The sequence below is a fragment of the Corvus hawaiiensis genome, chromosome 2 (genome assembly GCF_020740725.1).
Source record: "Corvus hawaiiensis isolate bCorHaw1 chromosome 2, bCorHaw1.pri.cur, whole genome shotgun sequence".
NCBI classification, from domain to species: Eukaryota; Metazoa; Chordata; class Aves; order Passeriformes; family Corvidae; genus Corvus; species Corvus hawaiiensis.
The window spans coordinates 49,619,958-49,908,315 of record NC_063214.1 but is presented as its reverse complement, the minus strand read 5'-3'; the positions used below and the strand labels follow the sequence as shown (position 1 = coordinate 49,908,315).

General features: G+C 40.2%; 3 protein-coding genes and 1 long non-coding RNA gene across 11 annotated transcripts in view; all 4 read left to right on the top strand.

The window, feature by feature from the left end:
* LOC125322248 overlaps positions 1–3,494 on the top strand; it is a 14,240-nt gene extending 10,746 nt beyond the window's left edge. For both annotated transcript variants that reach the window (XR_007201903.1, XR_007201902.1), the window contains one exon: positions 2,473–3,494. This is a non-coding gene — a long non-coding RNA (uncharacterized LOC125322248). The remainder of the gene's footprint in view (positions 1–2,472) is intronic.
* A 46,646-nt stretch (positions 3,495–50,140) lies between these two features.
* On the top strand, positions 50,141–196,972 carry SPATA13 (spermatogenesis associated 13). Of its 6 annotated transcripts, none has more exons than XM_048294899.1 (13): positions 50,141–50,543; positions 152,235–154,031; positions 166,982–167,344; positions 170,525–170,669; positions 179,267–179,403; positions 179,980–180,159; positions 181,214–181,399; positions 183,425–183,604; positions 184,242–184,474; positions 186,888–187,017; positions 187,580–187,952; positions 191,663–191,737; positions 192,971–196,972. In XM_048294899.1, exons 1-13 carry the CDS (start codon positions 50,466–50,468, stop codon positions 193,150–193,152), a joined length of 4,059 nt encoding a protein of 1,352 aa, XP_048150856.1. In that variant the 5' UTR covers positions 50,141–50,465; the 3' UTR covers positions 193,153–196,972. The 6 variants fall into 6 exon arrangements, with proteins under 6 accessions (XP_048150856.1, XP_048150859.1, XP_048150858.1 ...); XM_048294901.1 differs by lacking the exon at positions 50,141–50,543 and adding an exon at positions 139,147–139,235; XM_048294900.1 differs by lacking the exon at positions 50,141–50,543 and adding an exon at positions 150,395–150,469.
* An 88-nt stretch (positions 196,973–197,060) lies between these two features.
* On the top strand, positions 197,061–206,495 carry LOC125321694 (complement C1q and tumor necrosis factor-related protein 9A-like). Of its 2 annotated transcripts, XM_048294907.1 has the most exons (4): positions 197,061–200,762; positions 202,291–202,481; positions 204,441–204,503; positions 205,415–206,495. In XM_048294907.1, exons 2-4 carry the CDS (start codon positions 202,316–202,318, stop codon positions 206,218–206,220), a joined length of 1,035 nt encoding a protein of 344 aa, XP_048150864.1. In that variant the 5' UTR covers positions 197,061–200,762; positions 202,291–202,315; the 3' UTR covers positions 206,221–206,495. The 2 variants fall into 2 exon arrangements, with proteins under 2 accessions (XP_048150864.1, XP_048150863.1); XM_048294906.1 differs by having other exon boundaries at positions 197,061–202,481.
* Positions 206,496–207,725: 1,230 nt separating this feature from the next.
* LOC125321792 (mitochondrial intermediate peptidase) lies at positions 207,726–276,194 on the top strand. The gene is made up of 19 exons (XM_048295110.1): positions 207,726–207,929; positions 210,949–211,122; positions 212,880–212,968; positions 214,418–214,504; positions 215,464–215,527; positions 217,230–217,412; positions 221,127–221,283; positions 221,687–221,735; positions 222,398–222,458; positions 223,102–223,154; positions 237,315–237,468; positions 238,417–238,494; positions 239,468–239,672; positions 242,449–242,558; positions 248,230–248,304; positions 252,920–253,039; positions 268,268–268,389; positions 269,175–269,248; positions 275,953–276,194. The coding sequence occupies exons 1-19, from the start codon at positions 207,780–207,782 to the stop codon at positions 276,045–276,047; spliced, it is 2,100 nt and encodes a 699-aa protein (XP_048151067.1). The 5' UTR covers positions 207,726–207,779; the 3' UTR covers positions 276,048–276,194.
* The last annotated feature ends 12,164 nt before the right edge of the window (positions 276,195–288,358 follow it).

Here is a 288,358-nt window from a genome sequence, read left to right as displayed (position 1 = left end):
TGACTAATGTATTGGCCATACAAGAGAAGAAAAAAAGGCTGTTCAAAAGCTGGTACCATCCTATGTCCTGAGAACCAACTGGATTTCCAACTGATTTTTACAGGTACCCTGACCAAGTATTTAAGAAAAAAAAGGTTTGTAATGAAAAAGACAAGTTAGGTTAGAAATGTGGAGACTGTTTTTTACAGAGCTTATTTTACAAACCTAAGTGTTGTATTCTGTTACTATAAATTTTCATAGAACAATAAACATCCAAAGGTAATGAATGGACATATTCCCTTGGAGCTGGGGAGAATGGAGTTTATGAAAACTGAGTAGGCAATTTATGAAATCAGAGTAGACAGCACCACAAATACCATTCAGTCACACATCTTCCTTAGATACACTGGCTCTGCATATGCCTACAGGTAAGATTGAGTGATCTTGCCTGCTTTGCTGTATTTAAAAACAAGATTCGAATCACATTCTCTCAGTAGAGAGAGCTTCTATGTAATGATTGTTGTCAGTAATAACAATTGAACTGATGCTTTTCTTGTATCACTCAGTCAGTGGGGCTAGACAATAAAATAACCTGTCTCCCTTTTAATTTAATTTTGCAATGGGAATCATTGGTACTACTTGGCAAAATCCCTGCACAGAAGGAATATATTTTTGGAAAAAATGAAATAAAATCCCTGCACACTGATGCTATCTTGATAGTGCCTAAAAATCCATCATTGTGCCAACTTTAATTTCTTGATCAAATCAGAATATGTGAACATTATCTATAAAAATATCTGTTAAAACTTTGATAGAAACATATTGAGTATTGCCTGGGAAAACCCTGAGCCACTCATGAGTCTAAGGAAATATATTAATCGACTTTTCCTATGTGTCTAGTCAGAAAGCAGTTTTCTTCACTACAGGTGGTTGTACTTCCACTGAGGTTCAAAATAGAAAATGTTTTGGCTACTTTGTCTGAGGTAGGGCAGATGTTCCCATATATCGAATGGATCCCAGTGCCCTCCAGAGACAGTACTTTATTCAGTACAAGCTGGGGCGTATTACAACAGCTTAAACCACTCTTATTTCTAATTGTCCCTGTGGAACAATCAGAAGTTCAAATTTGTGGACAAATTGGCTTCTCAATACATGCACTCTCAGCCTGTAAGGCCTTGATCCCTCCATCTCCCTGCATCTGCCAGTGCTGCACTTGAGCCAGCCTGTTCCCAGTCTGACTGTGGGGGACAGGATGCAATCAGGAGGCTGCTCTGTTGACATCCCCAATTCCTTCTGTCCCACAGAACATGTGACTGCCCATTCCAGAGATGATGCTATGCATGGCACCTGCAAACCTCTGTGCAACTGTGGGTCCAGTGAGGTGAGGGCTGTCTTTGTGGGATCAGCTCTCAGCCACAAAAATGCTGAACTAGGAAAACCCTCAAATAACTGCTTAGGAAGTCTGGAAATAAAAGCTGAGCTTTTGGTATTCATTTCAGGTTGAGCTACTGACTCTGGAAAAGAAAGGAATTTGAGATCTGTGACAATTAGCAGACAATTATTGTAGACTGTCAGCAGTGTCCCTGTCTCGCTACTCCTGCACAATTTGAGAAAAAGGTCTTTCATACTGAGAGATACTGTTGCAGAAATGTTATTTATTGGCATTGCACACGTGAGAAGAACTTCACCACCCACAGTTAAAGCTGGAGAGCAGTCGATGACATACAGTCAAGGCCTTAAGAAAGTTCCTGTGGCAGGCACTTGATTACAGAGCACAGTGCAGTGATTACAAACCAAGGTACTCCCAGATCAAAAACCTTAGCTGGTACATTTTAAGCTCTATGAATAATTTAAAATATTCTTCTGAGCCAATTTCTACATTCAGTATTTGGAAATAAACCAAATTTCCCCACATATGGCTAGAGCTTCAAAGTGATAAGAATTTGCACATGTAATCCTTACCTAGTTGCTCAGTAGGACATTAGCCACATGCTTACATTAATGGTTAGGCTTCTTCGTAACACAGGGGAGAATACTGTAATTGGTGGCAATGCAGACCCCACTTGCAAGGCCTGGAATATTGCATTTTCCACATTTGCCTCAATTCATTAGTTGGAGCTGTGAAAATAGGATGTGACATCCGCCTGGGTTTGTGTGTGCAAAACAGCAGCTGTGTGAGACGTGATAGGCAATAATTGGCTGCCTGCAGAGCAAGAAAACACCCACATAAATGACGTCTCTCTCTTCTAAAACATTAGGCAAGGAAGCCTTTCAGCAAGGGGCAGGCAGCCTCTCAGGAAACAACTGTCAAATCTGCTTACATCATTGTGTCTCATTAAACTGGGAAATGCAACGCTTCTAATCATTAGTTCAGACAGCACATCATCCCACCATCCATCAGGAAAGTTTTATTGTAATGGATTATTTGTGTCAGTGTTCACCATGGCAGAGTTCTTGGAGACTCCTGTAATGCAACCATTTTTCCTTTTACAGGAAGCAAATGAACTATTTCAAACTAGGAATTCTTAGGAAGAAAATAGAAAACAACACAAAAAGCATCATTACATTGCCAAAAGAATTCACAATGGACCCACACCTTCAACACTGTCGTCTCTTCAAACCACTCTGTCACAACAAGGGTATGGAAGAGTCAAAGAAAAGAAGCAGAAGAGATCAAAGGAATGGCACCTCTATTAGGAATGAATACACCATCCACGTGTCTTCAAAGTAGAAGTGAAACAGCTTTGGGGTGGGGGTGGTCTACAAAGTCTGAGTGACAATAAGAAATTAAGCATGGAGTGTTATTCACCATTCCACATAATTCAGAAATCATACCTATAAAATGAACTTGTTTTGTTCAACACTGTTCAATTCCCAGCAGTCAAAAGGATGCACTTTCCACAGAGTACACAGCCAAACAGTGGAACTCATGCTACAGAGTACTTTGGATGCTGAATGATGAGTTCTCTCCATGAGTCTGTAGCAGATAAAAACTTTGACAGCTGAAATAGCTGTTACTTCAACTTCTTGATGAAGAGCTTCTCTGGGCTGCTGAGACGTGGGAGGTGCAATGTGTGTCCTATTCTTACACTCTTCCTTAAACACTGACTTCTATGAGCTAGTTGAATCTTTAATGAGAGCCAATAGACTTACTAGCATGTTTCAATGGTGTAAATAAATTTTTACTGTTGCTATCCTTATTATAATGGAAATGACAAAACAACACCTTACATCATTAGAATTATTTATTTTTAAAAACATGCTGCTTTCACTAATATAAAAAAAACCTCAAAGGCCTCTTTGCCTGGAACTGAAAAATAATATGGAGCCAGGAACAACTGGTATTACAGCCAAGACCTTGAATCAGTAGTACAGTTATTTTTCTCCATCTTTTCAGATTATTCCTTAATTATTTTTTTTTATTTTAAATTTGTAAGCTGCAATGTTTTCCTTTTTTTGACCTGTAGCCCCCACCTGATACCAATTTTCCTATTAAAAAGGAAAATCAACACAGATTCTAGGAGCATCTAAAATATGTAGTTAAGAAAACATCTCATCATATTTCCAACACCTTTCAGCTGTGATGCCAGGACAAGGCATGACAATGGCTGTGCCTCCTTCAGCTGTCATCCAGAGCCTTCAACCACTGGATCTCATTATGTGCATGTTTTAGGGCAGGGACCTTATACAGCCTACAAGCAATACTGTGGTGTAGTCCCAAGAAAAATAACAGCTGAAAGTTATCTTGAGCTCTCAAAAGCTCTGCTCCTTCTCAGCCACATGTGGTAAATCATAAAATGGAAAAGAAAATAGAAGCAACATAGTCAGCAGTGTGACCTTTACAGCTGCAAACCCATTGGAAGTCAGAAGAAATTGTCTCTTGATACAGGAAATACTGAGCAGACAGAGATCATAGCAGCAGCTGGCTCGCTGGCCAAATCCAGGTTCTGGCACCTGAATGCCACACATGCCTGCTAGGTAACTGATAAGCAGAAGCATTAATTTGCCCTCTGTTTTGGCACTCTTCAAGTTTACAAGAGCAAACCACTGGCTTTTGACAATAGCCAAAATCAGGGGCTTTTTAAAGTCTCAGTATTAAGAAAGGTGGGTGCTTTCCTATTGTTGTGTCCCCACTACTTATTTGCATCAACTAGCATGAAACCTTGTAGTTTAAGCAATCAGCAGTGGTGCAATAATACAGTTAGTGAAAAACAGAAAAACACACTCGTGAAGGATAGAGAATGAGTATAAATGGGATGAGATTTTTATTTTTCTTCATGAATTTGATTCAAGAGCTTTGAGTTAGCTAAGAGTGTGGGTTCTACAAATAGTGTCTACTTGATATGTCTGGTCTATTACTAATAAGCAACACAAAAAGGAAGGTAAGGCTAGAGAACAATTCAAGGAATGAAGGTTCCAGTATTTGTCCCAGTAGAGGCCAGCCATAACATTGGCTGCTGCCTGGGCTGTCCAGTGGTTGGCACCAGCCAGCATCCCACTGCCTGCACTGGAAAAGGTCAGAATGAGCTGCCTGGGACTGTGAGGTGGCTGAGGAACTGAGTCAGGCATCCACATCCCTCTTCATATTGTGTGGCTGTCTTCCCTGGAGGAGAAGAAGGAGGTATGAAAGGAGGATATCATGATGGTTAGGAGCAACCTGCACAATGACTGTGTCTTGAGCATCCCCCAAGACAACAGGAGGAGCAGACGCCATCCCTCCACTGCCAACTCTGTTCTGGCTTCCCATTCTCTGATGGGATAACATGGGATAACATCAGAAACAAGAATAAGATCTGGCCTGAACATGGGTTTCTTCCTTTGCTCCTCTTCACTCATGTGACAGCAGTGCTGGAAGTAGGGACCACTTACCAGTGAGGGAAGGGGTGAAGCTTCTAACAGGAACTGGTGTGAGATGGCATGGGGCTGGGATGCCTGGGAGTGATAGGTGATTCTGTCTCAGGAAGTGAGAAGCATTAGGATTTTGTACTTTTGGAAAATGGAGAAATACAAGAAGAGAAAGGAAATATCAGGGAGTTCTTCTGCTCTAGAACTTTGCGGAGAAAAAAGTCACTTTTTGTGGCGGCCAGTAATCCTACAGAACAAGGGAGAAAGAGAGTCCACTGGTGGGAGTCCCTAGTATCAGAGATCCTCCCCAGGTTAGGGTGACCAGAAAAGCTTCTCCCAGGATGCTCTGTTCTGTTCTGTTAACCCCAGTTCTGCTTCCCTGGTTGGCCCATCGGCCTCTCTGCCCCATTGTTACCTTATACATCCCTGCCCTAGAAAGTTCTCCATTTCAGGTTCCCCCCCCCGCCCTTGCCCCATCACCACACCCCCAGAGCTTCCCCACTGGTTCCCATACCCTAGTCCCACCTTTTTACCACCCCCATGCCCTCAGATCATTGGTCTCTGATGCTCCCTCCACTCCCCTATATAACCCTGGCCCCTCCATTATTCTCTGTCCCTGGAACACTTCATGCTTGTGGCTGCAATACACTACTCCCATGGAACTTTATATGGAGACCCTTCCTGCCTCTTTGCCATCGACCCATTCGAAGGAGCTCTCGATGTGTGTGTGCATGTGTGAGTGTGTGGTGGTCCTGCTGAGCGGCTTCACTTTGAAGACACTTTTAGGAAGGCATGGCACCTCACGCTCCGGCACCACAAAGCCGCAGTAGAGATCGCAACAACTTTTGGCTGTGCAGCTAAGGAACCCTGGACTAACTCTTCGCTCTGCAGGAAATACAGGGAGAGCCTTTCAAACTCTCTATACAGTAACCCAAACAGCAAACATGGACCAAACTCTGAATCTGAAACAAATGGTTTAATTCTGTATGATATTGAATGTCAAACTTTGGTCAGAGGTCATTGGCAGTTGTTGAAGGAAATACATAGGCAGTCACAAAAGCTGCCCTATTCCTTCAGCTCTGCCAGGTTAGCGGCAGGCTGGTGATGCTGCTACCTGGAAATACTTGCATTAAATATGCCTGCTCTACTCACATTTGGCAAACACATTTTTTCCACTCCTTTTTTCCCAGCACAAAGTTCATTTGGAAAGCAACAGAAAATAGTTAAAAGGAAATCCCACCTCTGGAAGTGAATGCCTTTGCTACTTGTACTTCCAACATACAGGTCAGGGGCCTGCCTTAGTTTTCAGAAGCAATGTAGGTCAGTATAATGTAGGGATCATGCCAAACATCCCTTACCTGTCCTCTCAGATAGGCATGTTATTTTTTCCCAGATGAAAATGCTAGACTAAAATTTGGCAAGAAGACAAAACAACCATACACAGGCTGGTAATGATATCATCGGGTGTCCTGTAGCTTTGAGTTATTAACAGCACAGCAAAATTCATTAGCATGTCAAAGCACCACAGCCCAGAATGCACACAGGCCAGCATAAAGAATTACAGTATGAAAGACAGCTTATGTGGAGAGTCACTGACAATGAAAAAAAGAGAATATTGTGCTTGGGGCAATTCTCATTCATCAGAGTCTTGTCAGTGTGGTTAGAGACTACAGAATAAATGTGTCTAACCACATTTTGTTTGGCCACACTAGAAAGCAAAGGTTATGAGGGTATCCTCCAGTTTTTTTCTATTCAGCAGATGCAGATGTATATAGAACCCTTTTCTCTTCCTCATCAGCAATTTCCTTTCTACTGTATAGTACATGATGCTATACCATAAAATAGAATGTATACCAATCAGTCTGTTTTCTGTTTCTCTAGATTGATTTATTTATACTCTCAGGCAATGTAAATCACTGCAGGCTCCCTGAAGTCATCAGGGTAGTGTTGATTTAGAGTGTTAGGTCTCCAGACCAAAGCCACATGTGGTCATGCTGCAATCTGCCAAGGTATTGCAAGCTGATACAATGTGCAGGTGATTTTGATAATACTCTTATCTTGTAGATACTGGTGGTGATAATTAACTGGACAACAGTCCCTCTGAGTTACTGATCTATCAAGGGTCATTTCAGTGCTGAGGTGTGCTTGGTGCTGTATGTTTCCCAGGCAAGACACAAAACTGATTTTGCATTTATTGTAACTGTTCCATGAGGAAGTGTAATGCTAATGAAATCTGGTGTTCTACTTAGGTCCCAAACTGGAAAATTGCCACTCTGCCTACTTGAAGGTTTGTTTGTTTCCTTCCAGTGCACTGTTCTCCCATCGGGGGTTGAGAATAGGGTATATCCTTCTTCAAAACTTGGTAAGTACCTCTAAATTCAGGTTGCATGACTTTGGCAGCACTACCATTTTTATTGGCGCAGGGTAACATGAAGTGAGAGATTGTTTTACTGACATTAATGTTCAGTAGAACTGGAGCAGCCCAGTATGAAAAATGGATATTAGTTAACTAGTAGGTGTTAGGTGTGAGTAATGAAAGAAATGTGGGAGGCAAACTTTGCCCACTCACTTTGTGTAGTACTTGTATCTCTGCAAAGAATGGCCTCTTTGTGCAGGCATAAGCCTTGCATTCATTTCCGGCTCTGATCTTATCTAGAGAATTTCAGTGACCCTGATATGCCATTAAATTTGGGTACCTATACACTGAATTACTCCTTCCATTTCTATTCATGTCTTGGCATTACTGGTCATCCCATTTTTCTCCTCCACAGACAGATCAACACCCTGTAATATCCTTGGGCTGCTTTTGTGTGTGAGTCATAACACAAAGCAAATGTGATCTGGTAATAGCAGTCAGAGCTTTTGAAATGGAGCACGCCGTAATGCGATCACATGTGTAGCCAGACATATACACTGCTCTCAGCCTGCAGCAGCCTCAGAGGTTTGCTGTTTTAAAGATACAAAAACTGTCTGTCTATGGCCTACCTACAGCCTAAATATCATGTATCTATAGTCCACCATACAATGCTTCTAATTTACTTCTGCAGTAGGGATTTTCCCACAAAGCAGGGCCACGGTTCTCAACTATTTGGGTAGATATGCCAAAAAAAAGCCAGTCCAGACCTTTTCAGTACCAGTGTATGCTGTTAGATACACCATTATCTGGGGTTTTGAGTGTCTCCAAGAATGGGGACTTCTCTGGGTATCCAATTTCAGTGTTTAGCTACTCTACACTGAAAAAAAAGGGCTTTGCATGTTTAAATGAAGTTTCCTGTATTCTCAATTTCTCATCTCTTACATGAACTATTTTTTCTTATAAAAATGTCTTTCCCTTTGACTTAGCTAACATGAATTTCAATAATCTTCTAAATATCCCTAGAAGCCAAGATAAATATCTGTTTTCCTGTCCTCAAGAAATGCACGGTAAATTTGAATACATGGGAGTCATCTGATGGACTGCAGTTAAGTAAATTTCTGCCATGATACCATAGGGTTCGCCATAGATATGACTCTCTGCCCTCTCTAATTTAGATCAATGCACTCATGCAACACCATTCTCTCAATTACCATAACATTTTATGTTTAAAAACACATGGTAAGATGTTCTATATCTTTATAATTTCAATATTAGTTCATGTTTCTTTTATTCCCTTGCTAAGTATTGTAGATGTTACTATTCATTTCTTTGTTAGACTCCTCCATAGATTTAACAGGGGGTTTGCATTCCAATGGGTAAAACTCAAAATTACTTTTCAGGCATCTGTCTTTCAGACCATGTTTTTAATGGGCCATTACTCTGAAAAACAGAAATAAAATTAAAACCCGAACTGAATATTCTCATAGAGAATCATGGGAATGTTTTTTAAAAAAAAAAGGCGTGTTTTATAATATGTAGATTTAAAGCACTGCTAAAAATGTCAGAAGAAAACTTCAAAGTATCTCGTGGTTTTCACTGACAGAAATGGAAAACTGCTGGCTTCATTGACAGAAAAGACAAACTTCAAAGTGGATAGTCATCTTCAAAAGCCAGATGCTCCCAATGTACTTGGTCCGCAAATGAAGAGAATAGATATCTTTCCTTGGTTGTCAACCTCTCTCTTTTATAAGCACTAAATTCTCTTAGAAGCAAAAGTAATAAAAGAAAAAGCACCACACACGCCAAAATACCATAAATGTAATTTTTTATTCAATCACTTCCAAAAAAATTTTATCAATATTTGAAACAATATTTTTTACCTGTTAAGTAAAAAATATCAACCTGCTCACATGAGCTGTAGCAGCATCCACTGTTAATTAAAATAATTAATGTACCCATCAATACTCCTGCTCACGGGCTCATGTTTTTCAAGCCAAAGAGCAGGGAGTCAGATGTTGCTAGCTTTCTCTTAGGAGTCTTTGATGCTTCTATGTAGATGGTGCCTGACACACCCTGCAGCAGTCCCACACATCCATCCATCGCTCTGATCTGCAGCAGAGCCTTCTCTCTCTTGTTCAAAGAGATCTTTGTCTATGATCAGCAGTAAGCAGTGAATGCCTCCATTGCTCTGGAAAGGTAGTGAGAGATGGAGTAGCTATGATGCAGGAAATGTGCCCTTTGAAATTCTTATAAAAAACACATTTCTCTTCATAAAGAACAACATCCCAAGAAAGGCGATTAGTTTTAAGCATGGGTTTCCACTCGATCCCAGGAGCTATCTGGATTAGCAAATTCAACAGCCTGGAAACTGGCTTGAGCTCTGTGACTTTCCATACCATTTAGTTATCAGTTGTTGGCCCTTTTTCCATATCTTGCTAACAAACATCTGCTCAGTGTGGTGATATTCAGCTGACCCTAGCATGGCTGTCATTCCCTCAGGGAAGGTGATAGCTCCATGTGTAGAGTAAGCTTCTGTCTACTGTATGTGCCAACTGTTTGTGATAAATCTATGAGAGGAAAGAAGATGGGATGATTGATGTGGCCTTGACTTTTTTTGTCTCTAATCTGCATTCACTGCTGGAGGAGGAGCAGGAGAAGGTGGAGGGCAGAGAAGCAGCTTCCTCTTGAATTGCAGCAAGATATAATTGGTTTCTATAAAACTGACAGGAGAGGGGAGAGCTATTTGACCTGAGGGATAATGCTGGCAAAAAACCATGAGAGTATTAACTGCAGGAAATTATAAGATGATTTTTATCTGCCAGAGCAGTCTGACTCTAGAGGAGCCTTCTTCTAGAAGTCATGAGGACAAAAACCCAAACAAGTTCTAAGACTAAACTTCATGAAAAAGTCTCACAGCGTCATGGTTTCCTGTGACAATTGAGAACTGGACATGGTGTATCAGCCATTCCCCTTTAAGCCTGTGTTCTGCAAATGCAGAATGAGTCTATATAGTCGTTGCATGATCCCTGTGAGTTTCTTAATCTGAACAACTGGTGCCCATGACCTTCACCTTTGTCTTCTCACAAGGCTGCAGTCAGAAGTTGCTGCGTGCTGTTCTCTTCAGGAACATCTTGCAGAGACACACTGTGCTTTCTTTCAGGGAAAGTTTATAGATACTCTTTCTTTTTACTTGTTAAGATCACAGTGAGCAATGTTATAAATAGCTTAAACTTGTGAAATTTATTCAGAGAGCTTTGATAGTAACTTCTTTTTGGAACAAGGCTACCAGATGAAAGCTCCCAGATCATGCTTGTTTGCTGAGGTGGTAAAGTGAGGAGATTTCATGGGAAATGTAAGACCACTTTAGAAAGTGTCAGCTTTAACACAACATAGGTCCAGGGAGTTGTAAATTCCAGCCCCATCTTTTAAGAACTGATGTTTCTCTCCCAGAGAGAATAAAAGGGTCTCTGGTGCATAGAGGCAAGTTTGGAAATGGCAGACAGTAACTCAATACTGAGTTAGTGCCTGTCACAGTGACCTATGCTCCTGGCTTTGTGTAGGTGGTAGAAATGCCAGTGGGAGGATAGCAAAGGCTTTTGTGCCCCCCTCAAGAATCAAATAAAAATCTTCCACTTTTGATGCTCTAAAGATGCTTGTCTTGCCCTATGACATTGAGTGCATTGCATGAAAAGGTTTTCCTTCAGGAACACAGACACACCCCACCCACAAATTTTTTCACAGTTCAAAAGCTACCATGCAGATAGATTTATGTATATAGTGCTCAATGCTCTGTTTGCATTGTATGATAGAGAAGCAGCATGGGAACACTTTTGGAAACTGCAGCTCTTCAACACTGCTTTAGCATGGGTCCTTTCCAAAGGGCACAGTCCTTCAGGAATGGGCTGCTCCACCATGGGGCCCCCTGTGGAGACACAGGTCCTGCCAGGAGCCTGTTGCAGCATGGGCTCTCTGTGGACTGCGGTGTATCTTCACCACCATGGTCCTCCATGGGCTGTGGGGGTACAGCCTGTTTCACCATGGTCTTCTCCGCAGCCTGCAGGGAAATCTGCTTTGGCACCTGAAGCATCTCCTCCTTCTTCACTGATCTAAGTGTCTACAGGCTTGTTTCTCTCACATTTTTCTCACACCTCTCTCACACAGCTCCTACGCAGCATTTTTTACTTTTTCTTAAATATATTGCCAAAGTGTTCCTGATGGGCTCAGCTTTTGCCAGCAGTGGGTCCATCCTGGGGCCTGATGCAACTGGCTCTGTCCATCATGGGGACAGCTTTTGGTGTCTTATCACAGAAGTCATCCCTGCAGCTTTCCTGCTGCTAAAACCTTGCCGCTTACACCCAATAAAAACTGCCTAGGGATGGATTTCAAATGTACAAAATCTGAACATATAAAGGTTGTTCTCAAGAAAATGTGACTTTTTACATTGCTTACAGGAGGATTCTGGACACTAAAACTGTCTAGGCCTGCCAAGATGAGAAGGATCTGCTGGCCCTTTGAGTGTGGCAGGGAGGCAGTGCCATATGAAAGAGTGACTCCCCAGCCTGAACAGTGTTTTCAAGGCACTGTTTGCCTTCCTACACCCTGGGATCTCAGCACCCTGATAGAATCACAAAATATCCTGAGTTGGAAGGGACCCACAAGGATCAATGAAGTCCAGCTCCTGACCAGCACCATCCTCAAAAGTTACATCATGTGCCTGAGAGCATTGTCCAAACACTTGAATTCTGGCAGACTTGGTGCTGTGCCCACTTCCCTGGGGAGCCTGTTCCAGTGCCTGACCACCCTCTGGGTGAAGAAGCTTTTCCTGATATCCAGCCTAAACCTCCCTGACTCATCTTCATACCATTTCCTTGGGTCCTGTCACTGGTAACCAGAGATCGGTGCCTGTCCCTCCTGTTTCCCTCATGAGGAAGTTGTAGACTGTGATGAGGTCTCCCCTCAGTCTCATCTTCTCCAGGCAGAACAAGCCAAATGACCTCAGCTTCTCCTTGTATGGCTTCCCCTCCAGACCCTTCACTATCCTTGTGGCCATGCTTTGGATACTCTCTAATAGTTTTTTATCTTTTTATACTGTGGCACCCAAAACTGCCCCCAGCACTCGAGGTGAGGCTGCCCCAGTGCAGAGCAGAGTGGGACAATCCCCTCCCTTGCCCAGCTGGTGATGCTGTGCCTGATGCCCCCCAGGACATGCTTGGCCCTCCTGGCTGCCAGGGCACTGCTGACTCATGTTCAGGTTGCCATAGACCAGGACCCTAGTCTCCTCTCCACAGCTCTGATACAGAGTTGTGCTGTGCACCTCTAGCATGCTGGACTCTCTTCTTCCTGAGCAGTAGCAGCACCTGTGTGCCTAAGACCAAGCTTCCTAAAGACAGTCTTTCAGAGCTTTTTGTTTTGTTTGTGGAAGATACTTCAGTTGTCTGTGGCTCAATTTCCTTGTCTATGTATTTGTGAATGCAAGAGGAAACTTGGGAATGCTTAAACGAGTGAGTTCCCAGAATGAAAGCTGCTACACAGACAAAGGCTTAAGTTTAAATTCCCCAGGGCAGGTATTACTGCTTATTTGTAAAATGGCACTCAGTGTGAGCACTCTTCAGTAATAATAGCATTGACAATGAAAAATATACTTTAAAGTCTGTCAATCTTATCATTCGGTTCACCTTGTGTCAGCACATTTCCAGTTTGAGCTGTGAACCTGCAAGCTGCTTTGCACAGATCTCTGTATGCATCAAGAGTAGTTTGCAAGTCTGGGGCTACATATGTTTAGAAATGAAGGAATGGGTTTTGACAAAATTTGGAATAAATTTGTTAATTTTCATGGGTCTCAGCATGACTTAATTAGTAGGTGGCATTGAAAGAGTACTGCTAGCTGGAGAAATTGCATGGAGCAAGTTCTTCTCCTGTATGAAAGGGAAACGTACAAAACAAATGTGACTTCTTTTGCCATATAAATCTTTTGAAACAATGTATTCCACTGAAAATTAATTTTGTAAATGAAGCACAGCTAGAATGAAACCTTGTTGAACCTAGGCCCTTGGCAGGACAAAAAATTTTTCCCTTTCTGTGTGTTTGCTCAGCATAGATTTACTCCCAAAAGACTGGCAGCACCATTTCCAATTCAAAAGTAATCTCTGATTTCCCATCCCTAAGGGATTAATAGGGATGAAGCTTGGCTCCACATTTCAGTGCATTGTGTATCAGCCCTGCAAACAGGGAGAGGGTGAAAGATCAGGCTTTTAACCTGCCTCTGAGTAGCTCTTGGTGAGTCCCCTTGACTACAGGCATGTGGCAGCTGCCCATTGTGGAACACCCTTCCAGTGTGTCCACTTCAAGCAAAGGCTGGCAGGTGGAGTCAGGGGATGCTGGAGCTCAGAGGGGCACAGCTGTGGGGACAGTGCCCACTGCATCCATCCTCTCACCATACTGGCAAGGGCTGGGGTTCCACCTGTCCACAGGGAAAAGTCCACAGAACTCCAAAGAGTTTGCTTCAGCCACAAGACAGTGTCTTTTGTTATTTGGTTTGTTTTCTTGCTTGGGGGAGTATTTTTTTAGAACTTTGTGGGATGGCTTAGCTGCTCCAGGAACCAGCCTTGCAGCCTCATCTGAAAGTCCTGGGAAAGATATGATCTTAGTTTCTTTTCTTAAGCTGAATTTTTAAGAACCTGTGGAAAGAAAAAAAACAAAACAAGAAGAAGGGGGAGAAATAGGTACCTGTGCACATGCAGGGGCAGAGGTTATGGGGCACAGGTGGGGAGGGAGCCCATCGCAAGGTGGTGGGTGGGAGGTGCACAGGGAGAGGCTGCCCCTGCCCCTCCTGCTGGGCTGCAGCACAAAGGCTCTGCCAGGAGCCCGGCCCTGGAGCAGGTGGCCATGGAAACCCTTCAGCAGGGCTGCCAGCCAGAAAGCCAGAAACCCTACCCCGTCACTGGGGCCCACCAGCGAGTTGCTGGGGTTACTGGGGTGCAGCAGTGGGAGGGAGGCCCCCAGGCCTGCTAGGAGCGCCAGGCTGCCCTCTTGATGCATGGCTTGATCTGCCTGAGGAAATGCCCCACAGCAGCTGAGTGATTTTCTGAGTTAACAGAGTTTCCTTTGACCCTGGGTTTAAAATGGCCGACTCCTTTCCAGGGTGCTAATGAGGAAACACTAAAGGCCTCCACGAGGGAGGAGGGGAAAGGCTTCTCTTGGCCGGTGTTACTCTGGCACAGACTGGATGCCCTGCAGTAGATATTAGTAGTTAACAGGCAGGTCCCTAAGTGCCAAAAGACTCAGGGAAAAGCTGCCATGCTTCTCCATGGAACTGGGATATTTCTTCTCCTTAAAGAGCCTAGTTAAACTGCCTTAGAATAACTCAAGCTTGACAAAGTGGAACTAATTGGCCCTCATTTTCCCAACCTTAAAAAACAACTTTGAAATCAGAAGAATTTTTGAGGCAATGATATTCAGTAGAAAGAGTAAAGCATAAACCCATATTTTAAGGAATTCAGTGTAATATAAAAAGTTGTAACTCTGCAGTCAGTGAGATGTCAAAACACCTGCTAGAAAAACAAAGGCTGCAGGCCACCTCTCTGTCAAGGGTGGAGGTCACCCATCTTCTCAAATGAGCGGCAGAACACTTAAAATTAGAGACTGTCTTGTGTATACACACACTCTTCCAAACTCCTCAGCAAGTCCCATCTTGCTTTGATTTTGAATGACATATTAAGGGCTGTATATAAACCCAGATCTCTCCCTCTTCAAACACCACTATTAATATCAGTTCTGATCTCTTTCTTCCAGTCTTTTAATCTGTTTTTGTTTTGTTTTGTTTTTTTGTTTTTTTCCTTTGAGAACAAAAACTTCAGAAGATAATTCTTTTTATTTCCTTGGTTGATGTTATTCTGTTTTAGCCCTTTTTTTTCACAAATGGAGCTGATTTAGTTGTTTCACTCTGCACAATTAGTGTGAGTTTCAGTGATAAAAAATTAATCTTATCATCATTATTTATTCCTACTCCAGGAAAGGATATGTCAAACCTAGAGAATCAGTTCAGCATTTGACCATTTAACCAAGACCAGATCCCAACCAAATCAACCTTTTCCCACTACTGAAAACAGGATTATTAACCTTATTTTAATATAATTAGAAGTATCCACCTATTTTTTAAACAGTTAAATAAAATAAACTGATATTCTACATTCCTGTTACAAACTGTGTCATTATTACATACTTATGTTGTGGCTTTTAAAGACCTCAGAAAAAATTGAACTCTGTTAGTGTCTTCTTGTGCTCAAAGGCGCTGCATGGGAGACAGTTTATCGCTGGTCCCTGTTCCGAAGACCTACAGATCTTTGCAGGTAAAGTGCAGAAGATAAAACAGATACAGAGAATTGAAATGAGATGACCCAGCTACAGATGATCCAGCAGATAAGTAATGAAATTCAAGTTTCATTATGTACAGGTCTGTACATTCTTAGTGCATTGTACCTATTCCAATTCCTTAATAATAGTGTGGCTTCAGTTAAAATCTTTCACTTCAGCAGACTTTGTGTCTGAAGTTACTTGAAAAATAGCTGATTGAAGTTCTAAGATGGAAACATCACATTTAAGCACTGTCTGGACTGATTTTAACCTTTTCATGCAGGATCACAGTGTCACAGCTGCATATACTATTATGTGATGACTGTTTTTCCCTGGAGAAATTACATACTGTGTCTTCTTTTTATGTTTCCTGTAAAGTGACCTATAGGTCCTAATTCTACTGCTACAGAAATTAGCAAGCCCCACTGATTTCAAAATATTTAAAATTACCGAACTAAAGCCAAATCATGGAAGAGTTAGTGTGCCCTCAGCATGCACTTGGCAGAAAGGAAAGACGTCATAGGGCACATCATTAGATCCAGTTGTCTGCACTAAATTAGAGGATTTACCTTGGCTTCTGCCACCCACCCAATGCAGCGCTGGCCCTTAGGAATTCAGCATTAGTGCAGGGGGGTCACTGTAACCTCTCCTCATGGTGCAAAGGAAGGGACAGAAATTTGTTCAACACTGACTGAAAAGGATTACTGAGTTCAGGTGAATTTCCATTCTCACCATAAATGATTAAAGAAGGATCTTCACAGTTAGATCTCAGGGGTACAAAGCACTCAGGTGTGTGGACTGGGGTTAAAGTAACTCAAGGAGGAAGTCGGGTTGGGGTGGGGTTTTTTGCACTGTCTTAAGCCATTAGCACAATCTGTGACCAGAAAAAGACTTTCTGATCTGTCACTGTCTGGAGAGAGCCTCTGGCTTTTGAAATGATGAGGCCCTCCTTCCACTTACCTGTTTAACTTAAGCTTTTTCAAGTTTCTTAGGTGACTTTGACAGAAGTATCTATTCCATGCTTGCACTTTATACCAAGGTTTTGAATAAAGGATTAATGAACAATTACTGTTTTTTAAACATAAGAGTAATGCAGATATTAATAAACCAAAGAGTAGAAGCTTTTGCAGATTGCTGCAAGAAACATGGTGATCTATTGGAATTTACAATATTTGTCAGGCACACAATAAAACAATAAAACAACTCTTTATTGTTTATTAATTCTTGGGAAAAAGAACTGTAATGTCAATGCTCAGTATGTTGTTTTCCAGAATAAGACCAGAAGTATCTTTTTTGGCTGATTAATACGGCTTTCTGAGGAGGAATTAAATCTGCAAGGAGGTTTGGAAGTGAAAGTTTCCCTGTGAATTAAAGCGTGATAGCTTTCAGGAGTAACAAATACTTAATTAATATGGGAGGGATGCCAGAAGCAGTTATTTTAAATATAAACTTGAAAGCAAGCACAGGAATTCCCTGAAACAAAGCTTTTCTGTTGCCGTTTTCTGAGAACATGTTGTCTTATTGGCCTGTTTGGTAGGCTGGCATCACAGAGGCATCATTCTAATTGTCATTTAATAGAAGCTTTATTTTATTTCATTCTAAATCACTTCCATGAATCTCTCATCACCTAACCCTGGCATTAAAGAGAATTCAAAATCAAACAAGTTACTCAAGAAAAAATTGTCTTTTGACAGAACTGGGGCTTCCAGTGCATTTTAATTTTTCTGCAGACTGCATGAGGTGGAGAGAGGGGCTTCTGTGTATTGACAGCTGATTTCTTATTAAAGAATTTGCACAACAGTTGATATAAAGGTTCAGGGTGAATCTGCATATTTAGTATAGGTAGCGATAAATGAATTTACATTTGCAAATACTGCAGAAGACAGAGGAATAATAACAGAATAATGGCTTTGTAAAAATCAGATTTTATCATGTAATTGTTGCAAGTACAAGCAGACAGAAAAACAGTTCTGGCTCTTCATAGTAGTCATGCTACAGCAGTACACAGAAATTGCCAATAGTTGCATTTACCTTTTACTCATAAAGAGCTCATGGGAAGTTAATAAAATATCAGGAGTAAATTAGCTGCTTTATTTTCCTTAGTTAACCACATGAATTAATCCTGGATTCAGGGAGAAGTGTTGCTATTAGCAAATGAGGAATGCAGTGGTGTAAATAGGTAACATTCTACATTTTTAAATTCAAAAGAAGAAAACAGAAAGGTTCATTAGTTCCCCTTAGCTGAGTTTCTGACTGAGAAGCTATTGTGAAGAGGAACGCTTTTTTTTCTATGAATTTCATTAGGTCTCATTTGTGTGTCATATAACAGCAGAGAGTGCCCTAGTGATTCCAACTGCATTTGACAGACACTATTGGCAGGAGTGCATAATGGCATCAGCAGAACCAGGCCTTACTCATTCTTTCACAGGGTTTTCTGCTGCGCTCATTCTTCACAGCACACTGATGAGAGGAACTGAAGCAGTTGTTCAGTTTTACAGGTGGGTGACGGAAGCACAGGGGTACCAGATGATAAGCCTAAAGTGTTTTGCAAAGCTAAGCCCATGCTTCAGGTTTTTTGGTTCCACCCCTGCTCTGGAGGTGCCAGTGCCTCTTCCCTGGTTTCATGGTGATGGATGTTATAGGAACAAACCATGTGTCATCAGACCTCTTCAGATATGCCCTTATCACAGTGTCCTAGTTTGTCCTGGGATTGCAAAACATCTTTGATGCAAACCACTAATCAGAAATACGGTATTGAAATAACATGGGTCAATATAGAAAAGTAGCTTAGTGTGTCCAGTACAGACTTTTTATAAGTATCTGGTTGTACTGTACTGCTCAGCACCAGTCATAATGTGAACATGCTGCTGCCTCTTTAGAGAGGGAAGGGTTGAGCTGCAGTATTTTGGCTGCACAGCTTTCAGTTTGATGGTGCTCTGGCTTCATAGGATGTCTTTAATCCATGGGAAAGATAGGAGCCGGGGGCAAACAACTGCTGGGAACGAGGAGCTATGACTTCAGCCCCCTCATGCCCAGGGGCACTTGGAACCCATTTCCCAGTTGAATTGGAGAGGGTGGCAGGACCACTGCTCAGCCAAAGAGCGTTGAGCCGATGTAGCTCTTGGTACCTTTTAAGTTGTGGAAAACCTCCCTGTTTGTCTTTGAACAATAGGGAATCTTTGGCATCTACATTTTTAAGGAAGAAAATTTCAGATTGTATCGGAAAGCCTGTGTTTAGGAATACAAGGAACTTTGCAATCTAACTGTAGTTTTAGGGGCTTCTGCTTTTTTCTTATCTGCTTAAGCCAACTACCTATTAAAGAAGGCAGTTAAAATGTTGTGTCTATCAGGAGAGTAATAATTTTATTGTCTTCTAGGTAGGTGTTTAGTTTTTATGAATTTGATTTTTTAACATCCTTTCTTATTAAATACGTAAGCTATAAACATACCAGTTTAAAATACACTGATAAAATTAATGCATTTTATTCAAAAGAATGCAATATTTTAATATGACATATTTAGTATATAATTTTTCAAGAAAAATGCAATATACTTTTAATCTGATATGCTCATCCCTTGATCTTCAACATTCTTTTGAAAATAAACATTAATTAACATTTTCATTGATCTCTGTATCTGCACAGATGACAGAAGAGGTATTCAGCCAGTGGGATCAGAATCTGATCTACAATAACCAGGTCAGTTGCTGTTAGCTTAAGAATTTAGTTTTCTTTTTTTCAGTTTTATAGAGTACATGTAAGGTAGCTTGGAGCAGAGAATAACACATTTAATTTTAATTAAACGAGAAAATGTTCACACGGTTTTTGTTATGAATTTTAATTTCTGTAAGCCAGGTGTAAATAGGATTCACAGGTTTGAATGACAGAGTTCTCTGATGAGATGTCTATAATCCTTTTACTTTGGAATATATTAGCATTGGTTTGATTACAATGTATGCATACATATCATTATGAGACATCTCTGCTTCACTGACAGGCACAATTATTTGGCTTTCTGTTCATATGTGTCATGTAATACTGGTAATGATTTTCAGTCCCTTATTCCTCATTACTACACACTCCTTTTATTCATATCTTAATATGTCAATGTTAGTGCAATGCGATTTGTTTAGTGTGAAGTGATTCAAAGGGAACTGAATAAATTTCAAATATATTCACATAAAACACATGGAAACTTTTCTTAGATTTATATGGCTGCTATTCATACCAGACACATCTAAAAATCACTCACTGGTACTGTGTTACTCAATTATTTGTCCATTCTGGACTTAAGGATAGCTGCCTTCGATATGTCTAATCTATCCATGGGTAGAACTAGAAGATTTTGATCTAGCTCATTTCCAGCAATTTTGATGTCCACTAATATTTAGGATCAAGCTTCTGGATGCCCTCAACTAACTAAATCACATGCACTGCACTTTCTTGTTCTGGCTACCTTTTGCAACTCTTCCTTAATGTAATTACTTCCTATATTTAGGCAAAGCCACATGTTTTGTATTATGGCATCTGTAGATATTGTCTTTCCTTTGGGAACGTAACAGTATCCTTCTCCATCATTCTCCTTAGCTGCAGAGAGACACCTGCAAGGCTCCAACTCTCACGGGGTAGGAAGGCAAATGGAGGGAAAAAATCTGTCCTCCCCACCTTCCTCTCATAGGCAGAAGTTACAAATACACCTTTCATTTCTTTTCTGAAACCTCTGAGGTGGACCAAGAGCAAGTCTCACCCAACAGAAGGCAAAAGCGGTCTATATTCTGACTTTTCACCTTCACTGCTTCCTTATGCTTCTTTTGGAAAGAGGAGTGGGTGTTGGTCTGTTACTTCCCTTCCTCTACCTTTGTGGAGCAGCTACCTTTCCTCCTCCAGAACTCTTTGGAGACTTAGCCACAGGTAAGTTTGTTGCAGCTTCTTCACCCCTTGCAGAGAAATGATACTGAGAAAAGGGGGCAGGAGTCACAGGGGACACAAAATCCAAGAGGATGCCAAGTTCCCACAGACCAGATGGCAGGCAGTTTGTAACAGTTCTAGGTGGCAGGAGAGGCACCAAGATGTCAACCAGTATGACTGCTCTTATGTGCAGGCCCAAGAAAGCCACTTCTGGTTATTAGCACAATAACAACACTGAAATTTGGACTACCTGTTAGGTTCCGTACAGTCAGCTAAGAAAGGGAAAGAAAGACTTGGGCACCTTATTTTAGAACTGTAATTACCACTTACAGGTTAGTCAAGTATTGCATGTTTAGAATTGGAAAATATATGTTTGACGATATTGCATAGCTATAGATATATAGTTTAGTTCTTCAACGTGAAAATTCTAAGTAATGCTTGCAAAATTATATTAGTAATTCATTCAAATCAACTCAACAAAGCACAGCTAAGGCTGCAGAGTGGGAGTTCGCAAGCAAGATGTTGAGCAGTGTGTGGCCTTGTACCAGTCACCGGGGGATCAATCCCCCATGTGACAGGCTGCCAGCCTAAGGAAGAAACATTGGTCACTGCCCTCCAAGTGCTCTGGGAGCCAGTTTCCTACCCTACCCAGCTCGCAGACCACCCATCCAGTCTGTTTCTTGCCAGTTTGCCCAGGAGGAAGTGTAGGAATGAAGTGGTATAATGGGCTGACCTCTCTCTTCTTTCAGTAAAAAGTAAAAAAGTAATGCCAGAGCCTCTGGCAATCATGCTGTGCATGCAGTGTGAAGGAAGAAGGGCTGTGTGGGGATTTCCCTTGGGGCAGTGGGTGCAACTACTGACAAATGCAGTAGTGTGCATATAATTTACATATGATTCCTCATATCGTGCTGCTCTTATGTTCATTTTTGTGTGACATCTGAGCCATAGAGTTTTCTTTGCACAGACATTCACAGAAGGTTAATTTTAATCATTCAAATAAGTAGTGTTTCATAAACCTTTATTCTGAATTTGCTCTTAAATGGTTGATTAAATTGGCATCCAGTTAGGAAACAGAAAAAACCCAAGTGGCTTATCTAATTAATTGCTTTGAAAAATACTGTTCAAATTTTCCATATTCAAGATCAATATGGAAAAAGTTAAAATCATATGCACACAGCAAGTTAAAATAATTTCTACATTTGAGGAAATTAATATTATTTGGTACATTTCATAATGTAAGAGGACCACTTAATTTTCTCTTCTGGTTTTTTAAAGACAGAGTGTCTCATTAAATGCCGTATAAAAGAAAAAAAAAAACAAGCTTTATTTTTTCTTTTTTTTTAGCTGCAAAGGGCTATGAGTAGTATTCTCTTAATTAATATGCTTATGGTAGAGACTAGTGAGCTCTTAGTCTTTTACTTAAGAGCTTAATTTTACAGTCTTGAGGTGTATCAGGGCTCATCTGACCTTCATTGTAAAGGAAATGGTAAGAATGTATACCTTAGATTTTCCAAGTGATACAGATTCATGAGTTCTATGAACTATATATCCCTAAACAGCAAGAAATGTATTTACTGTCAAATGCATGCTTACAAGCACTCAATTACTGACGAAGTTGCAATTAGGAATCTGACAGATGAGGGATTAATTCCCCAGAAACAGGACTTCTTCCTTTTTCTTCTTATGAACACATACATATGGAGGAAACAGATCTGAATATGCCAGATGAATAAATTAAGAAGTCTAGGATGAAGCAGAACAGCTGGAAATGTAACTGGTGATAACTGAAGGCTAATTAGCTTCAATGAGCAATTTTCCACCTGGTTTTCTATTAGCCATTTAGAAAGAGGAACTAGAGAAATCGCATGGTGTGCATTTTCATTCTGAAATTCAATATGAACTGCTGTTCTACCTACATGGTAATTGGAAAATGACTGTCTCTTATGGGTATAAATATTAATGTGACTGATTTTCAAAAATCCTTTCATTTCTTTCTAAGAACAGACTTTGTTTTGTGCGTTCATTTTCTTAGCAGAAGTGTGAGTAGTTCTTAATTTAATAGATATTTAAAATTAAGAGTCTACTTCTAAGAGTATTTTTGAATACTAAAGCCCTTTCTCTGATACTCTTTGTCAATTCTGACTAGTCTGGTATAGCCTGCTATAGCACTTTCTAATCAGCAGTTTCAGATTTTGTCCATAATCCCTGCAGGTTTTGACTACTGCTTAGAGCATCATAGGCAATGAATAATGAAGTCTGTTCTTCCTGAAACAAGTCATTCAAGGAGTACGAAAGGGACACTAAATGCTCTACATAAAACTTTTCACCTTATTACATAAGCCCATTTCTTTTTATACGTATTTGTTTCCTTCTGTATTAAGCATCCTTTGGTCCTGTGTGATCCTTCAGTTTGTTTGTTATTCATAAGAAGCTGGGTTCTGAGTCCTGTTTACAAGGCTTTTAAAGAGAACTGAGGCTATGCAAGTTTGAGATGAAATGTCCTCATATTACATTCAAAAGTCAGGAGGTGGACATAAGTAATGAATGTCATCTTTCCTGACTTTAGCTGCCCAGAAGGAAGCTGCTGTACTTTTAGTTCACAAAAAAATAGGGTTAGTTCCTTTCTTGGGTTTTTCTCTTTTAGATGCTTCTGATGCCTGTCATGTTGATAAGGATGGCTAGCTGTGATTAGCCATGTAAGTGTGGAAGCTGAGCAAAATAAATAATAAAAATGGAAGATGTGATGATTCACCTTCTGTCTATACCTGGTTTTCTCCATTAACTATCAGAGGAGTCACTCAGAGGGTGGTCAGTCATTGGAACAGGCTCTCCAGGGAAGTGGTCATGGCACAAAGCCTGTCAGAGTACCAGGAGTGTCTGGATGACACTCTTAGTGATATGAGTTTGTTTCAGGTAGTCCTGCAAGGAGCAGGGTGTAGGACTTAATGATCTTTATGGGTGCCATTCAACTTGAGATGTTTTATGATTCAAGGATTCTATGACTCTACATGACTAACTTAGGTTTAGGCAGTAACTTTCAGAAAGCTCAAAGTCAGGTTGGGTGAATCCCATCCTACATTCTCTAGGAAATCAGGGATATCTTTCCATTTTGAGAACAGTGAGCAGAGGCGTAAGGCTGAGGTGTTGCCTTGCAGTCTTGCATTGGATGCTTACTTTTGGCTTTAATGAAATACTGAAGTTTTACTTCTTACTGAAGTACAGTCTTCAGTTTTTACAATATCAGTTGTCTTGCCCATGGGAAAGTAGAAAATGCATTTGCTGAGAACCTTATAATTTACAGAGTGATTGTCTTTCCTTTGTACAAGTGGTTTCACTATAACTCATGTCACAGATATTTAATTCTTTTTCTGCATTCTTTTTTAAAGGAAACTGCCCTTAAGAACCAATATCTAATGATCTCCTTAAGCTAAAATGTCACTCTTATTCTCCTAAAGCAACTGCTTGTACTTTGGGATCATGAATAGGAGAGGGAAAATTTTGACATGGGAATTCATGATACTTACATGATCAAAGACACCTTCATCTACAAGACAAGTCAGAGGATCAATATAATTTTCATTACTTGCCACAACAAAGGCTTTTTAAAATAATGAAGAAGAGTTGTCTTTTTTAAAAGCAAAAAAAACCCCCCAAGCCCCTGTAATTGTCAAAGGTATGGCATTCTGTTGCTTCTTAATGAGACTTCTGTAGAGCAAGTTCTTGCCAAGGTTGTTTTCAATCTTGACGTTCTGATTAAATTTTAATTTTGTTACAGTAAAAGATGGAAAATTGACTTATAACAGTCAAAATATAATTGCTGCAATGCTGTCAATGCAGCAAATACATTTACTCTAATGCCTGTAAGATATGTTACAAGATTTGGAAAAACAGCATGTAAACTATTAATAAATATTGCTGTAGTGGGAAGAGATGTGCCTAACCCAGCAGTAATTGTAATAACAACCTCTGACTGTATTTCTGAGAAATGTAGATATTTAAAAGATTGTTTGAAGGAAAGTATGGGGATCAAGACGTGTCATTGCTCTGACAGAAAAAATATGTGATTCATTTTATAGAGTTCTTGCTCAGAAAAGCATAGAAACCCTGATATCCAAAATAGCTCAAACCCTGAAAACTTTGTACTTTTGTGAGATGCTTATATTTTGAAAACTGGTTAGGAACCACCTGATTATGGTAAAACAGTGTTGAAAATAATGAAATGCTCTGCAGTTTAGGCATTAAAATAACTAGCCAAGGATTTTTTGTTTTCTTTTATCCTCATCTCTTTGCTGATAGGAAGCAGTGTGATCTAAGGAGTAAAAGGGAAATGCAAAGTAACACTAAAATCAGCTATTGGTTTTACAATGTGGGTAAAAAGGTGTCAAGAAATATTCCTTCATTGATCTTAGGTGTCTCAGAGTAAAAGAATGAAAGAATAGGTGTTTCTGACAGAGATGTTGTCCTAAATGTTTAAATTTTGTGCTAGATTTTATTGATATGGATTTGTATGTGCAAGTGAGGTGCTTCTTTCTTTAACTCCTGATCATGAGGCAAAAATGTCAACAAGTTCCTTGCTCAGGTGGTTGATGTGCATGCTGGAGTGGGGGTTTCTGTGGAAAGCCACAGTTATTGCTAGGAGATGCCTCTTTGGCTTCAGACTTCGAGGAACAAGGAGTCCCTGTATGTTCTTCAGTTTTCAAGACCTCATGACAGCCATCGCTTGGGGCAGCACAGCAGCAAATTGATGATGGAATTAATTAATGAAAACAAAAATTCTAAAAGCGGGGCAAAGCTACAACTCTGAGACATATGAGTCATACTTTTCAAAAAGTTATAACTGCAGGAAACCTTCAGGGTGTAGTGGGGGCCAGGGCTCCCCCCGGGGTGGCAGAGCAGGGCTTGGCATCTCTCCCACAGCCCCAGCCAGAGCACCGCACACCTCTGAGGGGAATGGATTCATTGCCCCAGGACTGTGGGTGGGTGGGAAGTGGCCATGGGTGTCCCAGCAGGTCCTACTGGTACCCCCAGGTTCCCTGTCACCTTAATGTAACCCCAGCATAAAGTAAGCAATTAGCCACAAAGAGCAGCAGTTTTTGGTGGTGTTTGGTAAGTTGTTTTTATTTTACATCATGTTTCTTTTTTAAAATCATGGGGGTTTTTTAACGGGGTGTTGTTGGAGGTGTAGCATCTACTGATAAGTTTGCAGGCAGAAAACAAAGGCAGAAGGAGTGCAGCTAATGGGCTCACCATTAATTAGGTCCATTACTTTCAACACTGGAAAAACAGCGCTGTGTGTCAGTGAGGAGAAGGAGCAGGGGAATGCCTGGTACCCCATTGTCCTGGTGAAGGGATGGAGGTGAAGGGATGGAGGCCTGGCAATTGTGGCTTGGCATCATGGTTGGGTCTGTCTGTGAAGCCCAGGGAACAGAGAAGCCCCTAGGGAGCAGAAGGAAAACCATGGTTTTTGGCTGCTTCCTGCAGTGTTGCTTTTCATGACTTTGAAAGATTCTAAGTCCTGAGTGACATGTTTCAGGAAGAACTTTCTAGAACTTAGGTGTTCAGATGTATTTTGCCATATGAAAATATGTGAGAAAGATGCTATGGGTTGTGGGGTAAAATTTCTGTAAAATAATGAGCTATTTTATGAACAATCCCACTGCTGTTATTCTGACTTCTGTTGTTCAGGTAGAATATTTCTTGTACAAGCAGCAAATGCATCACATATGTTTGTGAATATATCTATGATGAGTGACAGATTCAAAACTCACATCTGATTCAAAAGAGGATTAACACCACACTGGGTACTGAACACTGTCTTTTTCTGCTCTGAAGCTGTCTGGCATGCAGCAGCATATATACCTATATACAGTGAAATATGCACAAGAATACATATAATTACTTGTATTCAGAACCAGTCAACCTCTGCTTTGTCCATATGGCTGAGCCTATAAAAGCAAGAAAACTTGTGGAAAACATCTATTTCTTAAGCTAAATGCAGCTGTGTTTGACTGGTGTCTGTTTTGCCATCTCTTGACTCTCTTTGTACTTTTCATGCAAAGAGTGAGAACAGCGAGGCAAAAGTTGTGTGTTTGAAATACACAGATTTGTATTCTCTATTACTCAGTGTGGATTTGTGCTTCTGCCTGAATGGGATGCTCAGTTCGAGAGACAGGTGGAGACTAAATGGGATTGAAGAGACTTAGGAGTGTTTAATAGATATCTACAGCTATTTGCTTGGCAAAGACGATGACGTTCAATTGCATGCTAATTCCTTTGCAAAGCCAATAAAAGAGCAGGTTTTTTTCTTGCAGAAACTGACTTAGAAATCTAACAGTGTAGAGTGTTGTTGTGGGTTTTGCTTTTCTTTTCTTTTCTTTTTAAAGTTCTCGTGACCTTATTCTTCTCCACAGTTAAATGCAAGAGTAGAGAATTTTAAGGACAAGAGGTGAAGGATTACTCAGGAGGGTGCCAGTACTCCCATTTGAGAGTATGATTTGATGAAGGATAGAGTAAAGCAGAAGAAGATGGGCAGTGGTGAGTAGTGTTTTCTGTACTGACAAAAGGGAGAATTTCCTTGGTGAAGTAAAAATGTCCTGAGAGACGACACCAGCTTGTAAAAAATATGTGCTCTCTGTAACTAAGATTGATTAAAACATGATTTGTCTTTAACTGCAAAGAATTTAGAGAAAAGAGAAAAAAATAGAATAAATTGATTTAGAGAAAATTTAAAGAATTAACCACAAATTTGCCATATTTCAAGCTCATGAGGAAATTCCGACTTCTGTGAAAGTGACTGAACAACTCCTCTTGAATATCATGGAAACAAAGGTTTTTCAGTTCTGTTTAAGAAAAGAATGTCATTTGCTTCTGGAATCAGTAGAGAGAACAAAAGAGAACACAATTAAGAGATGAAATTTGTATCTTCTGCAATGATAAACAGAACAGGACAAATTAGTCTTTGGAGTTAAGAAATGTGATTAGACATAATTTTGTTGAAATTCTGCTGCTTTGCCAAGGAAAAGTTTTAGTAAACCCCTGAGGCAATAATAAAAATTACAATGTGCAGCTATTGCAGGCAAGGATTGAGGGTGCTCTTGCACAGATATGGTGTGCATTAATGATAAGCCGTAATGTTCAGAAGTGACAGTAGACAATTACTCTAATTTGCTTTTGTCTCAATTAACTTATATTTTCACATTCTACTTAATCAAACTGGGTTTTATTTGACTTCTATCTACTGACAACTGACCTGCTTTCTTTCCTCTCCCGTTCTCCCATAAAAGCAGATGGCTTAATGCACAGAAGCTCATGGCCAGCGAAGCTGAATAAGCTTTGTCTATTAAATATTTTCAGAGAAAAGTACCTGACTTGTCAGTTACTGCTTAGTATATCAAAACCAAAGAAGTTATATGCTTTCTAAATCAAAAATTCAACAATAACTGCAGCCCTCCCATTACAACTGTGCATATGGTCTCATAAATCCATACTCTGTACCCAGCAACTGCGATGTCAATACCTTGATTCCATTAAGAAAGATGAGAGATGATCAGGGTTGGAACAAATGAGGCAATTATGGTCTAAAATGCATTGTCTAGCAAATAACCACGTGCTTGCCTGTAAGTTCTTCAAGACAAGGATTGTCTTTTTGTTCCTGTACAGTGTCTAGCACAAAGGGAATCTGTGCTGTGACTAAATCTCTAAACATTACTGCAATATAAATAATTATAAACCATACTGAGAAGGATTATTTCTGTTTTGGAAAAGGCTATCAGGTAATTGTTCATCTAAATGTATTTAAAATCCCCTCTCTGTTCTTTGTCATTTTCCTAATAATGTCAAGGTAAGTTTGCAAAGGCTGCTTGTGAAACTGCTTGTAAGTGATCACTGAGAATAAGAGTATTTCTTTTAATACACCCAAAATGCAAGCAGTTATTTGATGCTGGAAGCTGGACAGTTTGTTTGATTTAGTGCAGTGATTCATTACCACTGTCTTAACATGACTGGGTCTCCTGCTATCCAAAACAATTCCAGTATTTGAATAATTGGCTTTATTACTCTTGGTTTTGTTGGTTTTCATTTTTTGGTTGGTTGTTTTGTTTTGTTGGGGTTTTGTTTGTTTGTTTTGTTTTTTGATTAATGGTACAAAATATTTTGTGTTCAGCTTGAATTTAATAATTAGAAAATGTAATGACTGATACATTAGTTTTTGCAGCTTTTCAGTCAGTAGACATTTCTCAGCCTACCTGGCTGAAATCACTTTCAGCTAATTGAAGATTTTCTCACTCCATTTAGCTGTTAAACCCTGGCATATGGGCATATGGGTCTTGTTATTGAAAATGATCCTCAGAAGAGGCTAGCAGTGAAAATAATATGGAAACAAAAAGAAAATTGGGTTCAAATAAGGTGAAGGCAACTCAATGCTCAAATTGGAAATGCTGGAACTGTCCTCCACTTGTCAGAAGAGGGTTTGACAGAAACAAAGAGTGAGCTTTTCCACGCTACCAGGAAATGTGCTGGGGAGGAGCACTCCTCTGAGGCAAAGAGCAGCATAGCCACATAAGAATAGCTGAACACTCTTGGATAACCATGTCTCTGTAATTGCCAAACCATGGTTGGTAGTATGTTGCTACTCAACAGTTGCTGAAATATTGCTTGGACAGCAATTAAACATGGTACTAATAATAGCCTGGAGTTTCTTTTGAGAGTATTTTTTTGGTGTATTTTTTGTTGGTGTTCTTTTTCCTTTCATTAGAGAAAATTAGGGAAGTTAAAATCACACGGACATCCTTAGGAAGATCTCATATGTCAACTACATTGTTTCTGGCCAGAGGAAATCCTTGTACATCCAGCTTCTTTGCTACCTGGTATTGACTTAGACAAGGCTTCTTCTGAAAAGGAATACCCATCATACATTAGCAGAGTTTTCCTATTAACTAATTTACCAAACTGCTCTATTTGTGTGGGGAGAATGTTGGTATACCCTGTTTCAGTAGAACTGCAAGATCTGCATTTGAGTTCTGCTTTTGCTAGCTCTTATAGTAACTTCGTTATGCTGCAGAGAGCTTGTGCCTCATTGTTTTTCCCTGGTAACAGCAGTAACTTCCTCACTAATTTGAAATTAGTTTAGGTCTGGGGTGATGTTTTCAGTCTATCAGATCTGGAAAAGTATCACTCCTTAGGTGGAGGATTGAGGATTTCAATGGATTTAGTGCTTGTTTGCTTCTGTGCTGTAGTTAATTAAAAAAAGATTTAAAAAAAAATACATGGTGGGAATTGTAAAAATTATTTCAGAGGCAACTGAAACCTGACTTGATCAGTCTTATTCTTTTATTTTTTCTACTCTATTTATGTGCCTAATTCAGGAATGACAGAACTGTACTTTGAGTAGACACGGAGGCTACAGGAAAGGAGGTTGCCTGCATTAGTGACCCTATTATTGGACTGAATTTCATTAGCTTGTATTGTGAATCCTGAATAGAACTGAATATATTTTCATGTTTTCCTTATCTTTTGAAGAAGATTAGTATCAGTGAAATACTCAGTTTTAGTTTACTTCAGATATAAGATTTTAAAACAAATTGCTGTAAAGGTATTGAAACAATATTGGTGACGTATATGTGTCCAGTTCATCAACTTCCCATTCAAGTATAAGATTTATTATTCCAGGGTTGGGTTGTTTTGAATGAAATCACACTTTAATTAAATATTTTGTGCTAGTTCAAAGTAGAAATCCTGAGTGTACCATCTGTTGCAATATCTGTATATAAAAATTGCACTCACTAATTACACTGTGCCAGTTGGGTCAGGGATGGCATCAGAACTGAATTAGGTTTAATAAATTTAGAAAAATGTATACATTTAAGATAAGAACAGCTTCAGTATAAGAAACAAGAAACTAGTATGAATAATAACAACATTTTCTTACCCCTGTTAAAGTCTGGTTTTTTAGTACTGTCTAAAAGGTATCTTTTTGGCAAGCTTGATAATACAAGTCCCCGCAGAAGACTGACAGTGTGGGATGTCTCCTGGCCTCTGTAGTGGTTTGTGATGAGCAATTTAGGAATGAATATTCATAATGTTTTTGTTACCTCCTGGCATATTTTTTTACAGTGTCCATATAAATCCCAAATTTGGGTTAATCATCTGAAAGGGGTTTAATTATCTGAAAGTTAATTAAGAGCTCTCTAGTCATGCATGTACCGTGTGTTTTCACTGGACTTAATTTACTGATAGAAACATGCCTATTAGGATAATTATTAGATTCTGTAAGGAAAACAGTTATAAATAATGTTTTCCTGATGCAAAAGACTCATGAAATGATACTGCACTGTGTAACTTCACAGCTCAGGTAACTGTTTTGCCTGGAGAGAAAGAGAAGCATATGGTGCATATTTGGCAGCAGATGTGTCAGTGACATGGAGATTTTATCAATAAAAATGTAGGCTTCTAGGAAAACTAGGTACCTCAAAGGGCAGTAGGGAATGGATAAAATCTGATAGGAAATGGCTTTGAGGATTTAAGTGATGCCCAAAATATGAAATAATAGCCTTAAATATATAATAGGAATGGGGAAAAAAAGCCTTACAGAAAGTTCCTTAGTTTCTGTGGTAAAATATCACTGCTAAAAAGTCTTCAGTTTGGGGAAAGATGACTGAGGAGCTCTGTTAGTGATGTTAGGGTGGTAGAAAGGACTCAATCCAGATGCTGGGTTTGGGGTTCCCTTCTTCTGTGTCAGCAGTACAGCTCAGGAGTCTGTTGTGCCAGAGCAAGGTTGCATGGTTTCTATTTGATTCCTCATTTCTCAACTTTAAAAATTTATCTCTTTCCTATATTCCTGCCCTTTAAAACAGGAACTCACACATCCAGAGGGAGTGCATGGATACCTTTTTGTTCTTGTTGTTAATTTGTCCTTCGGAGATGTACTGATATTCTATTGAGTCATCATTGTGGTTTAAACCTTGATACTGCCAGCATTTGAAGCACATACATCCATATCCAGAGTTTGTGGAGTAAATGATACTGGTAGTGTGTTTCTACCTCTTGTTGAACAGCTTTTAAAATATGTGGTGCTTATTAATGTCTGAAAGAATTGTCTTACTGGTACAGAAATCTAGTATCAGCTCTAAGCCCTATAATTTGGGTTTCTGGTTGTTACAAATGTTTTCACCTTGAACTTTACTCCTTTTTTTTTTTTTTTTTCCCTTCTCAAATCTGTCCATTCTGGGCAAATAGGCCCTTTTCTTCTTTGGCTGTTTGACTCCCTCTGCCACATTCACCCAGTTGCTTTTATTCTGTTCCTGTAATTCTCCTTGCTTTTCTTATCACTCTATGCTCAAATCCAGCTTTTTCCAGTTCATCAATAAAGAGAGTTGTAAGAATACAGGAGAGAGTGTACTCACTTCTGTACAATCACCAAATCCTATGCCTGGGGCCAGACAATCCACTAACCGTGAATTTCAAATCTGTGCCCCAAAGAAAGAGCTGCTAGAGATGCTTAACGAGAACTCTTGAGAAGACTGTAACATTTTCCATGGTCTCAGTTTGAAAAAAGTGAGGACCTGTTTTTGGTGAAAACTTCACACCAAAAATTCAGCTGAAGACAGACATCCTGTGTGGGAGCTCTCTGCCTCAGCAGCTGACATCTGGCAAACACTGAAGCCCTGGAAACAGCCTCCCAGGACAGGCAGTATCATACACATCAGTTCTAGCTGCCAACTTCATTGCTCTTGCCTAGGGTAAAAAGTGTTTTTTCCATCACTCCAGCGGGTGCAGTCAAGTGGAGAGAACTTCTGTAGGGTAAAGGATATTCAAGTGAGAACTCCTCTGGCCTTTGCTACTTGTACTGAAATGTCTCAGAGCAGTGTCAGTCAGAGAACTTCAAGCAGTGCTGGAAAGTGTGCAGCCCTCTATGAGCAAAAATAATTTTTTGTCATTATTTTGTTTTACAAAAGGCTAAGAAAAAAGAGGCAATTCTAGGCACCTGATTTAGACAACTCTGAAATCTAATCTCTCTTAACCTGAGCTCTCAGAACTATAAATTCGAGCCAAACTCTTCCACATAATTATGTTGACTATTCCCTGTGGTGCAACACTGTCTGCAAAAGACATTGATCACATGAGCATAGCCCTTTGAAGCAGTTATGACCTGTATTGAAAATTATTGAAGCTTAACTAATTATCCAGTGAAAATTCAAAAGCAGAAAGCTCCTCCTCCAACTCTACATTCCCTTCTTTTCTAGTGAAGTCATGGGTGCTTGAATCAATGGAAGTTTTGCTACTGATTTCTGCAAATCCAGAGAATAATCATGAGTATTTACTGCCTTCTAGCTCTTCTCATTTGGCTGATAAATTATATTTTGCAGTAATTCTTCGATAAGGCAATGGAAACTTTGGTTTCCCTTTCCCTTCAAGTGCCATGGGAAGTTCTGTGTAACTATTACATATCTTGGCATTTGTGGGGTTGACGTTGATGCCTTTTCTGAATTTCAAAGCAGGTGGCAAAACTTAAGGTTGGCTTTTTTCTTCTGATTGCAGGTAGGGTGAAAGGTGACATTTTTACTCACTGTCTTAGAGTCTAACATTGCATGTTTTTCTTTCTTACACTTTTGTGCATGATATAAAAGTGATTTAGAAATTGTCAGGTGGACAAAAACAATTGCACTGGAAATTTTTCTTGCAAATAAAATTGGGATAATTTTCTTTGAATTCTCCTGGTTTATCATGGGCAGTGACTACACAGTACATTAACTAGAGTCAAATGGAAGATTTTTGTCCCCATAAATACTTGAAAAACAAATTATTATTTTCATTTGCCTGGTCACAACTTCTTTGCTCTCAACTGTTTATCTAGATAGGAAGATTTAAACCTTTGGGACAGATCATAAACAATTTTCAGACTGCGTGTTCAGCTGTGGTTTTTACCATATGAATCTATCTTGAAACCTTAGGGAAAAAAGTTGTACTGTTTTAGTGCTGAACTTTCAATAACAAGTAACTGAAAAATATTTTGTTAGTTTATTCCAGATGCAGAAGCAGATTTATGATTAATCTTAATTATGAGTACCTTTAGAAAAACAATCCTTTTGTAAATATTTTTAAAGGGGGAAAAAAAGAGGGAAATTCAGAGAAATAATGTTCATTTTTACCTGACTAAAATCTGATTGTCCTTTTCTCAAGGGTTATAAGCACCTAACACATTGTAATGTGTACTGATAGAAGCTGTTACTCTTTTGTGAAAGAAAGCAAAGACACATTCCCTACAGAGGCTCACAGGGACTAAGCATCTCCAAACCACTTGATGCTTGACTGTTTAAAAATATATTTTGTTTGCTTCCATGCTGCCCAGAAGAATTTTCAGTGCCGTGAGCCCCACTGAGTGGTGCTAGTTCATGCACACATTTCTGGTTGCATTAATGGGTTTTGCCTCCACTTAGTTTTTGTATAATCTACAGGTGTTGCCCTGGACTGAGGTTTTGTATCTCCTACAGCTACTGTATAGCACACCACAGAGGTGTGCTGCAGCACTAGACATTTCTCATCCACACTCTTGCATCCTGGCTAATTTGAAATACAAAATTGGCACACAATAATGGGCTTAAATTACACTAATTTACAATTAGTTGAACAAAATTAGTTTAGATTAAGAGATACCTTATTCAGAGCGTTTGGTTTTTAAAACCTTTCTGCAAGCTATTCTGCCATGTTTTCTGCTCAATATCAGGCTTCACAAAGGTACAGGGATGAGCAGAAGGGTGTTGAGCTCCTCTCCAGAGCCAGCACACTACTGGCACAGAGGGTCAGGGTGATAGGGGTGGGAGCAGGGGCCCAGCTCCCTGCTGACCCCACTCCTTCGAAGCCAGGAGCTGCATCCTCCTTATCCTGACCTTGGGAGGGAACTTGACAAGTCTCCATGCTGGGTGGCTCAGGGAAAAGGCAGCACATTCCTCATCCTCCTCTGGAGAGGGGCTGGGCATGCCGTGTCATAGGGCATTCAGGAAAACTGCTTGTCTTTTAAAACCTGGATGTAGCTATATGTTAGCTTGGAAAACACGCCTAGTGCTGCAAAGCACTCGGTGACTTATTTAACACATTATTGGTGGTGCACTGCCTGTTCAGCTTGTTATGTAAATGTTCTCTTGCATGCAAAGCCTATCAAGGTCAATCGAGGTCATATGAGCAGTTTGATATGAGCAGATGTGATCAGAGCTCATATGACATTTGTTACTGCCCCTTCTCTGCCCACTCTGAAACGTGGCAAAACAGATCATGCCTGCAATAGGAAAATCCACTGTAGGAATGGGAACATGCAGCATTAGCTAGACACACCACACCTGTTGTCTATGAAGAAACCTGTGGGGCATCCTGTGGAGTGTCACAGTTGCTTGCCTCTAAGAATTTTGATTTTATAAAAAAGAATGTATTCAGAGGGGTGGCGGTGATCTTTCCACAGCATATGCATCTTGTACACCACAGACAAATACAAGTTGGTAAAGGCTGTAGCACAAGATATAGAAATCCACTGGCCTAGTCTTGTTATCATTTTAAATCAACCTGCTTGTTTTGTATGGAGAATGCACTTTAAATAGCATCCTCTAAACTTGTTAGCACTTTTCTATCTCCCTTCTTGTGACTAAAGTACTTTTCATACTAGAAAAGCTCACAAGAGTGTTAAATTCAACTTCTTTAAAGGCTAATAAAGCAAGTGCATGCTTGCTTGGTTCTGGTGCCTGTCAGATCAGCTTCAGCATTACTGTGGAAATAGATTAGCACTGCTACAGTGACTCTAATTCTTTCAGCTCCTTGGTAGATTATTAGGCATGCTGTGTATAAAAAAAAAAAAAACCTCCTCACTGCAATAAGAGATCTGAACCTGGGATCATTAGATAATACTATGTACAGACTGACATCCCATCTTACTGTGAGCCAACACTTGCTTGGAAGAAGACTGTACCTTGTAACAGAGCTTCTCATCACCCCTCTTCCCAGCCTTGGATGCATGGATCTTCTGTCCCAGGATACAATGATATACCTTATCCAGAGTGCCAAATTAAGATTGTAGGAGTTAAATGAAACAAGAAATAAGCAGCAGAATTAATTCACATAGCTAATTGATAAAAAAGCCCCAGAAATCTCCGGTGAAATGTACGAAAATATATGTATATAAGAAAAGCCACAGTGTAATGTCTGACAATAAGTGAGGGATGAAAAATGCCTCTAGAAATTAGCTGGGGAACTAAAATTCACAACTTTAATGTATACTAAAAATCATGGACTCAGTAGAAAAATTAATTGGTTCTGTTTCCTCCATTCTATATCCTCTATTAAGAGCTCACTGTTCTTAAGCAGTAATTACTGATTTCTGTTCCCACAGAGCACAAAATATTATCACTATGTTTCTGAGAACGTTCTCTTCAAGTTCCTAGCTGTCCTTTTCCTTGAAAAGTACTTACTCAATTTCACTAAAGTCAGTGCAATGATTCGTGCTCTTGGTTTTGCTTGGAGATTTAGAACTGACAAGGGGCTTGTGTGCTTGAGAGTTCCTAAGTATTTTTTAGCTTTATCAATTAGAGTTGCCTTTATAAACAGTCTTGTTTATATCCTTGAACCATTGCAAACTACAACATTGCATTACAAATACAAAGCATCAATGGTTCAAAAAAATGGTGTATGCCAACTGAAATTACTGAGAACACACTTCTGCTCTGAGTCTTGTTTCAGTAGCTTTATTTTTAGTTAAACACCAGAAAGTAGCTTGTATGTAGACCTGATATGGCAGCTGGGAGGATGCAGAGCAGAGAGCATCAAGTCTGGCTTGTGGTGAATTAGCCTTAATTATTCAAACTCATGAGTGGCTTAACAAAAACCAATCATTGCTTTCTCTCTTCTTCCTTCTGGCCTCCCTTAGCTTTGCTGGTTCCATTGTTTATTGGTGTCTGTTACAGTCCAGTCTGCCTGTGACTGGTACAGATAAGCTGGGCTGCTGGATCACAAGCAGGGAGCCATAGATAGGGGATGAAGAACAGCTCTGCTATTGTCCCTTTACTAGAAATTAATTATAGTGATACCAAAGAATAAAAACCGTTCATCAGTTTTAACGGCCAGTGATCTATGTGATAGCTTTAACCTAAAGAAGATTCAGCAATTACAGTGAAATTACAATTTCTGATTGAGATCAGCTGTATTTATAATTCTAAACCTTGTGTAAAGTTTGTCTAGTCTTTAATGGTGTTAATGTCAAAATTGTTAAAACTGCAAAAATAAAGTGGCAGACTAGCTAAGATCCTATACTGTATTCAATGAGCCTTTCCCTGAACTGCAGAAGCTGTATTTAGAAGCATCAGATGATTTTCATGCTTCCTCCATTAAAGCTTGAAGGTATATTCCATATTCTTAGGTTATTTTCTTAATTTTCACTATTGGGATAAAAATCGACATTAATTTGCATAGTGCTGAGTTAAAGCCTGGAGATAAAAATCCTGCTGTGGTTCTTCAGTATGCACAAGTGCAAAGCTGAGAGGTGCTGTTCATAACTCAGTGTTTATTGGTCTGATGGCAACATCTGTACCAGTGAATGGAATGGGACAAGACTCCCTCTCTGCAGGGCAAATAGTGCGACTCATCTTGCATTCCTGCAACTGAGTTCTCCAGCCCCCTTCCCAAGCCTGGGCACCTCCATCCACAGTGCTTATCAGGCATTATTTGCTGTCTCCACTTGGTGTGATGAAAGTGGGAGCTGATTTAGGCCAAAATCGCGCCCTTTAATTTGCTGGTGCTGTGCATGCCAGTGCAGTTTTGAAGATGTTTTAATCAGAGAGTTAAAAGGTAAGCTTCTTGCACAGAAGAGAAGGAAGAAGAAAATGATAAATGTAAATATTTTAGATGATTTTTGGAATGGGGAAAATACTATTGTTAATGCATTCATCTAGTCTCATAATAAATGCCAGCATTTTAATTTATTATCAGATGCAGCAAAGAAACTGTCAGTGTAGTGAACAGCTACACACTATCAAATGTTATTCACTGAGATGTAGTTTAATTCTTGATGGCTTTTTGAGTTGGAAGTTAAAGAACAGGTAATGTAATCGTTTTGCAAAAATCCACTTTACGGGTCTTTTTTCATTTTTTCTTCCTTTTCTAAAAAACACCGCAACCCCCCAAGTCATCCTGCATCAATGGATATGAATATGAAATAGTTGAATGAATGACCTAAGCTCGCACAATGAAGATACCATTTTAAACGGCCTAGATAATTTGGCATCTTTATTTGTTGAGAATCTGACCTAACACAAATTGTATCTTCGATCCAGGCAAACTAGGGTACAATTGCTGGAACTTCAAGTGTGTGACATTTGTCTAATCCATGATGAAAACGTCAGTAACTGATCTCAGCAATATTGTTTTACCCATTGTGTGCTGACTTCAGCATTCGAATATGGGACCTATTCAGGCACTGATGCTTACAGATTGTAGCTCATTGATTTTCAAGCCTCCTACTCTTCAGAAAAACGTTCTTAAAATGTGAAATAATCTTTCTGGATAAGTATTAAATAATCTGATTTCTTGTGCCTTCTAAAGCAAACCTTGACAAAGAAAAATCAGTCACTGGCAGCAGATGGGATGATATGTCTAATATAGCTCTGCTTTCTCTTTTTTCTGTGATTAAGTTGTATGTAGACCTCTTGAATGTAGAGTTTTCCATATAAAAAGCTGCTATTAAGGCCATGAAGAGATTTTCAGGGATTAGCAAGTGCTGCCTGCAACTTTCTGCATTATTTAATACACTCTCCCTATTTCAGTACATTGACTAGTTTCTTTTGTCTCTTTCCAGAGTTTCCCCATGAAAGCCTTCAGTACTCCCGACTTGGTAAGAAGAGTCATTTTTTTCCCATGTGATACTTATCCTATTGATTTTAACAGAAATGCACTTTCATTGAGCTTGCAGATATGCAGAATGTGTCTCAAGAGCAGTGAATTTTCTCAGTCTTGGCATCTTCATTCTTAAGAGCCTTTTCAAAATGTAAATTAGAGACCAAGCCTACAGAATCAGAAATTTTAGAGCACATGCTAATTGCAGAAATCTGAGATGGTTGCTCTGAATGGTAGGTTGTCAGTCAGGCTTGCATTAATGTGAGCTCTGAGGATTTGTATTGCTAGCTTAGAGTAACTCAAGAGGAAGCACAAATCTTTTCTCTCACAGGGATGGCAGAGCTAACTCCCAACTCTATCCACTTGCCCCTGAAGCTATTTTAATTATTGTGATCTTGTTAGCATAATTCAACAACTTTAAAAATTAATTCAATGCAGGTCAGTTAGAAACTGAAATGGTGTTTCTCACACTGCAAAATTACAGCGTTACACAGAGATCTAAACTACTGGGAAGCTATGGGGCAATCCAAGTGTTTTTAGGCTTTTTTGGATTACAGGATTTTTGAATCAATAAACTCTCATTTAAACTAATTGACAAACTAACCAACACCTCAAAATCCTGCAGCTAGTGTTTGCTTTTAAGCTGTAAGGTTATAAATAAATACATTCATATGAAGATGTAGGGGATGTTTCCTGAGCAAGTAGTAACTCTTCAGTTAAAGTTCATCTTTTAGATAGATTAAATATGTTCAGAGCACTGCATTTGAAACAGTAATTTTTTGGAGTTCACTAGAAGGGAAAATGTGGTCTGATAGAAGAGTAAATGAGTTGAGAGATGTGGTGCTGTAGTCGATGCTTCCAACAGGCACGGAAATCACTCAGCAGAGGTCATTGTATTTCTGTCTTACGGTGTGGTTCAAGAAACCCAGAATGTCATGTCCTTGCTCTGACAGGAGTGTCTGAAGGATTCTTTGTCTGTCCTGCAGGTGGAAGCAGCAGGAGCCGTGATACTGCAGGGCTGGCTCTTGCTGCGGCAGTTCAGCATTCTCACAGACCAGTTCACGCACCAAACTCACAGCCTTGCTTGCAAGTTTTCAAGGCTGACTTGTTGGTCTTGAATATATTGCTTTATTATCATGAAAAGGAGGTTTCAAAAACTGTGTATTGACATATAGTCAAACAGGATATTCTTACCAGCTGATGGCAGACTGGAGAGTTGTAGTGCAGCTGGTTTGCCTTTGCAAAGAAATGGAGGTGTGAAAATTTCTGGGGAAGTCACAATAGTGGGCAACAGCAGGGGAGATTCCAGGACTGATTCAGAGCAGGCTACAGACTGCCAAAATGCTCTCAGCATCCTTGCCATGGTCTTTGAAGAATTACAAAACTAGGAACAAGATAAATCGGTCTGATTTGAATCATACAGGGAATGGCTCAAGCAGGTTTGGGAATTCTGCTCTCTGTCTCTGTAGAATTATAATAAACCTTTCTATTAAATTTCTTGCTTAAGCCTGCCTCTTGTAATAAAGATAAAGAACACAGTGGTTGGTAGCACAACAGACATCATATGTGTGTAATGATGACTTAAAGAAGCTCTGGGAAACAGTACAAAATATCTACTGATGGAGGGAAGAAGGGGATGTCTCTGACATCCAGCAGATGTACTAAATAGTTTCACTGTCTTGTGCTGGAAACAAATGTACCAGGAATGTCTTCACAGAGTTAGGCTCTGTGACAGGAGTTCTTCACCAGCTCAGTAACTTTCTTTGTGTAAGACTGCAGAGTAAGGTCTTCCAAAACTAATTTGGCCAAACTGTAAGCCATATGACTTTTGTGTTTATTGTGTCTTGCCCTGCCTGAATCTTCTGAGTACCAGCATGTGATTTTACTTCATCAGAGTGGTGGTACATGCAAGATTTTGTGCCCTGGAGTGAGAGCTGGGAAAGGTACTAATGTATGTGGAATTGCACAGTACAGGAGAAAGAGAGATCTAGAGATGACTGCTATGCACAGTCGGTGAGAGCAAATGTAACAGCAGCGGAGAGTATCAGAGGATCTTTAATGTGGTGAGTGTATTACGTTTTTGCCTTGTGAGACTGTCACTGCCAGCTGAGCTGCACAGTGGGGATGAAAATAGCACATGTATGAACGTTTGGTGCAGCTGTATTTAGGACATCATCTTTTAAGTCAAACCCTGTCTTCTTGTATCTAGTAAGAGCAGTTATGCAACCACTGCAGGAATGGCAAGAGACACAAGACAGGAAATGTTTCTGATGAGGATAAAAAGTGAATTGAGCTGGCAGACAGGAGCTCTTCTGGCTTATAAGAAAAGTGGAAGAGGAGATCCTTCCAGAGTCATGCTGGTGCTGAAAAATGTGTGCAGGAGAGAAAAATGAGAAGCTGAAAGAAACAGGAAGAGAAACAGGGAGAAGGATGAGACACAAGGCAAATTAGCTGGGGGTGTAAATGAAGCCTGGAGAGATGGCCCAGTGTACATTAGCAAAAAATAGCACAGGAAAGGTGAAGCAGGATGGAAGAAATTTGGGTTGGACTGGGCTGAGAAATGAGCAGGAAATTAGAAATAAGATTTAACGTGGCTTGCATGTTGCTCTTGTTTATGTGAATATATGGGCAGTGAACTCTTCCACAACAGTTACTATCATATTACACAGCAATAAATGCTATCCCACCTACACATTTCCTATCTGTTGCTAACACAGGGGACACTGTACGCACCTTTGACCAAAAGCCACAGCAGGTCCTGCAGATAATCACCTCAATTTTCCATTTCCAGGTATTGATTGTCCAGAGAGGACAGTAGAGTTGAAACTATAATGATTGGACTTTTCATTCCCAGTCTTTGTAGTTCTGGGGGTAGCTCAGGCTACTGCAGGCGCTTCACCATTTCCAACAAACTGGTTTTACACTAGGGATGGTCAATAACTTGCTACCAGAATCATTTATACTTGCATCCCTGTCTCAAAATTTGTAGTAGTTTAGGGACTGATGCAACCACTCAGGTTCTTTTTTTCAGCCTGTAAGTAACAAAGACAACTCTCTTTTGCTGATCAAATTCCTCCCAGGAACTTTTGGACAACCATGAGAGAGATTTCTTCTCTGTGTAAATATTTAAGCAGTTCTTCATTTACCTGTTCATGTATGTTTGTTGTACATTTTTAGTGGTACATTTTTATCCATGTACTAACTATGCACCCGAACTCTAATGTTTTCTGGGCTGTTACCCTTATCGTACTTACATTTTAATGGATGAGATAAGCTGCACTAAAGGTATCTTGTGTAAACTTCTGATAGTTCTTTGATGGCCTACAGACATGTTGATCATTAGTCCATTACCTATGTACTTATCCCTTAACAATCCCAAGCCATTCAGTTGCACAGTTTTGGTAATTCTAAATACAAGCTTCCTGTGCCTAATGCCTGCTTTAACCTTGCTGTAATAAACAATTGTAAACCCCAGATTAGGCATTGAGCTGGGACCAGGCCATAGTCATATGCCAGGGGCCAGTGCAACTGAAGAGGTAGTGTGTTAGGTTATGTTATCCTTTTTCAACTTAATGGCTACAAAGTAGTGTATTTGGAGTGCCTTACTTTATGTTATTTTGTGCGTGCAGGAGACAAAATTTCCTTTTAGAACAACACATTGATGCTCTGAATCACTGAGAATGCCATTTGCTGAAAGTTCTCTTCCACAAGCCAAGAAGGGCACAGATCCAAACTGATGCTAAGCACTCTGTAGAATTTCTTAAAATGTAATTCATCATTTGTAGTAAACTTCAGAAAAAGGTACTTCTCACGTACTCATACCTTCTTGCTAACTTGTCAAGGAGCCCAGTCTAAATCACAGAAATAATTCAGCCCTTATAATACATTTTAAATGTTACCAGGTTTTAGCAAACTACACAAAAAAATTTTAGTTCATTTCTTTTTTAAAGGAATTTAGAACAATTAATGTGTTTTTGACTGAAAAATGTTTCCAGAAACCCTTTTCTACCAGTGACAGTGGAAAAGGGGATGTTAGAACAAGCAGGATAAAAACCTTTTCCAAAGTAATAGAAATTATTTGCTCAAATAAGAGTTAACATTTCTGTTGATTATAGTTCAGCTGATATCAAATAAATGCGCTCTGGCATATTAATTCTCCATAGGGTCACAGTCATCTTTCTAACACATACACTGTCATTTACTTAAAATCAATTCAGCTGCTAGTGGCATTATTAACCTTCTAGGAACATTACATCAGATGTCTGGTTTCAGACTAGAGCTGTTTAGACACACAGGTTCCCTCTTGCACGTGCTGTGGAGGGAAGGAATAAAGCCTTGCAGGCAAGGAACTGAGCTGAGCAGTGGGAGGTGTCTGGGTTCACCTCCTATAGCTGCTACAGACTTCCTCTATGGCCACAGGCAAGTCGTTCTGTCAAAAAGCACAAGCACACACCTCACCAAATCCTTTTCCCCCAGTGGGTCTCTCTCCCTTCAGTAACATCGACACCATAGCGCATGGATCTTTTTTTGGATATGCACAAACAGGAGACTTTCTGCTCAGTCTGCTGAAGCTCATGGCCTTGAGTTAAACATCATAGCACCACAGCAGAAAGGCATTTTACAAGAAAGAATCCTGACCTCTAAAAAGGTTTCAGAAAGAAGTGGGAGAGAACACAAAGTTGCTAAGTGGCTTCTTATAGCTCCTCTACCAGGTCAGCAGTAGGGAGAGGAACAAAACCCTGGTCTGTGATGCCTGCTGTTACTGATCTCAATCTAACAGCCTTCCAGTTGATGTATGGCTTGTTCCCTCTCATTTGAATTGTCACACACGTTTGGTTTTTATCTAGATGACTGGTTTTGTAAGATCTTTTTAAACAGAATTTTACTTTTTGCACCTGCTCTCTGGTGTGCCTTTGGTGGATAGACAAGGAAATTCAGTATAGGAGAAAAGTGCTGTGGTGGCTTTATAGTGGGAAATCAGACTTCATAAATATAGCATGGTACCAGAGTGCATGAAAAAGAATTATTTGGTTAGTTAAACGTACCTTATTTCCAAAAGTCACTTGATATTTTCCTGTCTTACCAGAAGATGTTTAAGGAAGAAAGTGGTTAAAGAACAGATAAGGAATCAAAGAGTTATGAATAAATGGTCAGTTTTCATGATACAGAGGTAACTATAATCTGGATTTATTAGCTGATGGATCAGACAATGATTATGGCAGTGACACTAATTAAACGTCTCTCAATGACAAATTAAAAGGAATAGGGTGTCCCATTGGGGACAATGAAACCCAGTGATCTCAGGCTTGGCCACCATCCTTGGGATAGTTTGGAATAGTAAGGAGAGAGCAAATAATCTCTCACCTTGCCAAAGAAATGGCCTGTTGAATGGCCCTTTAGCTCCAGACCTCTGGGTCATTAGATGTGCACTGGGATAGAGAAGTGTCTCTATGAGAAAAATGAGCTCAACTCATTTTTCTCTTTAGGCTGGAAATGAATAAACAGAGGGAGGGTGTGACAGTAATATATGGAGTTATGAATGTCATGTGGAGGTGGAATAGACAATCATGATTTAGTGTCCAATGAAATTATCAGGTATACAGACAAGAACATAAGCAAGGCTGAGTACTTTATTATATAGTCTCATAATTCAATTATAGAACTAGTTATTACAGAGACACTGTAGCACCCACAAATGTCAATCGCTTTAAGAGTAAGTAGACAAGTCAGAAGAAGGTCCATCCAATATTCCTAAATACAAATGCACTTTGGCTTTGGAAATCCTTGTGCAAAGATTGCTGAAATCTGAAGTAATCAGTAAAAAACTATGGTAAACGTGCCCATATCTTTACTTTTACCAAAGCACCCAGCAATGGCTGCCCTAAAAATATAAAGGCTGGCTAGGCAGACCTTCGGTTTGAACTCCAGTGTCTGTTTCTGTGTTCTTATGGTTACTGCAGACTCAAGCCTTTGGTATTCTAGTTGGTTTTGGTTTTGGTTTTATGTGTTTATTCACTGAAGGCTGCTGGAGACAGGGATTTCTCTTGCACTATGGGTGTGCAGTCTCTAATGGGGTGGGATGGGTCCCTGATTGTTCCCCAGGGCCTGATATGCTACTTTCATACACATTGTAATTAAAGTTAGGTAAGAGCCAATTGAAAATGTGCGCAGTAAACAGAGAATCTAGTTTGACATGCTCATCCCACAGCTAAAGTTCTGCAGTTACTTCCGTGGGAACCTGGCACATTTTTTCCTTCCTCTAACTCTTCCACTTTCACAAGGCTCTCACTTAGAGCCACACAGTTCTTCACTGTCCACAAAAGTAAGTTCTGACTAAAGTAAGTACTGACTAGCACAAAGCACTCTGCCTGCAAGCTTTTTCCTTCAAAACTTCCCTCATGTGTCTTCCAGTGTCCCAGAGATACAAACCTCACACGTGCCATCGAGGAAGGGAGAGGATACTTCCTGGCATGGAACCGTTCCCTGGCTGTCCCAGAGATTTGAATCACTTGGTTGTAGAGCATCAGCAGTCAGCTCCAAACCAATTTTTCCCCAGCATTCTGAGTAGTGTCCAGACCAAATATCAAGCTAAAAAATAATCACTTTTTAATGTGTGAGATTAGGTTTCCTTTGGTAACTCAGTGATGGTTCCAATCAGGATATTTTCTAAAATTCACAAGGACATCAATGAGGGCTGTTGACTAGAAAGATAAACAGATTAGAAATATTGATTTTATTGGTTAGATTCTGATTTTTGGGTTTTCTTTTTGCCATTAGTACTGGGTTTTACTATACATATATATCTGGGCAAAAATAGATTGGCTTCACTTTAGTTTATATTGTGTTTGCTGTGAATAAAAACTGGATTATAAATATTTTACATGAAATTGTATTAAAAGATATGTGTTGTAGCTTTAAAGTTCATTTAAACACCCGTCTTATTCATTACTTTTGTAAAATCTTGGATTTTGCCAAGTATAAAATTTGGCTAAAGAGTGGGCAGATGGTAACTCAGTTATATTTTTGAATAATGTTGATTTAACTGGAAGGTCTGCTTGGTGCTTCACTTAAGGAGAATCTAAGGCAACAGGGGTCTACCTGAATGGAGTTATCAAGAGTACCCTGCTGGAGGTGGGATGTGAAAGATCTTCTCTGACAGCAACCATGAATGTCTCACCAGATAAGCCTTAAAAGGACCATCAGAGAGGAAATGCATCGTAGCACCATGCCAGTGACTTTTGTTAATTAAGAACAATGCACCGTTTAGACCCAAGGCTGGGGACTGCTGCTTTGAGCTCCCAAGGCAATGTTTTGTTTGTAGAGCTGGGGAATGATGCAATGTTACTGAGACTGGCTGGGACAGGATGCAATCCTTGCAAATGCTCTCTGGTTGTTACTCTTTAAGAGGTGCGTCTAAAAGAAGATAGTATATGTCTTAACCCTGGACATTCTGAAGGGGAAAAGAAAACAATGAAAAGCTCTTGAGCATCTCAAAGTCTGTTGATCAGAGATTTTGCAATGCATTCTTCCCTCTTGAAGGTGGTGTCCTTGAGCACATGCACATTCCTACTGCTAGCAGATTCCTATTGCTAGAGCAAGTCTGGGATCAAATCCCTCTCTTTAAATTTGGTCATTGGTTCAAAATCAGAACCACTGGCTCTGAGATGTGCTTTGCCAAATACTTCGTTAGGGGCTTCTCTTAAACTTGCTGGGCCAGTAGCCCAGAATTGTGACTTCTGCCAGTTTGCATTCAATCTCTTTTCTTCATGTTTCCTTAGTTACCATATAAAACAAAATTTGCAGCAATATTGTGGTGGAATGGGAGGAAAGGAGGATTTCCTAGAACCTTTGTCTCCTTTATGACAGTAATGGAGGATATAGTTGGCATGACATATTTCTTGAATCATAACTTCAATGTTTGTTTTACTCATGGCATAATTTCTAGCTGTTGCTGATACGTATGATTTACTGAATGAACTGTGCATTGATCCTGCATTACTGTGAGCTGACTGTAATGAAGCGATTTCTTTCAGACCACCAGAAGGAGCTATTGAATTCAAAAAGCCTTTCCTTCAAAGTAGGAACTCCTAGTACAGCAGGGCAACCCGTAGGATAACAGAGCAGGCACACTGTCTTCCTTGGAAATCAAGCCAAGGAGCAGATTCTCATTTAGGGTCTGCATCTTTTTCTGATCCACTGTACTGAAGAATCAAAACTGATTTTACAGGGTTTAAGATCCAAAGAGATGAGAAATCTATTGAGGCAGGTTTACCCACACATTTTTCCACAGGGAGTGTGGAACCTGCTGTTTTCCATTAGGTCACAGCTCAGAGATGTTAGGCTAACAGACCTGAAAAACGCTGGAGAGTTAATGGCAATGTCCATAAGGATAAACAAAACCTGAAGTTTTTCTTATCCATGCTGACTGGCAATCAAAATGCACTGGCCACAGGTTAAGTGTCTTCTGAGGTGATATGAAGATGTGCCACTATTTACTGTGTCTCATGATCAGATTCATAAAATGAGGCATGAGATTTATAGCCCACCTTCTATGAGTTTGCCCTTTATATTTGACCAAAACCCCTTACACTAATAGAAAAAATATTATTTTGCTTTGGCCTGTCTTCCATTTACACCTTTTTCTGTCTGACAGCAGCCTGAAAGTTTGTGATGATTGTTTGAGGGTGGTGCATTCTGTGTGTCTGTGTGTGTAGCTTTGAATGAATATTTAAATTAATGCTTAATTAATGCTTAATTAATAAAATGCCATTTATCACTAAGCTTCAAGTTGGAATGCACTATACAATTTGGTAAGTCAGTGTTTCCAGCATATTAAAAGAATATTTGTTTTAAACACTTGTATTATGCATGTCTTTGGATTGACACATGGTAAAAATGAGTCTGAGGAATAACTTTTTCTAAAGACCTGCAGGCAGTGGTTGAGGCTGACTGATCTCAGCACTGGCTTTTATTTATGTTGACTTTCTTACTTTATAATGTACTTGTTCTCAAGACGCTCTGCTAGTACTCAGGCATAAGTCTGGGTGTGTACGTAGAATAAATCAAATATTGCTCTGGGAAGCTTACAGTGCAAATGGTAACTAGACATGAAAAATATACATAATAAAGTAACAGGAGAGAAAGGAGCAGTGAGGAACTGAAGGATAGTGGTGTGGAAAGCAAGAAAAGGTCTATTGACTGGACAGAATATATGTATTTTGGAAGTTTCATATGTTGCGCTTGCTCTTTGTTTTTTGTGCCTTGATAATGTCCAGTAGCTTTTTTCAGACATGATGATCTTGTGTTAGATACTATGCTGTGCAAAGGTGGAAATTGAAGGTTGTTCCCATCATACAGATTTAATCTGTATGATTGAGATCTAGGAAAAGACAGTTGGAAAATGATTACAAAGAATGGGTACTATAGGCAATGAGTTTTGTGTCAAAAACTCTTTATAAATTTATAAATGCTTTTGCTTTTTTTTTTTGTAGCAGTATCTTTTGTATCAGAGATGTCTTCTTCCAAAAACAGTTTAACATGCCCTGTGTTCTTTTTCTTGGGAAGTGGGAACTAGTTAGATTCAGCTATGCATCTGTAATGACCTTGTACCCTGACTATTGACATTTTCTGGAGTTATGGGGCTGTTGCTTTGATTAAAATGAGAAACAACCACCAATCTGTGCTCAGCAGCACAGTGGGCACTAGGACCATATCAGCCAAAAAACCACATGTTGTCCTGCTATGGATTTTCATCCCCAGAGCTCTCTGTCATTGTGGCACAAACTACCAGAGGACCTGTCTCACCCTGAGCCTGACTTTCTGCAACAGCTATATCTCATAGAAACAACAGCATCATTAGCACTCAGAAGACAGTTTCCAGTCTTGGAAATATATCTTTTCTCACAAAGAAAACTTTCTCCTTTAAATTCTCCATAAACCTGTATCTTAAAGAAAAAAAAAATAGCTTCTACTAAATTAGAGCAAGAAGACACTTCATGTTATTTTGCCTCTCTGACATCAAACTGGTGCTTAAATAATCCTTAAAGAACCTAAATAGACAAGTAAATGAAGGGAGACAGTAAGAAGTCATTTGCGGAAAGAAACACCTTTCACTGTGCACGAGTTTCTTTAGAAATACACAAATATGTTACTATCAGTATATTATTTAGAGGAAGATTAATCTTATTTTATCTTAATGAAAATAACAAGGCTCCCTTATGACCTAATCACAGGAAACAGATGACTTCTGTCTGTCCAGTTAAACCTGGCTGAAGTGGCAGCATACATTGTTCTGTCCTTTTAAAATGTGCATCAGATTTCTATGCCTATGTATGTCCCTACAAAATTCTACTTTTCTGTCTTATTCAGAAGTTGAGGATAATTGGACACTGGCTGGTTGGTTTGTTGGACTTCTTGGAAAGGATCCTGGTACTGGGAGTTGAGCTACGGGATTGCTTTGTTAGGATTTCAAATAATGGTTATGTGATGTGGCTTTTGTACCCTCTATACACTGAGGGCTTAATTTTTGCCAGTGCAGGCAATAATGTACAGGAATCCAGCTACATGCTGTCATCTACAGGTTTGGAGCATTCCTTAGCTCTTGCACGGTGCTTGGCTTCTTCTGGCCACAGGACTTAGATTATTGGAATAAATGAATTTTTACCGCATCAGATTGTCAATATACTTACGACTCCCCTTGGTGAGTCTAATCCATCCAATGTCAGTGCAACTTTTGTATGAGAAGGTATTTGTTGGCAAGAATAAAGGGTTCATAGTCTGGCCTCTTTCCAGTATTGCAAATTTGTTACTCGTGGTGCAGTTACTGACTAGAAGGAGGAAATATATTCAGGACATTTTGATGGCCTCCTCATTCAGTAGCAAGCATCTGTCTTGAGTCACAAACCAGACCCACAGAGCAAGTAGGAGAAAGTCAATGCATCTTTGAACTCGGTCTCAACACTCAGTATAAGTTTTCAGTATTAACCTCAAGTCACGTCAGCGTTCTGAAATGTCAGTACATACACTCCCTCCTTCAAGCAGTGCTGAGAAAGAGGCAGTTTCAGAGGCAGTTGGTCCCACCTATGTTGCTCTATTGGCAGGGGAGAAAATTAGGTGACTAATGAACTAGAGACCTATTTTTGAAAAGATAAATACACATAAGAGACAAGTTACCCAAACTAAGTCTGTTCTTTACATGATGGTGCTATGATGTGATGGTGTCAGTGAGAGCCGAGTGCCTCTGCTGTGCCTATGAGGGAAGTGTCTCCCTTGTGTAGCATCTCCCACGTCCTGTAGCACAGTCAATGCATGCAAACACTCTTAATTGTGGCTATTATATGTAGTTTCCATTTTCCTTTCTTCTCTTGGATTTTCCTTTTCATGAGGGTAAATCTGCCTCAAGATGTGGAAAAAGTACTCTGAAGCAGGCTGAGGATCATAAGGTCGTAGCTTTCCTGTCCTGTCCTGTCCTGTCCCTTTGACCTTTTTGTCCTAGTCTTCAGATTAGATCATCTGTGAATCTTGTTATCTAGTACTGTGCAGAACAGAGTGTGTGACTGATCTCTTGGCACAGCCAGTGTGTTGCCTTGGTGGGTTGTGTGGGATGAAAAAAGCACAATACATGCCTTTTCTGTCTGAGACTTGTTTATCTGCATGACATCCAGGCCGCTCTGGGAGAGCTCTCCCCTTGGTGATTGCTGGCAATCAAAAACAAATCAAATCAAGGCAAAGTTAGAGAAATTCTCCTATACAAAGAGCTGTTCTAAAACAAAGCTGCATTTTTGTGGTGCATTGTCCTGGCTCTGTGTGAGTCCTGTAAAGAGACAAAGGCGAGCAGGAAGGAAATCTCAGCTGCTTAGTAAATGCCCTAATTTGATTTATTTACTGCTCCCTTCCCCCACTCAAACTGTTCTGCTAACCTGTTAGTCCCAACTCAGACAAGTAAGACCTGCTAATCTGATTAGTCCTGACACACAGGAGCAAGGCTGCTGGGAAAAGCTGGACCCTTACAGCTGTTTCAGGCTTCAGCTTCGATCACAACGTTATGGGTTAGCTGAATGTATACTGCAGTGTGACAGAAGCCCGCAGCATGCACACAAGTGAGCAGTGTGACCGTCACTGAAGAATTCTACCCTGGGTCTGAGGCCACTGGAATACAAACCATGTTTCGTGTCACCTTCAATGTAGTGACAGAGAAAGTTACCTTCACCTTGGCAGCCTGCCCCTCGGCCACATGGAAGGTAAGCTCAGATATGCATAAAGTAAAAAAGGTTGATGGCACCATAAAATGTGCTTCTGAGCATTTTTCCCAACCTTAGGCCATGCTTGAGAAGTTTTAAGGGGAGCAATAATGTTTTAAGGGAATTGCACTGCAATGCAGCATATGCACAACTGCTTGGAATTAGACTAAATGGATCTCATTCTGGAGAACAGCTTACTTGTTGCCTTTTAAAGCTGTTCTCATTTGACTTTAAAAATAGCCAAATTCATAGTAATTTTCCTTATTCTGGTCTGGAAATACCACTTACTTATATTAACAGCAAATCTAGTGAGATATATAAACATAAGCTACTCATTTCTGTAAGGAAGGGACACTGTTTGAGGAGAGCTTTCAAGATTCTTGAGGAGAGCTTTTAAGATAATTTAGGGATTCCAAGGATTTGTGAAATATGTACCATGCTATGCTAAGTTAGAACACAATGCATCTCTATAATGAGAGACTAAAATTAAAAAATACCCCTTAGATGCATGATAATACTCGATGCATGACAGTAATTTGGCAGAAGTCAGAAATGCTTTGCACATCAGCTCCTTCTCCCATCCATCAGTTCAGTTCAGATCTTCACTTCCTTGAAACAAATGTTCCCACCTTGTTTTGAAGAGACTAGCATTGCCAGGATGAGATGGGAACAGGTTCCTTCCCTTCCCTTCCCTTCCCTTCCCTTCCCTTCCCTTCCCTTCCCTTCCCTTCCCTTCCCTTCCCTTCCCTTCCCTTCCCTTCCCTTCCCTTCCCTTCCCTTCCCTTCCCTTCCCTTCCCTTCCCTTCCCTTCCCTTCTTTGATATGTGCAATGCACAAACATAAGTAAATATTTAAAAGTAAAAGCTAAAAGAAGCTGTAGTACAGTGAAGTTCATAAAATGTAGTACATTTATTGATGAACTAAATAAAAAACATGTAAGAAAGTGGGCACAATTGTATGAAAAAACAAGACGGGATGGCAAGCCAGCAGACGAGATGGCTTTGCAGTAGCGCTTACGTAAGTAATGCAAAGTTAATTTAGAGAAAGCTTTGTGGAGGGAGTATGTATGTTTTATCAGCCAGCTATTACAGCTGGAAAAAATCTGACGTGGTTTCAGGTGCACAAGCCTTCCATTTTGACAGTAGGAGGCTAATGAAAGACTGTTTCCCCACAACCTTACTTTGCTTATGTCCTTGTGTCAGCCAGAACAGCACTGGTATTGCAAGTTAATTTAAATCCTTTGAAACTGAAAGAGGTCACATCCTCCTGCTGTAGGAGGTAGGACAGAGATGTCTACTTTCAGAATGCTAAGTCTTTTTCTTCAAGAGTAAATGGCCCAGTCCACAGATAATGCTAAGATGTTCTGCCTTTCCACATAGCACAGCATGACCAGCAGATGAATCTTGCATGGTGTGGTGGGACCAGGATGTGGTGGCAGCTCTGTAGAAGGTGTCTTGGTGCTGGGAAGAACAGAGCAAGTTCTGTCCCAAATTGTTATCTTTCTACCCTGTGCTATGCAGTGTTTGTTTCTCTTAGAAATTAATTTCTGATTAGAAATATTGGTGAAAAGTTTATTTAAATTATCTGTAATTTGGCCTATTTAAATTATCTGTAAAATATTAATTTCTATGATATTTTAATGAAAAAAAGACAGTACTCCTGCTCCAGACGTTTCAGTCTGTAGGGCATAAGCCCCACTGTTTTTGCAGTACATTGTTTTGTAAAAAGTAGTTTAATTAGAAGTGGGGGAGGTTATGGACACGGGACAGCTAGAGGGAAGTGACAGCTGAAAAGGGCTCAAGTTGACAAGTGCAAAAGGCTCAGAGCTGAACATGGCGGTTCACACAGGCACCAATGCCTGAAAGCCAAAGGAAGAAGGATCACTACTATAAACTATGAGCATCTTTATTATAAAGCCTAGAGGAGGGGACTGGGCTCCTCTTTCTCACCTCTTTGTGTCAGTCTGCCTCCGCTTATTTCCCTGCTCCTTAGAGAATGGGCTGCTGGTACTTCCTGATCTGTTTTCAGGTGTGTAGCTGGTCAGCAGAGCAGAGGGCTGAGTAATCTGAGATGTGCGTGGGCTATAAAAATCAGACTGCAGTTGGTATCAGCTAGGCCAGAATCCCTCTTCAAAGGGCTTTTCAGGTTTCGCTCACTTGAATTACTGTTGCATTTTCAATCAGTTGCTGCTAACATTTGGGGAGTCCTGTCTTGTGCCTCTTTGTCTCCTGTACCTGGCTTTAAGAGCAGATAAAAAGATCCTGCAGCTATTGATACACTACAAACTCCTACCACTCATTTCCTAACCTGTGAACAGAAAACATGCTGCTTAGATAAATGCAATTCAAATTCACAGGGTACCAGCAGATTTAGTTACAGAATGTATTCGCTTAGGGAGGCTTAGCTATGCTTGAATCCAATTGATTTACTACTGGTGATTCGGCTTTGTTGAATCCCATCTGAACTGTATGGGGGAAAGCAGCAAAAACTGCTGGTTTGTGGCTTTCTATTCAAGGCCAGGAAATTCACTCGATGGGGATCAGCCTAACTCAGGGCTTTCTTGCCAATTGATGCTGCACTTTATCTCCCTGACATGGACAGATAAATGAGCTGGGGGAGGCTTTGCAGTCGGTTGGAGCCCAAGCTGAACGCGCATTGTTGCCAACTTTGGAAAGCTGCACAATGGCCCTGTCTCCCCAGCAGTTACAGCCGTTGGGGCAGGGACCTGTCGCCTGGAAGGCTGCTAAGAAATAATGATGTAAACTCCTCCCTAAGGATGTGGGAACAATGTTCAAATCTTACGAAGTGGGCAATATCTGTGATAAGGAAACCAGAAAAATCAGGGGCTCAGTGTTCATTTTCTTTCTGTGGCAAGCTGAACACAGTGCTTCAGCTTGAAAAGGACTGGTGGGGAGGTAGGGTGGGAGGCGTGGGAAGCGGGCAGCAGCACGCAGCTTTTCTGGCTCAGATTAACCTCCCCTGTTGCTGCCTTAGGAACCTCAGTTAGACTTGCATAGAGCTACAGTTGTCTGCTCTGTTCAGCAAGTGTAAGTGCACATTAGCGAACAGTCTGTTCTTACTTTGTTGTCAAGGCTCCTAAATACACCCTCAGCATTGAAAACCACCGTAGTAAATACAGTACAAACAGAAACAGGCCGATCTATGGAATTAGTGCATGAGAACAAAGGACCAGACCATGAGCAGAAGGACAGTAATGTGGTGTCAAATGTCATCCTCATGTGATGGCACATGAAAGAGCACTGCAACAGGAGGACAGCATGAATATGGCACATACTGTAATGGATTACTCTGGGGTTGAATTCTCTGTAAGGCCTTGCATTGGTCCAAGGAACTGGTTAGCTCCCCAGATCCTATTAAAGCTGCGGAGGTGATGGAGATGAGGAGGCTCAGAACTTTTGGGGAAGAATTTCAGTTTGTTCTTTACTTGGGCCTTGTTTTCAGCTTATAGAACAATACATTTCTCCTTGAAGAGTAACTGTTTCTAACTGTTAAATATAGAGCTGCTAAACACTTCCAAGTCTAAATTCCCTGAAAAAAACATTCAGAAACTTCTATTGCTCTCAGCCTTCGTTTTAAATGCTATTTTTTTTTCCACTTTGCTTTTAAAGAGTATTCCAATATATACACCAGATACCTGTACATCAGCTTCTATGAACTTTGTTCAAGGTTCACAAGCACATGTGACACATCTCTTTATTTTCCCAGCTTGTGAGTGCAGACTCACATCTTGTATATTTGTGACTTTTGGATGCACCCCAAAGGAGGTTAACAAAGTCCTTTCCCTCTATGCAATATTCAGAGTCCTGTAACAAGCTGTGACCCCGAATGCTTGTCTCACTAATGTTAAATACCACTTCACAGTGACAAGTCTGGGATTTTGATGCCTAATTTGGGAGCTACTGCCATAGAAGTAAGTACTTTTTGAAGTGATGACTTACTATTATTTCTAGCAACAGTCTCAGAGATTTATTACTTTGAGCCATGATAATAGATCAAGGTTTTCTTCCTGTCATTATATTTCTGGGAATTCTACAGCTCTACATGTCTCCTCAAAGTTCTTCCTAGCACAGATTTGCACATTCTCAGAGGACTTAAATCCCTTTCTCTCTCTCTCTCTCTCTCTGATTATTTTTTGTTATGTTCAGCACATCCTCCTTTGCTAGCTTTTGCCACTCAACAAAACGTCAGTATTTTCTTATCCCCCTACCAAACCCTTACGTGAATATTTCTCAAATGGATCAGCAGATTCTTGTTAAGAGTTCAAATAATGCATAAAATCAAGTCTGTGATGCTCCTTCAGGCCCCAACTGTAGTTCACCAGCAGATGGTAGCAAACATCGCCTTCCTTGCGAGCTCCGCCTGGGCTTCAGTGAATGAGAAAGGGCCGGGGTGCCTCATCGGAGTCATTTGTTTCCAGCTAGAAGAAATAAGCTGTAAACAAAGTAGTTGTGCAACTCGGAACAAGGAGGATAATCACGGAAACCACGGAAATATTGCTGCATTCGGGACAGAAGAACTAAGTAGAGGTTGGAACAAATTCACTGCAGTGACTTGCGCTGAATGGCATGAGAAGCATTTTGGTGTCACTGTTATTGTTCTCGTGGTGACAAAAAGGGACCATTATTTGCAATGTAGCAAATGAACAACATTCAGAGAGTCATGATAAAATTGAAACTGCTCTGGGTCAGCTCTGCCCGTGTATGTTGACCCTTTGTACTGAAGACATGGAAAGTTCAGGATGGGTATTTTTACTAAAGGGAGTTTCTAGCCATTTATTTGGGGGTTTTGTGAGCTGTACCACTCTAGTTCTTTTCTATTTGATACGGGCTGTTGATTATCACTTTCTCTCACTCTCTTCTGTATGCTTCTCATTCAAATGGCTTGTTATGGCAGCAACTTCTCAGCTTCTTTTTAATGACAACAGCTAAAATAACAACTACTGAAATGAGAGACAGAGAAAGCAGAGAGGGACAGGATAAAGCACAAGCTGCTAAACTGTGGTGTAATTCCCATAAGGAAATGTCTCTTCACTTATAAGATAGTACAGCATAGATCTGGGCAAACTATTTGTGGCAAATCATTGGATATTTTTTGCCTCTACTGTTTTCAGTTGTACCACCTCTCCTTTCAACTACCTTACTGAAGATTTGAAATTCTTTGGCTTCTTCAAGCAAACACTGTTTAATTCCATAAGCAGTTTCTGGGAAGCATTTCCTTTGTGCTCTTTTCTCCATCAATAAGTGTTTGATGACTAAAATCCTAAAAGTTGCCTGACTGCATACTGAAATTTATTTCTATGCTTATTTACTGGAAGTTCTTAAAAAAATAGTCTAAATGCAATTTAAAACTAGACAATGGCTTTTTATAGGTATAAAAATTACTCCTTCTCCAGTGCTTACCATATTCTGAGCCAGAAAACTTTTATTGGTTAAGCTTTTAGAATAGAAAGGAAGGAAATCAGTTACACTGTTATGCTGCTCCTTTCACAGGATGACTTGATCTAGAAAGCAGTGCAGAACGCAAATGGGACTGGCTGCACCTCTATCAGTGCTTATGCCCCCTACCTGAGGATTTCAGCTGAAGCTGTCAGGATTCTCCTTTGGCCTTAAATCCTCCTATTTTCTTGCAACTATTCAAAATACGTAAATACTTCTGTGTCTTTGGCAGGTATAGCTGGCCTGAGTCCTTTTAGCTCCATTGGCATCAGTCAGGCGTGTTATATTGTGTTGAACTTCACGTGCAGGGTACAAAGTCCTCCCAGTGTGACAACACTTGTCTCCCAGAGCTATGCCCTTGACAGAGGTGATGATCAATCAGTTCAGGCACAATCCAAAATTTTGCTTTGGAATTTTTGGCCCATATCATTTGGCAAGGAGATATGCTGGGAAAGGCCTGGACATTAGTCAATCTCACAATGTAATTTGACAGAGGTAGAACTGAAAGAGGGCATGTGACAGTATTTTGAATGTCATGGTTTGGCAGTATGGTAAATCTGCCTTCAGGGACCCTCACGTTTCATCAGAAATGCCGTGGCCATCTGAAGCCAAGATTTGATTTAACATTAACTCACTGCTCATTCAAATTTGTTCAAAACCATTGATGAATCTATTTTGTACTGTCAGGCTTTATGCCCAATCAGGTACAATCTGTCTGCACATTTCTGTTCTTATGCTAGATCAAGGAACATCTGCCTCCCACAGCCATCATAAAGCCTTCATAGAAGGATTAAACCATTACAGAGCTTAAACTATCTCCTGTGTAGTGCATTTAATCTGTCTGAACTGCAGTCACCTTCTCAAGCCTGATGAAATCCATTTTATACTGTTGGTGGTGCTTAGATATGCCATCATGGAACCGCAGCCTAAACACAGCCATACAGAAAGCTATTGTCAAAACTGTGAAGTCACACCTCTGTTTGATCACATTTGCTCTCCCAATACACATACTGATGGACATCCACTGTTTCAAATATTACACCCAAATTTTCTGTATTTACTAGTCAACATCAGCTCTACCTTTAGTCATCCTTTACTGGCCTGATGACATATTAGGAAAGGAGGTCAGAGGTCTTGATTAATCTGGGTAAGAAAAAGGTGGGAAAGAGCAAAAGGGAACTGAAATTTGTCACCGGACAGGATGACTAGAAACCCAGTGAACTGCAAGTGGGAATTTCAAGGTTCTTGTTGTACACAAAGAAGGGTTGTTTCAAGCTCTATGGAGACTAGAAAATATGATGGCGCAGCACCAAAACAAAGAGGCATGTGTAAGGGGGAAGTTTGGGATTTGTCTTGTAGAAGTTTTGGATTCTGACCAAAAAGAATAAAATTTATGTGAAACACTGATCTTGACGAGAATACGTTATGAAATTATAGAGTGGCTATGTGTTTTCCCCATGGGATTCAGTTTCTGTTCCAGTGCAGATGTTTGGCTCTTGGTAGTCATAGTAGTACTGGGGTATTATAAATCACTTAGTCAATATGTGAAGGTCTTCTCACTATTACTGTTAAAAAATGAGCAGTTGCAAACTTGGGGCAGCATGTAGAAATCATCTTCCACAGCAGTGGTAATTCATTCCTCTTTATACAGTATTCGTTGTCTTGGTGCAATTAAAAGCATCCTAAATGCTTTACAAAATATTAAAAGACATAGTCCTGGCCTAAAGTGCTTTCTGGTTTAGTTCAGACATGACAGAAGACATGTGAGAAATGAGAGTGAGATGGTGCAGGGATGAGTGAGACCCAGAGTTCCTCTAAAGAGAGCACTCTGATGTGATGTTTATACAATCTAAGCATTAAATTGTGTCCATCCCCCCTCTCCTTTTTGAAATCAGCATAACTTTTTTCAGAAGCAATGGTTGTATGACATTAACTGGCACTGAAAGAGTTCTGACTGATGACAGCTTCATTTTTTACTTTCGATAAGAGCTCTTGTGAGTCACATCACAACCTGGGGCATTAAAGAAACATGTATCAATTTATCTTAATATGCCATACTGTAAATCAGAGTGATTTACCTGCTGATTTAGAAGAACTTCAGCAACCTCTGCAGCAGGGACAGGCACCTCCAATTGCTTGGGGGTGGGCAGTTGAGAAAACACATATTGCATACATCCTTTAACTCCCAATGTGGCCATGCGGTAGAGATATTTCCTGAGCTGTACTCTGTTTAAGTTCCTTTTAAGGCCAGCAAATTCTAATCAGGCTAGTAAAAACCTCAGTGGTCTTTGCAAAACTGGTCTCAGCAGCAGGGAATGTTTAGCACTGTCTTTTACTGCTGTATTGACGATAACAGCACTTCTCACAAAAAATATTTCCTGGCAACACATCCTCTCTGAGAGCCAGAGAGAAAACTGTAGCTTGAAAATCTTACAAGTGGGGAAAAGTAGTTCCTTTGCCTTTGTGAGCCTCTGGCAGTTACTGAGGTTCCACAGTGCAATATTCACTCACTTCCCAAGGAAACAGGTCAGTTTATCCATGTTGATCATGGATCATACTGTGCCGGTTCTGCTGCTGTTACTGATCCTGAGGGTTAGGAAATACAGGATACAGGATACTGCATGGATTTCCTCAGGTCTCAGTATTATCACACCAAGACAGGAATGTGTCCTTCCTACTGGCCATGGGGTCTCTCTGTGATCAGAGAGGAGGGGTGGAACAGCTTCCTTAGACAGGCACTTTGCGTTCAGGGACAGAGGTGACAGACAGGCACATCTAACTCTCTGGAAGGACCATGCCATTTGCTTCCTTTCATGTCTTTAAGCATCCCTCCCTCTGTCCTCTTTGACCAGGCAGTATTGTCTGTCTATGGTTTAGATGTGATCAAATCAGCATCCTAACACCTAGCTCTTTCCAAGGGAGGATTTCAGAGGATCGTATTGCTGGTGGCACTGGGTATTTGCTTAATGTTCATGAATAGAGATTTACATCCTACAGTGATCAGCAAGCAACTCTGTAAGGATGTTACATTGGATCAGCCTGGTGGTCATTATGTCTCCTTTGGCTCTGATTTCCAGCAACCAAGCTGAATGATGAGGCTAACGAACTCAGGAATCCAACACATTTGTCAAAATGCACTCCAAGTCCCGTTGTTTGACTCCATATGGAATTTCATTAATTAATGGCTCTGAACATTATCCAGCACCACACTGGCCTCCACTGGCCAGCCTCAGGCTTGGCTTGAGCCAGTTTTGCAGGCTCTGTTTCTCACAACCATGTGGTTGAAAGGGGTTGCAGGCAGTGCTGAACCTCTGCAAAAATGAGGTGGAATTTTAGCAAATATTCTCCACTATTAACTTATTCTTGCTTGTTTTCCTTATTTCCCAGTCTAATGTTGGGATATTTCACCTCTCTGCCATTATCTGTTGTCTCATTTCCACGTTGAACTAAGCTAAGGGGCCCACTGGTGCTGCGTGGATCCTGTAGCAGGGAGGGGTTCTGCTGGCCTTGCTCACATGACACATCTTTCAGTAAAATAGTTCTGGGAAGAAAAAAGCCATGCTTGAAAGAGGGAACTGGACTGAGCAAAAAGTTTTCCATTTAAAGTTGGTAAATCGCTTGATAAAATGAATGAAACAGTGAGCCTGTGCATAACTCAGGGTATAGCGTATGTGGTGTGACAGAATTCTTGTGACCTCTTCTCTGTCTTGCCATCCTTTGGGCAATAATATCACAAAGCTCTGGAAGAACACTGTGACTCCAGGTAAGCTCAAAGATAAGCTGAGCGGCTTTCGCCATTTAAACCTCTTTAGGGTCCCAATGCATTAACAGGAGATTTACGTAGACCAAAAGTTACATAAACAGGCATTTACAAAAAAGTTCTCTTTCATTTAGGTGCCAACATTTTACTTCACCCTGAAAGCAAAGGCATTGCATCGGCATTTAACACTGTGGCTGCTACTTCCTTCCCCCAGGGCTCTGAAGTTGTGTTTTGGAAGATCAGTAACGTGTCTATGTGTAGTCTGCAAGTTTGGATTTGTTAAAGAGCATTAAAGTATATAGAGTTTGATACTTTCTTTGGTTCAACATTAAACCAAGCATTTCTTCTCTATTCAAAGCTGCCATTTCGACCTTTACCACTGTATTAGAAAGCAGCAGCCAGCTCAGCTGTTTGCAGGAGTTGTTTGCCTTCTATGAACTCAGATTAGCTGTTCCAGTAACACTATTATTGTATACTATTATAACCATTAACTAGTAACTCTTCAACACAATGAATCTCTGTATTCAGAAGAAACTAGAGCACTCAGTGGGTCCAGTGCCCATTACTCAAAGGATTTTGTACTAGGGTTTGTCCCTGAATTACAGAAAACATTAACCATCCGGAAACTAATCATGCAACATTCTCTTTAGTTACTGAGTCCTTGAAATATCCACTGATTTCTCGTAAGGCATAAAAGGTCTTTGCAATTTTCTCTCAGTGTTTTTCAGGAAAATGGTTAAGGGGGCACTAATTACAGGTTTTAATGGCTGAAGAGTCTCATTAAAGAAGATCCATAAGGACCAGCTGTCTAGGTTAAGAGACGTAGTATTTTCACTTCTGGAGCAAGGCTAGGAAGGCCTGTGTTTGTGCTTAGCCCTCTCTTACTAGACAGAGTCATTGCAGTTTCTAAACTATGGGCCTGGCATACTCTGCAGGTGACCCAAAAACCCTGGTCTCTCCATCATCTTTATAGGCAGGCAGTGGATCCCACCTAACCATATTTTACCAGTGAAAGCAGTGTGGTAGTTCAAGGCCTGGAGGGGCAATGATATGTATACATTTGAGTGTTATCTCAACAAACATTCACTATGCAGACAGAGAATGGACCTTGATGCAAGAGTGGGAAAGATTCCCAGATCCCAGGTTAGTTATTGTCAAACATCAGATTTATAAAGCAGAAGAATGACATTTCTACCTGTAAGCAATGCACCATTCATTTGTCCAGAAACTGAAGGACTGGTTGTCTCAAATGATGGATAATCTGAGCTGCTGTGTTTCTGAACTTAAAAATGCTACTAATGACCATTAGTTATGAGGGTGACTAATGTTCTTGTTTGTGCCAATGTTTAGCCAGTCTGAAGAGATGTAGGTTTAGTAAATGATCTCCAGACTTTGAGACTCTGCCCAGTTCTACATCCAAAGCTCAGCAGCAAGAGGGAATCATTTATGCCACTCTGAAGTGAAGAAATAACAGAGTGAAAGCATTAAAGCAGTAAGACAAAAGCCTGGCTTTAGCCAGGGTACAGAAAAGTATTCAGCTGATTTTGAAAGCTGGTCTCCTCCTCTCAGTTGCACTGCACACACTGCAAGATAACTCTTGCTTTAAATGGAAGGTACCATTTGTAACATACCCAATCCATAATTTAGAAGAATGTAGACATAAAGCATCATGTATAGTTCAGTAACATGACCTGAATAACTTAGAATTTCAACTGTAAAATTCAGAATCCAAGATTGCAGACTGAACTTTTCTGATGAATTAATTTTCCCCAATTAGAGATCTCATAGCTGTCCTTGTGTTGTGAGCAGTTCAGATCATTCCACTCATTATGCTTTGCAGTTTTGTCAGCAGAACAATTTACTGCAGCCTGTCCATGTGTAGTGAATCTGTAATGAATTATGGAAATTTGCTGTGAAAGCCTGACCTTTTCCAATGTTTGTTTCGGCATTTCCCAGTACTTCTGTTTTAATGGTCTAGGCAGAAAGAAGTAATGTCAAATATTGCTAAAGAAATTCACTTAAAAGTCTATCTATACACATGAAAACTCATCCTTACAAAGATATTACTTCCTTCTGCCTAAAGTAACACAAATATTACACTGAGACAAAACTTTGGAGAACATAACAGGCTACTCATTAGGTTTTCACCAAGGCAATCAGAGTTATTGCAAACACAAAAATTGTTTGAAGTTGTCTGTTAATCAGATATACACTGCACAGCATGTGATCACCATTAATGTGGATTTCAAAAAGCTCAGAAGTATGGCTCTGTTTTCTCATATATCCTGAAAAATAGTTTTTATCTCAACAGTTGTGAGATGCATTGGCAAAGTATTGTAATTTGAAAGTTTAATTCTGAAACAGAGAGTTAACCTGGGAAGGGAATCCTCTGACATTAACTTACATGGCCTCTGATGGGCACAGGGTTGAATATCTCAGCTGGTAAAAGGATACTGTGCTCTGGACATATGTGGTTTAATATAAAGCCTTATAAATCCAGGGAGAAGCTTTCTAGGCTTTGGATCACTCTTCTGAGACCTAATTCAATACCAAGTTAAGATGGATCCATTTCCTAAACAAAGCCACAGGTATAGGCAGATAACAAAGGACCTTCTGTATTCTTTTAGGCAGGCAAAAAGGGAGATTTTATTATTTATTTATCAGAAGCCCTGAGGTAATGACTAGTCCAAAGAATCAGAATGTGTGCAGATGCACCCTCAAAATTATCATGACCACAGTATTCCTTGATTTACTGACAGCATGGTCAGACGAGCAGCACAGATCCAGACTCTAAAGTTACAAAGTAACTGCAATGCAATTTAAAATCCTTTGCTCTGAGGCTGATGTAAGCATATATGCTTACAAGGCTTCACAAGGGATTAGAAATTTATCTCTTGGCCATTCTCTTCTTCCAGATAAAGAGATGATCTTCTTCAGCTTTAGGATGCCCAGGTGGACCATTTGTGCTTCTAAACCTGACTGTCATGGGACATTTAGAAAGGTGTGAAATCAGACCTTATAAAGAAGCAGAAATTGTGGAGCTAGTAACGGGACAGGAGATGTAGAAACCTACAGTGCCATCTGCACTGAAGACCTTTGTTGTTTATAATGTAGCTGTGTCAGTGCAACCCCTTGAGGTTAATGAACCATTCCCTGGTGCTGTTGTTACTGCACTAGCCTACAAGAGCCGTTTGCAGCACTGGAAGTCCTGTTTTGCTCCTAGGTAAAACCCATCTATATAAGAGGCTTGGTAGCATCACAAGTAGGCAAGAATGATGCTGTTTTGGTACTGCGGGCTGTGTCACCTCATACTTTAAAACTTCCTGTTTGTAAAACACATTTTGTGTTTTAAACTTACAAGAATTGCCTGTTGAATAGGGGAAAAGAAAGCAAAAGGGAACTCACCTTGTCTACTTACAGCACATTACTTGATTTGCAGTCTAAACAAGATATTGCTTGAATGTTACAATATTGCCATGAAATAAACCTATCAAATTGGGCAGGAGTTGTATGGTTGTGTAGGGAGAGGGTCAGATACCCTACTGCACTCACGTCTTGCTTCAGAGTTGCAGGCTGAAGTGTGATGAACCACAGTAGAAACGGTATCAGGGGGCAAAAACATGAGGGGGAAAATGCTGACCTTTATAGCATTTGGTGCATTCTGATGAATATATGCATAGGGGTGTTTTAATATTTACTTACCATTGTAGTGTGTTTTGTGTTCACAAAATATGTTCATAATGGGGCTGCATTCTGTTAGATGTTATCTATGTAGATGTGAAGGGTTTCTGTCCTGAAGGATTTATAAACCAATAATTCTAGTTCAGTTTAAACAGAAGTTATTTAGTAAGCAAAGCCTTTGGAAGTCTGTTTCCTGCTTATATTCTGTAGTGACTTCTATATTTTCAGATATGCTGGGAAAAGAATTTCCTGAGCTCAAACAAACTACTGACCTGCTTGTCTGATAGCTGTTCACTATATGTATTTCCCAGTGACCAAGGTTTGTTTCACCTGGAGCTGGAAGTTCAGGAGCTTAGAAGGCTGGTGCCTGTGTTCCTGTTAGCAGAGTTCCACTAGACCACAAAGGGAACTCTTGTGGAGGCCAGACTGCATCATCATGTTTCACCCTTGTTATCCAAGCCAGCAGCAAATTCATTTAGTTTAGAGCCAAGAAAGATCTTGTCTGTGGTGGGGAGTGGGAGATTATTCTGTGAGTAATTTTAAATGGTCTTAGTGTCAGGGATTCTTTTTTTTTTTTGTCTTTTAAGAAACTATCCCATGGTCTTGGTTTTTAGGAAATTCCCCTTGCTATTTGATGTAATTTTTCCTTTACTGAGCTTTATCATTATGTCTATAACAAAAACTACATGGATGTGAAATCCTAAAGCACCTTTTTCTCCAGTTTATTTTCAAACAAATGACTTGAAAAATAGATTTTTGAAGAGATTTTATTATTGAAATCCTGAAACTGTTAAAATCAGTACCACCTGCTCATGAGTTGAATAGGTTCAGATTTTTTTCTTTGTAACGAATATACTGCTAGGGTTTTTTTTCTTCTATGATCTTTAGAACTAGCTGACACCTAAATTATTCAATTGCAGTATAGATTGTGTAGAAAAGTGTGAAGAACATTAGCAATGATCAAGGGACAGCTGACTTGACTTCCAGTAAGAAGACATTTTGCTACCAGATGTGTTCATACTCTTTGCAAATGTAGTTTTAGAGCTTACTGAATATTGCTTGCTTTGGAATGACCTCGCATTATGTTTTATGAACTCCTGAAACAGATTAACAAGACTTAGGGCCTCTTACAGGAAAGGTACAGTTCTATGATCTTACAACATGAAGTTTTCTGCCAAACTGGGGATGGCTCAGCTCCTGTCACAGAAGTACAGTCTGGCATATAAAGGTAAGCCAGCTCTGGTCTTGTCTGTCCTTAATGCAGTGGACTATATTAGATGTTGGTTCAGTATTTGTGAACTGGAACTATGACTGTAGGGTGGGTGATTTGGACTCAGTGCGATGGGCATTGCTGCAGCCCTGTGGTGGAGCAGAATCCTTAAACATGTGACAATGTTGTGTCTTCTTGTACAGCAAGGAGGATTACTGCAGAAGCACCAAACTGCTAAAAGCAATACACCTCAAAAAAACCTTTGCTACGGCTAAGACTGTAGGATCTAATGGCTTATTGCGACCTCTTCGGAATATTTCCCCTCGGGAACCCTCTGGATGCTTTTTGTAAACAGATGCTCCGCAGGAATTTTGTTTCAGATTTTATGCCAAAGAATTGTAGAATAAACACACATTTTATTTTAGAGGTATTTTGATGCTTCTGCATTTGTTTTTTAATAAAGCTAGAAAGTGTGGAGAGGACTGGAAGTTAAACAGACTGAGTACATCAACTTCTCTCTTTTGCCACGCCATAAAAATACCAGTCTCAAATCAAGTTACAAATGATCCTTTAAGGCAGATTAATTCGAATGTGCTCTCTCAACCCTATTAAACTGTCATCTTCCCTGGAGTGGGGATGGGCACAAATCAAACGCGCAGATCACAATGACCCTGGTCTCTGTGTGGGAGTTGAAAACTCATCTGATGGAGGGTTTGTGAACGACCTTTCGCTTTGTACCAGGTTGCATCGCACTCTCCAGTCAAATACCCATTTAATCCTTAATCTAGTGCAAGTGAAGTTGTTCACATGCGAGCCCTGAATTCCCGGCAGGAGCGAGCTGTGCCCCGGGCGAGCCCCGGCTGCAGTGAGCGGGAGCACCGCTGGAGGGCGAGCGGGGGAAGCGCTCCGCGCCGGCACGGCCAAAGCGCTGCCCGGCTCCTCCTGCCCCCGGCCCGCAAAGAGACCCGTGCGCCTTGCGCCGCTACGTGTGAAACGTGGGCTTGTTTCAGAGCCCCTGAAGCAGGGGGTTTTTTTTTGTCCTTCTGACATTAACAGTATAAAATCTTCATTAAGTTCTTCTCTTGTTTAGCTCCTCAAAGAAGAGTCAATGAGTCACATTGAGTCGCTGAAGCATTCCCAGAATTACACTTCCTAGACATTAGAAAATATCAGAACAATAACAACATTTCCCCTAGTGCTTTTGGAGGAACACAAAATATGAATCCCATTAGTTTAAATAGTTGTGGTATTGGAAATTGTACTGGTCACAGGTTTTATTTTTTCCTTGGTGCCACAAGTTGTAAAGTCAAGTTGAAATAATAGGAAGACAGAAGGAAAAAAGTAGCATGGTATTCTGTGAACACTAGTGGTATCATTATCTTCCCTTTGTTTTCAGATATGACCTAGTGAAAGGCTCTTTCAAAAGCTAAACGCCTTGGTTGAATCCTTTCTCTGAATCTATTTACCAGCACAAAAGACTTCGGCCTAAGAATCAACACAAAACCCTGAAGAACAAGGGCAAATGGAACAAATGTTCTGCCGATCTTGTGCTATAATGTAGCATAACTTTTAATTTGTGCATAGCCAGGAGACGAGGTTTTTGTGTTTATAAAGGTCATGATTTTGGTACTCTCTGAACTCCTGAAGATCTGCTTCTAATCCCTTCATTTAGCACATACTAGGAAGTGATAAATCTGTATAATTCATTTTAGAAGTAGTGGTACACTTTAAAAGCCTTCTGAAATTATTTAGCTTATCAGTAAATCGAGTGACATTTCTACTTCTCTTTGCAGTTTTTTCCCTGCAGTTAAAGGACTTTGTTTATTTTATGTGTGTCATCTACAGAGTTTGTACTTCAGTTGCTTTCAGACAACCTCTTAAGGCAACAGTAGTCTGAGCCTTATATTTTCCGTCAAGCTTCTGACTATGTTGTGAAAAAACTAACTTCAACTAATGCTGACAGTAGGATCCATGTGCATTTTTCAGTTGGATATATTAACAGTCCCTGTAGAGGTGATGTTTCAAATTCAAAGCCAGAGTAACTACACTGTCTCCATTATTTGTTCTTCCTTCACCCTAATCCAGAGCGATGGTGAACAGATGCAATATGCTTCTTTTGATCAGTGATTTCCTGTCCTCAAAGGACCTTGTGAAATTGCCTCTCCTTCCCATTTCCAGATGGTCAATCAGAAGTTCAGTTGAATTAGGTTTTGAAAACATTAAACATTATCTCATTCTGTTCCCTATGATTATGGTTTTATTACTTTTATGAGAAGGGCTTGCTGAACACTCTCTGATCTGAACACAGACTGTTTTTGCCTGGGACTTGGATGGCACCACATCCAAGTCGTCCATGAAATCTACCCAAAAATTTTGCAGACAAATTAGTCCTGAACGGTCTACAAATGTAGAATTATGAAAGTATCTTTTTCCTCAGGGCAACTTTATCTTACCGTTATCTCTCAGGGTTTTCAATCCTTCCTGTCACAATCTAGTGGATACCTGCATGCTAAAGCTTTGGTGTTATCTTATTAGCAGTAGATTTAAGACATGAGTTTTGGTTGTTCAATGGTTTGTTTTGCCCACTGACTTCGAGAAAGTGCTGGCAGCAACACTTAATAAATTTTTCATTGGTAAGAGCCTCACCAGCTATCAGTTTTCTATTTCTTGTCCACTCGGTTTTCCATAGAAAGTTTGAGATGTGGATCACAAGAATTGTCTTTGACAGGCTCCTATTAACAATTTTCAAATGTGAAGAAGTACAGAGGTTTTTGTTTCTCAAAATATTTCCATGGATCATGTTCTGATTAAAAATGTATGTATCCTATTATGTGCACAAGCTGTGTCCCCTGAGATGTGAAACTTGTGACCTACTTTGAAAACAGCCCTACTGCAGTTCCCCAACTTCTGCTGGACTCTCTTTCTCAGTATCTGCAGCAATTTCCTGCACTATGTTAGAGGCTGCTTTGGATGTGACCTGCTGCCCACAGTAACCCTTGCTGTCATCCATCTTTATGTTGGCAAGCTTCCATTTTATGCCAACATTCCTGCCAGAACAACTGAAGAATGAATCAGTCAAGTCACCATAATTCTTTCTCAGTTAAAGAGATTTATTTTCATAACCTGGAGCTCTGGACTCCATGAAACATCTGGATGTCCGGGCCCCTGTTCCTTGGCCTTTGGTAGCTGGATGATTTCATGAATCTGATGCAGAGTTGAGCTCATTTATCTTATTCTTCCTTGTGTTCAAGGTTTGGATTGCTCTGTGCTATTTTTCACTCCCATTAAAATCTCTCAGTTATTTTGTCATCTGCTGCTGAGAATATCAGAGGAAACTAATATTTGATCAGAGTAAACTGATAAATCTGATATAAATGATCAGAGTACTTCTGGAGACAGTGTGGTGCTGGCTTCTCCTGCCCTTGTTATATCAATGTGCCTACTAGAAGAGGTGCCTGTCTCCCTTCCATTAAAAGGGGTGGAGTCTGCTTGCCTACCTGCCTGTCTAGATGCTCAAGAGACTGGATAGGTATTTCTGTAGGTGCAAATTAACCATATCAGCAATACAGGAGAGTGGGAATGGGGCAAGAGGAAGCCTGGGGAGAGGTTTAACACAATAGAAGGAGACTGAGGAGAGAGGAGATGTGAGGAGTTAGGAGGGGACCGAGGATGAGTAAGCAGAGAGCTAGAGGTGTTGTGTGGGAATAAAATGAAGAGAGAGAAAGATGAGGAGGTAATCTCAAATGGAGAGGGCTTTTTTAGTGAAAAAAGATAGCCAGAAGTAGGTGCAAATCATTACAAGAAGTGAGGAAAAGGAATGGTCACTAGAGGTTGATGAAGTACAGGAAACAATGTTGTACATTGGGAAGAAGGATCTCCTCTGTACTGGAGGCCCTGTTACCTCAGCCAGCTAGAGGAGCAAGAGTGCCCTTGTGTGCATGTGTAGACTGCAATCTTGGTTAAGATATTTTACAGTGGGGAAGTGGGGGACCTTTCATTTGAAAAGTTTACTGTAAAAACATGGGGTGATGGATGATTTTGTTTTGATTCAAAATTGGTAGCCACAGTCTGGTTTATTTCATAGTGCTTGAAACTTCTTGATGTACATCTCCAGGAGAAAGACATTTCCTAGCTCTGTACCCTTTATGAGTTTACTTTAAATTCATTAGGCTCTCCAAAGATCATTAAAGAGGTTCTGCCATGCTTAACAGGGCCCCAAATACATTATCGTATCAGTTATGATCTTTTGATTAGACTTTGCCTTCAGCTTAACTACAAGCTCCCTTGAGAAAAGTGGCCGTAATTGAGTGTATTTTGATATTGAGAATACATTCTGTCAGTTTTTTGATAAAAATTCTATGTGTACCATAAAATTTTCTACCCAACTAAAATAGAATAATAACAAAACATGAAGAACTTAGTTTATCATATCTGCACCAACACAAAATTATTATGTTCTTCTAGATAATTACTTCCAGTAGAAGTTCTGTCAATGAAAAGTAGAGGAGAGAATAATTCATGATTAATGCAGGCCTCATCACACTAGTGTTATTTAAAGTATTAGCCACAATAAAGTATTGTTGGAACATCCTGCTAGAAAAGAATTAATGTATTTGTGGAATAAGATGGAGTGCTTGGAAATATTAATTTTTCTTACATATTCTTATAAATTATATATGTAAGGACAAATTAAGGAAATCTATTCCTTCCAGCAGCCATGCCATAAAATGTTTGGCATCCCATCACCTGGATTGCAAAAAATTCTTTCAGTTTAACATATATTTTTTGAAAGTTTTCATTTTTCTGTTCAGAAAATTGGTTATTTGCAATATAGCAATTATTAAGTCCAGGTTGAATGTACCTCTTAACATACATAGTCAAGATGTTTGTAAATTTCACCCTTTAAATTCAGGGTTCATAATTTGTTTCAGGAAATAGAGTGTTATGTATTAGAGATACTGTATTTACAGCCATCTCTAGACCATGTTTATTTTGAGTTTTGTTTAAGAATTATGAAATCCTTATGGGTTCAACTGTTTAAGGAATTGACTTTTAGCTCTCAAGTCAAATGAGAAACTCATGTAACTATGTGTCTGCTACTTTATGAAAATATCATTTAATTTACAAAACAACTGTTTTCAAATTTAAATAGTGCTATTTTTTGTTTGCTTTTGCCTCTTTAAAAGTTAATTGTAGACTGAGTTCTGAAGAAAATTTACATTAAAAAAAAAGAAATAAAAACTAGACTTTAAAAAATTTCTACATCAAATGATTTAAGCTATTTTGTATTTTTTTCTTTTAGTGGCTAAAGCTCAGAGGATTTCAGAATAATTCACCAATAAAGATGCATTTGTTAATGTGGGAAAATAATGTTATTAGGCTCAGTAGAGAAGAAACACCTTTACAGAGTAGCTTACTTTTGAATTTGATGTGCAAAAGTATTTGTATATGTGTGAATCTATAATTCTTTCAGATGCACCAAATAAGGGTTAATGTTATCTCTAGGCCAGAAGCTGTTTATTAGCACTGGCATGCCACTGAGTTCCATCTCCATGTCTGCTGAGTGAAAAGATATTAAAGCACTAACCTAATATAGTGAAGCAATAAAACCTATTTGTGCCATCATTGTGTCACACACTTGTATTCCAAAATAACAGAAGCAAAGAAAAATCTGTGTAGTGTTGCAGCATGAATGTGCTGCTCCTTCACTTGGGTAACCAGTTATCTCCCACCGCTATAGCCACTGTATGTTTTTGGCCACATTTTGCAGCTCTGATTCTGCTGGTTTTCCACAGCTCCGTATCACAGCAGCCCTCCAAGCACACTGCAGAGCTTCAGATCTCTACATGTGGGGACAACACAGTGAAGGGGCCCGCAAAAGGAAATTTGAGTAATGCTTGGTAAATTGATTCAAGAAAGCAGACATTTCTTGGAGACAGACTTCAGATCGATATTCAGGTCTGGTCTGTGGTAAGCAGTGTCCATATATTTGCTTGAGCTGGAGGATGAAAAAACATGTTCTATGTGTTGTGTTAGTTCTTGTTTTATTGCTTTCACAAGGATTATGCATAGTCAGAACCTTAGAAGCTGACCAGAAATGTTTATGTAAAGTTATACACAATTTTATCAAATCTGTGTTACCTAATAGTCCTATAAATTGTTTGAGGTATTATATAGGTGTCCTAGGCTACAGAGGAACTGATTTTGGCATTTCCTAAATGAAAAAATGAAAAGAAATCAGATGGAGGCATTTTATTGTGGCTGAGAGCCACCAGAGACTCTGTGCTTCACACAAGAAGTTATTTCCCTGTAGGTAGTGCAGGAACAGAAGTTTGTTGCCAGTACTGCACACAGCAAACACTCTGGTTCATCCAACTGGCCCCATCATTACCGTGCTACTGCCAGCACTGGTCTATTGCTTCCTTCTGGGTCCCTGGTTTTGGAACAGAGTGGGGGAAAGGGCTATTTGCCCACTGTTGTTTGAACAAAACCTAATAAACCAGGCCCTGTCTCTACGAGGTGAGACTTAGCAAAGAGTCTCTGCCTGTGGCACAAAGGTTACTAATTAAAGACTTTGCGCAAGTAGCTAAGCTGACAGACAAGGTATTAGTAAAGAAAAGTGCTGCTGTGCTCAACCATTCAGACTGAGCGACCAAATTTCCCCCAGGAGATGCCGAACAGGTTTGTGAGGACACACTGTATCTGACCACACAGCAGTGGTACTAGAGCAGTATTCATTATTGGAAGGAAAAACGATGATGCATTTTTCCAGCACAGCACGTGGTTAGATGGGACTGTGGCCTTTCACCCTGACATTCTCAGCAAAAGTTGCACTTTGTGTAAGTGACTCACAGGACATGCCAGCTTCGGTAGTTAGGAAACGTGTCTGTGCCCTCTGGCTTCATTAGAAACCAATAAGCAGAACAGTAAACAGACTACGAGTTTTTGGCATTTTGGGTAAGGTTGCTTTTAAAATGTTCTTCTGTATTTGAAAGGAGGACATGACTCACTTAGCAGAGTTACATTATAAATGCCGGCTTAAAAGTGCCCCATAATAGCGCTTTTCATTGCAGGCTCTCTGCTCGCAGGGCTGGGAAGAGTACACCCTGCCACACAGACCTGCTGTCCTTTCTTCCCTTGTTAAAGCAATGCTTTGATGCTGGCATGGAGACAGATGCAAACTTAGCGCGGCTAAACACCAGTTTCCTCTGATCACAGTCTTTGCCAGGGTCTTTGCATATCAGCCCTCAAAACACTCACAGGAAAGATCTCAGAAACAAACTTGAGTTATAAGTTACAATTGCCTGTTATTAGTTACAGTGTTATTGTCACTTTAGAGCACAGTAATGAAATTGTCAAGGATGGAGAGAAGTTTTTTGTTCAGTAATTGCATTAAAATACAATTTAAAGATATAAAAAAAAATCTATAAATCTATAAGATCAAAGTGAAGCTGCTTAATCAGACTCTTTTGGTGGCCAGTTTCTGACCCACGACAGTTTTTAGTTCCTGTTCATGTTCCTGTGTTGCTGCAGACTGCAAACTCCTCTGGCTTTCCATGTGGAGGAGTGAGACTCATCTCCACTTTGCTCTATCAATATATTTAATGGCTTAGATTTAGAGAGCTGATCACTTGAAATAGCCCCTAAATGACATTCAGTGGCCTTCACATTTGCAGTGGCATTTTCCTGCTCTGAAAACCTGTCATTTTAAATTGTCTTTGAATTCTCAGATGACTTCATTGAATTTATCTCATTAGGCAAATGGTTCTGAAAATTACCTTCAGTGACAAGACTAGAGATTGTGATAGAAAGCAATGGGCAAAACAACCACAAAGAAGGATCAATATTACCATGCATTTGAAATGAAGATTGCCAAGATCTGGAATTGAAACACATGCTATTTACTGAAAATCAATAGTTACACTAGAGGTACCACAAAGAACAGACCCTAGTCAGTTTTCCTTATCTAAGATAACTCCAATACAATTAGCAAACTTAAATTTGCGTATTTCATTTAAATAGCCAATTACTGAACAGAAGCAACAAATTATTTCAGAAACAGCACACAAGTATATATGTGTAATGTAACTGCAGAACCTAATGAGATAAACAAAAGAGCACTAATCATAAATTATTAGCAATATGTCAGCATTATGAATTAATTTTTCATAGCACAGGCAAGGTTTCCTGAGCAAAATTTCTTAACATAAGATTTGTATTCCCAAAGCAGGATAATTTCTAACCAGATGCTCAGTGTTATTGATGATGATGTGAATAACTAGTAAGCCCTTTGGGGGAATATGGGAATAATATATGGAAGAAGAAAGAAATGATTTACAGTGTGCATGAATATGAAATTTTAGATGATTTTTCTTCAACTCTGATCTTAAGAGATTTTCTTCTCAACTCAGCAAGACATTTTGGCAAAGGTTCAGCTGTCACCAAACTGGTGTAACTGTTCCCACTAAGATTCAATACTGAAAGGAAAGAATTTGTGTAATTCCTCATCTTCTGTTGCCTATGTTCAGAATAGCTTTAAAGATAAGCACGGGGCACTCCTGCATGTAATGTGGTAGCAGTAAGAGAATTAGGAAAATATTTGGGATGCAAATATTTTCAAAAGTGTATCTCATCTTATTCTACCTACCTTGGAGATAGATATTATGGATATGTTTGGTTTAATTGGAACAGTAATTCAAGCAAGGGCTTGAAAAATTTCAATACCAGTGACCACACTCGTGAATTTTTGCTTGAACAGCCATGTTATTTTAAAGGGGGTATTATAGATGTATTGATGTCTTTCATCATCTGGCTGCAGAATCAAATTCTTTCTGTGAGCCCTGATCAAAAACCAGAGATGGTTTGGATTGGGAGGGGCCTTAGAGATCATCTAGCTCCAACCCCCCTGCATGGACAGGGACATCATCCACTAAATCAGGTCTGCAGGTCTTTAAGGCATATTGCAAGGTAGCTTGAGCAACTCTCGAGTATGGAACCTGGGTAAGAGCTGTACAAATGAGGGATGCTTGAGGAAGTGTCTGAAGGGACCATTGTGAGGGGGTTTGAATTACTTGAAGGGTTATCTTCTCTTTGGTTCCTTTTCCCTTTCCCTGATCCAGTTCTAAATAGAAATAAAGTATTTTCAATTTTTAAATTAGTCTGCTTCTCTTATAACATGTAAGTGCTACAATGAATTGTTCCAAGGCATCTGTAGTATATTAAAAACCTAGATAAAAGTGACAGACTGGGCTTACGTAAATATATCATCTTTACTGATTGTCTACATGAAACTGATTAAAAATCCCAGAATCCCAAAATGTGGTTTCATATATTGAATAAAACCTTGAAATGAGAACACTGTAAGCAATTTCAAAGTTAGGCACAAAAACATAATATGTCTAGGATATGTATAGTTTTGTTAGCTCTTAGATTTACCAAATTATCTATTTATACCGTTGTATTTTGGTATAGTGGGTATGAACCTTCACAAAATATCTACAGCCAGATGTCCTTTTATATTGAAAATCCCCACATTTAATATTTCAGTTAGTTTAATTGTTATTTCGCTTTCATTAAGCTGAAACAACACACACCCCTCTCTCTCTCTCTCCTAAATATATACATTCAAGGAGTGAATTGCAAATTTTGAGAAACAAAATATATAAAATGTCAAGGGGGGAAGCACATTATAATGAAGAAGGTATTAAAAAGTGTATAGTTAATTCATACAATGTAGTTGAAAACTCAGGTCTCCAGTGTTAGATTCTTGTTTTCCCCTTGGTTTTCTAGTGATGTTTTGGTTGCAAGGATTGGAATACAGCCTGGTGGAAATCAGAATTTATTTAAGATTCCAATGAAAATTCTATTGGTACAGTTAAATGAGAACATGGTCTGAAATGTTGTTTGAAAAGAAACAGTACTGGATAAAATGTCTCTCTCTTCTCTGGAGAAAGATTGCTCAATGAGGTTATGTGTTGAGTAATACCAAGTGTGCTGAGAAGCTCAGAGAAGAGTCATTGATTCCAGCTGAGATTCATTCTGAGCTTCTGGCTTGCTTTGAGTGGTGATCTCAAAGTGAACCTCAAAGGTCTCATACCATTGTGAAGCCAAAACATGAAATCTGTTTACTCAGACCCAGAAGAACTGCAACGACTGATTCTCATACAGCTGTTTCACCCATCTTTCCTGGTCAGTGGCTTTGCTCATCGATAAACAAAAATGGAAACTGAATCTCCTTGGGCACTGTCTGTTTTCTCAACTGTCCCCTATAATGTCTGTCTACTGATTTGCTTATTTTCCTTAGATTTTGACCAAACACCATGCACAGAAATCAGGCAAGGAAAAGGGCCACGTGTGGGGCAGGGTACTGGATCAGCTGGGATCTGGCCTGTTGTTGAGTGACCAGGTACAGTGTGCTGCCCTCTGGCACCATTCGCACCTGGAAGTGGGGCTGCTAAGTAGACTGATGAAAGTCACTCCAGTTTGTCCCCAGCCAAGTGAAAGATTTTGACATTTAGTGTGTCACCTGCCAGAAGACTATTGGTTTTTCCGACAGCTGGTGAAAGGGAAACACAGGCCCTCTAAACCCATTTCTTGGTAAGCAAAGGGAAAGCTGCTTATTGGCTGACTTTATTTTCAATGGTGGTCAGCTAGGCACTCTCACACTGCTGGTTTGGACATTAAAAAGCTCCACTGTGTTGTGCTGTTTCATTTAGCCTTGCTATTAACAAATTGTATTGTGCTCTCTAGCTCAGTCCCTGTTTACCAGAGGCATGAACTCTGCCTTGTGAACTTGTCCTTAAAGCCCTCCAGAAGGCAGTGTGAGCAGGGAGCACCAAAACCAGAGGTTTCTACACCACAGAGACTGACTGTAGCTAAGTATGTATCAGCTCTGGTCTTGCTGCCTCTTTTTTGGGAAGTGGGAACACACCAGATGTCTGTCTGGAAAATGCTGCAGCTTTTGACAAGAATCAGTAAAACAATGAACACAGTGCTGGAGGCACTGAGTGTGATCTAACTAACATGTTTTTTGGGGAAATCTTCTGTTTCATATCTAGAAGAGTTACATATGAGGCAGCAAACTCTCTGTAGATTGAAAAATAATTTTGTGATGAGGGAACTGTGTGAAAATCAAGTGAATGGCAACTTGTGTTCATTAATGCACTTGCAGTACTTGGAATAACAGTAATGATTATTAGCGTTGACCTGGCAAAATGCCAACTTACATGCCTGCTTTACTTGTTTTGGGAAGTTATTAAATATGCTGCTAAAAATGGTTGTCTACTACTACTGCAAGTATGTCTTGTTTCACTTGAGAAAATGTTGCATTTCACTGTGCCAGTAGTACTCTAATATGTCTTTATTCATCGTTTTCATCTAAATAATGCACATAGCCTGTTATAAAGCTACACTGATTTGAAAAATGTAAGGTTGATCCATTCCCACAAGAGACACAGATGTTATTGGTGGTAAACCCCAAAACAGCCTAGAAATTTGCAACATTTTACACTAGGAAAATTGATTCCACATTAAGCTATCATAGAAAATGCCAAAACTCATCACTGAATGGTGACAATTTGCTAATTATTATACACATAATTAAAAGAAAATCCTTTTCTTTCCAACTGATTCCTCTAATGATGAAGAATGTATGAAGCAGAAACATCTATCACCTGCAAAACTAGACTCTCTGAGGCAGTGCTTAGGTGGTCATACCTTCCCATGGCATCACGTTTCTGTAAGGGAAGGTCAGAAACAGCAAGATATCTTTGAGATGGCATGTTGAATTGAGCTGTAAAAACATTTTATTGTTGCTTAGGCATGAACTCTGTACCACAAACAGAGATAAGGTGTCTCAACTCTTGGCAGCAAGGCAGTATTAGGGCTCCTTCTGGAGCTGGTGGCAACCCTCTGACCAGGAGATCTCTCAGTGCTGACCAGGCAGAGAGCCTGGCTCAGGCACACCTTCTTACTGCAGAGTAGCAGAATGTGTGTCATGGCAAGGCATTGCTCTTCCACAGCCTTGTGCATTCATGTCTCGTAGCATCCACCACACTTCCTTGGTCACCTGTCAGATGTAAGAGAATTTTCCTGGCACACAGGTGAACTGTAGAAGAAGATAGTGAGAAATAACCCCATACTCCCAACCACCTGTTAAGGCTTAAACAAAACAAAACAAAACAAAATCCTATGAAATTGTCTGCAAAGATTCTGTGGACACTGGCATTATTTGCACGCAGTTTTTTTGCTATTGGCCCAGACAAATAGTAAACACCTGGGTTTGTGGAGATTTTTAACTTTTTTTTTTTTTTTTTGGTGAATGAAGACACTTCTGGAGCTTCTTAGTGTCAGTATCAGTCTGAAACTAAGATAGCCACACAACTCCTCTTACTGTGATTGTGGGTTTTTACAGGTATTTTTACCATGCACAAAGACATTTTGTAAGCAGGATATACATTGCTGAGGAGTATTAATTAATTTTTTATTGGCCAATCAGTCATCGGTGAAGTGGAGAAGTTAGCCTGTGTTGCACTTTGGAACTGTCTGGTCCTTGCTGAGTTGCCATCTGCCAGTGCTCTGATTTCTTTCCTTAGGGTTTTGTGTTGGTTCACTATTTTTCCTCTCACATGCTTCAGTTGTTAACTCTTACCAATTATTATTCAACCTTTACATCTCTCTCTGTGTCTTCACCTTGGGTTTGTTGGGGGTTTTTTTTTAAGCTTTAGCTCATGTACTTTTTAAAACCTTAACAACTGTTTTACCAATAAAATTAAACTGAGGTCATACAGCCTGGCTTCATCAAGCTATACTTGGGATAATAGATGGTTGAACCCTGCGGCCACAGATTTCAGCTGCAGCAAGCTCTTTGTGGGTTTTGCAGAGCTGCCTGCACAGCAATAGCTAATGATTAACTTTATAGTCTTCTCTATGATTTCATGCTTTTCCTGAATAAGATGACTATTTGAACCTCTCTATTTTTTGATCTGGTTAGATCTGTAGCACAGAGTTATCCTTTGAGTCTGGTATGCTCAGCATACACTTTCAGAATGAAGATGTTCTATAGCTTTTAGCTTTACAATGAGAGATATAAAAAGCACCATAAAGAGAGTGTTGTTTGTTCTGCTGAAGATAACCTTCCTGTTCTGCTGAAGATGATCTTCCATCTTCAGAAAATGACCCTGAGTTAGAGTTGGCTTTAACCAGGAGAGGACCCAACTTGAGGGAAGGTATGGAGAAGACAGACATTCTTTTCTCAGAGGTACACCATAAAAGGGCAAGATGCCATGGCAGAAAGCTGTGGCAAGGTAAATTTTACCAAGATAAGCAGGAAAAAAAATACATACACTATTTAAAGAGAGAGAATTAAAGTACTGTAATAGGCTACAAAGAGAGACTTCAGAATTTTCCTCCTTAGAGCCTTTCAGAATGTGACTGTACAAGACATTGAGGAAATGAGTTGAGTACCTGAGTTAGTTCAGCTTTGAGTAAGAAGTTGGAAGAGAGCTCTTCATAGTTCCCTTCCAAGTTAAATTTTTCCTGTGATTTTCTGCTAATACATTACATACCTTACCTCAGGGTATTTTCCTTTTTTTGTGCCTGACTGAGCTGTCGAACAGGAACTTAAAAGGTAGTACATAATTCATAATTCTTGACCAAATTGAGAAGGGTAAGGAATAATCCAAAATAAAACTAGTCCTTCACTGTCAGATTTCAAAGTGGTGGACTGACTCCAGCTTTTGAATCCTGTGGTCTTATTCAAGTAACTCACATATTTGTGCATATTCAAGTTCTTACGACTTAATACTGGGAATGTACAACTTGATTATCTAATTAAAATTTCATTTCACTCTGATAAATTGCCTTATTTTGTAAAGCCATCTGTACTACAGAAACACAGGTGCTAAGTGACCCCAAAAAACCCTTTTTGTCCTAACTTTGATTTAAATCTTTAAACTTCAAAATGTCTTCTTCAACCAGCACTTGACCATCGCAAGTCTACCACTTCCTTTGTAAAGCTGGGCACGTCTCAGAAGATTCTCAGTAGATGATTGGAAAAAATGTTCTCCATGCACATGTTCACTCATGTTTTGCTATACCCATGTACATTAAATTTTTTTTTTTGTCTACTAAACAGACATTTTGTGGTACAGATTTGACTTGTCCTGTTTTACTGACAGGACATGTCTCAATCTGGAGTGAGGCAAATGCACTGGGATTACAGGAAAGATGCTAGCTTGTGTGGAGGCTAGCTTGTGTGGATGTGCATAAGCACCGTGTTCCTGCCTGGCTTTTCCAGCCTTTAGAAGAGACTGGTGTTATTTTCTGATCCTTTTCTAATTGCTGCCTCAACTGCTGTTAAACTAAGAAATTAATATTCATGTCTTGGCATTCCAAAGAGAGCATAATTATGACAACATTCTTTTTTCCTATTGTGTGTGAGCAACTTGAATATAAGAACTATTACACTTTAATATATTCTTGATGTTGCCACTGATATCAAGCTTATTGTCTTTGTATCTTTTCACATCATCCTGTTTTCTATTTAGAATACTTAGCCTAATTTGCTGGTGTGATTTTAGTGTGTGTTTTGAGAACGAACCACTCGGTCACCTGAATACAAGGGTAACACATTCCTGTAGAGTATATGTTTTGCACCAGTTACCAAAAATGTGTTCTTCTGAAATTGTTGTGCTGTTCTGATAATTGCACTTTGATTCCCTGGAAGTTCATGCTTTACATGTGACAATAGGATTTTAGCTGTTACAATGGTTTCTATTTGATGTTCTGAAGCTCAGGGAAAATAAACTGTAACTTAACAGGACTTTGTATTGTATTCTGTGGGAGGGATCTCACCTAAATATAGAGTTCTGAAATGAATTAGACACTGCAATGAATTAGCATAAGCTGATTTTCTAGGTTCTCCTTCTCATCAGTATGAGGAGCAATGCACTTCCAGAAGCAGATTCAGACACCTGAATCTATATCTGTGTGAAGAATTCATCACACTAGCTGAACATCTTCTCCTTATGTGTAACAAACTGTACATTTTCTTATCTGAACAAGATCTACATTATCCTTTCATTTAGGTGTCTGTTTTTGTTTTAATCTTTAACAGTGACACTTCAGAGAGAGAGGGAGATGAGTTTGCACTACTATAAACTAATGCTTAAAACTTTGTACAAAAGCTGATTTATGGTGTGGTGGTACATGTCCCAACACACTGCCTGCTCAGTCCCTTCTCTGCACTGAATGGCAGACCCAGCCTGACATAAAGCATCAGCACACTTTACCTACTGATGAAAGGTAAAGGTTCTTTAGAAGTTCTTCTATAAGTTTAAATCCATATAAACATATTTTCCATGCTTTTCGTAAATTTTCTAGGAGCACACATATTGTACTCCTGTATCTAGCTTCACTTCCTTCCTGAAAGTCCCTCATGCATTTTTGTTCAATGTGGGCTGGTGTCTGCCCCCAGGAAGCAGTTGCCCTGTCTGCATTAACCTCCTGTATAGTGTGTACAGAAGGCTCTGCATGTGCACAGTGATCCCATGTGTACAGCACCTCCCCAGCAGCAGCCTGTGCTGAAGTCCTGACCACAGGACTGTCTGGACCATCTGGACTATCCTGGCACCACTGCAGTGCTCCTATGGTTGTGCATGAAGATATGAACAGGGCAGCCTTGTGCACTGAAGGCTCATTCATAAGCCCTGCAGTTTGCATCTCCATCTGGGAGTACACTGTGTGGAAAAGAGCAACCAAGGCCACACAGGGACACACATGAACAGAACCCAGAGCCCTAAGGCAGTAACACTAAACCCAGAAACCAAGAAAGTAATCAGTGGAAAGCAAAACCCAGAGGAAGGAATTCATTATGAACAGCGGAGTCCGTGGGTTGCTGATATGTTATCTTTGCCAGCCAGCCTGACTCACCAGCATGCTGAGTGTGTCTAAAAGGCTGCAGATACGTTCAACTTGCCTTGTACCCACAATCAGTCTCTCCAAAAGCGTTCTCAGACAGCGTGAGAAAAGCGTGACCTGACTCCTGCAGAGCATGGCTGCTCGCAGGAAACTTGAGTGCTCCAACATCTTACCCTAGCTGGGAGCACTGCTATTGTCTCGGAGCTGAGGGATGCCAGGAGGGCCTGGAGCAATCTAGTGAGGAGTTAATTAAAAGAAAACAAGTTACAGTTTCATCTCATTTGCTGAAGAAGGTGGTTGACTCTTTGTTGCAGTGGGGTGTGAGTGATTTGCTGTGCTGGGATGAAAGCCCATCCTCTTCAATCACTCCCTAGCAGAGCAAAATTACCAGTGTCAGGAAAACTCATTTTGTGGCATTAATCAGAATGGATTAAAATGGAACAATTTCTTAGCTGCCCTACAAGAATAGCTGTGGGACATCAAAGAGGGCCTATGATCCACAACACCAGAAGACTGTGTCCTCTGCTTTGAAATATTGTAGTGAGCCAAATATTTATTGCAATGACATGCTAACTGCATTGTGTATAAAAGCACTTCAGTGTTTGATAACTTGTGTCCTATCTCCTCCATTGTAATATAACAATCAGATAAGTGACTATTTGGTGTGTTCAGGTGCTTCTGTCAGAGGAGTTTAATGATCCATTTAAAATCTTAGACTGCTTCTTGATTTTAACTGTTCAGCAATGATGGATAATGGACTACCACGGAGTCTATTCCATCCATTAGGAATAAATGCATTGCATATTATAGCTGCATGCAGTCATTTTAAACAAGAATGTGTCCCTGGCTGCTTTGAAAAGTATTGTTCTTCTTCTAAGGAAAGAAAAAGCAGATTGTGTGTAGAATTGTGGTGTTTTATGATCCAATAAGTTTCTTGCCTTAAAAATCTGTTTCAGATAACGTATTTGAATTTGTTACATAGCAACATATTTGACAAGAGTGAAAAGGTTTTCTTCCAACTCCAGAAATCTGGATTGTCTGTGGACCTTGGAAAAGGTACAAAATGTCTCACACTGGTTTTGTGCTTGAAGAAGAAGAGTGTATGTACAAGCTGCATATACAGTAGATATATGTGACATGATTTTCAGATGCAAAGTAAGACAAAAATGTGTCCACTCAGATTCTTTTCTACTTTTTGTAACATTCTACATCTACTATAGGCATGTATATGTCATTGCTGAGTGGAAACCACTAATCCGTACTTGAGAGAGACACAGAACCCTAGACCCCCCAGCGTTTCACTGTGGTCACTACCATATTGTCATTAAAACAGTCTCTTGTAGAAGTTCTTGGGACTATAGTATACAGTTGTGTGAAAAAGTCAGCTTGATGCTCAGTACTAATCAAAACAACAACCAACCAACCAACCAAATAAAACTCCCCAAATAAAATGTTAAGAACTGCTAAGAAAGGAGACAAGAACAAAATATTGCAATACCATTGTATAAAAAAAGAAATTTCCATGCTTATACTGTGCAGAAGACTGCTCTTTCCAGCTCAAAAATACAGAATGCCATTGGAAATGATCCAGAGGCAAGTCACAAGAATGCTCAAAATTGTGCAGTGGCTTCCATGCAAGGAGCAAATAAGTTAGGATTCTTCAGTCCACAAAAAACCCAAGCAAACTAAGGGAAAATACAACACAAATCTATAAACTACTAAATGCTTATATGATAAGTTTAGAATAAAGGGGTGATTTGTCACCCAACATGAGTTTAAACTGTGTAGTAGTTCTGCCATAGGATGTTCCAGGTATTTTAAGTTTCAAAAAAATAATTCAAAAAGTTCAACAGAAATCCATGAAGAGCTATTACTTACGAGGACACCACTTCTGTCTGATGAAGCCCCTGAAGGCTGGAAAGTGTTCTGATGAATTACCACCAGGTGTTTGCTGGAGTTTTTACAATTTTTGCTAAACATTCACTTCTGGCTGGAGTCAGTTGTTGAACTAAATAAAACTTCTTGCCACGGTACAGCTATTCCTCCATAACCTGAATTAACTTACAGTTTAAAAACACAGAAGCCTCAGTATGGAGCACACATGGGGAAGGAGGGAATGGGACAGCACAGCTAGGTGGGCATGGCATGAGACTTGAAGTGCTGTCCCAGGCAATGATGTTGGGAAGGCTGGAGCATCATCAGGTCTTCTGGCAAATTCATGCTCATGTAAAAGGCAGATTTTCACCAGCGAGAATCAGATATTTGTGCCAGTATAGCTAAGACTGTGTAAGGTCTTAATTAATTTATATGAATGGCAGAAACTGACATAGCATTTGATTACTGAATCACTATTTTAATTTTTATAATGAATTACATCCACTTTAAACTCCATTGGAAAACCTGCTTACTTGTTTTGCCATGATTCCTTCAATTGCAGCATTGCATACGAGACAGAATTTGACTCACATATTCTGATTTGTGTGGAAGTGTGTAATCTATGTGGTACTTAAGAAACACAGGAGATGTGTTTTCAGTGTTTTCAGTCTTTTACTCCAGAGATACATACCTGCAGTGTCAGAGCAGCAGCTCTGTGATGCTGTCTCACAAGGTTCAGAACAATACTGGAAAGATATCTGTGAACTCAACAAGATTTCATGGTTTGTTTGGTTTTATTGTCTCCATCCAAGTAGAATCTGCACATAGTGTGACGGAATATATTATGTGGGAGGCAAGGAAAAGGATTGTAAACAACCATACATAGGGTGATTAAAAAGCTATTTTCCTTTGAAGCAGGCCTGAACTTCCAGCTACACAAGCTTTGGAGACAATTTCAAGCACCAGCTCTCAAGAATGCCAAACTACACGTCTCTACTACTGGTTATTGCATTTAGAAATAGTCTCCATGTAGCCCTGGTCAGAGTCCCTGGAGGACTTTCATTTATGCTGGAACATTTTAGTACATCAGAAGTTAACTTATGGTATGATTCTGACACATTAACACACCCTGATCTGCACCCTTCCCTGTGAGTAAGGAATGTGAGCAAGGCATACAGTGACCCTGAGATTTTTAATCAAACTGACCTAACTTCAGCTCTAGAAGGTTCGCATCCTCATATGAAGCAATGGACCGTTTCCTATGAACTGAGCTGTGCTGCATCACGAAACCCAAAAAATATTTCCATAGTGCCAAACAGGGTGGGTGAGTCAGATAATTTCTGGAATTGTTTCTCTGGAAAATTGTTCAGTACTTAGAGATTCACTTGTCTGAGGCATCCCATGTGCATATGTTATCCCTTTCATACCATTGCTGAAAATCAGCCTGTAGTTTCAAGATGAACAATTGTCCTTTGTAACCGACTCTTTACAAACCGTATCTTTTTTCTGCATTTTTGCATCAGAATACAGAATCAGTGACCCAATGTCTGCTTGTAGGGATGGCAGGAGTAAAACCGTAGAGGTGCTCCCAGCTTCATCTGGACCAGATTTTGTACTAATCAAGTCCTATTTAGCTGCAAGCTATCACTTGATTACTAAAACCCTTTCTACTGTAATGCAGCAGCTCAGTTTATACAGAAAAAGAATTGCTTCAGTTTCAGGGCATTCAGTCTGATTCTTCTTTTGAACATTCATGAGTAGTTTAAGAAAAAATAATCAGTCTGTTTTCATGGCACTGGAGTCTCCATTTTATCCTCAAAAAAAAGTGCTGCTCTGAGTCAGAATCATCCAAGGAAGGGATGAGTCAGTAAGTCCAAATGATTTTTGAAGAGAAGACTGCCTCCTAAAAGGGATGACTCGTAACCCTCTCCCACAGAGGTGTATGGAAGGAAGGAATAGCACACACTGACTTTGGGCAGTGCTAACCCCAAAATGCACGTTTACATTGCAGTGGCTGCTGTGACTGTAACTTGTGTAAGTGGCTCTGTCTCCAAAAAAGAGTGACCTCCGTTGCTGCTGCTTGGGCTGCTGTGCCAGCAAAGTGCTCAGCAGGAAGCTGCTTAGGGTGGGCTTTGTAGCCAGCACTGAACTCTGAAACAGAAGGTGCTATGGGTGCCAGGATCCCAGGAAATCTGCTTTAGGCGCATTCCTGCCAGCCCCAGTGATGCAGGGCAGAGTTCTGTACCGAGCCTGTCTGAAAGGCCTTTGCTCCAACAATGCTGGGCAGGAGGCATTGAGTGCTGAGCAGACAAATGCCCTTTGGAGTTAATGCTTTTCTTTTTTTACATGCTGTAGGGTACTGCATTCCTTCTCTATGTTATATTTTTTGAAAGATAGTCCATATTTTGATCCCAGAGGAACCTAGGGGATTGTCCATAAAATAAGAAATTCTCTCATTTCAATATAATTTTAAAGTATAGCAGGCATACATGAAATTTTAGAAGGGATCATTCACTGAAGCCTGAAGCATAGTTCTAAGTGAGGAAGGATGTGCAAGTGGCTCTGGGGCTCTCTGGTGCAAGGAAAAAGAAGTTAATTTCTCTACTGTGCTGCAATGTGGAAGTAATTTGGGCTCGAATTTGTGAAAGCACTGGCTTCCTAAGGACACAGATTTGAGACTGCCATCCATGCAGAGTACCTTGAAGGCTGGTAGGAAGAAATCGGCACAGGCAGCTGTGCTGGTGAGAATGGGGATAAGGGACTGTAAGAGGACACAGGAGAGCTCTGCTAGCCTCTGTCTCGCTCATGCGTGCTGCAGATTCACCATGGATGTGTGAAGATTCACCTGGATTACCACTCTTCTTCTAGCACAGAGGGGCCCAGAAAGGAGAGGAGGAACAGAGAAAGGTAGCATGGATACTTTCCAGAACAGTCTCCCAGCTCTCCAAAACTTTCACATTTTAGAGCCTGTCAGAAAGTTCAGTGCTTGTTGAAATGTCAGCCATCCCACTACAGCCTAAGGTTTGCAGGAGTCTTTAATGCTTATATATAAATAAATATGTATACATTACATATATATGTGTATAAAAATATGTAACCCTTCATTATTTCAGAGTGCTGTCCACAACATTATAGATTTTTCAGCATTTTTAGAAATACACAAAATGGCCTTGCAGCATCCTGGCAACCTGTGCCTGGGAAGCTGATTGTACAGTCATCTTCCAAACAGTCTTTATGAAAAGTGAGAACTTAACTGGGATGTTTTCTATGGACAGGTACAGCAAAAACATACTAAGGTCTATTGCCAGTGTTGAAAGGATGAAGTGCAACTCAACAAAGGAGCTTGGTCAATGCATGAACTGGTAAATAAATGATGGTGTAACTGTGCTGCCTTTTAAAAAATAAACCACTTGAGTAGAAGAAAAATGACACTGAAACACACTTAACCATAGTGCTTTCAGGAACACTGCATGCCTCCTTCAGAAGTGATTTATCAGCTTCTTGGTTCTGATATTTATCCACATAAAAGAGCAGTAAACACTTTGGACTCTTCAAATCCGAAAAGATGTTTCTGTATTTGCCATATGCTAGCCCAGGCTTTGGCTGCATGTCACTTATGCCTGTTCCAACAAGCTGAGGTACTGAAGGGGGCATTTCTTGTTTACTTCCCTGGAAACAAAAATAGTGTTTAAAAAAGCCCTGGCACAGGAGTGTATGGCTCCTAATTTTAATCCACAAACAAACCACTCCATAGCTGCTTGGATGACAAACTGTGAGGAAATGAAGCATGTGACAGCCTGGTACATCTGCTTCAAAAACTGTTTTGTCCAGTTTTCTAGAAATTATGTCTCCAATGACAGGGAGTGGGCATAAGAGCTTTCCACAGCTCTTGGGATACAGACAAGCAGAGATGAGGAACTCCATGAGCTCACTTGCCTGGTGAGTGGGTTGTGATGTCTCCTCTGACCTTGCTCACCATTGGGGATTTGAACCAGACTGATCTGCCACTAAGGAAACTGGCTTCTTTGCACCAGAGCTCCTCTCTGGGATTTCAAAATCTTCCTGTCTGGGGCTTTAATTGAAGCAAATATGAAGCTTTTCAGGTATTTTGCAAAATGCATTTTTCATGAGAAAAATCTTAATAATATTCCTCCATTATTGCAGGAAGGATTTCAGGCTTCAACCTGAATGCTGCTGGAGGCAGGAGCAGCAGGGGCTCCCTTACGCTGGGGCCAGGACACACTGATGCAGAGCACAGGGAGAGGGAGCTTGTGCTGCTGTAGATCCTCTTGTTGGAAAACGAACAAAACTGAGACAGTGTGTGTTTCTGCACGCACAACTACACATCCAAGCCTATCTAGGCGGGAAAGCAGCCCATTTCTTACTTTAGAGGGTTCAAAGGACAAGAAAAAAGGGCAAGTATAATTTAATGCTGAGATCCTCGCTTCCTCTGAGTTTTTCGGAGGAAAGATTTCAAAGGGGAACACTCACAGTTCTTATTTCTGTTGTCAAATGAAATGCAGAAACAACAGCAGAATGTGTAAATTTTATACTTAAATTATTCCTCTGATAGAAAGCATGAGTGCTCATAGTCTAAAAAGTATAGTACAGGACATTTGGCTGGCTTATTAAGACTTCTTCAAGTTCTTGTGAATTGGAGGAATTTGCAGAGCCAATCTTAGAAAAAGACAAAGGTTGTGTGATTGATCTTGCTGACTAAAGATAATGCTATTTGTAGAAGTATCTGCTTTGAACAAATCCAGACAAATTATTGATGAGAAAAGAAATTTGACAAAGGTTTTCCCCTTACTGTTCAATTGTCTGTGGATTTATTATATTTATTGTCAATTTAAAATTTATTTACTTAATGATTTCTGAAGATAACCTTTCTTTTTATGCTTTGTTACTCAGAAGAATTCATTGCATCAGTGGCTCCCAGACTCTTCTAAGTGAGCCTCCCACCTACAGTCTCATCTTCTTCCCTGCCCCCTCCATTCCCAGCAGCTCTGTAAATCTGGGAGATGAAAGAACGGGGAGGTTTGTACCATAAACCATCTGGCAGCAGTTCTTTTTGCTGTCTTGTGTCACTCTCTGCCCCTTTGCTATTACCTGGGATTCAGAAGGGAGTCTGACAGCAGTGCTGGGGCCTCTGTGCTTCCCATCCTCGGGTGCAGGGGGAGGCAGTGCTTGGCTCAGGCTCCCTCCTTCGCCGTTCCTGGATCCAGCTTTCACCCGCTGCTCAGTGCTGAGGATCCAGTGTGCCTGTCTATGGAGGGGCTGAGGGATAAGGGGTACATTCTGGTTTACAGTGGTTTAATGTACCTGTCCTGTTGGTGCTGTAGGACCACTGTTAACATGCCAGAGCTGAACTGTGGGGAGAGCACAGCACATGCATGGTTTTTGCCCCTCAGGTTATTTTATTCTCTTCCCGAGTTTCTGATCATAGCTCTTAAAATCTGGTTTCCTATAAAGCACAGTCTGAAATGTGTTCTCTGCACAAATCCATAATATTTACTTCAATATAATTGTTTGCACTAATTCCATGGCTGCATATGTAGCTAGGTTTGGGACCTAGACATTTGAACTGGCTTCATTTGTGACTGGTAGGGATGTCATTTCTTCTCCCTGAAAGTTAGGTATTCATTTTAAAATGAGTATAGTGCTTCCTCACTTCTTCCCTTTGCCTGGAACCTCTCCTTGCCTTAAAATGTTTTTATGGTTTGGGGATTGTCTCTTGCCTTCTGTCTGCTAACAAACACCATGGACCCAAATCTGAATAGGAATTTCTAAGGGCAACCATAGTACAAATATTAGAGTAACAGTCACATCAACTGCTACAAGAACTGTAGAAACAGAATATAACAAGAAAACACAGCTCTAACCTGTTTATGTGTAAGTAAAAATTGCTGCATGGCTTTTTGCAAGGTTTGTGCAAGCTGAACTCAGATACTACATTTCAACTAGACTATGGAGTGAATCAGATAATAGCTGGGGATGGCACTTACACTGTATTAATGAAATATGCTGTTTGGTGGTTATATAGAAGAGGATTACCAACCTCATGAATTTTATCCAGTGTGATTGATTGCCTGACTGTTTAATGTGAAGTCCCTGATTAGTCAGCCTCCCAGATGGTTTTTCTCTCCTCTTACATTTCTATTTAGATATCCTTTATCTATTTCTTTTTAAATTGTTTTTTTCATTTATGTTTTCTTCAACAAAGAATTCTTTCCTCCTCCTGACCCCTTCTAATTAATTCTGAAGTTTAAATGACAAATAAAAAATGCTAGATTTGAAAACTCTGGTAAGCTGCAAGAGGACTGACAAAAAAAAAAGTGTACAATGTCTTCCCCACACTGTGAGGCACTGGAAGATAACTGCTAATAATCTACCATCTGTTTATAAGATGCACATAGGTCATAATTCTAAAAACTTTTATAGTATGATACGAGTTTATTTGGCAGGTAATCCAGTGAAGTAAATGGAAATATATACAGCACTAAAGTACCTCCGAGTAAACTTACACACAGGCTGTGTCTATTTTAGACTTAAGCAGGGAAAAGCCATGGGCTTGCACACAGGGTCCCAGCTGTGCCAGCCTGGTAGGATGTTCCCCTGTGTGGGTCAGGGCCAGACCAATCAGCACTTGCTCTGCACCCAGGCAGTGTGGATGGAGCCCCTTTCTGGGAAGGTAGGAAAGCTTAATGGTGTGGATATGGTCAAACCATGGCACTTGCCTTCATGGCAAGAGACCAAACTCTGCCACTTTGCTGTACTCAAACAAATACATCCTTTGAGGCCACTGCTGTATAGAAGGAAACCGCAAAATCCACAAGATCCATGAAGTTCTGTGTTCATGGATAGATGTCAGCGACAGTTTTCATAACTATGCCTGTCTTGAGTAGTTGAAATTATCTCTACGCATAATTTCATACATTTTTCAAATATGGTTTTATTTTTTTCTGAGCTTTTTGGAGCTTTTGAAACTGTCCTGCTCTTTGTCCTCATCCCTTCCTGCAGATGGGCTTCATGACGACCAGAAGCCCCAGCTAGTTCCCTGAGTGTGGCTTCCCCTGCTGACTTTCCAGCTCAAATATAGAGAGAAACCAGGCAACTTGGACAGTGCAAAAATTTCAGACCCATTTTGTGAGCTGTGGGGATTAAGTTAGCAGTGGTGATTCTGACCCACTTCCCAGGGGAAGAATGGAAAAACTGTTCTCTTTGCTGAAACCACTTATGAACTAATGTCTGTTTACAGAGAATGGACCTTTTCTTGTTCTGTTCCACCTTTCCTGAAAATGTCATATAGAGTCATATTCATTAATGCTCTTCAATAAATTACAAAAAATATTTAAATATTCTTTTACAGGAATAAGTATACTTGTAGAGTCACAGGTCTTATTAATTACCTTCCTGTAACACGTTAAATCTGTACCTGTTTGGAAAATGCAGCACTTATGTCAGATCCTGAAAAAATACCATTAGGATTAGGGGTTTTATTTATGCAAAATAAACCAGTAAGAAAAACACTTGAAGAAGTGGAGCCTAGAATTGCTCCTCTGAGTTAATAAAGATGAAAATTAGGTTCTTGAGAGCAGTGAAAGACCCAGCTCAATATTTTAGCATCTCAGTTTCTTAGTGTTTGAAATACATTTACCTGCAATGCCAGTTATGTTTGTTGCCAAACAGTCTCAAAAGCCAAATTGATACATGCTTTGGAATTAGCCTGTAGCCCCAGAGGAAGTAGGGTCATTTCCAGGTACTTTGGAAGAGCTCTAATAGCTGTTCCGGCTGCATAAAATTAGGAAGAGTCTGAACCTTTTTTAATTACTTCTCTGCAGAAAGACTGAGCCATCAGCCTTGTTCTAATCCTCTTCCTTAGTGAATGAGCTTATTGCTCTGTTAAATGGCAATACAGGGAGAAATAATGTGAGGGGGTCATATATTCTCTCCCAACTGTTAATGTGATGAGCTGGAAAACAAACTCTGACACTAAGAAAGACACTGTTCTGAAGAGAATTGGAATCCCAGCCCATGAAGAGTCAATGCTAGGGTCTAAGGCAGTTTTTAATGATGTTGTTTGCTTTTATTATTTATAATTATTTTATTTTCTTTATTCCTTTTCTCAGAGTAACATCAGATCACTTGGATAAAATGATGAAGATTTGCTTATAACACAGTGTATTGACAGTAGCCTGTCAGCTTTACTGTGGTACATTTCTAGCCAAGTATGCAAAAATAGACACCAAAAGGCAATGATAAACTAAAATTATACAGAGAATTTCCAAAGGAGATAGAAAAGTATCTCAGTGTTTTTCCCTTTTGATATCAACAGGCAGGCATACAGGAGTCTTCTTAGTAAAAATGTTATAGGACTATGGCTGCATGGATATTTAAGAAGGGAATTAAAATAAGGGAGAAATGAATACTACATTTGACAAGATATTTCTAGGAACTGGTAATACAGAGGAAGAGATGGCAATTTTGCATAGTGTATCATAGGATAAAAATAACAATAACAATGATTTGAAATAAATTATTTGGTACTAAGAAGAATGTCTTAACTATAACTTTGTTCTATTTATATAATTTTCAGTGTTTCTTACAGAAAGAATAAGATTTGCATCTCTTAGTTGTGTCTTTGACATATTTCATATATGGGGTTTTTTCATTCTCTCCCCTGATAATCAGTCAGTGGTGGCAAAAACACTGTCATTGCTATTCTTTTAATGGAATTGTCACACAAAACACAGTAGAGGAACTTTAACTTGTTTCTGGAAACTCCATATTTTTTTAAAGATCAGAACTTTGTTGGGGTTTGGTTGTTTTTTTTTTTTTCAGAAGACAAGCTCTTTAACACCTGGACTGTTAACACATACCCAGTTCAAAAGGATGAACTTACCAATGCATATCATACACATCACATACAAGTTTCCTTTCATAGTTGAGACAGTCCTAAAGAACCAAACACATAAATTTTGGACTGAAGAACAGTGTTAATTTACTCTATACTTCATCCAGAATGCAAAAGTTCTTTCATAATACACTGAAAATAATATAGTGAAATGAGAGGAACACTTTCAAGAACAACAAATGTTAATGTCTACCCAAGGAAAACACAATTCCAGATTACCAAATTTGAATGACACCCAATTTTCATCCAAAAACTATTTGTTGGTCTGATTCTTATGCAACCTTCAGCTAAAAGGATCCAAAATCCTGTGTAGCACTATTTTCAACAAATTCCAGGTATTTTTAATGTATATTTGAGTTGCTGGCGGCCATATAGCTTAAAATTCTCTGAAAACAAAAACAAAACCAGCCAACCAAACAAAAAACCCCACCAAATATCATTAAAATTCTGTCAGAATTTAAGGAGAATCTGATCTCCTAGAACTCAGGGTTTCAAGATCTTAGTCCATCAAAGGATATCAATCACTCTCCCAAAGGCAGCCTTGCCCAAGAAGGTTCACAAGCTTTCAGAAGAAATACTCATTAGTGGGGGGATTGGATTCCCCATCAAGGCACTTTTTTTCCTCACTTAATTGCTAATGGACTAATGCTAAATCCTGTTTGAACCCACTGAGTCTTTGAAATACTGTGGAAAATAGTTTGGAGTGTCCATATTACAAGATGACCCAGTGTTAGCAATTGCTGGCTGACCAAGTGTAAGTCAGTGAACAAACCAATTACATTTTCTGTTATGCTCCCCCTAGAGCAAATGCAACACGTATCCTGAAGGTCCACCCTCCTTACTTTCCAGAGCATTCCTGAAGAGTATTTACTGTGGGCTTTGTGGGTCTTGCTGCCAGTGACACAACAGGAGGGGCAAGCACAGTCGATTGGGGGGTCCCTGGAGGAAAGCAGGCACAAGAGGACCCCACTGCAGAGGAGCTCCTAAGTCTGTCTCAAAACTGAACCTAGACAGTCAAGGATCATTCATAACAGAAATACAAAATTTCTCCCCTTTTCCATGACAAAGTTTGGCTTTTCATACAATCGGTGTATTAGAATTGAAGTCTTCATGAGTCTGAAGAGCAGGAGAGAATCTGCATGTAAGTTTCCCACAGGGATACCTGAATTGTAAAGGAATGCTAAGCAATGCTGCAGACAAAATAACGTGTTTAGTTTTGACTCAAGAGTTGGAAAAATAAGTCCTCCATCACTACAAAATGAACTTAAAATTTGGTGAGATGTCTTCTATCCACCTTAGACTGTTGCTTTATTAAATGTTGCAGATATCACAAGTGGTCCACTGGTAATTTAATTACTGGTGTGTACTAAGGTGGGTCAGGAAACACAGTAATACACAAAGACAATTGCCAAAGGGGTACACGGTCCACTTCAGCTTTTCACCACTGCTAGTGCTGGTGAGGATATACTGGGAAACCAGTATCTTAGCAGTACATAAAAAGGTAGATAAACTCACATGTTTTGTTTCCCAGGCTGTGAAAAATGGATAAAATTTCTATTGCCCAAGTAAAAGTGATAAACTCTGTTCACCTTGAACTGCACAATTGCTTTTGGCAGGAACTCTGGAAAGTTTTAATGGAAAAAGGCTAGCATAGCTGCAAGATCAAGAGGTGAATGTCTGTCTGCTCTCTCTGCAGATAACTAAAAACATGTGCCCAAGATGACAGCGTTGTCTTGAGTATTGTTATTATAGCTTGCTTAAGTGGAAAAATAAAATAATGGCCATTAACATATATTGGCTGCATATTGTGGGGAAACAAACACCACATTTTGGGTTCCTGCCTCTTTCAAGTTAATATTTCACAAATGTGAGACGGTAACTTTCACCAGGAAGTGAACTCAGTTAGACTCTTAGGATATATTTAATCTTTTTTTACCAAGTAAGTTTCCATGGAAAAAAATAAAGATATTGAAAGTATTAAAAAATAAGAGAAAACAAGATTTTGGAAAGCAAACTACATGAAAGAAAATTAGTTTTAATGTAGTTAGCTAATTTAATCAATTTTAATGACTCATAGAATCAGAAGGGTTTTTTTTCAATTTAGAAACAGGGATGAAAGGCCATTTGAGGACTTGAAGGTGATGATACTTTTCTCACCTGCTATTATACTTGTAAGCAACTTCTTCATAGTTCCAGCTGGGGCACTAACATATGCTTATGGTACAGGTGAGAATGTCTTTCTGCATGATACAGCAACAGTGCAGGAAAATACAAGTATCTCACTTCCACTCAAAAAGTGCCAGACTATCTGAACTCTAGGATTATCATTTTGAGCCTAGCTTTTCACTCATGTACGATGAAGGCTTCATCCAGCAGCAAGCTATAGTTCAATCATTAATCATGAGCATTTTATTAATTCTAGTTTTTTTAATTTGCATATATGGATAGTAATGAACAATAGAAAAACATCAGGAGTGCAAATGGTGCTTTAAAATGTGTTGTGGAAGAATATTCAGTGATTAGGCTATGATTCTTTATGCAGTCACATTTTGAAGGGAGCAGACAAACTGTTTGAGCTCTGCCTGCTGCTAATAGACACCCTGGTGGAGTATTTTGCTCTCAAAGCCCAGAACTCCTGCTTTTTTTCTCCATGCTTTTATGCCATTAAAGTTCTTGCCCTTGACAGTTCTTGAGTGAACATAATCCAAGACACGCCACATGTTCTGACAGCCTCTTTTAACAGGCATTCCAATGCATTTTTCATACTTCATCTTTCATGCAGCCTTAATCATCTTCCCTTGAAAGAGAAATGATACTGCTCACCTATGGCATTTCAAAGTTTACACTTCTTTGTTTAAGTTCTCACTTTTTTAGATTGACAGTCAATTTCTAAGGAGATAATTGAGTTCTACTTATGTAAGCTTTGTGTTACTTTTTAGAAGGTTTGATTGGGGGTTTTTTGGTGTTTTGCAGTTACAAAACTTTTTGATATTTTTAGGAGTTTTGGTTTTACTTTTGTGGGAATTTTGCAGGCTATCTGCCAGTTCTGCTTTGTAGTTACAATGATATACTAGTGTTACAAAAAGTACCCTAATGATGCGTTTGAAAACGACACGGTGTCAATTGGTTCTGTTTGCAAAATGAGTCAACATAAGATTCCATAGGGAATCAGCATCAAAAACGATGTCATAAAGATTTACCTGATGTCAGCTGAACTTTAGTTTATTGTTGTATTGGTTGAGGCGGTACTCATATATGTTGCCTTCATGTGCCACACTGTTCTCACAGCACCCCTACCATGAAGGAATTTAAATGTACAGATTCTATACAGTGCTGACTCTTTGGGCTTTGTGCAGTTGTCAAGAGAACTTTGAGCTACTGAAACCTGTCTCTGTCAGATGAAAGAAACTCTTCCTTCCTGCCTTCCTGGCTGCTCATTTCTTCTCCAGGGCTGTCAAACCACTGAGCTAGCACAAGTTTCTCTGGCCTTACATTGAAGTGGACCAATGAAACGCTCCAGGTAAAATTATACTGTCCAAAAAGCTTTTTGGGAACAGCTTTGGTGCAATGGGTTAATTAAGTTGAATAATCTTATTTGACTCAGCCTATTAAATACAGTAGATACAATCATTTCTAGAGGAGCTCTTGCAACTCTGATAATTGAATCTTGACATTACAGAAGGGGTAATGCAAAAGCACAGACGCTGGCCCCTCTTACAGCTCTGTGCAGCACGGTCATAATGGGGGGGGGGGAGAGGACCAGGGGAGTCAGGGTCCTGACTCCATGCCCCTGAAAATGCTGTTCATAGACACAGACACACTCACAATGCTGATACCTGTAGGATGGTACCAGAGTGCTCAATGAACTAGTGCTTGCAGCACTGGTTAAACAAGGGTAACTTCCCTCACATTTATTCAAGTGCTGTTAAGCTGCACAGGAGGAGGAAGGAGCCAGGCTTTGGCTTTCCTCCCTTACAGCATAATCACTGGGAGTCCTGCAGCGATCCTCGGAGGTGTGGCGAGCCTGCTGCCTTCCACCCCACAGGGGCACGGATGGTGATGTGCCAGGAGGGCTGGTTCTGCCAGGGCAGGGATGGGACTTGCTCCACGCACGCTCCCTCAGACACATCTCTTATGATGGTCTAATGTATTCTTCCAGGGGTTTTGCCAAGACTAGTTTCTTCCTATAGACCTGTGGTTCAGGGAATAGGCAATAAGTATAATTAAAACTGCTTCTACTTATTTCCTGAGAACTGAGCTTCTCTTGCTTCCAGCTGTGTTCCCTGCTAGAAGAGGTGGCAGCTGAAATTGCAAATGTCTTCCCTACGGCTGAAAAGGTAGAAGAAATCATTGTGTCTCAGTATTGTCTTTCTGCTCCTTAGGAATCTGAGAACTTTTCAGGGCTGCCAGACCACTGAAGCTAAGCTTTATGGTAGCATAAACTGAATTCCTCAGTCAGAGTTTTGCTTGGGTGTGCATGTGTTTGTCCTGTAAACCTGCCTGCTCTCTCACTGTTTTGAGGAAAGCTTGCACTGTCTTTGGATGAAATATTCTGCTTGATCATGGGCTGGACCCATGTCTCAGACAACTCTTGCAGGGCATCATCCTATGGACAATCATGGCTTTGTGTGGGAAGGGATGATAGCCCTTCCCATCACAGCCGCATGAGGAAGCATGGGGACCCAGCTCTGAGCCCTCGGTGTCTCTCTCTTCCTTCATAGCTGTGTGTCCTGGCAAAGCAGGGCTTAGGCAGAGTTATCACACCCCCTGAGTTCAGAGGTAGTGACTAGTGTCTTGCTTCATATTCAATATGATTTCTTTCCACCGTGTTTGTAACTTGCTGCTGCTGTGAATTTCAGAAACCTTACTTTACTCCCCTGGAACAAATAATAAAAACAATCAGTCTCCATTAACATACAGCAATTCAACATCCTGACTTTTATGAGCTCACTGTAGGAGTTTAATTAATTAAGGATGATTCTGCATTCTTCACAAGGAAGATTGGCTTTTTTGTTTATTTTGTCATAAATAGTCTCATATGTTGGAACATTTTGGAAAATGCCAAGGAAATATGCTTCCCTCCCACTTTGAGAATATTCTCCCTCAGCATTTTTGTGTGTTGTTTTTATTATCTTTGCCTCCAGTAAAAACCCTAAGATAGGCATGATTTTCAAGGAGAAGGCTTCTGTACAAACAGCCTTCAGTGCGTGTTAGCAGATTTAACAAAAGATTAAAGACAAGAACAAGATTAATAGGAAATATGAAAATAAAAAGCTAAATCAATCCTGCCAATATTCCCAGGTCCAAGTTTTTGTTTTCCTCACCATAAAACTATATCTGCCAAAGTGTTTCACCCTTTATTTCAATTAAAAAGTATTTCAATCTAAAATAAAATATTCTATTCAATATGAAATATTGCTGCTTATACAATTCAATTCTAAAAAGAAGGAGTGACAATGAGAATCGTGTTACAGCTGAGATCAGCTCTGTAGGAGTAAGAGCAGGACAATAATCTCTGGTGACAGGAGAGAAAGAACAGGATAATGCAGCAAGAATCCAGATTCCAAGATTGCAGATTTGGGCCCTCTGATCCTGTTGGCATCATAGCACTGTAGCAGAGCAGGAGCAAGTAATGTGGTGAGCTTCTTCCCAGAGACCAAACAGTCTCTCCAGATCCAGCCTGACAAGGAAAGCCTCTACTCTTCCTCCTCAGCGTAGCAGAGAGAAACTCTCCAGCCAAACCTAGTGAAGCTGCCGAACCCTGTTGGGTGGCATTTTTCATCTACCTGCCTTGTTTGTAACATGTGTAACTCCTGCATGCAGTGCCTGGTTAATCCAGCATTTGAGGGTAAGTGCTAGGTAGTGAAGTGCACAATGCTATTTATTGTCAAGAAAATTAGAAAAAGGAAGGACCTCTAAAAACTGGAAGCACAATTTCAATTTTTTTAACAGTCATAACTTCATCTATATTTGTGGGTGTACAGAAATCAGATAAATAAGAAGCACCATGTACTAGTGTAACAAGCCCACCTCCTGCCCATTGTGTCTCTGCCTATTCTCCCAACATAGAATGCTACTTGGAGGAATGCAAGGTTGGCACAGAAGGGTCTTGGAGGAATGCAAGAAACATCTACTGTGTGCAAGGAGCGTGTCTCAGGAGCACAGCAGAGAGTGTCTCAGCAAGGCAAACGAGCATGCCCTGAGCACTGTGCTGGCAGCAGGACTTTACCAGCACCTGTGTGAGCACATTTTGAGCTGGCTTAGACGTGTCTGAGCAGCTTTATAGGCAGTTCACTGTTACCAGTACTAAGCTGAGGCATGCAGTCCCTTAGTTTTACAGGCCTGAAATTTCCTTCCAATAGGAACTCCTGATACCACAGCCTCTGTGTGTAGCTGAGACCCAGGGCAGAAAGAAAGCGAGCATGAAGGAGCATGTCTTGGCAGCTCAGTAGCTACAGCGCTTACCTCAGGAAGGGGCTTGGGGTTCCCGTCTCTACCCTCAAGATTATTTGTGGTTTTATACTTAGAGCATCCAAAGTAAGTCATAGCCCATCTCAAGTGAGGGAACATAGCTTCTGGCGTCAGGCAGTGAGACACCCTCAGGCCTGCTCCCCTCGCATCCCACAGCTCCTGAAGTCCTGGAACAGCAGCCCAGCTGCATTAGGAGGATCCTCCTACCTCTCTCTTCTTCAGCCTTGTGGTTATGAGGATTTTATAGGAGATACAGATATGAATTTGAATTCTACTTGGCCAAGGGATGCAATTAGCTGTCTTAAACAATTAAGGTGAAAATCATTTCAGGAGACAGGTTACCTGATCTAATAGATGAATATCACTGAGAGGCAGAAGATCACTTGCTTCCATTACTGACTTTATGCCAAACCCACCAGTTATTGGGCAGACTGTAGACCCATAAACTCACTAATCCATGAAATGAGATGAGATGAGATGAGATGAGATGAGATGAGATGAGACGCCCCAAATAACTTCTTGCTGTACAAATTAATTAAATTGTCTGGCAGACAAGTCTGAGAAATTGAAGGGGTGGAAAGGACCACTTTAATCTGGGAAGAGGGTGAGACCGTCTCTTTCAGCAACAGTGGGCCAATGGATTAGGCCCACAGCTAAATCCCACATTTCCATTTCTGGCGAATCCAGCAGCCACAGATGGGCCACCATTGGCATCTGGAAAACTTTTAAGCTGAGCAGGAAGCCTAGTGTGAAAATGCTAAAGAAGATGCAGAAATTTCTTTTTTTTTTTTTTTTTTTTGCCTTACGTACTTAAATTTTGCTTATATCCCATTTTAGACATCCAAATAGGCCTTATTTTGCATTTGCCTAGTCTCGGCTTTGAGACATTGGTTCTTATGCTTCTGCTGCTAAATTAAAAGCTTCACTAGTTCTTGTGTGACTACCTTCTGATAAACTAAATAAATTAAATCGCTTACTGCAAGGCATTTTCTCCAATGCATTTGAGGCTTCTCTTTTGTGGCTTTTCCAATTCAACATAATTTTCCTCCTAAGTCTTCTCAGGACATTTGTAAATTATTTTGTTGTTCATTAAAAATTCAACAAAACCCCGGTGCACCCCTGGGGCAACTTGTTACTCTGTGACTGACAAGGCACTAGTCTAAATCCAGAATGTTTTCCTATTAAACGTATGCAAAGTCGTTCTGTCCCCACACTTCAGTACATATGAGCAACCCAGAAGCAAAATAACAGTCTGAGAAAATCTTTGCTTCACAGGGAGGATCTGACACCAGAAGACACAACTGCATATGCAGTTCAAATGCATAGTGATTTTTCAGGTGCTGCCCAGAAGCTGTTTTTAAATATATTTTTGGGAGACACTTTTGAGTATGGAAAATTTATATAGTTAGTCAAAATGATATATATGCCTCTAGGATTTAAGGTGCGTGAAAATTGGCATTTTACGTTTTGTTGCTTGTTATTGGTAAAACCAAAGTATTTTTCCCAGTCTTTTTTATTTAATATGAAAAATATAGCTGTTAAATAAAATGAAAAATGACATCATCATCACCTCATACAGAAATCTGTTCAATCTAGTGGCTCATGTATTTACATGCAAATGTCTGTACTTGGATAAAAATTGAAAGCATAGCACAAAGCCTTACAACACAGGATCCCATTTCTAGAAGATGATGACAGTGTCCTGGCATTCCGGGTGTAAAACCCATAAAGCAACACTCTTTCTCATCCTTATGCATCTAGGAGATGCACAGGTTGCTTTTACTCTCTTATGCACTACTTCTTGGTATTTTCTTCCACTAAAACCATCACACAAAATGGTCAAGTCTTTCAGTCTCTCAGTCTTTCTCACTATCTAGACAATGCTGATCTTTTTACCATGCCCTCTTGGTCTTCTGTGTTTCAAGATGATAAGCTGGGGGCTTACAGAAGTGAATATCTTGAGATATATTGCTATTAGTAGAGCTGGAGGTGGCTACTCAGCTGCAACGGAAATTTCCCTCCTCCCTGGGGTGGCGGGAGAGGCTTTGGGGGAGTTTAGCTTCTGCAAAAATCCCCTCCAGGAGATCTGACTTGCAGGGTGACTTACTGATTGTGGCTCCATATCTTCAATGAAAGGGAATGTCACTGGGTCTGCTTATGCTTCCCCACCTGCCAGCAGCACCTCTGTTCATGTTCTGCTGAGCTGTAACTCGCTGTAAGTGTGACTTACATTGTGTACGTGTAATCTATACAACTTCCTTGCCAATAATTGCCAGAGATAAGAAAGTGCCCTCTCTGCAGCCTGCACACGACATGCCTGCTATGGCACTTCCCTAATGCTGGTACAACATGGGTTTGCTCATGGCAGATTGTTTCTGTGTATTATCCTGAACTCAGATAAAAGCCACACATATGTCCATACCCATGTCAGGCCCTGCTTTGCTATCTCCATGCTAAATCACAGCTATGTTTTGGCCAAGTAAAGAGGACACATACTGGAATCTCCAACTCATTTGGGTTTGGTGTGCTGTGAGACCTGATTCAGGTTTGCACCTCTTAGTGGCCCACTAAATCAAGGCACTTTAAGCTGGGAGTGTTTATGTGCTGAAAATTCAAAACAGACACTTTTAGATGGAAGACTTACTAACTGGCATAAATTGTGCTAGGCTGATCTCAACACCTGGTTCTGTGTTCACATAGGTCTTCCCTAGACTTAGCCATATCTCATTTGGCCACACATCTGACTACACACAGTGTGACATTTATTTACATTATTTACAGCTAGCCCCAAAAATGATAAATTCTGGCTCTATCTCAGATATTCATCCAAGCAGCAAGCATCTAAAAACCATCTCTGCAAGACAGCCAGCCATCTGGAACAAGAAAAATTAATTTCCAAAATGTAGTGATAAAGCAACCTCCACATGTCCTCTCTAGAGCACTGGCTCACAGCCAGCAGTAACTTTTCTATGTAATATATTGGGAAATATTTGCAGTTCTGTACTGTATCTCCTTGGTTGGTGAGGATTTAGCCCACCTTTGTAGAGCATCAATTAATATGCAGTTAAATGCTTATTTTGGTTGCTTATCCAGTACTGCTTATCTTTTTAAAAAATGAGTCCACTAGCAATCTATATTGACTGATTTACTGTCTGAAGCAAATGTACAGAGTTGAGTGATTAAAATATTGAATTAATCTACTGTTCAGAACTATCTGAAGGAGTAGAACTATATCCAAGATTAATTTTATTCAGTATTTCCCTTGGTACATTTGTTTTGGGTTTTTTTTCTGTAGAGACTTGAAATATTAGCACCAAATTGTCTGAAGCATTTATCTCTTGCCAATAAGACTATCGGTTCAGACCTAGTAAAACATGTTCAAGCTTTTCCAACATAAGCACTATGTACTTTATGAAGTCTAAATTAGGTTCTTTATGAAATCAGCACTGGTTATATAACCACTGTACAGTTTCATTAAATATGGCTTATTATCAAGAACATTCTTTTTGGAGAATTTTGCAGGCTCCCTTCCAAGGGGAGCAGACAAAATCTTTCAATCTGACACACTTGAAGGAAGGAAATAGCTGTTGATTTTTCATATTTAAATGCAGTCATTTTTCCTTGGGTCATGTTCCATTTGAACCTGCCTGTCTTCTGAGGATGTTGAGGAGGTAGTCTGGGATAAATTCATCTGAATACCCCATAGATGGATTCCTGGGCAGCTCTTTAGAAGACTAGAATTCTCCAATACATCTGATTATTTTATAGGTCTTTCTGTGCTTAAATTTCTGGGTAAAATTTGTATAGTCTGGTCTTGGGCATGTTCCTTGCAGTCCCAAAGGCTGCTGACCTTCAAGGTCACACATAAGCTCTGTGTACAAAACCAGTCAGTGTTTCTAGAAAACAATGGAGTAACCTTTTTTAACTCCAAATTACTTGCCAAATTTTTATAACCGACAAATCGCACTCAGTGTGTTTGGATTTTAGTTAGTTTTTTTTAAAATTTGATTTTCTGTGGCTAGATCCCTCATGCCATTTTCCTGAGACAGCTGCTGCTGTTTTTAAGGTGTATAGGAACAGCAGAGTATCTCTCCCATCCTATTCTCCACTATCTTTCTTCCCTTTTCTCACTGTGGAGCAGGAAATTGCTCATCTTGCTCCAGTACTTGGGGACTGTATGAATTTGTCAACTAGTAGACTAATCAAGAAAATTTAGATAGTGGAAGTAATGTGAAGCTGGAATCCATGGAAAAAACTGTGCTATTTTCTCCTCCATTAACTCAAACTAATTCAGCATTTGGTATTTTTTGTGGAAATTAAAAATTTTTAAGTGATTTATTTTAAATGTATGTGATAAAACATCATCAGCAAATAATTTCTGGACATAAACAATATCATTCTTTTTTATTAAACTTCCTGACACTGCATTTCAAGACATGAATTCAGTAAAACAGTAGTCCTTGAATATTTATGGTATGTAGGGACTAATGGTGTCTCTAAAGAGATGTTTATAGAGGATGAAGGGATACTAGGCTCTTTGGTGTATAAGCTGTACATTACCGAGGTGTTTGCTTTTGCTACTAAGAGAATTCCCAGCTGATGGGGAATGCCATTTTGGTTAGGACTTTCACTTCTGCCAAGGTCTAGCATTACAGCAACAACCAATTTTTCATATTGACTTTCCTGCCCTTAAAAGCCATCTTCTGCACAGCAATGCAGTAACAGGAGCATTGCCATAGGCTCTTTGAATGATTCCCAGCTGACTTGGTTTTGTAGGCCAAGACATGGCTATCATAAATCTAGGTATGTCCCAACAAGGACGGGAGAGAACAAGGGTAACAGTAGTTTACATCATTATGACATCACAATGTCACTGAAGTGCTCACCAACCTCAGCTCAAAATACATATGGGGAAAGGGGGAAGGGAGAGGGAAGGCATCTAAGGGGAAAAAGGAGCTTCAACCTGAATTATAACAGCTCACAGATGGGCCAAAGGCAAAAAATAGTTATGTTTACAGTCTCAGAAGTACTGGATTCAATAGTTGTTCCCTATATAAACCTTCTGTTCATGAGTAAATGAGTTTTTATGGATATAGTAATGATCAGGTAGATGCACTTACTCTGAACACACTTCAGGTGCCATTTCATAGCAAACAGATAAAATTATTTCTATTGTGTTGTATTAAACCTATGACCCTCAAGGAATGGCAACAGCAAGGTATCAGTTCCAGAAATATATAAGGTCTTATCCACACAAGTCATTTCATGTTTTTTAGCATATATCAGCATGTCTGTGGTGTTTTTCAGAATGTAACCTTTCATTTTAATATAAGTAATTTTATACTCCTTATGCTCAATGATGATATAGACCAGTCTTCTCCAGGAACTGAGTTTGCAAGAGATGTCATTTAGAATTGGATGGAGAGACAGCAAGGAAACAGAAGAGCTAATAATTCTTTCTAGAAAGGACTTTTTACATTACTTTGGTGATGTAAGGGTCTTTAAGCAGCTCTAATGTCAATGAAAGACAGTCTGGAAGCTGGAATAAGTTATGGTGAAAAATTTCTTCCTGTAAATGACAGCTAAAGCTCCATGTATTTTCAAGTGCATAAATTCCAGGACTTCCATGAGATATGACACTACCATATTGTGTAAGAAGATTATGGTTTGAAATGAAAGAACAAATGAAAACTTCAGAGATGAGGGGATACCCCTAATGGGAACATGTTAAAGAGCAAGAAGTGGAGGGGTCAGTCAGTGTCTGGACAACAAAGTGAGAGATTTGTCATGTGTGGGAGGAAAAGAGAGGGACACTGGCTTTCTCTGTGCGTTTGCACCGTAACCCTGACTTTCCCACGTTTGATCCTTTCTCTCTGTGCAAATTTGAATCTGTGGCAAGGTTAGGAACAAATGCATCTCTTATTCAGTCATTCAGAACTTTTCTGTCATATAGCATTACGGAGACCCAAATTCGGCATTAAAAGGAGGAATCAAAGCAAGGGATGACCAATTCCATTACAAACTTCTTTGACTATATGAAAAACAGGATGCAGCTCAAGCCCCCTCAACTCATTCTAGCCTGGAGGTCACTTGAGTGGCAAACAAGCTTTTAGTTTCCACCCAAATGGCTGTTGTTTTCCACTGGGTACGAAAGGAGGCCCAAGAGTTCGAAATTTTCTGGAAGTGAAAAGCTCTTATTGAATGAGACACTACACCCTATCCAAAGGGACAATCTCCAAAAATTCTCTGTCTAGGTGGGTGAGCATTTCCACCCATCTCTCTGAAGCATGTGAACAAATGTCCGAGATTTAAGAGTTTGCCTCTCAAACAGATGTTTGAAACAACCATTGTTGTTTGAGACTCCACTGATGTTTAAGACTCTTATTTCAAGTATTCATAATTTGCTCTGTGTTAGGACATGTGGGCTTTCACAGGTGTCATGATGAAATAGCAATTTAACATTTTATCCAGTATGTCATTGGATGCAGATTTCCAACACTTAAGCTAAGGCCTTGCAAAGACTTAGAACTGGTGTATTTGTCTTTTGGTCAACATTTCCTCTTTGACTGCTTACAATAGATTTTGTGAAGGGTGGAAAGGTTGTATTCAGGCCTATGATGTCATCATGTGTTCTTTGCTGGGTACACTGTGATATGTGCTGTTTGCTGACCCGGGATAAGACTTATTTGGCAGAATGATTGCTGTTGCAGTCTGATGAATCTCTGATGTGCTTTCAGTTTCTGCAGTGCTAGATTACTTTGGAGGATGTTGTGTCTCAGAATTGAGCATCTGATCTTGAAAAGCAGAGGTATACTTCCAAGGAGATTCTGAGTCAAAACACATTTTTGTGGCAGTCAAAGGCACATTTTGCATTTTTGAGAAATATTTTTATAGTAAAATTACTGCAGTAATAGCATACTAGTTATTCTAGTTCTCTTAATTTTCTAATTTTTTTTATTACTACAGAGCTCCTGAGACAGGAGGAGGGTTGGTATAAAGGGGTTTGAACCTATTTTGTCTTGGAGAACCTCAATATTTTCCACAGAGCAGAGCAAAGTCTTCTGTAGGGAACATATATGCCTGTTGAGAGTAGCATGGATATAATTTCACATTAATTACATCTAACCTTCAGTAAGTACAGACTTTTTTTAAGAGTCTAACCAAATTCCACTTTTCTTTTTTTCTTTAGCTCTATTTCCTAGTGGCTTTTTTGTTTTGGTTTGGGGTTTTTTGTTTGGTTTTTTTTTTTTTTTATAGTCGTACCTAGAAGTTGTTTCCATTGGAAAGTTAATTTTCTTTCCAGGTGGGAAAGTGAGCTGAACTGATCTGCCCTGCAGCTCCCCAGTTGCTTGTCTGCTTCTGGCACCAGAAAAGCAGCAGAGCTCATGGAGGGGACAGCTCATTGCAGCAATTGCTTTGGAATTGTACTGGTTTGGTGTAATATGAGATGCTCCCACAGCTGTCATTTCCAAATTCTTTAGAAGTAGACCCTTGATCCTCAGGGATCTGTAAACCACAGAGGAAAACCACTGCTTAACTAATCAAATTATCAGCTAGCTCATTTGCATGTAATACATACCTAAACACTGCTTCATTTGGGATATTAATTACAGCCTGCATGGAAAGAATATGCTTAAGTCTTTAATTACATGGAAAGATGTTGGATCTTCAAATTGGTAGCTGGAAATCTTATTTCAAGTGTTTAAGAAGCTGATAATTGCTTGTGATAACCATTTTACTCTGTAAATAGGTTTTGGCAATACATTGGCGAAGTACTGGCTGATCTGATTTCTGCTGCCAAATGCCAGCCAGATGGAGCCCAAAACAGCCTACAAATTTGTAAATATGATATTTCCTCATAAAGCTTTAACGCTGTCCCATTTGTTGTCTTACATATCTGATTGACTGTGAGTGAGCTCAGGCTAAAGGGTTTTTTTCATTCTTAACTGTCTATTATAACTTCTTGTAGTGCAATGTCAAATGTGAATCCCTTTATGTTCTGGGCTGAACCAACGAGGGGCTGTGCACACCAGTGTTTAGTGCATAGAAAGCAAATACTGTATGTCCCCTGACTGACTTCTTATCAAAACAGCACTGATGTATTTACAGCACTGATGTATTTACTGATCCTGTTTGTAACCCCATTACGTGTGAAAGGATGCCAATACCGTTCTGACACATGGAAATGCATTATTTTCAGAACAAATGCTGTCAGTTTTGGGGGAATCTGTAAAACAGTTCCTTTAAATCTTCTTGAACTAAATTGACATGTGGAGAGCTTGCACATTTAGCAAAGCTGAAAAAAAGAATAGGGATCGAGAGATCTTTTTGTAATTCAGTTTTCTGTGCAGGATTGATCCCACTTTAATAATCCATAGATAAAACCTTAGAAGTTATTTGAAGAATACTATTTGGAGGGCGAGGAACAATGAAAATTTTCCTTGGCATAAAATAATTCAAACAAGATTAAATCTTGCCTCTCAACCTTTCTGAAGACATTTTTTGGCACTTTGTTATATTAATTTGAAGGGGAAAACATTAACTACCCTTAAAAGTACTTAGAACTTCCTTGAAGCAAAATTCTGATAGAGATCCAATGGGGAGCACAAAAATACACAGAGCAGAGAGACAATCACAAGCCTTGCTGAAACCCTTAGTAGGATGCATATTCAAAAATGAATGGGGTGAAGCTCCTGGTGAAGGGAGAGGGCCTACATCATTGCATTTTTTACAGCTTTTCACAAAGGCTTTGCAGGAGGGACTCTTGTAGCAGGTTTCTTCACAAAAGAAGGTAATTCTGAACTATATCTGATGCACTGGTGATAGCTTCTCTGTGGAGATGATTCAATTCTGTAACTTTATTCATGGAATTAGTAGAGTATCAGTAATACATACAATGAAATTTATCTCTCCGTTGCTAGTTAAAAAATTACCAAACTGTACTGCTTCCAGACATGTGAATCTTCTCATTTCAGTAGTATATTGGATTAATTCAGTACTAATTAATGAAACTATTAAAAACTTAATTATGAATCTGGTAATCAGTAATAGATTCACACCTCCTGTCATATTCTACAAGTGTAAGAAAAATTGCAATGTTCACAGAATATCAACCTAGCTTTTATGGCTGCCTGCAGTTGTCCCACCTTCATCAAATTAATACAATCATCAAATTAGTCCATCTAGAGTATTTATAAACATTACATTGTTTACTGCTGTACTTGCCTGTACTGCTCCAGCACACAACAAACTTCTCTCAGCTGAGGAAAATCTCACAGTAAACATCACACAAATGACATGAAGACTTCTGTCTGATACCTAATACCTACACAGTGTGAAAGTCATAATGAAAAGAAACAAATAATATCCAATTTAAGCTACATACATACATTTCTGACATAAAAACCTGCTGAAATACAAAAATATTATGGAATAAATCTAATTAGTACAAATACATTTCTTGACATATCTGCCCAGCAACTATACACAGAAGCTCTTCTCTCAGCTCTGCTTTGGGCCAACTTTGCCCCTCTGTTTTGAATTCAGTAATAAACTAATAAATCTGCTGTGTCTATTTTTGCTATAGGTGGGATTTCCAAGGCTGTTTAGTTTTACCTTCCATTGAAGGTAATGGCAATATTTCTCTTTAATCAATTTAAATAAACTGGGCCAGCATGGATTATCCTCTGAAATCTCACTGTGCTGTTTATCTCAAGAAATCACACTTAAGCAATGAGAACTAGGAAGAACCCTATGTAGACTAAACTGTCATTGCTTCCCTCTCTTATTTTGACTTTGATACTTGGCAGTAAAGAAATGCAAGCACTGTTGGAGCTGTAAAGTGGTCCTAACTGGCTGTTTAATACCTGACAGTGAAATACTCATAGAGAAAATTCTCTAATAGCATCTTAAAAGCTGTGAGCTCCTATGATTCTCAGGTAGCCTTGCTTGAGGCCAGCAGTGGCAAGCTCAGCAGAGGAGGTGGAATAAAACGGGCTTCTAGCAATTATCATAGACATTTTTCAGCTAGTTCAAAATATACAAAGAACTGATGTTTTCTCCGAGGCAAGAAACAACTAGTTTCAGTCTTGTCATAAATACAGCACCTTTCTCAGCAGGAGAACTTAGATTGACAGGCCTACAAGTCCTCCATTTACCTCTAAGCCTTTTATCACTAATGCATGGTCATTTTAAAGTAGTTGACTTCACACTGTAAACCACCCTGTACTGATATAGTTTGTACTTGCTGCCAGAAGGGAAACTAAGAGGCCCCAGTTGAACCACAGCTTTGAAAAAGAAGCAATGTGAATTAGCCTGTGTTACAGTCCCACAATTAAATGGTTCCTGGTATCTGGTGTGGCTTCTAGAGAGCACTTAACGTGAAGGGATCTGTCCTACACCATCTGCATAACACAGATACTCCCACAACCTCTGGAACTTCTCATTGGGAGTCTTCTGGGAAGCTTTCCTCCTGTGGGGACTATATGAAAGGGAGTATTTCTAAAGAATCAGGACAGCTGGAAGTGACCTCTGGGACACTGGAGGTCTCTAACCCAACCTCCTGCTTGAAGCACCTCCCATGAAAGCAGGTTATTCAATGCCTTGTCCTGTCAGCTTTTGAAAGTCTTCAAACATGGAGGTTCTGCCACCTCTCTGTGCAACCCAAATCCTCATAAAAAACCTTTTTCTCTATATTGCGCCAGAATTTCTTATTTTACACATTGTATCCATTTCTTTTGCTTCTACTGTGCACATTTGAGAATAATCTGGCTCTATCTTCTCTGCAGTCTCTCACAGGTAGTTGAAGACAGCACTAAGTATCCTTTGTAGCTGTACCACACAAAATAGAAAGGAAATGTTTTCAGAACTTCTGCTCAGTTCTGGCATTGTGTAGAAAAGACTGAAGACTTCAGAAACCCTGAGAAAGGGAAGAAAAAGTGGGGAGCTTGGCTCTGGGATTCTTTTCCATTACAAATTTTGCATGGAAAAAACATTGAGTAAAATGTATCAGTGGTACTGGGAGCAGAGACTTGGAAGCTGTAGAGTCATTAAGATGTGCAGTCAGACTTCTTCCTTTTGCTCTCTCTCTGTGGCTCCATGAATTTTTTCATCACTGCATCTTTGTGCAATGGCCCTGCTAGGGAGAGAGGTAGCTAACCACCATAAGGACTAATGGGTTGAAGTGTTTGCAAAAGTGCTTTGAAAAAAAGGAAGTCTAGTTAATGTTTCACACACTGCTGTGTAACGGAAGTGTGTTATTAATTATGTTTGTTGTGAGACCAATGAAAACAGTAAACTTGAAGGATTCTTCTGCTAGGCATACAAACTGAGAATGGCAGACAGCCCTGCTCAGCCTCATGGGTTTAGAAAAGGAACAGACATTAAAGATAGGACTCATCTGGCCAAAGGCAGCTAGATGTCTGCTGGACATCATAAAAAATAGTTTCCTCCTAGAAATGTCTTCTTCTCCCTAGTGACAGGGAACATCAGATGCTATCTGAAATGAAGCTCATGCCATGAGCAAGAGAGGCAGTACTAAAGGGTACTGCTCAAGATGAATTTGCAGCAAAAAACCACCCATGTTGCCTTACTGAGGGGGAATGAAACAGCTGGAGAGGTAAGGGACTAAGGAATAACATGGAAGGGGCCGGTACAGAGCAGAGAGCAGCTCTAGGAGGTGTAATGAGAGGAAGGCTGTCATGGTGTCAAGAGACAGGAGAGGCAGAAAAGGATTCGCTGGTAAATGAAAGATGTACGGAGCTCCCTGGCTGTTGAGACATTTCTGCTTTGGGATCTTTGGCAGCTATCCCTCCTGTCTGAAGACAAATCTTCCCAGCAGGCTGTGAGCATGTCTGGAGGATATAAACCCAGCTTCCAGTGTCCCCCAGTGGGTCCCTCTCCCTGCATGCTCCTTGGCTGTATGGTGGCACCTTTGGCTGCATCCATTTCTTTTCCTTGCTGTCTCCACAAGCTGCTACATTATGCACCTGTTTAGCACCTGTGACTCCATCAGATATCTGGTATCAGGTTTTTTCCATCCACTGTGTTTTGATAACAGCCTGCTTTTGATGTGAAAAGGACAAGGAGGCGTCTCTAGTTTTAGATGTTACTCCCCACATGTAGGTGCTGTAGTGCTGGCAGAATGTGGAATTTCTCCCCTTACAGCTATTATATCTCCAGCCAGGTAGACTTCAGACAGGGATATCTGGTTCACCCAGTACTGAGATATCATTTAATGACTCCTTGTTTAATGCACACGTGACTTAAGGTGATAGGATGTTTTGCTTCAAGACAAAATAACAATTGCTTTGAGCTGCCTGGAGGTACACATCATTTCCAAACTACCATTTAAATCTTACCCAAGGAGGAAATTTAAAAACACCTGTCAGTGCAGTGCCTTTTAAATTAATCCCTGTGAAACAAACACTTGGAACACAGAGCTCAGTACTTAACCCCTGATACAGGCTCACAATGACTCAATAAACCTGAAAACTGTTCTAAAGAGAGAAAGAAAGAAGCCGATGGTTGATCCTAAATAAATGTAGTCAGCAGGCGAGATTTAGGGTAGTAGAAGGCTGTGCCACAGGTATAAAGGGGCATCACTGTCCAGCCTTCCATCCCTGCAGATGATGGAGAACTGAGCTTCACCAGGGCTGCAGTAGCTCCTAGTTAGCCCTGGAGAGCATCATGGTTGCTTTAAGAGCTGGTCCTCTGAGTTCTTCAAATATCCCAGAGGTAAATCTCACATAGCTGTGTGTCACGCAGAGTCCATACCATTTAGATTCCTAGAATCCCAAAGAAAGATCTCAGCTGCCTGTTCTGTACTGTCTAATCCCTAGGGGAACTCTCCAGGGTCACAAAAAAATTGTAAGTGCATAAAGTTAGCCTGGAGAAATCAAACTGCATGCACTAAATATATATATTGCCTTGAAAAAAATCAAATCTTCCTATGGACAAATGCACATTTAGTATGTTGGTTGTTTTTAGAATCCAATGCTGGATTTCATATTATTTTTCTTCTCCAAGCCTTTGACAGCTCACTGTAAGCTTTGAAGTCTGCATCACATAACCACGAGACATCTCAGTAAAAGACAGGTAATTTCAGAATTAAAGATTCACTGAAGGGTCTCAAGAGCCAGAATTTAGCAGCGAAAATAGAGGTCCATCAGAGACCCACCCACCAGAACATTTAACTCTTTCTCCTCGACTTCTGTGCCATGGTTTGTGTTTTTCACAGAGGGCCAGACTGCGCTTGCTCTTTGCACTGGTGTACAGTGAGATGTGTTTCCCTTCCACACCTATATTATCCCACTTCTGGCCAAGTGGGCATCCTTTGGAATTGCAGTCCCAGTTTCTTGGTATGTTTTTCATCAGACAGTTTGCATAACACATTTTACCATCACAGTTTTTCTGTTGTGCCTTTTATTGTGGACTTACAGGACTATAAACCACCTCAGAGGAGTTGCTGAATATAATGTGCTAACTGTGAGGCTCACATAATTGTCTCTGGTTTCCCACTGCTGAATCCATGCATTTGTAGCTCCACTGCAGCCTCTCTTATCCTCTGGTCCTGTATGCCAGATGCAGATGATCTGTGGTCCAGCAACCTGCTGCCTCTTGCCAGAGAGGCAGTGAGCAGCAGAGGCTCTGCCACACTTTGGGATCTGCCCCTGAGCCTGGTGCCACGGTTAATGGGCTGCAGCTTGAAGACACAGTCAGCAGGCTCCAGGCTGCTGTGTGACCAGCCTCCCATGCTCCCACCTTCACAGCTTTAGCAGGGGGCTAATACTGATGTGTTCTGACTTTCTTAGGCCATAGGTTTTTTTTTCCCACTCACTTGAGAAACATGAAAAGACAAACTGCATTGGGGAGGCTCAGCAATAGTAAGACACAAGTTTTACATTTTGTTTTCTTTTGTAATTATAGTAATTACACTGTCCATGTCACCCTGCAGATTGAGAAGACCTGAACTGCAGAGCTGTCTGCACTTGAAATACTCCTGTGTAGTGGAGTATTGTGGAATAGAACAACTGCTGAAACAAACTTCCAACCATACTGCTACTCATGCCTGCTACATAAAGGGAAGCTGTTTGCAGGATGCTAATCTCTCATCCTGCACAGCTAGTTCTGAGGAGGGCTAGGGCACAGGGGTGCAAAGCTCTCATTATTGTCTATTACCTAATGCTAAGCATGCAAGGGGGGAATCTGCTCCTCTGTAATCAAGACCAGATGAAAAGCTGTCTGACCTGTGGATGTCTGAAATAACAGTTTGTTCTCATTCCACACCATACCTTGTAGGCAGTTGTAATGATTTGCCCAAAAGTCTGCTGGTAACTTCACTCAGCTTGAAGTTAGACATTTAGAATACCATCCTCCCTGAGGAGAGGCAAGAAGATTTTTGTTACTTTTAATATCTGAGCTACTACATCTAACCAAAATATCTTTAATGGATTACTTAATTTAAGTCATCCTCAATTCAGAGTAAGAAAGCCAGCTCTCCATATGTTAGCTTTCTACAATCCCTGTAGGACTTTGTTGTTGTGTTTCTCTGGTAAATATTTCCCTCTGGAAATGTGGGATTTCCTCAGAATTTCCTACCTCAGTGGGAGGAATAAGACTGTAAAATCTAAAACAATCCACAAAGAACTGGATAATTAAAATAACTCAAGGGACTGGCTGGCTCAAGCCACAGCAGTTCGAGCAAAAACCCTTTTCATACCTTCACCTGGCTCCAGGGCAAAGGAAAAGACAAGGGAATGACTTTCAGTCCTTCCCTTTAATCTTTCTCCAATTGTTGCTGGATTTTGCATGAGTTTCTTGGGGTGTTTGCTGAGATGACACAAGATGAGCATCACATCCCTGGGATGGAGGCTTGCAGCGTGCAATGACCGACTGCACTTCAGCAGATGAAGTAGAAGTGTGAGTAGTGGATCACTGCAGAAAGATGTCCACTCATCAGTGACAGGCCAGTGACTGTATCAGCATGTCCTCTCAGTGTCACTGAGCTTAGAAGGGGCCTTTCCAAGCCTGGCTGCCACTCTGAGGCAGCAGAGGTGTGCTTGAGCTGCCACTACTTGCTTTCTAAGACAAAGAATTGGATTTTGTGGCAGTTAAATCTGACACTTCTCACAAGTGCTAAATTAAATCATTATTTATTGCTGTTGCTTATTATTTGTGAAAAGCTGGCTTTGTGCCCAGCATTTTGATGAATTCTGACTCCCGTCTCTATTGATTCTATAAGATATATGACAAAATGGAAATCAAGTTTTTTGTTAGTGAGGATTAAAAGATGCTGTGAAGCAAAGATGGAAGGACTGTTGTCACTCACCATTTCCATTTATAACACGGACTGCTTGAATTTATAGTGGGATACCAAAGAACCATTCCATTAGTAACTATTATGCAGAAAGATGCTATAGTGGCACATTTGCTTCAGCTCTATTAATTTCTTTTGGAACAGAAAATAATATGCAAATTTCCAGTGAAGCAGTAAATAACTATCTACCCTTATTTTACTAGTACTAAAGCTAGTTTCTGCCTAGCTCCAGACTCTGGAGAAGGCTGCAAGTCAACAGTGGATTTTGATTCTGATCTCCCAGGTGATTTCCAGCTCAAAGCCCTCTTCTGAGTCAGTCATGGTCTTTCAGCATGTCACCATCTAGGTGCCGGTTTTTCACCTTTAATCTCTTACAAGCATAATTAGGCAGGCCTGGATTTATCAGAAATGCCAAAGAGTTGTTAATCCTCAGTCACTTCCCCTGCCCTCTTCTGACTGCCCTCCCAGTCAGCGCTGAGGGCACAAGTGACACCCAGAAAAGGGTGTGATCTGAGAGTTTATGAGGAAACCCAAAGCCTTCCCTTATGTCCAAGGCAGTTTTGAACAGCTCTTCTACCTCCAGCACCATAGTACAAACCAGAAACCAGAGACCCAAATACAAGTGAGGTGTTTCTCCTGGCCCTATGCCCAGAGTGGCTCAGGGCCCTGTGGTTTGGAATTCTGCTAAATTGCAAAGGAAACCTGGGATTCAGCTAATGGAGTCCCTGTTATGTCCGGGTCTTGAACATGCTTCGTCCCTTGCATGGTATCTATGGATTCAGGGCTGCATCTGACACTCCCTGTTGACCTGGCTGCTTTTCCTTTGTCTTCAGTAGATTTTTAGGTTCTGCCTCATTACACATTAAAAGACCTATATCCTCCTTTCACTGACCCACGCTTGACCTCATTTGTCCAGGGGCCCTCTCCCAGCATTTGGGGAAGGAAACCTGTGTTTAGGAATTGATGTCTCCCTGTGGCTGAGGGTGGCATTGGTGTTTGTGTCTGTCTGTGGCAAGCCTTGTTTTTCTTTCCTATTACTTTCTCTCCAGCTTAGTTGACTGTGTGTTCCTGAAGACTGTGAGGATACTTTTTACTTAGAGGTGACTATACACATGCATAAGGAAGGGAAAGAGGACAAACATAGCTGTCCTCTGTGCCCCAACCACCCCCTGGCTCACTGTGCAGATGGTGCATGCAGCTCTGATGGAGGCGGGGGAAAGAAGTGTGACTTGTGCTCCTTGCAAGTGTTCCTCCATCCACCTGCAACACTGCAGAGGGAACATACTAATGAAAACATGACATAGGTTAGGATAGGTAGAAGGAACAAAGTTTCAGTGTGCTTTTCTTGTTATTTCCTAGGGAACTGCTGCTGAAGTTCAGTTTCCAGAGCTGTAGCTGTGATTGCAAAAGTGTATTCCAATGTATGTCACTGTGATTCTGTCATTTGTGGGTGTACATAACCAGAACTGAAACACACATCTATGCACAGATGTAAAAAAACTGGGAAAGAGTCTTACATGAAATTATTTACAAAAAGAAATTGCTCCATGACTGTCCTTTCTTTGAGTTGTTGTATGCTTTGACCAACTACACTGCCCTGTGAGTAAGAGTAGGTGAGGAAGAAGCACATATCAAGAATGGGTTACTCTGTGCCTGAAGAATAGTTTGCATGGGTCTGAAAGGCAGGCATTGTCAGAAATCCTTCATCCCATAGGAAAGCCTAGAGGTCCAGTACAGCTCAGAGGACTGGAGTTTGTACAAATGGGAAGGATGTTAGCTGGCAAACTCTGCCCCCTTCTATTTTCTAGATATAAGCAAGTGCTAAGTTCTCTGAAATCAGCAAATATTAGCAAAAATCCAGGCTATTTTTGTCCAAAGTAATAAAATTTTATCTTGAAATGGGCCATTTGGCCTAGTCCAAAAGAAGCCGAAGTATTTTTATTTTAAAACTGAATACATTAACTTTATTGAAGCTGTTAAATTAGAACCTATGGAGTCTCAAAGGGTGATAATTTAAACTGTCCTTTTTAAAGTATCAGAGGAATCTTAAGCATATTTAGTGTTTGCTATATATAACAGATCTGTGTGATTTTATCTGAGTCATCCTCCTCCTACTTGGATGGTTATTTGTTTACTTAAAACCAAAACACAAGTCTCTGGGGAAGCCACTGCTGTAATCACACTTTGGGTGGTTTGATTAGTGCAGCCTCTTCTCTGAGGGGTCTGAACAATGTAAATTCTCATCCCCACTGGTAAACACCTCAGGGTGTGCCAGGAAAGCCAAAGTAAGTGGCACTAAGCTTAGGGTTTTAAAAAGTTTCCTTTCAAAAAAAAGATGCTGTTTCTCCCTCTGACAGTAACATGCTTCCCTATAAAACCACTGTTTTCTGTGTAGCTTCCTGTGACTTTATAAAAAGCCCATGCTGAGCAATTTGTTCTCCTACAAATAGAGAAAATCATGCTTGTAGGACGCTGAAGTCCTGTGTCAACTGACATTTGGCTGCTGGTTGTAGCACCAGTGTGATTATGATCCAACAGCCACTGTATTTGACTCGCTGACAACTGAACTTGTGGCCCAATGTGACTGACTGCAGGAGCCATGACTGCTACTTAGCAAAACAGGGTGCAAATCTCACTGGGGCCCCTGCAGCTCAGAGAACTATTCTAGCAAAAGTCTGCAGAGAGCTTTGTGAAGGCTAGGCTGAGCTGTTTTTGTGAGCAGGGATAAGCAGGCAGTGTCAGCCACTCACAGGAGCAGAAGATAAAACCTTGATGGGATATGCTCCACAGATCACAAGTGGCTTTGCTGACCTTACAGAGCTACAGAGGGGAAAATTTCCAGAGGACCAGAAGGACAGCAACACTGTCTTCATTTGGTGACATTACCAAACTCTTCAGGGGTCAACCCCTCTACTAAACTTTTATGATCTGTAAGTGGTTCTGCTTCACCTTCCTTAATAGACTAACATTTCCACAGCGCTTGTCAACAAAGTAATCGAGTACCTCCACGTAGGACTAAATGTCTGCTAAATAACACAGTCGATTTAATTTGATTTTGGACTTGCTGAGTGCACTCACACAGTGGGATGTCAGGACAGGTATAAATGGTAAATACACCACCCACTGTGTGTCACCCATGTCAGAGTAAACACATTTCTGTTCTGAACAAGGAACCACTTTGTTTCCCATACCTGCTCCTGTCCTCAAGTACCAGCAGATGAGTTGTGGCTCTATTCTGGGCTATCTGGTCACAGATGATGCCTTGCCTTGATGGGTTCCAGGAGCAGACAACTTGGGAGGACAACCTCTCATCTCCAACAGACAGCTGGGGCTGGAAAAGAAAATGTGGCTGTAACTCCATAATATCCATGATATCCGTGAGCAAGATATGTTCAGAATAATATTGTCCTGGCAATCAAAAAAACCCCCAAAAAACTAAACCTCTCTTGATTTTCTTGGCATCCTGGCAGTGTAGTGGCTGGGATGGACGGTGGCAGTACCCTGCTGTTGGACTGAAGTCTTCCTGCAGTCCTGAGGTTCAAAGACTTCTCAGCGCAGTTCTAAACCACACTTCTCCTTTGGTCCCAGTAGGCCTCCAACCATCTGGGCTGTAGATCAGCTGTGCAAAAAGCTCTGTGTTTCTTGCCCTGGTGAATAGAGAAGAGTAAAGGTCGACAAAATCAGATTCAGATGAAGCAAGGAAGAGTGAATTCCAAGGACTCTCCACACTCTGAGCCATAGCTTCAGCTGCCAGGCATTTAAACCCATAGGATGTAAGCAAGAGATGGCATGTAAAATATGACAGGTGGCCAAGTTTATTTAATATGTTGGCTTTTCCACTGCTCTTAGCTCTGTTATCAGAACACTTAATTTAGTTACATGGAGCAACATGGAAAAACACTGGCGAACATAAAATGAAAAAGCTACTTCCAGGTAGCTTCCAAATTAACTATTAGTCCCTCTGCATTGCTGGAAATCTAATAAGGCACAGATTACATATAGGACTGATGAGTTTTTAAATATGCTCACGTTCAGCTTTTATGTACATATTGCTCAAAAAGCCTTGGGGCAGGAAATATGAAGTCATCTTGTCAGGACCTCAGCAGATACCACTAGGTCTTTTGAGCTGGCTCCTCAAGGGATTTCTCTTTATTCCCACATGGCAGCTGGGAAAGGGCCAACTCTGAGTGCTTGGGAGTCACTCCTCAGTCATTCTTTTGGGATGGGACCACTGTAGCAAGAAGATGAGTTAACTAGCCCTCCAGTGTGAGACAGTCCAGCTAACTGGAAATTCCAAGTAAGGCAGGTCATGTGGCAAGTCCTGGGAAGCATGACAGCAGCCACCAGCTGAGGTCCACAGCGCTCACTGGAACTGCAGGCTCTGCGAGGGTTTGCTCTCCTGACTGCTACTCCCAGGTGCCTGAGAAGCCAGGCTTATCCACGTGCTTTGCCAAAGAGTGAGACCTGCCTTGTAGAAGAGAGGGCCTATTTAAAGGGGGCTTAAATGGACAAATTAGATGTGCTTCCCACAGCCACACACCACCCTTTCCTCCTGTGGTTGCTTGAACAGTCTGTGCAGCATGACTGGAGAGTGCTGGAGCTCACAGCAAAAATGCCTAGAACATGGAAGTGAACAATGGTCAGCTCTTTGCTCTCACATTGGCTTGAACCTGTATATAACCAGGCTGTGAAAACTGCAACTCTCTGGGAGCATCTCAAACGATCATCTACAGACACAGGCACAGCACGATTTGCCACCTTCACTGTAACTCTGGCTTTTAGACCCTGCACGCCCTTCCCTGCCTTCTGGCTCTTGATAAAGTTGCATTTTGGGCAAGAGTGAAATCCAGCTTCTTCACCCATTCTTCCTCTCACTTCTCTTCACCATGTATCTTTGCTGCTTGCCTTGTTGCCAGCTCTGGCACTGCTCCAATTACAGAATAAGAATAAGCCAATTCAACTCACAAGAATGGCAGAGAATTAAGTCAGGACAAGTACATAGGGAGCAGGAGGAATGTGGAAATGGGGATAGAGGGGAAGGGAAATTAGAGAGGAGGATAGCAAAGGCCTTCTTTCTGTGGCAGCCAGATTTTAACTTGGTTCAGTGGTCAGAGGTTACTCGTAGAGTTGGCATCCCAGCTTGGGCTACATGCAGATATATTACCCATTTAAAGAACAGTGTTCTGATATTGATTGATTGATTGATTGATTGACTGATTGATGCTGTGTCACAAGAAGGCTCTGCTTGGGAAAGCATACAGCTTCCAAGTCCTGCCTCTCTGAGCACTTCTCATCCAGAAGATTCATGGTTAGAAGAGGAAATCCAAAACTGTCAGTCAAGGCAGGATGCAGGTCTTTCAACTTGCTGTGGCAGCTGAGCGAGAAATTTGAACACTAATGTTGGGAGACCTTTGAAAGGATTTTCCTTTTTAGAAGGCAAACTACCTCTTCAAAATGTCATGCCTTCCTGTAAGCAGGACGTTTATAAAGTAATTTGAAATCACTCTCACAAGTGTTCAGCCCTGTTTGAAACATGACCAGCTACAGCAACCTGCACAGCACGAAAGCCAGCAGGGGAGGAGGCAGAATGTCACCCTACAAGTATATGCTACAAAATATAATACAAAAAGAAGTGACATTCCCCAAATCCTTCTGAAGCAAAGCCAGGGGTGACTGCACCAGGCTGCTATGGTATGCTGGCACTCAGGCTGGCATTTGACACTCCCTGAATTTCCTTCCTCCTCTGTGCAGCTGTATTTCATTAGCAGGCAAGTGCCAGTGGGAGGTGGAAGATGATGTCAGCATCTGTACCTGGGCTGGAGTGGAGCCGGTGCAGGCTTGCAAGCAAAGCAGTCAAGAATCACAAGGTAACTTGGTAAATCAGACGGCAGGAATTCAAATGAATGTAACAAGGCCCAATGAAAAAAGAGCATTTAATCTTCCACTGGTTTTCCTGATTTTTCTTCTACCAGAGTCCTCTGGCAGTGTGTTCAGGTACAAGTATTGCATCATCTGAATGGAAGCCTTGGTGATTCAAAGCTCCCAGGGCCCTGAAGGGCAAAGGAGCTGCACAGCAGCTTTAAACAAATTAACACTTTCCTGGGACTTGTTCCTGTCTATGTCAAGAAAGAGCTTTTCCTTGAGAGGAGATGAAAGGTCTCCAGCGTTGTGCAAACCATCCATCTATCCTCACCACGGCTTGTAAAGTATGTGCTGGGACAGATATCAGGCTCAGCTAGGAAATAGCAATACCAGCTATTGTTAAGGGGAGGCTGCAGCTGACCCATGTTAAGATGTTATTGTACACTGAGCCCCTCTTCCCCTTCTTTCCCATCACAATGCACTCCAGCCCAAGCATGGTTCTGGTTCCTGACTGAATGTTGTGAATGCTCTGTCACTCCTCTGTGAGGTGGTTCATCTCACCGGCTGTAAAAAATGGGGAAAATAAAAGAAGCATTTTCTGTCAGTTGAGTTGAACTGGTTCATCAAATTGTCAGAGGAAACGTGGAGTTGGCATGAAGGGGGGGTGAAGACCACGGCCCAGGAGGGAGAGAGGAGACTGCCCTGTTTCAATGGTAACAAGGTGTTAACTAAGGCATGCACCTGGTGAAACCTTACCCTCTGATGCAGTGATATAATTGCTCATTTCGTCACTCCCTGGCACAGTTCTGTGAAAATGAAGTGTACTAGCCCCAGGGATTTTCACAGGAGATTTTTGTTTTCCAGGTCATTTTGAAACTGAGGGGATACAAAAGGTGCCACCCTGTTGGTAGGTCTGAGGAGGCAGTAATCTTATGGAAGTGTGACAGGGATAAAGAAGTAACCTCTTAACCCTGTTAATCTGTGGTCTGGACAACATCTCTAGCCGTGTCCTAAGGATACAGTCAGGCAGTATATATGAACTGGGCTAAAAGATATGAACTGCCAAAAAGTGCCAGGCAGCCCCTCTTCCCTTTCCCCTTGGATTCACTCCTGCTGTTTCCCTTGGAGCATCACTGATGCTCATTTTGACTCTGGTGAGCTGGTAAAGGAGTCAATACAGGGCAAAGCAACCCCACAGGAAGAAAATGAAGATTTTTCTGCTCATTGAATGAGATAGATCAGGTAATGGTAAAGTCAGACAAACTCCAGCTCCAGCATAAAGGGGACAGCTGTTTCATCACCAGCTGCTGCGGTGAGTGGCACAGCTTCATCATCAAGAACTGTAGGCCACAAATACATAGCACTTGCATCTCCATTTGAATATAGGATGCCTGCCTCATCAGATATGGTCTATTTCCTGTAGCTGATACATTCACAACTGTGTTATTTAGGGCCCGGGTTCAATAAAGATCAAAAATAAAGTGAAGTGGAGATACTTTCCAGAACACTATACTGAACAGGGGTACATGCACAAAATTTAGAAAGATTGAGCAAGTGAAACAGCCACAAAATGAGCTCAGTTCATTTATCTGCTTTGGGTAAGGGTCCCTTCAAACACCAGGAATTTCAGCTTTAGCTTTTCAAGGAGTGGACCACAAACCTTGTTTGTTTGCTGCATGCTTTTTTTCTGGGTTTTGTCTTTCCAGTTCACCTCAGTATTTTGTGGCTTTTTGTGGGCCGTGTCTTGCTGGACTGAGTAGGACCCCAAGGAAATGATCCTGTGAAACTCAATTTATGGTCGGAGCACTGAGGAGGTCAATCCTAAAATGGGAAGGAGTTCTCAGCCCCAGCTCTGACAACCTGCTAATCCCTCCAGACACTGTTGAAAGGATATTTGAGACTTCCATTGCTGGACATAAATCAGTATCACATTCTGTAGGATAGTTCAAGAATGCCTATAGAAAGTTTATGATTTGCATTAAGGGCTTTGTGGGTTCCTGGGCTTTCCTTGTATTGTTTTGTTCCCTATGGCTAAGGCAGTACCCAAACTTCCCACCCCACCATGCATCCCCCAGCAAATAGGTCTTTGGCACACATTGCAATGTAAATAGATGCCTAATACGTGGCCAGAATAATTAAACTTTAAAATTCTAGACGAAAATCCATTGTCACACAAAACGGACCATACAGATAAGAAGGAAGTAATGAGAACAGCCTTTTACTGTCTGCACTTAACCATAAATACTGGCCAGAATTCAGGAAGGATTAGGTGTTTCTACAGGAACCAGAGCATTTGCAAACATAGCACTAAGCAGCTGCTAATGCTTTGTGCTCGCAGCTCTGGGCCAGAGCCCATTTCTTGAGTTCATTCACTCCTTTGCTTTCTAAAACACCGTTACTAAAGGCCGTAGGACTTTTCTGCCATCTCATCAGTATAGAGGTTCGTCTTCAATAGTTCGTCTTCAACTGTGCTTGTGCAACTTTCTGTTATCTTATGAAATCCTGTGGATGATGTTGTCAGATTGCTACAATTCATAGCTATCTATGTGTGGTCAGACAATCTAATTATTATATAATTTCTAAGTAAACAGTGCAAGCAGGTTATTTTCACATTTTGGTTAAAAAAGATTCAGAAAAACAAAGCTAAACAAACTTAGCACAAACGATATTGAAAAATAATATACAACATATACGACTTCACACCCCACCCTTACACCCAATTAGTAGCTTATTTCGTGGATCTGGGCTCAATTTACAAAGAGAAGAGTGACTTTAGTACTTAAAATTTTGCTAATATTGGAATATTTGTGTGGTATGCACAGTGTACATAAAAAGTCGTCTTAACCTCTTGTATATTTTATCGGGTTTTTGCTAAATGATGATACATTATTCGAAGTTGCGTTTTTGAGTTCATGAAAACTCTGATTTTCTGTACCCTGTGGTTTACAATCTGTAGGACAAGGAAAGAGTGTTATCCCATTTGACTGGGAGAGCACAGGCACAAACAAGCTTAGATGGGAATTTAATGACATGTATTACCTAGTGCAACTGGGGGCTGCTGTTCTGCTGTCCCTCTGCACTGCCCACCCATCTGCCCAGACTGCAGCCAGAGTTGCACAATTGCAGCCAGGTCAGCTTGATAAGCTGATGAAATGGAAAATGATGGCTTTTGGGTCCGTTGGTTTTCAAGTGGATCAGTCCGCTGAAAGAGCTGCCCCCGTTGCCCCAGTACAGCTGCAGTGCACAGCAAACACACTGTGGCAAGGGACGCAAGGAAAAGATGAGGGTGACACTCACCTTGAGCCTTGCAGCTCACGGTCACCAGCTGCTCAGGGGCAGTGTCAAACTGAGCTCAACAGCAAGTCCAAAGAAGACCTGGCCAGAAGTGTAGCTCCCTCACACCACCTTGGAGCCAACAGAGCTACAAACATTTCCAGTAGTTCCATGGGTTTCACGGAATCATCCATGGAACCAGAGCACGGGGCTAGCGGTCCACCCTTTTGGACCTGCTTTAAAATACACAGAAAACTTAACCAAACCTTGCCTACTGAAAATACTTTGTTTCTACACGCACAGTGAAATACAAAGCATCATGGTATTTGTGCCAGAGCTTCACAAACTTCTTAATACCTACCAGTTTTTTAAAACATATACAACACTTAAAATAGCACCTATATAGTTGGTATGGGCTCGAGATGTTAGCTGGTGATAATTTGAGAAATATGCACAGGTGCTGGAACTGTATTTCAGTATCTATCCTTAGAAAGTGTAATGAAACGTCTTCAAAGGGTGTGACTTCCAAAGTTGTGAATGCACATTCAAGCTTCTCCTTTCTTTATCTCTTCTCTTTTCTCATTTAAATGACAGCTCGGGAAACGATTCTCAGCTACAACCCAGTAAGAAGATGTGGATTAAGACTTATTTGATTTTCTTTTGTTAGTTTATGTTTTGTTTGTTTTATTTTGGTTGGGGGTGGGGGGGGGAGGGAAAGAAGAGGATGAGCGTGGTGTGAAGAAAATGAAGCTGCCTGGGTGTTGAGGGGAAGATTATGGTCACTTGTAATTAATTTCAAGGTTGGCGGAAAATGCTAGATCTTTCACCCTTTATGCTGCTCTGCAACTTCCAAGCTTAAGCACATTTAACCCTGATCAGACAGAAGTTTTCTGTAGTAAATAATACACAATTGGACCCTTAATGATATTTGTAAATCCGTCAGTTTTTAAGGCAACATTGAGTAAAAACACTGAAGCGTTGCTTGTAAGACTCTTTTCAACTCGAAATACCAAGGTTCGGGTTTTGTTATTTTACCCCCCACTCCCATCCTTTTGCAACTGGGGTCAAAAAAGCCCTGCAGGGTAGCATGGTTTGCACAGGCCTGCCAGGCTCCTTCCATAGCCTAAATTACCAGTAAAAGGGCTAGAAATCTGCATGCAGATCTGTGTAGGGTGGCAGCAGTTTGGATGAGGGGATGCATTAAAACCCATTAAACCCCACGTGATCCCTGCAGCACAATTCTCTTTTATCTTTCTTCTCTCTACTGCCTGGAGACTAAAGAGCTCATCTCCATAGGGCTCATCTCCATAGAATTGGGGAAGTAAAGTCTTCCACAGGCTTTACTTGTTTCTGACCCTCTGCTCTTTCTCACAGTATCTGCTGCGGCTTTACAAATCTTGTTGGGTACTTTGAAAATGTTTTAAGCATCTTTGGAGTAATCGGAAAAATATATGTGAACAAGTTAGAGGAAAAATACAAAACATTTTGTGACCTCCTGAAAAGTTCCTAAAATTTAATTCACTTAGGTATTAGAAATGGGCTGTTTATCTCAATAATGATTTTTTTTTTTCCTTTTACTTGGCATTACATGTCCTTCAAAGACTTGTGGAAGTCCTTAATATTATCTGCTGTAATGAAGCAACCCCTTGGTCTGGGTGGGAAGTCTCTAGTGTATAAACGTCCAGTGTCTTTATTTCTTCCTTGGACAAATAAGACCACACAAACCAGCCCGTTGCACGCTGGATAAATCTTGCACATAATGAATTGTTTTACGCACAGGGCTTCTGAGGGGGGCAAAAACTTAAATGTGGTTACTATGTCAACAAACGACGGGATTTAGGCATTCTTCTCAAGGACTTAGGTCTGCAGAAGACTGAGGGAGAATTTATGGAGCGTGTTGTGCTGACACCCTCCCAGCTGTTCCTCCCCCCGAGCGGAGCAGGCGGGGGAACGGCTCCGGGGGCGGCGACGCCTTCGGGGACCCCCGGGCGCTTGGAGGGCTGGGAATCCTCACGGAGGGAAGCCCGGCTGCTCGCAGGGGCGGCTCGGGGAGGACGAGGGCGCCCCAGCTTTTCTTCGTGCTGAGCGGAGATCCTTGTGTGATTTTTGGGAAAGCTTTGTACGTGCAAGCGTCCGCAGCGCTTTCTGAGGAGTCGGCGGAGCGGTAAGGCAGGTATTTTTTTCTCACGAGTTTCCTTTCGTGCTCGTTCCCCGCTCCCTCGCCAAGTTACGAGCTCCCACCAGCATCCCGGTGCACCGCCGCTGCCGTGTCCCGGGGGTGGCTCCGGAGACACGCAGGCGACAGCGGGGTCTCTGCGGGCTGCCAGGCGCACCCCTTGCAGGAGAGCGCCGGCCGCAGCCGCGGGGCTGTGCGGCTCTGGGGTCCCGTGGGACTGCGGCCCGCGCAAAAGCCTGAAGCGTAATCCACGCTTGAGTGATGCTATCCCCAGTTTGGGGTTATCCGGGGGTCGTGAGCGCTTGTGTTTTTTGTTACTGCGTGAGTCTGACCTGTCTTGTATGTACATGTGGTCATTCCTGTTCCTGTCTGATCGCTCAATATTAGAAATTAGTTAGGATGGCTGAGGAATGGTAGAAGTTGCTGAGGGGGATTCAAGTGTTGTGTGGGACACGAGGAGATGTGCTGGAAGCCACCCATGGAGTAGCTGGAGTTGTTTTATGCAGATGCTCCACCGTCCTTCTCCTGTAGAGCTGCCCATGGCTCATCCCTCCTTTTCCAGCACAGATCTCTGGCAATTCCCTCGTCCCATCCTTATGTATCTCGGCTAGTCTCATTTGGGATAGCTAGCTCACGGGATTTTGAGATTCATCACACAAGCACATTTTTTACTGTGAAACTGAAGCCAGTTGTGTAGCATTTCCTGTTTCCTTTACACCCACAAACTGAGTCTTAAAAAGCTTCTGCCTCCTCGATTCCCTGAAACAGAAAAGCCTGGGGCCTCATGTATCAGACTAAAGAATAACCATCTCAGTGCTCCTGTAGGAAAAGAACAGCTGTGTGGAAAGATCAATAAACACCACCAGTTGCTTCAAAAGTCGTAAAATGGAAAGACTCCACAAAATAAAACGTGTGGCAGGGGACCCTGGCTCCAGACACTGCAGGGGAACTCCTGGGAAATGCAGTAATTAGTGGGAAGTCTCAGACTTGTTTTCCTTCCAGTGGTTCCATGCATAAAAATATTTGGTTTAGGGGATGAAATCACAGTGGAGGGAAGAAATACTTACCTATGCAAAAGGAAAGCTTGTTTATGCTTCATGCATCGGAGAAATGGTTCATGAATGGTTTATGTCAGTGAAAATAAAACACTTGCCATGTTGCCAAGGTCACAGACCTCAGGTGAGCTGTGTATGTGCTGGCTGGTCCTGTGAGCTGAAAGTGTCTGGGGCTGCTTTGGCTTGTTTCACTCTTAAAAAACCAAAAAGTGATAACCTGTTTCAGTGATTTTTTTTTTCTACCTGCATTTTCACATTACTGCAGCTCCTTGTTACTGTCGCTCTTCACTCCTTTGTTTAATCTGCATATTTCCCTAAGTTTTCCTTCACTGCCAAAGAGAGAGGAATCGTTTGGGAAGGCCCAGCTTCTGCTTGAGTCTCTCTTGCCTCTCCGCCACCACCTGGAGGCCCCCCCTGTGTTACTTGCAGATCTCTCCTCCCCACCCCTTGTTCTCTTCAGTCGCTCAGGATGTGATGGTCCTTCCTCATCGCTCTCACATCTTCTCCAGCCCGGTCCACTCCTGTTTTCCTATCTGGATCCAGCTGCTGCTTTCATGCTCACATTGGCCAGCCTATGCCACCCCCTTCCAGCTCTGTCACCACTTTGGGGATTATTTTTTTCCCCAAGCCTTACCTGAGAGCACCCTGTCACAAGAAATTTCCTAAGGAATCCCACAGGCTCCACGATGATGTCCTGTAAAGGACAAAGAGCTGCCTGGGGTTCTAGCTTTGCTGCCAGGGAGAGTGTGCAGAACTCATGCAGAGCTCTGAGTGCATTTATTCAATGTAACTGGCTGTAGAAGTGTCCAGTGATTCTCCTGTCTGTACAGAGCTTAACATGAGAAGGGTTGCTTTTCTTCCTGTCTTTTTCACATATCTTCTTGAACATTTTTGACAGATGTGTGCCCCTGAGCTTAGGCTTGAGGTGTGATTGATAGACAAATTAAGATTTCTAAATGGTTATAAAGCTAAGTCCTAAAATCAGTATAATTTTGCTGTGTAGGGATTTGTATACATGTGAAAACTTAACAGTAGAATTATGACAGTAACTTAAAGCTCTTCAACTCATGTAGGGATTTGCAAGGGGACTGGAAGGAGTCGGTGAGACCCTAGATTCCCCTTGGATGCAGTGCTTGCTCCATGCTGTGTGCCAGGGCAGTTGGTCCCTCCTGCTACTTCCTTCCCCAACTGTTCAGGCCCCTAATTCATCACATGGAAGCCTCCAGGACAGTCCAAAGACATACACATCGTGTGTTGTGTCTGTACAACAGTATTAGTAGTAGAATGATCCTGGCTGACTTTACTGTAATGGCCAGTGGTCTGCTTTGAGTCTCACTTCTGCAACCTTTTGCTCTTATGGGATCTCACCCAAAGCTCTCTGAATTCCCATTCACCTTGGCGGGCTTCCACTCTGCCTCACTGCAGCTAATATCATAGAAAAGAGCTCCAGGATCGAGTTCTTTGATCCTGCCTGAAATGAGTATTAAGTTCTTCTAGGATAAACCCTGAGTATCCCTTCATCCTGGTAGTCAGTAAAGATATTAAACAGGGCTGGCCCCAATAGGGAGCCCTTGGAAACACCACTGTTGACCAGCTGCCAGAAGGATGTAACTCCATTCACCACCACACTCTGGCCTCAGCTACCTAGTTTTTACTCACTAAACAGTGCCCCTGTCCATGCCATGAACAGCCAGTTTCTCCAGGAGAATGATGTGGTAGACATAAAATCGTGACTGAACTGTGTGGTGTGGACACTTGCCATACTCTGAACTAATTTCCTTGCTGGAGATACAGGAATCCTGGGAAGCTCTAGGAGAGCCATGTGTTTCTGCCTATGGACAGGGATTTTGCCCCATAGACATGGTGGACCATGCTCCCTAAAACTTTGTACTTGCTGTGTGTCCTTGATCCCCACATCCCATGTGCAGCACATCCATGGCAGCAGCATGCCTGAGGGTCTCATTGGCTCACTGCAGCCTCTGGTGTGCTCAGTAACGGGTTATCTAGAAATCCTTGGCAAGCAGCCTGTTCCTCCTTTTCCAATCAGACTACATTTCTGGATAGAAGAATGTACTATTTGATCGGGTAAGGCTCATAAGGGAATGTAAAACCAAGTTAGTTTTTCGTTTCCCTCTTCTTTCATGCCCTTAGGTGAAACAAGTGGATGGGTATAATTCCTGAAGACATGGTGCACCAATTAAATGCACTTCCCAGGGAGAGCTGGAAATGAAGATTTCCTTGTAGACATTATAAATCCTTTCCAAAGGCTTTTTCCTTTTTGTTGATTAGTATAATCAGCAAGCAAATCTCAAATGAATGAATAACAATCAAATATGCCAAAGTTGTGAGTGGCTAATTGGTACTTGTTGCCTTTCTTCCAGTTTGCATTATCATTGCTGATAGTGGCATTACACGTCATCTGTTCTCAGAGGGGCTGTTAGTCTCCCCAGAGAATCACATATTTAATTACAAGTTTTTGTTTCTCCTCTCACAAGAATACCAACACATTGTTCCATGAGGTTTGAAAAGAACATTGTCTATTTACTGTATCTGTTTCAGTCCCTGTTTCTTCTGCAGTTTTTGTCTTCTAAATACTTGCCCCTTAGATTCCAACACACAAGAAACTGAGTGGTTTGCCAGTCCTTGATGCTGCTCTCTCTGCATATTCTGTTTTTAGAGCCCTAGAAGAACATAAGCAGAACTCATTTCCAAGAATTTATGAAGCAGCTCTGATAAACTAAGGCTGTTACTCAGAAAAAAGCTGGTGTCTCTTAATGAGTTGCATGAATGTTTTTTGCATGCAATACTTAATGGGAAGGGGATAAATGGAAATTTATGATAATTAGAATAATCTAATGTGACTGTATCAGAAATATTGTGATGCTTGAAAAATTGTTATTATGAGCAAATGAAGATGCAGTATTTTTGTCTATTCTCTGCCCAATTAATGATTCCAAATATTGGAATTTCTCTTTTTTTTTTTAAGAAAATAATAGTGATGTAAAAGCAGATCAGCAGATAGGTGATCCAGAAGTTTTGCATTTCATGACATAGTGTCATTGTAGTCTATTCAACACAATAGTAAGTGTGAAAGATGTAAGTATTTATGGGAAAATGAAGTCTCTAGAAGCTGGACACCATAATGCTTTTCCTGCCTGCTGTGATACACCAGACTGCCATACCTGTATGTGTCCCAGCTGAGGGGAAAAGGTCAAGGGCTGCAAGAAGGACTTGAATAAGGCCATGGAGGGTTTTAATTAGAGGATTTTAACAAGCTTCCCAACTAGATGAGAATTACAGCTGTGGCTGAGCTCCTGTGGCAGTATAGAGCAGCAGCAGCAGCAATCCTCATATGCTTCGTGAAGCGTGGACAGCGTTTGAATGGCAGTTGTGTAATGAATTGATTTAGTAGGGGCAGGCTCAAGACCCTTTTCTGCAACTGTCAAAAACAACCACATCCTCAAGGAAATCAGTGTGTACTTTGCAATGCTGGGGCAGCAGACAGATTGTTTGCTCATGGAGAGACCTCTACTTTTATAAGCCAATATATTCAAAGACTAGCCAAGACAATGTAAATCCCCAACTTGTAAAAAACTAGTGACCCAAATTGCATAGCCTGACCATTGAAATGTTATTTTAAGTCTTCCTGGTCTGTTTTAGATTTAAGCAAATTATCTGGCACAACTGACCAATTAGTAAAGTGAAGCAAAAATAAAAATCACACAAGTTTGCATCTGCTGATATTTTATTTCTAGTTGTGATGGGTTTACCACTCTACGTAGAGATTTAGTGGCTGGCACCACTTATTAAAAGAAAGGAGGTATTTCTTCTTTCCTGCATGAAATTTTTCTTCCCTTGCATATTGTAGAATTGCAAAATGCTGAGACAAGCATGGAGTCAAGGAGTGAACCTGGCTCATGTCATGGTCTTACACTGCATCAGTCTAAGAATGCTCTGATGGATTACTATATACACACAAGTACAAACACACACATATGATCTTAATGACATAGCACCAGTACCAGATATGGCAGATAGGTAATAAGAATGTGAAGGGTATTATGTTATATTGGTTGTAAGTCTTCCCTTTGACCTCCTGGAAGAGTTCAAATAGCTCCTATGTGTTAAACCCTATGTGTGTGAGGAGAGGTGTGACTTTAGATCTCAGGGCTTTAAGAGTGCCCATTTGAGTGGTTCTGTGCTGGGTGAGGCAGAGATTGGAAGAGCTTTGCAGGTGTATTTGTATCCTTTGCCTATGAATTTTGGGGAAAAAAGCAAGCCAAACTGATTCTTTGGGCCATCAGCTAAGCCATACTGACCTTCTATAAAAGAATCCATGAGGAAAAAACCCAAATACTTTTTGCCCTTCTCCTAAAAAAAAAAAAATCAGGAGAAAATAATTTAGCTTTGAGGATCTCATCTCAGGTGAAACTGCCAGGCTGAGAAGCTACAGGGCAGAGGAAAATTACAAGCCTTTCTTCAGAGAAGAGGTATCTGGTCATGATGAATGACTAGGTATTATTGAAGAAAAAAGACCATGGAGGAAAAAAGCAGTGAAATCTACTGAGCTCCCCCAGTAGGGAACAGTCTGTATCAGGAAGAAGCAGGGAGGCAAACTGCCTGTGATGCAGAATTCATTATCTCTACAAGGTTCATTTCTCTATAAAAACACTTTACTCTGCAATAACTGTGTTTTCTGTCACTGATTCCTGGTCTGTAGCTCCATACAGAACAGACCTGTTAAACTACAAGACAGGGAGAAGGGGTCATTGTTGCTCAGGGAAGGACAGTCCTGTGTCCCTGGAGAGGCAAAGGGCTGCTTAATTATAGGCTCAGTGAGTGATCTCTTCGGGCCTCAGTGGTGTTTGCCCTGACTGCTACATTCATAAGGACCATCACATGACTTTTTCCTCCTCCTGGTTCCCTGTTTGATCCCTGAAATTGCCTAACCTTCTTCTTTCCACTGTGCACAGCTACCACTCCTATCTCCTGTCATCAACTTATTTATAGTACATGATTTCTCTTCACTTGGAATAGAACTCCCCAGCCAATCCTGCCTTCAAATTTAGCTGTAAAATCTTACAAAGTTCAGATTCAGACTAAAGAGTCAGTTAATTTCCCAGGCAAACCTCCTCCTTTACAAATATAAGCATAATATTTTCTGTTCTTCAGTCACATGATTATCAGTCTGTATTGGAAACATTCATTAACCATCCTTGCTAATGCACATGAAATGTCTCATTTTGGTTAGTGTTCTGTTCTGGGAGAGAGACAGTCCTTTGTATTATTTGGTCTTTTGAGAATCTGGTTTTGCTGTTGTTCTCAAAGTATTAACATTGTATGTAGGTATGCAGTTCCGGAGAAGTTGTTTCACTTGTTTTAGCTGGATTATTTTAAACAGAAGGAAAATTGTTTATGGGCCTGAACCCCCAATTCATATTAGTCAAATGCAACAGTGATTCAATAGGAACACAAAACATGGTTTATTTTTGCTACCCGAAGTGTCATTACTTGAAGCCATGACAACAGATAATAGTACACATTATTGTGATAAGAAGAATTACTTGTCACACAATTTTAATCCAGCTCCAACTGCAGTGGAAATTTCAGAAGCCAGTCTGTTGAACAGACAGAGCCTCCTAAATCTGTATGTACTTACACTGTTGGCACAGAGTGCCCAGTTAACAAAGAATGCACCTACCTCATTACAAAGAATTATATGTTTGAGATATTACATCATTTAACATTCCTCTGTCTCTTTCCTTTCTTTGTCTTCCTGGAGGGAAAATGGAAGAGAAGAAGAATGTTATGCCCCTTGCTAATGAAAAGCACCAAACATTTTTTCAAAATCCATCTTTGTTCTGTGTTCAGGACACTTAATCCTTGAAACAGTAAATTTTCTCTGTATTGCTCTCACCACATGTTCCATAGCAGCCTTTGATTTTGAATTTGGATAAATTTTGTGCATGTTTTATGAGAATATTTTGAGCCTTAAGTAGGTTGACCATAAATGGAGACAACTCTACTGAAGAGCTTGGTTTGATTAGTCACCTGGTCTAACAGTCCCATTGAGCCTGAGGTTCAGCAGGAGAGCTGAGGGGTACTCAGCACACAAGAACTGGAGAGAAGGGCTGGTATCTACTGTGTTAGCAGCTCATTTATCCTGGGAGCAAATTCAATCCCTGCTAATACACACAACTTCCTCTGAGCTGTGTGTTTGCTTGGAGCAGGGGAAGGTGAGTGAGATTAACACTTAGACGGTATCACTTATGTCTGAGATGTTTGTGTCACATCTGTCCTCTGTACCTGAGTCAGCTGGAGAGTGCCTGACCTGCAGTTGCAGTGCAGTCTGTGGGACAATTGCTGCTTGGCTTCAAGGCAAGGCTCATTGATCTCATCCAGCATTTTTGTAAGACAGTCAGAATGCCATATTTGTTGTTTCTGGTTTTTTTTTTCATATTTTTATTTTGTGTTATGGAAATGCTTTATGCTCTCTGAAAACACACTGGATTTGATTAATTACGTTAAACAAATTTGAGAGCAGTTTAACTACACTGTAACCCGGCTTTCCAACACAGGGCTTACCTTACACATGCTCCTGACTACCAGCACTGCTTTTGGGAGGCCACCTTTCACACTGCTCTGTGCACAGGATCAAGTAGGTGTAATTTGGTATGCAAGAACCAGCTGTCTTATTTAAAGTCAACTCACGTCTTTCATTCACCCAAACCATCCTGCTGGACTTGCCCATTGAACTCTAGGTAAAAGTGGCTTTGACTTACCTACTAGGCCTTATCACCCTGTTAGATTTAATAAGTAATTGATCAATTATCTTGGTCAGATTTATCATTTGTCTTCTGATTAAAGAGTAGAGATTTTCACAAATTAATCATCCCAGTGATTCCTATTTTATTTGGATTCTATGGCTCTAGATTAAACTTGCCAGCACTGCTTACATATTCTGAGGGCGTTCTTTTCCATATGGCTTCCGTTTCCTGGGATAAGAAAATAAAGGAGGCTTTCATGCACGTGCAGAAAATAAGAGTCTGTTGTAATGTTCAAAGTTCAGATGTTCAGCAACTCACCCAGGTACCCTCTTGAGGCAGCAGAGCAGAAGCTGCTGAGCTTAGCCCACATCTTGTCAGTTGTTTTCTGTTTCTAAGGAAGGAAACTTCTCTACAAAAGCTTCTGGATTCATTTTAACCACACTTAACATTGCTATGATGAGGAGTGTACCTCCTCCTTCTCTTGTATTTTCAACTAGGTTTTAATTATGGTAATTTCGTGTTTTACTTCCATATGGAAGAACTGCAGCTGAGAGCTTCAAATGAAGCCAGGATCTGTCCCTGCATTAATATTGTTGCAGAGACTGAATTACAAACAGAATGCTTTTTCTAAGAAGCAGATAATGCTGCCTCTGGGCAAAATGTACGAGTAAAAAGCTTCAGTCAGGTAATAGAATAAAAAACCATATTTTAGCAACAACAACAACAACAATAATAATAATAATAACAACAACAATGAGCAGGAGGAGATGGAGGATATGCAAGGTTGCACCAACTAGAAAAAATCAATGCAAGAGTTAAAAAGGAAAATCTTGTCTAGAAACCCTTGTTTAAAAGTTAAGTTCCTGAGTGATACCATCAGTTTGGGATTTGGGCTACTAAGGGGAAGAGTTTGGCTATTTATGGTACTACAAATTAATGTTTGAAAGCTGGCTTTTATAGATTACTGTGTTTCTGCAAAGTTCTGTCGTGGAACTTGAAATTCACCCAGAGCCAAAACAGTTTCCTTTTGTTTTCATCACTTGTCCTTGCTTATGACAAGGGTCAGCATTTTTAAGTACAATGATTTGGAACTGTTTGAAGTAAGCTACTGCCTTGTTCCAGTGTGTTAATCAGGACCTTGTAATTAAAAGTAACCTCCCAACAATGAACCAAGGGCTCTGTGGCTCCTTGGCACACTGCATGGTTTGTTGCTGTGTTGTTAAAACATTTGTATGTTGCTGATGGAACAGCTTAGCTATCCAGGAAGAAAGTAGCCAAGTTTGCCAAGTACTTCACTGTCACACACAGTGTAACACACTGGAGAAAAGGTTAACATGGAATTTATACTTCCTGGTGTACTGGCTGCTGAGAGAGGATGAGTGAATTTTGGGGAACTGGTGGCATTCTTCAGCAGGGCTTTGACTTTTCAGCTTGTAAGAAAGCTGAGTTAAATACGTTACTTAAAACCTGAATGGCAGCATAAAATATAAGAAGCGTGTGGGGAAGCTAGAAAACAAAAGATTGAGAACATCATGCTTTTAAGGGATTATTTATTTATGATTTATGTATTACAGTCATTGAGATTGTTAAAAACCAGGAATCCCCCTCCTAATGGTACAAGGAGCAAGTATGACCACCACAAATATTTGGGCAATAGTCCAGAAACCCAACTTACACATCTGCCTATATGCTGTCTTGCCAACTGTGCTCCCTCTTCTCATTTTCTCCTGGAAACCCATCCTTCCTGTTTGTTACTTCACCTCTTTCAACACCCATATTTGGGAGGCTGGAGGCACCCAGATCTCAGCACTCTCTGGCATGACTAGGGTTTCAAACAGACACAGCATCATCTAGGCAAGAGATTAAAATCAAACCAAAATGAATGTATTTCACTTGGGGTACCAATTAATTATGGGAAAGTCAGTGAGATACGAGGATATAGAATCCAAAGAATTAATACAAACAGAAAGGAAGCAGAAAATTTTGTGGAAAACTACCCCAAGAGGACTAGAAAACAGTGTATTCTGAATGCAGCATGTGATTTAGGAAGACTCTAAACTCTAGATTGCCAGAAGATGGGAAGTAAAATAAAGGGAAACTTTTTCTGTATTCATCTTGTTTCTTGTTCCTCCTTAAGCCACTTGAAGACAAGATAGTTAATTAGATGGCCTTTGGTCCAATTTAATGCAGCAGGTCCTTCCTAAAGACTTTCTCTTGAGAATGAGATTCAGAAACAGGACTAAAAATTTTGTCCTGGATATTTCACTATTTATTTCTAGTGTACCTTTTTCTTTTAATTTTAAATATTGACATCTTATCTGCTATGTTTCACAATAGATATATTTATTGTATTTTATTCTCTCAGGTGCATTTTAACTTCAGTGTAAGAAACTGTCTTATTTACCACTGATGCTCTGAAGAGAAAATGCAGCTGTTGAAGTTTTCACAGTTTTCCCTATGAAACAGGCTCTCATGACTGAAGAATACACATTAGCAGGTTTTGCTTTTATGGATGTAATCTGCTGTGTTTTTTCTGCATGAGGGCATGAAAAAGAGAATGAGAACGAGAGAAAATTGTAGGAACTTTTTCATCCTGTTGCAAAGAAATCAAACTTTCAGGGCGGAGGACAGTGATGTTTATTGTGCACTGACATTAGCAGCATCAAAACAGTATCACTTCCAAGTCCTACAAAGAATACTCCTGTGCTGAGAACTCAATTAGTACATCATTTTACCTTGGCAGCAGCAAGGTACTCAGCTCTTGGGCTGAGGAATTAATCTTCTCAGAGGCTTTAAAATATTGTTAAAAATAAACCAGGATCACTTAAAACATCTTGATGGTTGTTAATCTGCTCCCCTCTGCATCTAGTGTCCAGGCCTAATTGCCTTGTATGACCTGGTGATGAATTGGTCTTATGAATAGTGCTGTGCCTGGATTACTTTGCTGTTGCTAACCTAAATATTTGCAGGGGGGATTGCCCTTCTTTCAGGGCCTGCTTTGTATTGTGTGGGGCTGTTAAGACTGAGAAGCCTTAATGTAATTGATACAGCAACATGCAGACATGCCAACTTCTGTCTTCTTTTCTTTTTTTTTTTCTGTTTATTTTGTTGCTGCTTCTCTGTGTTCTGACTATAGTAGAAGATTTGGCATTAACTGTTGGAAGGTGAACTCTGTATTCCATGTTTCCACATTTTTCAACTGAACTTTGAGATAACAAAAAGTAGTGGAAGAAAGGCCCTGAAAGTCAACTGTTGTGCTTGTGGAGCATATACAACATGGGAAAGATGTTTTGTTTTATTAACATGTCCAAACTCAGGTCACCAGAATGAAAATATTACTGCTAGTAGTGTGTTTAGAGTCCAAGCCTTCTTAAGACTTCTTTGCTTTGGTCAAGACTGCTGGCAGTGGTTGTAAAATGCAATGGTAGTTTCCAGAGCGGGAATGGTCCTCTGAAAATGCAACAGATTTCCAACTAGGAGCAACCAAAGGCAGAAATTCTGCAGCCACATGAATATTACCAGATGCTAAACCATCTCATGATGGAAATCCTGGTTGTCGTGGGCAACTTAAACCATTCCCATATCTGCTAGAGAGACAACACCGCAGGGCACAGGCAATCTGGGAGGTTTCTGGAGTGCATTGAGGGTAATTCCTAACCCTGGCAACTGAGGAGTCAATGAGAAACAGCACTCTGCTGGACCTCCCTGAGCTTACAAACATGAAACATCTGGCTGGGCATGTGAAGGCTGGGAGCAGCTTTGGCTGCAGTGACCCATAGCGATGGAGTACAAGATTCTTAGAGGAGGAAACAGGACAAATAGCAGGATCACAGCCCTGGGCTTCAAGACAGCAGGCTTTGGCCTCTTCAGGAACACCCTTGGAAGATTTCTGTGCTATAACATCTTGGAGCAAAAATAGGTAGTTGTCTTTCAAGAATCACCTCCTGAATACTCCAGTCCAATAAGCAGGAAAACAAGCAAGGATGGCAGGAGGCCTGCATGGATGAACAAGGAGCTCCTGATAATTTAAACATCAAATGGAAGAATACAAGAGTGTAGTGGGTTTACATGGCAGGGTTTTGTCTGTGGGGGCTACAGGGTGGCCTCTGTGAATAGGAATGAAGAGCTAGGAGAGTATAGGCTAATCAGCCTCAGCTCAGTACCCAGGAAGGAGGTGGATCAAATCTTCCTGGAAGCCTTTTCCAAACATATGAAGGACAAGAAAGTGATTTGGAGTAGTCAACATGGATTTGCAAAGGGGAAATCATGCCTGGTCAAGCTGATAGCCTTCAACAACAAAATGACCAGCTCCAAGGACAAGGGGAGAGCAGTGGGTCTTAGCAAAACTTTTGACACTGTTTCTGATAACATGCTTCCAGGTAAACTGATGAAGCTTGGACAAGGCAAGTGATGGTTAGGGGATGTAAAACTGGGTGAACCACTGGGTTCTAAGACATGTGATCAATGGCATGAAGCCCATCTGGAAACCAGGCACTAGGGCTGTACCTCAGACACCAGTGCTGTGGCCAGTACTGGTTAGCATCTCCATTCTTGATGGGACAGTGCACCCTCAGCACATCTGCAGGGGATACAAAACTAGGAGTAGCACCTGTTACACCAACTAGAGCATCTGACATATGATGACAGGCTGAGACAGCTGGAACCATTCATCCTGGAGAAGAGGATGCTGAAGGGATTTTACTAATGGGCATAAATACCTGATGGGAGTGAAGCAGTAAAGAGGAAAATGAGAACAGGGACAGACTCTTCTCACTGGTGTCCAGTAAAAGGGCAAGAGACAATCTGCACAAACTGAAATACAGGATATTTCTGAAATTGCTGAAATACTGGAACAGGCTGCCCACAGATGCTGTGGAATTTCCATCCTGGTAGACTTCAAAGTATTATTTAAAACTTGACAGGACATGGCTCTGCTCACCTGCTTTAGCTGACCCTGCTTTGAGCAGGGGAGTTAGACCAGGTGACCTCCATAGGTGTCTTCCAACCTCCCCCATTCTGTGAGGGGGGCTGGACTGGATGGTATCCAGAGGTGTCTTCCAACCTCAACTCAACCTGCTATTCTGTGAGTTGCAGATTGACTGAAGATCAATTTGTGCCATGCAGTATTATTTGTGTTTCAGTTTCTCCCAAAATTTCAAACCACAAAGATATATTTAGTATTTTCTTCACTTTCTCCCCTCCCAGCACCATGATCAAAACCAGTGTTTATATGGCAACCCCCTAGATGAGCACCCTGGTGAGTGACCTGAGACCAGGAAAATTACTTGGACTTAGCATTTTTGATAATCTTTACTTAAAGATTTATAGAAGCAGAGGAAAGTCCCCTTAACTTTTGTGGACCTTGTGTCTGACTCAGAAGGCTGAAAATTGTAAAAACCCAGTCTTGCATGAGAAAATCATGGCTCTGAAGAGTTTGTTTCCTCCTTTTCAGTGAAGACCTTGAGCATAAGTCAGACATTGCAGAGTTGTAGTTCTGTCTTTATCCTCTCATACAGTTAACTTTCTTGATACTGGTATCCCAGTAGGGCATTCAGCTAAAATGAATTTAACTAATAATAGGGAATTCCATAGTATCTGAGTTTCAGATTATTGCATGAGACATAATATGAAGCCTCATACTTCACTATAAATTATTAATTAGTTTTGAAAATTATCTTGGATATGTAAACCTATTATTGAGGAAATCTGCTGGTATTTCCACTTTTAATAAATGAATATGATATTGCCATTAAAGATTCTCATTTTGATTATTCATGGAATAACTAAAAGAACTCTAAGACAGAAATTAATTTCTCTTTGAATTAGTGTTCTCTTGCATTCACAATTGCAGTTATTCTTCACATCTTTCTAATTCAGAAAAAAAATGCAATTGAAAGTTGATTATAACTTCTGGGGAGGAAAAGGGAAGATTGAACCACATTCCAGCAGATCTTCTGTAATACAGAACTTGGTCTTCTATATAGGGATGTACAGGAGGGAGCTGTACAGGTCCTTCTGACTGGAGAGCACAAAGCCAGGGGCACTCTATATTTCTATATGTGATGCCAGGCTCTCGAGATAAATGTGGGTCTCTGGGAAAGTGTAGCTGCACCCCCATTGTACACCCGTCAGGAAAAGCAGGGAGGCTCATGTCCCTGGCACATTTCTGGCAGGTGTCTATCTGGTTTTCCACGCTGTTCTGCCACTGGGATAACTCTGCTCCCCACCAGCAGTGTCTGCTGCAAACCCGGTTGCCTTCCTGTGCCACTTCGCAGCTCTCACAGACATAATTGTACCTTTGATTTCTGCCTCTTTCATCTGCTTCAGATTCATCAGGCATGAGTTTGGAATTTGATGCTGTTGCTGACACCTGCCACTACTAGAGCTGGGTGATAAAGTTTTGAGGTTCCTTGTTATTTTCACTTTCATGGATGTGTACTCAGAGTGTACCATTCTGGGTAATCCATTTTGTCCATGCTGTCAGGTGCAGTTGCTCAGGGTAGATTCCCACTCATAATAACCAGCTCACAGTCTGCACAATACTTACTACAAGGCTTTGGTTGCAAGTTTAGATTATTTCTGCATTGGCTACTTAATTTTACTTTCACCAGCACACTCCCAAACCTTTGCTTCCATATGGTAAATATATAGAAATGCTGCATACAAGACTCTCCAAGATAAAAACTTTAAAGAAATGTTCCTGTAAATGTTCTTCCTTCCGTGTTACAGTTATTCCAAGTGTATGTTTAACTTGCTGATTTCACATGCTGCTGTGCAGCCGTTTGTTATATATTAACTTAAGGTTCAATCCCACAAGGTACTGACTGCAGCTGGATCATGCTGAGTCCCTTTTCCTCCCAGAGGTGTTTAAAGGCTTACACAAGGTTCAGCAGAACTGAGCTCAGAATCCAGGCAACAACAGGCTCTTTCAAAAACCGAACAAGTTTTCTGGAACAAGGTTTGTACTGTAACAGGATAATAGTTTGTGCAATGGATTTTCATACATTTAGATTAAATATTATCCAGAAGAGCAGACCTTATAGTTAGTGGCTGCTGGAAGACATAATCATTTAGGTATATATGGTGGTAATTAATTAAATTTTATAATTATGGTTTTATTAGTTTTTCCAGTTAAGTGCAAAACCATGACTGAGACTAAGATCAAAATATCAAAAGTTTTATGTGTTGGCTGCAGTGTGGTTTGTTCCTCTGTGTGTATGGCTTGCAGAGTTGCAGATCATCTGTGCAGTTCATCTAGCAAAGCCATTTGGGCATTATTCACTGCTGAGCTCACACACTGCAACTGTCTGCTTGTGCTCCGTGACTTCGAGGGGATCCCACTGGCAGTGGCACTGGGGGGCAAATTCCCTGGCATTACCCCAGCTTCCTGTACCCACCTTGGGCAGAAGCCCACCCAGCCATAGAGCTGAGCCACTGGTGGCTGTGTGCACCAATGTGTCATCACTGACGACCCTGGGCTGGAGCGCTGTCCTCCACTGTCACTCAGAAATTTTGAAAGGCAGACTTTTCCAGAGGGTATTAAGCTGATCTGTTGCTTGCATTTTGGGAAGCCAGGAGAATAGACTGACCAAATGTATCTTAATGTGACCATACCATGCTGTAGCCTGTGCAAGCTACAGTGTTACTTTTTTTATTAATGAAACTTTTTTCAGGAGAAGATGGTACTACTATTGGTCTGTGTTGTAATGTAATTGGCATTGATAAAGTGTTGTAACATACTGTTTCTAAAAAGCTGTTCTCACTGTTTTGTATGCAGATGAAAACCATAATCTTCCATTGTTTGCAAGGAAAAAGACAGGACCTGAAAACTTTAAGTAATGTGGTTTAATTCCATCTACAAACAAGGAAAATTACTTCCAAAATGGCAGCTCCTGCCTTTCCTGCTAGCCAGGGAAGGAGACACTCTTTGATTTTGGTTCTGGTATCACCTACAAACGGTGGTAATTCAGAACTACAAACTAAACGTGAATTTTGCTTTCAGACATACTTAAGGTTGGCCAAAGCCCAAGGCACAGTTTTGCTCTAGGAACTGTTGGAGCAATCTCTCTTTAATTCAAATACACCTGTGTATTAATAAACGTATCTTTTGAAAATAAACAATCACCCTGTTGGCCTTTGCCCTTACTCCCCCTGTTTAACTATCAGGTGCTCACACATTTATTGTAGATTATCTCTTGAGATCAGTGTGATTTTAAGCATGCAACAGCAGAGAATCACCTACTTAAAACGTCTGCAAGATCACAGCTCTAGCAATGCACTCTAACTGAACTTGTGGTATGAAATCAGTATGCAAGTAAACTGAGGATTAAGCAACTTGCTGACTGCCAGTTTTCTTGGAGTAATGGCCGTCAAGTTGGCTGCTGGGCTTTTCTGGGGAGTAAGAAAAAAACCCAAACAAAACCAAACTTTTAGGAGTCTGGTAAATTAGAGAGGTTTCTCTGTACCTTTGAGCATAATTAGCTAAGCTAACAACTTAAAAGTTAAGAGTTGTTTACCCATTAAGGGAAAGCCAGGAAATAGGTAGAAGTTTATGGGATCAAAAGTGGATTGCTGATGCCAGTGAAGTATTTTCCAAAACTCTCAGCATAGGATGAAAGCACCACATGATTCCATGTAAGAATACTGCAGCAGAAAGTAGTCACAAGTACTCAATATCCTCCCTGGGAAAACAGCTCCTGGTTTAAGTGAAATGAGCCTGGACTTGGTCGTATGCTAATTGCTTTTCATTACTATGTGTTAGCAAAGCTGTTTAATACTTGCCATAAAGCCTGGATTTCACTCTCTCTCATTTAATACCAGGTTAATTCTGAACTAATAAGCTCTCAAAAGCTTAGAGGTTCCAGTAAAATGAGATTTGGCTAAAAATTGCATGTTGGTTTCTACTAGTAACAGTGGTGTAGCTTTGGTGCTCTAGGCAATGAGAAAGGAAGACTAGTGAGAAAAGAGAATATGCTTCACTGGGATGCTGAATGATTTAGTAGAAGTCATGGTGTCTTACTGTAAACCTTAGGAAGGGTTTCTTAGCCTTCAGAACAGTGAAAGATGTAATAGTCAACTTCGAATAATTTTCAAGTGTTTATTTGTATGACGTATTTTGATTAAGTGTTGGAAAATCAAGATATATAATATTGTGCATGGAACAGGATGGCTGTTATTTCAGTGCTTCTCAGGCAGCAATATCTGTGACTCTGAGGGCTGAACACTGAACAGGAGCTGTTTATGAGCAGAACAATAGCAGGATTTCTCATAAATGAAGCATCTTCTCTTGGCCTGATACAGTGAAGTATAAAGATGGTACTGCAGCCTGCTGAAATTGGCTGGTTACAAAGGTGCACCTCTGGCTCTTCTGTTAAAAAAAAAATTATTCCGGAATGTACTGTCTGTGGCTCTTCAGGACTTTCAGAGTTAAAACTTTCATGTAAGTCTTGTCCCTGCTAGGAAAATTACCAGATGCTGACAGGGGGTGTCAGCAGTGCCTCAGCTGAACATATGTCGCATATGGTTTGGCTGCAGGCACAGACAGGGAGGCCCTGTTCCCTGCTGATGCAGAGACTGGTGAAAACAGGCTTTAAACCAACTGATTCCAGCACAATACTAAACGTTAGCCTCTATGCAGTGTTCACCCTACCAATGAGACTGAATAAACTACTCGAGTATAGATTGGCCTGACAAGATTTTTGCTGCATCGAGAAAGAGTTAGGCAGCATCTTTACTGAGTTATTTTACAAATGGTTGTTTTGAGGTACACAGCAATCCCGATTGCTGTGCATTGTGATTATATTTGTACTATTTTGTGGTGAGGCTGGAATTGAAACTGAATCAGAGATTGAATGCAAGGCAGATTAAAATCTCTGTTTATCTTAATGATTGATTGTAATCTTTGACACAACAATGCATCATAAAAATTAAATTAACTGTTTTCTGGAGAAAGTATTTCCCTGCTTTTCCAGAGAACACACTGAAAAATATTTCCTGTTTGTGGTGTTGCCACAGAATTTGGTGATTATTTGTGTCTCTTGTGTGAATCTGCTACAGGCACCCACCCAGCACCACCACTCACACACCCACCTCCCACCCACACATTCTGGCACCCTGTGGCAGAAACACAGCACACGGGGAATTGCTGAGGGCAACTGCATGTTCCCCCAGCCCTTTCCAATTCACAGCACTCTTGAGCAGCTCCTGAGAAAAATTCCAAGGCTGGACCCATTTCAGGAGTCCTGTTGCTTGTGGAAAGCATTTCCACTCTCCTTCCTGCACTTCCCCCCCTGCCCTTAGATGCTTACTTCCACCTCCTGCCCAGCAACAGCTCGGGTGCAGCCAGGGGAGCTGCTTCAGCTCGCAGCCTGGCGGGAAAAAGCAGAAGGCATGTCCAGCATATCTCCCCTTAGGTGGTAGCATGCTCTTCCATTGGCAGGAGCCACCAATTCTACCTTCATCCTTAGAGACCAAGTAGATCAAAGGAGATGATGGGAACAGGATCAACTGATCTATGGGGAGCAACAGCATCTCTGGGTCAGTGTGTGGTAACAGGACAGAAAGGTAGCCATTCCTGTCTTGGCATAGAAACAAAGTTTGCTGAATTATGTAATGAAAAGCAAGAGGTGGTAAGAGATCTGGCTCAGGTATTCAGTATTGCTTAGAGAAAAGACAGACCCTAGGGCAGAATTTGTGCAAACTGCCTCCCTTTTGTACTGGAACTGGAAACATGGCTCATATCTCCGGCTTAGCAGTTTAATTATGTACCCGAGCATGTTGAGGGAATGGCTTTTAAGGTCATCTCCAACTGATTCTCTGAACCTGAAGTTTAAGGTCTTTTTAAAAAGGACAGCATCACTGACAGGAACAAAAGTGTCCATTTTGCTGTTTGTAATGTTCAGGCAAAGACAGCTCACCAACGTAAATTAACTTTTTTAGTAAGGCTGTGTGTAATCTTTCAGGTTCAGAGCTACCCCGTGCTATTACCAAACATAAATTATTAGCCAAATCTGCAAACTCCAGTTTAGAAGATTAATGGACCATCATCAGAATAGTCAATTGAGTCTTGAAACAGGCACTTGAATCTGAACTCCTTTCAAAAAATGGAATTTAGGGTTTGTCCTCTGCATGGGTGGATAATGGATTATTTTCCCTATGCGTACACTTTTTATAGCTGTCATCACTGTAAGCATCAAAGTGCCAGGGGAGCATTGACGGATTGGTCCTTGCAGACCCACAGGTTATAAGGCACTACTCCTATCATCACATATTTTACACACATGGCACTTAAGCTGAGAAAAGTATGCTGAACTGCCAAGGTCAGAGAGAAACAAAATCCAGAATCTGTCTTCCCCAGCCACAGGGAAGATGTCATAAAGACATCCCTCCTGCCTGAAATGGGTATTTCCTTTTTGGTCAGATAATTTACCATTACTTTTGGTGGTAGAACAATACAGAGTTGTTTTACCACTAGTTATAGGAGTATGGGTGTCTGAGCCAATGGCCATAAAAGTCTCTTGGAGCACTGGTTCCAGTTCCCCCACTTCAGGCAATTATGCATTTTGTTACCATAGATACACATAACTAACTCCATCCCAGGCTACTAAAGCTAGGGTTTTTTCCATGCTGTTCTAATAGGAAGACAGTTGCATGATTACAGTGTTCTGATCTTAAAAATAATCTGATTTCCCATCAAAATGTGACTAGCCTGTGCAGCTGCCATATCTTACAGATGCAGTAATGCAGTATGTATTATTTGTATTGATTCCTAGAAACAATTGTAATATTTATAAATAACATAGGACTGCAAGAGATTTCCTTTACTATACTGCAGATAAAAGTTCTAATTTAATACATACTTTTTTTTTAAACAGGACAAATAACCTAGTCCAAAATTCATAAATTTGTGTCTGATTCCCTGTCCAGACAAATAAATTTTCAAGTGAGTGGCATTGTGTGTTTTCCGTATCTTTAAAATTAGGTAATTTCTTTTCTGGACAAAAAAAATAGACAGTTTGCTTAAATGTGATCATCCATGCTTTAAAAATATATTATTGAGTTTAGTATTAATAATTAAGAAAATAAGTAGTTACTACAACAGCAGAAGAACAGAGTAATGACTATTAGATGAAGGTTTATAATTGCGTTGAAGTTTTCAGGCAGGCTAAATTCAGAGAACAAATGTTATTGAAAAGACCTAGCACATAAATGTTCTTCTAGCACTTGTCACCTGCTTTGCTCAAATTATTCTTTTCTAGCTTTTCCATTCCAAGGCATTCTTGATAGAGTAAATTTAAACAAAAAGTAGAAATTGACAGACTAAAGGTAGAATTAGCAAGGTGATTTTTTTTTCTGAAATGGAAAGAGGAACATGATGGAGATGGTAATTCAATCATCTGGCACAAGAAATATTCCCATGAATGCTAATTTACTTCAGACTGTAACAAAGATAGCAAGTTTGTCATTGTAGAGAGAGACTAAAGAAAGTATTGGTACTAATTGAGAAGTAAACCCTGAGCAACTGTGTGGTTCTCGAAGGCCATGAATCAGTACCACCTAGGAGCCTCCTAACAACAGGATCCCCCAATCCTTCCCACCAAGTGCAACCTGTTTCTCTTAATCTCACTGAAATATTCACTGTTCTGCCCTCATGAATGTATCAAAAGCTGTAATTGTTCCAGGTTTTTTGCTCTGGCCAGCACAGAGTTCCCAAGGTCTGCAGCCACACTGTAACCAGGTGGGTATTTCTGTTGTGTCATGCTGGCCAATTATTCTGCTGACCTGTTACTTTGTTATAATAAGCACCAGAAGCAGGATGATCTTATGTAACTTTACATAATTTCTACTGATGTGGCATCATTCCTAATGAAGTCCACTACCTGCTTCACTCTTCTAGTATCTGATGGACACTATGCCTCTGCAGAGTTGCTGTATCCCCTCCTCCCTTCAGTGATTTAAGTGAGCACTGAGTGCTGCTTTGTGATTCCTCCCTGAGCCCAGGGAGAAGCACTATTGCTCCAAAATCAAATAAATCCCACACTCGGTCCCTTGTCATGCCTCACACACAAAAATGTTTCTCGCTGTCACTCCAGCCCCTGGTCAGAGTCATTCAATGACCCACTGCAGGTGGTCCTCAGCCCTCAAACTCCTCAAGACCCTTTCTCTATGTATTTATTTTTCCATGTGTTTGTTTTTTTTTTTTTTTTTTGGCATCCTTGTTGCATAACAAGGTGCCTTCATATCCTCAGGTAATTTTGGAAGAACAGTTTTGAATAGAGAAGAGGGAATGGCAGGGTAATTAAGTGTGTGGGGAAGAAGGTTGATAAAGAGCTCCTAATAGTCACTTTTACATGCTATTATTTCAAGCAAGAAAAATAAATACAGAATGGCTGTAGGGCCATCAGACTCTGCAGTGAGGGGTGTGACAGAGAAAAGGACAGCACCTAGAACAGAGCAGGAAGAGAAGGCAAAAGGCTGCAGAGTGGGACAACTCCAATTCTGAAATCTCACCCTTTCTTCCCAACTAGTCCATATCACTTTAATATACAGCCACCTAACAGAAAATCTAATATCACATTTTTCAAGATAAGAAGAAAATGAAAAATACATGGTATAGAAAAAAAAAAAGCGATTCTTGACTAAATGCTTTTCCTTCCTATTTCTGTCAACTTTTCATCTCCACAGTCCTTTCTCTTCCTACTTCTTATACTTTGTGAGACACAAAATAAAGGTGGAATTCAGCCTTCCTAATTGGTAACTGGAAGTCTTCTTTATGTTAAAACACAATGATCTGTTTATTGGAAACTGCTCTTCTGTAGTACCAGCCATCTCTCCATGTCATGCTGTCTGAATAATGCCTCTTGAGGATGGGGAGGAAGAATAGCATCACAGTCAGACCCCGTGGGGTTATAAATAGCATTCAAGCAGCCTGAAAGGCCGAAGCCATCATTAAGTTGCATGCAGCTGTAGTGGTGTAGGTGGGTGAGTAAGAGCAACTCGGAGATGGGATAATGGTAACCTGGTACACAAGGGTCATTTTTCATTGATGGCGTCACTTCATTGGGCTATTGTGTTCTCCCTAAATTAGGTCCCTGTGTTTAAGAGAGCTGAGCAAGCTCAGCCTCTGCAAAGCACATTTCAAAGAAGATTAGAGGGGAAAACAGTTTGTTGTGTATTGTGATTTATACCAAATTGTGATAAACCTTTCTCACTTGGGTCAGTAATTGCTTTTATCAGCAGCAAAGTAAATGCAAGCGGAAGGGCCTTTAGGAATCTGCACACCAGCCTCCTGCATGTGGGCAGTGGGGACTTTCACCAGACAAATTAGGAAGTTAACACAGCAATTTAACTCAGGCTGTCCTTTCAGCATTTTTCTTAGCAATGTGATTCATTGTGTCATCTTGGACTTTTTCAGTGCCAAGACGACAAGGTCTTGGTTTTGGAAAATCCGTTTCAATTTATTTTTATTAATTTGGTTGCACATATACAAAAATGGAAACATCCTACACTAATTTCACATAGTTTATATAAAAAAAACCCAGGTGAAAATTATTAGCAGCTTATGTTAGTTTGAGCTTGCATACACAAACATACTACTCTTCACTCATTTCTAAACTGAAAAAATTGACATCTTGATCCTACTCCCAGTGAAGCTGGTGGGGGAGTTGCCTTTAATTTCAGTAGATATATGACTCAGCTTAATTCCCCCTGCAGGACCTGTCAGTATGTAAAGATTCCTTGGAGGTTAATTGCTTGCAGAAGAGACTTTGCCTGGGATTTAAAAGGAAGGTGCAAATTGCACAACTGGAGCTTTAGCTATGTACTGCAGTCTGGAAAAGACACTGTCATTTAAAGCAAGGGGATCTCTTTTTTCAGTAATCCTGTGTCTGAAAAATTAAATTGGGTCATTCATTAATTTAGAGTATGTCTTAGAGAGTCACTTCCTTTGCCATCTTGCCCAGTACCTGTGGAAGTAGGACAAATGCTTTTATGTTTTCCTGAAATTATTCCTTCTAGCTTTTTTTTTGTTTGTACTCTCTTTCAAGAGTACTTCTTAAAAAAAAATCACTACTTTGAAGTAGTAGACTTTTAGAAAGTATTTATGAAAGAAACATGAAAGAAATAACTGTTGCGGGAGTGGAAGAGAGGATTTCTAAACTAAGGAGATAGAATCATTCTTATTTAGACGCTTCAGATTTATGTGTGTGACTTCATTATATAAATGTGCCCTTTGCTATTCTGAAAAATCTAAGATGTATCACTCCCAACTGAAAGCTGGGAGAAGGTTGTTCCTTCATCTTTAAAACTCTATATTAATTCTCCCATGTCACATTTTTTGTAATCCTTTCCCACCTGTATTACACTTTGAATAATCCTTCTCACTCCTGGTCACATGTGCATTAAACCCCTTTTAAAGTACAGACTTAGAGCTTCTAAAACAAGCATTTCATTTTTGTTGCACTAAGTGTGATGTCAAATCACTATTCGAAATCTCACGCATATACCAATCTGGAATTTATTCTGGATGTTCCTTCCTTCATAAATTGCTGTACTTGGTCAACCATGACATGTACTGCTGGCACTGCCCCTCTGTTCCCTGCAGCTTTTGTTATTCTTCTGGAGGCAAAACATTAGCCTGTAAATAACAGAGTATATAGCTCAGTCTTCCAGAAATACCCATGCAAGTGCTATGAACTTGTTTGTATTAGCAAGCATTCTCAGTGGCAAATGGTAATAGTACTCTCATTTTTGCTTTTTTAGGATTGTAGAAAAACCTTAATATAGGAAGGACTAATCTCCCGAAACTTTGGTTTGTAACTTTGAGAGAACGCTGTGGCTTGTAAAAAACAATATAGTGTTCAAGTTTATAGTCAGAAGAGGGATTTGCCTTTTTTCTCATGGTGGTTCTGTTGATAAATTCTGCTTTGCATCATTTTACTAGACCTTGGTGTGATGGCACCTGAATACCATATACATTTATCAGCCTCCAAAAAAAGAGAATTCAGATTAAGAAAAGATTTTGTTAATTATTGGTCTCCAGTACAGGAAGTTAATCCTGTTCTCAGACACACTCTTGGGCGTACTGCATCCAAGCTTCTCCGAGTACGCACATGTGGAAGGGCTGACTGAATCAATGAAGCTGCAGGATTTAGAAGAGGGTTTTACCACACTACCAGCGGAAAAGCTATGATGAGCAAGTCTGGAAGATTAAAACTATTTACTTTTAGAAACTTGACAAATGTCTAATTGACTAGATACTGTTATATCTGTAATTGCAATTTTCTAGGTACTTTCTTCATTAAATGTAGTGACATTTAAAAAATACAACTTGCAATATAAATTCTTACCTTATTATATAAAGTGAGTTTTAGTGTGGCTTTCTGAGGAAATTAAATTTTTGTGAGCACTTTGTTAATCTTTCAATACCTTCTTGGATAATTTCTAGCTCTTCAAGCCTGTTTAATCTGCTGATGAGCTTCAAATACATTTAAAAGACGGTTTCAGATCTCAGTTATCAGGATTTCTTAAGTTTCAGAAACACTGTTGGCTGGATAAAGGAAAGACCCAAATTAGTGGTTCAATTCAGCTCAATAGTTATCTCTGCTTTGTCTTTTTGTCCAGCTGGTTGATAGAGGACACCTGAGGAACTGGAGGTTCCCTTCTCTAAGTGGGCAGAGCTTGTGGATTAAAAAGTATACTCAAAAGGAGTGTGATGCATATACCTGGGATATCTATGGAAAGGAACACAGGAACACAAATCCATTGAAATCCAGGGTTGAATAATGCCATTAGAAGTTTTCAAGTGACCAGCACAAACCCTCATAGATACCAGGGAGGCTGTGAGACAAGTTTATAAGACCTGTTGAAAGAGGCTTTTAAGTTAACTTCTGACACACTTCTTGTCTCATATAAATGAAATTTTTCTCCCAGTGTTGCCACTAAGGTCATTCTCCTGTGCGTTTAATCAACTTCACTGAGTTGTCCTTCAGAGACTTCCCTTTCCCAGGGTCTGAAGCAGACGCTTAATGTCTGCACTGACACAAGAACTTCCCCAGGCTAACAGAGATCACCAGCCATGGTTCATATGGACCCTCTCCATACAATGTCAGCATTTCCAGTCTTAATCTGCATTTATTTCTCCTTTGCTTCCCATGCGCAGCACTATAAAGCAACTACTTTGCCCCTCCATTTGAGTAATTATTCCAAATTCACTCCTTCCATGGGAAGTACCAGAAAGCTGTGGCCAGCAACAGCAGGGCTGGTGGTAGGCTGTGCCTGCTGCTGCTGACTGCTGGAGAGTCCTGTGGTCACTCCCAGAGTTATTTGCTACCTCATTTGACCTGCATCCCTTAAGCCCATTTGTTTGCCTCATCCCCTAACTACACCTTGCCTTTGAGAGTGTCTGTACTGCTCTCCAGAGAAGTAATTACACAGCATGTGCAGTCACACCAGTCTTGGATGAGAGGCAGTGGGGCTGATGGCCTTCGCTAGTTCTTTAAGGCATCTGCTCTGCCATGCAGTCTGTCTCATCCCAAATTAATTTTGTATCTTACTTGAGCTACAACAAAACAGTTCCAGTCCAAGTGTAGAAATAGTTTTGGACAACAAACTTTTTGAGCAAGGACTACCAGTTAGTACAGGTCTTTGTCAGGAGTCATGACACAGGGGTTTAAAACACTGTCTCACAAAATTTTCCTTGTAGTATATGAACTCTGTTCAGACTGTGCATAAAATGTTGTTCCTGCTGTTAAGTCTGAAGAATAGCAGCAAGCCAAAAAGTTGCTCAGGTTTTGGGCAGAAAGGCAGCCTGGGAACCAACCGTGAGTTTGGTCAACGGGCCGTGCAAACTGCACTCGCCAGCAGGGCACACGGACCTAGAGACGGCGAGGCGGGGCGGGGCACCATCCAGGAAATTTTTAAGGTCCTAAACGTGACCATCTCTGCGTGGCCGTTTGTTCCGACGGCGGAGGGGAGGAAGGCAGGCTCCCTCCAGCCAGGAGCAGCGCCGGAGCTCCGGCGGGGGTCACCGGGGACGGGCGGAGCGGACCGTGGCGGGCGCGGGTGCGGCCGGAGCAGCCCGGGGTTCGCGCCCCGCCCCGTCCCGCCCCGCCGCGCCGGGCGCCGCTGCCATAGCGATGCGGGAGCGGGCAGCGGCCGGGACGCGCGGCGGCGGCGAGCCCCGGCTCTCCCCAGGTAAGGGCGCTGCTCCGGGGCCGCCTCCCGCGGGAGCTGCTGCAGGCTCCACGCTGCGAGCTGCGCTTTTAATCTCATTTTGCTGTGTTTGTTCTCCCGCCTCTCCCCCGCGCCCCTTCTGCCCGCTCAGGTGCAGTTTCTCCCAGAGCCGTTTTCTGTGGGAGCTTCCCTGCCAAGAGCAGCGTCTTGTGCTCATTTATTGTTCGGTGTTTTCTTTCCGCGTGGAAAGTTGCGAGCGGTACCAGGGCGCAAGGGCTGGCCGAGGGTTGGGTGCCCGGCGGGCTTTTGTCCGGTCCGGGTGCGGCGGCGGCGGGGCTCGGCCCGGCTCTGCCCTGCCCTGCTGCCCGGCAGGCTCCGCCGCGACCCTGTCAATAGCGGGGATTAAAAACTGCGGCGGGGGATGTTGCAGGCGTCTCTCTGAAGCGCAAGCAAATCCTTTTATCCGCGGAGGGATAGAGGCTCGCAAAACTTTCAAAGTGCGCTCAGGAGGGAGCAGCCTTAAAGCCAGCGGGCACGGGCTCCGCAGCTGCCGCGTTTCACCTGGAGGTGGGGACTGGCTGTGCGGGTCCCGCCGGGCGCCCCGGCGGTGTCCCCGCGATGCAAACGCCGGCGGGCTCCTGCACCTCCTACCGCGCCTCCGCCTCGCCCACACCCCCCTTCCCCGCTGCACTCCGAGCCCCTGCGGCCCTTGCCATGGGAAGGAGACAAAGAAGGGTCCGGGGCTGTCGCTTTCCCCAAAGCACAACTGTATGCTTTCTCTTCTTGCTTCGGGGCGAGGGGGAACTCCCCCCGCCGCCCCCATGACTCTGCCAACAGTGGCAAGTTTTCGAAGAGCCCACTACCCCTTGCTGAAAGAACCGTGCCATGAGGTTTGTTTTTAAGGTGGAGCCAGCTTCAGACTGGGCATCCCAGTGGTTTTCGGGGCATTGCTTACCGTGGTGGGGCAAACGCCTGCCTGCCTGGCAAAGACCCCTGGCCGGGGCAGGGGACAGACCCCGCACAGCTTTCTCAGACACTGGAGTGTGGTTTGACCTGCTGGATCTCCCAGGCTCAGCTGAGGAGGAGATTCCTTACACCACGTCCCAAACACTCCACTCACTTTTACGTTTTCATCTTGCTGTCACCACAGCATATGCTGGCTTCTAAGTATACTGCTTTTAATTCTTGTTTTCTTTCACAGGGAAAAAGACTTTGCTGTGCACTTGATGTAATTTTTTAGGATTTCATGTGCCAGGGGACAGACAAGTCAGTCAAGTGTCACACAGCCTTCCAAAAGAAGCAAGTGTAGGAAAAATTATGCCTGTTTTCCTCTTCTTTGCCTCCTGTTTGAGAATTAGGTGTCACTTGATGAATGTGTTTTAGATGTAAACCTCCCACATGTCTTGGGGCTCAGGGCTGAGCACCTGAGGAGGAAGACTGGATAGCTGTTATTGGGAATTTCGTTCTCTTAAGTGTGTATGAGGATTGTATTTACCGTGGTAAGGTAGGTGTGCTAGTCATACTGAATTTATTAGGTGATTAGCTTTAGAGAAACAAGTACATACTGAAATTATTCTGGTCTCTTAAATTGCTAATGAATGCGATTGTACTTTGAGGGAATTACAAATGCCTTCTCTGCACCCCTGCAACACGCCTTTGTTTGCCATAGAAGAACAGCTTCATTTTGTGTGTGTGTCTTTATTTCCTGTAACGTAGCTCAAACTTCTTTTAGTTTGTGACTTTGTCAGAGAGTTTCTTAATGGTGGCTTTTGTTTTCCTGATGCAGGCAGCACCGCCTGAGGAGCTCAGCTCACCCAGTCGATGTGAAGGCAAGGCAAACCAAGGTGCAGCAGATGAAGGGGAGGCAGCCAGGTCAGCTGGTGGAGACAGCAGTGTTGCTTTGAGCTACCCCAGCCTCAGCCTCCATGCCTACAGCATCGAGAGCATGACAACATTTCCGAATGGCTGTGGAAATGGCACCACTGTTACGTGCATAGTTATGGATAATAAAGAGCCCCAAAACCAGACTACCTGTGCCAGTCATAATGGGGGACACAGCACCAGCAACAGTCATGAGGAAGAATTTCAAGAGGATAAACTCAGCCCTTCCAAAATCATGCGCTTTTTCACCACCCCTCGGAAACGGGCTAATTCGAGCTCTGACAGGCCTCGTTCTCTGGTTTTGATGGGCAACTCATCCACATGGAATGCCTTATCTTCTATCAGAAAGATGGGATCTTTCAAGAAGTTGAAATCTTCAGTTCAACAAGGAATTCAAACAAGGGAATCCTCAGACATCTTAAATGAGAACAGCATAGGCAAACATGGTTCAAATGGGGCAGTGGTGCAAGTTCAGACTAACAGGTATTCCTGTTCGGGGCCTCTACATGATTTCCAGAATGCAGTGGATGGTTTAGCTTCTGACTGCTCTGATGCGGAGGAGAGCGATGAGTCTTTCCTGAGGAACACCCATCGTTCACGCAGCATCAGGCGGGCTTATGGTGCTGGCCGCATAAACTTGCTAGACACAGATAAAGTTCAGAGTCGCCACAACTGTGTTAGGCCAACATCACCTGTCATTGCAGAGCCAAAGATCTGTGAAATTTTGGTGAAAGACTCTGAAAACAACAGGATCATTTATCGGAGAAGCAAAAGTTCAGATAATTTGAACTTTCTGAAGAAAAGCTCATTCAAACGGAAGTCCACCTCAAACCTTGCTGATCTGAAGCTTGCAAATGAAAAACAGGTACCAGCAAGGACTGTGAGCGTTGCTTCTGCTGACTCAGACAAAAGTGGTGGAAACCCTGAGAGGAGATCCAAGCGGTGGAAGAGCCCTATCAGAGCAAAGGATTTTGACAGAGTTTTGAAACTTGTAAGTAATGTTACAGATGTTGCATGGAAGAAGGATGGCCCCAAGAGCACGGCTCCTTCTCCCAGCGAGCTGTCCCAGAGAACAAAGTCAAACAGCAGGCTGCACGATGACTACTCCCGCAGGGTTTCCAGCTGCACGGATCATGACAGGAAGAGATGCACCTCCTCAGTATCCAGTCCAGACTCTTCCTTGCCAGGAACACCTTGCCTGCAAAGCCCTGTGACTGCTCAGGATAAAGAGGCTGAAATGAATATATCTGTCACTGAAGATAAAAGCCTCAGGACATCATCAGGTATCCCAGACTCTGATAGCTTTTCTCCCACGCTGAACGACATTAGTCCATTTCCCAATGAAGTCTTTTATTCGGACTCAGATGAACCAAAAGCTACCCAGCAGTGTACAGATGAAGCCGAAAACCTTCACCTTCCAGTCAGGCCAACTACTCCAAAGCCTCAAAGTCCAACTGCAGGGAAGGTCAAGTGCAGTATGAATTTCCACTGTCCAAACCATCACAGCACGTTGTCGCTGAGCTCATCAGAGAGTGAGGAGAGAGTTGAGATACCAGGGCTGAAGCTGGGCAGGAATCCTGTTTGCTTCCAGGACTCAGTGCAAACTGTGTACTATGATGATGGAAATGAAGACAGTGGCATAAGCAGCCACTCTCAGCTGAGCCTCAATTTAGCCTCTGGTACTGAAGAGAAAAAGGAAGAGGTAAGAAAGAAAGCAAAATCCTTCAGAAGCTATGTATGTATCCTGTCAGGTTTTGTCTCTATTAATGCAAAACAATGCAAACAATGCAAAGTAATGGCTGCTGCAGCTTGTTATTGCTAAAATATGCTGACAGCAATTATTTCCTTTAATGTATTCTCTTTGGATGCTAATGTCAAATTATTTTTTCTTTGCACATTAATATCAAAGAAAGTTTTGGCAGCGAAGCTATTCATGTACGTTTTCAAGGGCAGCTCATTGCACCCTGCAGATACACCAGCTTATCATGTGGCCTTGTCAGATTTTACCAGCCTGAGCAGGGTCTGGCTGTGTTTCCTTCACAACTGAAAGGTCTTTTTTAAAGAGTCCACGTATTCTGAAGTAGTGTTGACTTACTGTAAAACACTTTGCCTGTGGAAACCTTGCAGAACATGGTAATATTTGTAGAGCAGTGTGGCGTGAAAGACACAGTACAGAGGTTTAAGCATTCAGTTGTATCCAATGTTTTCCCCGTGCAGTGGTGCCCATACACTGCTTGCTTATTCTTTTGCTTGCCAACTGCAGACAGCAGTACTTCAGATGCTGGGCTGAGTGTGTTGCTGCTGTTGTTTCGGTGAAGACACTGTTGTTTTCACTTCACCAAATACATGATTTCATACTCGCAGTGAATGGGTAGACAGATACACTTGCAGCACCTCTGAGGTAAATTCACATGATAACATTGTGCCCCCACCTAAAATATGGTGTGAGTTGGCACCAGCAAAGTTGCAATGATTGGGCAGTGTTGGTGAAGAGCTGTCAGACGTACCCTGCCCCTGTCTGAAGCAGTGAGGCTTAGCTGAGCCCCAGCGATGAGCAGTGATGGGGTTTTGAGATGCTTGGGCTAAGGTAGCTGTGAAAGGTTTGCTGCTTGTTGGAAAAGATAACGCTGGGGCAAAAATCCATCTGGACTTACATAAATATGCAAGTCTTTTACAAAATAAAGCCAACATATCTTTTAAGCCACCTCAGTTAGACTAAAGTATCTTAGCCCTTAGGTATGAGTAAGGCAAAGGCAATGCTGCAGCTCACAAGCTTCAGCCTTTCATGCTTTAAAGTTTCAAAATGTCTGTGAAGCTGTCCTTTTGAAAGCTTGGCACAGTTTTTGCAAACTAACTGTAAATGGTTACAGAGCTTATCAGTGTTGTCCTTCTGCTGGAAAAAAAGCAAGTTTGTTTACTGTTGTGTTTGCAGCAATGGTAAGATTGAAAAAGTAAACTCACTGTGTATAAATGTCTGGGCTCAGAGGTTATTCCTCTTCTGGAGCCCTAGAACTGCTCCAGCCATCCATATTTCCAGAACTCTCACTTGCATGCAAGGAGATGCTTTCACACTGCCAGAAGAGGCAAGAGCCCTAGTGTGGATGGATGCCAGTTGTATTTCTCAGGAATAAAATGGGAGGTAGAATTAATGCTACTCATCTACCATCTAGTGGTGATCTGCCATCATGACCCAGAAGAAATTTGTCTGGTCCTTCCCCTTGGCTTCCGACAAACCAGTACAGTTTTTACATGAACGTGTGTACATTGGGTGGATAAAAGTTACTGCAGTTTTTAGTTTTAACACCACATTCTGTTATTATCTAACATGCAATTTAAGCTTTCTCCTTATATTACAACATATTTTAGGGTAATTGTGAGTGTCTTTTAGTGCTTGCTTCAGTTGTCTAAAATACAGAGTGTGCACTAGTGGCAGCTCTGGGTTTGTGTAGTGGGCAGGCAGACAGTATGGGACGGATCCCTGCAAAAGATGGAAGAAGTGGTGGCCAGGGAACAGGCCCCTTGGCTGTAAGCCCTCACTCTGCTGTGAGCACTGCGTGCAGCCCCTGGGCTTGGTAAAAACAGCTGTAGCTACTCACATGGCATAGCTGCATCCAGACAGACCTCTCTTCTGATCGAAAAAAACAGTTTTTGGAGGCGGTAGCTGTGGGTTGGAAGCAGGAGCTCTGCAGGACAGGGTTTGCTTTTATCTTACTATGCAGAGGATATAAAGTCTGTTTTTTCCACGCCTGCTTCTCATCTCATACACAGCCTTAAAGCTGTGGCACTCAGAGTGACTGCAAAACAGGTAGAGTGGTATGGTTTCTTCCTACCATTTCTTTGGAGCATTTTGTTTCCTCCTTTACAGCATGCTTCCCTCAGCACAGAGCTAGCTTGGCACCAAAGATATTTATGCCAGGTTATTTTTTTAATTGGAGTTTATTCAGCCTGTAGGCACTTTTATGAATGCCACATACTCACACAATGAGGTCACTGGGGTTTGAACTTTTGACTGCAATTCATTTTTACCTTACCACCTCCGCGTTACAGAACTGTACCTGCCCAGCAAGTTGTTCCTATGATGGTTGAGTGCTTGGTTCGCTCTCAACAATCATTTGAGATGTAAGTGTGGAGCCATGGACATCACACTTTTTCAAGATTTTGTCTGAACCTTAAATACACTGTGTTGATGGACAGCTCTGCACTGTTCCCATGTTTTATGGATCTGCCTTTCTGTACAGATTTCATGTATAAGCCAGTACGTATTCCAATACAGCCTCTAAGGCTTGGAGACATATTTTGGTTCAAAGCTTAGAGGGTACTAGCAGTCAGGCTCAAAATAGGTTCTCTTTTCAGGACTGGCTGCCGTAGCTGGAAGCAGATGTAGTTTATTCCCTTATTCAGTCATCTAGTAGATTAGTCAGCAAATGAAATCTGTGGAATTTGGACCATCTCTATATTTTCCCAAATATGGGAGATAAATATTTCTACCTTGTTTCCCCACCACTGATTTTGCAGTAAAGCTGATTTTGCAGTATTCATGCAAGGACATCTACTCATTCATCAGAATCGATATTTTGGGAAGTTTGAGATCATGCCACTTCTGTTACTTTGTTGGTTTCACCAAAATGCAAGATTTGGACTGGAGCAGGGGAGATTTCTTGGTTTTTGGTCCTGACAGAGGTTGCTTCCCAGGGAAGAGCTAATTAAGTGCAGCCTCAGCACTTTTGAAGCTACAGAGGTGTGAGTCACCAAAGCTCACCTGTGACATCCCGTGCTTTGCCACTGTCTGCTTCATGCCACTGTCATTTATATTCAATATGTTGCTTTTAAATAGCATGAAGAGATGACTAAGTACAAGTTTGTACTTGTTTGGAGTGTTTCACATAGTCTTTGCTTTCATGAAGAAAGAGCCCCATGTCTCTGGTATAATGAAAACTTAGCCTGCTTCAGACTGGAATGTGTCAGCCACTAAGGCTGCCTGAACAAAACACTGTTCTGAATTTGTTACAAGAAAGTAAAAATCAAGTTACTTGATAAATCACCTAGTCTTTAACAAACTCTTAGAACATCGGGTATTTAGGTTGCCTTGCTGGCATCTGGCTTCACAGTACACCAGACTTTTTATTACTTGAGTACCTTATCTACATGACCATAAGTGAATGATAAATTACAGTGAAGAGGTAACTGCTGTAATTAAGGTCGAGTCAGAGTTTATTTGCAGACAATATTTTAAATGTTCTAAGACCTGTCTGTCGACTCATTTCTGTTCATGCCATACAAAAGTCGCTGGTCCTTATTAGCCACATCATAAAGTCCCCAGTACTCAGCTGGCAGAGTTGAGCTGGTTTGACCTATACAGGACTCTGGGCTCTGAATATTGGGCACAGAGGGCTTAACTTGGAGGACAACTTACGGAGAGGAAGAAGAGCTGTATAGATGGGAATACAGAGGATGCATATATGTTTATCCTGCTTATCCTCACTATTTCTGGCTTCAAAAAGTGTCCTCACAGTGAAGGACCAAAGGGTGGTAGCTGGATGTGGTCATGTTCAATACCCACAAGGAGCAGCCGGGAGCTGAGGATGACCATCTGTAATACCTGCCTCAAGTTCCTGAGTGCTGTGGGGCTGGTCATGAGCACAGCTGCTGGGAGCTAGCTGCTTTCAGCTCTCTGAACTCTTCCTTTTGGATTTATTCACCTCTGCTTCATCTGCATGCGATTTAGAGTGTGGCTAATATGTATAACTGTAAATGTGATAAACTGTGAAGGATAATTAGATAAAGTAGTGGGGGGATTTCTTAAACTGGGTTTACTCCTAAGGGGCTTGTAATTTGGAGTGAGGGCTCACCACTCCAATGGCACTCTGGTCTTGCTGGCTACAGGGCCTGGGGACAGAGCAGCAGAACCCCCTCAGGCTCTCAGCAGCGTCTTACAGAAAACTGAAGTTTCAGTGAGACCAAGCAACACAGGATTTGCACTAAACTCTGAGCTGCTCTGCACAAGTCAGGCTACATTCGCACAATGTCCCCACAGTCACTCAGTGAGTGACTCCCAGAAGCGCTTGCCCAGAGCTAGACTAGAAACCACTGTGCACTGCTACAAACCCAAATTGCAGAATCCATTGCTGCAGTAATGCAGCAGGTAGCCCTCAAAGGACAGGAATATCTTCCTATTGCAGCAAAAACTCCTTCAACTCTCAGCAGCAGAGCTGTCATCCATTCAGTGCAGCCCATAATCGTTTGTTGCTGTATCCACTACTAGGAAGAAGAAAAACAAGGCAGTCATGACAGTAATCTGAATTCTGGATCGGGTTGAATTTTAGACCAAGTAACTCTGCAGTTCTTAATAAAATTGTCCATTCCTGAAAACTGTAGGATAATACAGGAGTTACTGTCATCCCTGCAGAAATGTTTTGGATAGGTGACAGGGAGAGCTCAGATAGACTTCACTGCAGTTAGCCTGGAGCAAGCTGCTCTCTTGCTTTATTGGATATGTGCACCTCTGCCGTTCCAGAGTGTCTCGTATTTGACTCTAGTGTAGCCATCCAGTGGCACCTCAGTAATACCCAGGCGCTGCTTCCCCTGGTATCAGGAGTAATAAATAATACCCCAGAAAGTGGAACAGCACCTCTGGCCATGTGATTTGGTTTCTTACATCATGTGCAGTGTTGAGCTGTCATCACTGAAAATCCATCTCAATGCTAGGTGGTTGAGATATCCATAAGTGAGCAGAGGCAGCTGCAGAGTTTCCTCTGAGCCACCTGCATTTTCCTATTCTGGCATCTGGAGGCAGCTGTGTTGCTTGTGGTACCAGGATGCTGTGGCAGCCTGGGAGACTGGCCGAGTGCTGGGGGGAACCGAGCACAGCAGCCTTGCCCCCACCCAATGCTCTAGGAAGTAATAGTTGGCAGAGGTAGAGTTGCCCAAGGCAGCTCCACCCCTCACTGGGGTTTGTGACTGCTGCTGGGGCTTGCCGAGGGCAGGGCTTGGGCTTGAGCAGGGATGATGAGGCTTTGCTCTGGAAGGGTGGAGAGAGTGAGGAACCAGAGGACCTCATTTTGGAGAGACTCTGAAGAGAGGCAGAGGCTTATGGCTTTTTATGTTTTGCTTTGTTAGCATAAAGTTCCACTTCCAGCCTGTGGTTATCATCTGGCTTTTGAGGTTTGCCAGTGAGCATTACAAAGATAGCCTGAAAGAAGGAAAAAGTTTCTTGTTTTGCCAAATAAAGGGAAATGGAAAAAAAAAGGTCTTTTTTAGACCTGTTACTTGAGCTGGGGTGTTCTGAGTCAATTCAGAAAATACTTAGGGATTTATTTAGGGTTTATTAATACCTGTACATCTAAAAGAAGCAGAGAATATGAATACCCCTGTACTATACAGTACATTCTTGCTGTTCTAGTTCAGATACTGAAGTGAAGAAGGGACAGTATAAGAGCATCACCCAGCCATCCCCAAGTAGCAAGTCACCAGAAAACTACCGGAAACAGTTTTCGGGGTTTTAGGACATCCGTGTTTTTCTATGAGTGATAAGATTATTTTTGCAAAGGAAATACATTTCCCTGAAACCCTTCCCCTCTGCCATTCAGAAATATGTTAGCTGATATGGTTTTGGAAATGAATTAGAGGAGAGGACAAAGGAAATCCTTGAGGCTGAGGAACGGATTTGAGAATCATGAGATCCGCTTGTCATTTCCAGTCCAGCCCTATGCTTCTACATGACTTAACTGCTTTGTATCTGTTCCTTATCTGTGAAACATGGATATTACCAAGGTGAACTTGCTAATCTTGGTGAGGCATATTGCTGAGAGGGAAAGCTTTATGCTTTATCGTTGATTGCGATAAGCAGGCTTTCAAGGATCAGGTTAAATGAAGCAAACCTGCATTAAAAGGCCTTAGAAAATAGATGGCTACATTTTCTTTGTATCTATATAGCCTGATCTTTTAATGTGGTTTTATTGGCATATTTGTTAGTTAGAACACCACAATAGCTTTGATGTCCACAAATCCGAAGAGGAGAATTATACATGTTTTTCCCCAATTTTTAAAACTTCTAAAATGAATGTTTTACCACAGCAGTTTGTGTTGGTAATGGGGGTTGATTTTGCTGTGTCACAGGGCACAGTAATATAATTTTTTCTGTGCTACAATGCATAGTATTTCCTGCATCCATTCTGTGAGGTCATTCTGGTGTAGTGCAGTGGTATTCCTTTAGGGAGTCCTTCTCAGAAGCAGTGCTTTGCAAATTTTTAAACTGTGGCTCCACACAACTGTTTCTTATGGGGGAGGGGCAAAAGGAAAGGCAGGTTATCCTCCAAGCAGCTCAAACTTAGTTAAATGTTGACTATGGTTGTATTTCTTTGATTGCTTCTGCTTTGCTTGTTTATATAGGTGTAATTGCATTAGTTTTTAAGGAGGATTTTTTTGCAGTTGTTTCATGGATTGTATTTTGCTGTCTTGCAGACCACTGGTTGAAAAGCCGTTTGTATTCTAGGGATAGATAACCAATGTATTTATGTGGGGTCTTCTCAAAGGCTAATTAAAAAGAAACTATGTTAGTGGCTGAGGAGGCGCAGGGGTGTAAAGGAAAAAAATATAGTACAGTGTGCATTTAATTAGAAAGGAATAGATGGAAATTTTCTTGAATTGGACTGGTTTAATAATCTGGTTTGTTTGTGATCGAAGATGCACTTGCTGAAAGTGTGCTTTCTTCTACAGGAAAAGCAGTCATTTCCATGGTAGCTGTTGCTGTGATGGTATCACTGTTGGAAATTGTCAGCCTGTTGGATCAAAAGGGGATCACTGGGCTCTCTTAGCACTTCAGAATCTTTTATAAAATCTAGAAAGAAAGCAATAAATAAATTTTCTCTGGGATGCTTATTTATCCAGAGTTTCATAATCTCTGTGTCTGTTGCAACAGTTTGCAAAAAAGAGAAAGTATTGATCATGTCCACGAAACATAAAACAAGCTTTTGACCTCATTAAGTAGTGATGGTAAATGAACTTCAACTAATGGTCTCCCACTGCTATTTAGCAATGAGAAAAAGTGCAGAGGTTACCTTTTATCATGTACCTGGGTAGAGATAATGTTGTCCAGACTGTAAGGTCAAGGTGGCAAAATAATTTATTGCTACTAGGTCATGATCCCTTGGCCTTTTTTATGTTTAGTGGCTTGTATGAACTGAAAAGCCAATTCTAATATTACTGCGGAGTTCCTCAGATTTGGCAGTTACTGTCTTATAGAGAAATAATAGCTATTTAATAGTCACCAATTGTCATATAGCTGTCATTGCTAGTGTAAGAAATTTGTACGTTTTTTATATAGACCCCTAAATATATGCAGAAATGTGTATTCTTGATCAAAATACAGAGATGTCTACATGACCTAGCACAAGTATTGTGATATTTGCAAGCCTTGTCATTTACAGAAGAACATGACTGATTACCTATCACAACTTTTCACTGAGAATATGTAGTAATTGTGTTCTGAAACTTCTCAGCCTACTCAGGTTTTCCTCGTAACTTATTCTGAGTCAGAATCAAAATCTGTTTAATTTATCACATTTTTTAATAAATTGCATTTGCAAGTTAGTATGTGTTTTTGTAAAGACATTATTAGATTTTGATTATCCGTTTTCTCTGGGTTAGAAAAAGACAGCAGTAGTTAGCAAAATTACATTTCAGCCAGGCAGCTCAAACATACAGAGATAACAGAACAAGAAGTATTGCAACTTATTGTATAGCTAAGGAAAACAAAACAAAAGCAAAGACAACAACAAAAAAAAAGAGGCAGAAGCAGGATGCTCTTTTCCCTGGAGAAGAGGAAGGCTGGGGGTCTTTGTCCAAGAGGCACCTACTTGTGACTTCCCAACAGATTACCAGGTAGGGAAGAAACTTTCAGGAGAGATGTGTCCCCTTATACCTTCGTACTTGTCTGTACGTATATGTTATGAAACATTAATTGTATTCAGGATGTAAAGATAAAATTTAAAAAATCCAAATAGGTAACAGTAGGGGTTGAAATGCAGATTAGTGGTCAGGGAGCCTCAGCAATGTACATGGTCACCAAGACCTTTATAAAGTGGTGATTTTAATTACAGAGTTTATTGGCTGAACATGTTGACAAAAAACCCCAAAAAACGCTCAGGGCTTGTTTTTGCTTTGCTGTCACGGTGTCAGCCCTCACAAGTGTGCCAACAGCAGGAAGCTGACCAGCAGCAGGCACTGTTGGGTCAGACTTCTAGTTTGGGCTTTCTCTGCAGCTGAGAATGGGGTCAGGTGTAGAGGATGAAGGGTTATTCATGGTTGGTATAACTGCACCAGTGAAAGTCCTGCCATGCAATTTCAGGTACCAGCAATTTCTTTGCCATATCACTGATAAAAGTTGCATCCACATAAGCAACACTTTATCAGTAGTGTACAAATCAGATCTTGTGCTCCTTGGGCAGCATTTCCACTGAAATCAGTTCTGAGTTCTGAATTTATCAAAGGTACACGTGGTCTGAGTAATAGTTGGAGAACCTGACTCTAAAGATTAAGCTAAGATTTTAGTGATTAAACACCTGATGCTGATGTTGCTTACCTTGGTTATTAATGAGTACAGAGAACACCAATAGCAGTCATGTGCCATTAAATGGAACAGGGTTGTACCAGTGCCAAGTTGAGCTGGGTGAGATCATGATCAAGTCCTTGAAGTTGCTGTATGTGGATTAGGAAATCAGTCTGGGCCCAGGCACGGGAGGGGTTTGGTCTGGCTGGGCAGAGACTCTGTGGTGTAGTTGTTTACCTGGGAGCAGCCTGGGAGAGCTCCCACTGTAGCCTGTTGGGTGCGGTCAGGGGTCCTGGGGAACACAGCATTAACAGCACACCTGAATGTGGCACCTGGAGTTGAGCCCAACTAAAAATAGCTGTCAAGTGGGGTGAGGGATGGGTATCAAAGACAGCTGCACACAGCTGGAAAGCACCTCACAGTGAAGCTGCACATTGCTGGAGCAGGAGGTGGGGACCAAGCAGGGTTGCCCACAGCACTGGAGAACATGGTTGTAGCTCCACCTAAACCTACCTGCAATCCAGCTTGACACCTGGTTCCTGCCTGTAGTGCTGCCTGGCTGGTCACTCAGTAGGCTTGGCTGATGCTCTTGTTTGGGGGCTCAGCTTGATTCCTGGAACATAAAAGACCCAGCACTGCTGGTGATGTCCTGACAGGCTTCCCTTTGTCCCCAGGGGCTGCTTCTGGATGGCCCAGGCCTCCATAGGTCCTGTGTCACACTTGCATGATCCATGGCATGTGGAGGTATCTCAGATTCCTTTGGACATTTGAAATGGCCCTGGGTGCTTATGTTCAGGCAACAAAATTTCATCCTAGATTTCTACTGGCTATGATGACAGCTTTATTATCTACTTAATGTACAGACAGCTCCATTGCACAACCGACATTTAAATGTGGGAATCTGCAGCTAAGAGTGACATATTGGAAGGGAAGAATAGCAAATAAAAGTGTAGCCTGGATTGAAGTAAATGTTCATTTAAAATGGTTGTATTTGTAGGTACACTGCTGTCAGGAATAAGGAAAGCAGTTGAAATACAATGATTTAACTTATTTGCTGTTGTAGGAATTTAGTTATCCAGATAAAATGAATTCATTTGCATCAGCACAAACAAGCAGAGCTGTTTGCTTTGTAGCCTCAGAAGAAACCTAACTGAGGATACAGCCTAAAAGACAAGATTAATAATCTTGATTGCTAACATTGATGATCATGTGCTGTTGCTAGACTAAGAGGTGTGAATTTCAGAAAATCCAATGTGAATTAATCTTAGACCGTAACTTCTTAGAAATCTTAAAATTCCTTGAAATTTTTGACCAGCACTTATAAGGCATGAGCCAGAGCATGAGATTTTGATTTTCATCCTATATGAAGTGGCATATGTATCTCTACACATCTGTAGATGTTCCCAGTAATAACTGTACAACATCAACGTGCTTTCACTTATAAAGGATTCATTAGGAGAAGGTAATTTGAGGTCAGCAGTGGTGCACCAGTATAAAGCCAGTCACAGGTGGAATACAATTGTTTCCTCAGTATTTTTTCATTGATGTCAAGAATCACACTTATGCTTAAGTGGCTGCAGTACTGGAGCCTGTGAGTTGTGTACTGGATATTTTTATTCCTGCTAGTAAGTGGTCACTTGATCAGGTCCTGCTTGAGCAAGTCACTAAGAGGAATGTGAGATTATCGGTCTGGTTTCCTCTGGTTTTTGCAATGACAGGATTGTGGGGGTTTTTAGTGTTTTCAGTGCAGTTTGTAGATCTAAGACTAAAAACACACATCCTTCAGCATTATTTGTTGCACAGTAGAGATTAATCTGGCTGTCATTTGGATCACTACTGTAGGTGGAGTCCTGCAGAACGAAAGCAGTCCTCTGCAAATGTTATTGCTCAAGATAAGGGTGTAAGCAGCAGATTATGAGATGACGTGTGACGTGTCCTTCCCTCAGTCTAAAAGTACAGGATCATGGTATGAACTTTGCCTGACTGGTTATGCAGAGAGTGTGCTCACATTTGTAGCTCCTATGGACAAGACTTTGCGAAACAAAAATATAAAATGACTCTCATGAACTCCTTTCTCAGTCACTGCATATGTGGAGATCCTTTACCTGTGTCTGATTCTGAGGTAAGAACCTTATTTAACCTGTGACTTTGCTGCTCAGAGTTGGAGGGGCTGTGCTTAAGAGACAGCTTTGCTGAAGCTGTGTCAATGCACCAGCCGGGGAGTGACTCTCTACTTAATTAAATGCACTGTTAAAACTGGTCCTGAGCAAAAATCTGTAGGGAACCTGAAGTTCTTGCTTGAGTGACAGGTGTCATGCCATAGAAACCAAAATTTTTTAAAGTACTCTATTTAGAATGAATTTCAAGCTGTAAGTGAAATAATTGAATGTAGAGCAATGTGTGATGTTGATAATTTTTTCATAACTGCAGTAATCGTGTTAAAATATTGACTATTGAGTAACTCTGCTTACTGGCTGAAGTGCTTTCATAGCATGAAATTAATCTTAAGCTGTCTTTCAAACAAAAAGCAACTTCTGCCCACTGTATCATGTGATCTAAAAAAACTCACTGGATTCGTAGTGGCCTGGCTGAAAATGGCAGGTGGAGAAGAAGGTGACAGAAGATAAGTCTTCTGCCACAGACATCATTGTAAAAGGCTGTTTCTGGGCTGCATGTTTGCTTTGATTATGCAATATCTGGAATGCCTTCATCTGGTCTGGAACAAATGAACAAAATACAGTCAAAGAGAGACAAAGTGATGCTTTTTTTTTTTTTTGAATACTTACTAGCTCTCTCTGCTTCTTTTCTGTTTTTATAAAGGAGTTGGGAAAAGCCAAGAAACACTGAGAAATCAGAAATTTGAGGGAAAAGTGAACATAAATTTTTGTGTGCAGATTTTTTTCCTGAAAAATTGCAAGGGTTTTGCTAGAAAAAATTACAACAGTGTTACTTCAAATGCATTGAAATGCTTAAAAATGTTCCCTCTACCAAGTATTTCAGCTGAGGTTATTTTATTTCCAGACTTGTAGTATCAGTGCAGTTATGATACTTGCAGGCATTACCTCTGTGAGCCAGATGTGCTGTTAAATAGGAACAACATGCTAATTTTCCAAGCTTCCTATCTAAACCCATCATTTTTTCCTGTGTTTGTGCTATAATATATCTTCAATCATAATCTGTATGAATTTAACCTCCCTGAGCATATGGGAAGTGAGCTTCTCCCTCTGAAACTGGATGAGCTTGCTCACCTAATTCAATCCTGGGAGCAGAACCTGTAGATCTGACCAAGTGGGATTGTGGGAGTGAGTGGTAGGAGGGAGTATGACTGCCCAGTCTGGTATCAGCTTACAGTTACATGGATCTGCAAGTGGTCGAACTGCAGCCTTGCTGTTCATCACTGAACAGAGGTGAAACAGAGAGATATATGGATGGCTTGGAAGGGACCTTAAAGATCATCCAGTTCCAGCCCACCAGACACAGACAGGGACACCTTTGGCTAGACCAGGTTGCCCAGAGCCCCATCCAACCTGGCCTTGAACAATACCAGGGTTGGAGCATCCACAGCTTCTCTAGGCAACCTGTTCTGGTGCCTCACCACCCTCATGGTCAAGAATTTCTTCATAATACCTAATCTAAACCCACCTTATTTCAGTTTAAAATTGTTGCCCCTTGTTCTGTTGCTACAAGCCTTGGTAAAAAGTCCAAAACCACAGTTGAGTTATTTTTACTGGTGCTACCTGTAACATCCTACTTGTGCATAGGAACAAGTCCTGTCAGCACAGAGCTATCTTTCCAAGATACTGTTCCATTAATTCAGTGTTTGTGATAGGACCTGTCTGTACTGCTGAGGTAATAGGTGAGCTTTTTGTGTTATTAGTCTTGTCTGCTGGAGAGGTGCTGATGGTTGGTTGTTTACCTTACTCATCATAAGCATCATGATGTCTGCGCTTTGCAAAGTTATCTCTTCATGAATTGTCAATTGCATTTATTGTATTTATGGTAACTCTATTTTAGAAATGTAAGGTTGACCTGCCATATGACAAACTCACAAATGATTAACTGTCAGAAAATTCTGTGGCTTATTTGACTTGTTCACATTTAACAAGGTTGTTTCTGATGACCACTGGAAGAGGTCCACATCCCAGGATGAAGAAAAGGCAGACTCACAAAAGGTCACACCCAGGAAATGGGGCTCTGGAAAAAGATCCCGGCCCAGACCTCTCTCAGACTATGGCCAAATGTCGATCCGAAGTTTCTCTATACCAGAAGATGCAGTTGCAGTGGAGTCTCAGAGGACAGACTGCATGGATGGAGAAAATCGGCCAGGACTGGCATCCGTTGGGTCTGTGATGCAAAGCAATACTGTAGGCTACCACAGAGGGGGAAAAAGAAGACCCATCTCCGTAATAGGTGGGGTCAATTTCTATGGAGATGATCAAGTAGAAGAGAGAGAAAATCTGCTGACACAAGTAAGATAAACAGATGTGCTCTGCAAACTGCACAAGACCCTTTCACTTCCCTGTCTCTGTCTTCAGCCTAGAAAATAGAATGGATGCTTCCTTCTCTTCCTTCCCTTTTGTCAAGTTGGCATCGTGTACTTAGAATACTGCTTTCCTGGTCACTAATTACTTTGTCTTCTTGCTAAAAGAAATACAGCATGGAACAAACCTGATACTGACTTTGGGATAATCTTTTCTGTATTGTAAATTAACCTGATTTCTCTCTTGGCATGATCATTATGTCTCATGGTGGTCTATAAGGGCTCATTTGTGTGTAAGCGAGTTGTGTGTTTAGTCTCCTTACAGGGTGTTGGGCCTGAGGAACAGAGGAGTACAATCAAATGCAATAATAACACATTATTTATTGATCATTTCAAATTATCCAAAAGCAGTCCTGTTCAAAAACTGTGGCATTAACAATGGTGTTTAAAATCTTGGTTTTGGCATAGCAAAGATACTTACAACTAATGAAAACATTGCTTGAGAAAATTGGTAATAAATTGAGAAATCAAGGAAATTAAGAATGTAAGAAAACTGACAATATAAATACAATGTCTGTTCATGTACTACGAAATTGATCAGATGAAACAAAGGTTGGACACCTATAAGCAAGCTGTGTGTACTTGTGTAGTACCTATATTTGCCATCTCTGTTGGCTTAAGTAAAAGAGTGAGAGATTAAAAACTTCTGAAAGGTAAAAATTGCTCCTTTCTTCCTGGAGGTAGTGCTGAGCAAGCACAATGTGTAGAGGAATTTACTGTTGTGTTGGTGGTCCTGGCCCCATCTTGCACTTGGTTGCAGAGCTTCAGGCTCACTGGCTTTCTTGTAAGACTGCACTGGTCAGGCATTTTCCACTTTACATGAAACCTGGAGGACCTCTGCCTAAAGCAGTTGTCAAGCTGATAAAACAACAGAAAAAAAGAAATAGTATTTGCATCCTCAAAAAATTTGATTCTGGTAGTTATTAATTGAATTTAAGTCCTCGTAGTCTTTCTCATGCCACTTCATCTCCTGCTGGGAAGTTTAAGGGTACCAAAGTGTTGAAACAACGGCAGGATTTTAAGTTTCCTGTGAAAAACATTTTATAACATGGACATTGTTACTGTATTTTGCACTTTTTTTTCATAAATCCCTGATGAAAAAATGCATCTTGATGCAAAACCCTAGCTGAACTAAATGAACCTTTTACCCAGGCAAAGGCTTTAGTTTCAAATCCTATGTAATTAAGGTATTTTAAAATTGATGTTATCTCTTAACTTGGAGAAAAAAAAGGAGGAAAATAATAATTATAAATTCTAGGCCATCTTACTCAAGAATAATAGATGGATCTCAAGGAATAGTTAAGTACTGGCAACTTGCTGTACTGTGGAAGTGATTAAACACTCTCCAGGCCCTTAATTTAGTGCTGAAACCAGATTGATCTCTTTTCAAACCTTGTTCACATCAGTTTAATAGCAAAGGAACATGTGTCGAGGCAGCTATTTGAGTTGACTCTTTCCATGCTCCAGTGCTGCCATGAGGGCTTGGCTGAGGTTAAATGAGCACGTTGCTGGATCACTGTGGTCAAGGCCAAAACTATGGAGCATTCCCAACAAGGGCACATTATTAAGCCAAATTATGGCTTTCTCAGGACTGAATAAAAGCACATCTGTGTCTGTCCAGGGAAAGGATTTGGACCGAAGCCTTGTAAGAAAATTTTAGTTGCCCAGAAATAAATAGCCTTTTTTGCTTACTCAGCCAGTTATTTGCATACAGTAATTGCCATCACTTCTATTAGCTATTTGATACAACAAATCAGACTTTTTGTGGTGAAGGATCCTGGTATACTGATAAGGCACTTAGGAAATGAGGTTTAAAGATGAGGTTGTAGATAAGTCATATTCCATACACATTGAGGTTTTTGGCAGTCATAATAAAAAGTAAACTTTTAGCTGGAATGTAAAAAAGGACTTATGAAGCAGGAATATATGTGCTAGAAGTATTTTATGTGGCGCTGTCAAAGACTGCTCTTCACACTGGTGGGTTTTTTTCTTTAAAGCTTCTAAAATCCATGGGAATATTTGAAAAGTATGAAGCTAATTCCTTCTTTGCCATATTTTGTTTTGATCTGACAGCTTAGGTGTGAGAAAACATTTTCAAACAATACTGTCATAGGTTTCGTAACAGTCAAGAGATAGTTCATTAAAAAACCATCCCTGATGTTTCAGATTACTTGATAGAAGAACAGTAACAACTGAGCAATAAGAGAAGATCTAAAGACGAGTTTCTCTGAAGCTCATGTGCTGAGGCCCGGCTGTTTAACATTGAATGCTTATGCAAGATCATTCAGCCTGGCTAATGTGGAATTGTTCAGGGACAACATAAAATCAGACTCAATTTGCAAATAAAACGGGGTAGGTTCTCCAGTCATAATTTAAAAAATGAATGATTTATTCAGAGAAAATGGCTTCGAGATAAAGTTGCAGTAAACTTAGTATTACTCCTTTTTATGAGACTCCTGGGAACTCAAAACAGAGCATCATTTAGACAGTTAATACTGTCTTGCTTATTTTACTGACAAGCAATACATTTAACTGATAGAAAAAATCCACCACCTCTGCTGGAAACCTGTTCCAGTGTTTTACCATCCTCATCCTAGAAAGCCTTTTCATTAATCTAAATTGACTCTCCTACAGACAAAGCTATTCCCCTTGTCCTATCGCTACATGCCATTGTAAAAAGTCCCTCTCCAGCTCTCTTGTAGGCCCCTTGGGTATTGAAAGGCCACAGTGAGGTCTCCCTGGAGCCTTCTCTTCTCCAGGCTGAACAACCCCAGATCTCTCAGCCCAGCCTTCATAGGAGAGGTGCTCCCACCTTCTGATTGTCTTCAAAAAAGAGTATTACAAGATGAAAATTATAGAGCATGTCTGACCACAACAGAAGGCTAAGGAGTTTTTAATGTAACAAAGACCTGTAATGTAATAAAACTTGTTCTGTGATGCTGGTGGACATGGTATGCAGTGTTTAAGCAATGTCACTTCAACATAGGGGATTTTACTGCCCCTGTAATTACCTGAACTATCTGGAGAAACCTTACTTCATACCTGAGCTTTGCTCAGTTGGACTTGCTGACAGCTTTACTAATAGTGGATTTTCCTGTTTTCTCGGTAGCCTGTGACACGGCCACCCGTTCCAGTACACCAGGTGCCCCCGTACAAGGCTGTTTCAGCCAGGTTCCGGCCACTCACCTTCTCACAAAGTACCCCCATCGGCCTGGACCGAGTGGGACGGAGGCGGCAGATGAGAACATCTAACGGTAAGATGAACAAGTATTTTTAGACCAGAAAGTCACACCCCAGGCTGAGGAAGAATTAGAATATAGTATGGAACATAAAAGGGTGCAGACCAACTCAGTGACAATGTAATACCCAGCTAAGTTGCTTTGTTTTGTGAGTTTCTTACTAGTAGCTGCTGTCCTCACGTAAAACTTTTTTCAGGTCTGCTGTTTGACATTGCTATGGCTTATTGTTCTGTACCACCTACAGTCCTGTATCTTCCACTCTCTATTCACATAGTTGCCTGAAGACAATAGATTATGAAGGAAGTAAGTTCAAATATGCTTGAGTTCATACCTGACCCCTAGCCACACCACACATGTATTTTTAATTTTCTGTTTGCTGCGCATTCGGCTTTACTTAGATAGGCAAGCCTTAAATAATTAAGCAGCTTGTTGGTGAGTGTAGCCCAAGCAAGGCTCTGGTACATGAGGGACAGGTTCTTGGAAAAAATTGCCTTTTTGGAAGCATTGCCCTTTAACAGGCTTGCTGATGTGTCCTGTGTAATTTTGCTGTAATTGTTTACTTTAGCATGCAATGCTGTCTGGAGTTAATAGGAGTAGTCTATTAACTGGTCTAGTAGTAGTAGAACATTTCTTCACAGGTGGGACCAGAAGAACTTGGGTTAACACCTTTTTTGTTCCTTCAGACACTGGCAAGAGTTGGAAATAAAAGCAAAATTTTCACTTTGTATCTTTCACTGTTAAGAGTGAACAAAGCACTGTTGGGAACCTTCACCCTGAACCTTCTGGATCAAGGCTTCCTGTGATTGAAGTAGGAAACTGAACAAATAGCATTTTCAATGTTTATTAAAATTACATGTATGTTTACAAATCAGTACTTGGCTTCTATGGTTCTTAGCTAAGTTTTATCTGCAGTGTTGTCCAAATTCTGCCAAAAATGTTTTAACTACAAATTAATTTATGTAAGAACATGTTAAAACTGAATTCTGCTGTCTTGAATAGAACATGACAGTTTTTTTCAGGAGGTGCTCTCCAAGAAGCAGACTTGAGAATTTCTAACCATGGCAATGAGAAGGACTAATCCACTGAGATGAGCTCAGTTGGTTGGATAATGGTGTTAATAATGCCAAGGCTGTGGGTTTGATCCCCATATGGGCCATTCACTTACGGGTTGCACTTGATGATCCTTGTGGGTCCCTTCCAACCCAGAATATTCTGTGATTCTGAGATACATTATTGTGCTGGTTTAGACTGCTGGTTTAGGGAACTAAACTCCAAATAAGCCACTCCCTTTCTTCCTGCCCCTTCCAGTAATGGAGGGACAATAAAGAGAAATTACGAGATAACAATTTACTAAAATCACAATGACAACAGCAGTATTAACAGCAAAAAGTATGCAAAAAGAAGGTGCCCTACCCACAAAAAAGGGCATTTATCACTGTGAAAAAAACCCCAACACTTCCTGAAGACACTGTCTGGTGTGGTCTCCAGACAAAGGCAATATCATCACTGTTCCTGCATCTGGGCCACGAGGTATTTGGGACACAAAGGCAATACATCAAGGAGAGCTTCCCCTGCTTTAGTGTTCTCCACCACCCCAGTCTGAAAACAATGAAGGACTAGGACAAGCAAACCCCTTGGAAGCTTGATCATTAAGTTGTGCCAAAGTGGCGCCTCAGACCACTCTGCTTTGCTGGTTCGATTCCGCACAGCTGCCTCCAGCACTGGTGCTGCTCCTCTTGGGCCCTTCTGGGGCTTGGGCTCTGTGTGGCTGGGCTGGGCTCAGCTCCATGCTGCTGCCTCTTTCTCTTGCCTTTTGTTCCCTGGGAGCGGCGTCTCAGACTCGTCGCTGTCCTTCAGCACTGTGTCTTAAAGCCGCAACTTGAAGGAAGGCGAAAGGGACCGATAGTGGCGGAGAGGGGCTGGCTCCACTTGGCTGATCCCAATATCTTCTCCCTGGAGAGATCCAGCAAGATGGCAAACTTTGGTTTCCAGTGCCCGGCTTTTCCTGCCAAAACCACGCCCCCAGCAGTGATGTGGGTGGTATGGAATACACAGCGCTAAAAGCTCCACCCCCTCTTCTCTCTAACCAGGGCAATTATATACACTCCCTTTGTATTTTCCTTTTAATTTATATTGTAGTAAAGTATTGGGATCTACTTTAAAACCCATGTCTGGAGTGTGTTCTGCTGTATGCATCTTAGTACACGTAATGATCCAGATTAGATAAATTAGGCATTGAATGCTGTGACTCTGGCTGAGATTATGTGGTGTCTCAGTCCATGCTTCCAGAAGAATCACTCACAGAATAACAGGTCTGCCATAACATAGTTTGGGAAAAAAAGAGGCTCTTTTATTATCACGGAGTAGGAATTACTTTTTCTATTTTTAGTTATCCTTTCCAATTCATGTTTGGAAACCACACAAAATAGTATTAGTTACCAGGACAACTGCCTGAGAGCAGTATCTTTCCAGGTATTTAGCTTTTGAATAACTGGTCTCATAAACATAAACATCAGGATGACAAATACACAAACCAAGATTTCTGCCACTTTTCAGGACAATGAAGCCAAAGCAACCTTGATTGTGTTAGATGTGACTTTTATGAGACCTTACAATAGACATAGAAGTGGAGCAGGAAAAGCTTCTGAAATCAAACCTGTGAAGGCAAGTGGGGAATATCATGGACTTCACAGCTTGAACACAGTTGCAAAGATCTGTTAAGTAGCTCTAGAAGAAATTTTAAAGTGACTAGTGTCACACATTCTGATCTCTTTCCTTTTTTCTCTTAAATCACAAGGAATTTCCTTGTCTTTGAACATGTGAGAGTTTTTTGTTTGCTCATGCACAGTGAAATTTGATAGCACAAAAGCCCTTTATTATAGAAAGTAATTCTAAACCCAAGCACTGAAAAGCAGTGGTATCTTATTTTAGTTACTTGCTAAAGCCTAATATGTTGCATGCCTTCTTACAGCAATGGCAGATAAAAGTGGAGGTGTAAATTTTTAGAAAAACATATGTTAGAAGACAGGGAATCTGTAGGAAACAGTAAGAATCAGACAACACAAGGGAAAATTCCCTTGAGACTTACATTGCTACTCTTGCACTTAAAGGGTTACAAGTTTTAAATTATATTAAACAGATTGCCAGTTTGTCACTGCAGAGCAATTTTCTTAAAAACTAACCCATCTTTTTTGCATATTTTTGTGTGGGACTGGAAGCTGTCCTGTGTGGAGCACAGCTCAGGAATGACTCAGGAAAGTGGTTGGTTTTCTTAAGGAGAGAGCTCATGAGTGGAATCAAGTGTTCAGTGTCTGCATGAATGATGTGGGAAGGGAGGTATAAAATGAAATGGTAATTCTTGCTGGTGTGCTTAATTATTCACTGTACTAGAAGTGAGACACGAGGTACTGCACTGGCACCAGGCGTTGGTAAAGGCAAGGTAACGCATGTGGAGGAGGAAAAGAGCCTAATGTGCTTGCAGAAGAATGGACTTTGAACTGGATATTGTCATTCAGGAAGAGATCTTGCAATCTTAACAGAGATTTAAAGAGTCAATGCAGTACTTAGTAACAGTCAAAACAGTAAATAAAAGGGCAGGAGTTGAAATGAATAGAGAACAAAACAGAGGGCCCAGTTGTGCCACTGGTGTGTGTGGGGGCTATCTCCCTGTTCCTTTCATCCCAAAAGGCATTTTTTACAAGGAATGATACAGAGAAAAGCAGAAGGACAAGAAAATAGAGTCAGTATGTGTCTCTGGGAGGAGTGATTAATGTGGCTTGGGCTCTGCAACATGGAAAAAAGGACAATAGGAGAATAAAAATCTGTTTGGCATAGGAAAAATGAACAGATAATAGTTATTGTTTCCAATAATTTAAGAACTAAAGGCCACCAAATGAAATCACCAGAGAGCAAGCTCAAAATAAAAGATAGTTTTCACACTCTATAAAATTAAACTATAAAACTAATTGCTACACATTATATTTCACATCCCAGCAGTTTAAAAAAATTCCGAAAGTGGTTTGAAAAATCCAGTTCATTAAACACAAAGATATAATTTCTGCCCCAGGAGGGATCTGACTGATCTGCAGATAACCGGAATTCAGAAAAGTACATCAGAAAAATGTCATCACATGCCTCATCTATTTTTGTGTTCCTCCCTGGGCATCCTCTACTGGCTGCTGATAGAGAAGTGGATGGCGGTGACGTGTGGTCTGCCCCAGGATGGAGGGTTCTGTGACACCGGAGTGTATCTAGAACTAAATTTTCTTGAGGCAGATAAAGTAGATTTTAGTATTTTAGTGAGTGCTACCCACAGCCTTTTCAGAATGCCCTGTGCAGTGGCTAAGCCAGCTCAGCATGCATTTGGACAAGGTCACAGTGAACTGCCACTACAAAGGACAGCCTGCGCCTCCTCCTGTCCCCGGCTGATCTACAAGGCAATGAACCCACCACCACTTCACCCCAAATGAGTACTTCTGTGGTGGTTCAGTTTGTGGCTGCACAGTTGCCACATGTGCCCATGCAAAGGAGGGACAGCAGAGCCCCCTCCATCCCAGCAGCATCCCACAGTGGCATTAGGTTAGTCATTGGGCAAAAGCACACAGTCTGTTCCTTTCTGCAAAAATCAGACCAAAAGATTTTTGGGTTGTTTTTCGGAGGTTGTTTTTAAAGTGTCTTGTGAAAGAGCTGTATGGGGTTTGATCTGGTTTTCCTTTGGCAGTTGAACTGTTTTTCCCTGGTGGGCAGGGTTTTAACATGGCAAAGAGCTTGTGCTCTGGCTGATCAAAAGTGTGAAGTTTTCACTTGCAGGTGCCAGGATCATCAGCACTTCAGCGTCATCAGTGTCACTTCTGTTTGCCGGCTTGTTTTTTTTTAATGGCTTATGCCAACAAAAATGCTGTCTGTGAAGATCTTTTGTAGTAGCTTGTTTTTATTCTGCTATCCAACTAGAGCCCTTGCAGCAAGAAATAATAGGGAAGTTTAAGAGATTCAGAAGCTAATTTCTGTCAGTCTCCCATGCAGTGCAGCACAAACAGGATTTTTGCAGGAAGGTGGCATTAATATTGCAAGGCGATGTTTGGCCTTTCCTTCTCTGTCTGAGGCAGCGCTGGAGAAAACCATGTGATTTCAGTGGGTGTTGAGAAGTTGCTGTGTGCAGAAATGCCTCCAGGGTTTTCTGAACACATCCCTGGAGAAGGCAGTCCCCAGTCACAGGACAGGCTCAGATGAGCAACAGTTTGCAGGTAAAGAAGAAGCCATAAAGTTTATGGGGCTTTCCAAACAGTTAGCATAGTGCTGTGTGCAGACATAGGTTGCAGCAGGCTGTGCACTCTCCTGATGAGAGCAGCTCCTGCCTTTGCTTCCAGTGCATGGACTGATCCAGCTTCACTGTGGGAGGACAGATGCAGGGGTGGTGAATGCTGGGCCATGAATGAGGTTGTGCTCTGGTTGGGTCGGACCCAGAGAAAGATGGGTGGTTTGAGTGCTTTGCTGCTTCATTCCCTATTTCATGGAGCAGCTGGATTAAGTTTGTAGTTTCAGTGAGAAAATATCTCCCTCTGCCCCTCTTTTCCTGGGAGCAGTCTGCTGCAGCCTTAACACTTGTGCTGCTTGTGCCCTAAATAATGATACAGCATTTGCCTGTGAAGCAAGAGAAATTGTGCAAAAAATACCTTAGTTGTTTAATTCTACTGGAATTTTAGCTGGTAGAGTATGACAAAGATGGACCGATACTCTGAACAGTGTTGTAATAAAAGGAACTCCCAGCTCCCATCCGAATAGTCTCTCCCTCTGGATTGCAGTCATTTGAATATAGATTGAAATCGCATTTAGCTGCTTTAATGAAAAACAAATGCACTCCCTGGCTTGCTCTGTTCATGATGTTCAGGCTCTGTGGGAACGGTCTGGGCGGCTACAGGCTCAGCACAGCCAGGGCCAGGCAGCTAGGTTTTTGTTTCTTTTCTGGAACTTCCTCCCTAAGGGCACCCCATGATGTCAGAGAGCCAGGAGCTCGCGGCAGCCAGGCTGAGCGGCTGAGTGTGCTGCTGGCAGTTCCCAGCTGGGCTCGGCCTCGGAGGCACCGCCGGGAGCTGAAGGCAGTGAACAGGCTGTTCCTCCGAGCTGTGGGTAGCTCAGAGCCTTTTGTGATCCTCCACCAGCCCTGTAGGACTGAGCATCATCACCTGTTAGAGGTCTGACGGCAGCATGGTAGCCAGGGGGGCAATGGCACGTTTTTGGAGTCTGGAGAGCCTTCAGATGGGTACGTGTGAGTAGAACATGCTCGCTCTTGCTTTTTTCATGGTGTTTTCTGATTGAACTGATAAATGGTGGAAGCCTGACTCTGATGACACTTACTCTGTGTCATCCATGGGAACTTGCAGTACTGGTGAAAAGCTGCTGGGAGGTCTGCATCAGTCCCAGGCTGTCTTTTAAGTTTTTTGCATCCCGTTGGTGCAACCGGGAAAGCACACCCCTCCCTCTGGTATTTCTGTCTGTATACAGTAGAGGAAAAGATGCAGAATGCAAGTGACTGATTTCACTTGATTCTACCTTACAAAGTCAATGTAAGCTTGTTGATTTGGTACAGAGTAACAAACAGCTTTCTGTCCCAAAATGGTAGTTATTTTTTGCCTGGATCCATATGAATTAGGTAATTTTGATGTGCCATTATTACTGGAACAACCCCACAGGCAGTCCAGATAGTACAGTGGAAATGTATAAAGGATCACTGGGATTAATTTTTTGGATGTTGCTTTATAAGATAAAAATTGATTTAATGAAATATTTATTTGCAGATTTTTTTTAATAAAGCATTTTCAGTAAGTTTCGCAAGATATATTTTAAAAGTTTGTCAGTGCTCAGATTAATGAGTTTGTAGGGAAAAAAAAACTTGATTTTTTAAATAGGGGTTCTGCATCCTCCGTTCTTAGGCAGATTATACCATTAGTGTGAATGTGTATTTAAAATGCTAGGGAGTAGAACAGAATGGTCAAATAGCCATGTTCTGTTGTATCAAGATTATGCCATACTTTTCCATTTTTAGTGGAAAGAAAAATCTTGCAAGTTTTTTAGTGAGTCTGTGTGGTGATCTGCTTTGATCTCTCTGGCAAATTAATGCTCAGATGAGTGAAGATGCTAGTGATGGTATGCATGCCCTGAGGAGGAGATTGCAGTATTTCTCCCTATAAGGTAAATAGCAGATGGCAGCAGAGTGCCTGGTGGCAGTGGGTGCATGGAATAAAGCCAGGAGTTCTGCCTTTGTGACTCTTACCCATCCGGAGCCCAGAGCTCAGCAGACAGGCAGTACCCAGGTTTGAAGCAGAGTAGAGAAGAGACAGCATCAGGGTCCTGCTGCTCAGCCTTGCTGCTTGTTGGAGTTGGCAGGTTCAATAATTCTGCTTAAAGGTCCCTTCCCAGGCACTCAGGAATAAGAGCTGCTTTGTTGAGTATGTGGCAGCTTAGCTGGATCACACTAACCTTAAGTAGAGTTCAGTGCTAGCAGCCTATTTTGAATTTTATTTTTAATGCCTTTTTGAGCATTGTATGATCTTCAGACTCTCTAGTTCACAGCTTGGGCTTGCCATAGGAATAAATCTTTAGGAATAAATTAACAAGGACCAGAGAGTGCACTCAGACACGGAGCGACTGGTCATGAATGCTTCTTGATCCCGGGTGGTTCGAACATTACAGGCAAACCCACTTGGACAGGGTCCAGCACTGAGCAGTGTGGGTGTCAGTCAGGCAGTCAGACTTGTTCCTGAGGTCAGCCCCCAGTTCTCTTCCTCTGCCAGTGCGGAGGTGATCGCCAAAGGGATCTGTCACCCAGTGCTGTACCCCAAATGGTTTTACAGCTTTATACAGTAACTGTTTCTCCTGGCTTATGTGGCTGTGTAGTAAGATGAAGCCCATTTTAGTCCTGGCCTCTCTTTCTATACAAAGCTGCCTCTTCGGCCAGAAAATGTACAGTTGTTAAACCAAGACATTTTTGTCATTTGGGACAATTAGAACAGGTTTTTTGTAAGGCCATTCCACTGTGCCCAGTCTGGACTCCCTTGAGCCTTGCTGCTGCCAGAGCCTCTCCAGTGCATGGGAGAGGTGGCAGCAGCTGGCGCAGAGCTGGGGCTGCACACGGGCTGCCCACCCCTCTTGTGGGTGGTTGGGCACGGAACCACTGGGTCTTTATGTTCCCGCAGGGGATGTGACCGTGTGGGGGCACCCAGCCTGGGGGTGGCAGTGTCCTCACTGACTGCTGGGGGCTGCTGAAGCTTTCTCATCTGCCACCTGGGAAATGGCCTCAGGGCCCTCCCTTCTGATACAGGTCATTTGAGGTTTCCTCTGGTAAAAAATAAGTAAGGCATTGTTGTAGTTCTGGTTTTTTGCATACAAAAGTTTCTGAGTTTTATCAGGTGCTAAATGAGAAAATTCTGAGGAAGAGTAAAACATACTTAATGACACAAAGGTGGTTTTCCTGAGAGCTATGCTGCCCTCCTCTTCTGCTGCTATTGTTTTATTCGTGACAACAAAGGCAATTTCTCAGCAATTCCTCTTGCATTGTTGTTTTTCTTTGAATCATAAAAATGATGAAGCAAACAGCTGTTGCACTTTTGTTTTAGTTGCTGCAGATGGTGCGACTGAATCTTCAGCCTTAGTGGATGACAATGGCAGTGAGGAAGATTACAGCTACGAGGAGCTCTGCCAAGCTGCTCCCAGGTACCTGCAGCCCGGAGGGGAACAGCTAGCAATTAATGAGGTAATGTCCGGGGCTTTGCATCGCTGGAATGATGGGATAGGGAGGGCAGGGACAGGGATGGGGGATGTGGAGGGATGTTTTCTACAGGTCTGAGATCTCATGGTCATAAAAAATTCAATGGCAGTAGCTAGTTTCTTTGGGAAGCAGTTTTGTTTGTTCAGTGGTAAATACCTTCTTGTGGGTAAACTTGCTTTTGTACGCTCTTTTATTAACATTGTCGTGGTTATTGCAGTTTTTCAGTAGACTGTGATTCCATCTTATAACATCTCCTAGTGTTTCCTCCAGTATAGGAAGGGAGTGGGGGAAAGGGGACTGCTTGAGTGGATTTAATTTTCCCCCTGGGTTTTAAACCATCACAGACTGTAACTGTTACCCTCTGTAACTGCTCTGGAGCAGGATTCTAATTGTTTTCACTAATGAGTATATGCATACATTTCTGATAATCTTAAATTTTAGTTTTATCCTGTAACAGCAGGAGTAGTAGGCACTCTAGTGAGCTATTTTGATCTCTGTTGTTTATAAACACTTCCTGGTTTATCTTCTGTCCTTCACAATCTCATTTTCTTCCTATCTTAGCTGATAAGTGACGGCACCGTCGTCTATGCAGAGGCTCTCTGGGACCATGTCACTATGGATGATCAAGAGCTGGGCTTCAAAGCTGGAGATGTCATTAGAGTTCTAGAAGCTTCCAACAAAGACTGGTGGTGGGGAAGAAATGAGGACAAGGAAGCCTGGTTTCCAGCTAGCTTTGTCAGGGTGAGTAACTCTTCTGCTTCCTGCTTTTGCACCATTGCAAGATTCCTAGCAGAGTGCAACAGTTGTCATGGCATTACATTTCATACCTGATCCTCAGCATGTTTATAGCTGAACATCAGCCGTGTAACCCCTAATGAGTTTACAAGGAAAAAAGCACCAGGGAATCACACCCTAAGATCCCTTAGCTCCTCTGACAACTTCTACTCTGTCTTCTTCCTTTGTTTGGTCCCTTCGTAACCGAAGGAATTTCTCAAGCAGAGATTACAAGAGCAGCAAGCTCAACCAGAAGTCATGAGTGTATACAGAGAGGACACAACAGTTCTCCTAAGGGGTTGGGGAGAGCTATGCTGCAGGGATTTCTTGGTAAAATAGGGTTTAATTTATTATCAATGACATAGTGTAGAAATCTGGTTCACAGTCTGAACTCCGCAATCAGAGCTCACCCAGATTAATGACAGTATAACTCTCAGATGGTATAAAATTGAAGTATATTTTAGAAAGTAATTTGAACTATCTTTTGAGAACCTGTAGTGAAGCTTGGGCCACACTGCATGAAGTACTGTGTACACAAAGTGCAGCAGTGGTTCCTCTCTTTCCCTTTCCTAGATCTCTAGACAACATGGGCGATCAGAAGTTAAAAAATGAGGTGCTGCTATCCACATCATACAGATGAGGTAGAGGGAAACTGTTTAAAAGTGGTTGAGTGTCTACTTTTGTAAGTTTTACCCCTATGCTAACTTGGCCAAACACATCAACTATTAGTAAGGGTCAGAAATAAGCTTAACTCTGAAAAGCATGTGGATAGCACAACATGGTCTCTCTCAAATACTGTGAGTAGAAAGCCATGTATTTAACCAGACAGAAATCTCAACTTTATTTGAATGTGCAGTGAATACAGTGAGATAAATCCTGTTGTGAAACCCCCTCTATAAGGTGAAAATGGGAACATTTCTGTATCCACTCTTCTCTTAAGTATAAGAAGTTTGTAAGAGTTTTACCACATATTGTAAAACTTTCTGCTTCACTCTAATTGCTTTGTTTGTTCTGGCTGCAGCTGCGAGTTAATCAGGAAGAAGTGCCAGAAAATTGTAGTAATATCCAGGACGAAGAACAAGATTCAGATATTAGCAAGCATCGCCAGAAAATAGCTGAAAACAGGGATCAGATGAGAACGAACGTTATACAGGAAATTATGAAAACAGAACGAGTCTATATCAAGCATCTCAAGGACATCTGTGAGGTACATGCTTTAACCTGAGGACGTTCTGCTGACCTAACGGGAGCAAATCATTCCATATAATTTGAGACCCACAGTGGTTTCTCACATCAAAATACTCCCAATTGCACTTCTGAGGCTGTCAGTCAAATCCTTCTTGTTTCCTCTTACGGCTTTCCTCTCTGATGACTGCCATGAGCCATTGCTTCCTTTCTTTTAAAAAAACTTCCATTTTTGACAGCGAAGAAGTGCCTCTCTGACTGCTATTTCCATTATAAATGAGAGAAGGAAGTCCAGTTTATTTAGAGCTTTTTACCACTTTATATAGAAAACTCTGAGTAACTATAATAAAATAATTTACAGTTCAGTGGTAAAACCTCTTGGAAGTAACTTGGAAAGAGTATTTGCTGAGTGGTTTTTTTTCCTGTTTTTTTGAGTGAGGAGATTTTTACTGGATGCTTAGAAGGTATGAAGAAATCTAAAGGTGTTTTAAATCTACCTTGCTTGTTTGAACCATAAAATGGAGGTGATTTTCTGCTATTTTTCTCAATATTTGTTAGAGGCTCACACTTGGGCAGGAAGCTTCTTAATACTTTTCACTGAAGTTTGCCTCTTTTGACGTAGGTTGTGATGCATTTGACCTGTATTTGATCTGTCTTTGTGGTTTGCATCTGGAATGGTGCTAAGCAACCTACAAAAATATTCTTTGTACCCTTGGTTTGCTAAGTCTGTCCTTGTATTTGTCATTCTGTCCACCACTTACCATTAGATTATTTCATGCATAGCAAAGTAGACAAGGCAACAGTGGGTTTTGAATTTTATTTTTCCTTTCATTTTTAGGTCAAAAAATTGGTTACTAGTTGGCTTATTTTAAAGCATTAAATGTAAATTTTGTCATTTCTATTCATTATTTACTTAAGCTAGAAAGATAGATTGTGTGCATGAAAGGTCAGGGAAGAATTTGTACACTCAGCTATGTTGCTCCCATGGTTAGCTGAGTTCTAGGACATGACTCTCCTATTTTACTGACCTGTTCAGACTTAGACAGATATTAATTAATCAATTTTTTCTAATACGTGTATTCTATACCTCTTTTTTAAAATCTGGCAAGCCTCTGAGTTTAGTATAAGAGAGCAAGCACACATTTTCCAAGAAGAGAAGCAATGTGCCATGTGCAACATACAGGGTAGAGATGGTCTGCTGTCCTCGGTGTGAATCTGTAGGGTGGTGCCAAGTAGGACTTAAGGCTGAAAATACACTCGAGTTAAGACTAAGCCAGAAAAGCTACACAGATAGTAATCCAAATTTGCAAGCTCAGCCCTAGAATGAATCACTAAGGCTGATTGTAGCCAGGATCATGAAGCTGGAGTATAAACCATAAAACATGTTTTACATTCAAGAAGTGTCTGCAGTCCACATTACAGGAGCCACACAGGAATTAGCTTTCCTTGTTGGTACAGTAGGAAGTGCGGTAGCTGGCTTGCAGTGTAGCCACTGCCCAGCTCTCAGAGCAGATGGCTGTGGAGGAGACAGGAATATTCATAACAGGGCCAGCAATAGTCAGTGTTGCTTCCTGGTGAACCTCACCAGAGCAACTGCAAGGCTATTTCAGCTGTCTGCTCCAAGAGCTGTTCAGGGGAGACCTACCTGACAGCAGCCGAATCGAGGAGCCTGGCAGGTAGCCCCTGTCATATCAGTTAACTTTTGCACTCCCTGAACCCTGGTGCCATAACTGCTGTGAGACTGTGGGCACAGCAGCTATTCCTGGAGGTTCAATCCCTGCATTGTATTTGTAACAGGGAGATGTGAGTGGGCTTTACACTCGGGAGGTTCCCTGGTTCATTTGGGGTACCCGGAGACAGGAGCTGGACCCCAAGAATCCATGTGTGGACATCTCAGATGCAAATCTGAACTTGTGCTTTGGTGTGTGGCTGGGAAACCACTCCCCTGCCTGTAGAGCACAGGGGTCCTGCCAGCTCAAATGATTTTGTTCAGGGTAGGACCTGTCTCACATCCTCAGACTAAGGAGTGTTTTTTATTTCATTTCAGGGTTACATTCGGCAGTGTCGCAAACATACAGGAATGTTCACTACATCTCAGTTAAGCACCATTTTTGGAAATATTGAAGATATTTACAAGTTCCAAAGGAAGTTTCTGAAGGATCTTGAGAAACAGTACAACAAAGAGGAGCCTCATCTAAGTGAAATAGGGTCATGTTTTCTTCAACACGTAGGTTGAAAAAGTTGCTTTTATTTATGAAATTAACAAAATATCATAGTAAAAAGCCAAGTTACCATATTAGGAGGGGATTTTAGTAACAAGTGCTTCTTAAATACTAAACTTGGCAGCATTTTAGAATGTGAAGTAACTTGCAATTAAATAAATAAATATTTGGTTTAGATTTGCCCTCATCTTTAGCAATCATGTAATTTTGTGAACAGTTTTAAGTTTCCTTGTCAAAACTGTAATGATCACAGATGAGCTGGATTATTTGCAGTGATCTCATATTCAGCATGCAAAAACTTCATAAAGATGTAAAGGAAATTAGGTAGTGGGGAAATAGACTGTGAGTTCTTGATAGACACTTGCTAAACCAATAGCAGTCTTCCCAAAGAAAAATACTTCTTAAAGTGGGTTTGATTATCCTGACTCAACAGAGACCTTTATTTCTGTGTTCTGACAAAGAAAGTACATAGTTTTGACAGCTACAGAGTAGATCTCTGCATACTTTCAAGGCTGATCAGCCTAGAAGCAGTATAGAAAAGGGATTACGTAATCTAATTCTATATCGTAGATGTTACAAAAATAGCTTTTCTCCTTTATAGACAAATACTGTAGTAAAGCTGTAACTTCCTTTTTTTTATAGCAAGAAGGCTTTGCTATTTATTCAGAGTATTGTAACAATCATCCCAGTGCCTGCATTGAACTCTCCAAACTAATGAAGCAGGGCAAATACCGCCACTTCTTTGAGGCCTGTCGCTTGCTTCAGCAGATGATTGACATTGCCATCGATGGTTTTCTGCTCACGCCTGTTCAGAAAATCTGCAAATATCCTCTACAGCTTGCAGAATTGCTCAAATACACCACTCAGGAGCACAGGTAAGAGACCTCAAATAACAAATTCTGTAACAGTAGTAGCACCCAATTACTCAAGTTTTCTGGGTGACACAGCATTGAAGTTTTTGAGATCAGGAGCAAAACTGCCGTGGGCCACGATAGAAAGGGCATCTTGGAACCATCACAGACAGTAACAAAAACAGTATCTGAAAATGCAGCACGAGGGACTGAGAGGATGCAGACACAGTGAGGAGTAAGTCGAAGAGGGAGAAGGAAAATATGGCAGTACTGAAATAGGATGCAGGGAGGTATGTGTAATTCAGAGTGAAAAAAAGGCTGATGTGTCAAAGAAATCAAAGAGAAGGAAATCCGAAGAAGAGGGGAGGACTCATAAAAGTTGTGGATGTAAGAAAAAGTAAAGAGTGCCTTAGAAAGAAACACAACCTGAGCAAGTTCGGAGGTAATTTTTTTTAGAAACTTAGTAGTAGTAAACATTGCCTTAGTTTGCAGTAAAGTCCAGATATTAGATTTTCCGTTTGCATAAATAAAAACCGAAGTTGCAGATTATTAGTCTTCCTGGTATACCCCTGCACTGATTAAATCTTTGACTAAATTAAGATTTTATCTATAAGTGTTTCTCTTTTTACCTTGTATAATTGCAAGAAAACTATTCCGTTGTGAGCCCTGTGCTCCAAGTCCAAATGAAGCCTGAGGCAGTGCTTCCTTGGCCAAAGTCAGTACTTTAACCATGAGACAACTCTCCTTGGAGACTACTAGATTTTTGCCAGGAGCAAAATACAAGGTGTGCGAAGTACTGACATTTAGATGTGAAATGCCTCTATAGAGTTCTGTGACTACCTGCGAAGTGCTGCAATAACAATTGCTAACAAGAGTCTCTTTTCACTGCTACTAGTTTTAGAAAGGTTATTCTGTGAGCTATTAAACCTGCAGATAAAGTGACAGCGATGTCTTGCCACGTTCCACTCGTAGTACCTGTTTTCCTCTTGTGTGGCACAGCATCCAGAGATGCCTTCAAGCACAGAGAGGTGCCCACTGTGCAGGGATGCTCGCAAACAAGCAGACCTGCACCCGCACGGAGACTTGGGAAAGCTCCAGCCAGCTGGGGGTTTTTGGTAGCATTTTGTTTTAATGAAAAAAATGAAGATCCAATATACACAGCCTGCTGTGAAGGCCACAGGTTATGTAGCAAGTGTGGAATAAATACCAACAGAGAAAAAAGGAACTGAGATAAGGAAGGGCAAGTGTAGCAGTATGGATATCATGTGGTCACCCTGTGGGCCGTCTCCCTGATGTTAGTAGGATCCTGTTACTGTTAATCTCACTTTTTGTATTCAGTGTGGCAGAGTAGAGTTTCCACAGATATAAATAAAGAGAGGAGAGAATGCACACATTCAGAAGGGAAGCGCATCCACCAGCAGCAGCCAATGAAAATTGGAACTGAGACAGAAGCAGATTAAAAGGACAGCAAGGCCAACTCCTTGGCAGGATTTATTTCTGGTTCATGCTGTTTTCTGCCTCTGGCTCCCTTTTCTGAGAGAGGCATTCTGATAAAAGAGGAAAAGCAGTTGCTCTGCTGGGACTACTAGGGCAAGAAATATGTCTCTTCTCTTCTCTCTTCTGAGAGACTCCATTTGAGGAAGGTGAAGGAGTGATGGATGCTATTCAGAGGAGAAAAAAAAGCCTGCCTGCAACTTGGGGAGATTCATGGGCATGTTGGGAGCTCAGGAAAGAAGGAGGGGAACAGAGTTTTGGAAGAAGGACAGGGTAATTGGCCTGAGTTGATTGCATTAGTCCCAAAGCAGGAAGAGGAAGGTGGCCATCATGCCTCTCACACATTTGTCCCATGGAAACAGGATGCTTTCTTCATATTGTCTCCTTTAATTCCTCTCTCTGGTGCCCCTGTTCTTGTGTTCCTCTCTCACCCTGTTGGGGGCTGCTTTCGGTTTTTTTTCCTGTCCACCTAGCATGCCCCATTTGTGTTCATTGACCCAGGCATTGGAAACAAGAAGGAGAAAATAGAGTTGTTAAACATGATTAAATAAATGCCCTTCCCAAAAAAATCCCACTAAAATCTTGCTTAAAAACACAGTCCTTTGGTGAAATACAGCTATCACTGAGGTCAGTGGGAGTTCTACCATTGTTTTCAGTAGAGACAGTGTTGCAATTCACTAATCTATCTCTTCTGCCTCCTTCCACCAGTCTAATAATTTGCTCCTGGACAAGCCCGGCAGTACAGCAGCACTGAATTGTACAGGCTCCTGTGTGGGGTTTGGGATAGCGGGAATCAGGTTTTTTTTTTTAAGTACCTGAGTAGAAGGATAAGTGGATAATATGGGCTAGTACTGCAAGCACTGTGGTTGCATCATGTCCATGGTTTGTGATTGCATCATGTCCATTGTATAAGTGGTCTTTGAAACGTGCTTACATTTCACAGTGATTATAGCAACATAAAAGCTGCATATGAGGCCATGAAGAACGTGGCATGCCTGATCAACGAGCGAAAACGGAGATTAGAAAGCATAGACAAGATTGCACGTTGGCAAGTCTCTATCGTAGACTGGGAGGTGAGTGTCAGCCTGTGCCTTTCCTGGGCAAAGGTACTGTGTACAATACTTCATGTCCCCTGCAGGATATGTCTTTCTGCGTAGGTGGTTGTTTATGGTGTCTGCTTTTCAAGTGGTCATTGCTCAGTTAAAAGTCCAGTTGCTTCATTTGCAATGTTTCTGTTACTGATTAACCTTGTTTATAGTTCAGGAAGAGAAGCATGTATTGACATGGATGCTTGCCTTTGAGATGAGATGAAAAAATGGATCTTTTAAAAATGCTAGACCTCTTGAATCTCATTTGGAATTTTGGTAGTTGTGTCAGAACGGGAACCTGTTTCACTGACTTAAATGTTTCCCTCTGTTTATCCAGAAATAAAGTAGAGCAGAACCACATTGATGGAATTTACCTCTATGACATTATTTACATTGTGTGACATTTTCAAATCTAGTAATAAAAATACAAGAAAAGTGAGTAAACCTAAGACTTGATTATATAGTGAGACTGGTTAGACACACAGTAAGATCTTAAAATGTTATTTACTTACTACATATCTCTATATCTCTGTATCTTTCTTCCTAGGGACCAGACGTGTTAGCCAGAAGCTCAGAACTGATCCACTCAGGAGAACTGACCAAAATATCAAAACAAGGCAAAAGCCAGCAGAGGACTTTCTTCCTTTTTGACCATCAGCTTGTCTTCTGTAAGAAGGACTTGCTGAGGAGGGACATCTTGTATTACAAGGATCGTATTGACATGGATGAGATGGAAATTGTGGACACTGAAGATGGCAGGGATAAAGACTTCAACATTAATGTCAAGAATGCTTTTAAGATAATAAACAGAACAACAGAAGAGATTCATTTGTTCTGTGCAAAAAAACAGGAGGATAAAAAGAGATGGATGGAGGCGTGTGAAAGTGAAAGGAGAAGAGTTCGAGAAGACAAGGAAATGGGTGAGTGGGACAATTTGCTCTCCAAATAGTGGTTAAAACAAACTTACTTGTGCAGCTCTTTAAGTTTTGTACAGATGTGCACTCTGTCTTGTTGAGCTGGTGTCCCTTTCTTACTTGACATCATGTTTAGCTGTGTGAGTGAAGCCTATTCAGGTGTGTTTGCCCTTTCACTGTGGGCCAAAGGTCCAGGGCAGGTAGCATCACCTATGTGATTCTGGTGCATTATGAAGCAGAATGAGAGATGAGATATGACAAGAGGCAATTCACAAAGACCAATCAATAATAAAAATCCATCTAAACTCCTAGCACTTCTGTATGAACAGTTGGTCAAAAATATCTGTTTGTAAAGGACACTTTTTTACAAAGCCAAGCAGCAGTAATTGTAGATTTATACTGTCTGTGTTGTATAGTAGCACCTCCTGTGTCAGGAGGCCTGTGCAGTAGTTGTATGTTGTCATTAATTACACACCCAGCAATAGCACTACTGGGCAGTGCACAGAGAAATGAAGCCTTGAGTGAGCAGGAAAAAAGATAGTTTTAGACCTGCAGCCTGTGGGACACTCTAAGGACAGTATGTCTTCTGTGTCAATGTATAGCTAGGATTGCTATTTTGGTTTTGCATCGTTTCATGCTTCCTTTAAGATCAGTGACAAAAGCTCCAACAAAATTTCACTGGCAAAACATACGCAAAGAAAGCAGCAACACTAATTTTAAAAAGGAAAACTCTTTCTAGTATTTCTAAAAAGTCATAATAACAATATCAATAACACTCGTGAGGCTAAGGCTTTGGATTGACATCAGGTTAACACTGGAAGTGCAGTGAAGTGGATGGTACAAGTCAGAAATTATTAAAACTTAAACAAGATGCCAAATCTTATATTCCATGTTCATGTAAAGCACGTGGTCAGAATAATAGGAAGACAGGAATAACCCTTACATTACAAATGTAAACCTTCTGATCTTAGTGGCTTTCTCTCATTTGATACTGTTGTAAGTATGACAAAATTAAGGCTTCTTCCATATGTATTTTAGATAGTCCATATGCAGAAGAAAATACTTATAGTTTGCCAATTCATTCTCGATATAAAATCAGTTTGCATTGCACCAAGTGTTGCAATTAATCCCAGTCATCTTGAGTCTAGAGTAGACAATGAAGGAGTCACAGCTAAATTTCCCTCAGACTTTCCAAACCTGACTCTTCTCCAGTGCTGAACATTGCAGTGTGACATTGCAGATGGTGTTGATGGGCACAATGCTGATGGCTTTCACGCCTTGCTCAGTGTGGACCTTGCTCTGTCACCTTGTGCTCATGGGCATGGGAGGTAGCTGCCTTCCCTAATTCACCTAAACAGAACTCTGAAATAGTGGATATTGCAAAAGGGGGAAGGTGATCAGAGGGTAATAGAGCAGTGCTGAGGATCTGATTGTAATTGTCCACACAATGCCCCTTACAACAAAGTTACCAAACGACTCTGCTCCAGTATACAATGAGAACCATAATACAGTGACATGGAAGGAAGTTACTGAGTAAAACACAGCTCCTGCACTTTCGTGAGCAGGACTGAGCTAAAGAAAATAAAAAGGGAACAAGTGAACACTTCTCTTTCCATCCTTTCTAAGAAGAAGCATTCTTGAGCTCTGCACCTCCTCCTGGGTGGTTACTTTATGGAGCACTGGGAGAGTATGTCAAGCAAGTTAAATGCTGTCTGTCAGGAAGCTCCTGAGGCTCTGCCCTGGGCAGCAATAGGTCTCTCTTGGTGTTACCATTCCTCCTAAGTGACACTGCTAACAGAAATACCAAAGCATAAGGAAACTGCAAAGGTCTAGCAGCTACAGCCCTAAACTATTCTGCTGGGACCTCATGAAAATCATATGATAGTCCAGAGAGTAACCATTCAACAGTGGTGGCACTGGCAGTGAGGTTTGTCATAACAGCAGTAACCCTTATTTAGGGTCATGAAGTCCCATGGTGCTGAGTGCAAGGATTGCACAGGAGGCTCCGTTGTGCTTGGTGCAGGCACAGTGCAATATAGTGCAAAAAAAAAACCCCCAGTAAAAAGAGAAACTGTGTGTTTGATAATGGCACATAGGCACATGCAGTATTTTCTGCCCATGTAACATCCAACCTTCTGTGAATTTGCTTTTCAAATGTTGCAACTCACTATTCTGATGTACCTGTTTTGGGACAGGTATGATGAACCAGAAGAAAGATTGAGTTGTAATAGCTAATGTCCATCTGGTCTTGTGAGTCACAGTGGCTTGGATGCTTCTCCATTAACCAGAAGACTGTTTCTTTTCTAAAATTTCTTATTTTTTTGGCATAATTGAACATTTTCTTTAGCCAAAACCAATGGGAAAGTGCCAGTATTCTCAACCTCATGTTAAATTTATCTTGTTGATTTTGTAAGCTATCTTGCTGGACTATACATAAAGCCTGTAATCTGACCACTCAGAGAACAAATAATACTCTTTCAATTCAGAACTTCAAATGGCATTTTACTTCTATTTTCAAAGACACTGGTGTGAGTCATTGTCTCCCAAACCGTATCTAGCTTTTTTTAGCTTTTATGAATATAAGAGAGAAAAGGCCACAGCCAGAAAATCCTTCTCCAAACCACTAAGAGTAACCCTAAGAAAGTGGTCTGATCTCTCTTGATGAAATTGCTTTCATTTTTAAAAATCTGTTTCCTTGTTTCTATAAAGGAAAAAAAAAAATCCTGCAGAATAAAAAACTTCTGCTACCCCAAAATTATGGATGTTTTAAGTTAATACACTGATTTGTAAAAACTTCTTCATAAGTTCAGGATAAAAAAGTAAAGAGATTTTTAAAAGTATAGAGAAGTGAGGGAAGATGCAAAATGGAACCAAAGCAGACACTTCATTCTGGCTTTGAACCACAACTTCTGTGCTCCTTCTGTGCTTATGAGTGAAATGAATGCAGCCGCATGCACAGCATGAAATGAAACAGCATGTGCACCCTGCTGTCACCTTGTGCTAATGTGACATTTCCATATATCTCAACTGTATTGTGTTCTGGGAGAGGACACTGGAGTGCCTGTACCTGGGCTCCAGAAAACACCAGTCTCTGGTGCCACCTTCTAGTAGATGTCTGTCATCTCTGCACTCACCACAGCTCAGTTATACGCCTACCACATGGTAGTAAATAGCATAGGGTTGCCCACGTGCTTCATGTAAGTTACACAAATATGTGAACAGGTGCATGAGAAACCCAAGTGAGGGATCCAGCCCCAGAATGATGCAGCCAAAACCACATCACAGCCTGCTTCAGTGTCTGGCAGATTTTGTGATACTCTCCTCTGAGTGGAGGGAAAGATACCCAGATTTGTACTACTGCAATAGCAGTGACTCCAATTTGTTACCCAGGTTAGCTCAGAGTGAGTGAAAAACAAAAGGATTTTGCATTTGTGATCCATTACTTAGTGACTTGTAGATTTCAGAAATGTTATTGTACACTTTTTTTTTTAAAAAATCTTTTCTTATCTGGACTTACCCATCATTATCCCAGTGTAAAACTCCCTTGAAGTTCATATGACAACATAAAATATACTTCTAAAAACTTCAGGTGTATTACTACTAAGATTTACTAAAAATTGTTTAAAATATAGTTTACTTATTTGTTTTAATTTAATGTAACCAAGTATTAGATACAGTAATTTTGTACTAGTGCCCTAATTTACACTTTGATGTAGGTATGGAAATCTCAGAAAACCAGAAGAAACAAGCCATGCAGAATGCCCGTAAGTCAAGGCAAGGAAAAATGAAAGGTGGGTGTTCAGAATTGCATTACCTTCTTACTGTGTTCCAGTGATCTTTTTGTCAGGAGATAGCACAGTCTGGCTGTGACTGAGTTCTTCAGTCTTCTAAAAACATTTTTTGTGGTTTACATGGAGCCAAATTATTGCCATTAACCTGTATTTTAATATTAAATTCCAATGTCTCTATAAACTGTCTACTAAATCAGCTCCCTGAGCTTCTTCCAAACAGACAAGTCAGTATTCTTTATATTAGAGAAGATGCTCAAGAGGTAAGGCGAGCTGTTCATTTTAGGGTTGTGAGGAACTGCATGCAGAGGTTAAATTAGAAATGAGTGTTACTGATTCCTTCCTTTGCTTTTACGGAAAGAGCTTGTTCTTCTTTACCAGTTCTGTGCCTTCTTTACCCTGTCCTAAAGTTCTTTTTGCAAGCCACATTGTTACATTTTTTCCAATAACAGTCATAATGGCTTCTTCTGGCATCCCTGTAGAAGGAAGGATGGACTAGAAGCTTGTTTATCAGGAAGTGGCTTTTTTATTCATTTCCTCTCTCAGAAAATAATCACAACAGAAACAAATCACAACAGATTTTGTCCTTTTCCATCTTAAAGTCAAACTTGGGCAAATCTTTAGTGTGCTGAGAGAGAAGTGGAACAAGATTTAAGTCTGAGTTTAGGAGCGAAGGAGTTGATGTTTGGTTGTCTTCTGTTCCCTGGGATTAATATTCTTAAAGCATCTTCTCTTTATCAATCACTAGATAACCCATAGAACCTGTCTGGATGTTCAGGGAAGTGGCTAAAGTTTGTGATTAGGTGATTTTGTTCAGAATGCACAAAACTCAAAGTCTTAAGAACATTAACCCATAAAAATATATTCCAAATGAAAGAAACAACATTTTTGTTGGTAGCAGTATTTTACCCAACCTTACTCTGAGAGTGGACTGAAGTATTAGTATCTGCTGTTTGAAGTCATTCGTTAGAAATACCAGAATTTACTTGTGCAAACAATATAGTCCAGCTGTGTGAAACTGCTGCTTGTTTTTGGTAATTCTGTAATGTTATTTTTACTGGTGCTGTTGTCTTCTTAAGCCAACTCAATGCAGCAATTAAAAAATCAAACATCAGAAAAGGTGACCTTTAATAGTTCTGCCATTCAAGATCATGGCAAAATTCATCATGTCTCCTGGCTCTGTGCTTAAATTTCCCTGGCTGACTCAGGTGCTTTCTCCAACTGTTCCTTCTGCAGGTGTGAGCTATAATGGGTGTCCTGTGCCTCCTCCACACCAAACCCTACATCCCCTTCACCAGCGACACATCACTGTGCCTACCAGCATCCCGCAGCAGCAGGTCTTTGCCCTGGCAGAACCCAAGCGGAAGCCATCCCTCTTCTGGCATACCTTCAACAAACTCACTCCCTTTAAAAAGTGAGGGGCCAAGGACCTGGAAGGACATCAGCAGAGAGGGAGACTTACTCTGGAGGAGGACCTTGGAGACACAGTCAAGCTTACTTGAGCTCAGCGAATCTCCTGTTTCAGAGGCAGAACCTTGTGTTCCCTTGCACCAGGAATGCAGCCTTTGTCTTGGATAAGAATGAAGTTTGTCAAGGCTGCTCTGAAGTCCGTGTTGCCAAGTGTCAGCATTGCTGATGAAGAGCAGTCTCTCTTCTGACAAAGACAATTTGCTCTTACTCAGAAACAGCAGTATTTGATCTCTGTTTCTTAGTTATGTTGAACTAGTGATGGAATCATGCAGGTCATTGTAACATTTCATTTTTCTTAACCTTATATTCATGGCCAAATTTTAGATAGGGAGGAATTTTTCCTTAGGGATATATCAGGAAGGAGTCTTAGGAGAGTTTTCTTCTTCCTTCTGCAGTGCTGAGCACAGATCACCCATTTAAATCAGATGGAGATATCCCATGTGATTAACCAGCTATTGCAGAATTTAGTGGACCCTAATCTTTCCTGTCTTTTTTCTATTACATTGCCAAATGGCAGGAGAACGTCCCGCAAGGCCTTACCATATTCCAGATTGGAACAGGGAAATATTATTCTGTCCTATAGAAACATGAACAGAGTGTGAAATGGACTGTAAAGATACGTGCATTTATTGCACAAAAGTGGAAACGAAAAGAGCCCAGGGCATCTCGGATTGATTAATTTCAGTCAGAGCAAGATACTGCATGCATGTATGCTCTTAAATGTAGAGCTTTTATATTACTTTTCACGCACTTCTTCACCTGGGAGACTCTTCTTTGTATTTCCAATATGCTTATTTCTCTGTGTAAAAAATACTTTTTTATTTTCTCACGGAGATAATGTGAATATACAAAGTCAGAGTTGAGACAGAACATGGTGACTGCTGGCTATGTTGCGTAGGTCTCATGCTTTTTATTCATATAGTTGGACTTAGAAAATGAATAAATAGTAATGTAAATATATTGAAGCGGTCTGGATCCATGCTTCTTGTACACAGTCAGTTGACAATGGGTTTTGACCAATAACTTCATCAAAAAGAAAGAGAAATCCTTACTGGAAGGGACAAAGAAATTGTGTGGGTCAGAGATGGATTTTTGTCTCGGTGTCATCAGTCCTCATTGGAAGGGGAAGAACTTGACTTGATTAAGGTCAGCTCTGGCCAGCATATGCAATCCGTGATTTGCATTGCTTCAATTTGTGTGTGGCATGAAGTTGATCTGGGAGAATAACTTTTAAAAAGCCACCAGGAAGAAAGAGGATCCTGATATTTGTAGCACTGATGATTTCTGCTTGCTTGCTCTCATCAAGGGTGACAAGACTGGTGGGAATATGGAAGGAAATAAAGACTCGATATGTTTCAGAACTGATTTGCTATGAATGTCTTTACAGTACTTTATCTTATGCTGCTGATTAGGGGCATTACCTGATGATTAGGATAGATCCAAGGGTAGTCTTTGACAATGGGCACAATCAGCTTTGTCATGGATCTGTAATATCTGAAAAACAAACAAGGGGCTAGAGGCCAGGCATCATAACAACAATGTAAAAAAGCCTTATTTTAAAGATGTATTTGTTCCTACTACTATTGTTACCTCCATATTTTTATTTATCATCAGTGTTGTGAAGCCCACTAGTAACTAGATTTTGTGATTTCCTAACTTTATGGCCACTTCTGCAAAGCCCATGTTTGTGGTTTTGATTTTAAATTACATCTTTTGACAACTGTACATTTCAAATGCCTTGTGTATATAGTTCGGCAATAAGGCAAAATCTGGTATGCTCAGCCAAATTGTGCTCTGCATAGTGAACTTCATTGCTTGTGCTTTCCCATAGCAATGGGAGATGACCTAAGCTAGTTGAGAACTGGAAATGCGCGCTGACATTTGTGATGATCCAGCTGAAAGAAAATGCATGGGGAAGTCAGTGAAAAAAGCTGCTTGTATATTTCTCCAGATGTTTAAGCCAGCCATCACTGTACAGATTTTTTCGAAAAGATAATTCTAAATGCTCAATTTAAACACAAGGAGCAGACTTCCAAATGCAGGCATGGATGCACACCCTTCCCCTCAAATGAGTAAGCCTTTTGCGTTTCTTACATACCCATTTTTGTGGGTACTTGCCACGTTCAGGCCTGCAAACCAACGAGATGCATGTACGGTGCGAGTGGAGATGATGTTTTTCATAATCACATTTTGAAAAACTTGTTCTAAGTGCAAAAAAAAAAGTCTGAAGTTGGATTGCAGTGCTCACCCAGAAACTTTGCCAGCTGGACCTGAAGACATTATGAGATCCACACTTACATATGTGTCTTTGCTGAAATCTACTTCCTTTCAGTGCTTGGTTCTGTGGGGTGCTGGAAAAAAAATGGTTTGGGGATCTTTCTTCTGACATGTCAGTGCCCATGAAGGCTCTTCCCATATATTAGTGCTGGTGCCTTAGCCCTAAAAATGAACAGAAATGTTTGCATATGGTTTTGGATGCAGCAGGTTTTTTCTCAAGAAGTGAATTTCAGACAGATAAAATATTTCATGGTGCAGATTACTCAGGACAGTTTTACATATAGTACCCTTCAAATAGACATGGTTGTTTTGTAATGTTCTCTCTGTCTTTCTTTGCAATATGACCTTGCAACAGATTTAAGATCAAATATAGTAAGACAGGCCAAATTTATACTATGCCATAGTCTTTTAAAAAAATTATAGTGAAATAAAAACACACAATTATATTATTTAACAATTAAGACAAATATTTACTTGGGAGTCAGCCTCACTTCAGAGTCTGTGGGAAGGAGTTGCAACTAAAATATAAAAGTTTGAATTCTAGCAACTCTTGCCCTGATTCTCCTTCTGGTGACAAAATTTATATATATATCATCACAAAGTTGTGATGGCAACATCTGTTCTTTTCCACTTGCATGCTTTTAAGTTACTATAAAAAATTCTAGGGCAACTAGTAAGAACGTTTGTGCCTCATTTAGATAAAGCCCAGCCAGAGCCTTCCCAATGGCCTGCTGAGCAGATAACCTCAGACTTTTTGCATGAGATGCAGTAAAATATAATTGTCCTCAAATGTGTTCCCACTGAGTTAGGAAAATGCCAAACCATAATTGCATCCAGCTCAGAGCATTTGATGTATAAAATAATAAGATTGTTTTACAAGTGGCTCTTGCCATGCTAAATTTCACATTGAATTTTAGTGGTCAGTGTAAGAACTGAGTTCAAAGACAGACTTCTCAAATGTTCCACATTTTAGTTGTCTTGTGAAAATAACTATATCACAATTTTGGAGCCAAAGGTCTTTAGCCATAACTAACACAGTACCTTTCTCTGACTGCCTTTCTGCTTTTTTTTCTATATATGTGGCATTTGTATGTAGGCAATGCCTTCTGAACGATCTCTAATTTAAAACTCTTTGTCATAAATACTAGGGATAACTCACATATATTTTTTATTTCGGTGTTTTGTAACGCTGTACTTTCCATACATTGCTTTGCACATCTCACCCCGTGTGTGTGTGCTGTTACACTTGTTGTAAACGACGTGTCCTGGCTGCAGAGCAGAGGAATTGGCTGTGGACAGCTGAAGTACAATGTATAGGACTGCAGTAGCTTGATGTGCATTTGTTCTGGAGTAACTGCATTGCAAGGTTTATTTTACTCTTCGAACGTTGTTTGTCAAATGAATCTATTTTCTGGAAATACGTACAAACTTACATTCCTATTATTTTTCTCTTATTGTACATGTTTGAATTAAATAATATACAAAGCTGAAGTTCCTCATCTGTGTCTTATAAAACTTTATTGTGCAGTTTTAAAATTGTTGAGGGTTTTCTATTGTCTACAAAATTTCCTCTGTGATGCAAAAAGGTATCAACTATCATATTTCTTTTAGTATTTTAAAGAAAAAAAGTCACACCTTCCTCTCTTGGTTTCCCAGTAACAGCTTCAGTACTTCTCAGCAGAAGTTGATTTTAACAGTGACTAAGCCTGGTTCTGGTATTGAAGTCTTCATTGTCTAGGCCTGTCCTTGTTGCTGTCTCAGCCTGTGATTCCTGTGCTTTACCTTCTGGTAGAGGGTTCACACGGTACCCCTTGGAATACATGCAAATGCAGCTTCTGTGTTAATAAAGAGGATGGTGACTTAAGTACTGCAGTGCCGGTAAGGAGGATTAAATTTTATTTTCTTTGGAACGAAAGCAAAGCCATTTAAAGGGTTTCACCCAAAAGGCACATTCTGCAAATGTGTGTGAACAGGCTTACCTGCCTGCTTGATAGAGCAATGGGCAACACAGCTGGGGATTCAACTTCTCTGATTCGGGGAAGTTTTTTGTATCTCATTATTCTGACAGGGCAGAGGGCCACATCTGAAAAGTGTACCTGGGTTGTTCCCGCTCCAGGCTGTATCAAAAATTGGGTTTTGCTAAAACACATCACCTTTAACAAAATAACATGCTTTGCTGAAATCTTTTCATCAGAAATGTTTTGGCAAGTTCAAATGCTGGCACAATAGTTGGTTTGCTAATTCTTTACCCCTCTTTCCAACATCCAGGCTCTTATATTTCTTGGTTCACCTCAAAGATGAGAGTTCCCCGGGCCTCCCAAGGAAGCTCCTGCTGCAGTGGGATGTGTGCTGAGTGCTCCAACCTTAAAGTGAAAGGCACAGTTTGAGCACTTGGTGAGATAAGATTGGATGACAGAAAAACATACCCTGAGCAAACTCTGGAGTAGGATGTTGCAATCAATAGGCTTTCTAAGGACCCTGTGGTTCATCCGGCCAGGGTGAGCTCATTTGTGCATTTTATTTCGTGCTTGGGCAGTCAGGCTAAATCCTGTAGATTGTAATTCTGTACTATCAGCTTTTAAGTTCCTTGAGAGCTGATCTGTCAGATGGAGCTTTTTGTTTGTACAGAAATAACACTGCTTGTCTTAGATTTTTTTCGTTGTTTGTTTAGGTTTTTTCTGAAGGCTGCATAATGATCTGTGCTTGGTAACAGAGACAAGGGCTCGGGCCTTTTCGTGTTCCAGAATCAAAGGAGAAATGAAGAACTCAGTAATGAAAACCAGCACACCTCATGGCTTGTAAGGGAAGCACACAAATACTCCTCACACAAATAAATGTGTTTCTAAATGCTTTACGAAGTCCAGTTACTCTAACTAGCTGTTGGGTATGTAATTGTAAGAATATTACAAGAATGTGTAAACTGTCAGCATAACACATTTTTTGTTCATCTTAAGTCTCCATTTAGTTCACTGCAATCAGAACTTGTCCTTGTCCAGTGCCTGGTGCTGAGAACTCACCTACTGCCACTATTAGGTATTTAGGCTCTGGTTTCAAAAAACAGATACGTGTGTGTTTGTATAAATGTTTTTTCATCGACACCTCCTTTATAGACTCCATGTGGCATCCCCAAATGTCTCTGCTGGCACCTACAGCAGGTTGCACCAGACAAGTGACCCACACCCATAACACCCTCCCTCTGTTTACATTACATCCTACCTTTCTGTTGTGCATCTTGGGGTGTGTGTGTGTGTGTGTGTGTGATTGAATGACACCTGGACAACATTTTATCTGAGTTGTTTTAATGTTTTAAGCATTCGGAGTGGGACACCTGCAATGGCAGCCAAACCACTCTGCAGACAAGCAGAGGTTGGAAAGTATGCATCCACATCACTGGAGTCATATCAGTGAAGTTCAGAAGGGCAGATCTGAGAGGCAGAGGTCAGCAGAGGAAGAAGTATCACTGCTCTTCAAGGGCTGAATTTCTCTCCAAACACAAGGTGATGTAGGATTTACCAACTGTTTCTCCCAGCGATTTTTTTTCAGGAAAGCTGAAACTGCTTAAGGGGAAAGGAGGAGCCTCAGGTACACCATGGCCCCTTCCTGTAAGTACACCCTAGACTTTAGAGATACTGACTCACTGAAAAAGTGTCTAGAAGCTACTCTGCTAATAGGATGACACATATCTCATTAACCATCCATCTCATGATCGTAGTTGTCCTATTCATCTAACAGAGGTGATTAGCACAGCAATCAGTCTAAAAACTCCTGCATCTCCTGCCTTTCAGGTGCAATGTTTTTTAAGCAAATGATGCACTCTTGCTCCTGTGTAGTTATTTTCAAGTCATTATTCTGTGATGAGACAAGGCACTAAAAAGCAGCTGAAAGAAACATTTGTCTTTAAGGCTATTTCTACAGCAGTTGTCTGCTAAAAATGCATCAAACCAGATTAACTGCAGAGTCCATCAAGGTAGAGGTAACTAATGAATTACGTTATTCCTAACTGGTAGGGTGGGCTGTTTTGTAATGACTCAAACTTCTAAGTGAGAGAGGAGGCTGAGGCTAAGCACCCTTAGAAAATTTCAGATGGTGCTTAATGGGTAAAGAGAAAAGGATTGTTCGTTATGGCTCTCGTTTCTTCTCAGTTAGCACTGCAGCGAGGTTAATTTGCCTACAGAAGTTCATTGAAGTAGAACAGCGAATTGCTGCACATGGTCCTTCCTTTTCTTCAGAGTGCGGTGGACGCAATGTCCCAGGTTCAAGCCAGGGCACCTCAACTCTTGCAATATTTTGGTGTCGCCACAGGGTGGTGGTGAAGATCTTACAGAAAACTTCGTTTCTCAGCGGTGCTGCGGGAAAGTTCTTTGATTTGTGCAGAGCACACGTGTCACATCTTTGCAGTATGGTGACAGTCTCAGACACTGCAGTCTCTTGAACCAACAAGGGTAAATTAAGGCCGCTTCCTCTAACACTCCTTAACTCCTGTTTACTTTTGGTTTTATCTTTCACTGTTGATGATCAGCATTTAGGGAGTTGATGATAAGCTCAGTTGACTTCCACTAGTCCTGAGACAGCAGCAGCTTCAGTAGTTTCAAGAAACACAGTTAAGAGTTGAGTTATGGCTTTTTTCAAACTAGTTACCAATAGCATATAATTTAGTGGCCCAATAGCTTTGACTGTTGCTTGAATAGCTAGATAGGGAGCCTGCTAATTACACATTAAAAACTTTGTAATTCTATTTATTTACTTTAATTCAACCTTGTTACCTCTTTTCATAATCACGTAATAATTGTAATGCCACATTCTCAGCATTTTTAGTTTTAATTGCTATAGTCTTTGTACCTAAACCATTGTAAATTACCTGATTCAGAAATGAATGTCACTACATATTTTAGCAGCACAATAATAGTGTGAGACATGCCTTCCTTCCCACCAATCAACCAAGCTGTCAGTGACACCACATTTGTGTGATGTATTTGTGTAAAGGAACAGGGAAATCAAAGCCTTATTAATCCATTTTAACTATTTTCTTTCATGTAACAGTGGTAAAAGCCAAAGTACAGAGCACTTCAGCTTAATATTGGAATAAATAGAAAGATTCCACTTTAAACCTCCGTTTTAATTATTGAACAGCTCTCAAAATTTAATCACTGACCTTTGAGAATTTAGTGGCCCAACAAGTGCTTGTCCTCAAGGCACATATCCGAGTGTGCATTCCTTCACATGAAGCTTTTACACTCAGTTTAAAGATGCCCAAGAACACTGGAAGTACCAAGTGAACGAGGTAAGAACAAAGGTCCTATATATGTGATGATGGTACTGTCAGCTTGTGGAGTGGAGTGCATGTATGGGGACCACACTGTCTATTCTTTAGGCAAGGAACACTTCTTTAGACAACTGGGAATGGGGTTTTCTCTAAGTGGACAAGGACTGTCAGACTTCTCCGTGGGATGCACCCTATCTTAGCAACGTCATACAGAGCACTTCTTCCTTTTGCACTCTTCTGGAGTCCTTTGACTAAGGCAGCAAATGTTTATATACCTCAGAAGTAGCAAATGTTTTATCTATTTTCACCTTTCTTTAGTGCCAACCAGCAGTAGCAGACTAAGTGGGATTTTTCTGATGGGTGATCAAACATCTCTGAGTAAAGCCATTGGCAAAGACACCATAAATAATTTTAATAAAGGTAAAAAAATGGGGGACCTTTCAGAACACAGAATAAAAAGATTCAGGAACATGTCCCAAAATTAAAGTCTTACTCTATAAATTAGGTTAAGGGTATAGTTTTTCTTATTGAGGACATACTGGTGTCTCTCTACATGGTACTTGTGTGCATTGTTTCATGAGAGTGAGAAATGGTGGTGGAGAGATTAAAGAGAAGATACCATTTTTTAATCAATGCTAGTTAACTGATCTTACTCCTCATTAATAAAATAACAAATTCTAAAACCAATTGCGTAAAATTTACTCATTTTAACAATCACTTTTACCTAAGTACTTAACCTATACAGCCAAAGCTTCTGTGCATTAGACATTTATGGATATTAATTCCAAATAAAACAGGTATTAATTTTGTTGCTATTTGTTTTTTATTCCTCAGTCTAATCTCTTCCCAACAGTTGCTCTTACACTCAATTAAAGCAGCTGTATTCAGGATTAAGTCTGAATGTATTTCAATGGGTCTATATTAAAAGACAGTTTATAGGAGGGACTCTCTAGTGAAAAGATAAATATGAGCTGGACTTTTAGTAGCAAAGTTACGTGAATTGGGAGAACCCAGCTAAAGACTTGTTTTTGCCAAAAAACCCTCTTACTTGATTCCTCTCACCTTTGCCCTCATTTCACTCTGCTCCTGGTCTGACCCCTCCTCTGAGGTTATTCAACTTATTAACCCAGTAAGGGACTAACTCCGGTGAATAATAATTTAAAATAAAAAAAAAAAGTTATTGTTTTGTGGTGAATGAGGGGGTTGAATTGCCTTAGCTCACCTCCCATGGCACCATCTCCTGGGAGAGGTACAACCTCGCAGTCACAAGTAGGTGCAGGGAGAAATGCGGATGGAGAATTGTGTAAAGCTAATGTTTTAAATGTATAACAATTCTATGACTGATATCTCCATTAAAGAATTATTTAAAATATCACTCAGTAGTCCCTAGGACTGTAATTAATGCTATATAGAGATTTATAAATAAAAACAAAACAGAAGAATACACATGGTGAAAACCCATTTCCTTATTTTCCTCCCTCCACCACTGCACTCCCTTCTAAGGTGGACCTAGGCAGATGTACTTTTTCTTTCTTAAACATTTCAGCCAAAGTCATATAACTTACCTAAGAATGAAAAGCTGGATTGTACTGCTGGCTATTGTAGTCAGCACAGCAGAAACACAAAAACAGGATGTCTGCACCCAAGGGTATCCTGGCATCCCTGGCAATCCTGGGCACAATGGCATACCTGGTCGTGATGGACGTGACGGGTCAAAAGGAGACAAAGGAGATACAGGTACTATGTTCAGAATGAATGATTTAATGTATCAAATGCAAATCCATTCACTGCCAAATTTGTCTGTAGTTACTCTGCATGAATAGGATTATTCTGCCTAGCCTTCAGAAAACATTTCACACATTGGTCATTTACCTGTTTGAAGAAGGAAATATAAAGAAAGGCTAAATAATGAAAGCAAGACAGCTGATATTATGGAGATGCCAGGTTCATGGGATAAAAACAAAAGAAAAAAAGGCTTTACCTTCTATTGTGGGAATATTTTCAAGTCTATTTGAAAATTTTAAAGGCTGCAAACCTAATCCTACTTCTCTAAGATAGAAACTATATTTCTGCAAAGAGCTTCATGCCCAGTAAACCAAAAAAGCACCGATACCTTGTTTGGTATAGTAGGAAGTATGCAGTGTGAAGAAGATTTCTCTTATCTAAACTACACATTTGTGGGACCTGATTCTGAGTGTACCTACTTGCTGTAACTCAAGAGTCACTAGAGTAAGCTCAGAAATGGAGACTATTGAAAAACAATGTAGGATTCATGTCTGCTCCAGCAGGCTATAATAGAGATTTGTGTGAGATATCAAAGCCAGAGATAATCTCAGCATCTTAAAGCTAATCACCCCCATAATACCTTAAGCCTTAGGTTAATGATGGCCCTTGCATCCATGCTGGAATATCAAGGACAGGGTTGCACAAGGTGATAAATCTGCAGGCATGTGGACATATCATACTTCACCTTTTAAAATATAGAAAGAAACAAAGATTTCCATTAGCACCTTAATAAACACATACACTTAAATGCCTTTTTTTTCTGTATGCAGGGTTCCAGAAAGGTCCGAAAAATGGAAAATCTTAAGCTTACTTATTTTCATTTAACTTATAAAGGGCCTTCCTTCACTCCAGTGAGTTATCACAGGATACCATTGGATTCTGATAAACTCCCCAACCGTTTTTCCTAAATTAGTCTGTTATGATGACTGTACTGACTATTCTTTGTTTGAACAAAGTGGGGTGACTGTACCATTCTTTATATCTATGTACATACATCTTAGTGGTTTAATACATGAATATTAATTTTGTTCCTTACCAAGTCAATGAAATTTCAGCAGCTCCTGGGATGTGCCCATTGTGCAGAAAACTGCTAAAGAACTGTTCTCTGGTCCATATGGCTGGAGAGTTACTCTTGGGATATGGTTACAACCAACTCTGTTTTTCTTCTATTGCTGCACTCTGAATGCAAATCCAGTTATTTGATCATGGACCTCTTGGTCATCTGTACTACATCTGTACTACAAAAGTAACTAATATAATTGCTCTCTTTAGAGCAGTGGAAAGTCCATGTCATGCTAGGTACAGGGATCAAGAGTGTGAATGCCTTCCTCAACTCTACAGGCAATATTACTTCACTGTAATGATCCATTACCACCGGTCAAACTCCTACACATCTCTTCTTGAGGCAGGAATTTAGGATTCAGAGCATCACAGAATCATTACAGCTGGAAAAGATCTCTAAGATGATCGAGTTCAACCATTAACCCAGCACTGCCAGAACCACCACTAAACCATGTCCTTGTTTCACTGCTAGGCTTCCTGCCCCTGCAATGCTTCCAGCTGAATGTGGCTTCCTCACTCCATTTCCACTGATGGAGGCAACAAGAGAAGAAGTTTTCATATTGGTGGTCCTCACCAGGATATAGTGACTCTACATATCTCAACAGCTCACCTCTTTATGTCAAGGATTTCTTCTGCACCCAAAAAGCACCATCCTCAAGCACAGTTTCTGTCCTCTTTGTCAATCTCTCATAAGATAAAAGTATCAGCAGTGGCAGGCACTAAAAGTCAGGAATATGAGTATGTTTTACATTACTGTTTGCCCAGGATTGAAGAGGAAGGATTAAAGAAGGACTCTTCCCAAATTTTCTGGTAATTTGTTTAATGAGAATCTTTTTATTTCTGTACTAGGTGAACCAGGAGTTCCTGGCAGTCCAGGAAAAGATGGTGTCAATGGCGAGAAAGGCGAACAAGGTCAGAGAAGAAGTGTTTCAATTTAATATTTAACTATTAACTGCTGCCCTTGTGTTTGTGAACTCATCCTACAATCTCATCTATTTTTATTTCATTGCTGCTGTTAAATTCTCTCATTTGTAAACTGAGAACAGCAAACCGTACAAACAGCATTATTACTAACATGGGAAGCCAAAGGCCCTTGTGCAGAATTGATCAGGTTCTTTTCCTGATGGATTGAGCATATGTTCTTTATGGTGTCTTTTGTCTATCAACTGCTAAAGTGCCTCTCACATCATGAGATCTTCACCTTCAAAACCTTGTGCAGCAACCAGAGGAGTTTTGAAGACTTTGATCTTCAGACCAAGAATAGATGAAGGATAAATGAAGCCTGGGGTGCCAAGTAACTAGGACAAAAAGCCTTTAGTTGTGGTGCAGTAGCAGTCTGGGTGACCCAAGAAAAGCTCCATCACATAAAAATTATAGAAACACATGGCAAGCAAGTTCAGGGTGTTGTCAAAAAAACCTCTTTTTCTGATTAAATTGTGAACCATCTCACCCATTTTATATGCCAAAGACTGTAAAGAAGTGTCTGGACAGATTTTGCTTTTTCATGAGATGCTGTGAGCTGTCAGTGTTATTATCAGCCCATAGACTACCTTCCTTTCTTTGAACTTATTCTTGCTGCTGTCAGCCAGAGCACCCGTTTTCTAACAAAATAACAGGCTCTTCAGATATTATGCTTATCCTGCACTTAAATGTATGATAAATTGTGTGTACAGTGAGCACAGTATGTACAGTGGAGACACACACCTGCACAAATATTCCTCATGCTGAAACTCAATTTGTGCCTTCCAATGGAAGATCACAAGAAAGTTGTGGGGTTGTTTTGTTTTTATTATTATTTAGTTTTGTTTTTGTTTTCCTTTTAGGAATCAATGGGACTGTTGAAGAGAAGGGGAACAAAGGAGATAAAGGAGAAAGAGGACCACCTGGGAAACTGGGACCAAAAGGATTTATAGGATCAGTGGGTTACAAAGGTCAGAAGGGAGAGCTGGGACTGCAAGGACAAAAGGGGTTAAAAGGAGACATTGGACCCATAGGTCCAAAAGGGACAAAGGGTGAAATTGGCTATCCTGGAAGAGTTGGTTTCCCAGGGCCGACTGGCCCGATTGGTAATCCAGGTCCTAAAGGTAGTACTGGAGGTATGGGGCCACAGGGTAATCCAGGAGTTCAGGGGGAAAGAGGCTTGAAAGGAGACAGAGGAGACAAGGGGAATGTAGGTGCCCCAGGAGTCCTGCCAAGGAGTGCTTTCAGTGTTGGCCTTACAGTCACCACCAAATTTCCCCCTCCGAATCGCCCAATCAAATTTGACAAGGTGCTGTATAACAGCCTGAATGACTTCAACTCAGCTACTGGCAAATTCACCTGCAAACACGCCGGCGTTTACTATTTCACCTACCACATCACTGTCTACTCAAGGAACGTGCGAGTAGCTCTTGTTAAGAATGGCATCAAGATGCTGCACACGATGGACAGGTACCAGAGCGGAGAGGACCAGGCCTCGGGAGCGGCCATCCTTGAGCTGCAGGGAGGAGATGAGGTGTGGCTGCAGGCCCACCAAGGAGAGGCTTTCAATGGGCTGTTTGCAGACGGTGATGATGATACCACCTTCTCTGGGTTCCTCTTGTTCAGCACTGCTGACCCACTGGAGCCGCTGCTGTCACCCACCCCATAACTCAGTGTTACCCCTGAATGCTGCATGTCTGTGCCCTTCAGCCCTCCCTAAGAAAGTTGTTATCTGCTGGACGATTCCTACTGCATTCAACAGAAAACAGACAGTTGGCTTCAGGAACAGCTTCTGCACAAGAGAGGACAACTCTTCAGAATCTACAGTGCTGGGCTTAACACATTAGTGCTTTGGTGACTTACTGTAGGTAGGTACACCAGTTCTGAAGAACAAATGTTTTAAAACAAATTGGGGTGAAATAAAAGACAAAAGTTCCAGAATTATGTCATGTGGGTCCCTGACATCTTGTATAAACAAGAAGCAACAGTTACTTCCAAGCTAGTTGATGTCTTCCAAGGTGGCATGTGTAGATGAACTTGAAACTTGGTTAGTTTGTATCCAACCACTTTAAAATTATTTTTAAACTTGAAATTAGTGTAGTTGGGACTGCTTGCTGTATGGCGCAAGCAAGTTTCATTGTGTCTGAGTGGATTTAACAGCTTTAAAATATGGTTTTTTGCTCTCTGTGTAGTCACAGATTTCAGGTCTGAAATTGAGCAAAATGGAGTGATAGGAGGAAGTGCAATGTGGATTCTCTGATGTGGGCCGATATTATAGGCCAGTGCAAAAATACAGCATAAAGCTGCTGTACTTTAGAATTAGCTGGTGCAAAACAAATTTTCCCAGATGAAAGATAATATTTAATCAACACTGAAGCAGCCATGCCAGAGATCTGATCAAGGGATATTTCCTGTGTCATAGAACATTAATTCTGTAATTTTTTTCCCCCAGAATTTTTGTTTCCTTTTTTCCCACCTTTTCTCCTAAAACTCAAAAAAATGAAAAAAAAAATGTTGGGAAGTTTCATTCACTTCTCTTAGAAGAAAAGAATAAAGTAGAGATGCCGATGGAGATGGGTCAGCATCATGAAATTCAGTGCAAATGCAGTGTTGGGAGCGTAAGGCCGGGCTCTCATCAGCAGGGAGCCCGGAGGACAGGGGGATGTGGGCATGTTCCCACAGTAGTTGAACCCCGAGTGTGGATCACACAGAGCTCGAACGAAAAGGGCGCGGTGGGTTTTTTCGGGAGGAACAGCTGCACGTCTCAAATGACAGCGAGGGAGATACAAGGTCGCTGAGGCGGAGGAAAGGGCTATGTGAATTTTTCACCACGACGAAGTTTTTTCCCGTACGCCACAGGCTGCAAGTTTGTATCACAGAAACATCTAAACAAAAAACCGTTTTAAAATGGCCTTAGGTTGAACTGGAGAATGTGTAGGACAGGTATCAGCCGGCAGAGGATCTGGTGCGGCCGGCTCGGGCGCTGGTGAGCCGGGAAGCGGGACACACCGAGGGAGTGCTGAGAGCCCGGGGCAGAGGCGCCCGGCGGGCTGAGGGGCGGTGGCAGCCGGGAGCTCCGCCTCGCTCCGCCTCCTGGTGCCGCTCCTCCCCTCGGCGCGGACGCGCGGAGGTCGCGGCCGAGCAGGGCGTCCGGAAGCCGGGGCCCGGCCCGCTCCGCTGTGCCGTGCCCGCTCCGCTGTGCCGTGCCGTGCCGTGCCGCGCTCCCCCATGCTGGCCGGCTGCCGGCGGGCGCTGCCCGCGGCGCTGGGCCGGGCGCTGCGGGGCCGGGCCGTCAGCACCAGCTGGTGCCCCGTGGGCACCGCCTTCGATGCGAAGCAGCAGCAGCCGCTGCGCGGTGGCGCGGCGGGCAGGGACACGGTGAGCGGCGGGAGGGGAGGGCCGGGCCTGCTGCGTCAGGAGGCGGCCCTGGCTGCTGGCAGCCTCGTGTTGTTTTGCTCTGCTTGTCTGAACCTTTTTAAGGGAATTTTTTTTTTTTTTTTTGGGCGTAATTTTTCTCTTGTGTGTAATTTTTTAAAAATAAGAGTTTATATTGGTTCTAGCAAACCCAAACGTTGTGACTTCTGGACACAGCAGCGTTTGACAGTGATGGCCTTGTGCGTGGGAGCGCTTTGAGCCTCAGTGGTGCTCATATGCTCATAAAGTGGGATTACCCCTTCCCCTACCAGCCCTGCCCTGGCTGCCGGCGTTCCTGTGTCAGTGCCGTGCCACTGCACTCCGGCAGTGCTTCAGGAGCAGCCACGCTGCTCACATCCTCTTGCCTGGGCATTATTCTTGACGTTTTGCCTGTGGCAAAAAAGGGATTTGTTTGCTGATTTGGTGACACATGTATCTTTTTAGGGTGAGTCAGGGACGTTTGTGAATGTGTGTCCAGGGAATCAACAGGTTCCCGGAGAGGGTAAAGTGGCACAGTGCATACAGAATAGGTGCAGCTGTAAAATCCAGGTGTTTGCCTGCTGACTCAACTATTCCTGTCATGGTGCCCAGCCTGGTGGAGCTGTCGAACTTTGGGATTCAGAGAGGACAAATCTGACTTCTGTTTTTAATCTTGCACTTGCTTGGGAAACCTTTCTTCCAGTTCTCATGCCTCTGCAAGCACACTGGTGAAAGTCTTGCTTCAGGAAATAATCCAGTTAAATATTGTCCATTTGGCTGGTCTAGGAAATGTGTTCCAAATGATTCACTTGGCCCACAGTTCTTTTGGAATAGAGGTATGTGTTTCAGGCACACAGAGAGGCTGTGCCAGGTAGGATGTAAATGCTGAGGCCAAGCAAAGAGAAAAATGTTTCAGCCATGCAGCCAATGCCATTAAAGAAGAGAGAACTGCACCGGGCTTCATTTTTTTTTTTTTGTAATTTTTAAATTTTTATGTTAAACTTGATATCATATGTAAGAGGAGTTCCACGGCTAGTTTATCTGTAAGAGGAGATACCTCATGGTCACAAAGCACTACATGTGCAGGAAGAGCTTGCTTGGGAGGGTGGGTGGTGACGTAGGGCAGCAGGAAGACCTGGAGTTCTCAGGGATATTGCAGGATACTGCATCCTTTGGCTGAGGGAAGTGAAGGGGCAGTCTTGAGTCTCTTACAAAGCAAACATTATTCAAGGGTGCTGTGATACAAGTATATTTATGTTTGTGTGCATGCATGTATAGATACAAAAATACCTTTTTCAGTGTTCACTTCAGTCCGGTTCCTGTTCCGGATTAATAAATTAAAACATGGGAAGTGTGAGGAAAGGTTTTCTTTCATTAACAAAAAAAGAAGGTGCTTTTAGCAGCAGTGACAGAAAGAAATTAGGAAAAAGCAACTCAGAATGTCCCAGATACATACTTGAAGGGTTGCTTTTGCTTCAGAATATGTACTTGTACAGACAAGCTGACAATTTGTGGCTTTTCATTTTATTTGGATAAGTACTTGCCAGCTATATGCAAACCTGCAGCTGACTGCTATAATACAAAGAGTTTGCAGAAAGTGCATTATAAAGTGACTGGACTGCAGACTTGAAAATCCACATAGTGATTTTTAGATACTGAGGTTGAATTTGGGAAGGGATAGATGTTGTGTGAAATCATGTACCTTTCACAGTTCAATGCTGTAGTTACAAGGTAAGGAGATGCTCATGTTGTAGTTGGGCAGTTGCAAAGGGAGTGTATCGCTTGAAGTGATGCTGTTTTAACTTATATGAAATTAAGGAATTATTAGGATAAGGTTTTTCACCCAGAGGGTGGTTGGGCACTGGAACAGGCTCCCCGGGGAAGTGGTCACAGCACCAGCCTGACAGAGCTCAAGAAGTATTTGGGCAATGCTCTCAGGTACATGGTGTGATTCTTGGGGAGGATGCTGTGCAGGGCCAGGAGTTGGACTTCAGTGGTCCTTGTGGGTCCCTTCTGTCACCTGGAATAAAATACAAAACTTTTCCAAACAGTGTTAAAATGATAAAAGCAGATCTTTAATTGAAAGCCTTCAAGGTGCACAACATGGCAATATGCAGATGTGATACAGTAGTTCTGCAATTTTTATAAGGTTAATTGATTAGTATATCTATCAAATATTGTCCAATTAGAAGAGCTGTTGGATTAGGTAATTTCCCCCCTGGGTTCAGCCCTATTGGAGCTCCCCTTCTGATCTTCTAACTCTGCATTTTATTGTGTCTGCGATACATGGTGCAAAATAAAGTGTCCTTGCTAAACTAACGGGCAAGATTAAACAGAATTTTGAGAATACATCAATAAGAGTTTGTTGACTGTGAGAAAGAAAGCTGGAAAAGTACTAGAAGTTATAACTATGTATTAACAGTCTACTAATAACTATGTATTAACAGCAAAGTTACAAATACATGAAGAATGCATAAAAACCAAAAGTCTTTAGGCATCACTTCCAACTTGGGGGATTCTGTGATTCTTTAAGATCTTTTTCCTGTTGTAGGTCTGCATTGTGGAACTTCTCTATCTGCTAGTGCTAGTAATTTTGTTTGATTAGTGGTAGAACCCCTCTAAGTCTCTTCCACAAATGCAGAACGTAAGTGCTATCTACATCTACCCTTCACAAGTAAGTGTGTTTACCCTGCCCTGTGGGACAGGGCCAGGCTTGGTAGGAACTTCAGGAATAAAACTGTTCATTCCATAAACATTTTCAGTTGTTGTTGATTATTCCCTTGAGGTCTGCTTCCAGTATTTGGGGCTCTTTTAGTGAGCCTGAGACAACTGTCCTATTGCCTGCAATCCTTTGATATCTAGTGCTGCTGGCCAGTGAAGTGTTAAAATATGCTAGCTAGGGTCATTTTGATAAAATTCGGTAGTGATAATTCAGTCTTGAAACAAAGCTGCAGAAATTGAGGAGGGTGATAGTGGTGTGTTTTCGTTGTGTTCTGCACTGCAGGGTCTGTTTGGTGTTCCAGAGCTGAGCTGTCCAGAAGGATTTCAAGAAGCACAGGACAAAGCGTTGCAAGAATCGGAGCAGCTCGTCCAGAAGGCATGTTCAACCCCACCTGGGCCAGAGACCGTAATGATCTTTGATCAGCTTTCAGATAGCCTATGCAGAGTAGCAGACTTGGTACGTTACTTTTTTCAATATTTACATAGATTGTTTTAAACTGACTGAGTTTACACCATGTTGTTCCATTTTATGATTTTCTGCACAGCAGTAAATAGCAGATCAGCTCCATGAAGTTTTGTGTTAAGTCAGAAAATTAAACTGGCTGAAAGTTAATTACAAAGGCTGTTACCAAATGGTAGGTAACTACAAATCCTGTCAAACTGTCCAGTCTATTTTTAAGACAGATGTAAAAATAGTATAGAAGCCACAACAAGAAAAACAACAGTGAAATCATACTTGTATTTCTGCTGTAATATTAATACATAAGCTCTCCAGCATCACTTATATTGTGGCAAAGAGGGTTTTGATTTCAGAGTTAAAGTTGGAGTGGCAATGCACATGTTTTAAGTTATGATCATTTATAGGTGAAGGTCCATGAAGAACTTTCAGATTAAAAGCAGCAGATGAAACTCAACAGTATCACTTTATTAACACAATAAAAAGGCAACTGTTTCCTAGATTGTAGTTTTTGTGGTCTACAGATTTAGAGTACTTGGCCTGATATTCTGTATCACAAAATGTTAAATTTAATAGAGCATTTCATATTGCTCTCTGGAAACTGTTTGCCCAAAGTCTGTCTTTTATGAAAACATCATTCTTTGGTTCAAAAAAACAGAACCAGCCTTCATACTGAAATCAGTTCTTAGGTCACTGAGTTTTTTGACTTGGGTTTTCACATTTGAATGTCTCTGTGTGTTTTCAGTTCTCCAATCTTGTTTCTTATTCTTTTCTAGATTTAAGACATCTTTTGCGCCAGGCACTTTTCCTTCTGAAAGTACTTACAACCTCTGTCTAGTCACTTGTTCTTAGGTTTTTTATAGACAATGCCTAATTCTGCTTAATCAATCAATACCTAAGTAAAACACTAATGTCAGAATTCAATTGCCATAGTTTTGTATCAGTTTGCTGAGTTAAAATTGCCTCCTTTGTATTATTTTCAAGTTTTTTATGTTCAAAGATGCACAGCTTGCAGAACTGTCTGGAAGTAATTTGGTGATTGTTATCTGTTGTTAGGAATTTTGATATCTGTCATTCAGCACCTTTTCTGTCAGTATTATACAGGATTTTAAAAAGGAATTCTAAGAAGTAAAAATCTTAAGTGTGTAACATTTCTAAGGCTGCTTTTTGAATCAAACTGCAATCATATTTTATACTGTCAGCTTATTGCATGTACTTGCTGTAAAATCATGCCGAATATCTTCAGTGTATTCGTAGACTTTGAAATATTCCTGATCTTTTAAGTCTCTATAATTTCAATGTCAGAACTTCCCTGCTTTCATGTCTGCAGTCATGGAAGCCCCTAGCTCCCCAGCTCCCTCTTAGCATCCTTTTATGCACATTTGATGCTGTGCTTTCTTCTTAACTAGAAATTTTAGTTTAAAAAATATTTTTAAATAACATTTAAATACATTGGAGTAGCTCTGTGTTGTAAGGACTCTAAGATACACACTATACTTAAAATGTTTTAAGAAATGTGTGAGTTAATGGTAGTTATTGGAAAGACACAGGCACTGTGTGGTTTAATAATTGTCAGCAAAGTTTTCCAATCAGCTTTATGTTTTAGACAAAAAAAAGGGCAAATTCTGCAAAATGATTGCATAGAACTGTAGAAATAAATGTTAATATAAATGGAATTGCTTGAGTGCAATTTGTTTATAAACCAGGATTTTTTTTTTGTCTTTTTGCCTCACTGTTTTCTTGTTCTACTGTGTCAGGCTGATTTTGTAAAAGTTGCCCACCCTGACTTTGCATTCAGAGAGGCTGCTGAAGAAGCTTGCAGGAACATTGGTACCGTGGTAGAGAAGTATGTTTTCTTCTTTTTTTTTTTCTTTTCTTTTTGCTGTTTCGATGTGCATCTTTAAAAAATACTGTATGATTATCTATGAAAACAGCAATCAACAAAAAATACTTGCACGTGGGAACAAAGTGTCAGTCTTCTGATATAGATATTTAAGTGTTTAATTTTGTTACAGTATCTCATGAAAGGTTTTTCTATTTTAGTTTCAGTTTATGATTCCATGTCACTGAAGCCCATCAAAAGCTCAAAGTGACGTTTTTCTAGGATTTGTGATAATTCACTGGTGATTGTAAAGTTTATGTACAAAGTGCTTGAAAGTGGATTGACTTGGATTATGCACACCATGTGTAACAATATGACTTTAATATCTGAATACCACTTCAGATATAAAATCTGTATAAAGAAGTTATTCACATATCATCCTGAGAGGCTCATAAACTATTGTGTACATGTGTTTTGTTGCCCACTGTATCTCACCTGGGAATGCAGCATAACATGCCAGCAAATCCAATGGACACAGTATTATCTGCATGGGGACAGTGCTTGTGTGTGGAAGTGTTCTGGGGATAGTAAGTTCTCAGTCTATTCCAGTGGCAGGCAGCAGCACATTTATCTGATGGCAAACTTGAGCACAGGTTTTTCTTTAATGGAGTCTTTTTGATGCCTTAGGATTTTGGTTTTTATATTTTTCAGATCCTGTGCTGCTTTAGAGTGTAACTCTACAACTCCATATAGCCTGTTAGCTACTGTTCTCACATTCTGGTGAGGCATAACAAATCCTCTCTAGGCCTGAGACTCAAGGACACCTTGTTGTCCCAGGCCCCAAAATATGTAAACAAAGCCTTGAAAAAGGGGGAACAAACTTGGGGTAATGATATCATTACCTGAAATTGTAATTGGAGAATTAACCCTGATATGCAAATGGACCCAACTTATTAAAGTGTGAAAAACCCGTGACCTGTCATCCGTTTTGGGTGTAGCCCTAGGGCTCTGTCTGCCCATAGTGTACCTTATTGAAGGCCCTTCAATAAATACCCCCTCTTATTCTCTTAATTTTGTCTAGCCTCTGTTTTTATGTAGCCCCACCAAGGCATCACTTTCAAAGTAAGGATGAGAAAGTCATTCTCTCACCTGTATGGTCTCACCATGATTATCATTGTTCATAAAAAAATAAGCAGTCAGTATTAGGCTTGTTCATATTGCCACAAAATCCAATCCAAAAGTATTTTTCTATCAGATGCACAAGACCTGTTTCCATGCTGGTTTGTCCACACATGCTTTGTATAGAAATTCTCTACTTTTTACATGTGATTGTGAACCAGAAAACATTTTGAAAATACAATGTTTGGCTTTTAATGTTGTTTCACTAAATACTGCCTTTGAATGAGTAATGCCAAGAAACTGAAGTATTACTCTGTTGCTAGTGCATGATTCTTTTACTCTGTATCTTTTCAGATTAAATACAGATGTTGAACTGTGTCAGAGTTTGAGACGCCTGCTAGTTGATGAAACCGTAATGAGTTCCTTAGATCCAGAAACCAGGTACTTATTAATGCTTATAGATCTTTATAGATTATAAATAGAATCTTACAGATTGAGGTTCTTAGGTAGTATGTATTGTTCCTTATTGTACTTATATTTTGTGGTTTTTTAAATTAATAAGTGCAACTTTTGGAAAACAAACCACGTCTCCATTATTAATTTATTGGTCACTACTAAATTACCTGCACAGGACTTAGGAAGTTTGTAGTTGTGTAATCTTGGAGAATGTCTTTGTGACTTGTAGAGCACAAGATATATTTATGCTGAATAACTGAGATCTGCAAGAACAGAAAAAATGTAAACTTAAGATTTTCTTCAATAGCATTCTTTTGATTAAAATTATATACTCTACTGTGATGTTTTTAGGATTAAAATTAGGGAGCAGACTATATAAATTGATTTCACTTTATAGAAGCTTATTTATATTTTTCTAAATCAGATTAGCAGTATATATATTGAAAGCTTACTTTATGATTGCTGTAATAGGTTTTATTAGCTGTTCATGCATTTATAATTTTGAATTATTTATTCACTGACATGGTTAGACAAACTTAATGTATTAGTTACTTCATTCTTCCTTCTTTCCCTATGATCAAGGATGTTAGATTTGAAAAGGTATTTTTCTGATGTTAGAATAAATGAAGTATGAAAGGAAATTAAAATGGTAATTTGCACAAATTGGTTGAACATCTAGATTAAGGTACTGGAATTATTTTGAAGGCTATTTTCAAAGCAGATGACTAAATTAAGAACAAAGGAAAAATTGTTTTTCACTGAGTAAATTGTTAAGGACCTAAAACATAGGAAATCTTTGTCCATAATAAAAACATTCATATAACTGTGGCGTTATTCTCTGTGAAAGATGTGAAACGTAAATAACTACTGAAGGCAAAATCTGTTAAGAAATTATGCTTACTATCAAATGAGGCTGTTTTAACAGGGATTTACTGTATTTTTAGGCGAGTGGCAGAACTTTTTATGTTTGATTTTGAGATCAGTGGCATTCATTTGGATGAAGAAAAGGTAATTTCTGGCTACAGTATATGAACAGAAGTTTGTCTGTCTACCAAAAACCAGATAATGAAACATGTGGGACATGAAATCACGTGATTCTGGGTCAGTTTCTCCTTTGTGGAATTTTGTTGTCTTAGAAGTGATTAATTTTGTCTGTTTTAAATCACTTCTAAAGGTAGTTTTTAGATAGTTGGTTGTTCTTCCCAGTTTGGTCCTCATCGTTCCTTTCTGTTCTGAGGAGTTATAAGCAAGTCCTGGAATCCTATTTTCTTTTGTTTGGTGTCTTCATCAGATATTTAAAATAGCTACTCAGCTGTCAGAACAACATATTTACAGAGAGGGAAAAGCAGTGTTTTATGCACCTTGATGACAGGTTAATCAAGTGGAGTGTTTTAGAAGGGATCAGGTGTGTGTCCAGGCACTCCTGTGGTGCTCACATAACCAGAAGTTGTAAATCTTGTTCAAAATTGAATATCTAGTCATGGTCTGATTACCTGTCTTGGAACTTCTATGTACTTTTGCAGTAGTTAGTGATGGATTTTCCAAAACCAGCATCTTACACCATCATTTGTGATATGGATGCTCTGTCTGTTCATAGTTCATGTCACTGTATAAAGTTAATTCCTTGTTTGAGTCATCCCCTCCAAAAAAATCTGTACAAAGGCTCTTCTACCAGATTTATGTGGTTGAGTTATTCTGAAGATCATGGTTGTGATGGTGTTTTGTGACCTAGAAAATGGTTCTAGAATATATTTTTATGATTAGTTTTTCCAAAGAACAACCCTGAAACTTCAGCTTTGGGGTTTATGTCTGATTTGACTATTGGTTCTATGGTGCTTCATCTCCTTTCAGTTACAATTTCACTTATTTTTGCATGTTTTCCTCTTCCTCCCCTGCCTGTTCCACTTTTCTTCCTTGCTGCTTAGTGTTTCTTTTCAGTTCTCATTTAAGACTTCAGAAATTCTTCCCTGTTGTAAGTTGAAATTTACTTCTGCTACAAAGAATTTGTGCTTTTTAAAATAAAACTCAAAGATACATTCTCAAGAGTAAGGATGGAATGGGAGGACAGAGATCAGGTTATGTCATTCTTTGGACTTTACAAGTTATGTTGTATCTGTACCCTCAGCCTTTGTTTTTTTGAGCTGTGACCCCACAGACAGCAGAGACCATACTTTACTAATGTGAGCATGTTCACTGAAGCAAATCGTGCACAGTTAAATGCATGAAATACTGTAATGAAGGTGATAAAACTCTAAATCACAAACTCCTAAGAGTAGGGTTGAAATACCGTGAATACTTACAGTCTCCAGAAAACAGTGCAATACAAACAGGAAAAAGAGAAAATTCTATGTCTCTTTTAGGATATTTCTCTCAAAGATGCTTCTTTTTTTATTCAGTATTTTACACAGCAATCAGTTACAAGCTAGCAAAGCTTACATAAATTCTACTTGAACTCCACTGTACATTTTCTTACTGCAGGAACATAGGCATTTTTTTGAAATTTCACTGCTTTATGAAATTACAGATCTGTATGAGCATCTAATCTTGTTGACTTCAGCCCTGCATTATGACTTTGTTGATGCTGTGGGTCTAATCTTAAGTGTTGTATTTTCTGCTTCATTTTTGAAAAGAGTCCTCTAAGGTTTAAAAACTTGGAGTTCTGCTTGTAATGTGTCTGAAGATATTCTTTTGTGCTTCATTTTTCTTACAGCGTAAAAAGGCAGTTGACCTCAACATCAGAATATTGGATTTATGTAACGAATTTCTGATAGGAGCTCACATTCCCAAGAAGATTGACAAACACGTTTTGCCAGAGCATATTCGGTATAATTTTACAGCTGAAGGCAATTACTTACAAGTTGCTGGTCTACATGCTGATTGTCCTGATGATCTGGTTTGTATTCCCCAACTTTACTTTGGCATCCTCTATACCAGAAATGCATATCAGTTATTTTACTTGTTAGTGAGGCAAATGCATGTGGTTTATGATTATGCTGTTATTTCTAACAAGGAAAAAACTTTTGTAGAATGTAATAATCAGTTGCATACTTGACTGTAGTAGCTATGAAATAATGGCTGTGGAGCAGAACCTGAATGTCTGGAGGAAGAAGAGGGGCACAATACAGATTCTTGATTTTAAAATACTCTCTTTTTAAAGGCATACAAATTATTGCAAAGTCTTGACCTGTTATGGTCAACACTTCAGTTTATTCAGTAAACTGGGAGGTGGGATCCCATGAAATGCAATTCTGAAGGGTAAAGGAGCTTAAGAAAGCAGATAGTTCTCTTAAGGCAGCGTCCTCCAAGCATGTGAGTATTAAGATACTCAGTATTAGTGCATTCTGATCCTTAGAAAGCCAAGCAGATGTATCAGGAACCAGGCTCAACAAACAGGAAACTCTTAACAAAGCTTAATTTCCAAAAGATAGCATACATGGAGTGGTACAAATCCAGGGGAAGAGTGTAGAAATATTGCCTGTATGTGTAGGGATGATGTTGGGAAGATCAAAGCTCAACTGCAGTTGTGGGTTGAAAGGGACATTAAAAGCAACAACAGGAGCGATTACTGCTGCATTGGTACTAAAAGCCGTGGAAAACATGGACTCAGTGCTGAGTAAGGTGAGTGAGGTAGTGGCAGCAGACACAGATAAGGCTGAGATGCTCACCGCTTGCTTTTGCCTCAGTGTTCATCAGAGACTTTAGTCCAAGGTAGGAGATTACAGTCTGGATTGGTGGACAACCAGATAGGTAAAAAAAACTAATTTCATGATCAGACTCAGAGAGTAGTGGTTGAAATTTACCCTACAGGAAGACTGGTACAGAAAGAACTGTTGCAGGGGTCTGTCCTGGGTCTCCTGTTTTAAACTGTTATCAGTGACGTAGAGGAAGTGACAGAGGGCTTGCCTACCAAATTCACAGGTGATGGCAAATAGGGAGGAGCAATCAATACACTTGAAGGTCAAGGCTGACATTCAGAGTGGCCTAAAAGCTGAGGTAATGGTTCAGTGGCAACTTTACGTAATTCAAAAAGGACAAGTGCAAAATCCTACACTTGGAAAGGGAGAATTCCTGGTTATAGGACAGGCTAGGACTGCTTGGCTGAGTCTGATCTATGGCAAAGGCCCACAGTGTTGGTGAGCAGCAAGTATGAACATGAGCAGTAACCCTGGCAGCAGAGGGGCCAACAGCATCTTAGACTGTGTGAACAGGCGCAGAGACTGAGGGAAGAGATTATAGCCCCACTCTTTAGGAGTGTCTTAAACAGAGGCCACCAAGATGGGCAGTAACTGGAGTGCTTGCTGTATGAAAAAGGGCGGAGAGATTTGGGCCTATTCACCCTATAGCAGAGGTAGTTTGGGGGAACCCTGGCAGCACTCTGCCAGTACCTACAGGGATGTCATGGACAGAATGGAGCCAGGCTCTTCAGTGAGGTGCATGACAGAACAAGTGTCAAAAAGCACAAGTTGAGATGAGAAATAGCAGTTAGAGAAATTTTTCCTGCTGATGATACCAAGCAGTCAAACAGTGAGGTCATGCTGTCTCTCCCTTACATGCAGGGTTTCAGGACCAGACTGGAAAAAGCTTTGTGTGACTTGGTCTTAGCTCAGAGTTGTCTCCTCTTTGTGCAGGAGGTTGGATGAGACCTCAGCCTGAATTATCCTGGGAAAAAAGTCTTAATTTAGTTATTGTTAATGTTGTTTTTCTAAAAAAGAATTCATTTAGAGTTATAAATTTAAAATTAATTTAGACTCATTGAAATGTGGCAGTGGCTCTCTAGACTTCTAGATACAAGTCTAGGATCAGGAGCATATTAAAGCACTCCAGGGTTCTGTCTTCACTTATGTTATGTAGTTAAGTAATCATACTTAAATAATCAAGGTGGAAATCTTGTTTGTCACAAAAAAATAGAGAAAAAGTTACCATGGTAGAATCCAAGCTGCTGTGTTTAATTTCTGTAAGAAATTAAAAATTAATTAAATTATGGCACTGATAGGATGTAAATAAATGAATAATGCTCATTGTGTCATCTCTGAACTCTTGTCCTGAAATAGTGTAATCTGCAGAATTGCTACTGAAGCTATGAGTAATATATCAATTAAAGAATGCAGTTGTCTGAGTCAGCACTTCGGAATCATTCTTTGAAAATCATATGATTTAGGTTGGAAAGGATTTTTGGAACTTGTCAGTTTGAGTCTGATCCTGTTCAGAGCAGGATCAAGTAATCAGGTTTGTCAGTGATGTGTCCAATTGAGTTTTGATCACTTTCCAAGGATGGAGATTCCATAACTTCACTGGACAGACAGTCTGTTTGACCACCCTCACTACTATTATTTCTTCCTGATATCAAATCGGAATTTTTTGTCTTCTAGCTTGTGTCCATTACATCTCCTGCTCTTGCTCTGCACCTCCAAGAACATTCTGTCTGTATATTCTCTATGCCTGACTGCTAAGTTAAAGATTCAGATGTCCCTTGAGCTTATTCTTCTTTAGGCTGGAGAAACGCAGCTCTCTCACCCTCCATTCTGTGTCATGTGCTCCAGCTCACAAACAACTTGGTAGCCCTGTGCTGGACTCACTCTCATTTGTCAGTGTCTTTATTGTCGAGTTGAACCCAAATTTGGACAACGTAGTTCAGGTGTTGTGTGGACGGTACCAAGTAGAGGAAAACAGTCAGATCTGTGGACCAGATGGCTGTTCATTTTCTAGTAGAGCTTAGTCAGCTGCTGGCCTTTGTTGCAAAAACAGACTGCTATGTTCAAAGAAGGGCAATCATCTCTTGCTTCATTTGCTTTCTTCAAGATTAGAGCCTGGTGGAACAGAACAGGTACAAAATGACTTGTAAATTTTTATATTCCTATTTTTTCTAAACTCAATACCTGCATTCTTGTTCAATGTATTGTCCAAGAGAGAAGCTTATTTCAGATGAAGACAAGTGTAAGTTGTTGCTGTATTTCCTGAGCTTATTCCTTATGTACAAAATAAAATTATTTGCAATTGGTTTGTGAAAGGTAAAAGCATTTTATCAAATTTTCTGAGTCTCCAGGTAATTTTTTTTTTCCGAGTTATGAAAAAAGCCCAAACAAACTAAAAATATGAGAAAAGGAGAAAGTTTGTGTGCAGATGGGCAGACTAATAGATTTCTTCTACAAAAGAAATAAGGCTTTTCTCTTCCTTTCTTTTCTCTCCCCTGACCCCATCTCTTTTTCTTGTCAGATCCTTCCATAAGCAAGCTTTACTGATATGCAGAGAACAATTTGGGTTTAGTTTCAGAGGTTTTAATGAGTTAAGACAGCCCACAGAGTGGTCTGAAAAACACAGGTGTTGGCAGAGGGAGGGAATTGATGAGAGACTGTTGCCAGGAGTAGAGAACAGGACCCTTTTTGGCAGTCTTGATCCTTTAGGTTGTCTTATTGCATTCCTCATTCCACTTCTAATGGGTAAGAGATCTGTAATTGTCAGGCAGTTATAATTACTATTGTTAAAAGGCTTTAGGCCTTTTCCCAACAATGTCAGTGAAATACAGCTGTTATGCCAGATCTTCATTTGCATCTCTTGGTTCTGTAAAAATTACTCTGTAGTAATGTGACTTTTTTTTCCCTGGTATTAGGTGCGAGAAGCTGCTTACAAGATTTTTCTTCACTCAAACGCTCAGCAGTTGGCTCGATTGGAGGAATTGCTTGCGAGCCGAAACAGCCTGGCACAGTTGGTTGGGTATGACACATTTGCCCACAGGGCTCTTCAGGGAACAATGGCCAAAAATCCAGGTATAAGGCATGTATGGAAGGACATGTTGAGAAATCAAATGTGTAACATATCAGGTCTAAGGTTGTTAGTTTCTTTAGCTAAGTTTACACGTACTTCTTGCAGTGAAGTATTTTGTTGCAGTTACATTTTGCTGTATGCCGTACTCATGCTGTCTGTAAATAATAGTACTCACTGAGGAGGATCTGGTGTTTTGGATCAGAATTGATGCTCACTCCTTAGATTATGAAGGTGTCATTATCTCAGCACATAACATAGTAAATTTAGTACCAAATTCTCTTGAAATAATGTCAGTGGAGTAGTTTGTTAAAAAATCTAAGGGAATTTTTTTGTTTGGAATATTCTCATGTAAACTTAAGATCCTTTAGGGAAAAATAATTTTCTTTTCTTTTTCCTTCCTTCTAGAAACAGTAAGACAATTTCTGGAGAAGCTGTCTGAGCAGTTATCTAAAAGGTATGTCTTTTTCACTAAGCTATTTTTTTAACCATACTATTTATTTCAAGAAGAGAGGGACTTGTGCACTAATAAGTTAGTCAGTGCTGCTTATTATATGCTCTGATGAAGCAAAAACCATGACTTTCCCAGAATTCTGAGAAAAGGCTATTTGTTTAGAATAAATTCTGTGTCTGTGATCAGAGAACACCCAGGACTGAATGCAAGAAATGCAGTTAACAGCAAACAAGAAGACCAAGTTGAAGTGTAGGAGAACACCTCTCCTGGTCTTCTTGCCATATGCACAACTCCAGATATTTTGCTTTTATAACAAAAATTCCCTGTTTGTCCCTCTTGCCACCATGAGCACTACACAGCACAAAACAATTTCATCACTGGGTATAAATGGGGTGTATTGTAAGAATGAAAATGCTTTGGAGGTGTACAACCACAGTAAGAGGGACTGAATTTGAAAGTACCTGAATGGCAGAAGCAGAGTGGAAAAGTTTTTCTACTGTGATATGTGGGCCTGCCATTTTATATGGTAATTATATATATATATATATATATATTCATATATAATCTCTGATGATGGACATTTTCTTAGGATGGAGTACTATCGTACTGTATTACATTGCTCAAAAATCTTTCATTAACATTTTCATCATAAAAATATTTTTCAGAACTCAAAAAGACTTTCAAATGATGACAAAGATGAAAATGAAGCTCAACCCCCACAATTCAGTAAGTTACATATCCATAAGTGATTGTCTGTTTTGTTCTTAAAAGTACAGTATAAGGTAATCATGTTCTGCAATTACCTCTACTTTAGTGTACAAGATGTAGTAGAATTAGAAACATTCTCTCTTCAAATGCTTTCTGACTACTTAGCTGCTGTATTAAAACCAAGTATTGACTATGAGAGAGCTGTTGGTTTATACAAAGTGATTCGGAGATAACAAAAACATAAAGCAGTAAAGGGAGTATCACTTTGCTTTGAATTAATTGACTCATTTGAAAAATAAAGGCTTTACTTTAGGTTAGATTCAAGTCCAGTGTGTATACTACATTGGATGTATCTTAATGCTGTACATATCTAGATTTATCTTTTTTTTTTTTAATTGAGTGTATTTCTTGAAATCTGGTATGAAATCCTGGTATATAGTTGAAAAAGAAGACCAATATTCAAGAAATATAAAAAAAAAGTTTTCAGTTTATGATATATGATGCTGGTTTTGGTGATGGTTTGAACCCTGTTTCCCATTATGTTTTAAAATTCTGTGACTTGCTGAAACTGCAAAAATTCTCGAAGGAAACTGTTGAGTATTTTTACTTTGGGTTCACTTGTTGTCCATTATTGTAATTATAAGCTGGAATTCTCTTTCAGATGCTGATGCCATGGGATCACCCCTACTACAGTGGAGTCCTTCGTGCTGAGAGGTAGGCTCCTTATGTTCCTGATTGTAATGTAAATGAGTGTCCTTGCAATAAGGAAAAGAAAATCCTCAATATAAACAGGATTTCTTTCTTTGAAGGTGTACCTCAGTATGAAAATAATAAATATTATCTGGTGGGAGAGTTGTTTGTAACATTTTTTAGTTACTGCTGGAATGCCTGTAGAAGTTTTTGGTTCCTCTGTTGTTTTGCAGGGAAGTATTGGCGCTCTTTGAAGATAAGAGGATGAAGCAGTTTCAGAACAGATAGAAAATCCTTATTCTTGTTGTGCTTTTAGTTCTTAGCTGGGCTGTAGTACTGTTTAAAAATAAATTTTGAACACTGAATACAATCCAACTTCTCCTCTTATTTTAACTTCATTGCGCTTCTTACCGAATGTGCAACTTTGTCCTCTTCTGCAGACTTGAAAATAGCAACTTCTTCAGTAAATCTTTATGGATAGAATTCATTCTTATCTCACTTGAAAAGACTGGAAAATAAATTCTTTACACAGACTTAAATAGTGCACAAGACCTTTGTACATAATGAGATGTCAGCTCTGAAAGATGTAAGCCCTGCATGTTGCCTTTATTAGATCAGCAGCAGTGACCTTTTAGGTTTCTGTTGGAAAAGATAATCGAAAGTTGTGCTGCTTTCACAAGGGGGTTTAGAAAAACTCTTCCTTCACTGCAAATTTACAGTTTTTTGGTTTTTAAACAAACATAGACTGGATGTATCTGATTAAAATACTAGTTTACTTTGGATCAGAAAGCTGTGGTGGTATAGACATGGCATGGAAGGAGTGCCAGCAGCTGGCCTGGTTGTTTACAGAATTGGTGTGTGCCATAAGGGTTAGAGCAGTAGGTGTAGAAGCCACTGTGTTACTTCTCCTGGAGGAGTGTCTTCAGATGCTGATTGTCCTTCTTGGTCTTACTGTCCTTCTTAGATCTCCTCAGGAAGCTAACAATCTCATAATTGAGTTGCTGATGATCACAAGCAGATTATTCGGCTCTTTTTGGCATTAGAAAGAAAAACACTTCCTTTCCTTGGGGGGCTTTGTAAGAGACCCAATTAAGTTACTTAAGAATTGTGAGGCGGCTTTGTGAAGGGAGAGCTGCAGGTAAAACGGAGTCAGACATTGGCAGTGTATCTTTGCTATTTTTTGTATTCAGGCACCAAGTCTGGAAGTAGGAACAGTGTGAAGAGTCTCCTGAATCTGTGTGGGGCCTCCCTGATTACAGTGCAGGATTTGGGCCCAGTGTTTTTCTTCCTCCAGCTTGGGCAGGATTGTTTGTTTCTGGCAGGTATACAAGCATCCACAAGACGGGAGAAAAAGTAATTCTTCTTTCCACTCTGTGCAGAGCTGCTTTGCTTTAAACAAGAGTGTAGATCTTTCATGGTCCTGTTTTCTAGATAGTTGTCTGTCTTTGGAAAAAGTTTTTGATCTAGTTGACTGAAAAAGGCTTTACATTCATTCTGTCCATATTGTGGGTGTTTAACAGGGTGCTGGATACTGGGTAATCAGTGAGTAAAACTCACTTCTCCACTGCATAGTGTCAAGGACCGTGCTTTATGACTGAAGCTAGGCAGGAATCAGAATATTCATGCAACAACCAGAGGATGGGACTATACCTTGTCATGTCTGTGCCCTAAATGCCTTGTTACCCAAATGGGAATCTCCTATCCTTTATCTTCTATTTGTGCTTACCTCTGTTTGACTGCATCCCTTCTTGAATGCTCTGTGGATGCTATGGTATGTTCAGTTCAGCACTTTTGTAACTGGAAGATGAGAACTGTGTCTGTCACACAAAGCTTCATACTGGCTGGAGTTTGACTTTTGGCTGTTTGTTGTTACTTTCTTCCTAACTGAGCCAATTCTCTTGTGTTAAATTATGTGTCTAAAGAAAAGTGATGTTGTTTCCCTTTTTCGTTTGGCTGTTTTTTTTGCCATGGGAAAATGATTTAATGCTTTTTAAAAAAAAATTCATATCATGTTTCTTTTTTTTATTTATAAACTCAATAAATACTTTCTTTTTTGCTTCTATGCTATTATATTTTGCATTTTTTCATCATTGAATGACAAAATATGTTTTCAAACAAGATGCACTTAACTATCATGCATTTCTCCCATTCTTTGTTTAGTCTTCTTTTTTTTTTTTTTTGGTCTTCAAGGATTTATCTCTTTTGGAAGAAATCTGCTTTTAGCTTTAGATCTTCAACAGAAATGCCATGGTTATATTTGTAATAGTGCTGTGCATAGAGCATGGCTTATGTATTTGTCTGTCATGTTTTGGGACTCAGTAGTAGTTTGTGTGGTGGATTTTTGTATTAGGAATTTTTCTTTTCTTCTGCTTAGTAAAAGGGAAGCAAATGTATGCTTTTGGGTATTCCTTTTTGACTACTGTTGTCACTGTGGCTCCAGCTGAAGTACAGACCTGTAGTTTCCTAGGTATTGTCAGGTACATAACATGCAGATTATCTTTACAAATCTAGGTATAAAGAAAGAGACTACAGGGATTTAGTTCTTGATTAAGTAACTCAGCATTTCTGGTATGTCACACGTGTAGCACTAGGGGGGGTGCAAGAAATATTAGCTGGGCCAGTGTCTATGGCTGCTGGAAAATGTTTACTGTTTCTTAGTTTAGCCTATACAACCATTGCTCTTTAGTCCTCCAGATTTTGACCAGCTACATGTCAAATGACACTGAAACTTATGACATGTTTTTAATGTGTCTATATTTGTAGCATGTTTTATATTTTAAATGTATTTATATATTTTATCTTCTAGATATCCATTTAGTCTTTACTGTAACAGGATTAAAGAAACAAATCCTTCATCAGATTTCTAATAACTAGTTTTAAGGTGTAGATATTTACTTGTGAAGGATGCAGGATGTCCACATGCGTTTGGACCGTAGAGTTTTGATGCCATTTGCTGTCGCATCGGGTTGGTTTCATTGTCGCTGCTTCCACAGCTGTTACCGACCATTGCTGCTGTTCTGTCTCTGGAACAGCAGGAGGCGCTCCAGACTCAAGCCACAGAGTTGCGGTTCTGTCTAAACCCGGCCACAACAATTTTGTTTCTGTCAGCTTTCACCAAGTCTTTTCCCTAGAAACTTGATCCTACTTCAAAAGTGTAAGCCTCCCATTGATGGGAACAGGATATTTTACTTTTTTTTTTTTCCTCCAGACTATGTTAAGTAGCCTCTCTGGCTTTAAACCTACACTTAAGACAATGTAATGTTTTTGTAGCTATAGTTTAAGAGGCAGGGAAAATACATGTCAGTATAAATGTACTTTTAAGAGAAACAGAAGACAAAAAAGTCTGAAATTCATGGTAGCAGTATCTTAAAAGAAGATAGAGTAATTAGGAGAACCTCAAGAATTTTGGCAGGCTAAGGGTAATAAACCAGTGAATGCTAGAACATGCTTCAGCTTCTAACAAGTAAGAAGATGTCTAATATGTATATTATAAAAATAATAATGTTGAGTTTTAGTGCAGACAAGTACCCAAGTATTAATTAAATCACATTACATCTCAGTAAGTGCAGCTGTAATTCTCAAGGCCCTGATCTTGCAAAGATGTGGTAGTCCTGCTGACTTCTTCCGGGTCAGAAAAAACCACAACAGAAAATCAGCCCCAAAAGGCTGTGAGAGACTTTTTGAGGTTAGCCATTTGCCTTGCAGGTAGGATTGGCTGTGCTTAGTCACTTCTGACAGAGGTACAGAACTGTTCTTGACAACCGTCAGCGGTGAGCTTTGTGTATTTGGTATTGACTCCTGTTTCCTTAACCTGTGGTTCTTGCCAGGCTGACTTGACTTCACTGGTTGTAATTCACTGTTAGGATTTTTGCCAAAATGTCCCACCTTTTATTAAACTTGAAGCTGGGATGTGCTTGCAGAGTACTGACTCTGTGCTAGTCCCTTTTTCTGGGTCTGCAGAAGGAAATAAGGCCAGCCTTGAGGATGACAGATCAATGCAAAAATAAGTTAGTTTCCTGATGTGTAGGAAAGAGAATGACAGCTGCAGGTGTTTTGGATCTTGGGGTGCCATCTTAGCAGAAAATAGGAATAAATCACCTTCATTCTTGTTGGGACTGTACATAGGTTGCTGGCTTCAGGGGAGGGTGGGCACCACTTCTGGATTTTTTTTGGAGGGGTAGGTTCAATACCAAGGTATGAAAATGTGACTGGATGTTTCTCAAGTTCCTAAAAGCTGCAACTAATATTGAGGTTTGCAAGTTACTGGTAAAGAAACTTGTTCATGGCTGCTTTTTGTTAAATTATTTTTAGTTTTATGAAAGACTGTTCTCTCTTGGGAACGCCATGTAGAAGAACAGCCCAGACCCTTTGTGGAACATGTGAGAAAACTGTCGCTCTGTTCAGTTTGAAAGCTGAAGTGGAAAATTAATGTAAAATATAACTAGGAAATCTTTCAACCAAAGTGCTCAGAGAGAGGGAGAACTTTCTGTGACAAACCCTTCATAAGAAAGGGAAGGCATGCCTCCTCTTAAATCAACTAATACAGGTATAGAAAGCACACTTTAACTCACCAGTCACTAAAGCTGGTGGATTAAGCTTTTTGGAGGGAAACCTGAAAGTTATTGAAAAGGATTGTTGTGAAGCAGAACTCAACTTTCAAGAATTATTTCTTTATTCAAAACATTGTGGAAGAACAAAGAAACCGTTGATTTGAAAACTAAGTCAAATCTAGAAGTTGTGTGCAGTGCTGATACTAATATTTCAAATTACCCCTTGACCTCCTCCAAAATATTCTAGGAAATACAATTAACAGAAAGAAAAAAGGAATTTGAAATACAGGTGCTACTTTATGGTTGATGAGAGTACAAAGGCTTTCTGTTATTATTATTGTTATTATTTTTAAGAAAGCCAGAGTCTTCTATAAATCATGGTTAAGAGTCTCCCTTTAGGTAAAGAATTAAGTTTCATAGTCTGGCATGTAATGAAAATTGGAAGGGATTTTCCTTGTCTTGATCTCTTCAAGTTAACCTGAGGGGTTCATCGCACTTTTATCTTCACTAGCAAGATCTTTTCAAGTTTCTTTGGAAGTTTTGACAGGATCTGTTTTATTAGAGATATTTAACTTTGTCTTCTATATTTTTGTGGATGTCAACAGGATAATAATTATTCTCACAAAAACCCCCAAAGAAGTCAGGATATGTCAGGGACTACATTTAATAACCACCAATAAGAATTTTTGCCTGGCAGCTAATTTGCAATTGTTAAGAGTCTGAACGCCTGTGTTCTAAAGAACAGTGATCCTGATTCAAATGTCCCTAATGTTCAATTTTATAAAAAGCATTCTTAATAGAATAGATGAAAGTCATGCTGCACAAAGCAGTCTTAGCTTCCTTCCAAAGATACAGCTTAAATGAAAGTGATTTTAGAAGTGCATTTTATTTAGACTCAGTGAAGTCATACAAGCTTAGAAATAATTATTTATAATCACATACTACATCTTTGTTCCTCACAGAGGCACAGCCTTTTTGTTTGAAGCCTGCTGTTCTTGAAGAATAACCAAACCTCATTGTGTTAGTTAACTTCTTTTTATAATCGTTTTTCAAATTGGTTTGGCTACTTTGCTTCTCTTAAAAATATGGCTGTGCTGCAAACTGTGAAAGTAAGGTGTCTGGATTTCTTAAATATAGTTTATCCTTTAGTAAAAAGCAGGAATTTGCATTAAAGAAACTAAATTTTCTTTGATATTTCTACTTTCTAATTAGAAGGGTACTGAAATTTCTCTTCATAAATTTTCTGAGCTCACATTCTGACATAGAGTATGTGAGAAAATTTTCATTCCTTCCTGGGTTTTGTTATAAATACAAATGCTTTGGCATTTGAAATCAGATGTTCAGAGTGAATTAAGTTACTGGAATATGCAAAATGAATACAGAGCAAACCTATTGTGTTCAAGTTTGTGTCTCAATCTTTCACAGTTTTTGACATGTAAGCATGAGAGTTATGCAATTCTACAGGAGAAAGAAATAATTTAAGGTTCATTATTACTATAAAAGGGACCACTTTGAGTCTTGATTTTTATCTTTCTTGAGTCAAAGCAGCTTAATTGAAAGTTTGGCACAGAGGAAAGTATTCTTTTCCACTGTAGAGGAGTTCATGTATGTATCTGTTGATTCTGTTTCTGATTTGTGCAGGGTGAGTGTGTATTGGTGTCCACTTTTTTTTTACATAAATGTTGTATTTCCTACATCAAAACTAAAAGCAACCTTTTAAAAAAACTTATTAATATCTAGGCATGTACAAAATCCTTGATTTCAGGAAGTCTTCTTTTAGATTAATCATTGTGTTTTCTGGTGGGTGTGTGTATGTCTGTAACGGATAGAATTTTTGATAATTCCTTTTCCTGTTCTTCCAGAATTACATTCAGATCCTTTAAGTTTTGTGTAATGGCTTAAGAAAATTTATGTGCTCAAGTTCAAGGGTAGTTGGGAAAATCTTTTACCGCAAATTGTAAATATCAAAAATCAATCCATACCTGTTTTTTTTAACCTGAGATACACTAGAAGAAATGTTACATGGTAAGAAGTCTTTTTGACTGGAATATATCATTCCCTGCAAAGTTCTGTTGGGATTCATCAGAACACCACCTGAGATCCATCTCTTTCACCTGCATTTTGAAAGGCATATTCCCATAGAAAACGCTGTGCTCTTCATGCTTTTGGCATTCAGGTATACGGCATGCAGTCCAGTCAGGGAAGCCTAAGTCCCAGAAAGAAGCAAGAGCTCATAGATGAGCTCTAGACTTCTGCAAGTTACCTCTAATTGGTACCTTATTAAGCTTGAAAGTGTTAAAGTATTTGTGTTTGCCCTTCTCTGGTGACATAGGCATCCTAAGGCCCAGAACTCACATTTTAAGCAAAAGGGTATCCAGACAGGGTGTTTGATTCTTGCCCTGGCTTGCTTAGCTGCCCTGCATCCTTTTTCTTAGGAAGTGCTTCCATGTTTCCATGTGTTTACCGGCTTTGGAGACAGCAGTATAATGTTTTGTTGGTGATGTTACTACGCCATGTGCATCATCATCCCCGCTGAATTCTGTCTGTCTGCTCTTCCAGGGCTGCAAATGACGGCATATGAGAAAACCTGTCTTCCAGCTCTTCTTTGCAGTAGTTATTGTCAGTCAATGCTATCTGGCTCCAGAACATTAACCTTACTTCCTAGTAGCAGTAACCCTTAGCAGAAATTTTACTGGTAGCAGAGTGCCTGTTACTGTAGTTCAGTATGGGTCATGATAATTTCCTTTCTGATTTCTTTTCCCAAAAATACTTGAGTGCACTTCCTGTTGCAGATAAAATCGTCACTTGTCTGAATAAATGTGGGGGCAGCTTGCCAAAGAGTGTGCTCATAATAAAGCAGCTGCTTCTTGCAGTTTTATTTCAATTTTTTACTATTTATTTTAACTAGAAGGCATAAAGCTGTACAACTATTCAAGCTCACAATTGATAACAGCTTGAAAATTGTGCATAAAGTGATTCTTAAAATGATTGCTGCTTTAACATATAGTATAAAAATAATTATATGCACAGTAGGGTCATCAACATTTTTTAACGTGTAGATTATGAAGATTGCTTTGCTCTGACTAGTGAGCATTTTTGGGGGTAGGCTATAGCACTTTGGAAATTCTGCATTCTGCTCCTTTTTATGTAGAGTCAGTCAGTAGCAGTTAATTCATTAACTGAAGTTGTTGTCCTTTCATTCTGTTGATTGAGAAGTAATGTGCAGTGGAATCCCAGAATCACAGTATTGTTAGAATTGAAAGAAAACTCTGGAGATCATCTAGTCCAACCCCCTGCCAGGGCAGGAATGCCTTGGTTTTGATAGGGTCTTGCTGGGAGTCTTTAGTCTGCATTTACAAATACACTTGGTTTCATCTTTGAAAAAAAGGGATCAAAGAAGCACCATACACCTGGGATAGAAGATGGGGAACTTTGAGTTTTCCCTTTAGCTTCAGGAGAAATTAATTGTGCAGTCTTGGATCAGCCCTCAAAAAGGCTCTGCATCCTACACAGACAAATTCTGTCTTTGTTACTGGGCTATTTAAAATGCTAAAGGAATGTATTGGGAGAAGTCTTCATCTTAAGGTTTTATGGGGTGTTTTAGAAAATCTGGCCCAGGTCAGAGCATGTTTTGAAGATACAGCTGAGACCCTTTAATGGCATGAGAATTTTCGTTCAAAGGACTCAGGGAAGAGAAGTTTGGATTGCTGTCACAGTCACAGTCCCCAGTGCTGCTGAAAAGTTGAGTTACCATGTTTTGAGATTGGTATGAATTTGAATGCCAAAATACTGTGCCTGGGAAATGTGTTCTTCCAGTTCCACTAATGTCATGTCAGTAACTGAGATTGGGTAATCATTTCTAGCTAACAGATGCTTTTTTCTTGTCATCTGGAAACAGTGAAGTTGCTAATGACTGCTACCATTTGAGTGCCTGAAATCAACCAAGAATCTTTAACAAGGGAACATCTACTTTGTAAACTCTTCCAAATACTTTCCTACACACACCCATATGCCAGATTTAAGTTTTAGAGATCTAATAGAGATTGCAGCATTTCCTGTTCTGTTCATTGAATATTTTTATATTTGGGAAAGGTTCAAATATTTTAATTTCCTCCCTTTTCCCCATTGTCCTCTAATCTTACCTGGTGTTACACCTTTTATTTTTCAGTGAGTAGCATTAAATCTTGAAGGTGGGGGCTCAGGAAAGAGTCAGTCATATGCTTGCTCTTGCCACTGAAAGGCAGGATCATCTATCAGTAATTATTCCAGGAACTGAGGTTTTGGTTATAGGACATGAGTTTCAGATAGCTGAGGTTTTAGCTGATTGCTGTTCCTAAGTAAGCCCAAAGAGAAAGTTTTCCTGGAATCAGTGCAAGTTTGGGGTTAGGCTTTCTTCAGCTATCGTTGGTTGTACTTAATTTGTGAAAATGGAGTTCATGTATGAGGTAGGACCAAATTCAAAACTTGGGAAATGAATCTGTGTTTTGGTGTCTGGCATGATTAGTGCTTAGTGGGTACAGACTGGTATTTACACAAAGATTTTTGAAGATGTATTACACACTTCTTGGAGGAGTAGCTTTTTTTTTCAGTACCCAGTACTCATTTTGAAGTATTATTGGTTATTATCATCTGATTGTGATAATTGTACTATATTATGGGTTTTAACCCCTTTCTCCATAACTCCTGGGACATTGCACTGGCTAGCAAACAAACAATGGATGCCAGATAACTCAAGGTATAATCATCTCTGCTGACTGCTGCTAGGTGTGCCCAAAAGTAATTTAAATATTGGGTCTGTGGCATAGGACACTTGTGGTATTTGAGGATTTTTCAATATCTTCAGCTTTGATCTTTTTTTGCAAACTGATGTAATAAGCAAGGCAGAAATGGACAGTGGAGATCAGAACTAGATACATTTTTGTTTTGGCATTCTGTATTTAAAAAAATGTTGTTTTTCATAACTTTTTCAATTTTCCATTGGCAAGAGGAGCATTAACACACCTTTCATTAAATGTGGGAGAGGTTTGATCCTGACAGTGTTCTACCAGAAGGGACTAAAATTAACTTTGTGTAGTTTCTGTTAAAGTGGTTGTTTAGTCAAGACCGCATTGTAGTCAAAATGTCAAGATTGTGACATCTTCAAGCATTAGCCAGAGCAGGGGCCTGGTTCCTCTGGTGAGTCTGCCTTAAGGCATTATGGTCTGTTAATGCTGTTTTTCTGGAGTGGTGGATAAGTATCATGCTTTTTTGAAAGGACAAAACCATCACAGGTGGATTTCCTGCCACCATCCCCTCCCCCACTTTGGATAGTGACAGTATATTACACAATATTTATCAGAAAGCCTTCTTCCTATCCTTTTCATCCTGGGGTAGGGTCATGATCATGGGGACATTGTGCGCATTCAAGGAGTGTTGAGAATGAGGAAGAAGTAGACATTGATCTTCTCCTTGTAATTTGTTAATGTCAGCTGTTCTATCCATGAAGAAGTATCATTGCTTTCTCCCGCTAGTATGTATCTGTGTTTTTGACAGAAATTAAATAAAAATTAGTTTCAGAGGTTGTTTTTTTCTACCCCTCCAGCAAACACGTTAATCCAGTATTTCAACCGAATGTGGTAATCCTTTGCAGCTAGTATGAAATGTTGTCTTCCTCTGATAAAGGTGGAATCTCTCTCACACTGCAGCTGTGTGTTCTTAGTTCTAGGCTCCATATGACATCTTCACAAAATAGTTGAGGCTGGAAATTTGCTCTGGAGGTCATCTGGTCCAACCCCCTGCTAAAGCAGGGTCCCCTAGGGCTGGGTGTCCCAGATCAAGTCCAGGCAGCTTTTCAATATCTCCAAGTTGCAAGACTCTGTAGCCTCTAGGCTACCTGTGCCACTGCTTGCTAATCCTCACTGGGAAAAAAACGTTTCCTGATGTTAAGATGCAACATCTCATGTTCCATTCTGTGCCTGTTGCCCCTGGTCCTGTCACTGGGCAGCACTGAGAAGAGCCTGGTCTGTCTTCCTGGCACCCTCCCTTCAGGAGTTTATACTCCTTATTAAGATCCCTCTGAGGCTTCTCCTTTCCAGGCTGAACAGTATGGCCGTGTCTCTCTTATCCTGAGGAGTCGAGCACTGGACACAGCACTTCAACACTGGACAGAGTGCTGAGTAGAGCAGAAAGGTCACGTCCCTCAGCCTTCTGGCCATGCTCATCCTAATGCACCCAGGATGCCATTCACCATTCACCTTCTTTGTGGCAAGGGTCCCTCGCTGGCTCATGCTTAACTTGGTGTCCACCAGGACCCCCAGGTCCTTGTCTGCAAAACTGCTTTCTTGCTGGGTGTCCCCCAGCATATACTGGTGCCTGGGGTTGTTCTCCCCAGGTGGAGGGGAGAACTTTTTGAACTTCTTGAGGTTCCTGTCAACCCATTTATCCAGCCTGTAGAGGACCCAGTGGATGGAAGCAAGACCCTCTGACATATCAGCCACTCTTCCAGTTTGGATGGCACTCAGTTTGGTGTTATCTGCCAATGACTGGACAGGACTGGACCCAGTATTGACCCCTGGAGCACACTGCTGGTCCCTGGCCTCCAACCAGTCATTGTGACACTGATCACCTCCCCCTGGTCCCTGCCATTCAGGCAGTTTTCTGTCTGCTCATCCAGTTCATACATCAACAGCTTCTCTGCAAGGATCTTAGGGGAGACAGTGTCAAGGGCTCACTGAAGTCCAAGGAGGTGACGAGCACTGCTCTCCCCTTTTCTGTCAGGCCAGTTATTTCATCATATAAGGTTATTGAGTTATTTGAGCATGACTTGCCTTTGGTGACTCCATGGTGACTGCTCTTGGTGACTTTCTTGTCTTTCGTATACTTGGAAATGGTTTCCACACTTAGCTGGTCCATCAAAAAAAATTCTACTCTTTAGAAAGTTTTGAGCAGTCTCTAAACATCTTTTGATTTTTCTTGTTTCTTGTGTGAAAGTGGTTTAATTTAATGAAGTGTTTTTAAGGGTGCTATTCTTTAATTTCTTATGATTTTCATGTTCTCTTATCCTGCAACTGAACTCACTGTTGGGAGTTACATGTTTTAATCTCCTGCTGCTGTGAAAATCTGATGTTTTATTATGAATGTGAGCTGTTGGTAGTGTTAAATTTTGTTTTACTGAAGTGTGTGTTTGTAGTATTGCATCATATGGGTTCTTTCTTGAAATACCTCGTATACACTTGTCTCTCTTCTCCCAGTGGGCAGGGAGGAAATGGCATGGGAGCCCCAGATGATACTGGATGTGTGGGGGGAGGAGGGTATGCAGGCTTTGCACATAAGCATAGCTTTGACAGGACTGGTTGAAATGCACCCAGCAAAAAAGCCCTGCAAAGAGCCCTTGTGCAACGAAACCACTTGAGCTTGTCTGTAGTATGTATTGAGACAGTACTTTTATAGTCAGTTAAAGATGTTAAATAGAGTTAAAGATGCAATTCTTTGAATTACAAATGGAAAAACTCAGCTTAGTATTCATAGTGGCATGTAGGATGATAGTATAAGATTTTAAAGTGATATGACAAAAAGCAGTTCTAAACTATTATGGAGATTGTAATGATTTGCTGCCAAAAGAAGGGTCATTTTAACCTTGTTTTGCAGGTCTTGTAGTCTGTATGCAGGGAGAGCTTCAGAGCAGAATCAGGAGGTCTGAAGCACTTAGTGGTGTGTTTTAGTTTCCATGGTTATGATCTGGGCAGAAGGCAATCACCGGGCAATTCTATAAAAGTGTGGAGACATCTGAGGTTTACCTGCTAAAGCTTTTCATAAAGTGCCATGTTGAAGGCATCACAAGTCTTAGGAATTACTGACTTAGTAAGTATTCAACACATACCCTGTAATTCTGTGCTTCAGAGTGGAGAGGGGAGCTCTGTGTGTCAATCAGTGTTCTTTGTACTCCAAATTTCTGTGGCTTATATGAAAATTAACTTGTCTCTTCTGCTTTCTTTTAGAGACTTGCTTTCAGTCTTTTTATCTAACTTGATCTAAAGTGATTTATATCATGCTTATTTCCTTGGGTGTAATGACTTTTTGAGTAAGAAGGAAAATGTGCGTATGGCAGTGTGCAGCACGTGAATTTTGGTGTGAAGATCTTGAAGAACTGTGTCAGGATGGTAGAGCCAAAATATGCTCTAATTTCTATGTTCTACTATAGTTAAGAATAGAATGGAGTACACCAGCTTTAGCTTGTTGCATTTGTGGTGTGAAAATAAGCAAAATCTTGTACCTTACCATATTGTGGCTTAGAGGAGTAGCCCCACCCTGCTGTGCATCACAGCTCAGTGATGCCCGTCAGTGAATCGGAGCTGCAGTCATAAGCAGCACTTTGGCAAACGAAGCATCCCCAGTGGGCTTCTTTTTCAGGTCTTCTCTGTGTGGGAGTGGGAATGAAGTAAGGGTAGGTGTTTGGGTAGGGACTGTCTGGTTCTTTCACAGCTGGTCTGTAACTAAACCTTTTGATCACAGGCCTTAAAATAGCGTGGTTCTTGTCTTTGGTGTCCAGCTGTTATAATCTAGCTGATGCATGTTTAAATTTCAATGACTCTGATTCTCTAGAGTTAAGCAGTCTTTACTCTGAGACCCCAGAAAATGGTATAAATAACACTTGGGCTTTGTATGTGAAATGAGGGAAGAGTATTTTTCTCCATTTGGGATGTACACACAACTGCAAGCAGATTCCAGTTGTGATTTTGCTGTTGTCTCAAAAGAATCGCGTGGTGCTGATCAGCTTGTGAAAGGTGTGAGTTTGCAGAGCATTTATTTGCTTGATACACTTGTAGCGTGTTTACTTTTTAGGGTCAGAGTCTCAGGGAGTTTGAGCCCTTTTATAGGCTGCATGCATCTCTGAACTACTTTCTGAAATTTTGTTTGTTCTCAGTTTATATGCATGCATGCAGATGTATGATGTCTTCCTCCCCTATGGGTGTCTTCTGTGCTACAGTGTCTTGAACATAGTTGGTTGACGTTAGGCTCAGGAAGCTTGGCCATGTTTGAAATCCACGTCACATACTAAAATTCTCAGGTGGCTCACAGCTGTAGATGTTTTCTACATGGTTCAAGAGAGTCCCCAGAGCTTGAAGTGTGATTTTTTGTGTGGGAGGTGATTGTACCTACTTGGTGTTTCTGTTGCTGCAGTGAAAGGCAAGACTGCAGAGTCAGCAGTGCTTACCAGTTGGTTTCCTGCCCTAGCTGAGGATTTGGCTTACACCACAGCCAAAGCCAGCTTGTTTTTCTTATCAGTCACACGGTGCAGCCTTGGCATGGGAAAGGCACTTGAGCGCCAGTGGCCTCTTGTGGATCAAAAGCCAATGCTTGGCCACCCATCATGTTGCCATGGTCTGTTTGGGCTACATGTTCACCACATTTCTGAAAATCATAGTAAACGTCTGTTGAATTTGGTATCGAGATTTAAATATAAGAAAAACTGAGATAGTGCAAAGCACTGTGACTGTGACTTGGTTTCACTGTTTGAAAAATAAAGCTGAACATGCTCACTAAGGGCCTTTGGGCTGAACTAGTGTATTTTGTGGCATCCTGTGGCTTGAAGGTGAGTACTGTAGTTTATGTAGCTCTGCTGACTGACTGGTTTGGGATTCTTGTATTCCCTTAGGTACAACATTGATCCTGGCTTGTACTGTCCATTTTTCTCTCTTGGGGCATGCATGGAAGGTTTGAACTCTTTGTTCAGTCAGCTCCTTGGAATCTCCCTCTATGCTGAACAGACAAAGAGAGGAGAGATTTGGTCTGAAGATGTTCGAAAGTTGGTAAGCATTCTTGGTTCCAGCATCTGAAACCAAAGGGCAGATAAACAAGATAGTGTGTTGCTGTGAGCCATGAATCAAACTTTTTTTTAAAGTTCCTTGGGTACCTATCAGAGCACAAACTAGTTGTCTAATTTTAGTTGAAGTTAGACCTCAAGAGCTTTATCATCTCTTGAAATGCCTTTTGGATGGTTGGTGTTTTATGGCCTTAATACTGTATCTGTGTCAAGGAGGCCTGAATCAGAAACAGTTTCTCTGTTTGGAGATTATTGTTGCGCCTTTCTGAATGAGCCCTGTTAGTTTATTTAGTTTCAATTTGTAGATTACTAGAATGCCTTGGGTGTGCGTCCTAGCAGTCATGTGTCTTTGCCTCATTTTTTTGACTATGTATGTCATCTTTACTTTGAGATTGATTTTTTACATCTTTTATTTTTCTGCCCTCTTTTTGGGGGTGGGTTGAAATAAAAACTTGGGCAATAACTTACTCAGCAGGTTCCCAAGTTTTTCTGTTGTCTTCCCTACATTTATTCACTGCCAGATCTCTACTCTTCTATCGCCAGCCTCCAGCAAGAGATGCTGTTCTTTATATAGTGTGGGCCAGTTTATAATTACTCCTTACTCTTTCTATTTTTATTTCCATGGTAAATGAGCTGCTGTTTGCCATTTGGGGGCTACAGACAGTGGTTTTTTAACACAGACAGTACTTTTAATACTAATCTGTGACTAGTTGGTTTTGGGTGAAATGCAGAAATGTCTGTAGTTTGAGAGAGAAGCTGTGAATTTTGTATATATATATATATTTTCAATTAAAATTATGAACAGATTTTACATTAGTTATTCTCAGTTCGTTTGTCATTTATTCATTATAGATCTTGCGATTTGAATATTATGTCTTCAATTTACATGTAATCAGTGCTTTCACTGTGGAAATTATATTCCTTTTTTCTTCAGGCTGTTGTTCATGAAACTGAAGGTTTACTAGGATACATCTATTGTGACTTCTTCCAGCGACCCGATAAACCACATCAGGTAACATTTATGATCTGACTTCAGCTTGGGTTTTATATACGTAATAACTGTAGCTTTAGTGCCGTTTGCATTCAATGTAAATTTAGTAAAACTTGCCTCATTTTAAAATAAACTGAAACAGGGTAAGTCTGTAACTTCATGTGCGGGTTTAGGTAAAATATTTTTTTAGAGTAACATTTCGTTTTAAAAAACATCACCCAGTAGACTGAAGTCAGACTCTGTGGTAACAGGCACTATGGAATGTCATAGAACTCTGTTTAGAGAAATAGTAGATATTGAAACACTTATTTTCTGGCCTACTGTTTACAAGTAGAAACAATCTGACATTTACACTCTCTAGTTTTTGCACTCAACTAGTTTTTATTCTAAATTCTTAAAACTCTAGATGGTTCTGTTGTGGCTCACTCACTGCCTAGTGGCAGTAGATTTGCAATAGGATGCAGTACAGGAGACACTTCACTCAGTAGAAGCATCTGCAAATTACCACCTTTAGTGAGGTGATGAATGGACAAACTTTACATTAGTTTAATATAGAACTCTGATTGCTAGTATTTCACAATATACTAGGAGTGCTGTGTGGTATATTTTATAAAGAAGTTACTGCTGGAGGCTGAGGAGGGAACTTAATCTGTATGTTATGGATGTGACACATCACTAAATTTCTTGGCACTAGTGATATCTCTTAGAAAATTTTAGCAGTTTTGATAATTCTAAAACATAAAGAAATAATTCTATTTTCTAAGAGCAAGACAGTCTTTTCTTTATGGAATCAAGTAATTTCCTTATGAATTCGAAGCATATAATAACGGTGAAGAAACAATGCTGCTATTGAACAACACTGTTAATGATCACTGAATTCTACTTGTGTAACTTGAGTATATGTTCAGATTTGATTAACAGTTTAATTTAATCATGTTTTAGTATCATTGATATAATGACATTGGTTGTCCATATTTGCTTTTACCTTGAAAAGGATTGTCACTTTACAGTTCGAGGAGGCAGGCTAAAGGAAAATGGAGAGTACCAACTACCTGTAGTTGTTCTTATGCTGAGCCTTCCCAAATCAGCAAGAGGTACACCAACACTACTAAGTCCTGGCATGATGGAGAATCTCTTCCATGAAATGGGACATGCTATGCATTCTATGCTGGGAAGAACTCGGTACCAGCATGTCACTGGTAAGGAAGTTATAATAGTGATATTTTTGTTTTAGTCAAATGTTTAGTTTCCAGAAGAAAGGAGTAGATTAAAAAATAAACAGAGCAAAACAAAAGAAGAAAGAGTATGAATCAAAAACGGTTGAGTCATGTTAGTAGTTCTATATCCTTGATGATTTGAGAACACAGTATCAGATCTCCAGATATTATGTAAAACTCAACCAAACAGCACTTGAGTATTCTTTTTTCTAATAATAATTAGGCATTTTTATCTCTTGTTTATGTACTGTTGATCTTTATTCTATTGGGGGTATCCACTCTTGCAAGTTTCTCTTATGTGGAGTTTATAATCATTGGAATAGTTGGTGGCTGGGAAATAGGTTGTACCTAGTGTAAAACCACAATGAATCCTGGGTTGGAAATTAGTTAGGAAAATGAATGAAGGAAATTTAGTGGATTAGATCTTGCAAAGAGTAGTGAGTGTGTTGGCTGGCAGGTCTCTGGCTTCTATAACCTTCTGCAGTTGTGGCAAACAGGTCAAAGACCTGTGCTGACTAAGGCTTCTTGGCATGCTACTTTTTTTACCTGTGGACAGCTTGGTATATTCTTTTCTACAACAGTGTGCTGGAAATCTCAAGTGCAGCAGACATTTACTTATTACAAAAAAACCCCAACTAAACAGATGAGATTGTAACTTCCTTGTCTAAAGAATTTTTTTTTAATATGTTTTACTATTTTTACATTGTTCTAGTGATTCAAAGGGGTGTCATGGCGCAGTTAATGTTTTATCAATAGATACCTTTGCACCAGGGGCAAAATATTCTTTTTTAAGTCTTCCATTTAAAATTAAAATTGACTGAGCTGTTTATAAGTATGTCAGTACAGGACATTGTTAAAACAGATGAACACTGCATAACTCCTTCAGTATAAGCTCTGTATAGTCCTAGGGACAGCTAAGGGCTCTCCCCCACTCCTTCCACTCATATACCCTTGTTCATCTTGAGCTACAGGAATACTTATATGCCCAAAATAGCTGCTTTGGTGGGAGTTCTCCTCTTGTTCTGAATCATGTGTGTCTGCATGTCAAACTCTTGGAGGGGCAGGAAATGGCTAATTTTGAGGCTCAGACTTTCCAGAAGTGCCTGAGTATGGTTTCTGTGTTGCCTTAGCTCCAGGCAATCCCCCATCCCAGAGGATTTCACTCTAGATCTAGCATTGCAAAAGCAGCACTGGAGGCTGGAGGTCAGTGGCATTGTTTCAGCAGAGAATCTTTTTTTTATGGATTTGGAATGTGTAACAATCAAAGGGTCCGTCCCAGGGATGTCTGTTAGGGGCTGTCTGCTCTCATGGAACACTAGGGTGGTAAAGTATGGAAACAAGATGACTACAGGCTAGTGTGAGAACTAAAAATTTTACATTCTAGTTGAGGTGAGCTGAGTATTTGACATCTTTCCTGCTCTCTCTTGCCTTACTTTCCTGTAATTCAGAACTACACACTGCAGATCATGCATTTTCAGAATACAAGGGTAATTTTTGCTATGAAATGGATTTTTCAGCATTGGTGGAGAAACAGAATCACAGTTTTATGTGTCAGTGCAGAACTGCACATAAGTAATGTGTCTGTGAAAGGGTCCAATGTGATTTGAAATTGCACGAGAGCTATATCTAACAGCAGTAAGTGTTAGAATGGTAAAGGTACTGCTGAAACCTCATGCAATGTTTGGGCATGGCTTTGTGTGTCTAGTCTGAAGTTGAATTCCAACTGCAGCAGGTACAGAGAAGAACTAGAATGGATAGTTTCTTAGACTTTATCTTGCCTTTGGATAATAATGGCTCAGAGAGAATATCGTTTCTCAATTTAGTAGGTAAGAACCAGTGTGAAAAAGGTTATTTATACCGAAGAGCAGTATCAGTCTGAATCATTGAGTATAAACAAATTATAAATTAAGATTAAAAATTAGAGAAAGGTTTTTAGAAGCCAAAGGAGTGATTTTAAAAGCTAGTGTCCAAAACATAATAAAAACACACTGGAATTTAAGACTAATTCTGAATGTTGACATTGTGTCTGGCAGACAGGGATAGAGGTGATGACCCACTATGAAATCAACAACTTTTACATTGCTAACTTTAATATAGAAATTAGAAATTCAGCTTTGATTTGGCGATGTGTTACACTTTTTAATAACTTCCATTGGGTGAGATGCTGATAAAGATTAGAATAAATAAGGTTTTTGGGAAAGTGCTTTTTGAAAATGCTAACAGCTAAGATGTTACCTCATTGCACTTACATAGAACATGTCTGCAATCTGCAGGAGTGTTCCTTGAATGAATGACTTGGTATTATAAAGTGAGGTTAATATAAAGCATAAGTAAGCTCAGCAAACAGATGGAAGCTAAAAATTGTAACTGTGAATGGGATTAAGGCAGAGTTTTATTTACATTGTAGTTTAATTTAGGTTTAGGACACTTAAAAGATTTGGTGTTTCATGTAGGGCCAGTTTGGCTACAGTCTGGTTTAGTTTAAAAAGGGTGTGATCCGGAGCTTTATAAGGTGCCTCACCCAGCTGTTCAAATATTTTGTTTTACTTTGTGATTTATAGTAAAATGTGTAGCATCATAATGAAGCTTTTCTGGCAGTATGTACAATAATGGAAATAAAATATTGACTTAATAAATGAAAGAACATTAAAGTTCACCAAAAGTCCAAACTGAAAGTTGCAAAACCTTTTGGGAAGAGTTAACTATTTGTGTTAATGGAAATAGCAAATGCTAATGTGTACAATTATTCTACCTCTAGGAACCAGATGTCCTACTGATTTTGCTGAAGTTCCCTCAATTCTGATGGAGTATTTTGCAAATGACTATCGAGTGGTTAACCAGTTTGCAAGGCATTATAAAACAGGACAGGTAGGAAAAAATAGTATGTAAAATATTGAAAATAGGAATACGTGTATTTAGGAAAATAATAATATTTACATGTGTCATTTATTGATAATATTTAAAGTAGAGATAAACAATGGATAAAATTACTTTAGTATTACAATTCCAGTTATTCAGAAAAAAATGTTAATATTGTCATAGCAAAAAAGATAAATGTAGTCTGTGGAAGAATACTAGATTCTTATATCCAAGGTTCCAATTACATATTTAAAACTTAAGCCTTCTTTTCCTACAAAGTGTAGTAGGTGAATAGCTTCTGAGGGAAGGAGTTGTTTGGAATGCTTTAATATAATTACAGGTAAGTTATGACAAAAATAGGATTTGTCATTTAACTCTCTTGAAGTCTGTCTTAAAGCTCAGGTAGCAAATCATGGGCGTAAATGGAAATGATCTGCAGTGTTTCAAAATTTCCATATTTAGCACAGTGTAGGGCAGTGATTGAAGTATTTTGTGATGAAAAACATACTGCTCCATTTAGCATTATATTAGGATTAGTTAGATTCTGTCAGTCATGAATTTCTGCATAAAACTCTGGTGCCTTTTTTGCATCAAGTTATTTTTTATCTGTCTGTTGCAAGGATGTGCTTTCTGTGGGGTATTTGGAAAACAGTGCTCTTTGGAACAAGGTGACTTTTAGTGGTTGCTTTAAGACATGGCAATAGAAAATGGTTTCTGTTTGTACAGACATTTCAAAAATTCCTCCTCAGTTGTGTAGTATTACACTTAATTGGAGCTTTTTATCCAATACTAAGCATTGAGTATATTTCAGTATTATGGAAGTAGAATTATGTTTGCTTCCATTGAACAGTTAGGAAAATATGTTGCTTAAGTTCTATTTTAATAGATACTATCTGAGAAATTTGCTCTGTAATTTTTTTTTTTTTTTTTTTTTTGCAACAGAGCAGTCGTTTCTGCAGAATTGATTGCACTAAGAAAAGTCTCTTTGAAGCCTGGGAGTTAAACAAACTCTGTTCAGGGGTGCTGATCATTTATCTATTTGAGTCCACATACAGAAATATGGCTTTCTAATGTTCTCTGTAAAGTTCATGTAGTGTTTAAACAGCATGAAGTTAATCTGATTGCGTATGAGTTCAGAGAATGAGCTTCACTAAAACATCTGAAAGAGATTCATGGAACATTATTTATGGCTTTGTATTTTCAAAATGACTTAACAAATCTAAACCATGTCTAGTTTCTGTGCAAAAGCTAAGAACCAGATGCTGTGTCCCATTTGGCATTTCCATAAACTTCTTCTGTTTATTGGTGGTGAAATCTTCCCCTTTCAGAGACCAATTGAGAGAGGTTTGATGTAGAAATCCAGTCTTGAAAAGCGCAAGAATGGATTATGCTGAAAGATGAGAAGAGCCTGAAACTGTTCTGTGTCTCTTGAGGCTTTAGATGGCTTCCTTTTAATTGCTTTTTTAAAAATTTAGGATGGATTTTTAAGCCATTATCCAACATACATAAATCTGCTTTTGCTTATGTTGGTTCATCTAAGCTGATTTTAAGAATCTGATATTGGATTTCTGTGTCTGTCATTTAAATACAAATAGATTGAAGTAATCTCTTCTGTTTTGTATATGCCATGAAGTACTTTGAGTTGAAAATCTCATCTCTCTTACATTTTCAATTGCACAAAGATCTTTTTGGGGCTTATTTTCTCTGCTTGTTCCCTGATTAATTTTTCTGTTTTGCAAATAGGAAATTCAATCTTTTTTGTTGTTGTTGTTTCTCCAGTTTTTTATTTATTTGAAAGAAAAATGAGTCCACTTTACTCCTTTTCAAGGGGAAGTAAGGAAGGTGGACAAAAAAGTTAAAATGTGAAAATTGTGAAACCATTTTATCCAGATGTTGTTCCATATAAGAACTTCAATTAAGTTTCTTATTAATTAAGAGACTGAGCTTTTCTGTGCTAGAAGGACCTTTTCTGCAACAACTACACCAACATAGCTCTGCTGAATATTGTCGGAAGGAGAGCTTTCTACTGACCCCGTTTGTGTCAGAGGCAATGCAGATAATCTGACAAAGCATCCTTCTTTTGGCATTGCTGCATTTACACTCTAGTTTTTGCATGCAGACTTCAGGTGGTGTGATTTTTAATATTCCTACTGAACATAATTGCATCAGAAAAACTTGTCAGCATAGTCTCAGCTTATGTTTGCCATTGCTATAAAAGTCAGTTGTAGAAGGACTCATCCTAGAGGATCTGCACTTAGGATCAGTGCTTATGCTTGTGGGAACAGGAGGGGAAAGAGGTGTTTTGATTATTAAAAAATGTGAGCTGTTGAAAACTGTATTTCACTAGCATTGCAGAAAAAAAAATTGATGGGCAGACCTTCAAAGATGAGAATGCATTTAGATGTAGATCATGAGGATCTGGTCCAAAATATCTTGAAGTTTATAGAAAGCTTGTCTCTGCCTTCTGTCCATTTGAAAGGTTGTGCTGTTGAATACTGAGGAGTAACAAAGCTTGCAAGCTCTTCTGTCAAAAGAGCAAGTCTTTTGAACTTAGTTGGAAAGGCTGGCCAGTACAAATCTGTTTGTTTCAAAAAAATAGCAGGCCTAGTTTTCCTTTCATCTGAAAGATGACTCAAACCAAAAAATCCTTGAGATAAAACAAATGAATAGAGAGGACTGTGGTAATTAGTTAATAAAGCTGAATTAGTCATGTAAGCTCATGAAGTCAAGCCATACAAAAATGAGGGTATTACAGTGCTTAAGCGGACAATCTGATGCATGGGTGCCATTCTGTATCACTGTGATTGTTTGTTTAATTTCATTTGTAAAGTGCACAGATATGTGGTAGGTCTGAGCTAAATAATTTTAAGCTTATGTGTCTTTGGAGGCTCTCTTGAACAAAGGCCAGTGTTTGAGCTGTTCAAATTTGAACTGAGTTCATTTTTCACAGAGATGAAATTACAAAGACATTATTGTATTAGCATGATTACAAGAATAAGCCCACGAATAGTAAACAGTTGTAATGTGTTGCAGTTACTACACAACAGTAAGGAGTTAAGCATGCTTTGGGACACAGGGAATTCTGTTCTTTTAGCCACCACAAAAAACATGCTGAAAAATTAATTCCAAGATCTTAAAGTTACTTAATGGAGAAGAATGGAAAAGTGGACCTCAAAGTAAAACATGTAGTGTTTAAATTTAAAAAATTGAATGGTTATGCAATTTGACACAGTTTTAGCCAAAGCTCTGTGAAGTCTTTCTTTTAGAAGGAAGATGACAGTTTCATTCTGGTTTTATCGGAGAGCTCATCTTTCAGGAGAAGTAAAGGAAGAATGCTGATGCCTTTTTTTTAATTCTCTCAGCTGCTTACTAAGGGGCTGTGTGGGATTGTAATGGACCAAGGAGGAATAATTTCTATTGCCTGAAACAGTACATGTTCCAGTTCAAGACCTCAGCATATCTGTGTGCATGACATTCACAGAAACATACCTTGGAGTGGAGTCATGATCTTTGAAAAACCCTCTGGAGCCAAATTTTGCTTTCCTGAAATCTTAAGTATTAAGATCCCAAAGGTGTTTTGGGAAAAATAAGTGATTTCTTTATCAATTTGAATTCTTTCAATCTAATCTAATTTTGGCAGTGTTTTTCTGGTGCCAAATTCTGCTTGGCATGTGAATTATGATCACAACACGATCTTTGAGCCAGTAGTAGCATTGATAGATTTTTTAAAAAGGCATAAATGTTTTTTTCTCCTTTGCCTTTTTGTCAACAGGTGTAGCCGTAAGAATGACTTGTACTTTCTTGTTGATTTTAATCTGCTCAAATAGTATAGAGCTACCTCTTCAATGCACAGTGGATTGACATTGTTTGGCATTCATATGGCTACAAAAAAAGTTAACAGAATTTTCTTGGAGTCTCTTGGTAAAATTACCTATATTTTACTTGATGTCTAGAACTTCCTCTTGCCATCATTTAATATAGATGAAATATAAAGTTGAAATACCATTATGTTGAAAGAGTTAGTTTGACCTTACTGGTAGGAGGGCTCTTGACTTTAAATATTAACTTTGTAAAATATACATATTTGCTGTTGCTAAGCTTTTAGTTGTTCAGGTCTTTTAACACCGACAAATTACAGTTTAAGAATTCCCGTTCAGTTTTCTCACACTTTGCTGTATCCAACAAATGGATGCGCCTAGAAGAAATAATTTTTGTTTAATTCCGTGTTGTGCTACTTCATTAGGAAAAGAAGGCCTCCCAAAAGCTGCCAAAATTTGCTGATAGGTTTTGTGCTTAACAAATTCCAAATTCTATAGGTTTCCTTGTTGAAACCGTGTTGCTGCAAACCCGGATGTACTTTAGTTCCAAGATGAGAGGGCACTGAAGGGTGTGCCTTACTTGTGTAGGAGGATGAGACAGAGACATTCATAGAACAAGGAGAGTAATTGTCCAACCAAAATACTTTAACCAGTTGTAACTTTTTTTCTGCTTTACTTTCTGCCTTATTAAATGCTATGGTTCTATACCATGCTTGACCTAGCTAACTTTTGACTTGGAGAAGAGGTTGCAAGCCTTAGCAAGTACTGCATAAAGCAGCTGTGCAACCAGAGAACTTTTCTTACCCGCTTGAGCTTTGAGGTTCTAGAATTAATTGATAACATTTTCTTCACTTATGTGTAACTTCTCTAGAGCTGGGTTTTTATTCTGTGAACATTGTTTGGCTTGAAGTCATATCATTTGCAGGGAATCTAAACATATGGCTCTGCTGCATCTGTAGACTTTCTTGGATTATTTTTTGAATGCTTCAACACACTAGAAAAGCATAGGAGGAATTTTAGAGTCAAGTTTAATATCTACCATCTCTATTACATTGTACAACTTGTAGTACCTCTCTTAATGTTTTAGTAATAATGCAGTTTTTTAAGCATATTTAGTTTGTTTGGTTAAGGAAGCGGCTAGCAAAAAAAAAAGAAAAACATCTATTGAAAATCTTCACAAAGTGGTGGAAGAAGTGTAAGGTCAAGCATTCATAGATATTCTTAAAAATCTGGCATTAAAAAGTCTTTGGATGTACTTGCAGACATCTGGATGGAAAGTCAGAAAGTTTGCTTATTGACTTGAAAAGTGTTCCTGACTTTCAGTATGTGGTGGCATGGATAATTTTATTGCCATAGATGTGGAATAAATTCAACTTTGTAAAAAATTTCAAAGGGTGGATATTTACTGTTCAGTACAACTAAATATTTTTATGTGGGTTAGGGTAGAAGGTCTGATGCTGTCTCAGTTGAAGTTATGAAAACCCGGTATTACTAAGCTCAGTACTATGAGTTATATGATGTGGGAGGGCTTTAATTGCCCCAATCTGTTCTTTATGTCTAAAAATAGTAATAACATTTTTAACAGGCATATAAGGGAATATGGAATCAGTTATAGAGAAACAAACAGATTTCACACAGTGATTTCTCTTTTGCTATGTGGATTAGTGCTAATATCTTAATTGGCCATTTAATGCATAGCTCAGCAAATACTTCCTTCCTCAATGCAAAGCACTTCAAATGTATTTTAATACCACCAGGGGTTTTTTTGTATCTTCGGCCTCTTCTAGTAATTAGCTGTTTAAATACTATTTACAAATATACAATAAGTCTAAATTTGATCTGTTGTTTTTTTTTTATTCAAGCCACTACCAAAAAACATGGTGTCAAGACTATGTGAGTCCAAAAAGGTGTGTGCTGCAGCTGATATGCAACTCCAGGTATGTTTTTTGCATTCTAGTTTCTACTCTTTATTCAGAACTCGCAAAACTTGTTCATATGATTTGACCAAATTTTTTATTTTAATGTAGATGTGTTATCTAAGTATATGCAAATTAATTAAAATTAATTCATTTTTATATTAGTTGTCATGTTTGTTTTTCTGAACATATTCTGTGTTGTCTGCTTAAACCTAAATGCTGATATCTGTAGGAAAATATCGTGAAAACCAGAGGTTTTGAAAATGGTTGGATTATCAGAATTCCCAAATGTGGTTTAAGATTGAATTCTTGAATTAATGGAGTAATTCAAGGAGAACTTGCAGTAGAGGAAGTATTGTGTACCTTGGATCATTAAAATTTAGTAGGACTGCGAGATACAGGCTACCATAGTAAAATCAAGCCAGCAGGTTTATTTACTAGAAAGTGATTTGAGCTCCTTGTCTTCTGTAGCTCCTGATGAAAGTGGCCACTTGTCATATCAAAATGGCTGGCTGAGCTGTAAGGATGTAAGACTTCTCTCTCACAGTGTTAGGAGAAGTAACTAAATTCATAAACCGTTATTTTCTGTGGGTAGGTATGACTGATCAGTCATTTCTGTAAACAATCAGTGATACTGTTCTTCAAAGAAAGTAAAGGAAATTAGTCTTCTATCTAAAATGGTATTTGATCCTTTTCAATCCTGCAACAGCAGTTCTTGGATATGTACAGTAGCATTAGCATCCAGCCAAGTTTTTTTACAGTGAGCATTTGGCTGCATTTAGTGTGCTACAAGTTTTTGCTGTGTGATTTTTGTGATTTTGTTTTCTTCTTTGTTTTGCCTTAAGCCAAAACATATAGTTTTTCCTTTTACAATTAACCTGGTGTTTAGGTGAGATAACTCTGCTAGTACCTTAGTAAAGGTTAGTTACTGAGACGTGGAAAGAAACAAATTTACAGATCTTTGGAATTTTTCCATTTTTTCCCATGGGTGCCTAATCATTGACTGGTGCTGGCAATGATGCAGTGATTAAGCAGGCTGCTTGCCCTCAAATTACTCTTCTGTAACTAAAGTTCAACCAGTTTCAACCTGTGCCAAATGACCACAATGCCACACTGAATAATATTATTCATTTCCTACTTTCAGCACTGTGTTTTTGGAGATTCCAGATATAAAACCTGCAGAAATGTGCACTCATTTCAGAGAGACAGATTGGCAGAGCTGTTCTGTTTAATAATTCAGAAAAAAATATCCCAGAGAAGTTAAGTACATGGCAAATATAAAGCTAATATATTTCTTTGCAGAACTGCATATTGTTACTAATGCAGATTAAAAAGCAAAATATATTTTAGTCTTCAGATGCCGAAGTATATATGTGCTGCTAGTTGTATGCCTGAAAAAACTGTGAATAAAGGTTCTAATACTGTTTCTCCAGACTTTGCAAAGACTGTATTCTATAATGATGGCTAGATGCTATGTTAGCTGTATTTGACCTTTAAAAGAAGAAAAAATGCTGACAAATATTCCAGCAGTGTGTAAAACGCCTGGAGGTTCTTCTGTGGTGTGTTCAGAAAATAAGTATTGGCATGTGAAAGTAAGAAATATTGCTGCTTTTTCATAACTATAATACCTCTGAATTTTCTTTTAGGTCATGTAATCAGTTACTCAGAAGGAAAGATAGGAGAGTCCATACATCTTCTCCTAAGGCTTTTGCCAGGCAGATTGAATCCCAGAGTCTTTCAGTCGGTAGTAACTTCACTGGAAAATGCCTAAGTGTTTGCATATTAATACTATTAAGCAGACAAGGAGCTAGAAAGAACTGGAATCAAGTGAAATTAATAAATACCAATGTAAGTGCAAAGTAGAGAGGCAGTATGAAAATAAATAACTATTTGATGGCGTTTTTTTATTTTTAGGTCTTTTGAGAAATGTGAGAAATTTTCCTGAAATTAGAAATCATCTTCTATCTACTGCTTGATATTAAGTATTAGCTTGCCCCTCAGCAGTATCACCTAAAATCCTGTGGTCCTGGGATGTGTTTCCCTTTCCCATTTCAAAGGCCTGTGTAAACACACAGAACTGTGGTTTGTAGATGGAAATGCATATGGGTATAAAGTTCATCCAAGTTTATTTTCAGGGATGGTTTTTTTAGCCGTGCTGTCCAGGTGGCCTGGCTCATAGCTTTCTTCCCACACTTCACATGTGGCAGGATCAAGGGAGAGCTTATAGCTGCCTTCAGTGACTCATTTCCCTATCACCACATTGTTCTTCAGGCAGAACGTTTCCCTATTTCCTTGCTGTGAGTTGAGCTTTTGCTCTGTCTCCTTGACCACAAACTACTCGACTCCAAATTTCACTTTAGAGAAGGTCCACTGCAGTGCAGATGCAGTTCCTCCATCTCATGAGGAACACTGAAGTGCAACTGCAGACTGGCCCTAGCAAAGATGGGAGATAGAAAAAAGAGGATTAAGGCTGTGCTGATGCTGGACACTAAAGTCTATTGTCAGATGCTGAAGTTACTCATGTTTGATTTGAGTTTTTTAGAGAGGGGAAGTTGGTCTGAAATGACTCCTGCAGAGTTACAAAGGTCTAGGGTGACAGGAGAAAGTGTGCTTTCTAGGACTGTTACATCAGGTAATTTTCAGGTCTATTCATGATACTTACTGTGGGTCATACTCTCAGTCACCCTTGCTACCATAAATGCTGTAGCTTTTGTTAAACTGTGTAAAAAAAAATGATTGGGATTCTGGTGACTAGGAATGCAAAGCCATTGTAAAGCCTCTTTCTTTTCTTAGATAAATAAGAGTAAAAAAATATTGCAGTTTTTGCAGGGTTGTGTAGGTTTCTCATTATATTATTAGTCTGAACAGATGCTTGCTGCCTATTCTAGGTTTGTAGATGATCAGTGTTGAGTGTTTACATGTCTTGTTCAGTGTTGCTACCTGGGACACAAAACTTGCAATGTCATTAATGGATGATTGTGCAAGTTGAGTCTTACTGACCTCTCTTCTCCTCATTAGCCATGTAAGAAGCAAGCAGGAAATCTAGGAGTAGCTCCTGCAAGTCATGGCTTATTTACCCCCCTACTTAGAACCCTCAGTTTTTCGTGGAAAAAAAATCAATGTGCACATTTGTTATTTGTCAAGAGAACACTGTCAAAGGGTTTATCAGAATTCTGTGTGTTAGAAGACAGTCTATTCAAACAGAAAGAATCTGCTCCTTTAGAAACAGTCACAATTTTGATGAAAATACATGTTGTATCCAGAACAAATAAAAAGATGCTGAATTCTGATAAACTACTAAAGACTTCAGAATGATTTGTACTAAAATTTCATAATAAAGAATCTTTTCAGAGGTTCAGGGGGTTATGTTATTTAGATGACATAAAACATCCAAACAACTTTTTCTCCATAAAATTTCGTGGTTATAGGTCCTGGAACAGTGTATTTATGTCACTGGGGATGGTATTGCACCCTGGGAGTGTGACTGGGCCTGAATCTCTAGCCAAATTATTTGCTTCATTGCTTGCTCAGAAGCTTCTTGAGGCTCCTTATTGTCAATTTTCCCACGAAGTGTGCCTACCACAGAATGACCTGACCTGAACTCTTCCCTTAAACATCTGGATCCATCAAACTTCTCAAAAATATCTTGTGTTGCACAACAGTGGATGTCCTCTTTTTCTGTCTTTCCTGCACTTCCACAGATTAGGAAATTTTCATATTAAAAAAAAGGCTGCAGTCATTTTCAGTGATGGCACACACAGAGCCTTGGCACTGTCTTCTGTCCATGCCTGTTTCATGTTGCTGTGCCAGATAACTCTGCTTTGCTGTCTTTGCTTGGAAAATCTTTTTAATGGTGCTGCTCTCCAAACACCTCAGTAATTTGGACATGGAAAAATTGCTTATGGAGTAGCTCTTACTTCCGGCAAAGTACCAACCCAATGCAGTGTGCTTTGAGCTAAGCTTACACTTAGCAATTTATTGCTCTGATGGTGAGAGCTAAAATAAAGGAAAAATCTGCCTTAGTACTACACTGTTGCAGGGCTCTAGCAGAAACTCAGTAGCATCAGCAGCTCTGTGCAATGGACATGGTGCTTTTAGGTCAAAGGTTGGACTTGATAAACTTGGAGGTCTTTTCCAACCTCAATGATCCTGTAATTCTTATGTTCACTGCCTAAGCCATAACTTGTCCCTGCAGGGGTGAGGTGTTCTCATGGCTGTATGTACATGTCTTGAAGTAGCTTATTTTGCAGTGTCCACTTAAATAACTTTAAAATAACTTAAATAAATTTAAAATAGGATTTTTAATAAATCCATTTGAAAATAATTTTTTTGAAGAGGGGAATTGCTGGAGCGCCTTAGGGACAGATCTTAATTTATTTTAAAATGCAGACAATTTAGTACTGCCAGTGTGCTAAGTGACCTAAACATAGATTTATTATAGGGTCATGATGGTGGTGGTTTGTGTACTCCAAAAACCTGTTTCTCTCCTTATATGTTATACAAATAATAGAAGATTTTCAAACCATATATATTTAAACTATTCCCTCTCCCTAGTCCATCTCTCATTCTTTGTGTCTTTTTTGGTTTTCATATGCCAATAACATGTGCCAAAGACAAATGTATTTTCTCTCTTCAGGTATTTTATGCTGTCTTGGACCAAATCTACCACGGTAAACACCCTCTAAAAAAGTCAACCACAGAAATTTTAAAGGAAACTCAGGAGAGAGTTTATGGGTTGCCATATGTACCCAATACAGTGAGTAGCAACAGAGTAACTGTATAAATTGCACCTTTTCTTTGATAGCATATTAATACCCCTCCCTCTCCCAGACCCTTACCCTGCACACTCATATGCTTATTGCTGTTTTGTTATATTGAAAGAGTTTTCTCTTTCACTCACTTTATTCAGAGAGTATGGTGTTGGAAATATTCAGCCAAAAATCAAAATTTAATTAAGGTACTTGTTTCTGTATAGGTATAGTCTTGTAATGATGAACTTCATTACTTTGCCTTTATTTTCTTATTGAGGAAGGCACCAGAAACAATATATTGGAAAGAGGGTTTATTTGAGCTTTTCAAAGGCTGCTTATGAAAGGCAGCAAAACACTGTGCTGCTCATTGGTGTTTGTATACTGTCAGCATGAGAGAAAGTGTGGAGCAGGAATTGGAAGTGTTTTTCTCACTGTATTCCTGTGACCTTTGTCATGTCATTTATCCTTTCACATGTTATCTGAGAGTGCAAAACCCTTGAGTTCTACAGAGCTATGTAATTTTGATCTTTATCACAGCATGCATTTGTTCTGTACTTCATCTGACAGCCAAAGGTACAGTTTGCTTAGACAATAGTCATGGGATTTCCTGGTCTGTGTGAAGCTGAATTGCCCCCTGGAGCCTGGCCCCCCAGTCACTGTTTGACACTGTGTCAGAATACCCAAATCCTTTTTTCTGCTTCTTGGAAAATGTACTTTTCTCCTTAACAAAATGTGTTTTTCCTTCTCAGAGAAGGGTGTTGGGAGATCCATTTCCTCATCAAAACCGTACTGCCACTGCTCACACCTCCAAAAGAGTGTAACATCTTGTAATGAGGCTATGATCATTATGAAGTGGGACAGCAAGTTTTGGCCTGGAACTCTATCCCAGCAAAATGTACTGTGAACTTCTGAATTGTCAGAAAGTCTATGTTCACATTTGTTGAATGTAGAATTAGTGTCAAGAACTGTAAGACAGTTTAGATTTCAGTAAAACATAGTGAAAAATTGCATTAGAATAACATTAGTACTATGTAGGGTAATTAATGTCTGTAATTTGTCTTGCTGTCATTTGCTGTTCTTTCTTCCAAACTGAAGATACGTTTGCTGTTTAATTTATAGTCCAGATATAAAAATAAAAGCCTTGAAAGTAAAGGTTGGGGATTTTAATTGAAGAGAATATATTTCTTCCTTTCATTTGATTTCACAGCTAGACACTGAAATACAGTAGTAGGGACTAGCTATTATTTTTGTCTGTTATTTGGCTAGGTACATATAGAGGTGGCAGAGAAAACAGAATGTTTTGATTATTTGAATTTTATCTGTTCTCTAAACAATTCAATTCAGTTATGTATTGCTAAGTCAGGCTTCTGTATCTTAAGTTAATGGTGTTGGGTAAGAGTAATTCTTCCTTAGTGAAGATCTTCACTGCATTAATGTGATTTTTCTGTAGCAGCATTGTCTGTCAGGGCTGCAAACATCCGTTATTATCTCTTCCTGATGAACCCTAATTCTCTTTTACTGCTCTTGACAGGCAAGTAAACTTACTAAGTATCCTCTGAATGTACTTGGTTGGGCTTCAGTCTTATTGTGCATACTTATATTCTGAAGTAGAGCCCCAGCATTTGTCTTCAGCAGATGAATTTCTGTCATTCTCAGGCACAGCTCAGATAATAGGACAATTTGCATGTGTCTTTTTGTTACAGTGCTTTCAAAATGAGGCATATAAACTACACCTAGTAAGTAAATGCTGCTGCACCTATGGGGCAAGGTAAACGTAAGCATCATGTGTTATATGCCAACAGTAGGAGGGATAGTGCAAAAGAAGTTCTGTTGAGGGATGGTGCAAAATAAGTCCTGTTGAGGTCTGTATTTGCCATTCAAGCAGGTTTTGCAGGCACTGGGGCAGCAGGCATTGCACACAGTAGTGTTTGCGTTGGCTGTGTTGATGCGGATGGGTGCAGTGCTGGTGCCACATGCAAGGCAGAAAGGCAGTCAGATGGAAGCACAGAGAAACAGCACCCCACTAGACTTTGTTTGTCTGAATAATGCAAATCTCAATTTCTGGCTGGCCATTGCTTATCTGTTCAAAAGTATACAGAGTTTACTGCTGGCTGCTGGAGGATGAAATTCCACTGGGATTTCATTACTCTGTTACTGAATCCAGAAGCTGATGACTGCCAGGCAGGGAGCAAGGAAATGTATCTGCCTGTTTTTGTAGTGTCTGGCAGTTTTGTTGCCAGAGGAAGTTAGTGTTACTGAGTTTGAAAAATGAATAGCAATTTTGCACAGGTTGGATTCTTGAGTTCTTGTGATACCTTTAAAAAGCAACCAGTCTTCCTTTTGATTCTTCTAAGAAAGCAAGATAAACAGAGTAATAATGACCATGCGTTTTCCAGCCATTTCCTCCTGAGGATGTGGTGTCAAAATCTCTGCGCTGTGGGTAATTCAGTACTCTGCTTTTGCTCCAAACTTTTCTTCAAATCGTAGCTTATGTCTTATCTCTTGTGAAGTCAGTTTTCATTTATTATGGCCTGCCTTGCAGTTGATGATACTGTCTGCTTGTAGAGTGTCTCCCCTGGTCTCCCTTACCTTTGTCCACAGGATGCCCAGAGAGGCTTTTGAACATGTATCGGGTGACCCTTTGATCAATCTGAGACATGATCAAAGTTTCTCCCCATAATCTGTTGCTTACTCCCCTCATGTCCCCCAAGTTCAGACTTGAAAACTACTTTCCTTTGAGAGAGTCATCAAAACTTAATGATATGCCATTGCTAGTCTTTCGCCAAGCATAATAATTCGTATCTCCTGCTGGGGGCTTGGGTCAGTATTGTAACAAAAAATGACACACAGGGTAAACAGACTCCGCAATGATAGTGGAGTTTGCAGCCTTCTGCAGTTACAGGAAAGAGCTCTCAATAATGAAGTGGTTGTACAATAAACACCAGCTGCCCAGATCATCATACCCGTATTTTCTTTGTGAAATAGTTTGAGTTATTGATTCTTATTTTCAGAAAATTATTATAGACTTATATATTAATTGTCTGTCCATTATAGTAACCTTTTCTAATCTGGAATTTTGGTGGGAGATGCTGGTTTGACTTGTGACTGTGAGGAAAAACGGTTTTGAAGAGTGAGGCATAGTGAATCTGGGTTCTTTTTTAGATCATTGCCAAGTAGTCTCTCTTGCATTTTTTAAAATTACGTGGTCTTCCAGTTGGCTTTTCTTCCAGAAACAGCTGAATTTCTTGTGTGGTACTTGAGTACAAAGTGTGATGATGGAATTAACCCACACACATCATTATAATTACATTTGATAGGAGGCAACATGTTGGTATGTAGGCTGTCTTTGATATTTTTTGGAACACTGAATAATTTGCTATGTGCCTTTTTGTTTTAGCGTATTAAAAATACATATTACTTCAGAAGGACTACCTTTACTGATGCCATAAAATGGGCACTGGGTTACAGGTTTAATTATGGTTATATAGTTCTGTCCAGGATGCAACTTTCTTTGGCAGCATGGTCTATGGCTGCTGGTGTTTGGAGAGACCAAAACACCTGTGAGACCAAAAATATTAGCCAGCCAAGTTTGCCAACAGAAGACAAGGCAGGTATTGTGAGAGATACCCTAGAGCAAAGACATGTATGAAAATGGTGTATCACCAATGTGATTGTTAGTCTGTCTTCTTCCTGCAGCTGGGGGGACTCTGCCCAGACAGGGATCCTGACCTTGGAAGGCTCCGCCTAGGTCCTTGTCTTAACTTGCTGTGGTTGTGTCTGTCATGTTCCTGACAAAGAAAATCAATGGATGAGATGCAACCTAACATTTGGAGTGCTTGCTCAGGGAGGCTGTGAGGCGCTGCAGGAAGATGTGGCTTGCCATGGGTGCTGAAAACCCAAGTTTTTCTTTAACAGGGAACATGCAGAGGCATCTGGGTGTTTGGTCAGCTGAAGAGGAGTTGGTGTCAATAGACAGAACTGGCTTCTCTACAGAGAGAAAATAATTTCTGCATCACACAGGGTCGCCATGAGCCAAAGCCTCTTTTTTTGTTGTTGTTGAAGAAAACCCATGTGCAAGGGAGTACAGTTTTAACAGGCTTATTCCTGAGCCTACTGAGGGCTGGCTGGCAGTTTGGGTGAAATATCTCGGTATAGAATCTGCCATCTGGATCCTTGTGGCATCTGTTGTCTTAGGATTTCTTGTTAGGTTTTTGGAGTGACTTCTAATGTGCAGTTATAAATAACTGTTTCTGTATAAAATTTCATGTGAATATCAGTAATGCATATAAAAAGAATAAATAGTCAGACTGAGCAAGCAATGAGGCAGCTGGCTTAAAGTAAATAAGTGATAACCCTTAACCTCTGATGGTAAAAGTGGTTTTGAATTCTGAAAACTTTACTCAAGTGGTGAACATAAATCTTAAAATTATTGGTAAAGGAAGGCTAAGTAGTGGCTGCCTATTAAATTTTAAATTGTAATTTCACTTCATACTTATTTTATTTAAAACCTTCAAAAATTTATTTGAGATTTATTGAACTAAACTATGATGTAACCTTAGAACCTAAGCAAAACTGAAAGCTAGCTTAAAGGAAATGTAAAAAAGCCAGCTAAATGGTAGAATGGGTGCTACTGGCAAAGAGCTTTAAAAAAACCAATTCTGGGTGGCAGATGAGGGAATAAAATTTATGGTGCTAATCAGTAAGATGCTAAAAAGAATTCAGTGAGAGAAAGAGCCTGTACATCTGAATATCTGAGAAAGGGAGGTTATTAGAAAAGTAAAAGCCATATAAAAGTGTGAAGAACGGAGTACAGGGTAAGTTCTAAAGAGCCAGAAGTAAAACTGTGGAAGTTTCAAGCAGCTTAGAAACCAAACCCAGCAATAACGATTAAAAACAATGCAACAGAAAGAGGAAAGCTGCCAGATATTTGTTGGAACTGGAACATAGCTAAGTATGATGATTCAAAAGACATTATGTAGTTATTCAAGAGACTGAACCAAGGATACAAACCATCCTGATACAAAAAAGATTTGGCAGTAAAGGACCAAGTCCTTTAAAACTTTATTAAGATAAAAAAAAGAAATCATTTTATGACTAGAGATAATTACTAAAATAATGCAAGAATTCAGAACAAAAAAGGCTAGAAATGCTGAGTTGCAAAGTAGGTTGCAAAGCAAAGAGAAGGTAATAAAATTCCATAATTACTGAAGAAGCAAGAGGAGAGTGGGTGAAAGAACAACAATAAATGTCAAAGACAGCAGTGATATTCTATTCTGCCTCAGCATTTTTTGAAAAATAAGTGATTTTTGATTAGGTAAGTAATACATGTAATTTTTGAGATGGATTGAAACAGTACTGAGATTAGGGAATACAAGAGAATAAATTAGATTTAGTCTGATTGTCAGAATATTTAAGCTTGTCAAAACAGTCAGTGACTTGGAGGAATTATCACTCACAAACTCAGGAAAAAGTGGTGTTATCATGATAGCTGATCTTATGAAGGGAGAAGAACTTGGGAACTGTAGACTAATTGTTCAGATTTTGTCACTCAAGGAGGAGTAGAAGCAATTATTAAGCAGCTCATAGGTACCTTGAGAATAATCAAGTGAGCAAAATAACCCCAGTTTTGTGAAGAACTGCCTAAGATGAAAAAAATCCGCTTTCTTCTTAAGATATTGATTGGTCTTGGAAACTGGAAGTAAGTAATTGATAGCATAACTCTATGCTTAGCAAGCTTTCTGACACTTGCAAATCGTAATTGTACAACCAAACTGTAGATTTGTGACTGAGTCAACACACAGAAAACATAACTGACAAAGCAGGTGAATGCTTAGTTTCAGACAGGGACATTTTAAGTGGACATCACCAGGAATCTGTCCAGAAATTACTGCATTCTATGGTTTTGTTAATGATTTAGGTGATAAATTATTTATAGAAACTCCTTCAGTTGGCAAATGTTGCAGAAATTTTAAAAAACAGATTTTAAATTATCCAAGGAATTTGGATCACTGTGGTGTAAGTCAGGCAAATGGTGCAGAAGGCCAGCTTGGCTGATCAGGAAAGTCCTGTTTGAGCTCAGGAGGAAAAAGAAACAGTATGGTCTCTTGAAGCAAGGTCTGGCTTTGCAGGAAGAGTACAGAGCTGTGATTTGTTTATCACAGAATAACAGAATGGTTTAGGTTGGAAGGGACCTTAAAGACCATCCAGTTCCAACCCCCCTACTGTGGACAAGGACAGTTTTTACTAGACCAAGTTGCTCAAGGTCCCTTCCAAACCTTACCTCAAACACTCCAGGGATGGGGCACCCACAACTTCTCTGGGCAGCCTGTTCCAGAGTCCAGCATCTTTCAGAGTAAAAAATTTCATCCTAATATCTAATCTATACCTGCCCTCTTTCAATGTAAAGGCATTTCCCCTTGCCCTATCACTACAGGCTCTTAATAAAAGTCCTTCTCCAGCTCTCTTGCAGGCCCTTGTAGGTACTCTAAGGTCTCCCTGGAACCTTCTCTTCTCCAGGTTGACCAACCCCATTTCTCTCAGCCTTTATGCAGGGAGAAGACACAAATTGCCAAAGCTAAATTAGAGTTGAAACTGGCCAGTGTTGCTTCAGATAACAAAAAGGGCTTTTTAAAGAATGTTAGTAGAAAGATGAGGTTTCAAGAAAATTTTGGGCTTACACTTCTTGAAGATGGTCATCTGACTAATAGGATGAAGAAAAAGCAGAGTGATTCAATGCATTGTTTTCCCTCAGTCTTTAATGCTAGTAATAGACCTTGGGCGTCCAGTTCCCAGAGGACCATGAGTGCAGGACCAGTGATTTCCCATTGGTGTACACTGAATGCTCACAGGTCTCAGGGCCTGGTGGGATTCATTGCAGAGTTCTGAAGGAGCCAGTGGATGTCATGGCAGGACCCTTCTCAATCATTTACCAAAGGATAGTTTGCACTGGGAAAGCAATTTAAGTAATAAGGATTTAAAGAACAATAAATGCCCAAAGAGTATGCTTTTATACGTGGGATGCTGAAAAGGAAATTATCTGTGTTTTTTTAAATATATTTTAGTATTTGGTTTGGGGGAGTTAGCAGTAGTAGTATTGTGTCCAGTAGGTATCTACCTCTTAAAAAAATCTAGCAAAAATGAAAGAATTACAGAGAAGCAGTTTTGGAAAGATACTAGGTTTGGAACCATGAGCTATGAGGAAAGTTAAGGAAATTGAGCATTTGGCTAGCAAAGAGAAAATTATATGAGCACACGAGTGGTATTGAAAACCTTTATGAAAAAATTATTTGGAATTGAAGCTGTGATTATTTGTTTCTTATTAATGAGCAAGTAGAGGGGGAAGATGATATAATTGATAGCAAATGTGATTATGGTTAGTATCTAATCTTTTAAAGTATTGTTAATTTTTTCCCTTGTTTGTTGAAGAGGGAAGCAGACACCCAGTATGTCTTGCATCTCTCTTATAGGCAGTTTTAAAGAAACCACTGTTGTAGATCACAGAGACATAAGTTTCATAGTAAAGCCAAGAACCTTCATAGAGTATGGCTTTTCCACTTTTTCTCCCTCTTCATTTACTTGAGAGGTCCTGATGTTGCTCATATTCCACTTTTTTGAGTGTTTTGAAGAGAGATGAAGTCATATGTTATTACTCAAACTCTTGAAGTTTGTGTAACCCCTTCAAGGTAATTTTTTACCTTGCCATGTTGGAAACTAAAGTTGTTTATGCAGAGTGCAAGTCCCTGGATTAGTTTTCATATGAGCCTTCTTAAAAGTATACTGTAAAATCAAATTGAAGTGTCTGAGTCTGAGGAAAAGATTAATAAAGGAGGGCACAGTGAACTCTGGGGAAGTAATAGTTCTGTAAATAATTAATAGCTAAAAGCAGTTTCAAAAAGATTGGTGCCCTGCTGAGGTCAGTATTAAAGTAGATGCTGGGACTTTCAAAAGCTCTTAAAGTCACCTTTCAAGGTTTGTTTAGGTTTCTGTCTTTGTGGAGTTGAGTTCATTTTATGATAAAGAAAATGCTGATAGCAAATACTGTTAAGATTTGTTTTCCAGTGGTAACATGACACCATTCACTGGGCCACTATCTACAGCACTAGAGTGTTTACAGCTGTCCTAAGATATGAAGCAATTTTAAGGAAATTCTTTTTCCAAGTGCTAGCCCCATGAAGCTCGAACGTACTTTAGTGATGGTATTTACCATATTTACCATGTGGTAGAGCATTTTAAGGAACAGTGCAGGAAGTAGTTGCATACGTCTCCTGTTAACATTTTGAATATATTTAGATATATCTTACATATATATGAAAAAACAGATAGCTTCATCTAGTTTGCTATAGTTCTGTTTTTCATGGCTCACAAATCCTTTTCCCCCCTGGGATTGCGGTACTGGAGCTATATTTGACAGTGATAGATACAACTGAATACATCATTGCCATAAACACAGCCTAGAGAGTCTGAAATGAAATTCTCTTCAAATGCAGCAGGAGACTGTCCTTTCTATGAAAAGTCAAAACAGAAAAGAACAAGACAGAGGAAATATTAGCACCCTTGCTTCACAGAAGGTGGCTGAGGGGGGGTGAATGTAATTTTTTAAGTTCACAATGCACTTGTGCCAGATTAAGGATTAGAATCATAATCCCTCAAATCCATCCCTTAATCTAGAACGGCTCTAGCAAAAGATAGTAAATAAATGGTACTGTAAAAAGGTGGTGATTTCATCTTCCAGTGTTGGTTCAGGTAATTTAGTTGGTTAAGTTGTACTTGCAAATATATTTTGCAGTTGCCACACACCTTAAGATATTTTTCAGTTTTTGTAAGGGCTTATCTTAAGCAGCATTCATGATGTTTATTTTAAAATAATAGGTCAATACTTAAAATCAGGTTTAATTGTAAAAGTAATTTTAAAAATTTGAGCTTCTGTGCAAGTCTGTACCCAGAGGAAACAGTGGTGATCTGATTCTACTTATGAATTTAAATCTTAGACAATAATAGAAATTATTAATTGTAATTGAAGAGGGGGTATTGCATGTGTGTCTACCTGTGTAGAATTACATGGTATGACATGAAGGATTTGTTTGAAAATTGTATGTTTGAAAATTTTGTATATTTTACTTTAAAGACTAGTTACAATGTTTACGAGTAACACTGTCTCTTAATTTGTCCAAATAAGATCACTTAAAGGACACAATAAGGAATCAATTTTTATATCTCTGTGTCTTTTAAAGATTGTGAAGCAATGGAAATCATACATACAGATTTTTGATGTCAGCATTCTTTATTATCTCCCACATCCCCCTTCCCTCAGTCCCTTTCTGGGGAGAAGACAATATAGAGTAAATAGTTCTAAATTATTTTGCTATAAGCAGCTCAAATTCATGAATAGTTTATAAATAAAAATGAAATATTTTTCTTTAAGCAATTCAAAGACCATATGGTACATATCTGAAATCACCTAAGTGGTTAATTGCATGTTAAATTCCTTTCCTCTTCCTAAGTGTAAACAACTGCAAAAATATTTACATTCCCTGCCTTGCTAGATTTATTTATCATTTTATAATAAAAACATGGAAGTGTTATAAATTGAAATCTTAATCTCTTGCTTGACTCGCTTTCTGAAATGTCATCGGTGTCTCTGGTTTGGTTTACTTTGTGTTCTCTCCATTCCTAACACAGAAATGCACAGCCCTGGAAAACTGAAGAGTATTGATACTAAGTGAGTTAGAGGCACAGCACGAGATGAGGTTTCTTGAAATTAGTTTTCTGTTATTTTAAGCAAGATTAGAAACTGCAGGAAAGAAAGTGGTTCTTTATTGCATTGTATTATTATTGTGAAACTCCAGAAGGATGATGATGTAATTCTATAAAACTTAGAGGGGTTCAGGTCAAAAATACAGAATGTGAGTTGACCAAGCAAGCCGCTGCATACGTATGGAGAGAGTTGTTTCTACAGTCGGGGAGTGCTCCAGCTTTTCCCCAGAGGTAGCTACTGGCACAAACAGTCTGCAATCTGCACTCCGATACTCATTAAACCATTTCATCAAGTGAGAATGAGTCGAGGACATCTTCAAAGCACTGGCTAATGTGTGCTTTTTTGCATGGCAGAGCAGTGTTGTCCTGGATTTCCACTGGCACTGATAAACCTTGGCCTCAGCAGAGGGAAATAGCCTGTGCTGATTCCCATGCTAATTGCCGTTCTCTCCTGCCTCCAAGTAACCAGAGCCTGCAGCTTCCCCTTGACTCTCAGGAGTTTTCCATCCATGCTGATAGCTAAATTCAAGGGCATTAGGAGCAGTAGTATCAAGTTAGTGCCAGACACAAGGGGTTCTCCACCCAGTAGCCCCTGAAGCAGATAAGTTGGCTGCTCCTCTGTTGGGTTTCCTGCCAGAATAAAATAATATATAAATAAATATATAAATACATAAAATAATTTAATTAAGAAGGGGGAGGGCACCAGATATCATCTCCGTCAAATATTGTTCTTCATGGAAACAGTTCAACAACGTGCTCATTGATGTAATTACTGTAGCACACATTTTATAATTAGAAGTCTTAAATGACAAAAATACTTTCCTTAATTTAGTATCGGGTCTTTTCAGTTTCTCACTTGTGTTTTTGTCTTAAGATGCAAAGCAAAATGGACATAAATATACTTTGAAGTACCTAAAGTCACAGCAGAAACTGTTAGAAGAATGTTTTGAAAAGTCCAAGCAATAGTCAAGAATTTCTGTAGGATTTGTTTTCAAAAGATGTAGTAGGATCTTGTAGCACTGATTCCTGATGTAATTAGTGGAGGTCCCCAGAACAATGTTTACCCACACTCAAGCAAAAGCTAGCTTAGTATATATTAAGCTACCTATGGATTTTCTTTCAATTTTGTCTTTTTACCATCACATCTAAACTTTTATATCAGATTATTTTTGTGACAATATTAACAGTTCTAAATCTAAAATTCAGATAATGGAATCCTGAACTAATGTAGCCTTCAAAATAGTTCAGTTTAACTAATCCTACCATGTTGTTAAAATGAATGAAGTGACTTAACTTTTGAATAGAAGATAGAAGGTGTAGTAAATTATTCCGATTTCTCCTAAAGCAGTAATCCTATCCTCTCAAAAGGTAACAGGATAAATATTTCTGTCCTCTGCTATAAAGGAGGCCTATGTGACTAGTTTGGGCAAGACACATAGGTAGCTAAAGTAAAATGAACTGAATCTTACCCTAAGAATGTACTCTTGAAGGACTTTAAAAAAAGTCCTGATAAGGTGTAAGAATACGAAAGTATCAGTAAGGTATTTTTGGTTTTACATGATGGGGTGGAAAGCCATTGCACATGGAATTTTGGAAATGCTTCAGACATGGTTATAAGAAAAGATTTATAATGTTGGTGGAAAAAAAGCCTGTTTAATAACAGCAGTGGATCAGTCACACACCTTTTTTGCAGTCTGTTGTGCTGAATAAAAAGCAGGCATGAACATGACCTGTGGATGGCATATTATCATAACCCATGGGCTATGCTGTAAAATACACTGTTTTATAAACTCCTGGAATGGGTTCATGGAACTTTTGAAGTAATCGATTACTCAGAGTCTTCATTAACTTTCTAGCTGCTTACCAAAAATATAACATTTAATAAGGAGATTGCCCTAGTTCTATATGTCTAGCCTTTACCTTGTCCAAAAGGGAATTTGATATGTCTTTTTTTTTTTTTTACCCCTAATGGAGAAATGACTCCTCATTGGAAATAACACAAGAAATCAAATCATCTTGCATCTATAGCTGAATTTATTAACACAGAGAAATGGAGTTTTATGCTAGAAGGTCAATAATTTAGTTTAAAATACATTTACAGTGATGGGGGTGTCTTTTTATTCATCATAGGACTTTTTAATGGAGCAGTAGCCATTCTTGGGTTTTTTGCACATTTTATTGCCTAGGTTGTAATCTCCTCTGTATGAAGTAGGAGAGGAAGAGTTGGGTTTTTTGGTTTTTTTTTAATGTGGGCAGGTAGCTCCTTGTGAATTAGGGTAGAGGATGGGTGTTTTAATGTTTAAATATATTTTAATAGGTAGCTAAGTCCAGTCTTGGAAAGTTAATTGTTGGGATGACATAGAATTAGAAAATGTACTTGAGTAATGTAATAGGTTTTGGATAATATTGAAGATTGAGAGTTCCTGATCAGGAACTTTGTATGAGGACTGGGACAAAAGTAGTGACAGGGAATGATGACATGCTAGAGTTATTCATGCTCTAGAGTGGAGAAAATCTGTACTGGTTAAAAAATAGAAAATTAAATCGAATATAGGCTTCAAAGTTCAGTAGGGAATAGCTCTGTTTTTTGTTGGTTTTCCTTTACTGCTGTTTGCAATGGGAGTACAATCTTCGTTTCAGTTTGACTCATCCTCCATTTCTGTTTTGGGTACTATCCTGTTCTAAATGAATTTTTGAAATTTCAACTTCATCATATTTGCAAGCCTCCCCACATGCAGTAAGAGAGATGAGTAGTGGCATTCCTTGGTCTTTCTATATCCTTTCCTTTTCTCTTTTGAAAGGAAACAATGTCAAGTTTGTCAGCAAAGCAAAGACAAGGTCAAACAAAATTAAGCAGAGGGTACTGAGGGCTGTTGTAGGTGCAGACTTTAAAATCAAGCTTTTGGTCTTGGACAGCTTGGTGAGAAGTTGTTCTTTTCTCCTTGCTTAATTGTGATATAGAGTTTCAACAAACCCAATGAATGGAACAGTTGATCAACCTGGAAGTGCAGATGAGCTGTTTTAGGTGCAGACCATTAAATGCCAAGAGCATTTCAGTGAACAGTGTAATCTGAGGTTTCAGGGAAGACATACTGTCATAGTTACAGCTTATGTGATTATCAAAGTAATTCCTTTCTGTTGGGAGAGGTAGAAATATCCTTCACTATGCCAAACTCCTGGAAATTATTTTTGTTTGTAGCCTAAAAACCATTTCTGAGTATGCGAAACCAATTCATCAGTAAAGTTTTCCACATTCCAGAGAGAGAGTTGAAACTTCTAATCATAACTTTAAAAACTTACTATAAAACAAACTGACGTGTTTTCCTGCTCAGTCTTCTAAAAACGTAGTCTCTTTGCTCTGTTTCAAAATGTGCTTTTAGCTTAATGATTATGGTTATAATTAAGAGACTAGTTAGAAAAACTATAGCTATAAAGCATAAACGTGGCAACCAAAACACCTTTGAAAGCAAACTGGAGACTCTGTCCAAGCTGAATGTTTTAACACACTTGCATTACAGTGAAATTACCTTAAAAAAAAGAAAAAAATTTAATAGTTTTTAAGAATTTGTACCATGCAGCAATACCCATAGGAAAATTGAAGACTGAAGACCTTTTTTTATCTCATTTAACCCTGCTACTCCTACTTTTAAGTAGTGGTATAGGTCACCAGTACAGGCTCAACTGGCCACCCATGGCAAATTCCATTTGTTTTGGACACCTGTCGTAGGGTGGAAATAATCATCTTGTAAAATGTCGCTTTTGAATGGCTGAACTACAGCTAACTTTGAGAACTTCATTTGTAGGTGTTGCTCAGGAAAAGGAACTAGCAACTTGCTTCTCATCAGCTGTTCCAAGTCATTTAGATTATGAGGCACCATTTGTTCCCTTTTCTTTTAAAGAAAAAAGACTAAAAAGACTAAATAAAAGCCAAATGCTTTCTTTTCCCACCTTCTCAGTTGGTCATTTTTTTAGAAAACACATACATCTTTTTGGGTAATGGAGAATAAGATGATAATCAGCACTTTCTTGAATAAAGAAGCATAGTTTATTTCAACTGTAAAAAATAAGGACTTTGTTAATTACAGTGTGATAAAGAATCCCAGTCCAAGACAAACAGTTTTGGAAAATTACAAATGTCCTTTCACTTTTTTGTTTGGCTTTATCAGAATTTCAGCCACTGACTGTAGGATAAGAACAAGCATCTCACAGCCTATGGATTTAAATTTAAAACATCTGTTTTATTACTTTATTGTTTATCTTTTAGTTCCTCTTGAAAACTGTTTATTGTAGTACCTGCAAAAACTATGACAACTGTCATATCACAAGAATGTTAGGAGCTTTGACTTTGGGTAGGAGGACATATAAGGTAGGGCACTTTTTGGCTCTTTGGTTTCCTCACAGCCAGCCAGGGCAAAGGAAGTTTCATACTCCTTCCTTTATGCAGTCACCCATTCTTATTTCAAAAAATATGCCAGAATCTGTTGGGAAACAACATTGTTTCAGTTTGGTCCTGTTTGCTTTTACACATCACACTGGAGAGGTGATGAAATCTTCATCCCTGGAGACTTTAGACAGAGCCCTGAGAAATCTCTCCAAAGCTGGCTTTGCTTTGAGCAAGGGTTGGACCAGATGACCTTTGGAGGTCTGTCACAATTTAAATTATTCTGTTGCAGTCAGGGAAATAAAAAGAAAAAAATACTTTGATTTCTGTGAGGATAAGGCTGATAAATTCTTATAAGTTCTGATTTTCTTTGCTAAGAAACATAAGGAAACAGTCAACATTAAACAGCATTAAAAAATAAGTCTGTCATCTCTTGAATGAGTCATAAAGTGACAATAAATTAGTCATAAAGTAACAATACATGAATGAATAGCAATATAATTGTGGACTATAATATGCTAAATATATATGCACTTAAAAATGTGCAGACAAATCTGTGAATTATGCATTGCATGTGGATAGAGTTTGTGTACCTCTAAGGTTTTTGGCACATGGAAAACTGTATTTTTTATAGTATTGAACCTAAGTCCCAATAACCATTTTGTTTGTGACAAAAGTTTATAAATTGAACTTTTGTGAGTGTAACACTGGACTTGCCCACATGGAAAATTATAAAATATTGTGTTACTTGGAACAAGGTAATTGTGGGGTTTTGTTCAAGACCAGTAGAACTACACAGCTATTATCAGATATGAATAATTTATTTTACTGCTTGATTTTCTCCCCTTCTGACCCTGTTTATCTATAATTTCAATCCCAATGATCAGTGTACTGGATATGCAGCAGTTAGGTTGAAAAATGCTTCTTCTGATAAAGGATTGTTCATTCTGGGATTTATTTCTGGTGGCTTTTTTTTTTACTTTTTTCTTATTTGTTTATCATTAATAGTGTCAGATTTCTTCCATCATACATAAGAAAATGTTGAACAATTTAAAGAATTTAAAAGGTAACCTGGGGTTTGGGGGTTTTTTTCTTACAGGCCTGGCAGCTGCGATTCAGTCACCTCGTGGGTTACGGTGCCAAATATTACTCCTACCTCATGTCCAGGGCTGTTGCCTCTATGGTGTGGAAGCAGTGTTTTGCTCAGAACCCGTTTGATAGGTAAAAATGGAGAAATGTTAAATAGAATGAAATGCTAGTTGCTTCTGGAAAACATGAAACAAATGAGCTTGGTGGGCTTTTTTGATCCAAATTAATTGTTGGTGTTTTTCTTGATTTTATGAGGATTACAAAGCAGGAAATAAGCACGCACGTGTGTGTATATATATGTGTGTGTGTATGTGTGTGTGTACTTTGGTACATGTTCATTGGTGCAAAAAAAATGGTGTCTGTTTTAAAATACAGGTCTGTCAATTGAGAGGCACTGAAATCCCTATTTAGACATAATTAGAGAGCTTGAAATTCATAGATGCCTAATTGCTTGTAATTTTCTATTGAAATTAAAGCAACTGTGGGTATTAAACAAGTTTCATGTCACCAACTTCAAAGCTAAGTATAGCTGTCCTACTCATTTTGCTTTGTGAAATTAAGAAGTTAATTGTGAGGTCACAAACTGTAAGCATTCTTACACCTTTGCTGAATGTTCAGGACATTGTAACAGAGCAACTTCTCCCTTTGGCACAATGAAGGCTGAAATGTTGTTCACAAATTAACTTCTGTAAGCACCAATACACACTCATATGTATAAAATTTGTCTAGTTCAGTTACTCATAGTGTGATTTTTAATGAAATTTGAATTTGAGGAGTCAACATGACATCAGTTGTTTTGGGGTGGAAAATTAAATTTGGTCTCTGTCTGTGAGTTCTGTAGAGATCCTAGAAGCGAACCTGAGTGAAGGCTGGACAGGTGGTGTTTGCAGATGGCTCTAACACCTGTGTTTCTCCAGGGCAATGGGGGAGCGCTATCGTAGAGAGATGCTGGCACACGGCGGTGGAAAGGAGCCCATGCTGATGGTTCAAGGTAGGAAATAAACTATAACTGTTTTATTCCCTTGCAAAGGGAAGAAACTTAACTGCGTTTCCCAATTTGGTCTTTTTAGTTTAATTATGATTTTCACTGGATTTATGGAATAAAAATTTGGTAAGTGGACTGGTCATCACCTTAGTGTCATGGTCAGTAGAAATCCTTGTGGTACATGGAGTATACACAGATAGTTGGGCTGAAGTGTTGGAAAGGTTTGTATTACAAGGCTGTCTAAAGAATTCAGAATAAACTTGAAGGAAGATAGATTACATAATTTTTGGATACAGTAAAGTAGTAATTTTTCCATACATGGAATTCGTATCTCTGGTTATTTTGTATAGGAGAAGTTGAACTTGGTTTGGCCACATCATTGCAGTGTCATCAAAATATCTTTGGCTGTATCAGTACTTTGAGTGTACATTTTCATGAAATGCAGCTCTGACAACTATAAGAAAGAAACATGGTTCGTTATTAGTCTCACTACCATATTTGCCTTCTGAATCTGTAAAAAGAACTTCCAAAAATCATTCATACCCATCGCAAAAATACTGTGTGTTCATACATTAAAAACAGAATGCTAGGAAAATGAAACAAGTTTGAGAAACTGCTCATCTCAAATCTATCCATGAGATCAGGATAAAGACTTCCTGTGTAATGTTACAGAATTCAAACCAAACCTTTTTGTGTTACTTTTGCTGTTCCTAAGATGAGCACTTGCTAAATCCTTCATCCTTTCAATTTTCTCTGAAATTCTTAATATTAAGGATGAGTATGAATTCACTGGCCTCTGTTCACTTTAGCAGACTGAAACTTGTGGGACTTTTTTCTACAGATAAGGAAGACAGTGGTAATGTGTCTGCATTTCATCATGAGATTGGCACAGTTTCATGACTGGAACATTTCAGTTCTTTGACCCATCTGTTTATATTTGAGGCCATGACCTCTGCTCTCCTTAGACTCATCATATATTAAGCAACTACATATTCTTTAGGTTGTCTGTTTACATTTCTGATCTAGAGGGTTACTTTTCATTCAATATGACTTCCCAGAGTTATTTCTCTTTACTGTTCTTGAAGAGTTTGTGTTTGCAACGTTGAAAAACTGTGGCCCAGAAGTGTGGATTAAAAAGTTGAAAGACAGGGATATGTCTTTACAAGCATAACCAATTTTTACATTTTAAGTCATAATGGTGGAGAAAGAAAAAATTGTTTTAAAGTCCACATGTGTTTATGATCTCTTTCTGGGATATATTCTTAATTTTACTGAGCACTGATTTTTCCTGGAATGTCCTAGAAGCTATGTTGAAGTTGCTGGCAGTGTGCTTCCTTGAATCAAGTGCTGTTTGAATGAAGTTTCAAAATTCGTCTGTGGATGGTCTTACAGAAAATCTGCGGAAGTAAAACTGCCTTTCCCCCTTGCATGTGATAGGATCTTATGGAAGACAGTGTCAAAGGGCTCACTGAAGTCCAAGGAGGTGATGTGCACTTCTCCCCTTTTCTGCCAGGCCAGTTATTTAAAGTTATCAAGTTATTTAAGCATAACTTGCCTTTGGTGAATCCATGGTGACTATTCCTGATTTTTTTTGCTGTTCAGGAGTCTGAAAACAGTTTCCAGGATAAGCTGGTCCACCACCTTCTTAGGGACTGAGGTGAGACTGACCAGCCTCAGTCCCCTGGGTTCTGGTGCTTGCTCTTCCTGAAGATAGACATGACTTTTGCTTTTTTCCAGTCTTTCGGTACCTCTCCTATCTTAATAGATTACTGAAAGTCGACTTGCAATGCCCTCTTGTCAGCTCTCCTAGAACTCAGGGGTACATCCCTCCAGCGCCTGTGGGCTTGTTTATGTCTAGTTTTCTCAAGTGTTCCATGATCTGATCCTCTTCCACTAAGGATACATCTTCCTTGCTTCAGATTATCTCCCTGGCCACTTTGGTATTCTGAATTTCACTTCTACACTCCTTATACAGAAATCTTAAAAGATATTCAAGATCAATAACCAGTGTTCATCAGCAGATTCTTGGTCTGTGCGTGTCATGATGTTCATTTGTACACAGTAAAAAACTTCACAAACGTGCTTGAACAACTCCCTGAAGAATGGAATCAGGGTGACTCAGATGTTTTGACAAGACAGTAGCTTGATTGCTGATTTGGGATTATTGGAAGCTAAATCATAGAACACACCTGATCAAAAAAGTTATGTTTGTATTTGATTGGTCTGTATTTATTACCAAAAGTGAGAATTTATGGAGAAAAGTTAGAACAATTTAATTTGTTTAGGTTCAATCAGTTTCTGATTCCTCTTGCTGCTTTTTTTTTTTTCATTATAGATACTCGAGAATACTGGATTTCTGTCTCCTGTTGGTTTCCATCAGTTGCAAAACTGTGCTCGCATAGCAAATAACAAAACATATCTGATTAAAGACAGATCCCACTAAACTTTAAAGCTTGTTGATTTTACTCTTCTGCAGAGAAACAGTCCAGATTCTGTGCTCACTAGTGCCCTGTTTCAAAAAGTTCTTTAGGTTATTTCAGATGGTTTTTTATGTGGGCTTGCACATGTCTGGCTTTCGGATGTGCATCTGCAGCCTCACCCTTGAAGTGCTTCCATACCTCATTGTGAAGTTAGCCATGTTTATTGACTGTTTGATAACAGGTTACTTCACGAGCACGTTTCATTTATGCAGTTTCTTTGTTATGATTCTCTTCTCAGAAGCAATCTATTGTCTTTCTTTTGTGTTTGGATATGACCCTAGCTTTTCATCTTTCTCCAACATGATTCCATAGATGTTCTGATTAGGAAAGATAAAGGATCTGACCTGTAGAATTACTGACAAGGTTCCTGTTTGAACTAGTCTTTAATTAGGAAACACAACATACTTTTGTTGTTGTTGTTGTTTGCATTTGACTCTCTTGGCATTTGTTTCCTCTAAAAAAACTAAAATCATAAAGGTTTTTTGAAAACTTTTAAAACATTTTCTGAAGTGACCCTTTTTATCTTACCCCCTTGATAGTCAATGAAATACAGAAATAGTCACAAATATGGATAGCAGGAGCAATTGAAAATGGGTGAACAGTGCTTTGTCCAAGAGGCCTATTTTCTTTAAATTTTTCCTTAGAGGACAAATAACATTTTGAGAAGAACTTGATTCCTCTGTCATTTTGTGTTGACCACATGACTCTTGCAGATTTTCTCCTTCCTAAGACTACATGGTATTAGGGATTCCAAATTCCTTTGAAGTTACATAACCCAGGTGTCCCTTCCAGGTCCAGTTGTGTACTGGTTGCAGGTCTGAACAAGATTCAGGTGTGTGCCATTCCTCCCTCCTTTGGCACTCCCTAGCTGGAAAGAAACCCAGGTGCATAGGCAGAAAGGGAATTGCAGTGTGAAAACTACTGGGTTAGATGTTTTGGGAACTGAAAGCATGGAACATATCCTGGAGTGCACTTCTCCTGCAGCCTTAATGCAGTCACCTTGCCCTTGGGGCTTCTGAAGAAGTCATCGTGCAAAATGCATGTGAGGTTCTGTTCTTGCTTTGTTGATGCTGTATTGCATTGCAGACAGTCATACTCAGCTCTCTGCCTGCATGGTAACCAAACCAACTGGCTGTGTAAATAAACACCCATTTGCTCCAATGCTGTTTGAAAATGTGCTTTTCCATGCCTCAGATTGTACTTCATGGAGTAATTTGAAGAGGCTGCAAATAATGATTGTATGTCTCTTTGAAAGTGTAAGAAATATGCATAAAACCTAAAAGGTGATGTGTACAGCAACATATGTTAGCTCAAACTACATGGACCCAAAATAATTAGTGTTCCGGGGGGGGCAGAGGCCAAATTTTGCCACAGGCTTTATTCTTCTCTCAATTTTCAGTGATTGTAGGTTATAGCTAACCATCTCTCAAAAGGGTGTGGTTAACCACAGTGCTGTAATGTGAAAGAAACTTCAAAGCAGCAAAGATAAGCTATGCAGTTGCCTTAGGCTTGGGAGAGACTGAGCTGAAATAGGAGTTGGGCTGAGCGTATTAAAATACACTCCTAAATTTGAAAACTGCAACCATCAGACCTTGTGGACATCTTACTAAATCATTTAGACTGAAGTGCTGAGTACTTACAATATATCAAAGCTGATCTTGCTTTGATATACTTTAATGGTGTTTAAAGAAAGACATGACCGCTCTTTAGTACATCTGTGTAGAGTAAGAGGTTAAAACACAGAAATACCATCGTTGCCTGTTTCTTTTGGAGCTGTCTACCCTAAAATCTGTAGTTATTTATTTAATAAGGGCATTATCATTTCACTGCAGCAGGAGTTATTCAACAAGGACCTCGGTTACTCTCCATCCCTTCTTTGCAAAAGTGAAGTCTGTTAGTGTCTGCTTTTGATGTCAGTGTTGGGAAAATAGCAATGCGACAGACCACTAATGCAAGAAACCTGAAATCTGTTTTTGTTATCAAAAGCTGGAACTACTGGGTAGGAGGTCATATGACATCATTATTGCCAGAATAATTTTGGAGTCTCCTACATATTTAAAGCAAACCTGGTTTTAATAAATAAATACAATTTATAACAAGTTTTGAGTGATATTTGGTAAGGCTATATTCAGCTGCACTAAAATACACCCAAGTGTACTGTAGTTAATTATATTTCTCTTATCCATTCTGTAATATCTAGGGTTGGCATGTTTTTGTTATGATTTGCCATTTTTATGTAAGAGGGGAAATTAAATCTCCTTGAAGATAATCCCAGCTTCAGTTTCTTCTCTTCTGCCTAATCCTTATACTATTGGCTCTTCTTTTGCAATTTATTGATAATTGGCAGAATAATTATTAGTGTGTCAAAGAATTGGCTAAACATCATCCAGACTGGCTGTTTTTTATAAAGTCAGTATTGGAAAGGGATTTTTGTATAATGGGGCTCAGGGAGTGGTGGTTATGTCTATCATGGCTGTCTTTATGTACCATCTGTGCAGCATTTTAGTCATCTCTCCATACTGGTATCTGGTGAAAAAGGAGTGACTGTACTTGTTCCAGTGGGCTGCCATTCCTGTCACCTTCTTGAGGCACTGTCTCCTCTTCTGTGAAAACTGCAGGAAAATATGAGTTTAACTGGAATTTTTCCAGGGCTGTTAGGGAGCAAATATGCGTGTTCCCCAGCCAGGAACCCGAGAGAGGGAGTCTGCAAGAGGCCGTGGCTCCCTGGGGAGCTCAGATTAGTAGCTGGGTCTCTGTACACATCTGTTTCTCAGCCCAGCACATAGCAAGCCATTTTTCATCGTGAACTACAAGTAATTCCACAGAGATTTTTCTAACATTAGAGTAGATTACAAGCTTATCAAGTACTTGGAAATATTAATTCTGTTCTCTCTCATTTTGAAAATAACTTGATGCAAACTTCATTTAACAGCATTTCAGTCAATCTATATATAGTGTGAGATTTGTTTTCCTTTTAGTGCTTGCTATTAATCTGCTGGGCCATGGCAGTTCGTGTTGACACTTGTAACATGTGTTTAAATCAGATTGAAATAGAATTCTGTAAGGTCTTAGTAAGAAAATTATTTTTGGTTGCTCACACCAATTTACTTTGAGCTGATCTGTTTCCTGATGGGTTTTGAATCATTGTGTTATAGTAAAAGATTATGGTCTTTTAGCAGCATGTAATTATAATTTCCACCAAAAGCAAATATTGTTGAGGATGTGAAAGAATATGAATTTATGTACAGTAGGTACACTGATCAGAAGGGGTAGAACAAGGTTATATTTACATTGGCAGTTGTCAGAAAGAAGAGATCGCTTCAAAGAAATACAAAGATTAAATTTTACATTATTTGGCAGTTGTACTGTTGGTTTTTCGGGTTTTTTTTCTGGTACAAGTTATGCAGTAAATTTCCATATATAATCTTGAAAATGTTAATAACAGTGAAAAGACCAACTTTATGGAATGTTAAGTACAAAGAAACATCTGAAAATAATTTAAAGGATATAGTCTCATGCCATCTAAAATTTGGGATACTGGAGAGGAAGGGGTGAAATTTTTAGCTTCTCTCTTTGTAGAATTACCTGACAGAGTATTTGAGCATGATTCTTCATTATGCTAATTTTCTTGTCTGTTATCATGTAGCCAAGTGCTACAGCTAACAGATGGAGTAATTAAAATTCCTAAGAAAAGGTAAATCCTGGTACTGTAAAAAAAGCAAAACTAAAACTGCAGAATATTGAAAATGCTTTTGTTTATGTTTTGTGCCTTGTCAAAAATTTCAGATATAGCTGTACTTTAAATACTAAATTAAATGGTTGTAAGGTGTGTAATGCTTTGAGAAAATATATTTTTTCCTGGCTTGGTCAGAGCTGAGATTTAGCAGATAAGGATTTATACACCTTCTCAATCACTAATTTATTTCAGTCATTTGGAAATGACTGCGTCTGTGGTTACATTGCTTTAAAACAGATGTAATTCCCTGCTTAAACAAGGTTGTAATGATAAAAATCAGTTAACAATCTTGAAACCTGACAATTCTGCAAAAATGTGGAACAGGTATCTTGAAATAATAAATAATCCCTCTACACTATAATTGCACTTTTTTCTTGACAAAAAAACCTGGTAGCTGTTTCTGTGTAAGTTAGTTACCAGTAAGTGTTATTACTGACGAAGCTGTCAAGGTCCCAGTATCCTTATGAAGAGCCTGTTGTCTTGCTTTTTTGTAGGTATGCTTCAGAAATCCCCTTCAGTTGAAGATTTTGTGGATGCCCTTGTTTCAGACTTAGACCATGACTTCGAAACATTTATCATGGACTCATAACAACAGAACTGAATTCTTTGATGGAAGATTGCATATGTCTTCATAATTGTGGATGAAATATTGTTGTGACTGGTTTTGCCTTTGGTGAACACTTTTAAGAGTTTGACTGTTCATGTTGGTGGAACGGTAATAAATACTTTCGTTGGATCACCTGGTTTCATTTTTGAAGGCAGTGACTGTTTTCCATTGCACAGGAGCTTAAGCATGAAATTTGAGAGAACAAATCCTCTAGCAGGTACTGTTAGAAAATTTGATCTTGTTGAAACATCTGAGTAAATGGAAATTGAACTCGTCTTCAGGGTGACTGGAGGGGTATGAATGGTCTTTTGGTACACACATTCCTCTTGATGTTATGGCCCAGAACTGTTCACGCAGGTCTTTCTCATGTGCTCATGGATTTTCTTTAACCTTGTTTGACCATATTTCTTGTAGGAGTCCTGTGGTAGGGAAAAGCAAGTTGTGTTTGAAACAAAGGGGAAATTGGAAAGAAAGAAGTAGTGAAAAACTAGGAGCTGTATTTGAAATAGGGAACAGAAAGATGGGAGAAGTAGATCTGTAGTCCTACAGGTCTGCAATGGAAAATTTTAGGGTGAGGAGGAAAGAGATATGTTGCAACACATAAAAGAGATATAGGAGTAAAATAGGTACCTACAGATGATCTGATCCCTGCATGTTTGTTCACATGGAGCTTCCTTTTAATGATGAGTGGACAAGTTTGGGGAACTGTTCAAAGTATAGGAGGGCAGGTTTTGGAGGGGAAACAAAATAATTCAAAACAAATATGTTTTTCCAGGATAGGCTGGAACAGTTTAAGGTAGCAGATTATATAGTGGATAATGAACAAAGGGAATGTTATCAGTGGGTTTTTCTTTTTTCCTCTAAGTAAATTATGAAATGGTATTTGAGAATGTTTTGGAAAAAAAAAAAAAAAGAAGAAAACTGGTGATTTTTTTCTGTAGGAATTGTGTTGTTTAGAGGTCCTCTGTAGGTTGTTATAAAAGGTATCGTAAGTGTTCTGCTCAGTGGAAATGCAGTGAAAGAAGCAAGAAAGGAAGAGAACCAAAGCTGAGAGAAGAGGGCAAATAACTGGGAGAGAAGCAAGTAAAGGTAAAAAAGACCCAGCCAGAAAAAGTGGGTGTTTGGGAAGGGATAAATAAGAGTGAGAGGTGATTGGATGATTTGCCCTCTTTTTAGCAGAATCAGTACAATAGGGTATTGTTTGATGTTTTCCCCTATTTTTTTCACTGCCTGTTTTTGCAAGGTGGAAGTTGCCTTGTGTGAGTAGCATTGTCATTCTTTCAGAGCTGGGTTTAGACATTTTCACATGCTTTGATTAAATCATAGTGGGTGCATTTTCAGACATGTACCACAACCAGGCTTCTGGCTTTCTCCGCTGACTGACTCCATTGTGTATCTGCAGTTGGTCCCTAAGAGCAAAGAATGAATGGTTTTACTTAACAAACTAGGTGGGGATTTTGCTGTAAGTAAGGTCATTAAAAAACCCACAAGAACTAAGTGTCAGTTTAGGTGTGAGTAAAAACACACTGTGAAGATGGGAAGGCCTGTAAAGTATACAATAGCTGATGAATGTAAATTTAACAACCCATAGCAGTGTATTTAATGGAAGTATATTTCAAAGGGAATTCAAGGGTGTTGCTAAGGGAGCCTTGCATTGTTTGTTGCCTGGGTTTTGTACTGGAACAAACTAACAATTATGTTTATCTGGAGCTGGCACATGTTGAAAGATTCATTGTGACAAAAAGAACTTAGCAAACGGAAATCCTCGTGCTGACATGGCTCTGGAAGCACTGCGGTAAAGAAAATAAAGCATCATAATTGGCGGAATAAGCAGAGCATTTACAATTAAGAGATTGCCCCTACATTTTAATTTGAAAGAAATTCATGTGGTGTTGGATTTAGTGTACAGACACCTCTTCAAACTATATGTAGTAGTCACATTGTTTAATGCTCATGGCTGCTATTACTTCCTTAATTCATCATCTGATTTGATCCTTCTGCAAACAACAGTCTTTTCAAGGTTTTATCAGAGTGGCATCAAACAATATCTTCCTTATATGAAATCAGATAGCAGCAAAGAAAGGAAGAAATTCTTGCCTTTTGCCAGAGCATGGTGGATTGCAACTTATTGCTCAGATTTATAATGTGTGGGATATCTGACAAAGATGGGAGCTGGTAGAAAAATACATCTCAGAATGATGGCTTCAGGTTCTTTTATGAAGAAACTCTGTTGACTCCACTGATTTTTTTTTAAATGAAATAACCTTTGAGGATTGAACAGTAGACATGATTAAGCCTCTAGAGAACGTATGATACCACCACTATGAGGCTTACTACAGAAAGGGAAATATTATTCTAATTTTTTTCTCTTTTTTGATAGTGTCTAAAAATGCTTCCAGCTGTTCAAATGTCTGATGCTTTTTCCCTTCTTTTTTTTTTTTTTGCTTTTCAAGAGACTTTTATTTTCCAGCAAATAATGTGTACTCTCAGTAACGTGAGACCTCTCTTGTGGCCAGCAGTGTAACTCTTTGTAAATGTAAAAACCACTGTAATCCTTTACCAGCATTCCATGCTTTCCCACTGGGGCTGCTGAACCAGCTATCCAAAAGTTTGGCTTATAGTACTGTAACTCAGCATCATGCTTTTGATCTGAAATTTTACAATGTTTTGGATTTTAGCTGCCATGGAAAATAAGTAGTGAACATCTTCAGAAGAAATTATACCCTTATGCAATCCTGAAATAATAACACATAATTACAACACATCAGAAAAGCACAGGTGGATTATGTTTGGAAGTCTGAGGTGTGAACTTTGCTTCTTTTTTTTTTAATGTTTGATGTGATTATTTTTCTGATTCACTTCAGATAGACTGAAATACTGTGTAATAATTACTTTCAGGTGACATAAATGCAGCTGGTGTTGCATGGAGGTCTCTAAACACCAAATATAACAGGAGCAAAAAGCAGCAGTTAAAAAGGCAGGGAAGAGAAGGGAAATCACGCAAGGAATAATAGACTATAGATTAGAAACTGGGCATGGTAATGGGTTGATACAGAAGCAAAATAACCTCTTGAGTTAAAAGCTTGGGCAGAGTAAAAGAGGGCTTTCTTTCCACAGCAGTAAGTCTAAAATGGAAGTTACAGCACTGTCAGTAACAGAAAAGGCAGAGGTGTTCAAAAATGTTTCTGCTTTGTCTCAGTGGAATGCCAGATGGAAGAATTCATATCATATGCTGATAAAATCTTTTCTACAGATGTTAAATAGCTGCTTGCACAGCTATTTAAAAATAAAAATAAGAAGTGAATATGTCAAAGAGAGCTTAGTCTTATAGATGACACTAAGATGGAAATGAAGAGATGACTGTAACAGCAATATTGATCACTCAGAAAATATGTATCTTAGTCTATCAGAAGATTAACAAGGATGATACAGAAGCACAAATTTGAAAGATTGAGCATTGGTCTGAAAACAAACGTTTAGCAAGAGCTGGTAGCTGAAATTAGGCAAAGTTGCACCTGATTTCTAGTTTCTATTTTGACAGCAGGGACAACATATGAGAAATGGTTCTGGGGTTGACTGATCAGCACCAGAAATGTATATCAGAGCTGGACTGTTTTCTGAAAAACATGCCCTAATTCAGATTAATTCAGAGAAGGCCTATAGCCTCAGTTACACCAGGGCAGAGCCATCTTTTCTGGTCCTACAAGCTGTGAGTCAGGAGAGTGTCTTTGGAAGGAGGTTTTTCCACGAGGGTGGCAAGTCTGTGCTTGCTGGATAACTGTCCTGCTGGCTTCCCCTTCTCTTCCATGGAGAGCTGGAAAAGCAGTGTCAGCCAAAGCACGTCCTCTGCTTGCTGTGAAGTGGGAGGCTGTGTGTGTCTGCTCCTTCAGATTGCTTCTGGGTTAAGTCTTGGAGATTTTGTGTTCCCAGAGCCAGGCATTTATTTGCGTGCCGTTAGGAACAAATTCAAGTCGGCACTTAATCCTGGCAGGTTTGCAATGTACCAAAAGGGGAGTATTACATTAAAATTAGAAAAAATTCAGGAGTTAAAGAACTTGAGAATTGAAGATGCATGATAGCAGAAAGCAAGCACACAGATTTCCTTGGGAGAAGGACCGTGGGAGAACAGCTAGTGTGCTCGGGGAGGAGAGGGAAGGAGATAAAAGATAAGGAAGTATAAATCAGCACCAGTAGGGCTGTCTGTCGGCCCTTCTGATCTTCCCCAGGCTGAGATTTGTTTACTTTCAAGTCCACTGCGGCTGCTCCTCAACAGCTGGCATGCGGAGCTGCACGGGTGTAGGAAATCAGTACAACTTTTTGTTTGGAGGAAGCATCCAAAAGATCTCTTGGAGACAAACTACTTACACCAGAAGCAAAGTGGTGTTACAGATCTGACAGGATGACTGGTTGGCGCTCTGCTGCTGTGTAGATTTAAAAGCACAGAGAGAAGGGAGTGGGATGCCTCTTGCCAGCAGCTGCCAAAGAGCCTGTAGCTTCTAAGGCAGCTTGTAGGTGGCTAAAACTTGCCATTCTGGCTGCCTTCACTCTTGATTAGAAGAAACAGACATCTTCAAAATGGAATATATCCTACCAGTCCAAGGATGGGGATGAACCAACTCTTTTATGTGCCCTTGGTTGTTCCAGTAACTAGAGAGAGAGCACAGATGGCTGCAATAGAAGTGTCAGGAATCCTGGTATCAGTTCAGAACACCTCAAAACACTAAACTTACTTTTTTTTTTTTAGCTTTACAGTTTTTCAGTTGTCAAATGCCGCCATCATTTACTTTTGCTGCCTGTCATACATGGCTGAGTTCATGTGTCATTGACAGCATCACGTAGTGCAATATTAAAATAGTCACAGAAGATGCTCTTAATTAATCTTCAGGACCTCTTGGGTTTTATGAAGTGCGGTTTGGCCGTTGTCCCTCTGACTCCTTACAGCCCTTTCACTTCACTCCTTAGACATTTCCAAAGGCCCCCTTCTCTGCCTACTCTTACAGCTGCACTGGGACATGACCCAGGGGGTAGGAGGAGGGGAGGGATGCTTTGGGCTGTGACTGACCCGGGGGTTGTGATCATGTCAAAGCAAAGTGGCAGCATGGCAGGTTCTTCCCATCCTGTTGACAGCTGCTACTGCTGGTGCCCATTCAGCCTGGAGTTTGTATCATGCTCAAAGAGCATTTTTCATCCACCTTCCCTGCGCTGTGGAAAGCTGGGCCTTGGGAAGTGCCCTGAATGTGATCCACTAAGAAGGTAAGTGTTGCCGAGCTGGGCCAAGTTGGGATGGATGAGCCCCTTTAGGTTATAGGCCACAGGACAGCAGCTCTCAATATTCTGCAGGCAGCTGCTCCTCATGAATTATAGTAATTTATCAGGTGGGTGTTTGAAGGTGCTTGTCCCTTGAACATGATCAGAAGCCAGTGTTTGGCTGTTTGCAGCAGCTCTTAACCTCATCAAGCTGCTCTGGCATACTCACAGCAGATTAGCAGGGCAGTTATTAAAAATAGTCTGTTTATTAATGGTGCTCTTCAGAAGTAGCCACAAGGCTCAATCATACTCTACTTTCAGTATTTAAAATACATATGAAATAAAAAAGGTGTGTAAAATCAGAAGGGCTTGCTGGTTTCACTTAGTGCACACTCCTACCAGACCCACTTTTCTTCCTCACAAAGATGGAATCCAGTTAACTCATCTTGCAGCTCCCTGCACAGAGGCAAATCCTCATCCAGCATAAATTTCTGTAGCCCAAATGAAGTTATTAAAGACCTGTGTTATTTATACCTGTTGAGTGTTTTCCCCCAAGGTCATTTGACAGCATCCCAGCTCCTGGGTAGCTGAGCTGCAGCATCTGCTGTGGGCAGCCAGGGGCTGTGTGGAGGAGGCTGAGCGACAGCCTGGGAGCAGAGGGGTGTCTTCAACTTTGGGCAGCTGATAGGGCTGGAGCCCTCAAATGGCTGCATTTCTTCACATGATTTTAGAAATGAAAAATGCATCAAAATTGCCTTGAATGCCTTGGCTTTCAATGCTTCTGACATACAGATGTGCTCAGTTGTCTGCAGTTCATTTCCAAGGAGAATACAGTTGTAACAAAATCATTTTATAAGAGGGCCCCAGGGGAACACAAGTGATAGAGCAGCTTTTATAACATACTCAAACTTCTATAAAACTAATTATATATGTTATCAAAATGATTCATGCTAGCCAGAGTAAATCCTACTCTTTACAAATGAGAGTTGAAGTGACAGTTCACTGTCTCTTAACATTTGCACAAATATATTGCCTTTTCTCCCTGTGCTGTCACAGGGAGGTTGAGGAAGGAATTCCCCAAGAACTGGAGGTGCCATTGCAAGAAAAAGGCAGTGCCATTAGGGTCTGTAACCTCAGCTGACAGTGACAAGGTAAGTTCTGACCAGACCTGATTCCTCACCATCACGGCAAACTTTCTTCTTATTTCCTGTAAGTTTAATTTGTTGTCTTGCCCTGAAGCCTGCCCAGCAAATGTGTCCCTCATGCATGGAGGAGTGCCATGTGTCTGTAGGTATTGCTCTCCCTGAAACTATTTAACACTGAAGGTCTTTTGCAAAACAGTGCTGAATTGCTGGCGGTGCTTTCCCTAAGTAGGGATTTAGATAACTTGTTCTACTTAATCAAATTAGCTATCTTTGATTTAATCTGGTGTTTAAGCCAAATCCCCAAGACAAAGTGGTTTTAATAGTCTGTTCAGTTTGTAATCTGTTTTCCAAGAAAATCAGCTTTTTTTTGTTTTTTTTTATTTCTGACAGTCTCAAATGTACATGAAAAACTGATGTAGGCTGGCTGAGTACAGGGAAATAGTTTATTTGACATCCAGCTTCTTCCTTTGTGAGCTATCCCATTTTCCATGCCTTTCCCTTTGTCTGTCAGAAGTGTCTGTCAGCTGGTCTGACCCCTCTGCCTCTCTGGCTATAGCCTGTATTTTTTTTTCTTCTTCCCTGATTCATGTTTGTTTCTCATCCTATCTTGCATCTCCATCTTTATTTGCTTTATTTGGAAAAAAAAAGAAGTTTTACAAAGTAAAGTGGGTCAGTAAAAGCCACAAATCCCTCTTTTAATAACTCATTCTCTGTGTGTTGGGAGCCTTTGTGCCAGCTGAGAACATTTCACATCCCAGTCACCACACCCTACGGAAAAGGTCACTTCAGGGTAACCTCTTCAGAAGCACAGGACTTGCTGAGGCAAACAGGACCCTTGAGCTTTGCTCTTCCTTTTCCATTATTCACCTGGGGGTTTAGGCTGGAGCAGAGAGGCTGTGTACCTCTTATCCATGTCAGGACTGGGAAAGGTGACCCTCAGCTCACACTGTGCTCACCCAAAGGTCCCTCTGGTGCTCCAGCTGTAGGTGGAAGATCCATCAGTGCTCTCAGTCAACTAAAGGACACAGGTGTGAAATGCTGCATTAGCTCTGGACCTCCTAAACAGTGTTTTAAGGGCCAATGTCAGCATGGGGCTTCTGTGATTGTTGAGAGACTTTGTTAAAAGTGAGCTCCTGGATAGTTTATTTATCAAGACCTGGAATGACAGTTGCAGTATGAATGTGAAAATGGGAGAAATAGGAAGCTGGAGCTGCTGGTTTAGCTGACATCCTAGAATTCTATTTTATTTCTCCCTGAATGTTGGGGAAAATGATGGGGTAGGTGAAAAGTTTTTATTTTCTGCATATTGGAGAAAATTCCTTGTTATGCCAAATTATCAAAGCCAGTTTTGGTCCTTCCATTTGTACTGCTGCTGCTCCTTACCACCTTCCACTGACCTGAAATCAAACCTGAGGAAATCCTCCAGATAAATTTACCCTGTTTATACTGACTTACCCATATCCCATCTGAACCCAGGGTGTTGCTCTCCAGCCCTGCCATTCTGTTGGTGAAGCTGATGCTGGGAGAGACAAATTCTGTCTCTGCAGGCAACTCATTCTCCCACCTTTTATTTGCCTTTTTCCTATGCCTATACCATAAACACTACAACCTCCTGGACACTGATATTTGTACTAAAAAAATAACACAAAGCAGAACACAAATAGAAAGGCCGGCAAGTGTCTGGCAGGGGCGATCTGTCTGTAACTTCTCTCTTCGTTATTACCACTCTAAGCAATTTAAATGTGCATAAACCAGCTCGAAGTGGAAGGAAGCTCTGAATCCAGCATGACCACTGTTTGGAAAAGAGTAGGTGTTAATATGCCCAGAGGTCATCTGGGGCTTGTAACATCTCTTGGCAGGGCCTGTGGCAGCCAAACTGGTATTTTCTTACTCTTCAGGAGTGCTGGGGTGTTTGGCAGCAACCTCTACACCTCACTCCACTTTAAGGATCATCATCATTAGGGCTGCTGAGCTGCCATCTCTCCTTCAGGGACTGGAAGATGTCCATAAAAAATTGGGCATTGGTGACGCTGAGGGGATGAAGTTGTTGATAATTGGTGGATTTTCTACAAGAGGGCTGTCCCTGGGTGTTGGCCCAGCTCCTGCTCAGTGGAGACTGGGCCTGCTCTTGCTGCTCAGCAGCACAGCAACAGTGTCAAAGTCCCAAGAGTGTTTATGCCTTCCATGGCTTTTCCTGTTGGCCTGAGTCTAGCATGCCTCTTCTCTGTCTCTCAGAAAAGGGGTGCTGAGGTGACAATAGTCGTTGGCTGGCACAGCTGGAAGTTTACAGTATTTAAATCACAGTTCCAGGTCTGAGTTCCGCACTTAGATCTTTAAGATGGGATCAGCCAGCATAGGAGGAGGTAATTAAAGGTCTATTACAGCAAGCTGGTCCTGATGGAGCCATAGTGGTCCTGGTGGTCCTGGTGAAGCTGCTGCAGGCAGGCACTCAAGTCACATCCTCAGCTGCCTTTCTGAACTCAGGGATCGGCAAGTGTGTTCTTATGGGTTGGTTTGAACTGAAACATGTATGGCACAGCTGTGCTCATTCAAAAAGGAATTAAGAAAGCTCTAAAGAGGGAATTAAACCTTGCTGAGACCCACCAAGACAATGTTGAGACCTTTTATTTTGACTGGAAACATGTAAATCACCTGCATTCCTGACTCAGAGTTACTTAAAGACTGCTTTCAGAAGCGTTTATAGAGAGAGAACCCACTGTCACTGGCTTCATACGATCCCAGATGGCATGATACAAATTTTACTCTTTTCTAGGATCTGTTTTGTACATCCTGCTTTGCATCTTGGCTTTTCTTCCCCTTTGGCATTGCTGATGAATGTTTCGCTTTCCCATGGCTTCCACTCCTCAGTGCTGCACTGAGTTGGTTGCCAGCTACACCAGCTCTCTGTACTGTTTGGAATCCCCCCTCCTTGTCCAGGTCAGCCTGAGACTTTGCTTTTGCTGAATTAAAGCTTAAGAGGAGACTGGTGTGACACACTGGTGTCAAGGGACCCAGCCCCCTCCCCACTACTGCTTTTCTGCCCCACTGTGGCCCTTGGGAGGTCTATCCCAGTATCCAGAGCCCCATCTCCTGCCACAAGCTGCCTGAGGGTGCCTGAAGCTGCTGGGCCGAGCCATGATGCAAATCCCAGTAGGCTAATGCCAACCTGTGAACAAATGCCATAGAGATGTGTGGGGTAAAAGGGATCAGTTCTGTGACAGGGGAGAGCAGCAGCTCGGCCCTGCCTGGACCTTCCCAGTCACAAAAGCCAGATGTGGGTTGTGACCTGCCCTTGCTCCAGCCTGGGCAGTTCAGGGGCTGCCTGGCACAGACTGCTCCTTGCAGGGAGGTGTCCCAAGCCTTCCTGTTCTGTAGCTCTGCCGAAAGCAAACACATGGCGAATTAGCCTTCCACGTGTTGCACCAAATTTGGGGGCGAGGCTGGGCTCATGTGATTTACAAATCTTTCTGGGCTCCTTAACTTTAAAATCATTCCTGTTACTACAATTTTTACATCCACACTTCCTCTATCTGCAGCTTTGCCCATCCTTTGCTCATCGCCTTTGAATTTGGGCTTTACAAGGCCAATCACAGCTTCACACATCATTTTCTCCTCTTGAGTCTCTTCTTGGTGCACTCTTTAGCTTTTCCAGTGGTCAGTGTACCACAGGGACTTCTTTATCCTGTCTTGAACTTGGGACTTTGCACAGAGCTCTCAGCCAGGAGAAGCACCTTGGTGCCCACTTTGTGAATGTTGCAAAGAGATGATGGATCCTCAGCTGGGATTCCCCAGCAAAAAATCCCCATCCAGAACAACACTGGAAGAGCTTGCACATGGTAGTGGCAACATTTTCAGACGGTCCTGAATCTGGGTTTCCATACACCACAAACTGATGGATTAATTGCGGACAGGAGTACATCCTTCAGCTGCCAGAGGTCCATGAGTAGTGCTAAGAAAAAGGCTCACTCATCAACACCAGTTTGCAGTTTCCCACTCCATAACCTAATAAAGAGCCAGAGTCAAGCAGACAAACAGCAAATGCTGTGTTGAGGACATTGCAGTGTAGTGCCTGTGTCCTGTGTAAAAGCCATTCACCCACTGGAAGACTTTGAGCAAACACCACCAAAACTTTGCTAAAGCAAAGGGAGGGGTAGATGCCACGGTAACACAGGATTGCTCCCGCTGTGACAGAGGAGCAGCTGTGAGCCATGGCCATGGCATCACTTCTGCCTTCGCTGGGGGCAGGTGAGGAGTTGCAGAGGGACTGGGTCAGCCAGAGCCCAGCCCTGATTAGCTGCTGAAGGGGCTCTTGAAAGTCCCCATTTTAGGGCCCTGTGGTTTTCTTTCCTGTAGAAGTGTAAGGATTGTAATGGCATAATATAAAAATATGTAATTCTATCATTTACACTGGATCTGTTCACCAGCAACAGCTGGTGAGGGTGAAGAGGTGAGGGTCTGAGGTGGGAGTGGGGTGCTGCCAGTGAGCCTGCAGGGAGTGGGTAGGTGTTTCCCTGCCCAGGCATCCCCTCCCACTGCCTGTGGGGACTCTTGCCTATTTTGGCCAAAATTAGACTGGATTCTTTGTTTCATGTCTTCCATCTCGCTGTTCTTAAGTTTTTGAAGTGTTTTAAAACATTAGTGTTAAAATAATTTCTGTTGAACTGAGTACAAACAAGTAACTTGGATGTGATTTGAGCTGATTTATAATTAGCAGTTCTAAGCAGGAGACTAATTTAACTGTGCCATCCTTTCTGCAGTAACTCCTTTGCTCTTTGGTGATGTTTTCCACCACCCTAAGAGCACAGGAGAGAATGCTCTCCTGTGTCTCAACTATCAGGTCAGCCCAACCTGCTTTGACTCACCCATTTAGGAAATTGAGCTGAATACCGGGTGTGCAAAGCAGATCTGATATGAAAGATTATTTATTTTGCTATAGTATTTTGTGGTAAGATTATCTCAGGGAAGAGAAAGTGATTGTTCCAGGCCAAAAAAGAGGGCACCTTTGTGTCTCCAGTCAGTTTAAACCATCACACTTCCCACTGTCCTGTCTGTAATCTTTTCTATAGATAATTTTTTTGCAGCACCTGAGGGTAAGTCCTGTTACCAGCAATTTTTACATAATGTCCTGGATAGTTCTGTCTTGCTGCTGTGACTTCCTTGTCCCCAGTTTTCATGGAGGATTCTCGCAGAAAAATCCCAATCAAAAATCACCATTTTAAGCATTTTACCATTATCTTTCATTTCAGAAGCAGCTGTCCCCAGATAAGAATACAACCAAATAACCCCCTGGGTAGATTGGCTTTGAATGTGAGCTCTCTGCCTTTCTAAAAGCAAGCTTTGCCTCGTGCCTGTGTTACATCTTCCAAATTAATGGAATTAAACCCCCAGTTCTGTTTTCCAGTGGCAAAGGGGGATCAGATCAGGCAGTTGAGGAGAGTAGGAAACACAGGCCTGGAGGAAGGCAGGCAAACAAGTACCTGAAAATTGCAGCCGTGATAAATAAGACAGGTAGGAAAGAACCATAAAACAGGAGGAGAGGGGATAAGAGAGAGAGAGATTCCTTTCCTGAGTGGAAAGAATCTTCACTGTGAGTCCTGTTTCTGCCATGGGGCAGGGGATGGGCAGGACAAATCCTCCTGTGTCAAGAAAAAGGGGTAAATGCAGCATGTCTTCTTCACAAAATGGATTTTTTATGAAGACTAAGAAGATAAAATTCCTGGTATGCTTGAGGGGCAGGGTAATTCTAGAGAATAGAAGAGTTTTCTTTCCTACTTGTTTTCCCATGCAGCCCAGGGTTATTTAGCTAAGCTTTTAATACACAAATGGGAATTTTGCTGAATGATTCTCCAGCACAATTTTATGCAATTTTTTTTCTCCTGTCTCTTTCCACCCCCCTTTTGT

What these genes read in the sequence shown, in the direction of transcription:
- SPATA13 (XM_048294899.1), top strand. Translation starts at nt 50,466, where the DNA reads ATGTTTCGTGTCACCTTCAATGTAGTGACAGAGAAAGTTACCTTCACC. An exon ending in CTGAAGAGAAAAAGGAAGAG is followed by an intron (nt 154,032 to 166,981) that starts GTAAGAAAGAAA and finishes ACATTTAACAAG; the next exon opens with GTTGTTTCTGATGACCACTG. An exon ending in GAGAAAATCTGCTGACACAA is followed by an intron (nt 167,345 to 170,524) that starts GTAAGATAAACA and finishes TTTTCTCGGTAG; the next exon opens with CCTGTGACACGGCCACCCGT.
- LOC125321694 (XM_048294906.1), top strand. Translation starts at nt 202,262, where the DNA reads ATGTACTTTTTCTTTCTTAAACATTTCAGCCAAAGTCATATAACTTAC. An exon ending in AGGAGACAAAGGAGATACAG is followed by an intron (nt 202,482 to 204,440) that starts GTACTATGTTCA and finishes TTTCTGTACTAG; the next exon opens with GTGAACCAGGAGTTCCTGGC. An exon ending in TGGCGAGAAAGGCGAACAAG is followed by an intron (nt 204,504 to 205,414) that starts GTCAGAGAAGAA and finishes TTTTCCTTTTAG; the next exon opens with GAATCAATGGGACTGTTGAA.
- LOC125321792 (XM_048295110.1), top strand. Translation starts at nt 207,780, where the DNA reads ATGCTGGCCGGCTGCCGGCGGGCGCTGCCCGCGGCGCTGGGCCGGGCG. An exon ending in TCTGAGCAGTTATCTAAAAG is followed by an intron (nt 221,736 to 222,397) that starts GTATGTCTTTTT and finishes AATATTTTTCAG; the next exon opens with AACTCAAAAAGACTTTCAAA. An exon ending in TCGGTACCAGCATGTCACTG is followed by an intron (nt 239,673 to 242,448) that starts GTAAGGAAGTTA and finishes TTCTACCTCTAG; the next exon opens with GAACCAGATGTCCTACTGAT.